This window comes from Delphinapterus leucas, chromosome 9 (genome assembly GCF_059928025.1).
Source record: "Delphinapterus leucas isolate spDelLeu-1000000601 "Yukka" chromosome 9, BTC_Dleu_Yukka2, whole genome shotgun sequence".
NCBI classification, from domain to species: Eukaryota; Metazoa; Chordata; class Mammalia; order Artiodactyla; family Monodontidae; genus Delphinapterus; species Delphinapterus leucas.
In genome coordinates, this window is record NC_143137.1 from 97234331 (window position 1) to 97519749 (window position 285419).

At 49.7% G+C, this 285419-nt stretch overlaps 4 protein-coding genes across 4 annotated transcripts; 2 read left to right on the forward strand and 2 right to left on the reverse strand.

Moving 5' to 3' along the window:
• The first annotated feature begins 19866 nt into the window (after nt 1–19866).
• Nucleotides 19867–137464, forward strand: ADCY1 (adenylate cyclase 1). The gene is made up of 20 exons (XM_022593147.2): nt 19867–20511; nt 40603–40752; nt 59240–59358; nt 62769–62880; nt 77568–77695; nt 83774–83932; nt 88641–88782; nt 90808–90963; nt 103306–103500; nt 103646–103743; nt 104715–104799; nt 109260–109349; nt 109886–110142; nt 110425–110551; nt 121346–121462; nt 122178–122324; nt 122954–123052; nt 127818–127932; nt 129990–130114; nt 134878–137464. Exons 1-20 carry the CDS (start codon nt 19867–19869, stop codon nt 135214–135216), a joined length of 3405 nt encoding a protein of 1134 aa, XP_022448855.2. The 3' UTR covers nt 135217–137464.
• A 15122-nt stretch (nt 137465–152586) lies between these two features.
• Nucleotides 152587–163144, reverse strand: CCDC201 (coiled-coil domain containing 201). Its single transcript, XM_089917883.1, is given in 3 exon segments — nt 152587–152816; nt 155635–156114; nt 162539–163144. Coding segments are annotated over 3 exon segments (843 nt in total). The 5' UTR covers nt 162815–163144; the 3' UTR covers nt 152587–152729.
• Nucleotides 163145–177321: 14177 nt separating this feature from the next.
• Nucleotides 177322–181692, forward strand: IGFBP1 (insulin like growth factor binding protein 1). Its single transcript, XM_022593148.2, has 4 exons — nt 177322–177667; nt 179058–179242; nt 180423–180551; nt 181461–181692. Exons 1-4 carry the CDS (start codon nt 177322–177324, stop codon nt 181590–181592), a joined length of 792 nt encoding a protein of 263 aa, XP_022448856.2. The 3' UTR covers nt 181593–181692.
• Nucleotides 181693–188717: 7025 nt separating this feature from the next.
• On the reverse strand, nt 188718–196581 carry IGFBP3 (insulin like growth factor binding protein 3). The gene is made up of 5 exons (XM_022593238.2): nt 196029–196581; nt 192936–193162; nt 192349–192468; nt 191198–191334; nt 188718–190152 (listed from the first exon to the last, which is right to left on the reverse strand). The coding sequence occupies exons 1-4, from the start codon at nt 196435–196437 to the stop codon at nt 191209–191211; spliced, it is 882 nt and encodes a 293-aa protein (XP_022448946.1). The 5' UTR covers nt 196438–196581; the 3' UTR covers nt 188718–190152; nt 191198–191208.
• Nucleotides 196582–285419: the final 88838 nt, after the last annotated feature.

Genomic DNA, 285419 nt, shown 5'->3' on the forward strand with positions numbered 1-285419 from the left:
ATGGATTTGGAGCCTTACCTCACACCATATAAAAAAATAAATTCAAAATGGAACAAATACTTAAAGGTAAGGGCTAAAACTCTAAAACTTTTAGAAGAAAGCATAGAGGTAAGTCTTTGTGACCTTGAATTAACCAATTTCTTATTTATGATACCTAAAGCATAAGCAACCAAAGAAAAAAAATAAGTCATTTTGCCTACATCAAAATTAAAACTTTTATATATAAAAGGACATTATTAATAAAGTAAAAAGAAAGCCCACAGAGTGGGAGAAATCATATATCTGATAAGTGTCTAGAATGTGGAATATTTAAAGAACTCTTCTTACAACTCAACAGTAAAAAAATTAAAGACCCCAACTAAGAAGGTTAGAATAGGTATTTCTCCAAATAATATATATAAATGGCCAATAAGCACATGAAAAGATGCTCAACACTGTGAGTCATTAGGGAAATGCAAGTTAAAACCACAGTGAGATACAAGTTCACACTCAGTAGGATGGCTGGAATAAGAAGATAGATATTAGCAGGTGTTGATGAGGGTAATGGAAAAACTGACACCCTCATTCATTGTTGGTGGGAATGTGAAACGGTGTAGCCACTTTGGAAAACACTTTGACAGTTCTTCCAGAAGCCAAACCGGAGGACTCTGCAATTCTACTCTTAGGTATATACCCAAGATAATTGAAAATACAGGTGCACACAAAAGGTTGTACACAAATGTTCATCACAGCATCATTCATAATAGCCAATCCAAATGTCTATCAACTGATGGATGGATAAATAGCATGTGTTATATTCATACAGTGGAATATTATTCAGGCATGGAAAGAAATGAAGTACTGATTCATGCTATAATATGAGTGAACTTTGAAAATCTTATGCTAAATGAAAGAAACCAGACACAAAAGGCCACATAATATATAATTAAATTTATATGAAATGCCCAGAGTTGGCAAATCCATAGAATGTCGATTGATTGTTGCGAGGCATTGGGGGTGGTGAGGATGGAGCGTCACTGCCTTGAAGTCCTGAAAATATTACAGAATTAGTGGCGATTTTACAACTTTGCAAATTCATTAAAAACCACTGAATTATCCACTTTAAAATGGTGATTTTTCTCTTTCTGACTTACTTCACTCTGTATGACAGACTCTAGGTCCATCCACCTCAGTTCAAATAACTCAATTTCGTTTCCTTTTATGGCTGAGTAATATTCCATTGTATATATGTGCCACATCTTCTTTATCCATTCATCTGTTGATGGACACTTAGGTTGCTTCCATGTCCTGGCTATTGTAAATAGAGCTGCAATGAACATTGTGGTACATGACTCTTTTTGAAGTATGGTTTTCTCAGGGTATATGCCCAGTAGTGGGATTGCTGGGTCATATGGTAGTACTATTTTTAGGTTTTTATTGGGAAGCAGCCACAAGGCACAGGGAGATAAGCCCGGTGCTTTGTGACCACCTAGAGGGGTGGGTTAGGGAGGGTGGGAGGGAGATGCAAGAGGGAGGGGATATGGGGATATATGTATACATATAGCTGATTCACTTTGTTATACAGCAGAAACTAAACAACACTGTAAAGCAATTATACTCCAATGAAGATGTTTAAAAAAATGGTGATTTTTATGGTACATGAATTACATCTCAAAAAAGGTAAAGACAAAGTAAAATTGAAAGATAAAGAACAAACCACAAAATTATTTAGAATAATTAAAACAAGTGAAAAGTTAATATCTTTAAAATATATAAAGATCTGTTGAAATCCAATTTTAAAACACCACTAGAAAACTCAGTAAGTGACATGAAAAGACAGCAAACAGCCTCATATCAAATGAAAAAGAGATGTAAAGGCAAGAAATAGATGACAAGATGTCTGTTTCACTAGTAAATTAGTTCATATTAGAAGGAGATAAGCATTGATTGCATCCTTACTGTCCCTCTGTTTTTTACGTTTTCTGCAGTGTGTGTTAGTTTCCTATTTTAGTATAAGAAAAATTCATTTAAAAGCTACATGATGGGTGGTTAGGAGTCCGCCTGCCAATTCAGGGGACACGGGTTCGAGCCCTGGTCCAGGAAGATCCCACATGCCGCAGAGCAACGAAGCCCGTGTGCCACAACTACTGAGCCTACGCCCTAGAGCCCGCGAGCCACAACTACTGAAGCCCGGGTGCCCTGGAGCCCATGCTCTGCAGCAGGAGAAGCCACTGCAATGAGAAGCCCGCGCACCCCAACGAACAGTAGCCCTTGCTCACCGCAACTAGAGAAAGCCCGCGCGCAGCAACGAAGAGCCAATGCAACCAAAAATAAATAAATAAATTTATTTAAAAAAAAAAGGCTACATGATGCTTTAATTAAGCCCTTGGGGATGTTCAGGGACTGGGCCATTGACAGGAGGGAGGGGCTTCACTTTGCCCATTTCTCCGACTACACCTGGCTTGTGAGGCACGGTGCACAGGTGGTTCCTTTTAATTCTGTAATAGGATATTAAGCCTTCCTTTACAGGTGGAGAAACTGAGGCTCAGAGTACAGAGATGTGACTCATCAAGGGCCGCACAGCCAACAACTGGGAAACAATGGGGAAAGTGGACTCTCCTGGGCCCGTCTCATGCTGTTTCCACCCCAGGAAACCCCGTTCATGTCCAAACATAACCTTAGAAGGAAGCCTCTTATCAGTCATCATCCCTGGAGCGCTTGGGCTGAGGGGAGGGGCTGGTACCCCAGGTGCCGGAGGAAGGTCTCGGACGTAGGCTCCTTGAAGGTGCAGACACGCACGGCCCCTCACAGGAGCGAAGGCAGAGATGGAAAATGGGCCGCATCACTAGGAAGCAGCCAGCCTCGGGGGCCAGGAGAGATCAGGAGAGTCCTTGGCATGAGAGGTCCTGCCTAAGAACCCAGGAAAGCCGTGCAAAGGAGAAGTGACAGCTGGAGCACCCAACAGCAGCTGGGAGCGGCAGAAAGCAGAGCCAGCAAAGATCTGAGACCCCATGGGGATTGCCAAGGTGCAGTGGGTGGGCCTCTGGGAATGGGTTCTGCAGGAGAGGGTATGGCTCCTAGAGAATCCTGCTGGTTACGATGGCTGGGCCGTGTGTGTGCCGGCGGCTGTGTATCTGTGTGTGTGTGTGTGCATACCTGTGGGTTCATGTGTGCCGGTGTGTGTATGTGTGCGTGTGTGCATGTACACATACCAGTCAGAATGTGCAAGAGAGCAAAGTGTGGGAATATGGATGTCTTACGGCCCACATAGGCAGGGCCATCAGCCTTAGACTTTCAGACCCCAAAGTGGAGCTAACAATCCCCCATCCTGAGATGACTGAGTGGGTATCTCAGGGCAGGAACCACCTGCAAAGTGCTGTTTCCATGTGAAGGACCCCCGTCCTAGGCCAAGGGGTCCAGGGTTCCTGGCTTTCTGCGATCTGCCCCAGGGAAGGGCCCTCTTGGCGGGTCCAGAGCACAGGCACCGCTGAGCACCCTGCCCTGCAGCCTCACTCCCTGCCCCCAGTGCTGGGGGCTTCTCACACTTTACTTTCTTCTTTCCAGTTCCCTAAATTTAAAAAGAGGCCAGTGCAGGAGTGACAGCGAGGACCCTGGGGTCAAGCCGCCCGACGGAGCCCCGGGTTACTGCTGAGGGACTGCGGGTAAGCCACCTGCAGCTCTGTGCCTCAGTGTACCCACCTGTCCCCGTGTCCAGGATCGCTGCCAGGACTGCAAGAGCTAAGATACATCAAATGCTTACGCAGGGCCTGGCACACAGCGAGGGCTCTACATACTAGCCCCTGTTATTTATACTCACTGTAGAAAATATGAAAATGTATACAGGAAACTGTATCTTCTGTACATTGAACTTTAACCTGCTTGGAGTCATATGAACGCATAATGTTGACTTTTTACTTTTTCCGTTCAGTGTGAGTTCATGAAAGCCCGTTGTGTCATTAATAATTTTAGGACTCTAAACGCACTGAAAGCTTTCTATTTTTGTTTGTATGAATACATGAACTAGACACTGTGGGGAGACCCAGTACTGAAAGTACTCACCCTGGATCTAGTCAAAATAAAACTCACTGAAATCAACATGAATCTTTAAAGTGATAGAAAACATTTAGGTACATGTGAAAATTCTTCTTTTAGCTTTCAAATCCTGCTGTGCTGGGTTTAGTGTTGTAAATTAGAGTTCCTGTCCCCTGGTGGTTTGCTGCCCGTGGACGGGATGGGAATGGTGAAGTGTTCTCCATTTGCTTTGCCTGTGTGACCCACTCAGAATGAGACAACACAGTGACCACCTTGAAAATTTAATGGGAAGAGTCACCGCTTCTATAATTGTGTAGTTATATATAGAACAGATTATGTCTGTCAAATAAAATTGTTCATTTCTATTCCTGTTCAGATAATGGGAAATGCAAATTTTAGCAATTTAAAAACATTTCCCCAAGTTTTCAGTCAGATTTTAGTGCTTTTATCTTATAAACTGATTGAGGAAATAGAGTAACATAGGCTGTTTAGGCAGAAAGAAATGTTTATTGGTAGTACTTGGTAACAAATACAGCAGGGTCCCTCGACCAGCGGCATCACATCACCTGGGAAATTGTTTAAAATGCACAGTCTTTGGCCCCAGCCTAGACCTACTAACCCGGAAACTGGGAGAGGGGAGGGCAGCCCTCCAGGGGATACTGATGCAGGCTCAAGTTTGAGAACCACTGATCTATAGCGTGGAATTTGGGATAACATTCCCGATTATATAATTCAGCAAAATACATACACACACACACACACACACACATGCATACACGGACACACATACACTCACATACATACATACATACACATACACACATACAAAAACAGTTTAAGGCTCTCTCTGACTTTCACAGAAAAAAACAGTGAGCTAGCTATGAGCAGGTTCTTTCTGAATGACAGCTTGAATGTCTCTGCAGCTCAGTTTTTTTCCTGATCTTACAAAATAGGCTTTTAAAAAAATGTGTGTGCATCCCTAAAGTTTCCATAAAGTTTCATAATTTTATCTCTATAGGATTTGCGTGTCTTTTGTTGCATTTATTCTTAGGTACCTTAAACTTTTGGCTATCATTATAAAAGGGATCATTTGGAAAATTCTGTCTCTATTTGTTTCAGAGGTATAAACACCTCTGTTCTTAATTTTTTTTTCGGTACGCGGGCCTCTCCCTGCTGTGGCCTCTCCCGTTGCGGAGTACAGGCTCAGCGGCCATGGCTCACGGGCCCAGCCGCTCCGCGGCATGTGGGATCTTCCCGGACCGGGGCACGAACCCGTGTCCCCTGCATCGGCAGGCGGACTCTCAACCACTGCGCCAACAGGGAAGCCCTGTTCTTAATTTTTGATGTTGATCTTATAGCCAGTCATACTGTTAAATATGTATCATGTCTGATAATTTAGGTATGGATTTTCTTGAATATTTGATGTAGAATATCATAAATTAAATAATACTAGCTTTGTTCCTTATGATCTTCCAATGCTTAAAGCTTTCAGATCTTTAGCAACTATTTAATACTGTTTATATTTATTTAATACTATTTATTATAGTTTGCCAGGACCTCGAGTAAATTGTGAAAATAATTTATGAGAATGGGATTCCTTGTCTTATTCCTGAGTTTTAAAGAAAATGATTCTAAGATTTTATCATAAAGAATAATGTTTTTGAAGACTTTTATCAAGAAGTCTCCTTCCATTTGTATTTAATTAGATTGATGATGAATGTGTGATGAATTTTATCAAATGCTTTTACTGCATCAATTAAGATGATCATATGGTTTCTCCCTCATCAATCTATTAATTTGGAGAATGATATTTACAGATTTTTTTTCTAATGCTAACAAAGCATAATAGCTCATAAAAGAAAGTGGAGTGTACCCAGTTTTTCTATACTCTGGAATTGTCTGTGATTCTGGAGAGATGGATTCCTCAAAAGGTTGGTAGAGCTGACCACTAAAATCTCCTAGGCCTGCTGTTAATTACTGACCTGATTCTTTTAATGATTATGCCACTACTGGAATGTTTCATTTCCTCTTGAGATGTTATTCTTAAGTTATATTTTTCCAGGATCAGTTTATATATGCTTTTAAATATGTTGCCACAAATTTATTAATGGTATCATCTTAATTTCTTTAAACTGCAGCTTCTGTAATTAAGTCCTCTTTTAGATTCTTAATATTTTCTTATACTTTCTCTCCTTTAAAACAATCAACTTCTACAAAGCATTGTCAAGTTTATTAGTAACTTAAAAAAAAATCCCATCTGGCTTAGTTGATTCTTAAGATTGAATACTTGTTTTCTATTTAATTTTAGACTTTTCTTTACTAACACTACCCTCACACGATATTCTATAGTTCTTTACCCAGCCTCTTAGGTTGGGTTCTTAGTTTTTTATTTTTAGCCTCCCTTCTTCCTTATTTAAGTATTTGAGGCTATAAATTTCCCATTAAATACTGTGCTCATTATGTCTCAAGTTTTGCTATCAATATCTTTTATTGTTCAGTTTTAAGTATTTTGAATTTTTCTGATATTATTTCACTTTGAATCATGAGTTATTTAGACATACGGGAACATTTTAACAATCTTTTTATATTTACACACATTTTACTTTTATTGTGGCTGGATGACTGGTTTGTATGAATCTGAGTCTTTGACATTTTTGAGGTTTGCTTTGTGACCTAGTGTTAAATTTTTGTAATGTTGCATATGTGCCTAGAAGAATGTATTATTGAATAAACCAAGTTTGTTAATAGTTTCATTCAAATCTTGTTTAGCTTTACTCATTTTTTGTCAGCTTGAATTATTAATAATTGAAAGAGGTGGATTGAAATCAACCACTCTGATAATATGTTCATCAATTTCTCCTTATAGTTCTACCAATTCTTAATTTACATATTTGGAGTTGACTTTTTGCATGCAAATTTAGAATTATTATACTGTATGGATTGAATGTGTCTCTCCCCCAAATTCACATGTTGAAATCCAATCCCCAATGCAATGGTATTAGAAGGTGGGTCCTTTGAGAGGTGATTAGGTCATGAGGGTGGAGCCGCTGTGAATGGGATTAGTGCCCTTTTAAGAAGAGGCCCCAGGGAGTTCCCTGGTGGCCTAGTGGTTAGGATTCTGGGCTCTCACTGCCATGGCTGGGGTTCAATTCCTGGTTGGGGAACTGAGATCCTGCAAGCTGTGTGGCCAAAAAAAAAATTAAAAATAAAAATAAAAAAATAAGAAGAGGCCCCAAAGAACTAGTTTGGCCTATTCCCACCATGGGAAGAGAAGTCAGCTGTTTGCAACCTGGACGTGGTTTCTCACCAGAACTTGACCATGATGGTACCTTGACCTTGGCCTTCCAGCCTCCAGAGCTATGAGAAAAAAAAATATCTGTTATCGTGGTGTTTTGTTACAGCAGGGTGAGCTGCCGACCACCTGTATTTTCCTGATGAAGCTGTTGATATTATGTTGTGATCTTCCCTGTCCTTAGGAACACTTTCTTTATTAAAGCTTATGCTGCCTGGTGTTAGCCTTGTTACCCAGCTGTCTTTTGCTCAGTGTTAGCATTTCTTTCCTGTTTCCTGACTTTGCATTTTTGGGTGTCGTTACCTATTAGCTCTTATAATCAAGGAATTACTTAATTTTGTTTGTATGCCCAGTATTCATCTTTTCGCTCACCACACAGTTCAGATAATTTTTCTGGGTTCCTTTTCTTTTCCTTGTGGAGTACTCCTTTAGAAATTTCATTATTGTTGGTATATTGGTGCAATTCACTTGCTCTTTGATTTTCTGGAAATGTATTTCATCCTCATTCATGAAAATTTTTTTCTGCAAATTGCACCATTCTCAGTTGAGAGTTATTTCTTCTCAGTCCGTATAAATTGTAATTCCCCGGTTCTGAGGGCTTCTGTTTGTTGCTGTTTGAAAAGTCTGTTCTCAGGCCACCTGTTGTTCTTTTGTAAGTTGCAGATCTTTCCCTTCTGGCCGCTTTTAAGGCACTGTGTACCATAGTCTGTTGCTCACTCACTTCTGTAACTACACCTTTAATTCCTTAAAAAATGTATTCATCATTAGTTGGTACTCTGTATACGATCATTACAATATCCCAGGTCTTTGAGGGTCTAAATCCATGGTTGTTTTTTTTTTTCTGTTGACTGTTCCTCTCAGTAGTTTGCTTCCTTATGTCCTTGATGATCTTTGAGTATGAACTCAGGTTCGGTTTATCTTAGTCTGAGGAGATACCAGGCGACCAAACCGAGGTGCTTTCTGACAGGCAACATTTAATGATTCTGTTGGTAGCCAAGGGGCACTTCTGGGCTGAATTCCCTGCAGGTGCCCTTTTTCCTTCCCTCCCTCTTCCCTTTTCTAACTTTCAATATAGAAACTTTCAAACATAAGGGAAAGCAGAAAGAGAGTTTTCTTTAACTGAACACATTCAGTGAAAGTTATAGACATTGTGAAACTTCATTTCTACCTATCTCAGCATCCATGTCCTAAGAACCAGAACACTCTAGTTCGTCACTGCAATATCATTATCACACTTAAGAAAATCAAGTCAGCTGGCCACTTAGTAATTTCCCAATATCATCTCAGACTCATCTCAGGCCATTTTCATGTTTCCTTCACTGTTCCCAACAGCTCTTTTATGGATTAAAAACTAGGATTATAGAAATTATCATACTAAGTGAACTAAGACAGACAAAGACAAATATTATATGATATCATTTATATGTGGACTCTAAAAAATAATACAAATGCATTTACTTACAAAACAGAAACAGACTCACATAGAAAATAAACTTATGGTTACCAAAGAGGAAAGGGGGGTGAGAGATAAATTAGGGGTATGGAATTAAGTGATACCACTATATATAAAATGGATAAACAAGGACTTACTGTATAGCACAGGGAGCCATATTCAATATCCTGTAATAAGCTATAATGGAAAAAAATCTGAAAAAGAATAGATATACATATATATGTGTAACTGAATCACTTTGCTGTACACCTAAAACAAACACAATATTGAAAATCAACTGTAGTTCAATTAAAAAACAATCAACAAGTAGGATTCAACCAAGGTTCATGTGTTGCTATCGGTTATTATGTCTCGTTTATTCTAGACAAGTCTCCCTACCTTTTTTATATAAAAGAAAAGTTTTTCCCCCTAGCACGTGATTTCCCAAAGGGGAGTCCGGGACTGGCTGTACCACTCACACTGGTGAACTCCAGCCCGGGCCTGAGGTGACTGCTCTGGGTCGTCCCTTTCTCCCGCCATCAGGAAGGAAGGAAGAAGGAGGACAGCCTGCTCCCCAGCCCCTGAACCATCCCACCCACAACTCCTCAATCAGTCTCCCTATGGGGCTGACCTCTCTTTTGTAGGTGAGGTGACTGCCTCCCACCCACAGTCTCTCAGGGCATTTGTGTGGGGCTCTCCCCAGTACTTCCACAATGGGGAGAGCCCCCCATTTTCACAGCAGGGAGGGAACATCAGTCACCCTCCTTTCAACAGATGAAAATATTGAGGCTGAGAGAAGGGAGGCTGGCAGAGGTCACACCCGGACAGGTGGAGGGTTCGCTCTGGAAAAGGTCAAAGGCAGCAACAAATCCACGGGGAGTGTAAGGCTGGAGCTGAGCTCTGAGTGGTTTGCAAAGTGAACTGTGCCCCCCACCCCAGTAACTCCCGCCAAAATCCAGGTGCAGTGCCCAGGAGTGCCCAGCCTGCCCACCGTGCTCACGGGTGCAGGTGTGCACACAGGTGTGCATGGGGCTGGGGGTTGCAACCTGCCGAGTGCTCGGGGACCTGGGCCACACCCCTTTGTATCCCACAAGCCTTGAGCAGTGGGCTCTGACATTGCAGCACCCTCACCAGCATCCTGATTTGTCCACCCCCCCCCCCGGGGGTGCAGTGGCACCTCCATGAAGCTTGGATTCTCTCTTCCATGACTTAGCATTCTAACTCAGTTTCTGCCTGGGGACTTTTATTTTATTTTATTTTTTTATTTTTATTTTTGGCTGTGCCACGCGGCCTGCAGGATCTTAGTTCCCAGACCAGGGATCGAACCCGTGCCCCCTGCAGTGGAAGCATGGAGTCCTAACCACTGGACCGCCCGGGGAATTAATACAGGATAACTAAGCATTTACCCCCTGCTTGCAACTCTCTGTGGGGAGAAGGAAGCCCTCTCTGCAGGGTTCCAGCTCTCTCTTTCTAAACAATACCTGACCAAAGAAAAAGTGCGTTGACCAGAGTTCACCAGCGAAGCCCACGACCTGCTTTGCTGTCATTTCTGGCCAGGCCCTGGAGGCAGGCTCTGCATCTTCCCCCAGCAGGCCGGGAACAGGGACTTAATCACTGCGAACTGAAAACACATATAAACTGGCTTGCTTTTCTCTCATTGAGTACAATTTGTCTTGACCTGCCCAAGAAATACAATAATATATTATTGTATATTGTAATAATATCCATTATTATTGTAATATTATTATTACAATAATAATGTTTATTTTGCCTATTTTACAATGGCCAAAGTCCTTCCCTATCTGTTCTGATTTATTCATTAGTCCTCACAGCAAACCTGTAATGTGTTAGATTTCAATCAACCCATATTAAATTACATTTTCCTGATTATAAAAATTTGTCATAAAGGAATATTACTCAGCCATAAAAAGAAACGAAACTGAGTTATCTGTAGTGAGACGGATGGACCTAGAGTCTGTCATACAGAGTGAAGGAAGTCAGAAAGAGAAAAACAAATGCCAAATGCTAACACATAGATATGGAATCTAAAAAAAAAAAGGGTTCTGAAGAACCTAGGGGCAGGACAGGAATAAAGACGCAGACGTAGAGAATGGACTTCAGGACACAGGGAGAGGGAAGGGCAAGCTGGGACAAAGTGAGAGAGTGGCATGGACATATATACACTACCAAATGTAAAATAGATAGCTAGTGGGAAGCAGCCGCATAGCACAGGGAGATCAGCTCGGTGCTTTGTGACCACCTAGAGGGGTGGTATACGGAGGGTGGGAGGGAGGCTCAAGATGGAGGGGATATGGGGACATATGTATACGTATAGCTGACTCACTTTGTTATACAGCAGAAGCCAACACACCATTGTAAAGCAATCATACTACAATAAAGATGCTAAAAAAATTTGTCATAAAAATTTTGTAAAAAATTATGCACAGAAACATGTATAGGAGAGGGAACAAGCACCCATATTTTCACCCACAAGAGGCACGTGGACGCCTGGCTTCATGCACTTTTGCCATTCTGGGTGCCTCACCACAGGTGGGCGAGGGCGGCCTGAGATTCAGGGCCCCAGCGCTGGGCACACCAGGGACCACAAATGATTGAGTAGCTCGCCCTGACTCAGCGGCCATCACTGCTCCGAAACACGGGACCCTCGGTGCTGTGAGGCTCAACGAAACTTAATGCAGGAACATTTGCTGGCTACTCGCTGAGGGGAGCTAAGCCCTGGGTGTGGAGGAGTGGGACGTAAAAATGAGTAAGGAGTGGCCATGTGCTCCAGGGGTTCACAAGAGAGGGAGATGCAGGTAGCTAAATAATTGTCCTTCAAGACTGTAAGAGTTTCCTAGGGCTGCTGTAAAAAAATAACCACAAACTGGGTGGTGGTTTTACAGTAGAAATTTATCCTCTCCCCACCTGGATGCTGGAAGTTCAAAATCAAGGTTTTGGCAGGGCTGTGCTCTTTCCGAAACCTGTAGAGGAATCCTTCCTCACCGCTTCCAGCTGAGGTGGTGGCTGGCCAGCCTTGGTGTCCTTGGCTTGAGGCAGCATCACCCCAAGCTCTGCCTCTGTCCTCACATGGCCTTTATCCCTCTGTGTCTTCTCCTCTCATAAAGACACCTAAATGCAGGATGATGGCAGCTTGAGACCCTTAACTAGACGCATCTGTAAGAACTTATTTCCAAATAAAGTCCCATTCTGAGGATCCGGGTGGACATGAGTTCCAGGGGGACCCGGTTCAACCTGCTACAGGGACAGATATTGATGAGTGTGGAAAGGCAGGGGAGCATGGAGGGAATCAGCGTGGGGCGATGGGGGGGCTCCTTTGATGAAGAGGGAGCCAAGTTGACCCTTAAACGGGGATGTGCTGACTGTGTTTTATCTTACCAGTGTCCCAGCCTTTCCCAGTTGACATGGCTCCAATGGGGCGCCAGGCTAATGTGTCTCCCTGATGCCCCCTTGCCTAGGGAGGACACAGGACCCAGACTCTGGGGCTGGCTATCGGGGACTGTGGGCTCCCGGCAGAGTGACTGTCCCAGCAGTGAGCACCTGGGGGCCGCTGGGCTGCCTTTGCTCGTGTGTGGAGGACAGAGCTGCCCTGGAATGACCCAAGGCGCAAGAGGCACCTGTCCTTCCTGGTGTTGCTCCCACGGGTGTCTGGAAAACATGATTTGGGCCTCAGGACCCATCAAAGACATGCATGGATCCACCTGCTGCTCTGGTTTCCACTCCTTTCAGTTGAGCTGGAAGGTTTCTGGCCAATGCAGTGGGTGAAACTCTGCAAGGCAGAGGAGAGGTTTGGAGAGGGCATGACCATGCAGGTGACAGCAGGCAACAGGTAAAGCATCACCAGGCTGAGCTGGGGGCAACAGCACGCAGGTGTGTAGGGGAGGGGGCGGTCTGGGTGCTGGCCTGCCCCGCCTTGCCCAGAGCCCGTTCATGCTACGTGGTGCCCGTAGGTGTTCTGCTACGTGGTGCCCGTAGGTGTTCTGTGGTCAAGTTAGTTGAAAGGCAGCGTTCAACCAGGGTACGTGGGTTTCCTGCCTGCAGCATCTCTTGAAAGCTTTCAGACACAGCGTTTCTTTTCTTAGGGTTTTCCTCAGGACGTGTGTGCTGTAAAAACACGCTTGCGGGATGCTCTGAGGCAATAGGAAGCATCTTTTTTTAGAGCATGGAATGGATAAGACGCTTTCTACATTTTAGGGAAAATGCGCCAGCGACTGAGTGATGGGAGGGAGGGCGGTTCCAGTGGTCCTGGCAGGAAGTGGTGAAGACCCGGATGAAGACAGCTGCAGCGGGCGTGAGTGGAGACGCAGAGGAGGAAGCTATTTCAGGGGCCGGATTCACAGGACTGGGAAGCAGATTGGACGTGAGGCGAGGAAGGGAGGCGTGGAGGGAGGCTGTGGCCGGGGTAAGGCAGTGCCTAGAGACGCAGGGAATCCGGAGCGGGCTGGGGTGGGGTCCCGCTCACATTTCCTGTGGGCTGACCTGAGTGCTGTCACCAACACTGAGTGTGACCCAGAGCTGCAGCTCTTCAGCACGGAGAAGGGCCAGCTTAGCCAGACCCCACAGCAGTGTGCGCGGGGCTGGCGGGCAGCAGCGTGGCTCTGCACCAGCCTCCACCCTCTGCAAAATGCAAAATGCACGGCTGGGAGCTCATCGCTCAGGTGCCCTGGGCTGCGTTTACAGCACTTTAAGTCCCTTCCCTGTACAGGAGATGCAAAATGCATTTAAAAATCCTTCTGGAGTTTTGGTTTTCCTTTTAGTCACAGATGGCCTTTTCAGCCTCTGGCTCCTATATTTAACCTATTTAATGAGATTTCTTTTCCAGTAATTCCTGAAACTGGTAATCTCTAATTGGGTCAAATTCTCTACCCACAAGCCAGCGATTCTATTTTTAGTGCAAATCCTCAGGCTGAAGCTTCCCTGCCTTTTGGGTGCAGCTGTCACAGCCGACTCTCCGCCATGCAAAGCTTATTTCCACCCCGCTCCCCTGCACGTTTCAGGGTGCGCCTATAGCTCCACCCTCCTGCCTCCCCATCACCTCCAGCCCTACCCTCCTGGGGATGGTTTATACAAATCCACTTAGTGCCGGTCAGCTTAGGTCCCCCGGGTCACTACAAATAACCATCAGCGGCCGGCGTTGGCGCAGTGCCGAGCAGGCACCCTGCCTGTCACCTTCTGTCCCCATGGTGGACGGTGCACCAGGATGGGGAGTACTAACAGCATTGTTTCATGAACTGTAAGGACCCCGAACATCACTGGGGAATCCATAGAGGATCACGTCCTTGTCCTTTTCAGTCGGGGGACCCCGCTTGGTTTCAGGGTGCATGCTGGGCACTGCCTCTAGGGTGGGTGGCCCTTGTCTGTGCTGATCGCCCCGTCCTCTCTAGCAGCAGAGGTGACCGTCTGGGCACTGAGTCTGTCCCCTCCTTTCTCCCCGCTGGACAGAGCCATGCTCCTGTGCAGGGCACTCAGCCCCTGCACGTTCACCGACTGAATGGAGAGCTCCTCTCCCTCGGAATATACCCACGCACACCTGCCTGGAATCTAATTTCTTTTGAACTTAGTAGAAAAAAAATGCGATTTAGAGGAGACAGGAAGGGGATGCACTTGCTCTGGCTTGTTGAGGGAGGTGTGTTAGTTACATCAGGAAAGACAGCGAGGGCATTGCGGGGGCTTGGATGAGCCGCCTTCCGCACCCGCGAGTGTCCACTGTGGTCTCCCTCCCAGGGTCACCTGGACCCTTCCATCCTACCCGTGGCTGGTGTCCCCTCTCCTGGGGTCATCTGGATCCTTCCATTCTACCCGTGGCTGACGTCCCCATCTCATGAGGCAACTTGCTGTCTCACCAGGATGACACAGGAACCTCGCAGGGACCCCGGAGGAGGTCAGTCCACACCCCCTTCCCCACCCCGAGTCTGGATTAATCATCCAGGCCCCACAGCATGCTCTGGGCATCAAGAGCTCACGGCACTACGTCTCCCTGCTGCCGCCAGTAGCCCACTCTGCTGGGGGTTCAGGTGCTGTTCACAGAGCCCAGCGTGGCCTGACACCACTCCGCTCACCACAGGTTTCACCCAAGGACATGCCCTGCGGCTGCTTTCTTGGGAGTACTTGTCTCAGTTGTGATCACATATTTATCTGTGTGATTGCTCGGCTGGCGCCGGCCTCTCCCACCAGCCAAGAGTCCTGCTCTGCTTGATACCAAATCCTAAGTGACAAGGGCAATCGGCAAAAGTGTCAGTCACACCAACCTCCACCCGCCAGCCGGGTCTCCCTGCAAAAAGCTGGGACAGTCCGATGTTATCTGATGCCTTCGCCCCTAGGCCGGCCGGCGACCCTGGCACGGAGGGCAGGACGCTGAGTCCCCCAGGACCGGCGAGCCCACCACCCCGGGGGGAGGCGAGTGGGAACCAGCTCTGGTGCCCCAGTTAGGCTTCTTCCTGCCAGCATTGCAGGGGACAGTGATGTGTGAAGGGACTGAAGTAGGCTGGTCGCCTGCCCGTTGGTCATCCCTCCGCTTGTCCAGCTGCAGCCCCTGCTTGGGCTCGAGGACTCCCTTGCCCTCGGTTCCAGGAGCGGAGCGTCTCCCCCGGGGGCCTCGCCGGGCCTCCGAGTTGTGGTCCTGGGTCATCCATCCAGGCTTTCAGCTGGGAGAGTGAAGTGGCCTCCTAGTTTTCTGGTTAAGGTAGCTGGGGTTGGAGTTCTCTGCCCCCTTTTGACTGGAGGAATCCTGAACAGATCCCCCGACCTTTTCTAATCGTGGTCCACAAATCATGTTCGCGCGTCCCTCATGCCCCAGACAGCAAGTCCACCAGGAGAGACCTGAGGAAGGCCTGAGAAGCATGCTTGTGGTGGGTGTCAGAGGAACATGTATCCCAGGCGCCCTGCAGGCTGAGCCCTCCCAGGTCACCTGGCCGCAGGGTGTCTCCACTTTAATGGCCCATTGAACCTGTCGTGTGGGTCGTTTGATTACCTGGCAATGGCTCTGACAAAATTAACCTTGCTGAACGTAGTTCCGTATTGAACTTTCCCACTTCTTTCCTGACCAACCTGCATTTCCACAGTGGTTCAGAGTCAGTTCATTAGAGGTGGGTCTCTTCAAACAAACCCACAGGGCGAGCTTTTTCCCAAATACAGAGTGGCCAGCGGAATAAGAAACACTCGTCTGGAAGCCAAGTCTCTGGCCAAAGTCCGAGGAACTCAACGAGCTGGCTTAGAGCGACGTCCCTGGTATCACGATCTCTGTTCGGACATGCCTGAAACTCACACATTTACCTCAAAGAGTCTGAAGGACACTTGCCCCATTCCTGTGTGCATGGAACGCTCATTCATGAGAGGCAAAAGCCGTCCACTTTGTGCTTACGAAGTGCAGGCTCTGTGTGTATTTGGGCCTCTCTTCCCATGATAACCCTGTGAGCCAGGGGCTGTTATCTACTCAATCTAAGGAGGACATGAGGCACAGAGAGGTTAAGTAACCTGCCCAAAGTCACACAGCTAGGAAGGGTGGTGCTGGGATACCAGCCCAGCTATGTGACTCAGGGTCCACCACCCCTGTGGTGTCCGCAGTGATGCTGGACCTGGCTCCAGGCTGGGCCCACCCTGAACCACGCCTACGCACAGTCTGAAATTGGATTAGTTTCTGAGAAGGCCAGAGCCCTTGGCAGTTGTGAGGCTCAAATGCAAAGATACACATGAGATTCGTAAACAACAGGAAGTCAGACAGAGGCCCAGTGGCGTTACTGCCGCAAGAAGTACTGCCTGCCTGTCTCAAGTGAGGCGTCAGCTCTCTTTCTGAAAGTGGGGAGAGGACTCTGATACCCCCAGGGGAACAAGGGGGCCAGAGGTATACTAGTTTTGTTTTGCTCTTTTTTTGGAGAGGAAAGCTTTTGTTTGGTGACAAGGAGGTAACCAAATGCCCGTCTTCCCAGACCCGCAGGACACAACACGGCCCACGATGGTACCCTGCATCGGTTCACCTCCGCTGGGGAGGACGTGCTCCCCAGGAGAGCAGAATTTCTCCTTGTGATCTTTGCAACCCCTTCACTGTTGGTCAATATTTACCCTCTGTAACATGGAAGATTATCCAAGATAGACCATATGCTAGATGTATCAGTCTGCTAGGGCCCCTGTAATAAAATACTGCACACTGGGGGCTTAAACAACAGAAATGTATTCTCTCACGGAAGTGGGAGGCCGGAAGTCCAAGATCAAGGTGTGTGGGGAGGGCCACGCTCCCTCTGAAGGTGCTGGGGGAGGATCTGTTCCCGGCCTCTCTCTTGACTTCCAGTGTTGCTTTGGCTTGTGTGTGTGTGAGTCTGTCTATCTCCAAATGCCCCCTTTGTATAAGGACACCGGTCATATTGGGTTAGGATCCACCTTACTCCAGAATGGCCTCATCTTAATTATATCTGCAATGACCTCATTTCCAAATAAGGTCGTGTTCAGAGGTACTGGGGGTTAGGGCTTCAGGATATGAATTTTGGTGGCGGGGACACGATTCAAGCCGTGACATCCAGAGAGAGTATGGGGTGTGTGCATTTGACTGTCTGTCAGATAAGTTCCCTGCTAGCCCTGACTGCAAACTGCCCATGTGAGGCCTTCTCCTTTCCACCCAGAAGATTTGAAGAGACAAGATGAACTTATGAACAGTGCATGTCCACACTGTGGCAACCCCTCCCACCAGCTGGAGTTAGGAAGCTGGATTCCCTCACAGCTCACACGAAGCTCTGGTGTGTTCCTGTCTCCGGCATTGCACAAGCATCTCCAGGCCTCTGCTTCTTGGTCAACAAGACGAGGGTGACAAATCTTTTCTCCAGGACGCCAAATGGGATGATGGATGTGACAATGGCCTGTGAACTGTACCCCACGGCCCTGGATGCTTTGTTAGGAGGACCACGTGTGGCAGCAAGCAAAGGGCATGGTGCCTGTGCCTGAATCTCTTTCCATCAACCCTGACATACACAAGCTCTTTAGAAAAGGAGTTGATGCCAATTTTGTCTATTAAATTTGTTGGCCAAGGGAAGAGTGTGCTGTTGATCTGTGAACTTTGCACCCAGGTCGCTTTGTCATATTTGTTTCATTCTTATGTAGTTTGATCCGTTTTTGGATATTATTCAGCTTTCCTTTCATAAAATCATTAGGATAAAAAATATACTACGTCATTTAGCAAGAGAATATATTCTTGATACTCAGAACTTAAAGAAAAATCCTGCAGCCTTTGCCACCATTTGGGGGCAGGGAGAAAACTAGATGATGGAAGTCGGACACTTTGCCAAATGAGGGGGAGGCAGGTGATCTTCGTGGTTCAGACACGGCCCTCCCAGGGCTGCCAGTTCCATGTGAGGTTGGACATAAACAAACTGATGACCAGATAGAGTGGTGGGTATTAGGGGGGAGTAGGAACTGGGGTGGGGAAGCAATTAGCTGGGTCAGGGGGAATCGGGAAGGCTTCACAGAGGAGGTGCCCTGTGTGGGGAGGCCATTTCACCAGGAGGGACCCGATGGCCACGAAAAATTTGCTGATGTGAACTGCTGGGGACATGGAGTGGAGGTGCTCCTGGCCTAGGCAGAGTCTGTGAGGTGCTGTCTTTATAGCTATCAGCACTGGTAAGGGATTACTTTGGACTCTCACAAAAATGGCAACTTCATATGGCTCAACTAATACCGGTACCAGAAAGATGTGAAACACACCTCAAATTCTAATTCTTGTGCCCACATAATATATGGTGCAGCGGCTCTTACCCCTAGAGTCCCTGGACCCCAGGGAGTACCTCTAAAACAGACCCATGCTCGGGCTGCATTAATTAAACCTGTTTGTCTGGAAGTGGGCCTTGGGAGGACCTCCTGTAGAGGGCTAGCCTCCTGGTCTCTGGGACTTCCTGGGACCTCCAGTTCCTGGTCCACTGGGGGTTCACACATATGAGAAGCAGCACGGGACGATGGAGGGGACAGGGGTTCTGCTGTGAGTCCTTACACCTCTCCACACCTCCTGGAGCCAGCTGCTTACTCCGGGATCCCCATGGTAAAGGGCGGACAGAGGCACGGCCCCCGGGGCCATTGTGAGCACAACACAGGTGGAGGCCGGCACAAAGCCCCTTCCCTTAGAGTGAATGAGTGTAAGCCGTGGGTCCCACACACGCGCCATGGCAACAGTCCCTACATTTGTCCTGCTGGAAGAAAACATCTCCCCATCACTTGGGTTTCCAGTTTCCTCTTACGGCAAACTGCAGGGTCCCTTCTCCTTTCGACTCCCACCCCATCCCTGAACCAACAACCTCCCACCTCCTTCCCTAGAGGCCTCACCGCTAGGACTCTAACCTGGCTCCTTCTGCACCCAGGTGGCACTGGCCACACGCCTCACGGCCCGAACTCCGGCTGGGGGCTCTGCTTGTCGGACTACACCACCTGGTCACTGCTCCTGCACCGCTGCACCCACTCACGGGGGTTGTAGGAACCAGGGCAGGACTTGCCCACAGCCCGCCGTGTGGAGGGTCCCGCGGGCAGAGGACCTGTGGGGAGATGCCGTGGCGGCCACCTTCCTCCCTGCCCCCGGGTCCTTGGGCATCGCTTCACCTCGCAGGGCCCTGGCTATGGATCCGCAGTCAAGCATGGGCCCCACTTTGCGTTCCTCTAGAATAGGGGGACCTGCTTTTATTTGGGGGGCATGCAAGGTAAGCCCTCCCAAAGGGGAAAAGCGCAAAATTTCGGCATTTTTAACGCCCCGAGAGACAGCACAGTGCGTGGCACTGCGCACCAGTGGGGAAACTGAGGCCGGGAGCGGGCTAGGTGGGTGCCCGAGGTTCACGCGGCCCCTCCGGCGGCGGGGGGCCTGGGATGCGGCGTTGGGGTGCGGGCCGGCGCGCGCGCGTGTGCCTCGCGCGCCCAGGCCCGCGGCTCCGAGCTCGGCTGTCGCAGCGCGGTCTCCGGAGGACCGGGGCCGGGGCGCGGGCGGCGCCAGTGCGCAGGCGCAGCGGGCGGGAGGGGACGCGCTCGGGGCGCGCGCGCGGGGCAGCAGGCGCCCCAACTCTGCCCGCCGCGCCCCGGCGCCTCGCCGCCCGCCCGCCCGCCCGCCCGGCGCCCCGGCCGGCGAGGGGCGCGCCCGCTGCATGGCGCTGGGATGGCGGGGGCGCCGCGCGGCCGAGGCGGCGGCGGAGGCGGAGGCGGCGCGGGCGAGTCTGGGGGCGCCGAGCGGGCGGCGGGGCCGGGCGGCCGGCGCGGGCTGCGGGCGTGCGACGAGGAGTTCGCGTGCCCCGAGCTGGAGGCGCTGTTCCGCGGCTACACGCTGCGGCTGGAGCAGGCGGCCACGCTGAAGGCGCTGGCCGTGCTCAGCCTACTGGCGGGCGCGCTGGCCCTGGCCGAGCTGCTGGGCGCGCCGGGGCCCGCGCCCGGCCTGGCCAAGGGCTCGCACCCCGTGCACTGCGTGCTCTTCCTGGCGCTGCTCGTGGTCACCAACGTCCGCTCGCTGCAGGTGCCCCAGCTGCAGCAGGTCGGCCAGCTCGCGCTGCTCTTCAGCCTCACCTTCGCGCTGCTCTGCTGTCCCTTCGCGCTCGGCGGCCCCGCCGGGGCCCACGCCGGAAGGGCAGCGGTGCCGGTGGCAGCCGACCAGGGCGTCTGGCAGCTCCTTTTGGTCACCTTCGTGTCCTATGCCCTGCTGCCCGTGCGCAGCCTGCTGGCCATCGGCTTCGGGCTCGTGGTGGCCGCCTCGCATTTGCTGGTCACGGCTACCTTGGTCCCCGCCAAGCGCCCACGTCTCTGGAGGACGGTAAGTGCCGCGCGCGCTCCCGATCCGGTCTGGGACACACCTGCCCGGGAGGGACTGGGAACGCGGGGAGGAGGGCGCGCATCGCCAGGTTGGGCAGGTGGGGAAACTGAGGCCCCGAATTCGAGGGGGGACGTTCAAGGTCACTCAGAGAATTGGGGACACAGTGGGGGCTGGCACCCTGGGGCCGACTCTTTTCCGAGTTACAGTCCACAAAACGCTCCTGGGTGTGGAATGTGGAGACCGGTAGACTAGTGTGGAGAGGGCAAGGATTGGCAAGGTCAGGCAGCTGGTGAGCGGCCAGGTGCGGCCAGAGCTCGGGTCCGACGCTGTCTGTCTGCGCCCATCCCCGCAGGAGGGACGAAAAGTAGGCTCGGGGAGCAGGCCAGGGCAGGCAGGATTCCTGCGGGCTGTGCGCACAGCCTAGGGTGCCTCTCCCTCACGCTTGGCGCCTGGAGCCCATGCGGCGCTTGCAGAGACCCCCTCCCAACCGTGCCGCCATGGGGGAGGTGGGAAGGGGGGCAAGGACTTTGGCCCCCTCCAGCCACCCTGGCGCCCAGTTGTGGACCCGTTTGGGGTCCACAGGGACAGGGTTTGCCAAGGTCGCACGGGGCTGTGGTCTCTTCCGACCTGCTCTGCCGCAGCCGGCACCCAGGCTCGTAGCGCCTGAACTTTGTCACTGTCTTTCCCTGGCGGGCAAGATCGTTGCGAGGATCCCATGCCGGCTGCTGCCCGTGGGCTCCTCCCCAGCCCAAGGACCCCAGAGGTCTGAGGCAGATGTCTTGCCGCGTGGTGCTTTTGGAGCTTTTCCGTGCAGCCCAGCCTATCCCACCTGGGCTTGGAGGGCCCTGAGGGAGGGTTCTGTTTCTGCCTCTGGCTGCATTTTGGCAAGAGGGCGGGGTGGGTGGGGTGGGGTGGGGAGCCCATCGAGGGAGAGAAAGGGGGAGATGGAGGAGATGGGGTGAGGAGGGGAAGCTGGACAGATCTGGCTTTGGGAGGAACAGCTGGGGTGGGGGGAGTGATGGGTGTCAGACAGCTGGGGCTGGGGCCCCACTAAGGACCCACCACCCGAGGACCAAGGGAGGGGCCCCCAGACGGTGATGCTCGGGATGCACAGGGTCAGAGGGGCCGTGGGACACACAAGAGTGACACAATGCTGGACCTATATTTCAGGGCCCAGAGAGGCCAGTGTGTGGTGAGGGCTGGGAGGGGAGGAGGAGGGAGTGTGTGGAGAGGGGCTGGGGGGTGGGGGGAAGAGAGGAAGGGAAGTAGGGGTGAAGGCCGGAGGCAGAGAGGAGGCAGAGATAAAGGCAGAAAAAAGGGAAGAGGGCCAGAGGGCTGCGTGCCCCCAGGGAGGGGAGGAAGGTGATGGGAGGGGGGAGGGGAGGGGAGGGGGAGGGGGAGGGTTTGTTTCTCCAGCAGGCCTCCTATGGGCTTTGAGTGCGGCTTGTTTGACCTTCGCAGGGGGCACCCCTGTATCTCTTCCCCAACAACCCTCCCATGTGTTGTGGTTGTCCCTCTCCCGCCCCACCCAGCCAGGCCCCTCCAGTAAGGACAACTTCCCTATCAGGACCCGGAGGGAGGCCAGGTCAGCTGCAGGTGGGGAGGGGGCCTGGACAGGCCTGGGCTGGGGCCTGGCTCAGTTCTGGTTGCACCCAGGGCTTCAGTCAGCTGCTTCAGTGACAGGCAATACTATTGTCTTCTTTTTTAATAACCAATGCTTTATGTAGCCTGTAGTCATTCCTTTTAGAGAATTAAAAGATTAAAACAGAGGGGGGGAGGGGTGCGGGAGGGGGAGTCTGTAAAGGTGCCTCGGGCACTCAGAACTCTGCCCCTCCCCCAGGATAAGAGGAGCTCCTGTATTCTAGGAAGAAAGGGAGACCATCGTGGGGGTGTGGGAGTCGTAGGGAGCAGACATCTGGGCTTCACTGCTACTGGCTGTGATTCCCTGGGCAATGCAGACCCTTCCTTTTCTGAGCCTCAGTTTCCCCACCTGTCTAAAGGGCATCGCAGCTCCCCTGTAGGGCTGTGGTGAAAGTTCGTACTGGAAAAGCACGTATTTGAAATCTCAGGCCCCTTCTGAATCGTTTTGGCTTCTTTAGAATGTTCGTATTCAAGCCCATGAGTCTGTACAGGTGGTGGTGATATTGACAGATAGATGGGGATGGATGCAGAGAAATATGTGGTGATCCGACTGTATGGTGCCCCAGGGATTCTCCCTTCCAATTAGAAAATTCTGGGAGTCTGTGAAATCTGTCCTTGGTGAGCTCTGCAACTTGGTATTTGAGACCAGTGAAGAAGATAGCACCCACGTTTCCGAAGCATGTCCGCTGCTAATCACGCTTCACCGCCTCCCTGCCATCTTGCAGTACACTCACCTGCTGACAGCGCTGCTCCCGCAGGATGGAATTTGGGGCAGGCAGAAGCCCTGCAGGACACAGGGTAGAGGCCAAAAAGAGGCAGAAGAACGACTGGATGAATGAGGCGGTCAGTGCAGGGGTGCCGCCTTTGCTGCATATATGCAGCGTGTCATATGCTCGCCGGAGAAAGCGTGCTCTGGGGACTGAGACCGGGGTTCAAGTGTGGGCTCCCAGAGCCTCAGGCCCTCCGCAGGGAGGCTCTAAGGCTTTCTTGCCGCAATCCTGTACCGCCCTGGTGTGTGGGAATCTGGGGACGCAGCCATGTGCTTTTGGGCTCTGTAGAGCCGGGGCCAGCCCAGTTGCTGGGAGGCCGAGGTGGACATGCAGAAAGTCGGCCATGTGACTGCACTGCTGAAATTTGGGGGGCTCCACCCTTCCCCGAGAGGGTGTGCCTGCTGCTTTCCACTAGAGCAGAAAGAATTTGGGGGAAATGGCCTTATTCCCACCTGGCCCAGCACCAAGGATGAGCCCCATGAATGTGGACCGGACTGGGTCCCCCCCCTCTCCCAGCCCCTTGCTTTCAGGGCCCCCCGGTTGTACCTAAACACAGTCAGTCACTTTTATTTAACTGGGCAACGTGTCAGAACTGAAGGCATCACGTTCAGGAACACCTGAGGCCTGCTCAGAACTAGCAGCGGTGGGCAGGCTGGAGGGCATGGGGTGGGGGGCTGAGCACAGCAGCCTGGGGTCCTGGGGCTTCGAGGGTGGCGGAGGAGGGGAGGGGGAGATGCCAGATTTGTCCCTTGTTGACTGACAGAGCCTTGAGGGGGGAGGCTCTGGGAAGAGGTGACTGTGCTCAGGGACAGGTTGGCTGGGGAGTGGTGGGGAAGTAGGGTCAGGGGAGTGCTTGTGAAGGTCATTGCCGGGGAGTGATGGTGGGGCAGGAGGGGTGTCTCTGGAGAAGGGTTGCTGGCTCAGGGTGCCTGCCCTGCCCCTCAGGCGCCTTGCCTGTGATGGGTGCAGGGCGCAGAGCCCCAGCTTCCGCCCTGTGCTGACTCTCTCCCCAGGGCTCCCTCCCGGATGCCTGCTTTGTGGGCAGGTGGGTCAGGATTGCTGTCTCTTTTCAGAGGGGGGATAGCGAGGGTCCACTGCAGTGTGCAACTTGCAGTGCAGTCTGGTTGCCTGTCCACGTAAAGGAAATGTGTTTAGTGCCTGAACCACAGAAAGGGTAACAGATCGCTGCTGTCCTGGGGAGCTGGGAGCTCGGCCAGAATTCCCCCTGCCCCTGCAGTTTGGTCTGAGCCCTTGAGGAGAACGTGAGTGCTGGCAGGTAGAGCCACGTGACCGCTGTCAGAATCACCATGTGTGCTGGCTGTACCGGCCGTCACACGGGCTTGGGCAGCCCATGCCTCCCGCCCCTATGTGTCTCCCACCCCTCCTTCCAGACCTGTGCCCCTCCCTCAGCCCAGCGCCTCCTCAGGCGGGGCCCTCCCCCCTCCATGGCCCCCTGCTCCACTGGCTGGCCCTCTTCCCCTCTGGTCCTCTGCATCTCCCCTCACCCCGCCTCCCTGGACCCTCTCCTGACCAGCCCGCCTCTGCACCCGTGCCGCACAGCCGGCCCCTCACCCCGGCGGGGGCCCTTCTCCTCTGGCTGGGCTCTTTTCTAGGTGGGGCCCCTCTCCTGCTGCACGTAACCCCCCAGCCTCCTGACTGCCCCCTACCGGCCCCTCCCTCTCCCTCCCCTGCCCTGGCTGGATCCCATCACCCGCTGGCTCACCTGCCTTGGCTCCGGTCACTGGGCAGGGCTCAGCCCCACAGTGACTTACTGCCCCGGCTTTCCACCCCCTGCACATTACAGCCTGGCTGCTCCCTGAGCCTTGGGCAGTGTCCAGTGGCTCCTCCAGGCCTCCAGGTTCATGTCCAGCGGGCATCCCACAGGGCACACCTGATTCCCCAACCCCCTTGTCTGATGGGCGGTCCCCTCCCTAAACCTGGTCTGTTTCCATCACAGCTGTGTCATCCTCCCGCCAGGGCAGCCTGCTCTAACTAAGAAGCACCTAGAGCTGCCTACACCAGGGCAGCAGGAACTGGGGCCTGGGTGGGGGGGAACCGTCCTGGCGTCGGGTGAGGGTTCCCACCTGTTCCCCCTCTGGGCGGTCCTGTGGGCCCCAGGCTTTCCTCTGTGGCCGCAGGACCCCCAGACTGTCCATGTGCTGGAGTCTGGCCCCCCGGTGGACCTGGTGGAAGGGCCGGGGACCAGGCGAAGCAGACATGGCTGTGAAACCTCGCAGCTGCTCGGGCTGGGGCACCTTCTCTGGACAGTTCTGTGATCCACGTTTGGGTGCCAGGCCCCGAGCTAGGGGACCAGACCACCTGCCCTCCAGAAAGTTAGTCTTTGGGGACCCCGATCAACAACTGGAACTGCAGTCTGTGCTGGGGGGAGTGTGTGTGACCTTTGGAGGCGTGTGAAGGGGACAAGGCAGACAGGGGGCTCAGGGTGGCCTCCTGAGGACAGTGCGCTCCAGCCAAGGTCCTGGATAGATGAGGCCAAGGGGCTGCTGGGCCCTGGGGCTGCAGGTGGCTGCCTGAGGGACTGAGCTGGTCACCACGGGGCCAGGGAGGAGGGTGTGGAAGAAAGGGCAGGTGCGGGGAGGCCCTGGGGCTCGGGCCACAAGGAATATTTGGAGGTCGCCCTCAAGCGGATCCTGTGGGGAAACGTCCCCACCCGCTGCCCTTTCCATGGGCTCACAGTGGTTCTGGGGTGATGCCCTTCTCCCCTCACATCTGTGAGGTCCAGAAGGTCAGGGCCCAGCCTCTGGGTTGACGGGTCTCCTGCTGGCTCTGTGTTCCTGCAGGCTTGGAGCCCAGAAATGTCCTCGGATCATTTCCTGACTCAAATGGGGTGGGTCGGAATTCCCAGCACCGCGGGGGCTCTGCTCCGAGCTGTGGTGCGGTGGGCAGGGGACTTACCCTGTGCCTCAGTTTCCTCCGAGGTCATGCCCGTGGTTGTGTAGGTGCAGGTGGCCCTCTGGGACCGTGGCTTCCCCGCAGCATGGGCCAGCACTCAGTGAAGTGGGAGTGTCCTCTTGTCATCACAAATTGAGCGTAGCCTGTGACCTACGAGTTTTCCCTACCTCGGTGACCCTCTGTCTGGTCTTGGTCAAACGCTGAAAGAGACACGCAGGATGCCGGTGGCAGGCCGTCTGTCCAGACTGTGCCCTTTGGGTGTTTCCATCGCTTCCGGCCGGTGTGCTGTTGGGAGCCCTCCCGTAGCACAGCCCAGCAGCGGCAGCCAGAGGGCTGTGTCTGTGCTGAGGCCTCCCCAGGGCCAGGGCCAGGGCTTCGCTCGTCCACGTGCCAGGCTGGGCAGGGGCTGGCGGTGGGGCAGGAAGGGCCGCATGGCAGCCAGGAGGCCTGGGCCACCACCCCGCCCCTGCACCTCCAGGTGAGACCCTGTTCCCGGACTGCAGGCACCTTAGTTTGCACCGAGGGGCTGAGCCAGGCAGGCAGAAAAGACCTTCCCGCCCCTAAAGTGCTGGGTTCCGCCATGTTTGAGGATGTGAGTCACATGTGGTCCGTCGTCTCTCTCACACGCATGTGCATGCACACATACAAACACACTCAAGTGCACACTCACACCCACACAAATGCACATACAAGCACACTCACGCTCACGCAATTCCCACTTGTATGCACGTGCTCTCACACTCACGTGTGTACATGCATGCACACATAAACACACACCCTTGCACGCTCACACAGGAACACACCCACATGCACACTCACAGGCGCGCTCACACATGTTCACGCAACACACTCTGATTATTTTTACTGTTTTCCGGGTGGACGTGTCTCCCCCGAGGGAAATGGGGCCCGGGGCCCTCCAACTCCACGACCAGTGCATGAAATGACACCAGGCCCCAGGCTCTGCCCAGGTGGGGAGGTCGGGTGAGGGGGCCGTGTGTGTAGGACTGAGACCCTTGGGGAAGAGTGACAAGGGCCGGGACCCCTACCGGCTGTGTCCCTCTGCCCTCTGTCTGCTTTGCGTCAGTCCAGGCAGGGCAGGCTGGGCTTCCTCGGGCTCACGTCCACGTGCGGGATGTGGCATGGGGCTGACGCGGCGTCCCCACCCACTGCAGGCTGTCCCTCACTGCCGCATCTGCGGCCCTCCGGTCTTCGTCCCCCCTGGATCCTGCTCTGTCCCCTTCCCTCCTGGACCCTGTCTTCTTGGATTGGAGAGTGGTGGGATCTGCCTTGATACCGAGCTGCCAGGGTTCTCTGGGGGGGGCTGTGCAGAGCATGCCTGCAGCTCTGGGGGCCCACAGCCTGGGCACAGGGACAGCAAGCAGGGCCGTTGTGTGTCTAGGTCTGGAGTTGGGGGCACTTGCCAAGGTGGGCAGTGCAGCTTGGAAGGGGGCCTGGCCAGGCAGTCGCAGCCTGTGGGGATCCTGTGGGCAGCGGGGCTGCTGCAGGCCCAGAACCAGGGTGCTTATGAGGGATCCCAGGTGAGGGGCCCCTCGTGCAGGTAGGTGGAGGGGATGTCCTGGTGAGGGATCCGGGTGCAGGGGGACAGGATGCCCAGGAGAGCGACCCTGGGGACGGGACTCCCATCCGTGGTGCGTCAGGGTCACTGGACATGCTGGGTGCTCCCTCCTGCTGTCCACACCCTGCAGAGGGGGAAGCCCTCCCTGTGGGCACATTCCCAGTCAGAAGGCAGCTTTCTACTTTGATTCTGAAGTACAGAGTGACTATATCAGGGTCCAGCTTTTCCTTTGCTGACGTAGACCCTGGCTTCCCGGGAGCACAGCTGACTCTGATGCACGGATGGGTCTTGTTGTTCATGCAGTGGCTCGTATGGGGCCCAAGGCACCATGTGCCCAGGGTGGGGGATGTCAGATGCCACACTCTGGACAAGGAGAATGACCGACCACAGCAGGGCCTGCCCCCTCGAACCTGGGCCGTGCCTGGGACCCTGGCCCTCCGGCCGGCCCTCCTGTGTGGCCTCTTGTCCCGTGCACTGTCCCCCTGGCGCCCTTCTCAGCAGCTGCCTGATGAGCCTGTGTGAGACTGCATTCTTCCAAGGGTGCTTCCCACACCTGCACTGGCAGTCTTGTGCTGCATGTGAGCATCTGAGGGAGGCGTCCGCTCTGGGACACTCTGCCCACTGCTGCTGGGAGAACTTGGTCGTGGACATTGGTGGGAGGGGGAGCCTTATGCTGGGGTGATGACCTTCTGTGAAACCGTTAGTGCATTTTTCTTAGTACCTTTGCCTAGTTTCCTTATGGGAGAAACACTGTCTTGTTAAGAGAAGGCATTGCCTCCTGAATCAACCGTGGCCAAAGGGATCTGAAATGTGTGCTCTTTGAACTTGTTTTGCAAGATGGCTGCTTTCCCAAACACATGTGCCCTGCTGCGTGGATGAGAAGCTCAGTGAGCACATCTGGGGAATCACTGGTGTAGCCTAAGGATTTGGAAATATCTCTGATGCTTTATTTTATTTTTTTTTAATTTTTAAAAAAATTATTTATTTATTTTTGGCTGCGTTGGGTCTTCATCGCCGCGTGCAGGCTTTCTCTAGTTGCGGCGAGCGGGGCTACTCTTCGTTGAGGTGCGCAGGCTTCTCATTGCGGTGGCTTCTCTCGTTGCAGAGCACGGGCTCTAGGCGTGCAGGCTTGGTAGCTGTGGCTCGCGGGCTCTAGAGCGCAGGCTCAGTAGTTGTGGCTCGCGGGCTCTAGAGCGCAGGCTCAGTAGTTGTGGCGCACGGGCTTAGTTGCTCTGCGGCATGTGAGATCTTCCCGGCCCAGGGTTCAAACCCATGTCCCCTGCTTTGGCAGGCGGATTCTTAACCACTGTGCCACCAGGGAAGCCCCTGATGCTTTATTTTAAAGCAGATCCTTACCTGCAGGAATCACAGGTGGTTCCTGGGTACTCACTGTGTCCCGGGAGCACCCTGTGCAGTGGGACCCTTTTCTGAAGTCCAGTTTGTTCAAGGGTCAGAAATGGGCAGTGGGGTGAGATCTTCTTTGTGGATAGAGTCGGCGTCCAGGTGTGTAAAGGTGAACGGAGGCGCTGAAATACTGCAGGTGCTGTGGACGGGTGGGTGGGACTTGGAGGCACGCGGTCCTGTGGCCCAGCTCACTCATGCACCAGCAGGTGGGGTGAGCCGGGACCCCAACACCAGGAGGTGCCCTTGATGAAGATGCCGAGGGTTACATAGCACTGTGCCTGGGTCCCCCTGCCCCTACCTAGGTGTGGTGACCACAGCCCAGCGGGCCTCAGCCTTGGGGCTTAGAAACCCAACGGCAGGAGCTCACAAGAGCCCATCAGAATCTTTTAAAAAATAACTTGTTTTTATTTTATTTTTATTACGGAAACTTCAATCATACACAAGAGTAGAAGGACCAGCGTGGTGATTTCTTGGGTAGAAGCCCTCAGCTCCAACAGTTACCGACATTCTGCCCTTCTTCTTTCGAAAGATGGTAGTCCTAAAATACTTCTATTAATTGGAAAACAGAGCTAAGAAGCAATTACATTAATTTGACAACACACTTGTGAGCGATGTTGAAAAGCCAGCTATGCTTGAAAAGACGACAAGAGTGCCACCCGGCTTGCGGTGACTGAGTAGAGGTGGGAATGAATGGGTCCCCTTGTGAGCACCCTTGGAAAGGAGGTGAGAGGGACCCAGGGGTCTTAGGGCCTGGCCCACAGACCAAGCGCACAGCGGCTCTGCAGGGTGGGGTGGGGGGCATGTGGGGAGTCAGGGAGTGGTGGAGCGGGGGGTGGGTGCGTTGGGCAGCAGCTCCCTCCTTGTCTTGTGACCGCACTGCCCTCTGTGACTGAGGAGGACGTCCTTGGAGCCGCACCCTCGAGTCCACACACCTGGCTTCTCTGCAGGACGGGCCCCGGGTCCCGTGCTGGGGACAGTCTGGGCGGCAGGAGATTGAAAATGGATCAAGTTCAGTGGAGGAGTTTGAATGCTGAGTAGGGGTGATCTTGGGGTGCCTCGGGATTGGGGGGTCAGGAGGCCGCCGAGTGAAAGGAGGGGAACCCTTGCGGGCAGAGGCATCAGTGAGCGGGAGGAGTGCCGAGGGGAGAGCGTGGGCTCCCCAGAGCTGCGCGCTGCATGGGCCGCGGGGGCATTTGGGGTGGGACACGCTCTGTACGTGGATGGGGGAAGGGGGACAGGTGAGCGGCCGGCCTGGGAAAGTGGGCAGAGCACGGGGCTCCTCGGGTCTCAGGCCTGCTGTGGAGGCGGGACGTTGTCCTGGAGACCACGGGAGTGTGAGAGCAGCGACCGGGGGTGTGGGTGCAGCAACTGGGGGTGTGGGTGCAGTGACGGGGGGACGATCTTGTGCATATATTTGAACTCTTTTCCAAACTGCCATGAACCTTTTAAAATTTTTGTTTTTTTCTTTGTGGTGTGTGTGTGTTATTCCCCCTTATGAAGGGTCCCTCTGAGGACACCAGGGGCACACGTTTCCCGTTTAACTGCCCAGCTTGTAAATCTGAAGTGTCTGCCCTTCCTTCCTGAGGCCCTTTGGGGACGGGGCAGGGCCCTCCGGGTGGTCCAGGTCTGACGCAGGCGCTTGTGCTTTCCCTGTTTGGCTTCTTCTGTCTTTACATACTTGGGGCTGACCAAGCGCTCTGCAGAGGAGCCTTTGCGGGAAGCCCAGCACAGCGGAATTCCACTGGGGGACAGAGGGTCGGGGGTGTGAATGTCTGAAACTCAGCCCACACGTGCTTCAGCACCAACGGGGTGCTTAGCTCTGTCTCTCAGCTCAGCCCCCCATTCTGAGATGGCCCCTTATGAGATGGGGAGTTTGGGGGGCAAGGGTCCCAGGGGTGAGGCTGGGCCCTGTGTCTACACTGGGCGTGGTCACTGTGCTGGGGGACTCTTGGCCAGGTGGGATTATGCCCCACCCACCCGGGCCCTGTGGAATTGGCGCCAGCGTGGGGTCTCCCTCAGGGAAGAGGTGCAGTGCAGACCACACTCCTGGGTCCACGTGGGGACCAGGCCGTGAGCAGCCCCTTGGCTGGGGCCGTGAGAGCCGCAGCGGTCCTGGTGCCATCGTCCCCTGGGAAAACAGCCCCAGGCCGGGTGTGGTCGTGCTGGTCACTTGTGTGCCAGCCCCAGCCCAGCCTCGGAGCCCAGAAGCCAGTGGCCGGACCCCGGAGCGGGGGCTTTCTTCTGGATTGCTGTCTCCCCACGCCAAAGAGACGTCCGTTTGGCTAGTGTCCAGTGCTGGGGGGTCCCCCTGGAGTGGGAGCCCCTTGGACATCCCCATCTGGGAGGAGGTCCTCTGAGGGGCACCAACACGTTGCACTAGTCTTTCCCGGGCCAAGTGGCAGTTTCCCACGTGGGCCTTAGAGGTGCCCGGGCACAGTTCCACTGCTGCCGACTGCCATCCGTGGCAAGAAGCCGTGGGCTCCCCTGGGCTGGGCAATTCTGCCCGGAATGGCTGCTAACTCCCCCGGCCCAGGTGTTGCCTTGGGGCCTTCCTGGAGCCCGAGGGGTGGTCTGCCGCTGCTCCCGGAGCCCGAGGGGTGGTCTTTCCCGGAGCCCGAGGGGTGGTCTGCCGCTGCTCCCGGAGCCCGAGGGGTGGTCTGCTGCTGTTCCTTCCTGTGTTGTGCAGTGAGCGATGTTGGGGCCCCATGGGCTCGCCAGGAGTGCAGCCGGGCTGGACTGGGCCCAAGATGGGATCACTGCTGCAGGGGTGGTGGGTGATGCCTCCCGATGCCTCCTCCCCTGACTCCCCATCCCTCAGCCTGTGGTCGCCTGCATCTCTGAGAAACTCACGGTGACCCCCGGCCTGTCTCCCTCGTGGTTTCTGCACAGCAGGTGCTAAACCATGTGGTCACCATCTTCAGGGCACCTCCGGTCAGGCCACGAGTTCAGAGAGCTTCATGGGAGGACTTTTTTTTTTTTTTTTTTTTTGCTATGTCACGAGGCACGTGGGATCTTAGTTCCCCAACCAGGGATTGAACCCGACTCCCCTGGATTGGAAGGCAGATTCTTAACCACTGGACCGCCAGGGAAGTCCAAGAGACCTTTGTGGGGAAAGGAAAACTCCTGAACCCTGGGGAAACCCCGGGGGTGGCCGGTTTGGATCAGTAGATGCATTGGGCGTGTGAGGAAGCTCCCGTCTGGCAAGGTGCGGAGGTGGGGGGGGGGACACCTGGTCCTAATGGTTCACATCAGGGGGGCTCCAGGTGGGAGGGCCCTGGGGGTTCCCAGGGTGGGGTGACAGGTGGTTGGCAGACGCCCTCCCCCAGTCTCCCTGAAGTGTCCCTTCCCCCCAGTGATCCCATTTTAAGAAATCCCTTTGATTGGATGAATGGATAAAGAAGATGTGGCACATGTATACAGTGGAATATTACTCAGCCATAAAAAGAAACGAAATTGAGTTATTTGTAGTGAGGTGGATGGACCTAGAGTCTGTCATACAGAGTGAAGGAAGTCAGAAAGAGAAAGACAAATACCGTACGCTAACACATATATATGGAATCTAAGAAAAAAAAATGTCACGAAGAACCTAGGGGTAAGACGGGAATAAAGACGCAGACCTACTAGAGAATGGACTTGAGGATATGGGGAGGGGGAGGGGTAAGCTGGGACAAAGTGAGAGAGGGGCATGGACATATATACACTACCAAACGTAAGGTAGATGGCTAGTGGGAAGCAGCCGCATAGCCCAGGGAGATCAGCTCAGTGCTTTGTGACCACCTAGAGGGGTGGGAGAAGGAGGGCGGGAGGGAGACCCAAGAGGGAGGAGATATGGGGATATGTGTATACGTATAGCTGATTCACTTTGTTATACGGCAGAAACTAACACACCATTGTAAAGCAATTATACTCCAATAAAGATGTAAAAAATCAATCAATAAATAAAAGAAATCCCTTTGATGAGTGCTGCTGGAGTGGGGGGCAGCTCCCAGCTCACTGCAGGGGTGTGGAGAATGTGTGGTTTTCCTGTGGGATGCAGGGCCCACAGGTGGTCTGAAGTGGAGTGCAGTGGAGTATGGGCTTATGCCGCTCAGGTTTCCTAGCTGCGGGGGAGGTGAGCTCTTCGGGGGAGAGGGAGAACAGCTGCTTCCCCCCGACTGGGCTCCAGCCGAGCCCAGTGAGGGATGCAGTGGCTAGCGGTGGGCGGGGGGCAGGGGGAACGTCTTTCTGCTGGGCAGACGAGCAGCCCTTGGCCTAACCATTGTACTTGGGAAGGGTGCTGACCACACACATGGCAGGGGTGTGTGTGTGTGTGTGTGTGTGTGTGTGTGTGTGTGTGTGTGTGTGACCCAGGACCCTGGCAGATGAGGACAGACTGACTGGTCAGTCACCTTGACACACACACACACACACACACACACACTGGCTCTTTTATGCCCCCCAGGGACTCGCCATTCCTGTTTGTAATCTAACCCCAAAGATGGCAGGAAGGAAGCTAAGATGATGAGAAAATCCCAAAAGGGAGGTTTCTGATCTTCTCAACTATAGTTTTAATTTCAAGGGCTGGGGTCCACCTTTCACATCCTCCCGTGCAGGCCTTTCCGAAGGTCCCCTCACGCGGGCTCTCATGGCTCCAGTGGCCCCGCCCCCTCCTCCAGGGCTGGCCCTTCCGGATCCCTGTGTCCAGCCAGTGCCCAGGGTCTCTGCTGCCATCGCAACAGTCTGCTCACGTTCTGCCTGTGTCGCAGCCACTCCCTGACTCCCTGGCACCTGTGATGGGGTCCTTGTCCTGAGAGCGTCCTGCTGCCCCTGCCCTGCCGCCCCTTCCACACTTCCCACTGGGCACTCGTCCCCACCTGCCCTGGGCCTTGTGTGCAGGACAAGGGGCGGGTGAGGCCCCGGCCATCCCCCGACCAGCCACAAGCCTGGCAGCCCTGAAGCCCATGACTGCCACCACCCGTGCAGGGCCCCCAAGGCCCATCCACCCAAGGCCTGGATCCAGAGATGTGCCCGTGGCCTGGCGGGCCCTGGAGTTATGTGCCTGTGTTTGGGACGTCCTGGCCTTGGGACCTCGGGGAGGTTTAACCTCTACGCCCGTGTCTTCCCCATAAATGGCAGGCCTCATTTCCGGGCTCACCCACCTGCCCAGGGCCTGCTTGGGGCCTGCATGGTGCCACCTTTGCTTCAGTTTGTAGCAGTCCCTGCTCGTGTGGCCTCCTGGCGGTTTACCTTCTGCCTCCTAGTAAAGGTAGGCCTGCCCTCCTCCCATAGCCCCTAGAGTCCTGAACAATGGGTTCTCCTCGGTTAAGTTACTGATCTCACAGACTCTCATGTAAAATTCACAATGATGGGGCTTCCCTGGTGGCGCAGTGGTTGAGAGTCCGCCTGCCGATGCAGGGGACACGGGTTCGTGCCCCGGTCCGGGAAGATCCCACATGCCGCGGAGCGGCTGGGCCCGTGAGCCATGGCCGCTCAACCTGCACGTCCGGAGCCTGCGCTCCGCGGCGGGAGAGGCCACAACAGTGAGAGGCCTGCGTACCGCAAAAAAAAAAAAAAAAAAAAAATCATCATAATGATGCAACGTTCAGGTGCGTGTAAAGGGGTGGGGGGCAGTGAGCGCTGTTGGTTGTGCAGGAAGCGAAGCTGCTGTGACCTCGTGCTGAGCGGCAGGGGGAGAGCTGAGGGCAGCGCAGTGGGGCCTGGGGGCCAGGGTGGAAGGTGAGGGTCTTGAACGAGCTCTAGGGTGGCATGCCAGGGAGGGAGCAGGGACGTGGGATGGCGAAGTGCCGGCGGTGTTTAGAACTCCTGGTGCCCAGGAGATGCTCACTTGATGAGGGCTCCCAGCCCTGCCTGAGAAACTAGCCAAGGCCTGGGCGTGTGATTCCGTCTGCAGGGCGTGTGGGGTTTGGGGGGCAGCGGGCGAGGGCCCTCCGGCTGGAGAGCAGTTGTGTGCCCTCCTGAGTGCAGGCCAACTGCAGGGATGTAAACACCTGATGAGGAATTCTCCCTCCAAGTCTTTGCCCTGTGTCACAAGAGTGGCAAAATATTGGGAAGCGCTGCGAGTACCATCGATACGTCACGGTTAAGAGAAAGATGCGCTTCGTCGTGGTTTCCTGCAGTCACTGAATCAGTGATTCTGAACACACGTCTGACCGACAGAGTGGGTGCCCCGGAAGTCCCCAGCTGGGCCACTCGGATGAGGGGACACAGACAGAAGGTCTAGCCCCCCTCCCCCCCTGTGCCCTCCAGGTGGTGGCCTTAACCTCCTGGCTGGGTCTGTAGCTTTGTGGTCACTGTGGACTCAGAAAAGGCCTCCATTCCACGTGCCAGACCAGGCCTGTTTGTTCTCAATCCAGCCTCAGAGCTCATCTCCTTCCAGCCCCGGCAAGGCTCGCCTGGCCCTCTGGGACCTGGAGTGGCCGGGACAGGAGAGCCCTGCCCGCCACAGGGGACATCTGGACAATTCATGTTGACTGATGACCCCAGGTGCCCACCCACTGCACGGTGCCAGCTTCTCCCTGCTCTACACTGGCCTTCCCAAGGGGCCGGGGGACCCCCAGTGCCCACTGTGGGGTGGGGGTTGGCTGCCTGCCCCGTGGGCAGAGGCTGATGAGCTGCCGTGGCCATGCACACCTGTCGCCAGGTGATCTCATCCTTTTCCCTGCAGTGCTTCCTCTGCTGGCCGTCTGCCCAGGTCACGGGGCCTGCAGGGCAAGGGCTTGGGAGGGGGATGCTCCTGCCAGGCCTGCCCTGCACGCTCCAGTGCAGTTCCCTGGGCTGCGTGATCTGGTCCATGTGTGCATGTGTCTGTGGGCTGTGTCCCAGCAGCTCCCACCAGCTCAGCCTGCCCCAGAAGCCACGTCACTTTCAGACACTAGGACACGTTGATGCCTTGCCTCTTTGTTTTTTTTTTTTATATTTTTCCCAGTCTAGCTCTTATATTTAGATTTTTGATCCATTTTTAAAAATAAATTTATTTGTTTACTTGTTTTTATCTTTGCCTGTGTTGGGTCTTTGCTGCTGCACGCGGGCTTTCTCTAGCTGCGGCGAGTGGGGGCTACTCTTTGTTGCGGTGCACGGGCTTCTCATTGCGGTGGCTTCTCGTTGTGGAGCATGGGCTCTAGGCACGCGGGCTTCAATAGTTGTGGCACATGGGCTCAGTAGTTGTGGCTCGCGGGCTCTAGAGTGCAGGCTCAGTAGTTGTGGCACGCGGGCTTAGTTGCTCCGTGGTATGTGGGATCTTCTCGGACCAGGGCTTGAACCAGTGTCCCCTGCATTGGCAGGTGGATTCGTAACCACTGCGCCACCAGGGAAGCCTGATGCCTTGCCTCTTATGTGCCTCTCTTGATTGTGGAAAAGCTGGGGTCCCTCCCCACTGCCCATCTGACGAGCCATATGGGAGTTGGGGCACAGTCTTATCAGGTCTCGTCCGAGACAGCCTGGAGAGAGGTTGGGCAGTGCAGGTGGCAGCAGGGGTGTCTGCGTGTGAGTTCTCCCTCTGTCCCTTTCCAGCAATGTGACGGGGCCCAGCCCCCTCACCACCCCTGTGTCCTCAGTTCTTCATTCAAGAAACACCAGGCACCTGGTATGATATGAGAGGCTCTATTCCAGGCTCCCGGATCAGTCGTGGACCTGACAGACTGAGGCCCCTCGAGGGGTAGACAGCATGCAGGGAAGGTGACAAGTGAGTTAATGTTATATAACGTGTTGGAAGACGGTAACTGCTAAAAACAATAGAAGGAAAGGAAGAAGGAAAGAAATAGAACTGGTCAGTGGGAGAATACTCAAAGCCCAGGTGAGAGTGTGTGCATTTTTAGACACAGGGGTCAGGTCAGCTGTTTTGAGAAGGTGCCATGTGAGTGGAGGCCCTGGAGGTCGGGGGTGAGCCAGGCGCTGTGTGGGAAAGGGGGTCCCACCCAGGGACGCAGGGCAGAGGCCCTAAGAAATCAGGCAAGGCCAGGGGGACACGAGGAGGACAGGATGTAGGGGCCTCTGGCCTGGGCCACGGAGGGCTTTGGGCACAGGAAGACTGCAGGTCAGGGGTTCAGAGCAGAGGACCGTGCGGGGAGCCTGCAGAGCTGGGAGAAGCACAGGGCGGGTTAGGAGGTAGCTCGGCAGCCAAGCAGCCGTCGGCAGCGGGGTGTCAGTGCCCCGTCTGTTGGAGACGGAGTGGGAGGATTTGCTGGTGGTGGGGGCAATGGGCCCAGGCCTGAGAGGCTTCCAGGGGCCCGGGTCCACTGAGGTGGGAGAGGCTACTGGAGTGAGTGCTGGGGGCGACCAGGGGTCCTGCCAGGGTCTGTCCCATGCAAGGTTGAGCTGGAGATGTGCATGGGCTGGGGAGGGGCACGGCTGGCTGGTCCAAGCTGAAGGTGTCGATCTGGGGTCTTCGGCACAGGGCTGGGCTCCCAAGGTTAGCGTGGATGAGACACCACGAGGGGTGGAGTTTGTGGTGGAGGGGGGTCCAGGTGTGAGGCGTGGACCAGAGGAGGCTGGGGAAAGGGCTGGGGGAGGGGAGCTGACGGTGGGCTGGGCACTGGGACCTGAGCCTGGGCTCAGGATGTGAAGGTGGCCCCGACCTGGTGACAGACCACCCAGGGAGACTATGGAAGGGAAGGCAGGCTGGGGTGCGGCCCAGGCTGGGGTGAGGTGAGGCCTTTTCAGGAGTTTTGCTGGAAAGGGGAGAAAAATGGGCAGGCCTGGGAGAGGAAGAGGGGTTAAGAGAAGGATCTCATTTTCAGGGGAAAGAAATAATCAGAGCTTGCCAAGGATGATGGTTGGAAGTTGCGGGTCCCAGCTGAAGGGGGGAGGGGGCGCCCCGCGGGCAGTGGGCAGTGGGACCGGCTGGGCTGGGCAGAGGGAGGTCCCCGGGGGAGGAGGGACAGACGAGGATTCCCGTGAGGCCGGAGGAGCACCCCAGGCACAGGGTCGTGCACGGAGCTGGCTTCGATTCCAGAGTGTGAGGGGGCAGGGGGCTGTCCTGTTGGGCTGTGGAGTTTCAGCTAGACAAGGAAGAGAGCTCGAAGGGCAAGCCTTCCAAGGGTGGGAAAGGAGCAGGATTGAGGTCCTGGCAGGGCCCTGGCATCCAGGGCAGCGTGGGCTGTGGGAAGGTCCTCGGGGGCCCGGATGCTGAGGCCCGGTGTGCGGGTCTGCTGGGTGTGCTGCGCCCTCTGCAGCGGGGGGCCTGCCCTTACTCAGGGCCTGTGTGTGTAGTGCCAGCAGGGATGCCGTGGGGTTGGTGAGGACTTGGCAGTACCAGGACGCCCTGTGGTCCTGTGGCCACGTGCTCTGGGGTGTGGTACTCAGCCTCCACCCCGGCACGTACCCTTCCCCGAGCTCAGAACCCTCTCAGCCTGTTGCCCCCATCCCCTCTCTTCTGGTGCCGGTGTGAACCAACGCCCTCTCTAGGTGACCTCTGGGCCAGATTCTCTCTGCCTTGTCACCCTCGTCCCTGATCACTGATTAGGAAGCCAGTCTTGATACCTCTCTGTGCCCCATGGGGGCAGGGGCTGCGCCTCTTGTCGCTGCTGTGTGCCCGTCACCATGGCTGCTGATCTGGGGGTGTGTGGGCATGCAGGGGGGCAGGTGTGCCGGCAGCTTCTCGTGGACGGCCTCCTCTTTCGCTCTCCTGCGGGAAGATCTCTGGGGCGCGTGGAAGCACCCTGGGTGTGTGAATGTGAATGCAGAGCACCAGGCAGGGGAGACCTGCCCGCTCCCCAGATCGCTGCTTCCGCCTCGCCCTGCCCGCCAGACTCCAGCTTTGGGGTGTGCCATGGGGCTGTTTTCCATGTGAGCAGCTCACACGGTGTGGCAGGGCAGCTAGGTACTCAGTGACCATGTGGCTGGGCCTTGGTGTCCCTGGGGGGGTCACCATGGCCGGAGTAAAGGGAAGGTGTGAAGAAGGTGGGTGTAGAGGAGGTGACAAGGTGGGGCTCCCGGTGACCCAGCCCGCTCCCACCCTGCTCCTGAGTTTTCCCTTGACCAAACTGCCCAGCCTCTGCTGGCCCTTCTGCCCCCAGCCCATGCCTCATGTCTCTGCCCAGACCTCAGTAGGGACCTGCACTTCCCCCTTTTTCTGCCACCGGCTACCTGAGGCCCTGCTTTCTGGAAAAGCCGCATCTGCCAGGTGTGACCTGTGGCGTCCTGTACCCTGTGCTGAGCTGACCCCGGGCGCCTGGCCCCTCAGTTGGACTCCTTATTCTCCACCCGACTGCGTACTCCGCTCGACAGTGACAGCTGGGGGCTTCACTGCAGGGGTCACGCAAGCTGTGGGGCTGACGGGCTGGAGGGCATCTCGGGAGAGGTGTCCTGTGTGTTATATGTTCTGCATGTTCAAAACCTTAAACAGAGGCTGGGAGGGGCGTGCAGAAGCCACAGGTGATTAAGGGTCTGCTGGGAGAGAAGCGCATTTTGTGCAAAGACTCACTATTGTTTGAATTTTTAGAAACGTGCCCACTACTGCCTGTGGGCGTTTTAAACACACTCAGTATGCATTTAAATATTGACTCCACCAAACTACAGTTTATTGTTTCATATACGCCGGTCTTCCTGCTGCCACCAGAAAAGTGCCTTCATCTACAGACTGGCATGAGCTGATCCCAGAATACAGCAGGTGGTCCTTTAGACACAGAAAACACTGCGTGGTACGGGGGCCAGCGCAGTGCACCTAGGTGCAGCCAGTGCTGGCCACTGTGCCTGTGAGAGGTGGCACAGGCGTTGAAGATGCATTTGTGTTCCAGCCCCGCACCGGGTTAAAGCATGGACGCTCCAGCTAGCGGGACGCTCAGATTTGGAGGTGTTCAAGGGCACAGCCAAGATGATCAGGGTCACATGGAGATACTCGGGGTCACATGGAGATGGTTGGGTCGCACGGAGATGCCCAGGTCGCATGGAGATGCTCAGGTCACAATGAGGTGTTCTGGGTGACAGTGGGCACCATTTTTTTTTTGCGGTACGCGGGCCTCTCACTGTTGTGGCCTCTCCCGTTGCGGAGCACAGGCTCCGGTCGCGCAGGCTCAGCGGCCATGGCTCACGGGCCCAGCCGCTCCGCGGCATGTGGGATCTTCCCGGACTGGGACACGAACCTGTGTCCCCTGCATCGGCAGGCGGACTCTCAACCACTGCGCCACCAGGGAAGCCCTCTTTTTTGTTTTTAATCAACTCTCCTTCACTGCTTCTCTCCAGAGCTTTCCATGTTGCCTTTGTGGGAATAACCACTCCGTCTTCACGTTCAAAACTTCTGGGTGTAATGGTTTCCTCGGGCTGTTGTAACAAAGTGCCCAGACTGGGTGGCTTAAACAACAGACATTACTTCTCACACTTCTGGAGGCTGGTTTCTCCCGAAACCTTTCTTCTTGGCGTGTCGACGGCCATCTTCTCCCTGTGTCCTGTCTTCCCTCCGTGCGTGTCTGTGTCCTGATCTCCTCTTCTTATAAGGACACCAGTCATGTTGGATTAGGGCCCAGCCTAACGGCCTCATTTTAACTTGATTACCTCTTGAAAGACCCAAATACAGGCCCACGCTGGGGGGTTAGGGGTGAGGACTTCCACGTGAATTTCGGGGGACACACCTTGCGTCCTTTCCTACTGTTCCGTTACGTGACAAGCTTATAGCACAGGTGACCCCTGCACAGGGTGAGGGATGAGGCCTGGCTCGTGGCCATGTGAAACCGGCTTGGCACTGTGGGTCTGGCTGGCGTAGTCATTTCATGGGCTGGTGGTCGGAGGACGCGTAGGAGCCTCTGCTGAGCTGGGCCCTGTGTGTAGCCCTCTGCAATGTTCTCTCCCCTCCAGCTCGGTGCCAACGCCCTGCTCTTCCTTGGCGTGAACATGTACGGGGTCTTCGTGAGGATCCTGGCTGAGCGCTCCCAGAGGAAGGCCTTCCTGCAGGCCCGGAACTGCATCGAGGACCGGCTGAGGCTGGAGGATGAGAATGAGAAGCAGGTCAGTACCCGGGGTTTCGCCCCGAGGGACATGGGGAGCCCGGGGCGGGGGGCATAGAGCTGCACAGCCTTCTCACCAAGGGCACTGGGAGTGAGGCCCAGCCTGGCCCGCCTGGGAGTCGGGTAGGGTCCTCAGGCACCCGCTGGCCCCTCTGTCTCTGTGGACCAGCTGGTCAGAGGAGAGGGGACAGCTGCGTGGGAGCAGAGGCAGAAGAACTGCCACCTGTGGTCATCCCTGGGCTTCGGTGTAACTGTTGGTGACATGAGGTACGGGGCTGTGGACGAGACGCCCAGGAGGCTTTGCAGGCCTCAGTGGAGGCAGAGGAGAGCTGGCCTTGGTGCCGCTGGAAGGGGCTGAGTTGCTAGGAAGTGATGGTCACCATGTGAGCCTCACACCCGCAGCTTGGCCTGAGGCTGCAGAGCACCCTGCCCGGCTCCTGCCAGGCCTGCTGGGGCAGCTGCACTGTCCCCTGTGATCTAAAGGCTTGGAGGGAGCCGGGTGGGTTCCCACTGCCCCAGCTACTGTCACCTGCATGTCGTGGGCTCACTGCTTTCGGTGGCATTTCCTCTGCTGCTGTCCTGGGGCCACGGGGATGCTCCAAGAGCCCTGGGCGAGGCCTTTAGCTGGGAGCACCCGGACTCCTGTGCTTTCCCAAAGTGCTGATGGCGGAGGCTTGTGTTCCCGGGGTAGGGTGGATGGGATGGGTTTATAAACGAGATGCTATTATTATTGTAAATACAAGGCGTTAAGTACAGACTGTACGTTTAAAAATGCACACACACATTTCCATTTGTAGGTATTATAATGATGCCTAATATTTACAGTAAAAGTTGGATATCACTTAGAAATAGATGGCATATGTATGTTTAGATCATGTGTGTGGATCAGTGGGTGGCTTTGTCTGTGGGTGGTGTATGTGTGGGAGATACGTGTCTGTGAGGCTGTGTGCACTCTTGTGATGTGCATGTGGGCATGTGTGTGCACGTGTGGGTGTGTGTGTATAAGTGTGCTGGCACGCACATGCACAAGTATCAAGAACACGTCTCCTGGGGCTGTGCACTGAACGTTTTCCCATGCCAGCATCATTGGCACTGGTGGGGAGTCTTCGGTGCTAAGAGACCCTTGAGCTTGGTGCCTTATTATGTTCATCACCTCCACGGGATCCCAGAAGTGACTCTTCAGAGTCCTCTCCCCTTAAATACATCGGCTGAAGTACTGGAAAAATCAACGTGGGGGCCATTCTTGTGTGTTTCTGAATCTTCCTTTGCTTTCTCTGTATTTTTCTGTCCTCTCCATCTCCTTTCAAATATCTTCCTTTCCCACTTTCTTCAAAAAATCACCTTCTTAAGAAAAAGTATTTATTTTTACTGAAGTAGAGTTGATTTACAATGTTGTGCTAGTTTCAGGTGTACAGCAAAGTGATTCACTTATACGTACATATATACCTACTTTTTTCAGATTCGTTTTCCACATAGGTTATTATAAAATATTGAGTAGAGTTCCATGTGCTATACATTAGGTCCTTGTTGATTATCTGTTTTATATATAGTAGTGTGTATATGTTAATCCCAAACTCCCAGTTTATCCCTCCCCCCCTTCTCCTTTGGTAACTGTAAGTTTGTTTTCTATGTCTGTGGGACTATTGCTGTTTTGTAAATAAGTTCATTTGTATTATTTTTTAAGATTCCACATATAAGTGATATTTGTCTTTCTCTGTCTGACTGATTTAGTATGCTAATCTCTAGGTCCAGCCATGTTGCTGCAAATGACATTATTTATGACATTATTTCATTCTTTTTTATGGCTGAGTAATAGGCCATTGTATATATGTTCCACATCTTTTTTTAAAAATTTAATTTAATTAATTTATTTTTTTATACAGAAGGTTCTTGTTAGTTATCGATTTTATACATATTACTGTATACATGTCAATCCCAATCTCCCAATTCATCCCACCTCCACCACCCGCTCCCCCACCCCACTTTCCCCTCTTGGTGACCATACGTTTGTTCTCTACTTCTGTGTCTCTATTTCTGCCTTGCAAACTGGTTCATCTGTACCAGTTTTCTAGATTCCACATATATGTGTTAATATCTGATATTTGTTTTTCTCTTTCTGACTTACTTCACTCTGTGTGACAGTCCTTGGGTCCATCCACGTCTCTACAAAGGACCCAATTTCGTTCCTTTTCATGGCTGAGTAGTATTCCACTGTATATATGTACCACATCTTCTTTATCCATTCATCTGTCGATGGGCATTTAGGTTGCTTCCATGACCCGGCTATTGTAAATAGTACTGCAGTAAACATTGGGGTGCATTTTGAATTATGGTTTTCTCAGGGTATATGCCCAGTAGTGGGATTGCTGGGTCATATGGTAGGTCTATTTTTAGTTTTTTAAGGAACCTCCATACTGTTCTCCATAGTGGCTGTATCACTTTACATTCCCACCAACAGTGCAAGAAGGTTCCCTTTTCTCCACACCCTCTTCAGCATTTGTTGTTTGTATATTTTCTGATATGATGCCCATTCTAACTGGTGTGAGGTGATACCTCATAGTAGTTTTGACTTGCATTTCTCTAATAATTAGTGATGTTGAACAGCTTTTCATGTGCTTCTTGGCCATCTGTATGTCTTCTTTGGAGAAATGTCTGTTTAGGGCTTCTGCCCATTTTTTGATTGGGTTGCTTGTTTTTTTAATATTGAGCTGCATGAGCTGTTTATATATTTTGGAGATTAATCCTTTGTCCTTTGATTCGTTTGCAAATATTTTCTCCCATTCTGAGGGTTGTCTTTTCGTCTTGTTTATAGTTTCCTTTGCTGTGCAAAAGCTTTTAAGTTTAACTAGGTCCCATTTGTTTATTTTTGTTTTTATTTCCATTACTCTAGGAGGTGGGTCAAAAAAGATCTTTCTGAGCCTGCGCATCCGGAGCCTGTGCTCTGCAATGGGAGAGGCCACAGCAGTGAGAGGCCCGTGTACCGCAAAAAAAAAAAAAAGATCTTTCTGTGATTTATGTAAAAGAGTGTTCTTCCTATGTTTTCCTCTAAGAGTTTTATAGTGTCCGGTCTTACATTTAGGTCTTTAATCCATTTGGAGTTTATTTTTATGTTTGATGTTAGGGAGTGTTCTAATTTCATTCTTTTACATGTACCTGTCCAGTTTTCCCAGCACCACTTATTGAAGAGACTGTCTTTTCTCCATTGTATATCCTTGCCTCCTTTGTCATAGATTAGTTGACCATAGGTGCGTGGGTTTATCTCTGAGCTTTCTATCCTGTTCCATTGATCTATATTTGTGTTTTTGTGCCAGTACCATATTGTCTTGATGACTGTAGCTTTGTAGTATAGTCTGAAGTCAGGGAGTCTGATTCTTCCAGCTCCATTTTTTTCCCTCAAGATTGATTTGGCTATTTGGAGTCATTTTTGTCTCTGCACAAATTTAAGATTTTTTGTTCTAGTTCTGTAAAAATTGCCATTGGTAATTTGATAAGGATTGCGTTGAATCTGTGGATTGCTTTGGGTAGTATAGTCATTTTCACCATATTGATTCTTCCAATTGAAGAACATGGTATATCTCTCCATCTGTTTGTGTCATCTTTGATTTCTTTCATCAGTGTCTTATAGTTTTCTGAGTACAGGTCTTTTACCTCCTTAGGTAGGTTTATTCCTAGGTATTTTGTTCTTTTTATTGCAGTGGTGAATGGGATTGCTTCCTTAATATCTCTTTCTGATCTTTCGCTGTTAGTGTATAGGAATGCAAGAGATTTTTGTGCATTAGTTTTGTATCCTGCTACTTTACCAGATTCATTGATTAGCTCTAGTAGTTTTCTGGTGGCATCTTTAGGATTCTCTATGTATAGTGTCATGTCACCTGCCAACAGTGACAGTTTTACTTCTTCTTTTCCAATTCGTATTTCTTTTATTTCTTTTTCTTCTCTGATTGCCGTGGCTAGCTAGGACTTCCAAAACTATGTTGAATAATAGTGGCAAGAGTGGACATCCTTGTCTTGTTCCTGATCTTAGAGGAGATGCTTTCAGTTTTTCACCAATTGAGAATGATGTTTGCTGTGGGTTTGTCATATATGGCCTTTATTTGTTGAGGTTGGTTCCCTTTATGCCCACTTTCTGGAGAGTTTTTATCATAAATGTATGTTGAATTTTGTCAAAACCTTTTCTTGCATCTATTGAGATGATCATATGGTTTTATTCTTCAGTTTGTTAATATGGCATATCACATAGGTGGATTTGCGTATATTGAAGAATCCTTGCATCCCTGGGATAAATCCCAATTGATCATGGTGTATGGTCCTTTTAATGTGTTGTTGGATTCGGTTTGCTAGTATTTTGTTGAGGATTTTTGCATCTGTATTCATCGGTGATATTGGTGTGTAATTTTCTTTTTTTGTAGTATCTTTGTCTGGTTTTGGTATCAGAGTGATGGTGGCCTCATAGAATGAGTTTTGGAATGTTCCTTCCCCTGCAATTTTTTTCAAGGGTTTGAGAAGGGTGGGTGTTAGCTCTTTTCTAAATGTTTGGTAGAATTCACCTGTGAAGCCATCTGGTCCTGGACTTCGGTTTGTTGGAAGATTTTTAACCACAGTTTCAATGTCATTACTTGTGATTGGTCTGTTCATATTTTCTATTACTTCCTGCTTCAGTCTTGGAAGGTTATACCTTTCTAAGAATTTGTCCATTTCTTCCAGGTTGTCCATTTTATTGGCATAGAGCTGCTTGTAGTCTCTTATGATGCTTTGTATTTCTGCGGTGTTCGTTGTAACTTCTTTTTCATTTCTAATTTTATTGATTTGAGTCCTCTCCCTCTTTTTCTTGACGAGTTTGGCTAAAGGTTTATCAATTTTGTTTATCTTCTCAAAGAACCAGCTTTTAGTTTTATTTATCTTTGCTATTGTTTTCTTTGTTTCTATTTCATTTATTTCTGCTCTGATCTTTATGATTTCTTTCCTTCTACTAACTTTGGGTTTTGTTTGTTCTTCTTTCTCTGGTTCCTTTAGGTATAAGGTTAGATTGCTTATTTGAGATTTTTCTTGTTTCTTGAGGTAGGCTTGTATAGCTATAAACTTCCCTCTTAGAACTGCTTTTGCTGCATCCCATAGGTTTTGGATCATCGTGTCTTCATTGTCATTTGTCTCTAGGTATTTTTTGACTTCCTCTTTGATCTCTTCACTGATCTCTTGGTTATTTAGTAATGTATTGTTTAGTCTCCATGCATTTGTGTTTCTCACCTTTTTTTCCCTTGTAATTGATTTCTAATATCATAGTGTAGTGGTCGGAAAAGATGCTTGATATGATTTCATTTTTCTTAAATTTACCGAGGCTTGATTTGTGACCCAAAATGTGATCTATCCTGGAGAATGTTCCATGTGCACTTGAGAGGAAAGTGTAATCTGCTATTTTCAGATCAATGTCCTATAAATATCATTTAAATCTGTTTGGTCTATTGTGTCATTTAAAGCTTCTGTTTCCTTATTAATTTTCTGTCTGGGTGATCTGTCCATTGGTGTAAGTGAGGTGTTAAAGTCCCCCACTATTATTGTGTTACTGCCAATTTCCTCTTTTATAGCTGTTAGCATTTGCCTTATGTATTGAGGTGCTCCTGTGTTGGGTGCATATATATTTATAATTGTTATATCCTTCTTGGATCGATCCCTTGATCATTATGTAGTGTCCTTCCTTGTCTCTTGTAACGTTCTTTACTTTAAAGTCTATTTTATCTGGTATGAGTATTGCTACTCCAGCTTTTTTTTGATTTCCTTTTGCATGGAACATCTTTTTGCATCCCCTCACTTTCAGTCTGTATATGTCCCTAGGTCTGAAGTGGGTCTCTTGTAGACAGCATATATATGGGTCTTGTTTTTGTATCCATTCAGCGAGCCTGTGTCTTTTGTTTGGAGCATTTAATCCATTCACGTTTAAGGTAATTATTGATATTTATATTTCTAATACCATTTTCTTAATTGTTCTGGGTTTGTTTTCGTAGGTCCTTTTCTTCTCTTGTGTTTCCCACTTAGAGAAGTTCCTTTAGCATTTGTTGTAGCGCTGGTTTGGTGATGCTGAATTCTTTTAGCTTTTGCTTGTCTGTAAAGCTTTTGATTTCTCTGTTGAATGTGAATGAGATCCTTGCCAGGTAGAGTAACCTTGGTTGTAGTTTCTTCCCGTTCATCACTTTAAATATATCATGCCACTCCCTCCTGGTTTGTAGAGTTTCTGCTGAGAAATCAGCTGTTAACCTTATGGGAGTTCCTTTGTATATTATTTGTCATTTTTCCCTTGTGCTTTTAATAATTTTTCTTTGTGTTTAATTTTTGTCAGTTTGCTTACTATATGTCTCAGCGTGTTTCTCCTTGGGTTTATCCTCCTGGGACTCTTTGTGCTTCCTGGACTTGGGTGGCTCTTTCCTTTCCCATGTTAGGGAAGTTTTCGACTATAATCTCTTCAAATATTTTCTTGGGTCCTTTCTCTCTCTATTCTCCTTCTGGGACGCCTATAATGAGAACGTTGGTGTGTTTAATGTTGTCCCAGAGGTCTCTTAGGCTGTCTTCATTCTTTTTTATTCTTTTTTCTTTATTCTGTTCCACAGCAGTGAATTCCAGCATTCTGTCTTCCAGGTCACTTATCCGTTCTTCTGCCTCAGTTATTCTGCTATTGATTCCTTCTAGTGTATTTTTCATTTCAGTTATTGTATTGTTCATCTCTGTTTGTTAGTTCTTTAATTCTTCTAGGTGTTTGTTAAACGTTTCTTGCATCTTCTCGATCTTTGCCTCCATTCTTTTTCTTAGGTCCTGGATCATCTTCACTGTCATTATTCTGAATTCTTTTTCTGGAAAGTTGCCTATCTCCACTTCATTTAGTTGTTTTTCTGGGGTTTTATCTTGTTCCTTCATCTGGTACATAGTCCTCTGCCTTTTCATTTTATCTATATTTCTGTGAGTGTGGTTCTTGTTACACAGGCTGTAGAACTGTAGCTCTTCTTGCTTCTGCTGTCTGCCCTCTGGTGGATGAGGCTATCTAAGAGGCTTGTGCAAGCTTCCTGATGGGAGGGACTGGTGGTGGGTAGAGCTGGCTGTTGCTCTGATGGGCAGAGCTCAGTAAAACTTTAATCTGCTCGTCTGCTGATGGGTGGGGCTGGGTTCCCTCCCTGTTGGTGTTTGGCCTGAGGCGACCCAGCACTGGACCCTACAGGCTCTTTGGTGGGGCTAATGGCAGACTCTGGGAAGGCTCGTGCCAAGGAGTACTTCCCAGAACTTCTGCTGCCAGTGTCCTTGTCCCCACGGTGAGCCACAGCCGCCCCCCGCCTCTGCAGGAGACCCTCCAACACTAGCATGTAGGCCTGGTTCAGTCTCCTATGGGGTCACTGCTCCTTCCCCTGGGTCCCGATGCGCACACTACTTTGTGTGTGCCCTCCAAGAGTGGAGTCTCTGTTTCCCCCAGTCCTGGCGAAGTCCTGCAGTCAAATCTCACCAGGCTTGAAAGTCTGATTCTCTAGGGATTCCTCCTTCCGTCGCCAGACCCCCAGGTTGGGAAGCCTGACGTGGGGCTCAGAACCTTCACTCCAGTGGGTGGACTTCTGTGGTATAATTGTTCTCTAGTTTGTGAGTCACCCACCCAGCAGTTATGGGGTTTGATTTTATTGTGATTGCGCCCCTCCTGCCGTCTCACTGCAGCTTCTCCTTTGTCTTTGGATGTGGGGTGTATTTTCTGGTGAGTTCCAGTGTCTTCCTGTCGATGTTTGTCCAGCAGTTAGTTGTGATTCGGTGCTCTCACAAGAGGGAGTGAGTGGACGTCCTTCTACTCCGCCATCTTGAAACTGTACCACACCTTCTTTATCCATTCATCTATCAAGGGGCACTTAGGTTGCGACCATGTCTTGGCTATTGTAAATAGTGCTGCTATGAACATTGGGGTGCATGTATCTTTTCAAATTATGGTTTTCTCTGGATCCGCTTTCTCTGGTTCTGTCTTGCATTTCTTTTCTTACTCTTGCTGCCTTTCCTATAGACTGTCTAGCATCTACCCTTAAAACATTTTCGAATGCTTGGTGTGCCCTCTGCCCCTCCAGTGGGTCCCATCTGTTGATGGCGAGCGTGCTGGCCGTGGTGTGGCCACTCTTGCTGCCTGTGTGTGTGGGTTCCGCAAGTGCACATCCCTCCCCCTGCACGCACACTCCCGTCCAGGGAACACAGTGGCCGAGCAAGCACTCGTGCTTGCTGCGAACCTAGCCTTTGCCGCTGTACGTGTGTCACCTCTCTGCAGCTCCGAGATCAAGGAGCTTCTCAGTCCCAGACTCACGGAAGCTCAGCGACGGGTCTGAGTTCTAACTGCCGACCTGATGTTCTTAAGCAGGAAATGTGCAAAATGGTAAATGTCACCCAATCCCATGAACCCAGCTGAGTGCTCTGTATTTTCAAGTTTCCGTCCTTATGCACATTCTCTCCCCTCATCTTCGTCATTTTGGTGTATACATAATTTTATTTTCTGCGTTTTGACTTAACATTTCCCACAGGTGTATCCACTGGTGCCCTAAAGGTAACCTAAGACAGCTGCTGCTTCCTCGTCTTCATGCAGGTCTCCGAATCCGACTTTTAGACACCATGTTTTTAAAAATGTTTCTTTCTCATAAGCATCTTTATTCATATAGACTTGAAGTATCCTTGGTTACATTCTCAGGAGTGCAAATATTACAGTGTCATTTCTCTCCATGTCCCGGGTATTTTCCAAAACACGTTGTGCTTCATTTTATCTTATAAGTAATACTTAGTTACACCCAGCTCTGGGTAGCAGTGGTTGAGTGGGGTCCTGGGGCCGACAGGGTTGGCGTCAGAGGGAGCCTGCCAGAAATGCAGATTCTCAGGCCTGCCCAGTCCCATGGCTGGGAAAGCTGGGGTGGGCCCAGCGTTCAGGGTTCTGGTGTGTATCCCCAGTGTTGCACTTGACCCACTTTCCCCCTCCCTCCGTCCCTCCTTCCCTCCTCTCTTCCTGTTAGAACTCGGTACCCACCGTTTACTCAGATGCCGGTTCCTTGTGCGGTGGCCACTTTTCCATGCGTGCTTACCGGTTGTGTTTCTCTGTGGAGCACGTGTTTTGATCCTCTGCCCATTCATGCTCTGACTTTCCTGTGGGTTTGAACGAGCCACTCACTAGGGAAAGACTGGTGTTCCCCAAGTCTGTTCCTCTAGCTCTGCTTTTCTTTGTGTAAAACCTCAATCTTTCACGTATTCCACCGTATCAGTCATTTTCCTCTGTGGTTTCGTCTGTTGCTGGGAAAGCTGAGCGCACGAAATGCAGAAGTGCGGTTGGGTCACCCCCGTAAGTTCCCTTGGCTGGTCCTGAGAGGGGGCGAGGCAGTATCCTGACTTGCTATATTTTTTTGATTGGAACCCGCGGGTCGTATCACCGGACAACTCTCTCCCTGGGAGGCCTTGTCCCTGGCACTCAGGTTACTCCCTGCCTCTGGCTGGGACGCCTGCTCTTAGCTCAGGGAGCCCTGTCTCTTTGGGGGGCAGAAGGCAAGCACTCGGGCTCAAGTGGGGCTCAGCCACCTCTTCAGGGCTCTCAAGCACCAGTAGGCACTCGGTACATCAAAGCCTGCCAGGGGACGGCCTGGCCAGGCCAGGGGAGCCTGAAGGTGGCCAGGCAGCTCTGCCCAACTCACACCTCCGTGTCAGTGTGAAAACCTCAGCCCCCTGAGTTGCAGGTGAGGGACGCCCTGACCATATGGGCTTGTCTGTGTTTTCATGCTTCAACTCAAGTAACAGAGCAATCCAGTTCCATAGCCGCTTCCAGTCTTCTCCAGGCCCTGACCCAGTAAGGCGGCACCCTAGGTGATGTGAGGGGATATTGGTGGATGCACCCTGGTTCTGGAAGGGGGTTCTGGGAGAGGATGCTGCGGACGTGGTCCAGTTCTGGGAGGGGGTGGGGTGGGGCGTCCAGCTCCAGAAGGACCACTGTGTGGCGGCAGCTGTGCCCCACAGGCTTCTGGGGGGAGGCAGGGAGATGCCGGGTTTGGGCTGCAGGGGCTGGGAATGGGGTCCTCGAGCAAGGCCGAGTCAGGGAGGCGCATGAGCGGTGAGACGGGGCGGGGCATGTGCTTGGTGGTCAAGGGGCGGCGTGTAGCTTGTTGTGGCCTCAGCTGGAAGGAGATGGGAGAAGGTGAGAGGGAGGCAGGACTTTGCCCTCGGTGGAAGGTGGCACACTGGACCGCGTGGCGGGGCCCCTGATGTGTCTGAACAGGACAGAGAGCTGGTCAGACGCAGGTTGGGGGGGTCAGTGCGGAGGTAGGACTTGCCCTAGAAGCCGGGCAGGTTGTTCTTTCCTCTCTCCCCGGATGCGTGTCCACCCAGGTACGCCGAGGAGGCTTCTGTAGGCAGGACGAGATTGTGCTTCATGACCCGAAGCAGGAGTTTCTCCGGAGCCCCCCTAGACGTCCTCTCTCTGGGATGCACCTGCAGGATAGGCCTGCGTTTGTGTGGCCACCACTGGCTGGCCAGGGTTTGCGGGAGGGGACAGTGAGGGACCTGCTGTGAAATGCAGACACGCAACCTTAGAACCCTCGCCTGTCCCAGCTGCTGGACCCTTTTGTTCCGGGACAGGAATCAGCAGATGGAAATTGTTGCGAAGCATGGCTCCCACTGCAGAATCCCGGGCAGTAACTTAGACGGGATTTGCAGGCCCTTCCCCACTCTGTACAAACCTGATGCCAACGTTGTTCTCACCCAGGTTGATCGGTTGCTTCTTTTTTTTATTGAAGTATAGTTGGTTTACAATACTGGGTTAGTTTCAGGTGTACAGCAAAGTGATTCAGTTATGTAGATTTTAGGGTGCGCTTCACCTCAAACCTTGGGAAGAGTCTCTGACTGACTTAGGTAAGGATGCCACTGTGAGCTCTTACCTCTCACCCGCCTGCAGCCAGGAAGGACCCGTGGGTATTCCGTGCCTGTAATCACTGATTTTTGCAGCAACACTGAGAAGACAGTGATAATTGTGCCAGAAATCGGGAGCATCTCCTCCCCTCCCATATGGTTTAGAATTAATAGCCCTGCAGTTGCTATTTTAAAAGAAAGTCCAACTGCTTTGGCTACAAAATCTGAGTGTTTCTTTATCTCCTGCCCTGTTCCCTGCAGACACGGACAGGCATGGTCTCCCCAGACCAGTCTCCAAGAGCAAGGCCTCCTCCAGCGTTTTCACAAGTGGGAATATTAGAAGCGTTCTGTCCTCCCCAGGGCAGCCCGCAGAACCAGAGGGGCTGGAGAGGTTGGGCAGGGGGCCTGTCTGCTTCATTGGATGCACTCTACTTCTAGAAGGTTCTCTGCTATATTTTGAAAAAGCTACCTGAGTTGTCAGTGACCCCCTCCTCCCACCGAATCAAAACAGACAGCTGCCCCTACGCAGGGCTCCCCGACTGCCCTGTCCCGCGGGGCTGTGGCAGAAGAGAGGAATGTGTTTGATCGGAAGGTGTTCTCTCCTCTGGGTTCTTAGATCTTTAAAACTAATTTCAGGCCCCTGTATTGCCGTGAAGCATGTAAAAACTTTGTTCCGTTTTGTAAATCCGAGAACTGGGGCTGGCTCGGAGAATTTAAATGATGTGGGAAGGCCAATAACGCAAGTGACAAAGCCGTTGGTGGCAGAGTGAGAAGAGCAGAGGCCAAAGCCCAGAATCCCCCCCAAACCAGCTGTGGCCCGCTTTCTCCCTTTACATCCTCGTGTCTCTTCAGCCACAAAAAAAGGCTCACACAGATGTTTTGGGTTGATTGATATCTGGATTAAAGTATTCCAAAGGGCTGTGAGGGGTCTTTTAACAGGACTCTTTCGGTTTCAGACAAAAGCATCAAAAATTGGTTCTTTGACACAGAAAAACTTTAGAGAGACTGACCAAGAAGAAAGAGCAGGTACGAGATGATCCGGGATGGGAAAGCACATGCCCTAGGGATAAAGCCAGGTTAAAAATAGATGAGAGGGAAACACTAAGAGGTTTTTTTTTTTTTTGCCAGAATATTTGAAAACTTAGACAAAATGGACAAATTCCCAGAATGGTGTTAGTTACTAAAACTGACTCCAGAAGAAAAAGAAAGCCTGAAACATCCTATGATCATTAAAACGATGGACTCAGTAATGAAAAGTTTGCCAAAAAGTCATCACCAGGCCCCAGTGGTTTGACAGCTGAGTCCTACAAACTTCGAAGGAAAACACCTTTCCAAGCTGATCATCCATAGGACAGAAACTCCTCTTGAGTGCAGGATAACCTTGCTCATGATTCTGGAGGATGGAGCTAGGATTCCAGAATCTCAGTTATGCAGCTCAGACTGACATGCAGGGGAGCAGCCCCTGTGTCCCCAGTCTTGCGTTCATGAGTGGTGTCAGCCCCGAGGCCCTTTGCCTCTTGGTGCCTGAGTGGGTTGGGAGAGGCCTAGCTGGAATCCCTGTGGGGGTAGTCATTCATGACTCTGCACATCTGAATGCTTGGCCCATGGCTCTGGAGACCCTGGGATGGAGGGAACCTGGTCTCAGCAAGATGTGGTGTAACTGGATGGGAGACAGAGAGCAGCAGCAGTTGGCCCCTGTGGGGAGGCCCAACTGGAGGATGGGCATGTCCGAGGGGCATGCTATGTGCAGGGGGGGTGGGACGTGCATTGGAAGAGTATTTGGTTGGGGCTTTGAAGGATGTGTAGGAGTTTGCCAGGTAGGGGCTGGGAGATGGGGAGCAGTGGGTGGCATTCATAAAGCGAATGGGGGTGGGGCGCACAGGTATTATTTTCCAGTCAGGGCTGGCAGGTTGGTAAGCTGCAGCTCTGTCTTCCTTCAGCTTGGTGAGAGTTGGGGTAGAGCTGGAAGGGCTGCTCCACTGGGGGGGCAGGGACCACCTGGGAGCCTTAGGTGATCACAGCTCCCCACCGGGGTCTAACCCTTAGGTCTGAGCCTGTCAGAGCTGGTGATCCTAGGGAAGGGGGGTGAGAGGCCTCTGAAGGTCACCCCTTAGCTCCTTGGGGGCCTCCTTTCCTGCCATTCCCCGTAGCCCAGCCAGGGAGCCTGGGCTTGGAAGGTCCTACCCCTGAGATCACGTCCTTGACCTGACTGCACAGGCCACTGCTCCAAAGGCCCTGATATTCCTCAAATACCATTATTAATTCGTAATTCTAAAATTACCTACAGCTGTTTACAAAGCACATATTCAGTTGTCATCCTAACAAGGTAAATGGGACAATTTTGATTTCCCATTGTGAGGAAATGTATCAAGAGGAAGCAAATTTCCTTTTCAGTGATATAGGATGGATTTTTAAAGAGGTCTGACTCATTCACAGCATCTTTTGAAACCACTATAGTTGTTATTTATTTTTAATTTAAAAAAGCCTATTGATCTATAGTTTATGTATCAGTACTATTAAGTTCAATGTAAAGTTCAAAACAACTAAATGTTTTTTTTGATATTTTGAGTGTGTAACCATCACAATAATCTAATTTTTGAATATTTTCATTGCCCCCCAAAGAAACCTGTACCCATTCGTGATCACCCCCCATCCGCTCTTCCCAGACCTAGACGCCACTAATCTATGTTCTGTCTCTGTGGGTTTGCCTGCTCAGGACATTTCATGTAGCAATAAATGGAATCACACAGTATGTGGCCTTTTGTGTCTGGCTTCTTTCACTTTGCGTACTGTTCTCAGGGTGCATCCATGTTGTAGCATGGGTCAGTGCTTCATTCCTGTTATAGCTGAATGGTATTCCACTGTGTGGATGGACCACGCTGTGTTTATCCATTCATCCGTTGATGGACGTCTGGGTTGTTTCTTCTCTTCTATTATTTTTCCATTCTGTTTTTCAGTTTGGTTAATTTCTACTGTTTCGTCTTCAAGTTCACTGAGCTTTCCCCTGTCCTCCCCATTCTGTTGTTGTTGCCATCTGTTGAGCTTTTAATTTCAGATCTTTTTCCAGTTCTAAAATTTCCATTTGATTCTTTTTTTGTGTCTTCTATTTCTTTGCTGAGAGTTTCTGTTTTTTCGCTTTTTCAGACATGTTTGTAGTTGTTCGTTGAATCATCCTTAGGATGACCGCTTTCAAATCTTGTTAGTTATTCTGGTTATACTGTCGTTTGGTGTCGGTGTCTGTTGACTATCTTCATTCGTTGAGATTGTTCTGGTTCTTTGTATGATGAGTGATTTCTGATTGGAACCTGGACAGTTGGGGTATTACCTATGAGACTCTGTGTCTTCTTTGAAAGTGGGGACCACCACCCCAGTACTTCCTAGTGGGGCTGTGAGTCCAGGCTCCACACTGGGCCTCGGTTGGGGTTCATGGGGGTGGGGATACCTCCTTACTGCTGTGCAGGAGAGAGTTCTGGCTTGTGACTTGGAAGGAGCAGGAAAGCCTTTGGTCTTCACGGACTATGTGGAACAGTGTGAGAGGTGTGCTGCATGTTACCAGATGGGGGAGGCCAAAGGCAGGGGCCCCTGCGTGGCCTCTCTGACACCCCAGCCTGGGGTTGGTGCTTCCTCCCAGCCTGGGGAGGGTGGAGGTTTGCAGATATGTTTGGAGGTGTGCCTGGAGTGGGACCATTCTTGTATAGCAGTTTCCTCACAAGGCTGCCCCTATCCTGATCCTTTGATTAGAGAGGGCCGACTTTTGTTGGAGCTTTACTGCCATGCCTGTCGGCGTCTCTGGGCCACCCACATGTCCAGCACTCAGTCTGGGTTATGTGAGGCAAAAACAAAGTCCAAGGACTTATCTCCATGCCATCCCTGGTCCTGAGGTTTCTGCCACCTCCTCTCTGCCTTTCACAGCCTTGGATGACTGTTTTATGTGTAATGTCCCGGACTTTTGGTGTACTTAGTGGGGGGGGGGCAGGGAAAAGTACAGCTCCATCTTTCCGGAAGCAGAGTCCTCACAATTGTTGTTTAAATATCTAATGTTTATTAAGGATAATACGTTTAAGTCCCATTTTTGATAATCAAGAAAAACACTGAGGTTTTTATATAGCCTTCATAGGACGCTGGGATATTTTATATGATCCATAGTCATAAATTTGTCCCTTTGATTTCTGGCTTTGTATCTTATTTCACTGGTTAGAACTCATTAGCGTAGCTGTCTGCTCCTAATGTAATGAAGGTTTCATTGCTGCCTGAGGCTTTAGGGCTGTGTTTGGAATTGGATTTCAGGTCTTATCTTTATGATGTCAGTGAGCTACTTTGTCTTAGGTTGTTCGCTGGATTTTTTTTTTGTTTTTAATCGGGGATGGGTGCTTGATCTTTTCACGTGGCTGCTTTGCTCCCCGTGGGAGAGGTTGTGTACTTCTCTCTAGTCTCGATTATTAATGTGTGCTGGCTTTAGGCACTATCACTAATCCTGTGGATGGAGTTCATGCTGGGCCCTTGGTCAGAAATACAACCTGCATTTAGGAACTTCATATGACAGTGGCTTCCCCAGGTGAGATAACTCTTGTCTCTTACATACGTATTCCGGGGAAGGCACTTTATGGCCGACGTGGCAGATCTGATCCGTGTAGCCCTCACAGCCCAGTCTCCATCCAGTTAAATGGTCTCTGCCATCGTGTGTGGCCTTCATCCTCCTGAACAACGATGGTCGGTATAGATCCAGCCATCACGACTGTATCCCCAGCAGCAGCAGAGAAGAGGGAAGAAGAACAAGCTGTCCTTAGGGAATATTCCAGAAGCTTCCACAGGACCCTTCAACTCCTATCTCCTTGGCCACATCTAGCTGCACAGGAAGCTGGGCAATGTAGTCTTCACTCCAGGTCTCCAAGTCCCCCAGTGAGAATAAGGGGCTGGATTGTGGTGCTGGTGGAGAAGGGATCTGGGGACAGCACTGACTCTGCCGCAGCCATGTGTCCGGCACCCCTCACTCGCTGGGTGTGCACACCTGGGCCACCAGCAGCCTTCTCCTCTGTCCTCTGGGATTGGCACCTGCCTCTTCATCACCTCTTGAGTCTGGGGCCGGTCAGTGTACCTCTGCCTTTTCAGTCCTTCCTTCCCTCCTGGTGGCTGCCTCGGTTTCCCTGTTCTAACTCCAGATGGTGCTGGGCAGCCGAGGTGATGGAGAGACCAAGAGTGGGGCGGGCTCCCTTCCGCAGGGGCCCCCAGGGGGAGGCTGTGGCTCGCTCACGGAGAGCGGTCGGTTCCGAGGCTGTGAGACGGGGCATGTGCAGATCACCGATGGTGCAGGAAGGAGTGAGACGGGCGCTGGGGAAGCACAGTTTCGCTTGTTTGATTTGGCTTGGGCAGCACCTGACTGGTTTTCCAGGTGCAGGTGACAGATTTCAAAGATGCAGGAGACAAGAGAGCGAAGCCGTGAAGAGCTGTCACCGGAGGTGCTGGGAGGCGCGGTACCAAGTAGGGACCCCTGAGGGTCAGCCAGGGCCTGAGATGTTCGTCCCCTTCTCAGAACACCCTGCTGAGGAAGTTGGTGTGATTTTTGCCCTGACAGACGGGATGGGATTGTGACGGAGCTTGACTAACCGCTCCGAGAGGCAGAGCCAGGATGTGAGGCCAGGCAGCTGTCTTGCAGCCCCTGGGACTCGCCTTTTCCCCAACACCTCTGTGCGGGGCTCTGGGGTGCAGGGGCCCAGGGTTGTAGACGCCCACAACACTGGGGCTGCGGGAGAGGGCACAGCTGCCCTGTGTGTTCCCAGGGCCCTTCCTGGGCGGCCTGCCCTGTCGTCCAGATGCTTTTGTTTTCCCATCTTGCATCTCAGGGCGGTGACAGTCTCTGGAACCTTCCAGGTGGTCCTTTGATGGTGGCCCGAGTGAGCCCCCTGCCGAGTTCCCTCCACCTCAGGACAGCCGGCCACCTGCAGAGGCTCCTCTCCACGGGCCGCACTCGGGCTTGTCCCCAGAGGCCCCTCTGCTAAGGAATGGCCGACGTCCTCCCATGCAGGCTCAGGTCACACACCAGCTCCCGTGCCCTGGGCAGTGGGGCTTTCCGTCCCTGAGGCTGCCCCCGAACACACGCTCGGACCGGCACTTCTGTCTCAGAGGGTCCTCTCCCCGTGTGGCCATGGACAGCTGCGCTCTTGCGATGTCCCTCCTGAGTGTGGAGGTCTGTCCAGCCTGGAGCCTCGTGGGGACCGCAGTGGGTGGGGCCCCCAGCATAGACACGGGCCTCGCTCAGGACCCAGGGCCCCGGCCACAGCCTGGCTTGCCTGGGCAAACACGCTCCGCTGCACCTGGCGTCTGGCGGGCCTGGGCCTGGCCTCCCTCCTCAGAAGTGTATGTGGGGATGCGTCGCCTGGGGAGACTCTTCCAGTGCATCAGATACATTCTCCCATCTTAAAATAAATGTGTCACCTGGAGCCAAGGCAGTGAAGCCCTGACACCCACACCCCAGGCCGGAGGCGGGCTGGGCTTTTAGGGTCTGTGACTGTTGCCCTACTGCTGCTCTGATTGTCCTTCAGAGGGTGTCACGCAGAGGAGCGTCTGCCCCCGGTCAGGGATGTGGTCTCACACTGCAGGGTGGACCTGCGGTCTAGGAGGGTCTCAGGGCCTGGTGGCTGCACCCAGACCCTGCTCCGGGTGGGCGATGCCAGGCATCCATGTGGCCCTGTCGGAACCTCCTCCATTGACCGGACAGGCCTAGGCCGAGGGGCTGTGGGCCCAGCCTGGGGGCTGCTGGAGAGAGGGAGGGGCTTCTTGTGCCCCCTCCCTGCCCCATGTTCACCCTTGTAAGTAAGATGTCCTACCTGATTCCAAGCAGGATCTAAATTCCGTTCTTCTGTTTGCTTTCTGAAGCAGAGTGGGAGGGAGGAGTGGGGCCTCACTCCAAGTGTCTAGAACACAGTTTTTCAGATACAGTGTGGCCAGTGGGTCTGAGGCCAGGGGTGGATCCACCAAGAGGAGGAGGAGTGGAGGCCAGAGGAGGAAACTGAGGTCCCGGAAGGGCGACAGCGTCCCCAGGGCGGCACGGCTCCTGTGGATAAGCCCAGACGTTTGCTCCATCCTCTGGTGGGGACGGGGGTGGGTGGGGGAGGAAAATGTTTGTCTCCCGCAGATCGGGGGAAATCAGAAGACAAGACCGGGGGGAAATGCCACAGTGTGTCCAAAGCCACTCATCTCTGTGTGAACACGGGCCCCTGTCTGTTGGGGCACAGGTGCTTTCGTAGCCCACCTCGAGGTCCCTGTTGGGGTGCGTTGGACAGGTCTGCTCGGCGGCAGTGACACTCCCTCCCTGTGACCCGCTGCTCACTGAAGCTGGGGCTCACGGGCGGGTCGGGTGTTCTGGAGGCGATGCTGGTGCCTGTGCAGTGCTCTGGGCGCGGGTTACCTGTGCGGTGACAGCCCAGGACTGCTCACGACCCACCTGGGGCTGGGAGGGTCCGTGGGACTGGACCACGTGCCGGTCACGTGTGAGGAGGGTCCGAGGCCCCTCGTGGAGGGCAGCTTCTCGGCACCAAGGTCACTGGGGTGGGCGTGTCAAGGAATCGTCGGGGGGAGCTGCCGTGTCACGTGGGCCTGTCTCTCCTGTCCAGGAGCGGCTGCTCATGAGTCTCCTGCCCCGGAACGTCGCCATGGAGATGAAGGAGGACTTCCTGAAGCCCCCCGAGAGGATTTTCCACAAGATCTACATCCAGCGGCATGACAACGTGAGGTAGGGCTGGCACTGGCTTGGCCCTGCGATGGGCCTAGGGAGCACAGGTGGGAGGGGATGGAGGTGGGGGGGGGATGGAGGCGGGGGGTATGGAGGTAGGGGGTATGGAGGTGGGGTTATGGAGGTGGGGGGAATGGAGGTGGGGGGATGGAGGTGGGGGGGATGGAGGTGGGGGGTATGGAGGTAGGGGGGTGTGGAGGTGGGGGGGTATGGAGGTGGGGGGCTATGGAGGTGGGGGTATGGAGGTGGGGGGTATGGAGGTGGGGGAATGGAGGTGGGGGGTATGGAGGTGGGGGGGTATGGAGGTGGGGGGATGGAGGTGGGGGGGATGGAGGTAGGGAGGGATGGAGGTGGGGGGGATGGAGGAGGTGGGCAGAGGGTGCTAGTTTAAGGGAAGGAGGGAGCAGGTGTGGGTTAGGAGCCCAGGGGAGCACTTGCCCAGCAGGGAAGCAGCTCCCACAAGGGGGGGGTGTTGGCTTCTCGGGTGATGCATTTCACAGCTGCCCTTTCCCATTTTCTCATTTCTCCACCTTCTATTTCCTGTGTTGGCTAGAAAGGGTGGGAGCTCTGTTCCTAAGCCAGGTTTGGGCAGTGGCCATTGGGCTGGGAATTTGCCTGCATCAGGTTAATAACTGAGCATTGTTCTAGTTGGTGCCGGGCTCTGGGGTAGGCGGGCTTCTCACTCTGTTCATCTCATGGCAGCCCCAGGAGCTAGGGATTGTTATTCCCATTTTATAGGTGAGGAAACTGAGCCCTTGGAGTGAATCAACTTTCCCTTAACACTCTGAGGTTTGCTTGTTTGTTGTTAAAGATTCTGTTAAAAAGCAATTAATTGTATTAAATCATGCATTCCCTTTTAAAGTACCTGGAATAGATAACAGTGTTGCTTGTCTGGGAATCATATCGATACTTTACATAAGTGTCACTCAGGCAGGAGATGGCGGTTTGAAGGACCCCCTCTCATCCTGGAGACTTGTGCTCCACTGCTTACTGCTTGTACTCAAGTTCCAAGCACTCTGCCTCTCTCAGCTTTTTTTTTTTTTTTGCGGTACGCGGGCCTCTCACTGTTGCGGCCTCTCCCGGAGCACAGGCTCTGGACGCGCAGGCTCAGCGGCCATGGCTCACAGGCCCAGCCGCTCCGCGGCATGTGGGATCTTCCCGGACCGGGGCACGAACCCGTGTCCCTTGCATCGGCAGGCGGACTCTCAACCCCTGCGCCACCAGGGAAGGCTTCGCTCAGCTTTTGATAAGTCATTATATGGTTCTCACTCATCTTAGTTTCCACATGGTATTTGCGCTTCTGAATCAATCCCCTCTTCTTTCTTCTTCCTTCTCACCTCCCTCCCTCCCTCCCTCCTTCCTTGTGTGTCTGGATAGTCCCTGGGGAGGACAGCTCCAGCCTGGCTGCATCCGCGAAGTGGGTGTTTTGCCTTCCCGCAGAATCCCAGGCTTCCCATATCATTGCTTCCCTGTGCTCTGTCCCTCCCGCCTGTGAGCTGTCTTCCCCGGATGTTGAGCTCCTGAGGACAGGGCCCTGGGGTGTAAGAGATCCTCCACGCATGTTTACCTGTGTGCGTGGGGGATGTTGGGTGCTTCGGGGGTGACGTTTCCCACAGGTAGTGGAGGAGGACAGGCAGGGCAAGCCCTGGGGGCTTTCCTAGCATGGGGGTGAGCAATGCTCAGTCGGTTTTTGAGGAACGAAGTGAACGGGCAGAGGCTGAGAAGCCAGTGGATAGAGGAACGCCTGTGAATGCATGGCTAGTTATAGAGAAGGAAGAAAACACAGTGGCTCCTCAGAGATGTAAATAAGCCTGAATTTTATACCAAAACAGAGGGGAAAAAAATCGGTGTTGTCTACCTCCGCCCACTCTTGCAATCCCTTTTCTTAGCTTCTCAGTATCAGTGACACTTGTATACCCTAGACACCCAGGTTTTACTCATTCATTCATTCATAACACAGGTGTGCATCCCCCTTGCTCTGTGCTCGGTGCTGTGGGTGTATAAGCTGGGCCTGCATCCTTCAGTCCCTCACAGTCTCAGTGGGGAAAGCTGCCCTGCAGGTAGAGGATTATAACTGGACGTTAGGCTTGTCATGGGGTGAACACAGCATCTTTCCAAGCTGGGGCAGGGCATCGTTGACATGGTGGGGCAAGGGCCTCGTCAGGGAGAAGCTTCTCTGAGATGTGGGCTCCTGGTCCCTGCCTGTGATGTGGGTCGCTACTCTCTGGCATGAGGTGTTATTGAAAATGCAGAACTGAGTTAAGATCTGGCATCAGGAATTTTAAGATATGAACACAATTGTGTAAAAAGAACAAACCACTTTAATTCCACATCACTTTCTTCATTTAAACTGGAGATGCATGTTTAAGTCTCGCAAACCCCTCCAGTGTACCATGTGTGTGATTTCCCAAGTCTCACAGCTGAGGGTGCTTTTGGCTGTAGGTGACAAAAGTTGGCCATGCAGTGTCTTCAAGAGCGAGGGGCTCTCTTTCCCCTGGGGCGAGAGGTCCAGAAGTGGCACCTCGCCCTGGTCCGGCAGCTCCGTGATCAGGCCCCATGGCCTCTCCCAAGTGGGTTCCGTGGAACACCTCGTCCTGAGATAGGCCCCTGATCCCATCTCCCTTGTCCCTCACATGTGGGAGGGTCAGGGTGCTTGGAGGACTCGTCAGGAACCCCAGCCTCTCCCAAACGTACGGCTCAGGGAGGTTCTCCGTTGTCCTACAAGTTCTCTGTCCTGCTTTGGTCCTCATTACTTAAGCCTTTTAAAGTCTTTCTAGCATCCAGGATGCTGGCTGTGTGCTATGGGTGGGCACGGACTTGTTTAGACTGACCCAGGTACTGTAGTGAACGGACGCCCCGCATATAAGAGGGGTTGCCCCCCCCTCATAGCCGACTGTGGGGTGACCCTGCGCACAGCACAGGACTCCCGTGAGGCTCTGACGGGGCGTGGGCCTCAGTCACGGGCATCACCTGTAGGAGGTATGGAGGAGGGCTGCTCATTCCTTAAGAGCACGTCACTTCTGCTCACCTGCCACCAGCCACGGCCCCGTCACAGGGCCACCCTGGGAAAAGGGACAGGCCTAGTGGGCGTTGAGCTACTCCCCTGTGTCTGGGGGACGCCGAGTATATAGACAGCCCGCGGTGGCCACTGCTGCTCCCCTGTGTCCTGGGAGGAGCTCTGAGTGGCTCCAGCATTTCCTCCCTCTATGACCAAAGAGTCCCCCGGCTTCTCCCAGCCTCAGTCTCCTCACCTGTGACACGAGAACAGCAGAGCCTTCCTTTTCCGCTGCTTGAGGAATCAGCAGGGGGCTCTGGTTTCAGGTGACGTGCGAAGGTAACGTCCGTCTGAGTGGCAGGAGCCTGTCCGTCTGTCGGCGGAGGAGGGCAACTGGCACCCTTTTGTCTTGCAGCATCCTCTTCGCAGACATCGTGGGCTTCACGGGCTTGGCGTCGCAGTGCACGGCCCAGGAGCTGGTGAAACTCCTCAATGAGCTCTTCGGCAAGTTTGACGAACTGGCCACGGTAAGCGCAGCCTCTCCCTTTGTCCGGAGGTTCACTTGAGTTGCTCCCGGGGTGACGATGTGCCAGGTGGATCCCCGTGTTGGAGATGTGACCTAGGCTGGTTGGGACGCGGTGTTCGCCCGTTGTTTCAGCCTCACTGCTCGCTGGTTCCTTCCCTGGGACCTGAGCGCTGCCTTTGCAGACAGGACGGCGCTGCACCAGCACAGGCCGCACCTCCAGTGAGGGGCCCCGGCAGCACGAGGCACCGGCTGAGTTGCGTGGTCTTGCGCGCAGGCCGCCCTCCACCTTCTGTCCTGTGGCACGTGTCGCTTGGGCTGGCCTTGGTGGAGGGCTCTTCGGAGCAGGCCTGTGCTGACCTTTTCCGGGCCCGCTGCCTGCACGTGAAACTTGCCTGCTGGGGGTCAGTTGGTGACGTCTCAGGATGCCCGGCCCCCTTGCTCGCTGCGGGCTGAGCGCCAGGGTTTTGAAGTCTTCCTGGAACAGGTCACATCTAAGGCCCGCAGAGGTCAAGCTGAGGCTAACGGCCTCGCTTGCAGCATATGCAGGCCTGGGACCCCGACACCCACCTTCCCTGCCCTGCCAGGACATGGGGGAGACACAAGGACACGGACAAGTTCACCTTCTCCTTCAGCCTCGCTCGAGGTGGAAACAGAGGCCCCTGAGTGGGTGGTTATGAGACGGAGGGAGGGAGGGAGGGAGGGGTCGGCAGATTCTGTCGAGGTCAGACTCCTTCTCAGAGGAGGTGACAGTTAAAGCTCTTGGAAGGAAGAGTGAACGTCCCCTCAGTGAACAGGGTGAAGAGAGGACCCCTGGCCGGGCCTGGCTTATGCAGTGGCCAGGAATCCTGAGGGACGCTGGGTGGTGGGTACCGCGTGGGCCACAGACTCGGGGCAGCCTCTGGGCAGGACACAGAACGCCAGGCCCCGGCCTTTGCTCTTGCCTTGCAGGAAGAGCGAGCAGCGGTCACACTGCCTGTGATGTCGTTTTGCTGGGCATGGAGCTGCCTGTCCTCAAGGCCCTGGCAGCCTTTGTCTGTGCGGCCACTGGACTTGCTCCCGGGAGCGAGGCTGAGGTCTGTGCAAACATGTGCCACCTCGCCTTCCTGGGAGAAGGCCTCCCGGGCGTCCTCCCGCGGACAGGGCTGCATAGAAGAGGCGGGGAGGGCGTGAGCGTGGCCTGTGCCCGGGCCTCCAGCACCTTTTGCCTTTGGGTCAGGATGTGTGTTTTGTCCAATGCAGGGGGTGACTGGCGGCCGGGGGCTCTCACAGTGCTGCTTGGGAGCTTTCTCAGGCCTGCTGCTTCCCCCCCCTCACCAGGAAGCTTCTGGACCAGGGTCCCACTCGGCCCACCAGGGCCTCTTTTCTGAGCACCTGCTGCTGATGGGAGGGCCTGTGCTCTTTTCCTCCTCGTCCGATTCTGTCTTCCCAGCAGCTTGAGGTCAGCATCATGGTCCCCGAAGGATCAGGGCCAAGTTTGGTCAGTGATTCGTGGTGAGCAGTGCCGCCTGCCCCTCTGCTGTCCCTGGGAGACCCCCGTGCTCCAGGTCTCTCAGGACATGACCTGCTTCCCAGCCGCCCAGGAAGGCCCAGGAAGTCTTTACGGATTTTCCACTGGTCCTTTGTCAGATACCTGATTTGCAAATATTTTCTTCCCCACTTTGGCCTGTTTGTTCATTTGCTGACAGTGTTGTATAAAGGGCAGAGATTTTAGTTTTTATGCAGCCCAGTGATCACTTTCTTCTTTTGTGGGTGTAGCGTTCCCAGAGGTGGGCAGTCCGATGGCCGGCCCCACCTGTGCTGTGTTCTACTGGAGCAGACGCAGGGCCTACCCCGTCCAGGGGCTGGAGAGATGGGCCTCCCTGGGTGGGAGAGCACGGGTGGAGATGGTGCCCCGGGAACACCCAGGTCTTCGTTCTCAGGATGAAATGTGTGATCTGGGGGCTCCCTGTCCTGTCCTCTTCCTTCCTAGAATACAAACTCCATCTGTTGCTTTGCCAGTTTCTTCTGTTTTAAATCAGAGGCAGGTGTGAGTGTCACCTTGAGTTCCAGGCCTGTGCCCTCACCCTGGCCCTGGGGGCACCTCTCGGGCCCATGTCCCAGCTGTGACATCCATTACCCCTTTCTATCGGCACCACACCCAGGGTGCACATGGCAGGGTGTCCACTGGGCCTTCTGGGGCATCACACGTTCCCTCAGAATGTCTCAGTGTTCCATGTGTTTCCTCAAATTGTTTCAATTTGCCTTTTTTTGTTGTTAAATTTATCCCTAGGTATGTCATTCTTTTTGATGCAGTTGTAAATGGGATTATTTTCTTAATTTTACTTTCTACTAGTTCGTTATTATTATATAGAAATGTGACAGATTTCTGTATATTGATTTTGTATCCTCCAACTTCACCGAAATCATTTATTAGTTCTAACAGTTTTTTGATACAGTCTTTAGTGTTTTCTGTATATAATATTATGACATTTGCAAATAGAGACAGTTTTACTTCTTTTCCGATTTGGATGCCTTTTATTTCTTTTTCTTGTCTAACTGTTCTGGCTAGGACTTCAACACTATGTTGAATAAAAGTGGTGAGAGTGGGCATCCTTGTCTTGTTCCTGATCTTAGAGGAAAAGCTTTCAGCTTTCCACCAGTGAGTATGATGTTAGCTGTGGGCTTGTCATACATGGCCTTTATTATGTTGAGGTATGTTCCGTCTATACGCACTTTGTTAGACTTTTTATCATGAAAGGATGTTGAATTTTATCAAATACCTTTTTTGCATCTGTTGAGATTGCTATATGATTTTTATTCTTTATTTTGTTAATGTGTTTGTATCACATTGATTGATTCGTGTATGTTGAACCATCCTTGCATCCCTGGAATAAATCCCACTTGATCGTGCTGTGTGATCCTTTTAATGTATTGTCAAATTCGATTTGCTGAAATTTTGTTGAGGATTTTTGCATCTATGTTCATCAGGGATATTGGATAATTGTCTTCTTTTGTGCCATCCTTGCAGGGTAATGCTGGCCTTGTAAAATGAATTTGGAGGTGCTCCTTCCTCTTCTGTTTTTTTGAGAGTTTGAGAAGGATTGGTATTAATTCTTCTTTGAACGTTTGGTAGAATTCGCCAGTGAAATCGTCTGGTCCAGGGCTTTCCTGTATTGGGAATTTTTGATTACTGATGCAGTCTGTTCAGATTTTATATTTTTTCGTGATTGAATCTTGGTAGATTGTATATTTCTAGGAATTTATCCATTTCTTCTAGGTTGTCCAGTTTGTTGGTACGTAAGAGATTTTCTCTTTTATTCACTACTAGGCTTTTTCACCAGGGCACTTACTAGTGTCTGAGATGTTGGATTAGATACTTTTATCAAGGGAAGTGCACACCCTCCAGAGAACAGGTGCTGCACACACTGGAGCCTCATGGTGGGTTGACTGGAGTAAGAGATATGTTAGGTGTGTGTATGTGTACGCATGTGAATGAGCATGTGTATATAAATGTATGTGAGTGTGTGTGTACATGTGAGTGCATTGTATATACATGAGTGTGCATGAACATGCATGCAACTCTGTACATGTGTATGTGTGCATGTGTGTACACGAGTTAATACGTATGTGAATATGTAGGTGTACGTGTGTGTACATGTGTGTTAAGTTTTTGTTCAGATTTTTTTTTCCATCTATGCTCCTGAAGGATATTAGTCTGTGGCTTTCTTTTCTTATGTTGTTTTTATGTGGTATCAAGGTAATGCTGATTTCATAGAAGAGTTGGGGAGTATTTCCTCCAGTTCAATTTTCTGGAAGAGTTTGTGTAGAATTGGTATTATTTATCTCTTAGATGTGTGGTAGAATTTACTGGTGCATGGAGTTTTCTTTGTGGAAATTTTTAACTATAAATTCAATTACTTTCAGTAGGGCTCGTCGGGTTATTTATTTTTTTCTTGAATGAACTTGGTGTTTTTTAATCTTTCAGGGAGTCTTCCCATTTAACCTAAGTTGTCAAAATTATTAGAATAAAGTTGTTCACACTATTTCCTTGTTATCCTTTTAATATTTGTAGAATGTGTGGTAATGGCACCTGTCCCATTCTTGATTTTGGTGATTTGTGTCTTCTTTTTGTCTCATCATTCTGGCTACAGATTTATCAGTCTTATTGATTTTTGAAAAAGAATTTGCTTTTGGTTTCATATATCTCTATTTCAATTTTATTAATTTCCTTTATGTTTTTTTATTATTTTGTTTCTTCTGCTTATTTTGGTTTTCATTTGCTCTTCTTTTTGTAGTTTCTTAAGGTAGGAGCAGAGACCATTGTGTTTTAGATCTTTTTTCCTCTTCTGATATAAGTGTTTAATGCTGTGGACTTCCTCTGAAGTACTGCTTTAGCAAATTTCTGATATGTTGTGTTTCTATTTGTGTTCAGTTCAAAATACTTTATCATTTTCCCTTTAATTTGTCTTAGACCCATGGATTATTAAGCCGTTTGTTTTTTGAGGGAGTTTGCAAAAATCTTTCTGTTTTTGACTTCAAATTTAATTTTATTGTGGTTGGAGAACATACTTTTAAAATTTGAATCCTCTTAAATTTATGGCCCAGAATATGGGCTTTATTCATTTGTGTGGTCTACGTGTGGCATATTTCCACGTTTTATCTTTTTTTTCTGTTTAATTTCCTCTAATGTTTCTTTTTCTCTTTTTTTTTATACATTTATTTTTTAAAATTTATTTATTTTTGGCTGCATTGGGTCTTCGTTGCTGCGCATGGGCTTTCTCTAATTGTGGCGAGTGGGGGCTACTCTTGGTTGCACTGCGTGGGCTTCTCATTGCGGTGGCTTCTCTTGTTGTGGAGCACAGGCTCTAGGCACTGGACTCAGTAGTTGTGGCACACAGGCTCAGTAGCTGTGGCTCATGGGCTCAGTAGTTGTGGCGCATGGGCTCAGTAGTTGTGTCTCGCAGGCTCTAGAGCACAGGCTCAGTAGTTGTGGCGCACGGGCTTAGTTGCTCTGCAGCATGTGCGATCTTCCCGGACCAGGGCTCAAACCCATGTGCCCTGCATTGGCAGGTGGATTCTTAACCACCGTGCCCCCAGGGAAGCAAGCCCTCCTCTAGTGTTTCTTGCAGTGTGGGCCTGCTGGTGACAAATCCTTTCAGCTTTTGTATTTCTGAAAGAACTCTTTATTTGGCCTTTATTTTTTTAAATTTCTTTTTTGCTGGGTAGAGAATTCTAGGTGCAAAGGTCTTTCCCCCAGAACTTTAAAGATGCTGCTCTTCTTGTCATCGTTCGTATTGTTTTCAACAAGAAGTCTTCTGTCAACTCTTTGCTCCTCTGTATGAAATGTCTTTTTCCTCTGCCTGCTTTTAAGATTTTCTCTTCGTTGCTGGTTTTCAGCAGTTTGATTTTGACGTGCCTAGCTGTGGTTTTCTTCAGGTGTCTTGTGCTTGCAGTTTATTGAGCTTCTCGCATCTGTAGTTTTCATAATATTTGGGGAAAAACCCTCAGTCACCGTTTTACAAATACTTTTCTATGCCCGACCTCCTCTTCCTTCAGGAATGCCAGTTTCACCCACGTCAGGATGATGATCTTGTTTTCTTTTGGGGGTTCTTTTTCTTTCTGTTTCATTTTGAACAGTTTCTACTGCTGCGCCTTCAGGTTCACTAATCTTTGCATCTTCAGCGTCTAACCTGCCACGTACCATCCAGTGCAGCTTCCAGCTCAGACATCATGGTTTCATCTCGGATCTTTCTTCCTTCTCATTGAGGTGACTGTGAGGAAGCTCAAAATTAAAATGGCCTCATTCCCTTCTAATTTATTGCTTTTTTTCTCTGTCCTTTTGTGCATTGATGTTGTGGGTTTTAAACATATTTTCGTTCTAATCTGCTGGTGTCCTGTTTTGATGAGCACCTGGACATGTTTTTCTCACATGTGCTTGTTTTGTGTCCAAGTGCCTGGTGAGGAGGGTGTGGTGACCCCAGGGATCCAAACCCATCCTCCTTTACAAAGGTATCTGCCAGGCAGTTAAACAAACAGAGTGTGTTTGTCTTAGTCTCCACAGGAGCTGACGTTTTATTTACCCCGATCCACGGCTGATGACCACAGATGTGCACTATGTTTTTGACCTTTCCCCCATTTATTGTATCCATTTTAGATTTGTGTTTGCTCTGATCTCCGTGTGTATTTGGCAACTGGCGCACCCTTTGGGTTTATGGAGAAGCCCCTGTCCCGGGCTCAGCCCTCCTCCACCACCACCTGTTGGGGACGGGGCCCTTCTCTGGATCAGTTTTCTCTGCAGGAAAATGAACTGGCCGGGTGAAGCAGACGTCCATCTGGCTGGTTCGGGAGGTGTGGGCCAGCGTGGAGGGTCCTTGGTGTGCCCGCTACGGAGACAAGCCTAAGTCTCAGTTGTCCTCTTATCAGCAAGGCCACCTGGGCTGGTTGTGGCCCCCTCCTCAGGGGTGACAGGCAGATGACAACACAGTCCTTAGCTCTGGTCATGACCCCAGGAATCCTTCAGGGACTGTTTCCAGAGGGAGCTTGTCACACTGTTGTCAGTTCTCAGTCCCGAGGTGGCGGTTGCCTGGTACAGAATGGGGGTGCATTGGATTTAGGACAGCGCTGGTGGTGCCCGGGGCCAGGAGGCTGACCCACGCGCGTCATGGGTGGTTAGCAAGGGCGGACAAGTGCGGGAGGCATCCCCTCTCTGGTCCGAGCATCCCTGGGGACGCTCAGAGTCTGCTGAGGGGCTCTCCCTGGGGATGCCCGCCCTTGGGCTTGGCCAGTCTGCGCTGTCCCTGAACTCGGACGCTTCGTGAGCCTTTCTGGCCCATGAGGACCCGACACCGAGGGGCTCCTGGACAAGAGTGTAGGGGGTGCAATTCCTGAAAGATGACTCTGATGACCTGTGTCAGTGAGGACATTATTTTTCAGTTATTTGTGTTTTTCTGGATGTTTCTGAAAGGGACTCATGGAAGCTGGTCCAAGGGCAGAGCTCCCTACCCAATTCCGAGCTACTCGAGTGTGTGTTCACGTCCATCCTTCCTGTTCCCCCTCATCCCTCCTCCTCGGGAGACTGTCCTCGGGATCATTTCAGAGGGTCAGGCCTTCCTGCTCTGACACCCTGGTCCCGTAGCTGCGCAGAGCTGGCCACGTTCAGGCCTGACACATGCTTGTGGGTCAGTTGTGACTCTGCTGGACGGTGTTCCTTTAGCAAAGCCACCTGTGCACCTGCTGTCGGGCAAGGGGTGCTGGAGCACAAAGACGGAGTCAGGGAACTTACAGCCAGGGTACTTACAGCTCAGGTGGGGAGACCTTGAGCCAATTTTGCAAAACCAGGATTTGCTGAATGAGATGTTTGCTAGAGTGTGGTCAGGATGTAAACAGACATCGTGAGCACAGCCTGGAGGGGGTTGCGGTGGAGCTGTCACCAGAGCTCAGCTTGGAAAACTGACCCAAAGGAACGATTTTAAGTGATCAAATAACATATAGAGTAGAATCCCAATTTTCACACTGTGTGTGCACACACTTATGTGAGTGCCAGAGAGAAAAGGCTGGAATGAAATATTCCAGAATAACTGTGGTTATTGCTGAGTTGTGATTTTTAATTTTCTGAACTTTCTGCATCCTTGATGATGAACCTGGATTTCTTTAATTATCCCTTGATTAGCAGGGAATAGATATAGTTTCTTTTTTTTTTTTTTTTTTTGCGGTATGCGGGCCTCTCACTGTTGTGGCCTCTCCCATTGTGGAGCACAGGCTCTGGACGCGCAGGCTCAGTGGCCATGGCTCATGGGCCCAGCCACTCCGTGGCATGTGGGATCCTCCCGGACCGGGGCACGAACCCACGTCCCCTGCATCGGCAGGCGGACTCCCAACCACTGCGCCACCAGGGAAGCCCTAGATACTGTTTCTTGAAAAGCCAGTAGATGTTTGGAATTTGAAGGAGTCTGTCATTCGTATCAGGCCACCTGTAGAAACTCACCACCCTGTTTACTGGGAGGAAACCTTTATTCAGCAGCTGTGGTGGCCCAGGTCCCCGTGTGGGGAGAGGTGCTCTAGGCAGAGGGAGGAGGGTGGTGTGGAGAGCAAGGCTCACTTGAGGCCTGAGTGGGGAGCTGCGGTAGAGGGAGAGGCAGGGTAGCCTGAATGGGGCCCTTGAGTGCCGTGCACTGGAGGAGGATGTGTCTTCTCCACGTATCACCAGGGAGGCACGTGTTCATACTTGGCTTCAGAAAGCAGCTCCCAGGTCCCTACTGTGTGCCAGCATTGTCCTAGGTGATAGGGATGCAGCATGAATAAGCCAAATGTAAACCCTGCCCTCGAAGGTTTTAGAAAATTCACACAAGCACAAAGATAGAGACAATAACGTAACGCCCTGTCCCCAGGCACCCACAACCCATCCTCAACAGTAACTAACGTCTGGCCAGTCTTGTTTGGTCTGCACTCACCCCCCCAGGTCCTGCCCAGCACCGCACAGCACGCTTGCGTCCTTGGTGAGTAGCTCTTCTACTGAGCACGTTACGGCCAGCACCACCTCAAGGCTCCTGTCGCACCCATTTGCACTGACTGCAGTCACAGAGTCCTGAGTCTGGCTCTGGGCTTGGTCACCCTGCTCGTCTCAGACATGTCTCTTCTTCAGAGCTGGTTTGTTCCAGTCAGGACTCACATGAGGTGGACGTGTGTCTGGATTGCACCCTTGGGTTGGGTTATGGAGGTGACAGTGATGACACAGAGGCTAATGCCATAGAAGGATGCTCTATCACTCCTGGTCCCCGAGAGGAGGGGACACACCAGGCCATCCAAGGTCACAGGGGACCACCGGGCGCCCAGATTGGCAGAGGGGGCTGGGAGAGCAGGGCGGGGCTTTACTGGCGTTTCCACGGGAAGAGGGGGCAAGCAGACGCAGGGCTGGACAGTGGACAGTAAGGGCTCTGGGCTGTCGGTGTTCCCTGTGGTCTGGTCCCTGCCCTGGTGATTAGGGTGGGGACAGTGGCCGGAGTGTGAAAGCCTGCAGAGGAGATGTGGCCTCTGATCCGCCGGTGTAATAGGAACAAGCCGTTTTTTGTCTCCGGGAATTAGCCAGCCCTGCGCAGTGGTCATCGTTCCCTGCCAGCGAGGCCCCCGAGACATCAGACCTTCATAGGGTACAGAAAACAAAAACCTGGATGAATACACACACCGTATTCCGTGGATATGCCAAGCGTTTCTTGGTTTTGGTTTTTCCTTGTTAAGCCTCCTGCCTTTTGTGGCGGCTCAGCCCCAAGGCTGGGTATGTCCTGTGCTTCTCCTGAACCAGCAGACCTTCTGTACCTGCCTTAGATCCTGGGCTCGCTCATTTGTGTTGACAGCCCTTCCCTGGAGTGCAGTGCTGTCCCCAGCGCACCCCTCTCCGCTGGCCTCCTCCCTCCAGGGCGTGTGGATCTGAGGTTCCCATGTTGTTACCCGTCTCCCATGACATTGCACCCGAGGGTCACAGCATCTGCCTGGAGAGCTTGGCCCATCGGTGTTCACTCTGGTTGACACAGTGGTAGTTTTCTGATCCTGTTGTTTCCTCTGCATTTATTAGCTTGTGGTTCTTTAAAAATGAAGAATATTTAGTTCTCAGCTCTTGGGTTATCCTCAGTGGATGCTTGATTCTTTTCATTTCTTTATCAAGTTCCAGGACTAGAACCCTCCGAAGGGGTGAGCCGTGTGGTTGACTCCTGCTTCCTCGTGACTCAGCCCATCCCCTCTGAGCACGGTCTCGCCTCACAGATGCAGCGTTTTCCAGAAGCCCTAGTTTCTTTCATTGGGAAATGGTTTTTCCAGCCTGTAATCTGGGTGGTCACTGGTCCTGGGACTTTACAGGAGCCAGACATGGAAGATATGTTTTAGAAAAAGAAAAATTCATGAATGAATTCTGAGTTCATATTGTTATTTCCAATTCACTTAACTTCACTCCTGTGGTTCTTAAATTGGTGTCCCTTTTCCTTTGATGCTGGAAACCCTAATGACAGTAATAGAATTTTTTTGTTTCATCCTTTTATATACAGTTGATTCAAAATAGCATTACCAATATTATTCCCCACAATAAGACCATTGAATAGAATCTAAGATTTCTTTAGTGGTTTCTCTCGTTACCTTGCCCTTGAAGTACATCCCACTAGATATCCAGTCAAATACGTGTTTTCCTGTCACTTGTGAAACCACTTGTGAAACCACTTGTGAATGGTGCTACCAACGTGGTCACAGTTATTTCATTTTGGTTTTATTTTTAGGCACTGCTGTTCTAAATTGAATTTTTCTTTTTTAAGTACGTCAAATATTTGCACGGCTCTGTCCCACAGTGCAGACCCTGAGGCAAGATACGCGGAGAGAGGGCTGACCCACCCCACCATCGCCCCCCGCCCTGTGCAGTTAGGCATCTGTGCCCTGTTTGGGGTTGCTCCTCCACTGTTCCTTTTGGATACCAGGAACAGATGTGTACATGTGACTGTTTATTATTGGAGAGTGTGCCTCAGTGGGGCCCGTTGATGCCTCTTGGGCGTGGCTGAGGCTGGAGAGATTTCCGGTCCTGAGTTAATGCGGCTGGCCTCTGCTGTAGGACAGATGTCTGTGCGTTATTGGGTTCCAGCTCTGTTGCTCCTGTGTGGTCCCTCCCCGTGGGCAGGAAGCCCTCGGAGCACAGGGTCCTCATCTCTTCCCTTCGCTTATGTCCGTGGTCCTTGTTGCAGTGGGTGGAGCATGTGGGACTCAGTAAAAGGAACTGCAGGAATGATCTATGGAAATGGAAGTTGAAATGATTATGTGTCCTACTTTCCAGCGATAGCCGTGGTTTATATCTTGGTGCATTTCTTTTCAGCTTTGTGTGGACGCAGCAGGTTAAACGCTGAGACAGCCTCCTAGAAGGAACATTTTCTAAAATCTCTTATTTGGTTTTCCCACTGATGGCCCAGCGCCGGGCAAGGTTAACACCACTTGGCCATTTGGTTTTGCATGCTGTCACCTGGGGATCAGGCGCAGTCACTGGGTCATTTCAAGCTCTCTCTCTGTACCTCCCCTCCCGCAGGGGTGCCACCAGGTCTTGGGAGCTCCCCAGCCTTCCCAGAAGCCAGCTGCAGTGTGGGGTGCACATGATGGCCTCTGACCTCTCTGGACCCCGCTGTTTCAGAGCCGGCCTCGGAGGGGTTTGGGGCTTCTCCGGTTCTGAAGTTGCAGTGGCTTTTCCTGAGATCCCACTGAATTCTCTGCTTCTTCCTGGGTCCAGGGCTGGGCGGGCAGGGTCACAGAGCCCTTGAGTGTGGGAGTCTCTGCCGTCCTCTCGGGCAGGGCCAGCCAGGTCCAGAGTTGACCAGCGGGCCTGCAGACCATACCTGGGAAGCAAAGGAGACCCTCCTGCCTGGATCCCCCGGCAGCCCCTGTGCTGCTCTGAGGGGGCTCTGTCCATCATGTCCTGTCACTCCTGTCCCTTCCAAGCAAGCCCCGCCGGCCCTCCTCCTCCGTTTTCTTTCTTTGCTTTGGCTGCGAAGCAGCTGTTCAGGTGTCACAAACGCTCCCTGCGGGGGAACTCCAGGCGCTGGCTTTCAGTATTTACAGGGAAGATGTTGTTATCTAAAACACCAAAAGCAATGGAAAACATCGTTTTTTTGGTCTCTTAAGCTTGTTAACAAAAGTCAGGAGAGTTGAGATTAAAAAACAAGGGGACGGGTGAGCATTTCACTTCCCCAGTCTGTTCTGAGCCCGGGAGGGACTGTCTCAGGATGGTTGCCAGCGGCACATGTGTCGCTGGCGGGCTGTAATTATGCCCCTGCATGTGTTGGCTCTCCCCAGAATGCGGTGGGCCTCATCTACCTGTGAGCCTGCGGCCTGGATGTCACTTGCTAGATGCCCCGTCCTGACTTGGAGAGCAGCCCTGCCGGGCGTAGGGGTCACTCCTGAGGCTCGCCAGGGTCACCACTTGCATTCATCACAGTTTACAACCACAGGGTTCTTCAGCACCTCCTGTCCTGAGGGGTCGGCCAGCGGAGATCCCACCCAGCCCCACAGAGACTCCCTTTTCTGTGGCGGCCACTCTTGAGTCTCTGTGTCAGATATGACAGTCGGGCTTATAGGGTGGCTGTTTGGGGGGCAGCCCCACCCACGGCCTCTGATTTCCCTTGAAATCTGATGGGACAGCTGCCACTTACGACCTGCCCGTAGGATTTATGGCCCATTCACACACACACACACACACACACACAAGCGCACACACCTGCCCGCTCAGTGACCTTGTACCGAGCACCTTCCAGTCCCAGGGTCAGAAGGCTGGGGTTATGGGGCCTCGAGGTGGCTGGGAACTCTGCAGAGACAAGCTGGGGGATGCAGGGATGTCCGCAGTCACCCGCACTCAGCGTCCCACGGAGATGCTGATGGGTGGGGACACCTGTCATCCGTGAGGTCCCCAGAATCAGGGCTTGGTGACCTTAGAAATCTTCTGCAAGAATGCTGCCTACGTGGGGTAGGTGCTTGTGCGGGCTCCTCAGAGGGAGGGGTCTGGATCACCAGATGGACAGCTGGGAGGGGGCTGGACGAGTCAGGAATCATGAGCTTTCCACCGAGGGTCTCTGCGCCTGGGGAGGGTCGCGCCCCTGGCAGTGGACCCTCATCTCATCCTGGGCGCTCGGGTCTAGTGAAGGCAGCCCGACTGTGAAGACGGGGCACGGATGTATGGGGGGAGCTGCCCCTCGCTGGCCTGCACGGTGTGTCCTGGCAGTGACGGTGGGAACAGGTGAGGACGGACACTCTAGAGGTGCCAGAAGAGAGCCCGGGCTGCCTGCTAGCCTGGAGAAGCCTGGCTGGCTGCCTCCCAGGGGCTCTGCAGTGTGGACGTCTGCACCAGGCCCTGGGCTCCCAGACTCTGTCTCGGGACAAGTCAGCCCCAGCACAGCCTGCCCATGGGACGCTGGGAAACAAACCCCTTCTGCAGACCAGGAGGCTGGTGTCTTAATGGTTAAGTGGCTGCCCCTGGTCTCTTGAAGGATGAATGGCTGGACCCTGGACCTCCCTGAGGCCAGCTCCCTGTCCACAGGGGGAGCTTGTGGGGCTTAGCATGGGGAAGACCCGGTCACTGGGTTTCCCCAGAGACCACCCGACAGGTGGAAGTGATTGCTCTTCTCTTCCCCTTTGACCGACTGTCCCTACATTGAGGGAGGCCCAGGGCTGGGGGGAGCTGGGCACCCAGCCATTCAGTGGCCTGGGCCATCTCTCAGGAGAGCAGCAGGGTCGCTGGCCCTTGTTCCTCCCCGACCCTCTGCACCAGTGGACAGCGTCCTGCAGAAGAATTGCGGGCCGTGTGTGAACCCGTGGGTGGTGAGGGCTGAGAATTCTCATCCCAGGGCGCTGTGTGAATTCACAGCATTGGAGAAAACCTGCAGGAGGTGGCTCATTTGTAAGAAACCAAAGAGCAGAATTAAATACAAGCTGTAGAATGTGTTCTCAGAGTAGGGTCGGCAGAGCTCTGGGCTTTACAGGACCATCCGGGGGGCTGTCCATCCCGGGGGCTGGGAGGTCCGTCTCATCCACGGACAGGCTGCGTGAGGCTGATCTCCTTCACAGACGTGCACAAGCTCAGGAAACATGATGTCATGAATGGTAGAACAAAGAATCCAGCTGTCTCCTGTCAAGACAGATACTGGAGACTTGCAAAAGTGAGAACGATGCCTTGCTTCTCATTTGTTTCTGTTTGGGGAAATGTCATAATTTTTCAAACAGTGTTACTTATGTTAATATATAACGCACTTGCTAGTGTTACTTTAAATGCTTTAATACATTAAAAAAAATCTCTCAGTTGTAGCTTCTCATGTGGTAATAGCCATAGCTGTAACCTGCTTACATGAAAACTTTTTGTGAGGTCCTCAGTTATTTAGGGGGGGTTTGAAGGGGTGTTGAAAACAAAATGTTCTAAAACTGCCGTTTTAATGCTGTCCTTGAAATAAAACTGACAGTCACCGTCATAATCATAGCTGACCCCAAAGGACTGGTGCAGGACAGGTGGCAGTAAGTGTCTGACGTGTCTCTCTGTCCTCAACACGATTGCGAGGTGGGCACTGGCATTCTCACCTTTGTGTAAGTGCGCGAGTATACCTTCTGCAGTGTCGGATGACTCTCCGAGGTGTTCCCCGTGGGTGGTGAGGTCTGGGCTCAGGCCCCGGCTGGTGGTTCTCTGGGGAGAGCTGCTCACACGGGCTGTGGACCTTGACTCTGGGTTAAGCCACGGGCACTCAGATGCGTGTGGCCTGCCCTTCCCGGGCTGGTGAAGGAATCTAGCATGTTCCAGTAGGGTCAATCACATGGTGATCCAAGGACGGGGACTGTATTAGCCCCTCTTGGGAGAGGGGGCCCCTCCTTGGGGAGAGGACCTGGCTCCCAGGCATGGGGTGACCTCCCCTCCTTGAAGGGCCTGTGGGGTTGGCCTGGTGATCTGAAGGGCAGGGGAGGCGGACCCCCGCGTGGGAAGAGGCTGAGTGCGGGTAGCGGGGATGGCGTGGGGTGCCCCAAGGCGACCCTAATCACAGCCATATAGGGGCCACCTGCCCTCTCGAGGTACCCTGACTGTGGGAGAGCCTCCTGGGCCCTGGTCTAGGTCGGGCCTTGAGCTCAACGGTCAGCACACCTGGTGGTGGCAGAGGCGCAGGTGCTCGGGCAGCCCCAGGTGCGTCACTAACATGCCCTTTGCCCTCTCGCCCGAAGGAGAACCACTGCCGTCGCATCAAGATCCTGGGAGACTGCTACTACTGCGTGTCCGGCCTCACTCAGCCCAAGACTGACCACGCCCACTGCTGCGTGGAGATGGGCCTGGACATGATCGACACCATCACGTGAGTGCCCTGCCGTGCAGGCCTGCCTTGTCCTGGCCAGTGTGTCGAGGGTCTTCTCCCTGGCCAAGAAGTGAGGAGTGATCTTTTTTCCACTTGGTAGAAAGTTCATTTCTATGGGGAAAACAGATGAAAGATTTTCCATGCTCCGTGTAAAAGACTGAGTGAAGAATGCAGCCTGAATGTGGAGTCCCAGGGCTCTTAACCCCCGCCCAGTGGAGTGGCAGTGCCCGAGGCCCCCTGGGCTCCTGCTTGGGGGAATCTGGCCCCCATCTGCTCGCAGCACCCAAATCAGATCCTCCTCTCAAACTGTGGACCTCATTAAGGTGTGCAATGTGCTCTTAAGAAAACACCACATGTTAACTGTTGTTGGTGTGACTTTTAATAATAACTTAAAGTCATATATATATTCCTGGTTTTGGCCAGATGGCACCTGCCTGTGGGAGGAATGGAGATAGAGTGGGAAGAGCCTTACGTGCCCAGCAAGTGTGGTGACTGGCTTCGTCTTGCCCCTGCAGAGCTGTGACCGTGGCTCTCAGTTTCCCCATCTGAAAAATGGGAGTGATGGCTTCATGACATCCAGGGCTCTGAGCGAGGTTGGATTGTCAGAGACCAGGGCAGTGGGACCAACCTCATGGCCACGTCCAGGCCCTGCGTCCTGGTGGTCAGGGGCTAGTCCTTGACCTTGAAGGTTCTGGGGAAGTTTCACCAGGACTCCTGGTGGTATCATGCTGCTTGGACCTGGGTCTTTGACCGTAAGTTCTGCGGCCCCTCCCCAGGGTACCCAGGCCTGATCCTGCCCCCCCCACCAATGGGTGTGCTGCCCATGTGAGATTTGTGCCTCTACCCTTTCCTGCACCCCAGTGCCAGCTTCCCTCTGTCAGGCCTTGAATATTAGGTCAGACCCAAGGAAACTGCTCCTCTGCAACCAAGTCTGGTACAAGAACGCTTCCTAGAGTTCAGGCCATCAGTCCCCAGATGCGGCTGTTCCTGAGTGGGCTGGGGGCTTCCTGCCCGAGGAAGCAGGCAGGCCCCCTGGGTTCCTGGTTCCCTATCCTTGAGGTGATGCTTTGGTTTCCTTGCATCCCTGATTTTCTCTGCTGTGACATGCAGAAACCGTGTTTGCATCTCTGAGCTGTTGTGGGAATTAAATGGGATCCCAGGTTAAATGGGCTGGCACGGAAGATGCTGGGTCCCCAGCCACTGCGGTCAATTCATTAACCCCCAGAAAAGGGAGCCAGCTGAGCTGCTGCTGTCCCTCCCTTGGGCTCCAAAGCATCAGGATTCTGTGCACTTATAGGAATGGGGTTTGTCCACTCCACGGGGAGCACCTTGCCCATCACAGGCATTAGCATGTCACGAGTCAGACCTCCAAACATGCAGCGTACCGTTTTGCTAAATACTTCATCCAGATGTGGCTTTGCTCGTGGTCTGGGTATTTTTGGTTCACTATATTGAGTTAAATAGAAGTAAATGACATGTGTTGCTCCTTCCCTGACCCGTCTTTGAGCTGGTAAGGCCAGCTTGCCTGTGCTCAGGTCATGGGTAGACCCGATGTGCCCAGGCTGGAGCAGCCCAAGGCTGGAGGTCGAATGAGAAGAGATGGCCGAGTGACAAAAGTCATTTCTGATTGTTCTGGAGGCCTGGTCCCCCCCGTCCTTCAATTTTCTCAGTTCTTGGCAAACGCTCTTCAGTGAGACAGGTTTTTTTGTTTTTTTCTGTTTTTCTTTTCTTTTTCTTTTTCATACAATTTTTTCTTAACTCATTGTGGTGGCTTCTCTTGTTGTGGAGCACGGGCTCTAGGCACACGGGCTTCAGTAGTTGTGGCTTGCGGGCTCAGTAGTTGCGGTGCACGGGCTTAGTTGCTCCGCGGCATGTGGGATCTTCCCGGACCAGGGCTCGAACCTGTGTCCCCTGCATTGGCAGGCGGATTCTCAACCACCGCGCCACCAGGGAAGCCCGACAATTTTTAAATTGTAGTATAGTTGATTTACAATGTTATGTTAGTTTCGGGTGTACAGCAAAGCGATTCAGTTACACACATATATGTACAGCTATTCTTTTTCAGACTTTTTCCCCTTACAGGTTATTACAAGATACTGAGTATGGTTCCCCATGCTGTACAGTAGGTCCTTGTTGGTTATCTAGAGTGAGACAGTTCTTGAGGCAGGATTTATCTACAAGTGACTGTCCAGCTCACTGCATGTCTGCTGTTCCCCCAATTGAGAGCCTGCTCGAAGGGATGACAGACGGGGCGAATTGGTGGAGTCTCCTGGGCTGCACAGGTTGGGTGGAGGCTGGCAAAGGCCCTGCACACTGGGGACAGGAAGGCCTCCTTGAGGAAGGTTGGACGTGGGTCGCAGCAGTCCCCCTGCCCTTTGCCCTTCCACGACTGCAGAAGTAGAAATGCTTAAAATGCACAAAAACGTCTTCTGCAGGTTTACTTCTTTACATTTCCCAAACTCATTTCTTTTTGTGAATTAAAAAAAATTTTTTTTAAACCTTAGTTTTCTTGTTTCAGTACCTTTAACTGGCGATTGGCAAACGAATGAAAAAAGAGTTAAAATTGAAAAAAAAACACATTCAAAGTGTATACAACTAAATAGGTAGTAAAGATATGTGAACAGTCAGGCTTCCACAAAACCTTTATTTTTATTTATTTTTAATTTTTTAATTTTTTTTTTTTTGCGGTACGCGGGCCTCTCACTGCTGTGGCCTCTCCCGTTGCGGAGCACAGGCTCCGGACATGCAGGCTTAGCGGCCATGGCTCATGGGCCCAGCCGCTCCGTGGCATGTGGGGTCTTCCCGGACCGGGGCACGAACCCGCGTCCCCTGCATCGGCAGGCGGACTCTCAACCACTGTGCCACCAGGGAAGCCCCACAAAACCTTTATTGTAAATTCGTGGCACGCAGACTTCTGAGGTTATCAAAGCTGAACACCAGGATGCCCGGGACCCTGTGTAGATGTATCTGGTTCTACGGTCCAGCCTGGCCCCCTGAATACGGAGGACGATGAGGCTGGGCTCGAGGGCCAGCTGGGAAGGCAGCGTCTCGGCACGCCTCTGGGGCCCGCGTGTGCCATGGTTTTGGGGGACAGGCCCTCGGTGGGTGACACGAGCAGTTGCAGGCAGAACTGCTCCTGGTTAGAAGACAGGCTGGGATGGGGGGGAGGTTTGAGTGGAGGCCGCTTGGGGCGGGGGGCCGTGGCAGGGGCTCCTGGCTGGCAGGAAGCCCTGCCAGGCTGTGGGTGAACGGTGTGCAAGTGGAAGTCAGGGCAGGGCAGGCGGGCTGGGTCCAGTGAGCCTCACGCATGCTGTGCCATTGCTGACAAATGGGGTTACCCCGCCCCCCAGGTCCTGTCCCTTCCTGGTCGCAGCCTGCAGTTTTTGATCTGAGGACAGGACGTTGGCATTGAGGTAGCCGAGTGTGCACGAGCCAGGCTGGGGAGGTGGAGCCCTGGGGACCCAGCCCGAGGTGCACCCCGGGTGTAAGTGTTTGCTTCTTTAATGCCGCTACTCCTGTTATGATGATAAATAAATCGTGGATCATTAGTAAGGGCATCATGCATCAATAACCTGCTAGGAAGAGATCGTGGGATAGTTTCAGAGTCCCTGGGGATGCTAGTTTCAGAGTCTCTGGGGAAGGCCCAGCCCTCCCGCGGGGTGGCCCAGCTCTGTCCTCTCTTCTGCCGTACAGAACAGGCTCCTTTGCTGTCAGAGGCATGTGAGCCAGGGCTTCGGGACTTTCCTTCTCTGTCGACCTCCTTGCGATGTTGTGGACTTAAGTTGTGTCCTGGTGGCATTCATTTTGTTCCAGATGAAGATTCCCAGTCTCTTTATTTCATCATCGTTTGAAGCCCCTCGTCTTTCTTTAGTCTTTTAGATTAAGGGTTTTTTTCTTGGAGGGCAGCGAGCTGGCGGTGGTCAGCAGCTGTGTGGGCGAGGGGAACTGAAATCTCATTCCACACCGTTTACTCACGAGAGTCCAGGACCGGTGTTACACCAGGCCCTGGGAAGCTAGTGGCCAGGACCCCTTGTGGATGGGCCTCGGGTCAGCAGGCGGCAGGCCAGTCCAGGCACAGAGGACTTCCAGGTACCGAGCGTGGAGGCAGGCCCACGCGCAGTGACCACCAGGTGGGATGGGGCTAGTCAGGACACTGTGGACGCAGGTGGGCTGTGGAAGCTAAGCCAGGGCAGGAGGTGTCAGCTACGCCTTCCTTCTCCCTTGGGCTGACACCAAACCCAAGGGGCCAGTGGCGGGCGCTGTGGCCGGAATGCATCTGTCCAGCGGCTAAGCCCTGTTACAGCTTGCAGCCGTCGCGGGTGGGGTAGGTAGGAAGTCCCAGCCGCCTGGGACAAGACACAGGTGAGGAATGGCCTGGGGCAGCCCCTCCCAGGATGCTTGCAACCCACTCTCTGGGAGGGCCCTAGGATGTCCGCCAAGCCTCTGGTCAGTAGAGTCAGCCTGGCCATGTGGCCATGTGGACACAGTGGTCTCTGATGGAGCCTGACCCAGCGGAAGCAGAGTGACAAGGGTCTGGGCAGGGACGGGGGTGGGTTTGCTGTGGTGAAGGATCTGGGAGGGCTTCCTGGATGCAGCATCCGGGCTGGGCCTATGTTATGTTTGAACAGGGTGGGATGCACATGAATCAGCCCTGAGACTTGGGGCAGGACTGAGATTTTGCTCACAGGCTCGGGGCACCTGCTGTATTGTGGGGGCAGGTCTAGATGTGGTTGGACTACAGGGCACCTGCTGTTGGGAGGGGACGGAGGGTGGGTAGTCCATGTCGGGCTGCCCGAGGGTGGTGGCAGCGTGGCCCTGTGTGCCTTTGGTCTCCCAGTCTGCCTTCCCTCTCACGGCCGATGTCCTAATCGTGGGGCTGCTGTGTCCCCGAGCCTCAGCTCCACCTTCCTGCCCTTCTTGCTACGGAACGTCTCCTCCGGCCGGAGAGCCCCATCCAACACACGTGCCGGTTGGGGCCACCTTTGGACCCGCCCAGGGTGGGGAGGGCTGGGGGCGCCGTGGCTGACCCCCTCCCCGCCCTCATGGCTTCCTTGCAATTCTGTCCCTTGGAGCACACCAGCCAGGCTCGACATTGCTTCCTCAGCAACATGCTTCAGACTTTTTAAAGATTAAATAATCTCTTGCTTTTGGGGAGAAGTGGAAAATCCAGCAAAGTGGCATCAGAGGGCCTCCCCGTGGCTGCGGTGCGTCCCCTGCACTCTGGCTGTGCGATCACAGGCCCTTTACGTACTTCCTGCATCTCACTTCACCGTGGGCCTCGTGGGGCTGGAGAAAGCATGCAGGGCGTCCTCGTTCCTTTAAAAGGAACTTTTAAAACCACCTCCTGTTTCTTCTGACGTGTGCTTCCAGTGACACTGCCCCCCACCTCCGAGGGTGGTCTCTCCTGGGGCCCTCAGGGCTTCATGCCAACCCTTTCCTCAGCCGGGGCTGGAGCCCAGAGGCACGAACGCCTGGGGCGGTGGGGCGCGCGTGCGCTGGCCCTGCAGTCTGATTTCAGCGTCTGCGTGTTCCGTCTTGTTCTCTCCCTTGAGTTGACTGGTGCACAGTTTGCAACCCACAAGATCCCCCTGTTGTTTGGGGCAGGTTTCTGGAGCCTCGCGCCTCCCCACAGGCTGGGTCTGCAGCCCGCCCTCTCAGGGAACTCAGGGTCAAACCTTGACCGTTCCCAGGGCTCCTGGGACCCTGTCCGATGTTCCCCGGGGCTCTCACGCTGGCCCCTGGCTAGCAAGCAGGCACGAACACCCCTGATCAGGTCAGTGGTACCCAGAACAGGATCGGGGTCCTGGATCGGGGTCCTGGGCTCATTTCTCTTCTGCTGCTGCTCTGGGTGGGGAGGGGGATAGGGGAGGTGGGATGCCTTGTGAGATGGCCAGTGGCCAAGGGAGCGTGGGAGAGCCAGCTTGGAGTGACCCCTGCCCACCAGGGCCCACAGCTCGGGGGTCAGGCTGACTAGGTCAGGAAACCCGCCCCCCGCATGCTCCCGCTGCCCTGTGCTCCTGGCCCTGAGGGAGCAGATCACGGGGCCCCAGCCCCACGCCCTGCCTGTGTTTGCTGCAGGTCCGTGGCCGAGGCCACTGAGGTGGACCTGAACATGCGTGTGGGGCTCCACACCGGCAGGGTCCTCTGCGGGGTCCTGGGCCTGCGCAAGTGGCAGTACGACGTGTGGTCCAACGACGTGACCCTGGCGAACGTCATGGAAGCCGCCGGCCTGCCTGGGTAAATCGGGAACCCTGAGGGTAGGGGCGGGGGATTCTAATTCAACCTTCTGCCTGGGGATCTGGGAATGCCCGGCTGTCCCAGCCCCACCCCCAAGGCCCCAAAGAGAGTGGGCAAGCCGACCCTGGAGGAGGAGACTGAACGCTGCCCCTGTGGTCTGCCTGGCTCGGAGCTGTCCTGCGTGCTGAATGTTGCTTCTCTTTTTGCTTTCTTTCTCAGACTTAAAGTGGAAAGTGTTCTGCCTTTAGAGCCCCACTAGGGAAGTTACAGATTTTCTTCTAGAGTGAGGAGGGTGCATTTCTCACTGGTCCGTGCACTCCTAATGCTTTCTAATTACAGTCGCCTCCTTTGGTCTCATTTTCTTCAAACCATTCCCCAGAGCCGAGGCATGATGTACGGTGAAAACATTAACCCGAGAACTGAATGGGACCTCCCTGCCCTCCACGAACGGTGGGCAGCAGGGGGACGATGTGACTGCAGAAGAGGGGGCTCTGAGGCACACTCCCATGGTCCCACCCTCCCGATTTCCGCCTCTTAGAGGGGTTGGCAGGCCGTGCTCGCAGCTGCTGCAGGGCCCAGCTGCGGTTCCCAGGGGCTAGAGCTGAACGTTAGACTCCTGCACACGCATGTCTCCTTCTGTCTTATGAACCTCAGGGCAAAGCTCTGTGCCCTCCGCTCTACGGGGCCTCAGGGCCCCTCTGGCCCTGGCTGCCTGTCCCCAGCTGTCCTGTTCTCACCCTAGAGACCTGGCGTCCTCTGGGCCGCATCTTCCCCCCTCCCTCCTGGCCTGACTTTTTGGGGGAGGTGGCAGAAACAGGTGACACCTTTCCTTGTGCCAAGGCCCTGAGCTCGGCCGAGGGACCAGTGAGTGACATCCAAGGCCACTCGCTCTGGAGAGCAGCTTTGAAATTGCAGGAAAGGAGGGCTTACGGGGCTCCAGGAAGCAGCAAGCCTGGAGATTAGAATCCAACGAGCCTGAATCCACGCTAAGCCTGCCATGGGAGTGGCCATGGCATTTCTAAGCGAGCTCAAAAATTGCGGCATTGTCATCTGTGACCCGGGCTGCCTCTGAGCGTCCGCCTGGGGGGACCCTCTTGGCCACCGACCCCTCCTTCGTCCAGGGCCCCGTCCTTCCAGCACCCCTCCACTCCTCCTGTTCTCCACCCTTCAGAGCAGGGTCTCGGTGTGTGGGGGGGGACACCTTCTCACTGTGCCTGCCCCTCGCCCTCTGGGCGCCAGAGTGAGTCCCAGCAGCAGCCCACCTGCAGCCCCGCTGTCCTGCACAAAGTCCAGCCCCTTGGCCGGCCAGGTGGTGCCAGGAGCCGCCCACCTCCCTCCTCCCCTGCCCACTGAGGTCTTTCAGCGTTCCGCCTGCCGTGTGGACAAGCACACGGCCTTCCCACCGCCAGGGACCCCGCTCCGCAGCCCCTTCACCTGGCCAGGGCATCTTTCAAGTTCCGGCTGACCGGTAGCTTCCCTCCTTCCACTCTACCTACCAGTCCCATGGTGGGGGGCGTGCATCCTGCCTGCCCTGCTCTCTGCTTTGCTTCTTTCTTCCCTCCTCCCCTCCACTCCCCCTTTCGGAGACACCCCCTCAGGAACACAGTGTTTACAGAGCACCTGGCTTTTCCAGGATGGGGGAGGGTGGCGTCGGCAGCGAAGACAGAGCCCTCAGCCCCGGTGGGGTTCACGTTCTTGGGGGGCCACAGGGGGGATGCAGAGAGGGGAGCGCGACACGGGGCTGGGAGGAGGTGCCTTTATCACCTGTCAGCCTGGATCTCCTGGGCACTGAGGTCCGTTCGGAGCCGGGCGGGGGTCTGGGGAGCTCACAGGCTCCTGGGGGCACTGGGGCCCTGGCACTGCGCACGGAGCGCCAGGAGGAGGCGCAGGGAGGGGGGAAGATGATGAAGGTCCGAGCCTGAGAGCTCCTGAGAGGAGGGGAGAGCGAGACAGGAAGAGGGGCAGGGGAGGGTGGGGTGGTGAGAGGGAGTGCGGGCAGCCGGGAGGAGGGCCGGGGAGGAGGGAGAGCCGTCAGCTGCGTTCAGTGCTACAAAATGAGGACTGGACACCAGATCAGGTGTGTGCAGCCAGCGGTGGCCTCAGCAGAGGGTTCAGGGCACACGAGGGCCAAAGCGTGAGTGCCTGGCTCCCAGGGAGACAGAGCATTGCGACTCTCCCCGCAGGGCAGGGGGCAGAGCGGACGGAAGCTGGCCTGGGAGGGGTTGCTGGAAAGCTGCTCTGTGAGTGAGGACCAGGGGCTGCTGAGCCACCCTCCCCAGTGCCTCTAGGGGCCTGGCACACGTGGTGTGTGCACCCCTCGGGGTCCTGCCTTGCCCTTGCAGCGGGGGTGGGGTGGGTGGGGGGACGTGTGTGATGAGGCTTTTCCAGTAACCTTCCGAGACTCCCAGGCCCCTGGAGATGGTGTCCGCCCTGGAGCTTCTCAGGGTTTCCTCACTCTGCCTCTCTTTAGGTTTGCTCTTTCTTGCACTATTCTTAATGTGATTCCTTCATTCTTTTAAAAAATTTTATTTCATTGAAGTATAGTTGATTCAAATGTTGTGTTAATTTCTCCCGCACAGCGAAGTGACTCAGTTACACACACACATATCAGTGCATCCCTTTCCATGTCCTTCTCCATGTGGTTTATCACAGGATATTGAATATACTTCCCTGTGCTGTGCAGTAAGACCCTGTTGTTCATCCATTCTCTATATAATAGTTTGCATCTGCTAATCCCAAACTCCCAGCCCATCCCTCCCCCTTCCCCCTTGGTCCTTCGTTTGCTTTCTTCATCCACCCACCTATCCACTCATCCGTCCTCCATACTTCCTCCATCCACCCATCCATCTCCCATCCATCCATTCTGCAAGCACTTATCTTCCATTCATTCGGTATTCGGGGAGTGTGGCTGGTCAGACAGACAGATGGACGGGTGGACAGATGGGAGAAAATGAATCACTGCTGTGTCTTTACCCCAGCATCTCATGCTGGGACCCCTGGGACTTGATTCATGGACTCCTTCCCAAGGCCACACACCCTGAGTGGTTGCCTTGGAGAGGCCAAGGCCAGGGAGGGATGGGGCACCTGTCTGCTTCTTGCATGGAGATGGCCTCCAGCTTCTTGGTGGCAGGAGACCACACAGCCCTCTCTGCTGCCCTGAAGCACACACGGCTCCTGGTCAGCCCCAAACTGAAGTGCTGGATGCATGTTCCAGGCTGCCTGGAAGCAAGTGAAATTGGGTCCTGAGCAAATGACCTACCCGCGCCCCCCACCCCAGGGGCCCTCAGGTAGGAACCATGATTGGGGTCACCTGTGTACCCCACCCAGCTCCAGGGTATGGTGGAGCCCCCTCCGCCCCAGGTCCCACATCTCCCCACCCCTATTGTCTTGGACAAGACAGTCTCATCAATAACTGGGCTCTGGTGCTGCAGGCCTTACAGATGGCAGACACTGGGCGTCCCCACCCTCCGTCTCCAGGGCAGGCGAGCTAGCGTGGCTGCCTTCACTCCCACCACCTGTTGGGTGAGGGATCTCCCCGTGAGTGGTGGGCAGCACTTGGAAGTGAGGTGGCCCTCTCCCCTTTAGTGGCCTTGCTGCTCAGGACCAGCCAGGCCTCCAGTTTCTCCCCAGTCCAGGCTGAGAGCCTGGGTGCTGTCCATTCCCACCATGTGCTTTTAGGGCAACCTGCACCCGAGACCCCTCCTCTTTTCCAGAGCCTGAGATGCTCTGTGCTGAGAGCGGTCGCTGATGTTTCTGTCTCCCTATTGGCCCCTCAGCTCAGTGACAGGACTGTGCTGTCCCTGTCTGTGGTGGAAGGAAGGGAGGAAGGAAAGGAGGGAGGGGGACCAGTGAATGAATGAATGGACATGAGTGCATTTCTGGAGACCGTTGATGGCGTTTGCAGTTCAGGGCCAGGCTGATGGGGTGACAGTGTCCCAGGTGACCTCAGGGCCAGCAATGGGGGGATGCTCACTCCTGCCTCAGTGCCCTGCATGTGTCTCCCCCTCCCCGACCGAGGAATTCAGGAGACTGTTTGGGGACGTGAGGGCTCAGGTCTTTGCAGGGAGTGTTTTGCATTCTGGGGAGTTTTGTGTTTCTCCCTAAGCCCGAGTGCTCGGGCCTTGCTAAGGGCCGGAAGCTCAGGCCACGTGTCTAGGTTACGTGGGGACTGGGTTTTGCTCAGGTTATGCTAACTGAGGATTTCTCCTTCTCTCACCAGAAAACTCACTGGGGTGGGCGTGAATGCCGCGCACACGGCTCTGTTCCCACCCGCCCACTTTGTGTGGGGACAGTGTGGGCCTGATGTCGGGCTGGGGTCCTCCCGCCCTGGGGGTTTGGCTTCTCCCCTCACCTTGCCCCCCTCTCCTTCCCTCATCGTCCTTTCTGTGTCCTCTGACACTTGCTTCCTTTGTCCCCTTCAGTTCCTCTTGTGTCCCTCTGGCTCCTTATCCCCTCTGCCTGCAGCCCTCCCTGTTCTTGGCCCTCCTTTGCACACTTCCCCCTCTCTCCTGGGGTCCCTCCCCTGCCCCATCCCACCTGTCAGTCCTCCTGTGCATATGCCCCAGGGAATCTGAGTGTTCCTTCCAGAGCTTGCCTGTGAGGGGGGACACCTCTGCCAGGACCCCTCAGAGCATCGCCCAGATGCCGCCCAGACAAGCTGCGCCCCGCAGGGAAGGCTCCGTCCAAATCTCCGCCTCCTTTTCCGTAGGAAGGTTCACATCACAAAGACCACCCTGGCGTGCCTGAATGGTGACTATGAGGTGGAGCCGGGCCATGGACATGAGAGGAACAGTTTTCTGAAAACTCATAACATCGAGACCTTTTTCATCGTGCCCTCCCATCGGCGAAAGGTGGGCTCCAGAAGGGGTCCTGTGCGGAGCCTTCTTAAGGACTCATGGCTCCCCAGATCGCTGCTTCTCAGGCCTTGAGCTCTGTGCACATGGGAGGGTGTCCCTGCTGACCTTGTGTCCTGGGCCTGGCCTGTTGCCCGTGAGGGGAGGGCCGTGGGGGAGGGGAGGGGATGGAGCTTGGAGTCAGGGCCCTGGGGTCCTCGGGGGCTGGGCCATCCTGAGTCCTACCGCACCTCCCTGGGCCTTCACTGCCTCTCCTGCAAATCAGGTTTGAGAACCCTCTGCAGGAGGTCAGGGATGGGGTGCGCTATGGATCGAGGGGTGCTGTGCACACAGGAAGGCTTGTGACCATCCTGTGTGAGCGCTGAAGGTCACTCTGCCCTGGGAAAGTGATCTGGACACGATTGAGGGTGGCCGAGCCACTTCCGGGGCTCAGGTGAGGGGCGCAGAACTCAGGTGAGGGACGCAGGACTCAGGTGACGGGTGCAGGAACAGGACTCAGGTGAGGGGCGCAGGACTCAGGTGAGGGGCACAGGGCTCAGGTGAGGGGCGCAGGACTCAGGTGAGGGACGCAGGACTCAGGTGAGGGATGCAGGACTCAGGTGAGGGGTGCAGGACTCAGGTGAGGGGCGCAGGGCTCAGATGACGGGCGCAGGACTCAGGTGAGGAGTGTAGGGCTCAGGTGAGGAGTGTAGGGCTCAGGTGAGGGGCACAGGGCTCAGGTGAGGGGCACAGGACTCAGGTGAGGGACGCAGGACTCAGGTGAGGGGCGCAGGACTCAGGTGAGGGGCACAGGGCTCAGGTGAGGGGTGCAGGACTCAAGTGAGGGGCGCAGGACTCAGGTGAGTTGCGCAGGACACAGGTGAGGAGTGCAGTGCTCAGGTGAGGGGCGCAGGGCTCAGGTGAGGGGCGCAGGACTCAGGTGAGGGGCGCAGGACACAGGTGAGGAGTGCAGTGCTCAGGTGAGGGGCGCAGGACTCAGGTGAGGGGCACAGGACACAGGTGAGGAGTGCAGTGCTCAGGTGAGGGGCGCAGGACTCAGGTGAGGGGCGCAGGACACAGGTGAGGAGTGCAGTGCTCAGGTGAGGGGCGCGGGGCTCAGGTGAGGGGCATAGGGCTCAGGTGAGGGCTGCAGGGCTCAGGTGAGGGGTGCGGGACACAGGTGAGGGGTGCAGGACACAGGTGGCCACAGTACTTTTTCAGAATACAAGCAGGTCAGGGAGAGCTTTGGGTTTCGCTGTCCTGGTGCATCCACGGGCCAGTACTCTCCAGGCCAGGATGCGGTGGCACCCATGTGATGTGGGAGCTGTGGATGGGTGTGGCACTGGCCAGGAGAGAGAAATGGGGCTCAGGGCAGGACAGGCAGGGCAGGGTGAGCTGACTTCTGGAGAAGGGGACTGAGTGTGTGAGAGAAGGGCAGGTGTGAGAGGTTTGGGTGACCAGCTGGGGTCAACCTGGGAACATAGGAGCGGAGGGCAGGGCGCCAAGGAGGAAGGCCTGCGAGCCGCTGCCGGGATGCAGGAGGTTGTGAGTCAGAGGAGGGAGCCTTGGTGCCATGAGTGGATGCCGCGCCACTCGTCATACAGAATTAAACAACAGCGTCAGCCATGGCTGCGGTTTGAGGGTGAGAAGGATGGCGAGGTCTGTACAATGAGCAGCCCCTTGGGAGAAGTTTGGGTTGAGGAGGAGAGAGAAAAAGGTGAAAGGCAGAAGGGCAGGTCGGCAGGACGGACCCAGGGGCCAGTGGGTGACACTCATCCGCGTGGTGCTGCCCCAGCTGGGTGATGTCCATGCATCTGCCCCAGGATTCGGGCATCGCTCTCGTTTCAGAGGCATTGGATGTAGTTGAGACCTGCGTGTTTTGGGACTGGGTTGCTGGTTCTGTTCCCTGCTGGGTCTGGTGAGCAGTAGGTCCTCAGCAAGTGGCCTGTGATCTCCCTGCCCCGTTAAGCTCGTGCTCCCCGCCCAAGAGGTAGGACGTGTGTGTCGGCTCACAGCGTTTCTCTCTGCTGCACGTCCACACAGATATTTCCAGGGCTGATTCTCTCAGATATAAAACCGGCCAAGAGGATGAAGTTCAAGACCGTGTGCTACCTGCTGGTGCAGCTCATGCACTGCCGGAAGATGTTCAAGGCTGAGATCCCTTTCTCCAATGTCATGACCTGCGAGGACGACGACAAGGTAGGCGGGCCCCACCCCCGTGTGCCGGCCCCGCAGGGAGTCCCTGTTTGTCTGTCCTCCCAGTGCAGTCCTGCTGCGGTCGGGCTCCATTAGCCCTCGCCCTTCACCTTGCACAGTCTTGTAAATGCTGTTCAGAGCTGGGCTGCTTTTGCTTTCCTGCAAAACACTTTTCATTATGTTGTGGGTTTTTTTTGCAACTTGGCATTCCATGGATTTATCGGTAAATTCAAGCCACAGTCCCCCAGCCGTTGTTTAAATCTGTCCTCAGGATATCTGTACGTGTCAGATATTGTATCGCTGGTTCCGGAGCCCCCGACCTCCTCTGTCTGCACCCCGAGAGCCTCAACGTGGTGTCACCCCAGCCTTGCCCTTCACCTCCATGGAGAGCATCTCTGGCCATCCCCTCCCTCCCTCTCTGGCTCTCATATCAGAGGCCGCTCCTTCCTGGGTTAAGTCCCCTCTAGTTCATGGTGCATGGTCTCCAGCACCTGACAGAGGTTCCTTTTGTGGGTGTTCCTGCAGGTGACCTGGGTGCAGGATTTTCCGTCTTTCTTCTTGGGTTGGTCAGAGTCACCTTCGTCTTTAGTCTGCTGGGATGGGGCGAGGCCTGGGGTGAAAGCCTGGAGCTGAGCGGAGGCAGCGTTGTGGCTGGCGGGGGGATCCTTAGTGTCTGCTTCAACCACACAAGCATACTGTCTGTAACCCGGGGCCAGAGACCCTGATCCCTTCCCCCACCAGGGAAGACCCCGGTCCTCTGGGGCAGGAGGGCCGCGTCCCGGCAGCCTGGGGTGAAGCCTGTGCTCCGCCACTTTGTCAGCAGCTTTGAGCGTTCTCCGCGCGTCCTCTTGTCATTGGCCCTCCAGCCCCCGCACCGACGGCTGTGCCTCCTGAATATTCTGACTTTCACTATCACCTGTGTTCTTGGGTCTGCACATCCGTGACTGATTGCCTGTTTCCCGAGATTGCATTGCCGCTTCTGCACTCTCATTTTCTCCTCCGTGTGGGTTTTATGCCTTTAAAAGGCATTCCCTCACCACAGTTTTAGTGGCTTTTCAGGAGGAAGCAAAATCCCGCTGACTCTCGCTCGTGGTGCCTTATTCTAGAGGGATTTTTTTGTGATTTTGATGATGAGCTCCTGTTTGGGAAAACTTTATCTGGAGATGCCTAAGAGCTCTGTTGCTGGTGAATTCCCTCAAGAAGATGGGCCTTTCCTCTACTGGCCTTGCAGGAGGCTAAATGCCTGGCTTGTGGTTTTTAGATGTCCCAGGTGGTACACAGCTAGGTCTAAGACAGGCCAGCTGTCTTAGACCGACCCCACTGCGTGGTCTCTCCTGGTTGGTGTTTGCTGATGGAGCCTCTCAGGGTCTGGGGTTCAGCCAGAGGGCTTTGACCTCACTGCCCATCTTGCTTGGGCCCCTGGATTTCTGTGAGCCCCATGAAAGCTTGATGGCACCATTCCCTGGCCTGCATTCCCACTGTCCTGACGTTTCTGGCCTCTGGTCATTTTCCTTACTTTCTTGCCAGCTCAGTTGTACATTTCAAAGTATGTATGAGTTAATATATTTATCCAGAGTTTGTAACAGGAGAACTCTCAGGCTTTCTTGTTAGCCAGATTGCCAGGGTAGAAACCCTGATTTAATCTCTGTCTTCTTCCTGCAGTACCCCCGGCCCCAACCCCCTTGATTCAACTTGACCCCGCCCCCCCCCAGGGATGGGACTGGGGGAGGGTTATGAGGTGCACAATTTAAATATGCGTCCAAAAGTCAGTATCAGGATGTGCTTCCCTGGTGGCGCAGTGGTTAAGAATCTACCTGCCAATGCAGGGGACACGGGTTTGAGCCCTGGTCCGGGAAGATCCCACATGCCACGGAGCACCTAAGTCCGTGCGCCACAACTACTGAGCCTGTGCTCTAGAGCCCGCGAGCCACAACTACTGAGCCCACGTGCCACAACTTCTGAAGCCCGTGTGCCTAGAGCCCGTGCTCCACAACAAGAAGAGCCACCACAACGAGAAGCCTGCGCACCGCAGCGAAGACCCGACACAGCCAAAAATAAATAAATAAAATAAATGAATTTATAAAACAAAAAACCAAAAAAACCCCTCAGTATCAGGATAAGTAACAGTGCAATATTTTAAAAAATCAAATGTAATCCAAAAGAATCCACAATGAATGAAAAATCAAATTTTAGTTGAAGCCTGGGCAGTGCAGAGCCATCATCCTGGAGCCTGAGGCAAGGACTGGTGTCCCCAGGACTCCTCAGGGGTGTTGGGGTGCGGAGAGGGGAGGGAGCGCGTCATTCCTGCTTGATTGCCCAGGGTGGTGGAGTTAATAAGGCTTTTCCTGGGCAGAGCCTGCTGACCTGTGAAAGGAGCCTGTGACCCCTGGATTCAGACTGTGTCTGATGAGCCCGCACAGCTAACATCAGCCTCTCCTTCGCTGGGGCCGGTGGCTCCTTGGCGTTTGCACTCGGACCACAGAGCGCCAGTAACACCCTCGCCCCAGCCATGGCTCCTTAGGTTGGGGAGGAATCGCACACCTGGGCTCAACGCCCAGGACAGGAGCTGTGCAGCTCCTCCCGTCCCTCCCATCCCAGGGGTTGGGGGAGGCAGACCTGCTGTGTGCAGGGCCCCTTCCCTCCCTCCTTTTCTTTTTTCTTTTTCTTTTTTTTTTTTTTTTGTGGTACGCGGGCCTCTCACCGCCGTGGCCCCTCCCATTGCAGAGCACAGGCTCCGGACGCGCAGGCTCAGCGGCCATGGCTCACGGGCCCAGCCGCTCCGCGGCATGTGGGATCCTCCCGGACCAGGGCACGAACCCGTGTCGCCTGCATGGGCAGGCGGACTCTCAACCACTGCGCCACCAGGGAAGCCCCTTCCTTCCTTTTCTTCCAGCGTCAGGAGTCACGGTTGGATTCCTGGATTCCTCGTCCCCCGAGCCTCTCACCTCCCCAGCTTTGCAGCCCTCCCGCCTCCCTTGGGAGCATGAGTGGTGGTGTCCTGGGTTTCGTCCTTGGCGCCCTGTCCCCGCAGTCTCCCACGGGTCTACCCTGTGTGCTCAGGGTCCCCATGCCCCTCTCCGACACACCCAACATCTCTGGTGCTTGGGACACGTCTGCCACTGCCTGGCTGGCTCCGACGGAGGAGACCGCAGCCCAGGCCTGCGCTCTGCTCTCAGGCGCCCTCTGCACCCAGCCCGCTTCTCTCTCCGTCACACCACCTCCTCCAGACTCTGACCCCTCGTCCGCAGGGCGCCCGATTCCGGCCTCGATGCCCCCTGGGCAGCCTCTATGGGCCAGGCAGCTCCCCTGCTGGGGAGACAGAGAGCACAGTCCCCATGGGCAGGTGCCGCAGGCTGGGAGCCGAGCTGGGAGCCCGGGCCTCTGCTGCCCTGCTCTGTGCCCTTTCATTGCCACCTGCCCCCCGCGATTAGTGAAAACGAGGATGGGGAGGGTAGAGGGCTGGCACCGTGGGGGGGCATCAGAGGGTGAAGACAGGGCAGGTGGCCTGAGGGGGTGTCCATGGTGGTCCTGGAATGATGGGGTGGAGAGGCTGTGCACGGGGCGGGGCCGGCCACCAGTGGGGACATTTGGGGAGGATGACATGAGTGCCCCGGCCGGTGACCCCCGAGCAGAGCAGCCCCTGCCCTGAAGCTGTTCTCCCTGGCGGGTCTCAGATCCTGCATCTGCTTTAGGATGAGGTCTGCCTCATCGTTCCTGTTCCTGTCTTCCGTTTACTTTATCTGCACCTTGAGCCTGATCTAGGGGGCCTTGGAGATGGAGCTGGGGAAGCCGGCGGGATCAGGGCAGTGGGTTCCACTGTCGCCTGTGCCTTCGTGCCGAGTTTGTGAGACATTGTGTCCCAGGTTCTGGGGGGTGACTCAGATGTACGTGGTCAGCCTCAGACCACAGCGCACCTGGGGTTCCCGTGTTCCTGGCCTCTCCTGGGTCAGCGGTGTGGGAGCCCAGGGTGAATCGGCCGCTAGGTGGCGATACCGTGCACGCACCTCCGGCCAGGGACCTGGGCTTCGGGATTGGTGTCAGGGCTCCAGCACAGCTTTAGGGTACTTCACGTCCAAGGTACTTCTCTCCAGTAAATCCAACCCCCGCATGCTTACGCTTTTCTGTTTCTTCCTTCAGTATTCCTTTCTGATTATAAAAGTAATTTATTGTGGAAAATATAGAAAAATACAAAAATGCACAAAGAAGAAGATGAAAAGCATTCATCTACAATCCAATCACCCTCAACCAACCTATCGTCAACATTTTCATCCTTCTAGCTTCTTAGATGTGTGTATATTTATAAAATTGATGGGATGATATACAATCAGTTTGCTGCTTGTCACTTTTTTTCACTTGCCAGTGTATCACAAGGGTTTCTTTATATTATTGACTATTCCTCAAAAATAGGATTCTCTAATCATTGTGTAGATTTCCAGCCTAGGGAGAGACCGTTTACTTACTCAACTTCCACTCAACTTCCATTGATATTTAGGTCATTTCTGCTTTTATTGTTTTTTTTGGGTTTTTTTTTAAGCAAAGTAAATGATTCACAGCATTTTTTTGCTCACAAAAGTGCACTTACATCTCTGATCATTTTGTAAAATGGATTTCTCTGAGTTGAGTATCTGCGAGAGTGGGTGTGTAGCTGGTTAGAGATTGTAGCACCAGTGTTACCTGTAGCAGCAGGCGGGAGACAAGCCTCCCCCTCCCCGACCAGCGTGGGGAGACGCTCTCTATGGAGTCCCCTAATACTGCCAGTAGATTTGCCCCTTCCAGAATGTACACCAGGAGCCTTCCAGTTCTCTCTCCCCTTTTAAAAAATGCTGCCTCTCTCCTTCTCTTCAGATTTAAAATCACCTAAGCCTATTTATTTTAAAATACAAAAGTAACATGTACCCGTGATACAGAAAGTCCAGTCCCCCGAACTGTTTACCATTTTGTGTTTTTTCTTCCCCCCCAGAAAAACCTGGCTGTGTGCTAGAAGGTTAATGCCAATAAGACTTGACCTATTTAACTGTCCCAACGCCCTGTCTTTTCACTCAGTGACAGACCTTGGAGATCCTGGAGGCTCGTACCAGGGGGCCTCCACCTGCAGACAGACTTGTTTCCCGGTGCCTTGCTGACGCGTGGGAACATGATTTCCAGATTTCTTCTCTTGGCCATCAGTGCTGAGAACATCCTTAAATTAAAAAAAACTTTTTATACATCTTAGTGAACTTTACAAGGACAGCCTGCGGTAACTTCTTTGTAGTGAAATCGCTGCGTTAAATGGTGCATGTATTTTAATTTGTGATCGCTGTTGCCAAATTGCTCTCTCCATGTTTTCCGCACTCACTCTTGTGACAGCTTCCCCAGCACGGCCTCAGCACAGTTTAAGCATTGTTCATTGCTTCATGCCGCGTCTCCCTTCCTGATCTGTTTCAAGGTCTGCAGAGGGCCTTTCCTACCCTGTTTCCCAGCTTTTTGTTTTAAAGATGGCTCGGAGTATTTTAGAAACATAGTTTCCACCATTTCTGCTTGAATTTGATGAAGATCCAATTCTAGCTTATGTTTGGTCCATACTTATTGAAACTGATTGTAATAACTTTTTTTACTTCCCTTGGGTTTCCTTGATATACAGTGGTATCACTTCTAAATAGTGATAATTTTTGTTTCTTTTTTTACATCCTTTATTCAATGATAGTGATGAGTGACATTCTTTTTTTTTTTATTCTGGCTTTAATTAGTTAAAACAAATAGAGTTTTCTTATTAATTGTGACGCTTTTGGTAATAGGTGCCCAGTGATCTCAAGAAAGTAGCCCTGTGAATGAGTGTTTGCACTTTTTAAAATGAGAAGTGGATATTGAATTTTAGCAAATAGTGTTCGGTATCTATTGAGATGATCATTCTGGTGGCTTTTCTTCTCTGACTCTTACAGGGTAAATGGTATTACAGGCTCCTCCAAGGTTTCTTTAACGTCTAGTAGCTTTTTACTTGCTTTCTGTCCCCACCGAATCAGGATGCCCCAGGTATAACCACTGCAAGGGACAGCGGTTGGCTCCCCTCTCTGTCACCACAGTGATGTGTGTGCCACTCTTTTGTCACTGGCTTTTAGTTGTCGCAAGAGGACACTCTGACCCCTGAGGTGACAGGCTGACCTGAGGTGGATCTGTATGTCCATCAGCCCCAGACAAACCAGACCAGAGCACATTCGCCATTGGCCTCTTACCTTCTGAGCTGAAGGTCACTTACCGTGGTCGAGACCCAGGCCAGGTCTGCCCACCTGGGAACAACCTGTACTGGCATCTGGAAAGCTGCTGGACAGAGCAGAGACGCTTGCTGGGCTGGATCTGGGCATGGTGTTCTCGTTGCTTAGGCCTCAGGAAAGACTTCACGCCTCAGGACGGTTTCCAGGGGCTCGTAGGATTTCTCGTCTGAGATCACCCGACTGAGCCATCCCTCATGGCCCCGCTCGAGAGCTCTGTGCTTTCAGCTGCTGCCTCCCCTCCTGGCCAGTTTTGGTTCAGCCCTTATGCTGGCCCTTGTCTGGCAAAACTCCAGTGGGTTCCAGTAAGAGGTTCTGCTCTTCCTTGCTCCCCGACAGCCCATGTCCTTGAAGTGGATTAAACCCCGAGCTGTCAGCCATGACAATCCAGCCAACACACCATTACCATTGTCCCCCGGGGAGCCAGGGGGCATCGTGTAGATCCTAACACGTTCATAGTTGAAGGTAAGGTGGCAACTTTACAGCCCACTTCACAGTTTAGATGAAATGGACAAATTCCTGGTAAAACTCAAGAGGGCAAAAAGACCCAGGCAGAAGTGGAAATGTGAATACTCCCTTGTCTGTTAGGAACTCAAGTCTTACTAAATTGCTTCCCAGGAGGAAACTCCCAGCCCGTACGGCTCTGACGGTGGGTCCTCCTGGTCACTGAAGGAGTTCTAGTGCCCCCTCATATACGGACTCTTGCAGAGAAGAGGAAGGAGAGAACTTTGCAGCTACTTCAAGGAGGCGGTGGATACCCCCTGATGAGGTCGCCCCTCGGGAGGCGTGAGCCTGGCCCCTGCCCCTGCTCTGGGAGAGGCTCAAACAAGGAATTCTTTGCGGAAAAGGGTGGAGAAAAGCCGCCAGTTCTTAGGCGGATGAGTCATTTCTAGAAAGTCGTCTGTGAAGTGATAGCATCAAGCCCCTGGGGTGTCCCTGTCCCTTCAGTAGGTGAGGGTGGATGGCAGGGCCGCTCATTGGGCCCTGTGGGGAGCTGGATATGTGAGGGGACTGAGTAAGACCTGGGGCAGAGCAGCCGCCTGCTGCCTGCTCCCCAGAGGGGCTGACGCTGGGCAGAGACCGTTTCTCAGACCATGGCCTTCCTGGGGTGTCAGGTGTGAAAGGAGACCTGAGACGCAGCTCTGTGCTTTGCAGGCTTGGGGACACTTTTACTGATCTAAGCTGCTCATATGCTTCAGGAAGTTGGGTGCCCAAGCTCAGCCGCAGGAAGTGCATGCCTGCCCAGTCTACCCCAGGCCAGGGTTTCAGCTCCATGCTGTGGGAATGCCCCATCTCCCCTGTCCCCCAGTTCACCACCCCGTCTTCTTGTAACTACCACACCCCATGGCAGGTAGAGGGCAGATCGGGATCGGAGGAGCAGACGGGTCATAGCATCCAGGAATGCCGCTTCAGAGATGTGTGCTCTCGGAGGTAGTGCTAATCAGGAGTGGGTTTCAGGGCATATGAAGAAAAGCCCAATCATGGTGGCTTGAACAAAATAGAGGTTAGTTTTCTCATGGATAAACTAAATCCAGAGAGCAGGCAGTTCAAGGCTAATGTGGTGGCTTCACAAGCATCTTGACCAGACCCTTTCTCTTTCATTATTCTTGCTTGGCTGCTCTGCCACCTCATGGCCCAAGATAAATGCTGGGGTTCCAGTCATTGCATCTGCATTCCAGCCAGCAGAAAGAAGGCAGAGCTGGCAAAAGGCATATCTCTCTCCTCTTGAGGATGCTCCCTACCAACACTTCTGCGTATAGCTCATTGGCCAGAACTCAGCCACACAGCGGCACCAAGCTGACAGGGGAAGGGGAGAAAGGCAGTGCATTGGCTGAGACCAATGCCTTTATAGAACTTGGGTTCTGTGACCAAGGGGGTATGAATGTCGGGGAGACCGCCAGCAGTCTCTTGCCACGCACTTGCATCTGAGACCCTGACATCCGTGGGTCCATGGAAATGTGCTGGTGTGGATCGAGACCCAGTGGCTTTCTTAGTGGCAGTGATACAGAACATTTCCATCACCACCAAGGTCTCGCCTCGCTTGTGGTCACACCTTCTCCCTCCTCACAGCCACCCTTAACCCTGGATCCCACTAATCTGTTCTCCATCCCTATAACTGCCACTTGAGAATGTTGTATAAACGGAATCACACAGTGTGTGACCCTTTGAACTTGGCCTTTCTTATGCTCAGCTCTATGCTTGGGTCCTTCCAGGTTGTTGCTGGGATCAATAGCTCCTTCCTTTCCGTGGCGGGCTGGTATGCCGGGTTGGAATGGACCACCTTTGTTTAACCACTCACCTGTTGAAGGACATTTTGGTTGTGTCAAATTTTGACTATTACAAATAAAACTACTATAAACATTCAGGTACAGATTTTTTACGTGGACATAAATTTTCATTATTTTTGGATAGATGCCGAGGTGTGCCATTGATGGGTCATATTTGGTTTTGCTTTTTGTTTTGTTTTTTTAAGAAACCGGCAAACTGTCTTCCAGAGTGACTGTACCATTTCACATTCCCATCAGCAACATATGCGTGATCCAGTCTCTCTGCATTCTTGCCAGCCCTTGGTCCTGTCACCACTTTTTTTAAAGAAAATATATTATTGTTCTAATAAGTGTGCGGTGATGTCTCCTTGTGATTTTATTTTGTATTTCCCTGATGGCTAATGATGTCAAACATCTTTTCAAGTGCTTATTTTCTTTTTTGTGTGTGTGCTATTTTGTTCTTAACAACTTTTATTACCAAAAGAGGCATGTTCCCTATTAAAATTTCTAGCTGCATACTGATCTAGGAGCATTCTCTCAATGGAAAGAGTCTTTATTCTGACTTTTATCTTTCTGACATTGTAAGAAGATTTTAATATCACTGATTTATTATTCCCTTCTGCTGGCCGGTGAGCTTTTATGTTTTCAGCCAAACGGTCTGTACGGCATTTCATCTACAGATCTTTACACATGTGCAAAGATACAACAAACAAAGCACAGGGGAGAATTGTGACAGTGAATTTCCAAATGGTCCTCACAAAGCTACTTTCATGTCCCCCCAAATTTGAGGGGAGTAAGAAAAACTAAAATACAAAGTATTAGTTATGAAATTAAAGAGATACTTCATACTGTAAAGTAGATACAGTCTAGCTCTGCAAGGGAATGACCTTTAATTCACTTTTAAAAAGAAATGAAAAAGGGCTTCCCTGGTGGCGCAGTGGTTGAGAGTCTGCCTGCCGATGCAGGGGACGCGGGTTTGTGCCCCGGTCCGGGAAGATCCCACATGCCGCGGAGCGGCTGGGCCTGTGAGCCATGGCCGCTGAGCCTGCACGTCCGGAGCCTGTGCTCCGCAACGGGAGAGGCCACAACAGTGAGAGGCCTGTGTACCGCAAAAAAAAAAAAAAAAAAGAAATAAAAATATGTGTTTATGTATTTCAAGATTTAATCCCTCATATAAAATGCTATGCTTTAATATTGATCAAAAAGCGAGTGCTTATATTTCTATCCATGTGTTTTTTTGGCCACGCTGCCCAGCTTGTGGGATCTCAGTTCCCTGATGAAAGCCCAGAATCCTAACCATTAGGCCTCCAGGGAGCTCTTTGTATGTTCTCTTCTTTGGTGAAATGCCCCTTGTGTCTATTGTCTGCTTTCTAACTGGATTTTATATTTTCATGTTTTGTAATATGATCCATTCTGAGTTAATTCTTTTTATAAAGTGTGAGATTTGAGTTAAGTTCATTTTTTTTGCTAATGGATCTCCAATGGCTGCAGCACTATTTGTTTAAAAGCTTTGCTTCTACCATTGAATTGCTTTTGCACTTTTGTCAAAAATCAGTTGACCATACTTGTGTGAAGCTATTTCTGACTCTCTGTTCTGTTCCATAGATCTATGTGTCTGTCCTTCTGCCAAAACCATATTGTCTTGATGGATATAGTTATATAGTGAGTCTTAAAATCAGTAGAGCAATTCCTCTCACTTTATTCTTTTTAAGAAAAATGAGCTATTCTAATCCCTTTGCTATTCCATTTAATATTTAGAATAAGCTTGTCTAGCTACAAAAAAAAAAGAATATCCTACTAGGATTTGACAGGAATTGACAGTGCGGAGAGGATTGACATTTTCACTATGTTGAGTCTTCTAATCCATGAGCATGGTATGTCTGTCCATTTATTGAGATCTTTGATTTCTTTCATTGGCATTGTGTAGTCTCCAGCATACAAGTTCTGTATGTGTTGTTAGATTTACACCTAGTATTTCATTTTCTCAGTGATTATAAATGGTACAGTATTTTAGTTTTGGTCTTCACACGCTCATAGCTAGTATAAAGAAATATGATTGATTTTTTATGTTTATCTTTTATCCTATGACCTTGTGGAACTCACTTATTTGTTCTAGGATTTTTTTTCCTCCCACTGGGGTTTTCTGTGTAGACTATCATGTCTGTTTCTATCATGTCTGCAAATAGGGACAGTTTCATTTCTTTCTTTCCAATCTGTTTTCCTTTTATTTGCCTTCCTTGCCTTACGGCACTGGTTGGGGGCACTGTATTGTATTCAAGGTGAGGGTGAGCCAGAAATCTCTGCCTTACTGCAGATGGTAGAGGGAAACCTTTTACTTTTGAGTGTGATGTTAGCTGTAGGTATTCTGTAGATGTGCTTCATCAAGTTGGGGAAGTTCCCCTCCATTCCTAGTTTTCTGATCATTTTTATCATGAGTCGATATTGAATTTTGTCAAAGGATTTTTTCTGTATCAGTTGATATGACCATGAGGTTTTCCATGTGGTGGTTAATATGGTGTTAATACGATGGATCGCATGGATGTTCAAATATTTAAACAGCCTTGCATATCTAGTAAAGGTCATGGTGTAGGCCTCTACTTATATATTGCTGAATCCTATTTGCTAATGTTTTGCTAAGGATTTTTGCATCAGTATTCATGAGGGATGTGACCTCAAAAGTGGTTTTCCTTTTTTTAATACTGTCTTAGTCTGGTTTTGGTATCAGTATAATACTGACTTTTTTATTTATATAAATTTATTTATTTTATTTGTATTTATTTTTGGCTGCGTTGGATCTTCATTGCTGCCTGTGGGCCTTCTCTAGTTGCAGCGAGCCGGGACTACTCTTTGTTGCGGTGCGCGGACTTCTCATTGCGGCAGCTTCTCTTGTTGCGGAGCATGGGCTCTAGGCGTGTGGGCTTCAGTAGTTGTGGCATGTGGGCTCAGTAGTTGTGGCTCATGGGCTCTAGAGCGCAGGCTCAGTAGTTGTGGCGCACGGGCATGTGGGATCTTCCTGGACCAGGGCTTGAACCCGTGTCCCTGGCATTGGCAGGTGGATTCTTAACCACTGTGCCACCAGGGAAGCCCCTAATACTGACTTTATAAAGTGATTTGGGGAGTGTTGACTTCTATTTTCTGGAAGAGATTGTATAAAATTGATGTTAATTCTTATTTAAATGTTAGGTAGAATTCACGATGAAACCATCTCAGCCTGGAGATTACTTTTGCATGAATTTTAAAATTATGAAGTAAATTTCTTTAGCCATTATAGGGCTTTTCTAGTTATCTTTCCTGTTGGGTGAGTTGTGGTAGTTTGTATGTTTCAAGGAGTAGGTAATTGATCTAAGTTGTCAAATTTATAGGTGAACTGTTGTTCATAGTATTTCCTTATATCCTCTTGATGTCTCCAGGGTCTGTAGTAAAATTATATTTCTTTCCTGAATTTGTTAGTGTCTTTCTTTCTTTTTCTTTGTCATGCTTGCTAGATATCTGTTGATTTTATTGACATTTTCAAAGAACCAGTTTCATTGCTCTGTGCTGGGCACTGTCCACTGCACATGAGCAGGGTCCCTTAACCCTCCACATGGTGCCACCGCACAGGTGCCATGTAACCCCACTTACAGACACGGGAACCCCAACACCAAGGATGAGATAACTCACCTGGGATCTCGCTGCCAGCAGGTGGCTGAGGCGAGACTGCATCTCAGATCCCCAAACCCGGCCCGCCAGACTCTGCAGTGGGCGAGGACCCAGGAGGAGGGAGCATAAGAGCTCTTTTCTTTAATAAGTGGGGAATTTGACACTATCCCTTCCTTTCTTTCCGTGACGGGCAGCGGAGGGCATTGAGAACAGCCTCAGAAAAACTCAGAAACCGCTCATCTTTCTCTACAAATGTTGTCCACACCACCCCTGGGACACGCGTCAACAGGTACATCGGCCGCCTCCTGGAAGCCCGCCAGATGGAGCTGGAGATGGCGGACCTGAACTTCTTCACCCTGAAGTACAAGCAGGCTGAGCGAGAGCGAAAGGTGAGTGCGGGGGGGCTCTGGGAGGGCTGGGAGTGAATGTGGGTGGCCCTTCTCGCTGTAGTTCTAGGCATCCCTGGCGCCCTTGGGAAGACCTTGGCGTCTCCAGGAAGCTGGGCGGCTGACGGTCCTTTTCTGTGTCTTCCAGTATCACCAGCTTCAGGACGAGTATTTCACCAGCGCCGTCATTCTGGCCCTCATCCTGGCCGCCTTATTTGGCCTTGTCTACCTTCTGATAATCCCGCAGTAAGTACTGTTCCGGGTCCATGAGTCAGAGGAGAAGGTCGCCAGGAGTCCTTTTCTTTTCAAGTTCAGGTTCGACTCCCGCAGTCACACTGCTGCAGTGCCCTGGCCTTTGGGGACGGCCTGAGCCACACACCAGTTCACCATTTACTGGAGGAACTAGCTGAGCACGTCTGATGGCGAACGTGTGAAGCGCTCAGTCACAGCTTTTAATTTTAAATGTGCTCAGTTCTCAGACACCGTGTATTTTCAGTGACTCTGTCCACACCACATGCGCCATTGACCTCATGACAGCGTCTGCGGCAGGAGACAAACAGGGCACCAAATGGGCACCCTGGTGTCTAGGTGCTTCTCATTTTCAGAAACATTAAAATGAGGAAAAGTAGGCTTTGGAAAGGAACAAAAGCATCATGATTTTAATAACATTTAGTCATCATAAGTCAAAGCGAGTGGCAGTTTTTGTTTCTCAGCAAGAAAGACCCCAGAAAATCTCCACTTTTCTTCCAGACATACCACTTTCTTAATAAACCTCCCGAGTGGAGCAATTCTCCTGTGAGTTTCCAGAAAGTACATGGAAGCCGCCCACCCACCCCACCCCAGGACACTGTGGACACACAGTGGCCATCTGCACGGCCCTATGTGGGGATACATCTTTTCCTAGAAAAACCCTTACCAGTTGAAGCCCAGTAAGAGAGTGGTGCCCAGCAGCCAAGTCTGTGCAACCCCAGCCCTTCCTGCATAGGGAAAGCATCTCTCAGGCACTAGAGAGACCCTGGGGGGCTTAGAAGTTGGGGTGGACACAGGAAGGGCTCCTCCCCTAGAAGAGAGCCAGCATGGACAAGTCCCCAGAGACCGCTGTTCCTTCCTGGGGGCCAGTGATGGGTGAGGCAGGGGAGGAAGGGTGGGTTCCCAGGCATTTCTCGGGCACACCTCGCCCGGCCTAACCTGCAGTGCCCACGTGTCTTCTGTCCTAGGAGCGTGGCCGTCCTCCTCCTGCTGGTGTTCTGCATCTGCTTCCTGGTGGCCTGTGTCCTGTATCTACACATCACCAGGGTCCAGGTATATGTGTGCTTGTGTTCTCTACCTGCTCGTTACCTAGTCCAGGTACCAGTGTGTGTGTGTCTTGCACCTGCACATCACCTGGACAGGTAGGTGCATGGCTTCTGCCTGCCCTGTTGGCAGGACAGGTGGGGTAGTGGAGGCAGTTCGTCTGCTTGCCTTCTTGGCAGGTGGAAAGAGCTGTCCGCATATTGGGAGTTCATGAAGCCCGTCATGATGTGCCAGGTGCAGTTTGGAGTTCTGGGAAGGTGCCCCATGGACACAAGGGTGGGTGATTGGTAGTGACTGGATACATGAACACAAGGTGTGACGCTCTTCTCTGTGGATGGAGCGTCCTGTGGCTCGTTGTGGGTTCCTGTCCTAGCCTGGGGCGGCCACACCCTCGAGGATGCTTCATTGGCTTTGGAGCCAGGGCTGAGTGCATGGCCCCGTGTCGCCCATAGCTCCTGGAAGAGGGCTCTGTCCTGGTCCCGCATGCCTCTCTCACATCCTGAACCTTCATTTTCAAATGTCCCCTGTCCCCACTAGACCCCCACTTCTCACGTCTGACAGACCCAGGGTTATTTTTGCACAGTTGTTGAAGACAGCTACTTCTTGAGAAGATGGGCTCTAGTTTTATTTATTTAAATTTTTTATTATTCATAGGTAACTTGTTGAGTTAAGAAAAAGTGCTATTTATTCAAACCACATTCCCAGCTCTTCGATTTCATAGATGGAGTGGCATCTGGTTTGGTAAACTGGAATTTCCCACTTCACATAAGATTGCTTTACTCACCTAATTTCAAGTGAAAGCATGGCAAGTGGATGCTAATTTCTTAGCCCGTCCCATTCATCCCCAGTGTTCAGAATCTGTGTACCTGATGGACAGTTTTCCTGGAGGAGGTGGCCCTGGCTCCCCCAGCCCCTTTCTTTCCACCCACACCCCCCTCCTTGCCCTCCCCCATGGGCTTGAGCATTTTTTCTAGGTGTGCGATTTTGACCCATTGCTTCATGGGTCCGCTCAGAGCGATGGTCAGGAAGCAGCAGGGTGCAGCGTGCATGGTCCCGGCAGCAGGCAGCTGCGGGTCGCCCGGCCAGCATGCGCCAGTTCAGGGGCCAGCTTACACGCTCGCACACTCCCCTTCGCAGGCCCTGCGCCGGGCTCGGAGCTCACCATGGGGCTTGTGCAGAAGACTGGGCGCCAGGCGACAGGAGGGGCCAGACAGCAGGCAGGCTCTGGCTGGGGAGGGTGGGGACAGGCAGCGGGGGCAGGGTCATCCCGCAGAGGCCAGCATGTGCTGAGGTGGGGAGACGTGAGTGGTCACGGCTGTGCATGCAGGCGGGAGGGTCCATTGCAGCTGAGCATCCCCGAGAAGGCCTGGGAGTCAACTGGGCAGAGTGCCTTCCTCTGTGACGTAGAAGCGGCCACAGCCAGGGCATGCAGCCGGTGTGGCAGCTCCATTGCTAGGGGCTGCCAGCGCGAGGGCCTCAATGTCTCCGTCCGTGAAAGGGACGGGGACTGGAGCTGATATTCATGATGTACTGGGAGCAGGGCCTGGCACACATTCTTCCCGTATTTCAGCCTCACTTTTCTGTCCGCCGTCCCAGTCACCCCCTCGTGGTCCCCTGAGCGAAGGTACCGCTCAGGAGGTGGGGCTCCTGCGTTGGGCTTCCTGCCCTCCCTACGGCCCTGGCAGGGCTGGCCTCCGGGGAGGAACAGTGCCCTGCCCACCGTGCCCCCGGCCCGGCCCACCCTAGACCCCGCGAGCCGCCTGCAGGGGGTGGGGAAGGCAGGGAGGAGGTCTGCAGTGGTGGTGAGATTCCGCTTACACTGGACGTCGTCGATGAATGGACAGTGCCTGGGAAGTTAGAAAACCTGTAGGTTTTCCCTCCTTGGGGAGGGAGACGGAGCCTCAGCAGAGGACAGAGACCCTCCGGGGACACACTCGAGGGCTCTGCTAGCCCCTGAGAGTGCCCCGCTGTCCCCGTGACGCATCCTTTTCTACCTCAGCCCCAGTGGCTTCTGCAGTGCATCTGTGTGGGGTTGAGTTCATGTATTTAGCATAGGGTAAGTCATATTTTTTAAACTTCAAATTGCAACTCTCTGGGGGTCTGTGCAATTAGGGGTTTTTTTGCTTGTTTTTATGTGTGGTTTTTTGTTTTTTGTTTTTGTTTTTGTGAGATGTGAACAAAAGGAATGGAATAGGAATGAATGAAAATGCCATCCTACATCAACTGTAGTCAGGGTTTCCCGGAAGTTTGCTTCAGTTGTGTGTACCTGTGCGCCGTAGTGTAAAACGCAGTTCTTACTGCACTTGATCTTAGCCAAAGGCTGATGTCAGGTTTGATGTCTGGTCAGAAGCCTCTGAAGCCCCCGCCCCCATGGGAGCACGTGGTCTCTGGCCACGCCCTGTGCTTCTCTGGGCCCTCAACACGCATGGGCGGAGAATAAGCCCAGAGCGCAGAGGCAGGGCTGAGTGGAGAAGGCTGCGGTTGGGTAGTTGTCGGCTTTGCCTCGGTCGTTTAGACTGTGCAGCCACGCGGCTCCGGCAGAGTGTCGCCCGCATTAGGACTGACCTTCCACGGTGCCGGGCGGTCACCCCTCCTTTCGCCGGCCATCTGGTGCGGCCGCGGTTTCTTCCGTGTGTCGCGCCCTGGTCACAGCACGCTCCACGGCTCCGCTTCTCTGCAGAGCACCGGGCAGGGTCTTGCTATGCATCCCCTTGCCTCGCGGCCTTGTCACACTGTTGGGGTCCTTTGTCAAGGCCATCAGTCTTAAAATGAACAGACAGCCCTTCTTATCATGCCCGTGTTCCTACCCCTCTAGTTGCTCCCAGCAAACAAGCCCCAACTCCACGTGGGTCCTTGTGATTGTCATTATTAATTTCCAGAGAGGTATTTTAACTCTTGTGTATTCAATCAAACACGTTCGTAGGATCAGGCATTTAGCATGGAGTGAAGAGGGTCTCAGTACCCCGAGGCTGGCCGTCACAGCTCTTCACCATTGTGTGATCCAGGGGTGGCCTTAAACAATGTTATTTTGCAGGTAACAGAAGAGCCAGCTCAAATGGTCTTAAATGAGAAAGGGAATTTATTGTCCTATATATTCGGAAAATCCAGAGGGAGGGAGAGAGGGAGGGGAGGAGGGGAGGAGGGTGGGCCCAGGGCTGGTTTTATCCGGTGACTCCATTCAACTACCTGAGACCAGTTTCTCTCTGGGTCTTCTAACTGCCCCTATGTGCCGTCTCAGCCCAAGCCTGTGCTTCCTTGGGTGGCCCAAAGCCATCAGCAACCCAGCTGTACATCCACGTCCACCCTCCAGGCCCGGAGGGGGACACACCGTGGGCAGGGCTTGCCCAGCCTTGGCCAGTGGCCCTCCACTCATCGCCTCCCAAGAGACATTTGTCCTGTTTCCACCTCTCCCGCAGCGCCAGGGGCCAGGCCCCGCTCCCGGTGGTGCCCTGGGGGCTCCTGAAGCCCACCCAGCCAGAAGCAGCATCTCCAGGGTTTGCTGAGTAAAAGGGTGAGCAGCCCATGCTTCTTGGGGCTGGGGGCAGGAGTCCCCCGGCGCATCCACGGCCTTGCCCAGGGCTCAGTGGGAGAGAAGACTGGGACGGGCGTGATGCAGGTACTAAGACAGCGGGGCTCACACCACCGCAGAACAGCTCCTCTGCGTGAGGACCTCAGAGGAGATCCGTGTTTCAAGGAAAACACAACAGTATTGGAGCCTAGAACTGGGACCCAGATCCACATCCACCACTGTGTGAGCTGGAGCGGCCCACTCTGTGTCTCCTGGACTGTAGAATGAGTGGTGTCTGGGCCGCATTTCCTCACCGGTAGAGCAGGGTCGGTAATGATCCCAACTTCATAGCGGGGAGGATAGAGGGATAACCATGTAGATGGTCCCGGGCTCCCTGGCTGGTCGGTGTTTTCTGTAATCTCCCTGTGGTCTCTATTTTTGTTTTCATTTCTAATTTCAGAAGTGTGAGTCTAAGAAGAACTTCTTTTATCCATGAAATCATTTTTGAATATTGCAAAATGTGTTTATTAAATAGACTTAAAATAAGACTTCTAATAACTTGACAAAAATTTTATAAAGCCTGGGTGAAGAAAATGATAAAACTTAGTTAAAGCATATAAGACACAAATAAATGGAAAGTCTTACCATTTCTGAGATAGAAGGATGCAGTATTCGGAAAATGTCAAGGTAATCTGTTCAGTGATTGTCATTGCCACTCAGCGTCACAGCATCTTTTTAATTTAAAGACTCCAGTTTTCGTCTTTTTTAGTTTTGGCAGCTTTTTCACCGGGGAGATTAATTATATGAAAACAGCCAAGAAAGGTGTGTGAAGGATGAATAGTCGGTGAGACTCTAGCTGCGTACAGGTGGCTCTCAACATTCTGTACTGTGATTTATTTACTGTGAACACGATCGACTTTGTAATAAGAGGCCGTTTTTTCAATAGCATTTTGTTGTTCAGTGTTTTCCAGGGTGCCTGACGATCCAGATCCGCACCGTCCTGTGTATCTTCATCGTGGTCTTAATCTACTCCGTGGCCCAAGGCTGTGTGGTGAGTGTCTCTGCTGAGCTCGGGGCTGGGCGTGGTGAGAGCCGCCAGGTGCAGGTACGTGGGGGGCCCTGCGGGGACCACCCTGGAGGGCCTGGCCCTGGGCTGGGGAGGGAAACAAGGCGATCAGAGATGGGCCTGGGGGTGCCCAAGGAAGTGCGGGGTGGGAAGGGGACGTCACCCAGTGCAGGACACGCGATCCTCCTGGGAACGGAGGCCCGGCCTTCACAGTGCACAGAGGATGAAGCTTGGGCAGAGAAACAGGAAGGAGGGGGTGGGGGGAGGGTCAGGATGGAGCTGAGTGGTTTGGGAGGATGGTAGGGGTCTCATGCCCCCAGGCCCAGGCCCTGGGGAGCCTGCCCCCTCTTGGGTAGTCAGGAGACTAGAAGGGCCGGGAGCAGGCAGAAGTTTCCGAGGCCCGGCTGATGGCGCTGCGGGAGCGGGTTGGAGCGGGAGGCCGTAGGGGGCTGGGAGCAGGGCGCGTGAGTGTCCTGAGTGGGGCTCCTTCCACGCTCCTGGATCCTCTGTCCCCCTTCCAGGTGGGCTGCCTGCCTTGGGCCTGGAGCTCCAGTCCCAACGGCTCCCTGGTGATCCTGTCGTCTGGGCGCCGGGACCGCGTGCTGCCCGCCGTGCCCTGCGAGTCTGCGCCCCACGCCCTGCTGTGTGGCCTCGTGGGCACCCTCCCGCTGGCTGTATTCCTGCGGGTGTCCTCCTTGCCAAAAATGATCCTACTTGCCGTGCTTACCACCTCCTACATCCTCGTCCTGGAGCTCGGCGGGTACACGAAGGCCGTGGGGTAGGTACGCTGTTCCGGCTAGAGCCGGTGGCCAGGCATCGCCTGTGTCCACGCGAGGGGCCCTGTGTTCCGACTTGCTGAACAGAAGCTCGCCGGTGCCAGGGCTTCTCCCTTTCTTCACTTGGACCCACGTTCCAGCCAGTCCTCGGGTTTCCCCGGGGATGTGGCTCTCCGCCCGGGTCAGTCCCGGGCGCCGCTGGGGGTGTCGCGTCTGAGGGGCCTCTGGGGACCGGCCTTGCGTTCGGGACACTGACGTGGGTTTCCTTCCTTTTCTTCCCCAAGGGGTGACGCCATCTCGGGCCGCAGCTTTGAGCCGATCGTGGCCATCCTCCTGTTCTCGTGCACGCTGGCCCTGCACGCCCGGCAGGTGGATGTCAAGCTGCGGCTGGACTACCTGTGGGCCGCACAGGCAAGAGGAACCCCTCTGCTTCCGTGGGGTGGGGGGGGCGGGGGCCCCTTGGGAGAGGTGTCAGGTGGGGGCTCCCGGCTGGAGGCTGGCGGCTCTGTGGATGGCGCCATTGGGGCCAAGGAGCAGGAAGGCAGGCAGGCGGGGGGCAGTCTGACGAGCCCTGTGCGACGGTCAGAGTTTGACTGCTTTGCCAGCAGTGAGCAAAGGCGTGCTGGCAGAGGGGTGACGGTGCAGAGGGGCTCGGCCTCCGCTGGCCGGACGTGACAGTGGGTCTCATCAGGCTCGTGGAAAATTCCTGAAGATGCCGAATCTCGCATGGCCCGCTCCAGATTTAGGTCTGTGGTTGGGGGTCAGGACCTGATGTTTTTACAGTGCATGTTGGGGAATTCTGAAACGGGAGGGAGAGACACGGAGGAGTAGCAGACCCGTGAGCTGTCCTGGGCCCTGAGCCCCTGTGTCAGGCGATGACCTCAGAGCACAGGCATACCGGGCATACCCAGGGCCACTTCTGGGCTCAGCCCAGGTAACGCGTGGTGCGGTGTGTCTCCGAGCCCCCTCATCACCTGTTCCTTTTCCCCTTGTCACCTGCTCTGTGTCCCCGACTCTGGGAACCGAGACCTTCCGGCTTTCTGGTCCAGAGGTCAGACTCCATCTGTGTAACTTGTGCACTTCTTGGCTCTGGACACATTGCTTCCCCTTGGTTTCCTCGTCTAAAAATGGGGAGGCGGGTGTGCAGTAGAACAGAGGCTGCAGGAGAGTCTTCTCGTTCTGACACATGAAGAAGCAGCCCTTGGCTGTCTGAGGGAGTTCATTCTGTTCAGTCCTCACAGCAGCCCTGCCCGGGAGGTGGGATTACAGATGGGGCTCAGACACGGATGTGACGTGCCCAGGGCCAGGGCTGGAATGACTGGAGGTCCCAGCAGGTCTGTGGTGGGTGGGAGCGTCCGCATACCAGGGACCCTGTGTGTAGCCAGGGTCCCAGCCCAGAGCCACGTGGCTCTGAGCCAGGTGTCTGGGTGCACCCCGCTGTCACCCCACACTCTCCCCGCCTGCTGGGGGGCCCAGGCTCCTTTTTGTTCTGCCTGCCCACACCCTTGCTTCAGGAAGACGGATGACGCCTGTCCGTGTCCTGCGGTGGAAGAGGCAGGAGGTCAGTGGCTGAGGCCCTCGCTGGTCAGCTGTGTCGGGTGGGCAGGAGGTGGGCCTAGAGTTAAGTGGTCCTCCTCGGGAATCCCACAACTCCACTTGGGGTCCCTGGTCCGCAGTAGAATGGAGTGAGGACCCTAATCCCGTGTGGGAGTGTATTGGTTGGCTTCTGCAGAGAGGAGATTTATTCCCGGGATTGGCCTGCGAGGTTACGGAGACTGACACGTCCCGCCGTCTGCCACCTGCCGTGAGAGAACAGGAGTGCTGGGGTGTACGTAGTCCAGTCTGGGTCCCAAGGTCAGAAACCGGGAGTGCTGATGTCCGAGGGAGGGGGAAGATGGACGCCCCAGCTCAGGCTGAGAGCGGAGTGCTCCTCCTGTGCTATTTTCTTCTCTTCAGGCCCCAGGGGATTGGATGACGCCCACCCGCATTGGAGCGGGCGACCTCCTCCCGCAGTCCAGCTATTCAGAGCTAATCTCTCCTTCAGACACACTCAGAAGGGATGCTCACCAGCCGTCCGGGCGCCCTGTGGCTCAGTCAAGTTGACACATACATTCGCCATTGCAGTGAGGAATGATTACAGTTCCTTTCCCAGCAGGCTTGGTGCACAGTAGGTGCAGACACTGTGTTACATCTGACAGGCTGTAGGCCCCACTGGGCTCTCTCCGGAGCCACTGCTGGGTGTTCTCCCTGTGGGAAGGAGGGGCAGGGAGGGGGGATGGGAGGGCTGGCTGTGATGGGGGCGGAAGGCCGCGGCCACTCCAGTGGAAACCGCTGTTCACCCTCTAGTTTAATTAACCTGGAAAAGACAGATGCTACTTAAACAGGTTGCTGTCTGCACACCAGGGCAGGTTGTATTCAAGATCATGAGGAATCATTCCATTACTTTGGGTAAACAAAAGAAAGAAAATGTGCGTGTGTGTGTGTGTGTGTGTGTGTGTATCTGTGCACACACGGATATGCTAGGTGAAAAGCATGGCTTATTTATTCCTTTTTATACAGCAGCTTTGCTGAGGTGTAATTCACATCCCACGTGGTTCACGCACCCATCTGAAGTATACAATTCAGTGGCTTTCAGTATATTCACAGCATCGTGCAACCAACACCACAGTCAGTTTTAGCACATTTTTATGCTGCCCAAGGAACCCCCATAACCATTAGCGGTCGCTCCCCATTTCTAGCCACCCCCCAGCCCTGAGCCGCCACTCATCTACTTTCTGTCCCTGTGCGTTTGCCTGTTTCTTTATTCTTCAGCCTGTACTCTTAAGTCAGTGCCTGTTCTGGACACACTGACTCCCTGTGTGCGGCCAGTGGGAGCCCTGAGCCAGCCCTTGCTGGGACAGACCCCTGATTCGCAGGGGCCTGTGGCCCAGCCCTGTCTTCACTCCATACCTGGATTCCAGGTGGGCAGGAGGTCGCTGAGATCTGAGCGCCCGGCTCCCTCTGCACAGGCAGGGACCCCCCAGGTGGGCTCTCTGGAGAGCACTGGCCCCAGTTCCTGTGCAGCTTGGGCAGGGCCCCTGGTGAGGGCATAAGGGTGGGAATCCACCTGATTCTGGCTCACCCCGCTCCTTGGGGCGCTCAGGCGGCCGCCTTCACCGGTGCCAGATCGAGGCTGCAGCCCCACCGACATGTGCACACGATGCCCAGCCAGGCTTCTGGGAAGAGCCTGGGCTTCTCTGGGCCTCTTGGACGCTTGAGACTCAACCGTGGGAGGGTGAGGGGCTGGTGTTGAGGAAAGGGGACAAGGTGTGTGCCAGGAGGGGGAACTTCACAGAGACCCCGGGGGTAAGGGTGGCGGGGAGACCATTGAGGGGTCAGAGCCCCCCGTTCTCTGTGGGCAGGGCTGACTGCTGGCCCCAAAGCCAGGGTGGCAGGATCCCATCCCTGTCTCTGGAAGGTGGCCTGGCCATGGAGTGTGATGGAGCAGGGGCAGGGGGAGGCACCCCGGGATGGGGACCCCACAGTCCCAGGGGCCTCCAGGGGGCAACTTGGAAGTGGCCCTGTAGAGCCAGGGCATGGTTGTCCATCAGGCGCGGGGGTTGCGGTAGAGGTGGGTGCGGTCTCAGGCACGTAGCACTCAGTCTGGGCAGAGGGCAGAGGGCACGCTCCAGACCAATGAGGTCAAGAGAGCTAATGGCACTTGGACCATCTAAAGGTGGGGCAGGGATAGGACAACCCCAGGCTGGTGCAGTGCCCAGGGCACCACAGTGGAAGGGGTCCTCAGAACCTGGGACATTTTGGGCCACCAGACAGGATTCACGACCTTCAGCCAAGGGACACAGCCAGCCCACAGTGACCATGCTGGGAGGGACCCAGCCACGCTCTCCTGCCTCCCTTGCAGCCCCTACTGATGTTCCCACCGGCCGAGCCCGGCCAGAAGCCAGCGGGAAGGGGGCCTGTAGGTAGAGCCCTCTGGGTGGGTCCTGGGTCAGCACAGACGCCAGGGGAAGAGGCCGGCGCACACCATTCCTGGAAAGGGCATGAGGCTGCTGCAGTTTGCCAAAGCCGCGCCAGGTAAGGGAGGACGGCCTCTTCGTGGTGGGCTGTACCGCTGAACTTGGTCCGTCCGGCTCCGGCCGGGTATCCAGGGTGACCGGGCAGGCTGGTCCCCGAGATGTGTCTACTCGCCGTCCGCTGGGCCCTCTGGTTTAAGATCTTTCAGTTATGAGTAGCTACTCAGAGCTAGAGAAGAACGGGCTTAGGATGAGCCAGGAAGAGCTGGACCGGCTTGGGGGTGTGGGAGATGGGGTTTCCCACTCGTTGACTGGGTGCCCGTTCTGGACCTCACGCTCAGAGAGTGGGATTGAGGCCCTGGCTGTCGGCTCCCCCAGCCGGGGACCCCTTCCCCCAGGCAGGCAGGCAGGTTCTCTCATCTGGATTGGCAAGAGCTGTTCTTGGCATTGGTGTCCCCTTAAATGTTAACTAAGTCCAGTGGTTGACCCTGTCCTGGGGTCCTCTGCCAGCGACACCCCTTGCACACCCGGCCCCACCGTGAAGAGCGCTTTCCAGGGAGTCTGGTGCAGGAGAGAACCTCTGTTGTCATGGGGGAAGGGTTGCCTACATGGAACACACTGACATATTTTTCTAACGATGTGTAACGAGAAACGCCTTGCTTTCCTGTAAACGCAGCAAAACAAGGAAATTTCTAGACTTTGCCCATTTGCCCCCTGGATATTTCAGCATGTCGTGCAGAGGCACATCAGAGTGCCTCGAACTGTTGCAAAATTGCCAGACCAAAGACTCAGTGGGTTAATTATTTATTGAGACCCAGCTTGTTCTATAAACCTAAATAAACAGATGGGCTTTTCCTTCCTGACGACTTCCTCAACCTCTTAACCTGGAACTATCGGAATGCCTTTGCTCCAGTGATTTTTTTTCTTTGAAAAAAATAATATAATGATATGATATGATAAGATAATCGTGATGACACTTATAATTTTGATTATGATAAAAATTTCTCTCTCTACAATGAGTGCCTATTCCGACGGTAATTCCCACTTGTGCAGCGGCCATTCTCAGCACTCGGTAGCCGGGGGGAGCTCAGACGTGGAGTTCCCAGTGGCTGGGCTGAGCTGAGGCCTGCTGCAGCTCCTTCTCCAGTCACTTCCCAGACCTCCTTTCTCCACACGTGTGACAGGCCCACGGCCTGACCGGGCCCCCAAGTTGGTGACATGAGCCTATAAAGATAACACCTGATAGAGTCTTGGAGATTTTGGAGGAGTTAGCCAGGGAGAGGTTCTGTTGCTGTTGGATGGTGTTTTATATATGTCAGTTAAGTCAGGTTCTGATTTTCTCTCTAGTCATTCTATCAAGTTTTGAGAGAATGGTGTTGGAATTTCTAACTACAACTGTGGATAGAACTTGTTGCAGTTCTATCAGTTTTTGTTTTATGTATTTTGATGATCTGTTATTAGGTGCATAAATATTTAGGATTATGTCCTCTTGATAAATTGAAACCTTTTTCCTCTGATCAACAAAAAGACGCTCTTCGGGCTTCCCTGGTGGCGCAGTGGTTGAGAGTCTGCCTGCCGATGCAGGGCACACGGGTTCGTGCCCCGGTCCGGGAAGATCCCACATGCCGCGGAGCAGCTGGGCCCGTGAGCCATGGCCGCTGGGCCTGCGCTTCCGGAGCCTGTGCTCCGCAACGGGAGAGGCCACAACAGTGAGAGGCCTGCATACCGCAAAAAAAAAAAAAAAAAAAAAAAGACGCTATTGTATACCTGTGGGCTAAAACCAAAAACTCCAAATAAATATCGATCCCTAAAAAAAAGACCTTCTTTTTCCAGGTGATATGCTTGGCTCTGCAGTCTGCTTTGTCTGATATTAAAAAGGTAATCCAGCTCTCTTGTTATATGTTTTTCCATCATTTTACTTTTAACCTATTTGTATCTTTTTATTTAAAGTGGATTTCATATAAGCAACATACATACAATTGGATCTTGCCTTTTAATCGAGCTGTTCCATTTACAATTAGTGTGATTATGGATGTGGTTGGATTTTAATCTTTAATCTTCCATGTTGCTGTTTTCTGTTTGTCCCATCTGTGCTTTGCTTTCATTTTCCTCTTTTTCTATTTTAGGTTAATTAAATATTTCTATTATTCCACTTGATCTCCCTCTTTTCTTATTAGCTCTAACTCTTTGTTGTATTTTTTTAATGGATACTTAGCGTAGCTTGTCTTCAAGTGGTATTATACGACCTCACATATAGTATAAGAACCATAACAACAGTATGTACATCGGTTTCTTCCATCCTAGGGATTTTGCCATTGACATCATCATAGATTTTATTTGTACGTATATTATAACCCCCCAAATATATTATTATTTCCATCATAAACATTAAAGTCTATTTTAAAGATATGTTATAATGAGAAAGAGTATTTTTTGTTTACTTACATAGTTATGATTTCTGGTGCTTTTCATTCCTCTGTGCAGATCCAGGCTTCTGTCTGTTGTCATCTTCCTTCTGCCTGAAGGACCCACTTTAATGTTTCTTGCAAGTCTGTTGGTGATGAATTCTTTCACCTCTTGCGTGTCTGAAAGACTCTTCATTTTGCCTTTGTGGTTGAAAGATACTTTTGCTGGGTATAGGATTCTGCGTTCATGATCTTTTTTTTCTGCTCAGTGTGTTAAAGATGTTCCGCCACCTTTCGTCTGGCATTGCTTTTAACGATAAGTCTGCTATCATCTTTATCTCTGTTCCTCTGACCCCACCTCCCCTCGTGTTTCACCCTCTTGACAGTGGGTTGGGGGCTCCTCTGGATGCCTGTGCCCCGTGTGGCCTGACCAGCCTGGTCCACCCTGAATCTCCACACTTGTCCCCTCTGCAGGGCAGCCGCTCTCTATGGAGACAAGCACCATCATTGATCACCTGCCCAGCTGATGCAGTTGTTGATGCACGTGTCTCACAGAGTGCCTTTTCCTCAAGTGAGACTAAATTATAAAAGGGAGGCAACTAGGAATGATTCAGTTCAAGAGTTAGAGATGAAGTCCTTCTCACCTGGGGACTGATGACCCTCTGTCTCAGCTTCTCTGTGTGCTTTGGAAAGGCCCTTTCCCTTTCGGTGCTTCCCCAGGAGGAGGTGGTTCTCAGAGCCTGGGTGTCCCGAAGAGGAGGTGTGTGTACCCCAGAAGGCAAGTGAGATAGCACAGTGGGGTTTTGGAAGAAGACATCATGATGGTTAGCTTATGTGTGAACTTGGCTGGATCACGAGGTGCCTAGTTATTTGGCCAAAGGTTTTTCTGCGTACGTCTGGAAGGGTATCTCTAGATGAGATTAGCATTTGAATTGGGTTCAGTAGAACAGATTCCCCCTCCTAATGTGGTGGGCCTCATCCAATCCATTGAGGGAGGCCTGAATAGAGCAGAAAGGTGGAGGAAGGGAGAAATGGAGCCCCTCTCGCCTGACTGCACGATCTGGGACATCGTCTCTGCCCTCAGCACCCCGGTTCTCAGACCTTCAGGAGTTACACCACCAGGTCTTCTGGGTCTCCAGTTTGCAGACAGCAGATGCTGGGACTTCTCAGCCTCCATAATCACGAGAGCCAACTCCTCCTCATAAATCTCTTCCTGTATATCTATATCTGCCCTATTGTTTCTGTTTCTCTGCGGAACACTGTGTAACAACATCAGAAGTTCTGTTTATAGTTGAGCGAATCTGAAAATTAAGAAACATGCTTTCCTCGTTGAAGAATAAGCTGGCTGGGTTGATCTCACTCTGGCCAGATGTCACTTCTAGGACACAGGCAGGGACATCACTGCCCAGGCATAGCGAGGCCGGTGCCACCGTCACTCAACTGCTCATTTTTAGCGAGCTGTCCTTAACTCCAGCTGCTGGGTCAGGGTCTGCTTGTTCGGCTGGTTAGACCGAAAGCTTCGCAGCACCTCATAGGGGTCACACCGAGAGTCACAGGGCACAGCGGCTCACCGGTCATCTGCCGGGAGTTGTCAGGTTGTGCTATTTTTTGCTTTGCTCTGTTCTGTTTACCAAAAGATAGTGATCCCAGGCTGGATGCCCTTCTGAGATGCCGTGTAGCTGTCTGTAAGTGTCCCCTGGTAATTAATTTCTGGAAGGTAAGCTCCCATAATCTGTCCTATAGAGTCAGGGGTCAGATTTTTGACACGTGAGAAGGAACGTGCTTTTTTAATTTAATTCTTTAATTTTTAATTTTTTTGTTGAAGTATAGTTGATTTACCATGTTGTATTAGTTTCAGGTTGGTTATCTATTTTATATATAGTACTGTGTATATGTTAATCCCAAACTCCTAATTTATCCCCCCTCCTCTTCCTCTTTGATAACTAAGGAAACTATGCTGTAGAAAAAACTTTTTTTTTTTTTTTTTGGCGGTACGCGGGCCTCTCACTGCTGTGGCCTCTCCCGTTGCGGAGCACAGGCTCCGGACGCGCAGGCTCAGCGGCCATGGCTCACGGGCCCAGCCGCTCCGCGGCATGTGGGATCTTCCCAGACCGGGGCACGAACCCGTGTCCCCTGCGTCGGCAGGCGGACTCTCAACCACTGCGCCACCAGGGAAGCCCGAGAAAACATTTTGAAAATGGATGTTGGGTGTGTCTCTGTCGTGTGATTTTGTTTACAGGAATAATGTGTATTACCCACAGCTCTTTCTTACCAATACTTCCTGGCTGGTTGGAAAGTCTTACAAAAAAAGAGAACTTCAGTGGATTTTTATCTTATTTGTGAAAAATATAACGATCCAACTTCTTCTGCTTAGTTTGTAAGAAGATAGACATTTATCAGTCAGATTTCAACAAAAACGTTCACATCCGTGGATGGATTAAAAAGTAGTTGATTATTTAGAAAGAGAGCTAATCTGATAACCCATAAATCTGAGTTAGCTGTAAATAAATTGAAATAAACCGAAATTAGAACGAAAGCTTTTCAACACACAAAGTGATCAATCAAAATTTTTTAAAAAGTTGAAACATATTCAGTTACACTGCATTCATTAAAATACTGTTAATGTTAATAGTTTGGAGAGAGCAAAAATTTTTGTGCCATTAATAAATTTCTAAACACCCGTTAGTTAAAAAATATTATTTACTTTCTCTTTACCTCATCTTTCAAGAAACTTTCTTTTGTGTGTCAGTGCACACGTGTTAACAGGAAATTAATTATATGTGTCTTAGGAGAGGTTCCCGTTTCCCTTGTGAGGCCTTTCTTCCCCACACGGCTGTGTCTGCTGATACCCATCTCAGCCGCTGTCCACAGCCACAGCCCTGTCTGCAGGGTCCATGCTTGTCTGAGCCGGATCCTGGGGCTCCTGGGCGCCTTCTCCTGTCCTTACCTGCAGCATGGCTACCCGCTTTAAGGGGCAGGATGAAACCTGTCGTGCATCAGCCTCGTTGCTAACTGACGGCTCCTGTGGACCACACATCGTGTTTTCCCAGAAAACGCCCTAGAGGAGGCCTGGGACTCCTGGCTGGGCCCCCTTCCTCCTGGCAGCTGTGGCCTGAGGCATCCTCACATCCACCTTTGGGGGTCTCATGGTTGCTTTTACCTGATGGAATCACTGCATGAAATCCAGCAGCGTGTAGCCGACCACTTCAACTGTTATTATAACAACACCGGAAATAGGTGACACTCTTCAAGGCTTACGAGCTAGCACACGCCCTCCTAACCCCTTGATAGGTAGGAATGGTGCCTCTATGAATGGGTGTTTCATTTTATGACGAGGTAATTGGAGCTCTGTACCCGGCCACTTGAACCAGGGTGTGCTGCCCTCCATGGTGTGGGTTTTGGTGGCGGCCGCAGGCCATCAACACGGCATGCCTGTGACATTGTCACTGCATTCAAGAGCTTGTTGCCCCTGTAATGCTGATGTAACGTCCCCCCAGTTGAGCTCCTTCCCTGGCTACGGCCAGGTGCCAGATGTGGAAGTGGGGGACAGTGACCCACAGTGATCCGGTGGCCTCCATTTCTGAGGGCTGGCACCTGACCTTAGGCTGCCCTCAGCACTTTGCCAGCATCACCTCTTGAGCCCTCATGGTGGCCAGTGAGTGGGGCCATCACCACTGGTTGCATTAGTCTCTCAGGGCCCTGGAGCTAAGAGGCCAGCCAGCTGGGACCCGTACCGCACCTGCCATCTGCTTGGCCGCGTCCCCCAGTTGGACCCGCTGGCTTCTACCCTCTGCTCCACTGGGTCTGCCCCCCCGGCCCCTGCAGCTTTCTGCTTTTCTCAGCGCCCAGAGACTTGTGAGTCCTGCTGAAACCCAGGAGATTCTAGAGGACACAGGAGCTTAGGGAGGGTCCACCGCTGGCTTCGGGCATTCCCAGTGAGGCCGGCAATGCTCTGGAGGCACATTGGAGGCTGCTGGAGGCCTGGTGTGTCCTGGGAGTGGGCACGTGCCCCACAGAGGGCTGCTTCAGGCCTCTGGTTCCCAGAAGATGGCTGGGGGTAGACCCTGGAAATTGGGGCCAGGCCCCTTATTGTCTGTCCTTTGGAAGCTCTAGCTGAACCGGGTGGTGACTAGTCCAGAATTGCGTGGATCCTCTGAGCCCCTAATGTTGATCTAGTCACTACCTGGAGGGGGCGTGGAGATGAGCCTGGTGGAGACCATTGGCATACTTGGCATTTAGCTTGGATAGCAGAAGGAAGCATGCGTTACAGGTGTAATGATTCAGAGCTCTCATTAAAAAGGGTAAGGCAGACATTTTTTGGGAGTGTTGCGTCAGGCGTAGGGACCAAGCACTGCAGCGGAAGAGAGAGCGGGCTCAACTCAAAATAGAGGGCGGGCAAGTGGGGCTTTGTAGCCAAGGGGCAGGGTGGGGGGCGGTGGATGGGAAACTCCCAAAGGAGGCATCCGGCGTGAGGGGGCTTCCGGCTAAACTGACCTAACAGGATCCCTGCTGAGAGCAGGCCAAGGTGATCCGACATCACCTGGCAGGGCTCGGAGATGAGGAACGCGGTCAGATATCCGGGGTGATCAGAGGTCAAGGGTGGGGCGTCCGGTTAAACTGACTAAGCAGGGCTCTTGCTCGAACTGGACGATGCAGAGATGAGCGTGGATGCCCCGACGTCAGGGCCCATTGGGGAAGAGCGTCCAGAGTCTGGTCCAGGCGGGTAGTCGAGCGAGCAGGGAAGCGTGAGTGGGCGGGCCAGTGGCTAACGGAGGACCACTCTGCAGGCAGAGGAGGAGAGGGACGACATGGAGAGGGTGAAGCTGGACAACAAGAGGATTCTCTTCAACCTCCTGCCGGCCCACGTCGCCCAGCACTTCCTCATGTCCAACCCCCGCAACATGGTGAGCACCGAGGTGGAGAGGCCCCTCGGCCACCCCAAGGGCAGGGTGGGAACTAGACCATCTGAGGGCCCTGGGCCATGGGGGTGACAGGTGCCCAGAGCTAGCGTGCCCTCCCCTTTGATCCTGGGAGAGAGCACAGCATCCACTGTCCCCACAGGGAAGGCGAGTGGGCTTCAGTAAACTGCACACGAGGTTGGGAAGCGCCGTTTCAAGGCCTGCACGTCCTGGGTGGCCCCCTAGAAACTGCCGCACCCACCCATAGGGCTGGCGGTTCACTCCCTTCTCTGTGCTCAGAGCTGTCTGGGTTGCTCAGAACGTCCTAGTGGCTGCGACCTACTGCAGTAAAGCTCTGGGATCACCCAGTCAGCATAGGGCAGGGCTTACGAAAGCCGACTCAACAATAAAGAGGCTCAGGCTGGGCTTTTAGGTCCTAAAGGCACAAACCCCCAGGCTTAGCTTCACTAGCTTTGGCCTGAAATAGCTCCAGGGCTCATGTTTTCATCCCGCTGGGCTGGGGGCTCTGCACCCACCTGTGAGCTGACTTACCTCGTGTGGGCCTAGATCCTCCGAGTCCCCTCCTCGTGTGGCACGGGGTGCCGGCACATTCTGGCAGCCACGCCTCAGGACTGGTCCACGGGCCCTGCTCCCAGTGCCAGCCCTCAGTGCTGCTCTGCCTGCCTCTTCAGTGCCTGACCCAACCTTTGACCCCCCCCAGGACCTGTACTACCAGTCGTACTCGCAGGTGGGGGTCATGTTCGCCTCCATCCCCAACTTCAACGACTTCTACATCGAGCTGGATGGCAACAACATGGGCGTGGAGTGTCTGCGCCTCCTCAACGAGATCATCGCCGACTTTGATGAGGTAAGGGCCGCCCCACAGTCCTGACCCCCTTGGGCCTGGGCCATCCTGGTGCCCCTCCTCCAACCGAGTCCTGAATTGTGTCCACCGATGTAGTGCGTGCTCTGTGGATGGCACGGGGCCAGGGGGAGCACGTACCTTTTGTCTCCTTGGGAATCCCAACCAACCGTAACAGTTGAGGAAGGAAATTGGCCTTAGGATATGGGGAGGGCGGGTGCTGGCGTCTGTGCCCTGCCTTGTGAATGTCGAGCTCAGGTGGGAGGCTTCACCTGCAGGTGGGGGGGGGGGTGGGCAGGCACCTCTGCACCCTCCAGAGCCAGGCTTCCAGTCTGTGCCAGTTCTGCTTCCCTCCCTGGGGCCCGTCTGCCCCCTGGGTGGTTGTGAGCTCAGCTGCTGGAGGCCGGGGGTGTATTCTGTATGGCTCCTCCTTGGCGCCTCTTTTAAGTACCTTTGCTGGAGCCCCTGAGGCCTGCGCCTCTCAGTTCAGCCCCAGAACTTGTCTCATGCCTACATGAAGAAGACACGCTGCTTTCCAGAACGTACCTGTCTGCGGTTGCTCCTGGCGGCCGTGCGCCACCGTGACTTTTATAAGATGTTATGTAACGTTTAACAGTTTTGTGTTTCAAACAAAGCTCATGGACAGAGACTTTTACAAGGACCTGGAGAAGATCAAGACCATCGGAAGCACCTACATGGCTGCCGTGGGGCTGGCGCCCACGGCCGGGACCAAGGTGAGCACAGGTCGACAGGTGGGCCCTGCTCAGGGGCTGGGCCCCGGCTCTGCCCCCAGCTGCTCAGGGACCATGGGCAGGCCCCCCACTGTGGGCCTCAGTTTGCCCTCTGCACTGGATTAGGGCAGCAGCCTGCAGGCTGTCTTGTCAGTGGCCAGTTCCGTGTTGACCTTCTGGGGAAGGTCAACATGGAAGGCTGGGCGCAGGAACTACCTCCAGCCCTGCCCCCTCCCTACCACCCGGGCCCCGTCCTGGCAGCCTGGCACCACTGAGTGTTCCCCTTTCCCAGTTCAGGATTGTGAATAAAGTCCTCAGGTTGCCCCTATAAAAAAGACAGAAAAAGAGAGGAAGATGTAAAAAAAAAAAAAAAAAAAAAAAAAGTGTCATGAATAGAAAGCAGTTATATATATGGTAGATGCTAATCTAACTATATCAATAATCACCATAAATGTGAATGGCCTAAATACACCAATTAAAAAGCAGAAACTAAAAAACAAGACCCAGCTAGGTTTTCTGCAAGAAACACACTTTAAATATAAAGTCACAGATACATTAAAAAATAAAAGGATGTAGAAAGAGATACCATGCTAGCACGGTTAAAAGCTCAAGTAGCTATCTTAATTTCAGACAAAGCAAATTACAGATCAAGGGAAATTATCAGGGATGAAGAGGTACATTATAAAGGAGTTAATTCTCCAAGAATACGTAACAATCTTTGATATTTATGCACTTAACAACAGGGGGCGAAAACTGATAGAACTGCAAGGAGAAGTAGATGAATCCACTATTTTTGTTGGAGACTTCATTACCCTGCTCTCAGTAATCTGTAGATCCAGCTGGCTGGAAATCTGTAAAGAGAGCTGAACTGAACAGCATCGTCAATCACCTGGATGTAATTAACATCTATAGACTACTTCATCCAAGGACAGCAGAATATACTTCTTTTGAAGCTCACATGGGGCATTTACCAAGATAGGCCACATTCTGGGCCATAAAACACAGCTTAATAAATTTAAAATAATTGAAATAATGCAAATTATATTCTTAGACTAGAGTGGAATTAAAGTAGAAATCTATTGCTAGGAGATAATTGGAAAATTCCAAAATATTTGGAGATGAAGCAGTACACTTCTAAGTGATACAAAGGAGAAATTAAAAAAAAAAGAAATCTCAAGAGAAGTTGAAAAATATTTTGAACTAAATGAAAATAAAAATATAACTTATCAAAATTTGTGGGGTGCAGGAAAAGCAGTGCTTAGAGAGAAATTTATGTCATTGAATTCATACATTAGAAAAGAAGACCAATCCAAAATCAATAAGCTTCCACCTTAGAAAAGTAGAGAAAGTAGAGCAGTATAAACCTAAAGCAACAGAATAAAAGAAATATTAAATATCAGAGCACAAATCAATGAAATCAAAGACAAGAAATCAGAAAATCAATGAAACCAAAAGTTGGCTCTTTGAAAAGATCAATAAAATTGATAATCTCTAGCCATGCTAACCAAGAAAAAGGGAGAAGACACAAATTACTAATATTAGAAACAAAAGAAGGGCCATTTCCACTGAACCAATGGACATTTAAAAGATGTTAAGGGGCTTCCCTGGTGGCGCAGTGGTTGAGAGTCCGCCTGCCGATGCAGGGGACGCGGGTCGTGCCCCGGTCTGGGAAGATCCCACATGCCGCAGAGCGGCTGGGCCCGTGAGCCATGGCCGCTGAGCCTGCGCGTCCGGAGCCTGTGCTCCACAACGGGAGAGGCCACAGCAGTGAGAGGCCCGCGTAGCGCAAAAAAAAAAAAAAAAAAAAAGATGTTAAAGTATATTGTGGACAACTCTGTGGTGCTACACTGGAGGTCCTGGCCAGTCCAATAAGGGAAGAAAAGTAAACAGAAGAGTTATGAATTGCAAAAGTAGGAACAAAACCATCATTCTCAAATTGCTCGCATGTTTAGAATATACAGTGCTAAAATGTTTACATATAAGCTGATAGAATTTTTAAGTGACTTTACCAAACTTGCTGGATATAAAATCAACATAGAAATTTCTATTTTATCTCTGTATCTTAACTACAGACAATTATAAAATCAAACATTTTAAAAGTTACTATTTCCAACTGGTATAAAAGTATAACTATGTACCCACAAATTTGGTAACTTAGCTGAAATGGACCAATTCTTTGAAAGATGCAATCTGCTAAAACTCACATAAGAAAAATAGATAATCTGGGTAGGTCCATATCTATATTAAAAATTGAACCAGTAATTAATAACCTTCCAAAACAGAAAGCACTGGGCCCAGTGCTTATTTAGATCAAAGATCTAAATAAGTCAAGAGATACTCCATATTTCTGCATAGGAAAACTCAGTATCATTAAGATGTCAGATTCCCACTTGATCTGTAGATTTAATGCAGTCCTGATGAAAAGTGCAGCAAGTTATTATGTGACATTGACCAACTGATCCTAAGTTTACATGGAAAGACAAAAGACTGAGGGTAGTCAACACAACATAGCAGAAGCAGGACAAAGTTAGAGGACTGACACCACCAGAAATCAAGACTTGCCATAGAGCTGCAGTAATCAATACAGTATGGTTTTGGCAAAAGGGAGGTAGTCAAATAAACCAGTGGAACAGAATAGAGAGCCCGGAAATAGATCTACATAAATATCGTCAACTGATCTTTGACAAATGGAGCAAACATAGTCTTCAACAAATGTTGCTAGAAAAGTTGAATATCTATCTATCTAAATTATATTTTTTAAATGAATCTAGACACAGACCTTACACTGTTCACAAAAATTAACTCAAAATGTATCATAGGCCTAAATGTGACATGCAACACTATAAAACATCTGGAAGATAACACAGGAGAAAATCTAGGTAACCTTGGGTTTGGTGATGAGTTTTTACATACAGTATCAAAAGCATGATCCGTGAAAGAAAACACTGTTAGATTGGACTTAATTAAAATTTTAAAATTCTACTGGTGGAAAATACTATAATGAAAAGACAATCCATACACTTGGAGACAATCTTTGCAAACCACCTATCTGATAAAGGCTTTGTACCCAAAATATACAAAGAACTCTTACAATTAAGAAGACAAATAGCCCAGTCAAAAAGTGTTCCATCAAAAGATGGGAACAGACACTTTACCAAAGAAGATATACAGATGGCAAATAAAGCATATGACAAGATGCTCCATATCATATGTCATCAGGGAAATGCAAATTAAAACGAGATACAATTTCACACTCATTAGAGTGGCCAAAATCCAGAACACGGACACTGCCACATGCTGGTGACGATGTGGAGCCGTAGGAACCCTCACTCATTGCTGGAGGGGATGCAAAATGGTGCAGCCACTTTGGAAGACAGTTTGAGTTCGTACAGAACTAAATATGCTCTTACCATATGATCCAGCAATCACTCTCCTTGTTACTTATCCACAAGAGTTGAAAACTTATGTCCACACAAAATCCTGCCCAAGGATGTTCATAGCAGATTTATTCATAATTGCAAACCTTGAAAGCAACCAGGGTGTCCTTCAATAGGTGAATGAATAAATAATCTGTAATATAGCCATACAATGGAATATCATTTAGCACTAAAAAGAAATGAGCTATCAAAGCATGAAAAGACATGGAGGAACCTTAAATGCATATCATTAAGTGAAAGAAGCCAATCGGGAAAAGCTACATATTTTGTGATTCCAGCTATATGATATTCTGGAAAAGGCAAAACTATGGAGACAGTAAATAATAGTTTCCAGGCTTTGAGGGAATAGGTGGGGGATTTAGAGGACGGTGAAACTATTCTGTATTCTACTACAATTATGGATACATGAAATTCTGCATTTTTTAAAACGCATAGAACACACAGCACACAGAGTGAACCCTAACGTAAACTGTGGACTTTAGTTAATAATAATGAATCAACGTAGGTTTGTTCAGTGGTAACAAATATACCATACCCTAAAGCAAGATGTTAATAATAGGGGACACTCTGTACGTGTGAGGGGTGGTACGGTGGTAGTATATGGGAACTCCCTACACTTACCTGCTCAATTTACCAGTAAACCTAAAACTGTTCTTAAAAAAATTGTCAGTTAATTTTTTTTTTAAAAAAAGCATTAATTCCCCAACTTTGAGGACTATGAAAATATTCCTAAAACAATAAGAGCAAGTCACCTTGATATCATTAGAAAAAGAAAAAAATTTACAGTTGTGTTTTCGCAAAAGAGAGGATCTGTCAACACAACACGATGGAAGAGACGGAATCAGTGTGAGGAAGGAGGGCTGGAACTGCTCTCTGACGTGTGAGCAGTTGACTCAGACCCCCTCTACTCACCTTACTTTGCTTGTTTCCAATGGGCTGGTGGCAGCCTTGTCTGAGCAGTGGGACATCTGGTCTCCCACCACAGGGTTCCCCCCTGCCCCCATTCCTGCGGAAGGGCTCTGCCTGGGCTCAGATGGCCTCAGTCTCTGCCCTCAGGAGCTGGGAGCCTTGGGCAATAATATTCCTGCTCTGTTTCAGTCTCTTACCTGTAGAATGGGATGATAAACACACACTAGGGCAGCTGTAGGGTGCCACCCACTCAGCCCCAGGCCCAGCCAGTGGGGCTGCTGCATGGTTGACGTGGGGGTCAAGTTCCTGATCCTGTGAGGGGTACAGCCTGGTCCGCCCACCCCTGCAGGTCACTGGCTGAGTGTCCCTGGCCCCTCTGCCCTTGCACCCGTCAAACATAACCCGTGTCTGCTCATGTCCAGGCTAAGAAGTCCATCTCCTCCCACCTCAGCACATTGGCGGATTTTGCCATCGAGATGTTCGACGTCCTGGATGAGATCAACTACCAGTCTTACAACGACTTCGTGCTCCGTGTTGGTACGTGGCTGCGAGCTGTCCCATCATTCGGGCCAGCTCACCCTTCCTGCACTGGCCCCGGGAGCTGGTGGCCTGAGCTGTCCCCTGGGAGCGGGGGTCATCGGTCCAGGCCCCCTTGTCTCACAGGAAGGAGGATGGCACCACCCAGAGGAGTGCATGGGACGCAGGGACAGCTGGGTCCACCTCAGAGCTGGTTATCAGTGACTGAGGACCTGGAAGAGTCATTGTGCAGCTTAGGAAACGCAGGAGAAGATTGTCTTAGAGACTCTCAGCTACACCTCTGAGTCCACACTTAGCTGGAGGAAGGTGCCCCTGTCCACAGGCCGGAAACATTGGGGCCATGGCTGTGCAGAAGCCCAGGGTGCAGGCTCAGGCTGGGTCTTTGGTCCTCCTGGGTTCCCTGCCTTGCCTGCGAGTGAAGAGGGGAACCACCCGGAGTCCAAGCTCCGCTCTAGCTCTTATCAGACTTGTAGGGTTTCTGTTTTCAGTCTTAAATTCACTTTTTTCTGGGAATACAGGTTTACCAGAAAAATTTGTATTAGTCGAGGATATAGTTAAACAAGAGATGTCTTTCTTTCTCTCTCTCTCTGCCTGTCTTCCTTTCTGTCCTTCCTTCCTTCCTTCCTTCCTTCCTTTCTTTCTTTCTTTCTTTCTTTCTTTCTTTCTTTCCTTCTTTCTTTCGTTCTTTCTTTCTTTCTTTCTTTCTCTCTCTCTCTCCTTCCTTCCCTCCCTCCCTCCTTCCTTCCTGCCTTCCTTTCTTCTTTCCCTCTCTCTCTCTCTTTCTTTCTTTCCCTCCCTCCCTCCCTCTCTCTCTCTTTCTTTCTTTCTCCTTTTCTCCTTCCTTCCTCCCTCCTTCCCTCCCTCCCTCCCTCCCCCCTTTCTCCCCCCCCCATTACCTACTAGTCCACGATATAGTTAACAGGATATTTGTGGTGGTTTTACAGTTCAGATGTCTAGTGGCCTTAAAGAACAGCACTTAGAGCTGGGCTTGAGCATAAGGGGTGGTAGCCTCCAGAGTGGGTAGAGTTCTGATGTGCTTAAACACAGTGCTGACTTAGCCCTGGTGCCCGGCCCGAGGGACGTGCTGGAGGTAGGGCCAGAGCACCCTCTGCGCCTCACCCCCAGGGTCCAGTTCTCCTCTGGGGCCGTGGGCTTGGGTTAATAGACGTAAGGGTCCATCAGGGAAATTCTGTTTCTTACTCTCCTACTGAGGACCCATAGGCCAGTCGCACCTCTGTGCCTGGATGGCCGGTCACACAGGAGGCTGCATCCTGGCTCAGTCTCGTCCACATGGACTGGGGCATCCGGGGTGGTAGAAGGGGTTCCCCAGGTCCCACCAGCCATCTGGAAGTGGCCCCTTTGGGGCTCCTTCCTGGGCTCCCACATCCACCTAGCCTGAGGCTCCCAGCTCAGCCCATCCAGTTCCACCCCTACCTCCGCCCAGAGATGTTAGCACCCACTGCCCCGGCTTTGGGGGGTTGACTAGGCCAGCGTCTGAAACGTCATTAACGCGCTTGGCTAAGCTCCGGAAAATCAACACAGAGTACTGAGTCAGAAGGTATGCTGTGGTGTCAGCCCAGACCTGGCTGCAGGGGCGACTGGGGCTACTTGGGCCTGTGTCACTGTCCAGGCCAGTTGGACCCTGTGCCACATAAAGACAAGGGCGCCCTGAAAATACGTAGTTCTGGGCCCGACACCCAGAGGAGCTGAGGGGATCCCTCATCCAGGGGACCAGTCGAGCCACTGTCCTTTCTGGGAGAGGGAGCTGGGGGTGGAGGGACACGCTGTGGCCCACAGCCTGAATGGTCAGCCTTCCGATCCGCAAGGCTCGGCACAGGGTCGCCGTTCCAGGAAACGGGACTTTTTCCTGGATCAGGGCTGCTTCCTGATGGTGTGGCATGCAAGCAGAGCCCAGGAGCTGCCTCTCGGCGATGCTCTGGGGTCCCTGCTTTGGGGAGGGGCGTTGCACTGCGTGACCCCAGGAATCCATGACCTTACACGGGGCTGCTCCTCTCTTCGGAGGCCTCCCCACTGACACCCCGCGCGACTGTCTCCAGGCATCAATGTTGGCCCCGTGGTGGCTGGAGTGATCGGGGCTCGCAGGCCGCAGTACGACATCTGGGGAAATACGGTCAATGTGGCCAGTCGGATGGACAGCACCGGCGTCCAGGGCAGAATCCAGGTCAGTTCACTCGGAAGCCCCCGAGGCACAGGTGCCCATCCTGCCAGCGGGAGGCTGAGGTGGAAGGGGCAAGAGTCGGGCGGGGGCGGCCGCCCAGCCCCGCAGCCTGCGTCCTCCCGTCCCGGTCTGCCTTTTCTGGGTAGGGACACAGAGCCGCGAGGCTCAGTGTGTCTGCAGCCTTGGAGGTTGGCCTCTGTGTGGCCAGGCGCAGAGATGGGGATGGTGAGTGATGGCTCCCTAGAAGGGAAGGGGCTGCCTCACCGTTTGAAGGGCAGGTGCTGTGGGCCCCCCTGACCTGAGGACCTGCGGGCGCTCACTTGGGATGCGAAGCAGGTGCTCTGGCACTGGCTGGCACTGAAGGTGTGAGAGACAGTGGCCCCTGCGCTTTGTGGTATGTGGTCGTGTGGTTCCGCTCTCGGGATTTCCCTTGGAACAAACACGCAAGCGTGGGTCACACAGAGGGAAGGAGCCTGTCCCCCGTGTGTGGCTTCAGTTGGCCTCTGGGGGCCCGGATGGATGGGGCAGAGAACGCAGCGCTGGGTGACTAGGGCCACTGCTCTCCTGCTGTGGCCTGGCCTTGAGGTAGCCACCACCCGGCAGCCAGTTAGCACTGGTCCTTTACTTGATCACAAAGTCTCACTCGGTCCTCCGTAGACCCTGCGAGACACGTGCATTCACCCCAGGTTTTGAGAGAGGCACTGGGGCGCGGCCTCTGCAGGATGCGGTTCCAATGAGAAGGTTGCCCGCCTGGGGCCCTCTCGTGTCATACCTGTTCAGTTCCCGGGGCCCCCGCCTGCATTCATCGGGTGCTAACCCTCGGACAGGTACCTTGGTGGGTCCCTTGGATCCGTCAGCTTAAAAGACAGGCACCAAAATCTTCCTGGGGCTCTCCTGCTCGGAACACAGGCGGGATCTGCATGCAGCATCTCTGCACCTCTGCATTCTTTCCCTTAAACTCTTCTCACGGCGGTGGAATACACATATCGTAAAGCGGACCATCTTAGCTGTTTTTAAGTGCACAGCTCAGGGGCGTTAAGTGCGTCCACGTTGTCATACTGCCGTCCATCCCAGGACACCGTGTTCCTTTTCTAAGAGGATCTTTTACCTATGTTTCTCGCAGCCTTCCCCAGGAGCTGGTCATGCCCCAGGGGACACCTGGCGGGAGCCCCCTCCACTCTCCAGCCTGGCTTCTGTCCAGTCCAACATCACATCTCTAAGTTTGTAACATCCGATCTGCGTCGGCCACCCCTCTGCTCAGAACTGTCCCTGCTCCCTCCGGCCTCCTGTGAGGGCTGTTTGCCATGGCAGGGACTCTGGCACGCCATCCATCCTCTGCCGGCTGCTGGGCTGCCCGGCGATATCTGTGTCTGGACTCCCGCAGGGCAAAGTCCCTCGGCCCGGACCTCCTGGAGGGCCCGCATCGCAGGAGGTCTTAGCAGACCAGGCCCCTCCCCTCCCGCCCTTAGGCTCGGGTGGCAGCACCCCATGCACTTGGGACAGGGCAGGACAAAAGCAGGGCTCTGGTGACATTTGTCAACCTGGGTAAGACCTGCAGTCCCTCCATCTGGCGGCCCACGTGACCTGACCTGGCCGCTTGGCCACCCCCTTGGCCGAAGGCTCTTTCCCTCCAGCCCATCATGCTCGTCATCCCAGTTTAAAGGGAGAAACACTTATGCTCCACTGTTGTATGGTTCTCGTAGGTGTTCTTGGTCACAGCCCAGGAAAGATCCCTTCCCTTTGCCAGCCCAGGTTAAACCTTTGGTTCTTCTGAAGAAGGTGAACAAGAGACTCACATATTAATGATGAAGGTTTGCAAAGAGGTGTCTTAACTGTTTCCTGAGGATAATATCTAATCAGATATCACCTGCCCAAATGCTCATCCCTTAGTCCTCAGCTGGGATCCTTCTTTCTTCTGTGTCAAAATTCCTGAAAAGGGGACCCCTCCTCACGCCTGCTGTCCCAGGAGAGGCAGACAAGAGGGTTCTGAGCAGACTAAAGTCCCCGGGGCATCCCAGAGCCCCGTTTCCCAAGGTGTACGCGGCCAAGAGAAGGTTGACCGTGACGATACCCAGGTTCCACCTTGGCCATCAACTTGAGGACCAAGCAGGTGCTTCCCGGGAAGTGTCTCCGTGGGAGCCCAGCACCGTCTCTCAGGCAGAGCGAGGTCGGTGTGGCTGCAGATACCCCCCACTGCTGGCCGGGCCTCACAGGGAACTCTAGAGAGAGCTCCCAGCCCACCTCTTCAGAGACACAGGGATTCTCACGCAGGTGGCTGAGAATCAGACTTCACAGGGGACTCCCTCTCGGCCTCTTGGGGACCTCGTGTCTCTGAGCCCCTGACCTGGACCCTTTCTGGGCCCCCCACGGTGATGTCATACACAACCCTGATTCACAGCCTGGGACTTCCTGGCTAGAATGTCAAGGCTGAGAGATGCACAGGGGCGGCGTGCAGCCCGAGCTCCCAAGCGGCCCGGAAGGACGCCCAGGCCCGAGCCCACCTGCCTTCAGACCTCGGCTTTACTGCACGTGCTGGTGGGTCATCTTCGCCTCCAGCATTACTTTGTGCGATGATCTGAATATTTTGTTACCTCTCATTCTTCATAAGACAAGAGAATGCAGTGAGAGGAAAGAGCTCACGTAAGGATAAGACTCAGAGATTTTTGTCAATGTGTATCTTGGGCCTTAAGCTGGACGTCAGGGTTCTAGGAAGGCCAGATCTCTTTGAACAGATGAATTGTGGGTTGGTTCAGTCATGAAAGGAAAGAGCACAATGGAGCCTTTGATCGCAATAGCAAGCCTCTGAGATCACCTTGTGTCTCAGAGGCCACATCTGAGTGGTGACCTTTGTGACAGTGGCATCTCCCCTGTGTAACCGGCCAGTCTGTGGCTCAATTCCGTGAAGGACTTTGGGGTGCACTGAGCCCTGCTGGGGACCTGAGTGAGGCCGTGTGGCTCTGGCCCTTGTGTGGCCTTGGATCGAGGTCTTTGGCAGCTTTGGGGCCACCAACCAGCCAGCACTCTGGGGAGTTTCAGCACTCCCCACTTTTTCTTGACCGTCCAAGTCTTTGTGAATGTAACAGTCATCATCAAGCTGACCAAGGGACTCTTCTTGTAAGTGGACGGCATGCTTCTCGTTTACAAGGTCTGGGAGGGACCACCTGATCTGCTCCCAGGGCCGAGAGATGCAGCCGACCTGGTGAGGGTCTAGGCCTCAGGCACCCACCTGCCGTTCTCCATCCTGGTGGGTGGGTGGCGGCAGCCCTGGTGAGGGGCCGCGGAACTTTCTGCAGAACACCCGGCAGCCCCCTGCCCCCCGCGCGAGCACCAGCCAGTGCCTTGCTGATGAAAAGCCACAGAAACTGGCGGAGTTAATTGATTAAGGGGAACGATACATCCTTGGCCACTTTTTGTGGGCTGAGCACACTCTGTTCCATGCCCTCTGTCTACACTGGATCAGCCAGTTTTGCTTGTTTGTCCCATGAGGGGAGCTGAGGGACCCCCTCCCAGCACTTGCAGATCCACCGGCAGATTTCACTGTCCCGGGAGCTGTGCCGGTTGTGATGTTCCGTGGTCATTTTTGTTTCCTGAACTGCGGGCAGGTTTCTGGCAGGCCTTGGTTACCTCCCTCCCTCCCTTCCTTCCATTGGTCCCTTTATTCTTTCATTCAGTGAGCACTTATGAACACCAGGAGCCTTGGTAAGTTGTGGTGAGACAGACCAGGTCCTTTACCGTCGCACGCGAGAAGCAGGCCGACGGTTAGCGAGGGTGAGAGCCGCGTTGGGAGGAGGGGGTGGGTTCAGGGTTCCAGCGAAGCCGGTGGGGAAGAGAGCAGCCCCTCTGCCCAGCTCTGCTGGGGACTGACACCCTGGGGATGCGAGACTCTGGCCTCAGGGTGGGCTGAGTCGTTTTAAATAAAGATGCCAGAGGTGGGTGACTACATGGGGTGGGGGAGGGGGGATTTTCAGAGCAGCAGCTGGGAGTCGGGGTGACGGGGAGAGAGGTGGTCTCCCCCTTCAGTGTCAAGTGAGGAGAATCCAAATGATCGTGTCCTCTTCTGTTTACAGAACCTTATTAGAAAGTGCTTTCTTGCCCTTTACCTTTTTCATAACTCTGTGAGGCAGGAATTCTTTTGGCTAAACCCTTGCCCGGGACCTGAGCATCAGGAAAGTTAAGTCACACCCCTGTTGTCCCTGGGAGAACGTACCCTCGGCCCTCTCGTGCTGTTGGCCCACAGAGGCCCCAGGGGTCCCTGGCAGGTTGGTGTGAGCCCACCGGGGCCCTGAGGGTTCCGTGCCAGCCACGGGGATGGGAGCTGGTGCTGTCCCCTTCCAGCTGAGCTGCTACCTGCCGGTCCCAGACTCTTGAAGACGTGTGGGGCTACAGCGTCCCGAGGGCCCCGGCGGCACAGCCGGAGCCCGGTGTCCAGGCATCTGGCTAGGGCTTGGGGTGATCATGGAGCTCACACCCCAGCCCCTAGGACCGGGTCCGTGTGGGCCCTGTCCAGCCCGCCCACCCACTCTGGGCACCCCCCATGGCGAACGCTGTCCTCTCCTGCTTGTCTAGGGCCCCGTTGAGGCCCCTGCTTTCTCTGCAGGATCACGTCCTTCTCGCCGAGTGACCATAGGAGGGGCACAGGACCCGACTTGCCGGCCGACCTGGGGAAGCCAGAGGCCGGGCGATCGGGTGGTCAGTGCAGGCCGGGGAGGGACCCTCTCGTGGGCTCCCCGTTGGCCAAGAGTGACGCCCGCCTTTCTCCGCTGTAGGTCACGGAGGAGGTGCACAGGCTGTTGCGGCGGGGCCGCTACCGCTTCGTGTGCCGAGGCAAAGTCAGCGTCAAGGGCAAGGGCGAGATGCTGACATACTTCCTGGAAGGCAGGACCGACGGAAGCGGCTCCCAAAACAGGTCCGTGAACTCAGAGCGGAAAATGTGTCCTTACGGGAGAGCCGGCCTCCAGACCAGACTGGCCACGGGCCACCCCCCGGTGCCCCCTGCGGCCGGCCTCCCTGTCAGAGCCGGGCCGGGGGCTCTGCAGGGCTCGGGGCTTGCCCCCTGCCCCCCAGGCCACCACCTGCCCCCCGGAGCAGCTGGGAAGGAGGCTTAGCGGAGCCCACGCGGGCCGCTGGGGGCACAGCGCACAAATGCTCGGGGCGTTGGTGGCCTCGGGGCTCCCGCAGGGACCAGCCCGGCCAGCAGAGCAGGGCCGGGAACCAGTGGCCGGGCTGGGGAAGGGGGACTGTCCAGGCATGACCAGAAGCAGCTGGGCAGTGACTCGGGTGAGGGGAGAACCCAGACTGCGCAGACGCCGAGGCTTTAGCAGTGTCTTTGTTTGCTCCGTCCTCTTCTCGGTGGCCGAGGGAGGTTGGCTGGGTGAGCTTTGGACGTCGGGACCGTCGGGACCGTCAGGACGTCCACCAGGGCTGCAGGCTACAGCGAGAGCCTTGGAGGTCTGGCTGGCAGAGTGACTGGGGTGCCCAGCTCGTGTGTGCCCTGAGACGGATCGGCATCAGCCCAGCTGTGTGGGTCCCGTGAGGGCGGCTCCAGCCCTGGGCGGTGGCCTGCAGAGCCCAGAGTAAGAGTCAGGACTCTCTTGGCCAGAGCCAGAGCTGGGCAGGCCTTCGGTGGACGGTTTGGGAAGAACTGAGAAGTCCCACTGCATGGATGGTGGTGGCCGCTGGCTTTCTTCAAGATTGGGTTTTTGTTAAGAGCCAGAGGCAGGTCTTCTGGAATTCTTGGGGGACCCTGCAGCCACATCTCTGTGACCAGCATAGTTCCTGTTCCACCTGTGCGCTCTCCACCTGCCCTGCTGAGCATATTGGCTCCTGTAAAACCTGGACGTTCCCTTTCCTGCCCACGTCACTGTGTTTGTTCAAAGGAGAGAAGGTGGTTGGTGTCATTTCTTACCTCTTCTGCCATGGCATCTTGGGTTCCCGTACGCTGAACAGCAGTGCAAGGCTTTGTTGATTTTGAAAACAAGTGGACCTCACAACCATGAGAACGCTTCCTGGATGGAAGGCGTTTCTCGGGCGGAACCAGTCCCTTGGACGTGGAGATTGGAGTTAGTTTATTGCTGTCAGTACAGATGTCCCTGCTCCGGTTTGCAGGGAAAGTGACTGCAAGTAATTCTGTGCAAGTCTGGGAATCTCCTACCTAGGCATCTCTGCAGTTGCCATGGAGATGAAGAATGCGGCCGTGCTGGGATGGGCTCCTGGGCATGGGCAGGGATCTGGGAGGGCCAGTGGGAAGAGACTGGCCAGAAATAGCTGGACGTGGAGACCTCAGCTCTCGACTGCAGGGAGGAGGGCAGCTTGAAACTGGAGGGAACCTTCTGGGCAGGCAAGTCAGTAGGGGGATGGCCATGCAGAGACCCAAGCTCCGACAGCAGCCCGGAGGGTTCTGTGGGTTGCAGGGGAGCCCTGCTCGGCAGAGTCAGCAGGCCTGAGGGTCCCATTCCACACCGCTCTCCTTGGGGGTCCTGACTTTTCAGAATTGGGACAGGGGCTCACTCTGGACTGAGCCCCATGGGGGTGGCTAGTGGCGTCCCCCGGGCTGCCTCCGTTGTGGGTGTATGACTCGTGGCTGTGTGGGTGTAGCTGACAGGGCCGGCCACTTAGCCCATGTGGACGGGCCAGTGACAGAGGCGGGCAGGTGGACAGTCTTTCCTCAGATGTGCCCTGGGTGAGAGCTGAGTTTCCTCCCCCCTCCCCCCCTTACAGACAGAGCACAAGCTGAGTCATCTCCAGAGCCCTCTGAGCACACGGCCTGTGCAGGTATGCACACCTGTGTCCAGTTGCGGGGCTGAGACCCTGGCCAGGGCCCTGCTGCCCACCTGCTCCCCATGGCCGAGCTTCCACCCCAGGGCAGGGCGGGAGGGGGGTGGACAGCACAGGGGATCCTGACCCTGCGAATATGCTCTGTCACATGGCAAAGGGGGCTTTGCAGAGGGAATTCAGGGCTTGGGGCAGCAGCTGAGGAGAGGATCCTGGGCCCTCTGAGTTAACTCAGTGTGACCAATGCGACCACGTGGCCCCTTAGAAGTGGACACGGAGGCCAGGGCAGTCGGGAAGATTCGAAGCACGAGGTTGCTGTTTAAAGATGCGGGACCCGCAGCCGGTCGAAGGTGAGGACGCCCTAGCCATCAACCAGTGAGGAAGCGGGTTGTCGATCCCACAGCTACAGGCGCTGAATTCACATCACCCTGAGCGAGGTGGACCCTGAGCCCCGGGATGAGAACCCAGACTCGCTGTGCTGGGACCTCAGGTCCACAGAGCTGCGGGACCACCCCCCCACCCCCCCTAAGGAGTGTTGGCAAAGCCACGGAACACGTGGCCAGCTGTGACCGCAGCCGCGGGAAGCCATCGGGGCCTCGGCTGTTCTGAAACGGCGAGGTCCCCCCTGCGATGAGCAGAGCCTCCTCCACCATCAGCAGTTCCGAACCCTACCTGCTTCCTGGGGGCGCAGGGGCCGCGCTCAGCCACGATGCCCCCGGGCTTTGGTCAGTGACTTCCTTTTTATTTGTGATAAGACTGTATGATATTGCCTTATTTATTTTTAACCTTGTACAATATTGATGTACAAATGTTAGAGCCTTCCAAGTAGGATTCTCTCTAAATTATTTCTTCTAAGATGCTCTGTAAATAGCGCACCGGTCTGCCTATTCCATTCTGACCAAAATGAAGGTAAGCCCGACACCCCGTGTGAACAGCACACTTTAGCCGATGCGCGAGGTTCCTAATGCATCGCCCCTGCTTGGCCAGGCTGCTGCTGCCCTTTGGAATGACCCCATCCATGTGTCCCTTCGAGACCCTCGCATGTCTCTTGTGCCTGACCTCAGTAGATTAGAACGCAGCCCCGAACTGCCAAACGCTTCCACGGCCCCTGACCCTGGGCTGGTCCACTCCAAGGTCTGTGTCTTGCAGGGTAGACCCCACGCCCCCCAGACCCAGACACCCCGAGCCTGCCGTGTTTATTGGACTCCAAAGCCGTCAGGGCTTCCGATACCTTCTGTCACTAGAAGCAATAACTCTAAACTGTACAGACAGGTCTGGTCCAAAGCAGATTGGTGATTCAGAGACAAGCCATGTGTACAAGTTTCCCCAAATTCAAGAGCACACTGTTGGGGGGCTGACACCCCCAAATCCGGGCTGACGTGCAGGCTCGGACAGGATCTCGCCAGCCTTCGGGGACACCTCACTTTGTCTCCCCCCATAGGAACACTGCACCATCGTCCCAGTAGCTACCTAGATATAATATTTGAATCCCCGCTTTAACCTGCCACTCGGGAAGGAAGGGCTGGGTTGGCCTGTCAGCTGTGTCTAGGTTTCCTCCCCGGCAAGTGGACCCGTCTCATTTCCAGGGTGTGCCCGCCCTTCTGCAAAGCATGTTCTGTGATCCCCTGAGTCTCGGGGTCCTGCAGGTCTCTCCCCACGTGGCAGGCCCTGCCCGGGACACCCATGCGTGACTCGTCAGGCAAGCGCTGCCTAAGTGTGCGTGCACCGCACGGGAAATGCAGGTCCACACGCGTGTGCCCTGCATCCAGCAGTTCTCTTACCGGTGTATCACAGACCTGCTGTCACACTTGTCATTCTCGAGTGTGCAGACCTATTGGTTGTGTATAACTAGCCCCCCCCCCCCCGGAAACTGACTTGCCCTTGGTTTTGTAATGGCTTCAATGAAAAACAACAACAAAAATGACCCCCAAATCCAGACTCCATAGAGGAAATTGGTTTCAAAATATTTGCTTTGGTGAAGTAAATGAGGGGTGAGCTGTGGCCGACTGGCAGGTGGAGGACACGACCGTATCCCTGGGCCCGGACATCCCCCCCCCCCACAGCTGCAGTTTGCTTTGGAAGTTGGAAGTCTGTGCGAGCCGTTTCCCGTTTTCAGTCAATACTCCCGGTTCTGTAGTGTATGATGAAAGACGTGCCGTTTCTTCATACAGCGTCCTGGGTTTGCATCTGCCTTCGCAGGACCTTAGGCTGGGGGTGGGTCTCAATCAGATTCAGGGTCTGCTGGGGGCTGCGCTGCCAGGCCCAGAGGCCAGCAGGCGGGACTGGGGGCCCACGCCTGGGTGTTGGGAGGCCAGTCGTGGTGGCTCGGGCCTCCACACTGAGTTTGGGAGACGACAAGGAGATGGGCTTTACCTGAGGGACTCTGCTGACACAGGGCCCATTGTCTCATGACATGTGTCACGAGCGAAGGCCAGGCCGGGTGCCCAAGGGTTGGCCAAGTGGGCCGTGCGGGGAGTGGAGTTGTGCGTTTCCCCAGGATGGATTCAGGAGCTTGGGGCTGGTGTCCGAGGCCTGCGTGGGTGACCACCTCGGGAGTGCTGCCAGGCAGTTGTCCCCCAGCCCCGGGTCCCCCAAAGTGGGAGGACATCCTTGATTCTGTGTGGACTGACAGCCAGGAACCACAGGCAGGCCCCGTGCCTGGGAGACAGTGTGGGTGGGAGAGTAGGATGCAGTGGGCACCCCAGTGGCCAGGGCTGGGGTAGGCATGGCCAGCAGGGTGGCCAGTTAAGCCAGCTACGGACCAAGCTGCCGCAACCTGACCTAGATTTCAGTCTCGGGTCAGGGGCCGTGCGGGTGCACCCCAGACAGCCGGCACACAGGGGAGCTCCTGGGGACCCCTCACCTCCAAGAAGCCACAGGAGGCTTTGGAAAGGATTTGGGGAGTTTTTCTTTGTCTCCTGTCTGTGCACAAACTGGAGACCTGTACTGGAGACAGGTGCTGTGGTGGGATGAGGAAATCTGTCTTCTCCATTCTCCATTTCGTAAAATTAACAAACCCAATTTCAGGTGCCCCATTTGGGGCTAGACCTCCCTAAACAACTTGACTTTACGGCAGTGGAACAGACATTCGTATTCCTTAATTTCCCTGAAAATATAACACATCTGTTCACTAAGATAAAAAATAACTTTTCTGCCAGAGGCCAGGCTTAATCCAAGTTTGTGTGTGTGTGTGTGTGTGTGTGTGTGTGTGTGTGTGTGTGTGTGTTGTGTTTGCATGGCATGGCGTAAGCAAAATTAAAATCAATTATTCCTAGGGTTAGGATGGATTCATATAAGAAACAAATGAACTAGGGATACAGACAGATGGCTACCCCCCAGGGCATCGGGGGAAACCGCCCCTGAGTGCCCCGACCCAGCTCTGTTTCCTCTAGAAATCCTGACCTTAAAAGGAGGAGTAAGGGCAGGGGCAGGGGCAGGGGCAGCAGCTTCTCGGCCAGACACAGAGGCAGCCTTGACCCCCGCCGGCGTCCACGTGGTGCCCAGGCCTCCGTCTACAAGTACTAGAGAACCACTAGAGAATAAGAAAGTCTTCCTTCCTCCCTCCCCTCCTTCCTGGAATCGCTCCACAGTATCAGTACAAAGTCCAGGGATGTCAGGGCACGGAGCTGATCCCGTTTTCTGTTGTTTGTGTGGTCGTTTTATTTCTGTTGTGTTTGGGGTTCCCGTGTACACTGAGGCCTGCGGGGAGTGCTGCAGGTTGGTTTTTGGTGCAGGAATTCTGGAGGGAGGAGCCGACAGCCCGCCGCCCCCCCACCAGTTACCCGGGGAGCCACTTGCAGGCCTGGCTTCAGTCTCTGGGCTGTGCCGTGGGAAGAGAAAACAATAGACAGGTGGTCTTCGGGGGTGTGGGTCACAACTGGCTGGAAAAACACCTTGGGAATCAGACAACTGACCCCAGTGGCAGCCCCCTGGTCTCCCGTGATTACAGCAAGCTCAGTTTCTTCAGCCCTTGATGGTGGCTATCCGTGTAGATATAATTCTTCATTCCTTTGTGAAATTCCTGCACTTCCCCGGATTCAGTGTGTCCTACACTAATAAACACTGGGAAAGGCTGGGTCGCTCTCCTGTATAGTTAAACTACGTCTCTGGTGGACTTTTCGTGTGACTACAAACTAAGGGAATGATCATGACTAAGACCCGTATCTTGCTCGGCAAGTACACCTCTCCTGTGCTTCTCCCGCCCCCTTGCCTCCAAACATTCTGCAGAGGGAGGCGTGGTTATGCTCCGCATGTTGTCGATGAGGAATCTGAGGCTCAGAGAGGTTACAGACTTGGACAAAGTCACACAGCACTGTGTGGCAGGACCAGGATTCATCCTGTTCCCGTCCATTCCAAGCCCCTGGTTTCCCATTCTATTTGGCACCTCTTAACTAACTGAAATCGGCAAAGTTGTTTTGGTTTGGATGGAGCCCTTAGCTCACGCACACACAAGTAGTGGTGGTGCCTCGCTGGCTGGGTCTGAGTAGCCAAGCAGGCCCCCAGGCAGCGGGTTTGCCCCACAGCCCATCCCTTGGATGTGCCCAGGCACAGAGATGTCCTCACCTGGGCCTCACGTCGGGACGGTAAAACAGTGCCTGTCTCTCCGCTAAGCCCTGCCTCTGCTTTAACAGCTGATCCCCGGCAGAGACTTAACAGTGTTGGGCCTGAAGAATCCCTGCCTTGTCTTGTCATCCTTTCTATCCTAAAACTATGTCCTGTAGAACCACCTGCCATCGTGTCTTAGAAAACACAGACTGTCCCTCAGTGAGGACAGTTGTCCTGTCTCTTTCTGTAAGGCCTCTCTGACATCAGCCAGGGGGAGAACCGGGGCCCCCGGGTGCCCCCAAACTGCACACGCTTCTCCACTTACAAGGAGCCAACCCAGTCCCCAGCTCCTGGTCAGAGTCCTCCGATGTCCTTGTCACGCTATGGCGTGGTGTAGGCGGTCAGTGTTCCTTCCTGGGGATCAGAGGACGCCCAACAGCAGGTTTCACTGAGAATACGCAGAAGGCGAGACAGGGACCACGACGGATGGTGAAGGATTGGCAGCCACCCTGCACAGGTGTCCCCGCCTCTCCCAGGCTCTGGCTCCCGTGGTTCCTGGCAGCTCATCTTCAGATGGGTTGGATTCTAGAACAGCTGGCAGTCGTATCTTGGGAACTGACGTTTAAGCAGAGAGCAATTCCTAGACTAACCCTGAGAGATCTGTCCACCTCTTGGGCTTGGTGAACGCGTGCAGGGCAGCCAAACAGAGAGCTGTGTCTGGGGCTCTCACTCCCTGCGGTGCGAGCAGTGGGCAGTGGGCCCACCAGCATCCAGAACTTGTTTCTTGACTCCCACCAGCAGCCCGCACGCGATCCCAGGCCCGGACACGAAGCACATGTCTCAGGGGACTGTTCCCACATTCTGGGAATCCCGGGGAAGCCACCAGGGCCTCTTGCACAGGCCGGGGGTGCCGGCACTCCCCAGGCATCAGCCCCAGAGAGGCACGCGGTTTTGTCTTCATCTCTGTTGGAAGTGTGGCCGCGCGAGCCATTTGCACTCAGCATCGCATGCCGTGAAATTCCTAATCGTGTGAAACTTACTTTTGGATTCCGAAACACGCAGCATGTGCAAAGGGGCAGGCCCAGGCCACCACGGGTTGTCTGCCGGCAGGCTGCAGAGCGTCCCGTCACAGCAGATCCTGGACCCTGAGCCCGTGCAGCTCCTGCACTCCTTCTGCAGTGTCTCCCCTCGGCCCGAACTCCCCCCCCAACCTCTCGTTCACACTGATTGCTCCCCACCTTGCACAAGCGGAGATTATGTATCGATTACCACCCTCTCTTAGCAGCAGATTCCACTCTCGTTTAAGGTAAACCCAAAGCCCACTCTTGGATTTTCTTTATTCACTGAGAAGGGTTGTGTGAACCCCTCGGCCCTCCTCTGTCCCTCCAGGGAGCACGGAGTGGGCCGGGGTGACACGTTCTCCTGCCAGTAGAGCTCACAGAGGATGCTTCTTTAGATGCGGAAACGAGATGTCTGTACCAGAAGGACAACAACTCAATATCACTGGGTAACTTCTCATGATAGATTTGTATAATCAATACGGGTCTATTTTTACGTCCACTGAACACTGTAGACTACCTACCAGTCTTTTCCAAGATTGTTAAATTGAGACAAGTAATTGAATAATTTGTCCTATTTTTATTTTGAAAAAAAAAAACAGTGAATGGACTGAAATGTTAAATGTGAATGTACATTTCTTAATTGCAACTTTTCTACTGAGTGTTTGCACTATACTTTCTGGAATCTTATTTAACAAAAATAAAGGGAAAAAAATTGCTTGACTAAACTCCGTGGCCATTTTAATTGAAAAACAAACGGTTGTGTGGCTGTTTTAAAGACCCTGGGACATGTTCTGTAATTTTCTAAAATGCTGTCACCCCGTCCTTCCTCGGGGCCCTGGTGTGGGCCCTGCTCCTCCGACGTGACAGGTGGGCGCAGTGGATGGACACGCTTCGGCTCCTTATTTATTTATTTATGGCTGCGTTGGGTCTTCGTTTCTGTGCGAAGGCTTTCTCTCGTTGCAGCGAGCGGAAGCCACTCTTCATAGTGGTGCGCGGGCCTCTCACTGTCGTGGCCTCTCCCGTCGCGGAGCACAGGCTCCAGACGCGCAGGCTCAGTGGCCATGGCTCACGGGCCCAGTTGCTCCGCGGCATGTGGGATCTTCCCGGACCGGGGCACGAACCCGCGTCCCCTGCATCGGCAGGCGGACTCTCAACCCCTGCGCCACCAGGGAAGCCCTAGGCTCTTTTTGATTTCCGCACCTAAACATGAGAATCCAGGGAAGATAAGTTTGTATTATTTGCAATTCCCCATGACTAGTCTCTCTCTGACGAGTGTCCTCTGGCCCTTTTAATCTTTTATAAAAGAACAGGGAAAAATCTCGCCTGCCTGAAATGAAATACGAAAGTTGGGATTCAGTCTCACTATTGACCAGATGTGCACCCCTGCAGACCTAGTGAGTGGTGGGGCTCTGGGGTCCTGGGCCACTTGAGCAGGTGGGAATGGCCACCTCCAGGCAGAGGCCACAGTGAAACAGCACAGCCCAGGGCTGCTGGGCACAGAATTTCATGGAGTGAGTGACGTCTGTCATTGTGATTTAGGAAAAAAATCCATCCCAGCCCTGAGTGGAGTGTGGTCCCTAACTGTGGCAGATTCTGAATCTCAGGCATCCTCAGAGAATGTCAGTGGATGCCCCTGACAACACCCTGGCCCTCCTTGAGAGCAGGTCAAGTTGTATCCCTGCCCTGGACCAGCAAAGCTTCCTGCTGGACGAGCCGGTGAGTGGTGTGAAGAGTGGCCAGGAGAAGAACACGGTCACCATGGAGAGCTGAGATCTGCGGGTGAGAGCCTGGACCACCGGGAAGCCGTGGGCAGAGGCGGGCGCAGGAGAAGGGGCAGGAGGAGAGGTGGGGTGCGCAGGCTTGGGGCTCTGGAAGTGCCCAGACGTCTGACGGGTTCTGTGCTCTGCGGGCACGCGGGGGGCACCTAGTATTGGAGGCTATGAGCCTGGATGTGCTTGAGCTGTAAGGGCCACGCTGCGAGCTCCGAGTTGCTGCTGGTGAAGAGAAATTATTCACTGGCCACTTGTTAAAATGGCAGGGAGGAGTTTATTCAAGGCTAGTACAAAAGTGGAGAGAGATTGGACTCCACTCTGGATACAGCAAAGACAGCTGAGGATTCTCGGCCACCGGGCAGAGTGAGGGGCTCAGTGGATAAAGAGTTACTGAGAGGAGCTTGGTCAGATATCCAGGATGGTGATGCTTGCTGTAGGGTAAGCCACGGACTTGGACATCAGGCGTGGGGGGGGCTCCTCCATAAGCCACTTAGCAGGATTCCTTGCTAAAACTGGGCTCTTGGCAGGCCAAAGTTAGGTCAAGGTCAGGGCCTAACAGAAGAGGAGCTTGACCAGAGTGGTTCGGATGAAAACTGGAGACGCCCCGGGTTTTGGAATCCTGTCCATTAGGAATTCTGTCGGCTCTATCTTCCCGATTGATCGTCCGCATCTCACGTCACCTCCTTGCTGGCCCCATCCTGTCCAGCCTGTCCCCCCTTTCCTGAGTTACAGCAGAGCTCACTAAGCATTTTGGTCACTGAATCTGCTCCCCATGTCTATTCAAAGGCCAGCCGCAGTGGTTCTCTTAAAATGCCAATCAGATCGTGACTCCTTGACTCAAACTGAGCGGGGCCCCCAGCTCACGTAAATGAATGGGGGTCTAGAGCCCAGGATCCGAGACGCTCTCCTTGGGCTGCCCTTGCTCTTTGCTGTTGAGGCCCCTCCATCTGCAGGGCTCCTGGTTGCCCAATGATGCGCCAGACATGCTCCCCCACTGGGATCAAGGGCTCCCTCTGTGGGACACGCCTCCCTGGCTCCCACCGGACTCCCCGTTCCTCCAAGTCTTTGCTCAAACGTCAGCTTCCCCAAGGGGCCCCTTCTCTTCTGTGGTTAAAACTAGCCTCCCCACCGCTCGCTGCACTTGCTTTCCGCTGGCCGTCATCACCTCCAAATATGCCTATGATGTACAGGTTTTGTCTGTACTGCTTCCTAACCCCTCACTGGAAGGTAAACTCCTGAGAGCAGGGATTCTGTCCTTTTTACTCATCTACTCAATAGAAATTTATCAAATGAATCAATGAATAAACAGGGTGACCACTTAGGTGGCCATGTTAGTCTCCTGTAACAAATTACCAAAAACTGGGGGGCACTTATAACAATAGAAATTTTTTCTCTTACGGTTCTGGAGGCTAGAAGTTTGAGATCAAGGTGTCACAGGGTTGGTTCCTTCTGGGGCTTGAGGGAGACTCAGTCCCATGCCTCTTCCAGCTTCTGGTGGCCCCAGGTGTCCTGGGCTTGTGGCCGCATCACTCCAATCTCTGGTCTTCACATGGTCTTCTCCCTCTGTATCTGTGTCTTCTTTACTGTCTGTCACTGGATTGAGGGCCCACTTTAGTGCAGATAATCTCATCTCCAGATCCTTACCTTAATTATATCTGCGAAGACCCTTATTCCAAATAAGGTCTGCTATGGACTGAATTGTGTCTCCCCAAAATTCATATGTTGAAGCCTAACCCCCAGTGTGGCTGTACTTGGAAATGATGTCTTTAGGGAAGTCATTAGGGTTAAATGAGGATCAGAGCAGAGAAAACTTGAGTGGCCCATGGATGATGATGATGATGGAGGAGAAGGTGGTGGAGAAGAAGCACCCCCGGCAGCCGCAGCAGGAGAAAGAGAGCTCTGAGCACCCATGTACATTAACCCATTTACCCCCGTCACACCCACACCACACTGTAACCTACATTTATGCCTTTGAACAGGCCGTGCTCTTTAGGGACACACAAGTGAGTTGTTGTTTTTTTTTCCTGAGCAACTCCTGTTTCCCTGGGCTGACATATCCCTGCCCAGCATCCCCAGGGCCCGGGGTGGAGGAATGTCCCAGGCAGGTGTTCACAGATGCCAGCAGTGAACCTCTCCCAGCCGGTGCTAGTTCCTGCTGGTGTGACTGTCAGATAAGCAGTGCTGAGGCGGGGAGGGTCTGGGAGAAATGGGAAGGACTTTGGGGACAAGTGGGAAGCAAAGGAAGGGATATCACTGAGGGTTACCAAGGGGCAGGAATGAGGGGACCTGAGGGTTGGGCAAAGGATCCAAGGAGACTCTGGAAAAACACCACGGATGAAACCAAAGTATTTATACCCCTAAGAGACACAGGGTCATATCCTAACTCTGTATGGGAGAGTTCTTCAGTTTTATCTTCCAATGCTGCTATGGAATTGTTTGTTAGATTTTAAATTTCTGAGGCGCCTTTAATTTGCTGGGTATGTCTCTCTATGGCATCCTGTTATTTCACCACTATTCCCTTAAGACATACTTCAGGTTCTCTGATGTTTTCTTCTGCCTTCATAACCTGTTTCCTATATTTTTGTGTGTTTCAGTCTCTCTCATTTTTTATTTATACATTTATTTTATTTTATTCTTTTTAAAAAAATTTTTGGCTGTGTTGGGTCTTTGTTGCTGCACGCGGGCTATCGCTAGTTGCGGTGTGCAGGCTCCTCATTGCAGTGGCTTCTCTTGTTGCGGAGCATGGGCTCTAGGCATGCGGGCTTCAGTAGTTGTGGCTCTAGAGTGCAGGCTCAGTAGTTGTGGCGCACGGGTTTTGTTGCTCCGTGGCATGTGGGATCTTCCTGGACCAGGGCTCGAACCCGTGTCCCCTGCATTGGCAGGCAGATTCTTAACCACTGCACCACCAAGGAAGTCCCCTCTCTTTCTTATTTGAATTGAACACTTGCCATCATCTAAAAACTCTGCATCTGTGGATGGGGCTCTTTTCCTGTGGGACAGGCTGAGCTGTTAATGGGGTGCCTCAACATCTCTCTTTGGGGAGGTGCCCCATCTCCTCCTGGGACTGTGGGCCTGGCTGCATCCATAAACTGTAGGGAGACACCTAGACTCTCAGTGTCCAGTACATAAATCACCCTGTACTCACCATGCCTGTCAACAGTTAGAGCATCCTAGCCCTTCAGAGCTCCTCCTACACCCCCCCATGAGTACTCCCACCCTCCTCAAGGGTCATAACAATCTTAAAAATATTACAGATAAAGAAGATGTGGCACATATATACAATGGAATATTACTCAGCCGTAAAAAATGAAATTGAGTTATTTGTAGAGAGGTGGATGGACCTAGAGACTGTCATACAGAGTAAGTAAGTCAGAAAAAGAAAAATAAATACCGTATGCTAACATATATGGAATCTAAAAAAAAAAAAAAAAAGGTTCTGAAGAACCTAGAGGCAGGACAGAAATAAAGATGCAGACGCAGAGAATGGACTTGAGGACATGCGGAGGGGGAAGGGTAAGCTGGGACGAAGTGAGAGAGTGGCATGGACATATATACACTACCAAATGTAAAATAGATGGCTAGTGGGAAGCAGCCACATAGCACAGGGAGATCAGCCTGGTGCTTTGTGACCACCTAGAGGGGTGGGATAGGGAGGGTGGGAGGGAGACACAAGAGGGAAGAGATATGGGAACATATGTATATGTATAACTAATTCCCTTTGTTATAAAGCAGAAACTAACACACCATTGTAAAGCAATTATACTCCAATAAAGGTGTTAAAAAATAAGTAAATATCATTCAAAAAAAAACCCCAATGTATATACCTTAATTAAAAAATACTTCATTGCTAAAAACTGCTAACCATCATCTGAGTCTTCAGTGAGTTGTCATGGTAACAAAGATCATTGATCTCAAAGTACCAGAACAAATGTGATGATGAAAAGGTTTGATATATTGTGAGAATTACTAAAATAAAATTAGCAAATGTTGGAAAAATGCCACTGATAGACTTTCGATGCAGGGTTGCCACAAATCTTCAACTTGTGAAAAACACATTACCTGTGAAACACAATAAAGAGAGTAATAAAATGAGGTATGCCTGTATTTTATTTTGATAGTTTAAAATTTTAATTTACACTCCCCATTTTATTTTTCACCAGTCTTTCTTGCATCTCAGACTATCCTGCTGGGATAATATTTCTTTTTTTTTTTTTGCGGTACGCGGGCCTCTCACTGTTGTGGCCTCTCCCGTTGCGGAGCACAGGCTCCGGACGCGCAGGCCCAGCGGCCATGGCTCACGGGCCCAGCCGCTCTGCGGCATGTGGGATCCTCCCGGACCGGGGCACGAACCCGTGTCCCCTGCATCGGCAGGCGGACTCTTAACCGCTGCACCACCAGGGAAGCCCCAGTTTGGTAAATGTTTTTTAACCCTAGGAGAGCCACAGTGAGCTCCCATTTGGGCACTGCTCTTGGCAATTTGTACCTCACTTGGTAACACATAACAGGGACCACAAAAAGTATATTCTTTTTCCTGGTGTAGTTTCTATTCAACTTAAAATGAGACGTTGTCTCAGTTACATCCTTAAATCCAGTAAAATAACTTCAGGATTCTACATCACAAGATTGGTAGACATGGGCACAAAGCATTTTGTACTAAGGCTATTATCACAGTGTTATTTATAATGATGAAAAATTGGGAACATACTGGTGGACAGAATGCTAAAACTAACCCCCAAAGAGTCCATGCCCCCGTATCTCTAAATCTGTGAAGGGATGAGATATCACCCCCCAACCACAGTTGTGGGATTGGATATGTTACCTGGCACACTGGACCTCATAAAAGCCCTTGAAAGCAAGGAAATTTCTCTGGCTGGTGACAGAAAAGAAAGGCAGAGGGATTTGAAGCGTGAACAGGTTCCGTTGTACGGTTGACAGCTGAAGACGGAGTAGGCCATGTAAATATGGGCGGCCTTTGGGATCTGAGAGTAGCACCCAGCCCACAACCAGCAAGGAAAAGGGGCCCTGAGTCCCACGACCACAGGGAACTGGGTTCTTCCATTCTCTCCCAGGTGCTCCAGGTGAGAGTCTACCTTGATCTCACCTGGAGAGATCCCAGGCAGAGGCCCAGCTGAGCCACCAGAGCCAAGCAAAAGAGGTGGATTGCTTTGAGCCGCTAAGTTTGTGGTCACTTGTCATGCAGCAGTAGAAAACTAAAACACAACAGAAGCTAAGATACACTAATACACAAACCAAACATCCGGCAATGGGGAAATTGGAACACGTAAGGCTGGCGTGTCCATAAAACAAATGCAGTCTCCACACAGCAGTTTTCTGAGCCACGCTTAATGACAAGGGGGGCTGCGCCTGCTGTGTGAACTACACACATTGTGCATAGATACGATCTTTTAGGGAAAAATGTGTTATTTAAATAAAGATTAGAAATATCTTCTCATTTTAAGTGAAATAGAAACCGCAGCAGGAAAAAGGAGGCATTTCCTTTCCTCGTAGGTTTTAAAACTGCATTTTCTGCAAAACATACAGGTTTGTATCCATGACAAGAGTTAAGGAAATCATTTTCATTCCAAATGGTGGTATAAGTCACACCCATGCTGGGCTCTACATGGACATCACTCGTGTGATTCCTAAGGGCTACCGTTAAGAGATTTGTCATTTTGCCAATGACAACCATTCATTTGGAAATCTTGCAGATTCTCATTGTACATCCCACCTGAGCTGGCAGTACCCGTTGTCCTGAGTGCCTCGACCTGAGAATGTCCCCTCCTGTTCATTCCCGGCTTCTCCCAGGCCAGCCCTCCTCCGAGGATACAGTGGGGTGCTGGGGGTCAGACGAACCCTGCTCCACTTGCGCGATCTGGCCCTCGGGCAGCAGACTGGCCAGCACAGCCTTGTTCCTCTGCTTCCCGCCACCGCCCTCCAGTGGATGGAACTTGTGCACAAACACCTGTGTTTAACTTGGGAGATATTCACGAGAATTGCACTTTAGACACTTTAACTAGCGGGCCTACGATACTTACATATACTCCAATTGTATGAATGTAAGAATCTGGTTTTTCGGTTCGTTTTGGGGGGTTGTTTTGTTTTTTTGGCCATGCCATGTGGCACGCAAGACCTTAATTCCCCAACCGGCGATCGAACCCACGCCCCCTGCATCGGGAGGGCGGAGTCTTAAGCACTGGACCACCCGGGAAGTCAAGAATCTCTTTAGTTAACACATAGGAGAGTGTGGACAAAGGATGTCCCCTGCCATTTCAGTGAACAAAGGATGTTGCAGCCCTCAGCCACTGCCGCTGCTCCAACAGTGCACCCTGAGGGGATTCAGGATGGAGAAAAACTGGATGCTGGCTCTGGATAGCTAAGGTGCACATCAAAGGAATGATTTTGAGGACTCCAGCCTCTTGTGTCTTCCCATATAGAAAAGCACTAGAGGCTTTAACTTGAGATGTCTGCTTCTTTAATTAGCAATAATCTTTTGATGTTCAACGACCTTTTTTTTTTTTTTTTCAAAAACTGTGATATATCCTGGCTCCTCCTTTACCTCTTCAGAACCATCCCTCTGAGTGATCCAAGAGGCTGTATCCAGGCTTAAGTCCTCAGTAAGTCCACTGAGTAAAAAAATTCCCAGCTTTTAGGTTGTGCGTTGTTTTCAGTCAACAAGACTCAACATAAATATCTAGGAAATTATCTCAGGGCTAAACCTTTTTCCTGAGTCCCTATAATTCCCAGTCTTTCAAAACAAGCTTCCCCAAAGTCCCTACATTATTTTGCTTCCTCCCTAGACTCATTCTCAATCAGATTTCTTTTAAAGGATGAAAACAGATAGAATTCACTTGGTTACACGTCTGAATTACTTTGCATCAGACACAGACTTTGGGAACAGTTCTCGTGAAAATTGTTTATTTTTAAAGACAAAGACGGGAAGGAATTACACTGAAGTATTTAATCTCCATGTTATTGCAATTATAGGTAGTTTTTCTGCTTCTTAATTTTTCAAATGTAACACAAAAGTATGAACTATTTTATGATCTGGTTGGTAATTGTTATAAAAAAGGAAAAGTGAACAAGTCGAATAGTCAGCTTGTAAAGGAGAGAGTAGCTCATAAAACTTAAATGTTTAAACACACTACACAGTAAATAAGTTCTTGCCAACATATATAAGAACATCAACAGAGGAAATTTCAAGCAACTACCCCAATAATTGCAGCCCTCAGCCTGCATCTAATCCCCTGTGAGGAATCCCAATCATTCCTTCTTTATTCAAAACCTCCACACAAATGAAGCCTCTTCCAGGGAGCATCTTTCTGATCTGGAATGCCCTCCACCCACCCAGCAGCTCCAGAGTAAGACTCTTCCCTCTCTCTTAGACCATCCTCAACCTTGCCGTCCCTTGGAATCTGCCAACTCCTGTCGTTTCAGGCCAGCCTGAGGCTCTGTTTAGGGTGCCCGGTTGGACTCTGCTCTAGCAATAGGCTTTATTTGCGTCCCTGAGAAGACCCAGGTCATGGATGACTGGCCTGGAGGATGGGCTGCGGAGGCAGCACACAATGGCACTGGAAACGTAAGCGTTTTTGGTTTTTAGAAGGAAGAAAAAAAACACTTTTAAAGTGGAGGGGTGGTGTGTAAGCATTTACAAGGATAAAATCTAGCTCTGTATTCATAACCACAGCGGGTCCGCTAACAGACGTGTCTCAGAAATGCCTGGACCTGGGACGTTGATGCCGGGCTATGCTGACTGAAGTACCCTGGGCACCCGTTTTTTTTCCTTACTGTATGAGGGTCACAGAAACCTCCAGCCCTTTCGTGGGATCTTTATCCTAAGCAGTGAGGTAGAGAGCTCAGTTCTAGAGAAGGACGGGACAGGAGACAGCCCCGCACAACTGCAGGGGTTTAAATTCCTCACCCCGCCCCCCAATACCCTAAACAAACCAGCAACCACAAAGTCTTAGAATGCCCTCCAGTTGAGAGCCACTGTTTTGCCCTTTCCTGGAGTGGCAGTCTAAGACCCTGTCCTCTCCAGCTGGGTGGGCTGCCTAGCTCCTTGGTATTTACCTGTGAAACTTGGTCCTATTCCCTACATTGTGTCATCCCAGCATCTCAGGCTCACCTGGCCGTGCTGGGGAAGAAGACAGGGTAGATGGGTTACGTCTCATCTCCGGGTACCTCCAGGGTGGCCCTGGGGCATCCACCTCACCTGTCTGTACCTGCTTCCTCTATCCCCTCATCTCAGTTGGCACCTCTGAAAGCCACATTTGGAATCTGAGTAACAAGATCATAAGCCAGTTCCTCCCAACCCACCCAGAGGTGCAACGGAGGTCAAGGTTGGACCCAGGGCAAGTCCTGAGGAAGGTGCGGGGTTGACAGACAGACAGACAGTCGGGTGGACAGATGAGTAAGTCAGGCCACAGCAGGAGCTCCTGAGCACAGCTGCGTCCCGGTCCCGGGGCTGAGCGCTCAGTCGTCTTCGATGGTGAGTTCGTGCTGGGTGGCCTCCTCGATGCTCTGAAGCTGGTGGATCTCCCACTGCCTCAGCCGCTCTGTCTGTTAAAAGAAAGGCATCTCTGAGGTCTACCTTGTAGGAGCACTGACCTTTGCTAGAGACAATCTGTGTTGGAAAAGCAGGTCCCCACCCAGGGCTGCAGACCCTCACACGGGTTGACTTTCGGGCACCACCCAGGACTCACAAGTGAGAGCTGGCCTCGCCAGCATCCACGGCTCCGCCCCCGCATGCCGGGCACCATGACCCCAAGACGGAGCTAGCAACCTCCCAGAGGACCGAATCCCAGTGTGGGGACAGGCAGGTATGTGAGTGGATGGGGTTAGGACCCCAGGATCTGGGTCTGACAAGGGCACAGAGAGGTCACTGGGGAGGGGACAGGAACAAGGAGGGACCAGCTAGGCATGGTCCCTAGGGGAACGTGAGGGGTGGTTGGCACCTGCTGGTGAGTGTCTGTGTGAGGCTGTCTAGACGGGCCATTTCCCTGCTGTGTTTTCAAGGGGCTCTTCCAGAGCTGCCCAGGGCAGGGAAGGGAGGGAGAGGGTCCCCAGGACAGCGTGGGGAAGATGGAAGCAGGATGACTTAGGTTGCTGAACAAGGCAGAGGCACACAGAAAGTGGAGGGGGGCAGGGCTCAGGTGGCTTAGCCAGATCCCGTGGTGTTTGGTGTGGGGACTGGATCTCAGAGGACAATCGCGGAGGCGAAAGGAAAGAAGGCTGGGGTCTGCCGGCCACCGATGGCAGGCCCGCTGTGGGTCAGGGTCCCCCAAATACCCTGAAAGTATAAAAATAGAGGCAAGCCCTAGGGGCAAAATGAGGAATGGGAGAGCCTGGTGCTGTGGAGGACTCAGTGTCTGTCCCAGTGATTGAGGAAGAGGGTCTCTGCCTGCATGGAGGGGCTGCACTGTTTCTGGGGACCCAGGCTCAGCTGGGGGCAGGTAGGGTTTGTGGCAATCTCCCCCCACCAAAAACAGTGAGACCTGCAGGCCCCTTCTCTCCTTGAGCTCCAGAATATTCCAGCCAGGCTCATGCTTCTCCTAGCAGAAGGACATTAGCTTGTGGGGATACTGACCAGTGAGAGGAAGCATCTGTCCTGCAATGCAGAGGCAGCCGAGGCCCCTGGGCAGCCCCCGGTCGACAGGTCCCACCCAGAAATGCACACAGAGCTTCTTATCTGCTGGTAATTACCTGCTCCTGACTACAACCAGGCACGGTCCTGAGACTCAGCAGGGTGTGGAGGGTGGCATCAGAAAAACTCACTCCATGAGCAGCGGCCCCAGAAAGGCAAGTGAAGCCAAGCAGAGGGGGCAAAATGCCAATGAGAGGAACTTACGGGAATGAGGGAGCTCCTGGAAAGTCAAGTCATCCTGCAGTAGGTAACCTTGGAAGGTAGAACCGAATGACACTCTGAAGAAGTAGGGTGAAAAAATAAGACAGGAAAGAGAAAAGAGACCACTAGGCAATGAAGATGACACAAATAAATGAAAAGATATTCTGTGCTCATGGACTGGAAGAATTGATATTGTTAAAGTGTCCATGTTACCCAAAGCCATCTACAGATTCAGTGCAATCTCTATCAAAATTCTAATGGCATTTTTTACAAAAAAATTTTTATGAACAATTTAAAAATTCATGTGGAACCACAAAGGCCCCCACAGAGCCAAAACAATCTTGAGAAAGAACAAAGCTGGGGGCATCATGCGTCCTGATTTCAAACTATTTTACAAAGCCATAGTAATAAAAACAGTATGGTATTGGCATAAAAACAGACACATAGATCAAAGGAACAGCATAGAGAGCCTAGGAATAAACCCCTGTACATATGGTCAATTTATGACAAAAGAGCCAAGAATGTACAATAAGGAAAGGACAGTCTCTTCAATAAATTGTGTTGGAAAAACCAGACAGCCACATGCAGAAACAATGAAACTGGAACACTATCATACACCATACACAAAAACCAACTCAAAACGGCTTAAAAACTTGAATGTCAGACCTAAAACCATAAAAGTCCTAGAAGAAAACATGGGGGTAAGCTCCTTGACAATGGTCTTTGTGATGATTTTTTAATTTGACACCAAAGCAAAGGCAATAAAAGTAAAAACAAACTAAAAAGCTTCTGCTCAGCAAAGGAAACCATCAACAAAATGAAAAGCAACCTATGAAATGGGAGAAAATATTTGCAAATCGTATCATATCTGATAAGGGGTTAATATCCAAAATAGATAAAGAATTTATATAACTCAATAGCCCCAAAGCAAACCCAAATTAAAAATGGGCAGAGGATCTCGTGTGAAAGGCAAGGCAGCAGTGTCCACAGCAGTGGCCCTTCCCGAGAAGCTCCTAGAACATGAGGTCACCAGAGGACCAGCTGAGGGGCTGGGAAGCAGAGCTCACAGTGGGAAGGGACCAGGAGACCCTCCACCCATCAGGACCCCGAGGTCGGCCAGAACAGGGGAGCAGGTGCGGCTGCAGGGGCTCGTGGCTGAGAGGAGGATAGAGCAAGGGGCTTTCTGGGGACTCCCACCCTGTGCTGTCTCATCCCTACAGCACGGGAAGGCAGGCTATGCTAAGGAGTTTGGGGAGCACAGGGGAACCGTGGGAGGCACATATTTCATGGCACAAGCAAAGGTCCTTCCCGTGGGGTCACGGGGACCCCTCAGAGTGGGGGAAGGATGGGGTACAGGCAGGGCCCTGAGCTGGACGATCTCCTCCAGTCCTGGTGACCTCACAATGCCCAGGCCAGGGGCCCATCAGTGAGGAAAGGGCAGCGTTTGCTCTCTCAGTTGCCACCAGGATGCTTCCCAGGGGGCCTTGGGCAGGGACCGAGAGCTCCAGGGGATGGGTGGGGGTCAGGTCCTACCGCAGCAGCCAGCCTCTTCAGGTCCCGTGGCCTCCTCCTGGCTGTGTTCGGGATCCCGGGCAATCCCGGGTTTGGTGGCGATCTCCTTGCTCGGGGGGACCTGCGCTGCTGCTGCTGCCGCCGCCGGGTGACCGAGGCTGGCACGGGTGGATCTTCCTCAAGCGCAAAGGGGTCCGAGTTGGATCCTAGCTGCCCACTGGACACCTCAGAGGCCCGGATGGTGGAAAGCCGCCTCTTTCTGAGGGGGGCCTTGGGGCTGAGCTCTCCCGGGGACGAAGGGAGGTCCCAGGGGGAGTGCACAGGCAGTGGGGACCCGCCTGCAGAGCCCCCTTCCTGGCGTGAGGGGACATCGCCCAGTAGCCCTGAGTGCCAGCTGGGGGCAGCTCCCTCTGGGGTGCTGTGCTTTAGGACCCTTGTCAGGGACGTCCGTCTGGTCACGGAAGAAAAGCTCTCATCCTCAGAGGAGCTCAACTCAGGAAGCTGCCAAAACAAAGCACAGAGGTCAGCATCCTAGAAGGTCACAGCAAGTGGAGCCTTGGGCCCGGCACCAAGCCCCACCGGGCACATTCCTGAGGTACAACCACCATGAGGCAGACACTCCAGTTCTGCCCCAGAGAGGGAAGCTTCCAGCACCAAGATGAAACCCATCACAGGACAAGATCACACTCATGTTGTGCCTGCCTTTTCAATTGTTTTGTCTTTTTTTGGTGAAAATTTTAAGCATCCGTCAGAAAGATGGTTTTTAAGGATAGGACTGAAAAAACAGATGACTTTCAGGTAATATTTTTTCAGAAAAAAAAAAATTGAAATGTCAATGAAATCATCTCAACATTGAAACTCAACATGAAGAAACAAAACTCTGGTTTTTAGTACGTAAGTGGAATTGTGTTGTGCAGGTGTAGATGCCGAGAGTGGGGTGAGGTGCGATGCTTTTGAAAAGCTTGATAATATCCCAGTGCCAAACCCCATGACAGACAGCAGCGAGTCCATCGTGGCCACCTTTTTTCTTCTTCCAAAATAAATCCTTGATTAAACCATTAGAGGTGCTGAAAATACAGTCTAGGGAGGGCTTCCCATGGACACATTTATTCCATGGAGTGTGCTGTAACGTTCAAAATCTGTTCTCCTGGATTTCTCACAGTATTCTTATGAGGTGGGTGTGATCTGCATCAAGGAACTGAGGGGAACATCAAGGCGGGGTGGGGTGAGTGACCAGAAGCAGGTAAGCAGAAGAGACGAGCTGTGGATCAGAGCTGTTGATGCCCACGTCTGTGGAGGTCTGGCTTCATGCACCAAGATGCCTTGAGCTCCGCCAGAAAGCAGGGAGGAAGTGCCCCCTCCTCCTGGGAGGATGAACTGATCATGATCATTTACATGGCGTCTTCTGTGTAGCCCTTGGGGTCCTTTTGAACATTGTTTCCTTTAGCAAAAATGCTTAGAATGGATTAACGTAACTCTAAATAAACCTGAAAGATAAGATTTACTCCAGAGAATGAGTTGGTATCAGAAACTACCAAACTGTCTTCCAAAGTGGCTATGCCATTCTTCCATCCCTTCCATCCCACCAGCAGCGAGGGAGAGTTCTGTTTCTTCCACACCCTCACCAGCATTTGGTACTGTCAGTTTAAATTTTTTTTTAATCATAAATTTACTTATTTTATTTATTTATTTTTGGCTGAGTTGGGTCTTCGTTGCTGCGTGCGGGCTTTCTCTAGTTGCGGTGCGCGAGCTTCTCATTGTCGTGGCTTCTCTTGTTGCGGAGCACGGGCTCTAGGCGCGCGGGCTTTGGTAGTTGTGGCACGTGGGCTCAGTAGTCATGGCTCGCGGGCTCTAGAGCGCAGGCTCAGTAGTTTTGGCGCATGGGCTTAGTGGCTCCGCGGCATGTGGGATCTTCCCAGACCAGGGATCAAACCTGTGTCCCCTGCATTGGCAGGCAGATTCTCAACCACTGCACCACCAGGGAAGCCCCTAAAAATTTTTTTAAATTTCAGTTTTCTAATAGGTGAGTAGTGGTATCTCATTTGCATAGTAGTTTTCATTTGAATTTCTGTAATGTCCAATGACATTGAACATCTTTTCATTTACTTATCATCTACTTATCTTGTTTGGTGAAGTCAAGTTCAAACAGCTGCCACATCAAATGCAAAGAGAAAAAACTCACCTATTAAAAGACTCTCAGATTGGATTAGAAAGAAAATCCAACTCCACGCTGTATACAGCAATACGCACTGAAGATGAGGTGTTCAGAAAGTTTTGAAGTAGAATGATGGCAAAGACAATCAGAGAAGAACAAGTGAAAAAATTCAGCGACTTCACTATTTATATTGGAAAAGGCTGAATTCATGGCAAAATACATCAAGACCACAAAAGTACAGTGTAATAAAAAATAAAAGCCCAAATGCTTTTCTGTTATAATTATCTTTGCACCAGACAGTATAGCATCCGCACTCATAGAGCAAAATCCAAGGAGAAATAAGGAGAAACAGAAATAAAGTAGTAAGGATAATTCACTTTTTTTTTTTTTTTTTAGCCCCTGCTAGACCAAGGAGAAAAATAAATGATCCAAACCCCTTGGAAGATAATCAGCACTTGTCCAAAGAGACTAAGTCTTCCTACTTCAAACAGGGACTGAGATCTCAGAATAAAGACGTGGGGTGAGGGGGAAGGCTGGGCTTTTACAAAAAAGAAACTTCAAGCGAAGATATTCTTTTTTTTTTTTTCGGTACACGGGCCTCTCACTGCTGTGGCCTCTCCCGTTGCGGAGCACAGGCTCCGGACGCGCAGGCTCAGCAGCCACGGCTCACGGGCCCAGCCGCTCCGCGGCATATGGGATCTTCCCGGACCGGGGCACAAACCCGTGTCCCCTGCATCGGCAGGCAGACTCTCAACCACTGCGCCACCAGGGAAGCCCTAGCGAAGATATTCTTATTAACAGGAGCTACTTTTAACTAACCCATTTATGAAAGTGAATAAAGAGCCAATAATTCAATTTTGGAAGTTTGATGTTTTTTAATAAAGTGATATTGTAACATATTGAAAAAATGTTTTAGTATTACAGAAAAAATGATTTAGTATTGTCTTACAAATATATATACAAAGCTTACAGATAAAAAATTAGTATTGTTTTAAAAAGATGGTCTCCAGGGCTTCCCTTCCCTGGTGGTGCAGTTGTTGAGAGTCCGCCTGCCGATGCAGGGGGCGCGGGTTCGTGTCCCGGTCTGGGAGGATCCCACATGCAGCGGAGCGGCTGGGCCCGTGAGCCACGGCCGCTGAGCCTGCGCGACCGGAGCCTGTGCTCCGCAACGGGAGAGGCCACAGCAGTGAGAAGCCCGCGTATCGCAAAAAAAAAAAAAAAAAAAAAAAAAAAAAGATGGTCTCGACAGTCATATGGGAAACGGTAGGCTTTCAAAGGAGTAGGGAAGAGAGGTTTTTTCTCTCTTCCTATTTGCATGTTGTTCTGACTGGTCAGTCATTTGGAAAAAACCCAAAACAATAGTAAAAAACATGTTCCTACCTCATAGCTTATATAAAATAAATTACAAGGCACTGAATATTATATTCTTAAAAAATTCATAGATTACTAGGAAAAAGCAGAATAATTTAAAAATATCTAAAACAAAGTTGGATTCTTATTCACATCATTCACCATGATAAATTCCAAATGGATATTTAAATGTATAAAAGCAAAGCTATATAAGAATTGGAAGGAAACAGTGGTGAATTCCTCTGTAAATTTGTCAGAAATAAGGCTTTTTAATAACTCATAATACAGAAGCCATAAAAGAAAAGAATAAACTAAATATAATTTTTTTAAAAAGATGATATACTAAATGAAAAAAAGATAAAACACAAGTTCTAGAAAAGATAAATAAGGTGTTAATTTTCTAATATCTAGGAAAAAACTGACAGCCTAATGGATAAATGTGCAAGGACCCTTAACAGTGTTTTATATACAATTTTTAAAAGAATATACAGATAAGGAAAGATCTCTTTGTTTTAGGTAGAGTCCTTTTGTACAAACGGAGGGAAAAAAAGAATCTAAAGAAAGTTCCAGAAGAGGCTAAAAACATGATGTTTACTTATGCTGCGAGCTGGACAGAGGGTGACGGGAGTCACTGTGTACCTGTTTATGCTTTTTTATTTTGAAACCATGGGTATGTATTACCTCTTTACAAATGAAAAAGAAAAGAAAGCCCTACTTGGCTGGTGAAGAGACAGGCACACCGAGACTCAGAAATCCCCCCAGGAATCCCCTGGTTGGGATGGAAGTGGTTGAGGGGTCTCGAGTCAGCTGGTCCCACTGGAGCCAAAATACAGGGTTATGAAGGTCAGGTTTTGAACTTCCCCTGGGGCCTGCGACCTAATTGTGCAGCCCCGCTTTCCATTTCGCTTCTGGAGCAAGGCATTGCATGGGTTCCCCTCTGCCGCCCACTGCTTCCCTGGGCCTCCAGGCTTTCCCCAGAGAGGCCGAGACCCAGGACAGAGGGTTTGGGGGATGAGGGGTGTGGGGGGCGGGGGGCAGCAGAACAAGGGAACCCCCTCTGATGTCTCTGGGATGGCGCATTGGGTGCCGTGCCTGGACAAGCGGGGCCTCCGAGCACAGGTTGCCCGTCAGGGAGAAAAGTGGGCCTGGGTCCCCAGGCCAAGGACCAGGAGGCCCCCTGATGCCAGTGCGGGACCTGCCCGACCTACCAGGAGCTCAGGCGGATCCTACCTCTGCCTCAGCCGGCGGCAGAAGCTGGTGCCCCCCACCTCGGCCGCCTGCAGCACCCCTCCCCTCCTGCCTGGTCCCTGGCACCCCACCAACCCCCCCACCCCCCAGCCCCATCGTGCCCCGGCTTACCTGTGCCCCAGGCACACCCAGAAGCCTCCCTCTCCACCGCCCCACCTCGATCCTGCCTGCGCGCCCGCATCCCCCCTCCTCGCCCCCATCCTGCCGCCTCGCCCACATCCTGCCCTGGGCTACCTGCGCCCCGGGGTCCATCCTGCTTCTCAGCGGGGACCAGATGCCTTGGCGAGCTGCAGTGCACGGTGAGCCCCTGCGCCCTGAAGTACCCGCAGGGTCCACACGGCAGGCCCACGCAGGCGTGCAGGAGCCCACCTGTATGCAGTCTCCCCTTGATGACCCCGCAGGTGCAAGAGCCACGCAGGGGTGGAGCCCCGAGCCTTGAGCGGCTCCACCTGGCAGGTTCCTCTGTGTGCAACTGGGTTGTGTGTCCGGGCCTTCAGGAAGTCAGGGCCCACAGGTGGGTGCCCTCACAGCGTGCCAACTGGTTTACTAACATTGCCGCCACATCCTAAAGGAGTGGAGGTCATCGCCCCACCTCAGTCCCCAAGGCATCCGAGACCAGAGATATGCCCTGTCGTGACTGGAGTGCAGAGTCAGAAGGTAGGACAGCTGAGGGTGACCGCAGCAATCGGACTCCGCAGTCCCAAACTTGAGCTGATTGGAACCACTCCAGGGCCTGCTGGAGCCCCCAGCTGGGCCCAGCCGCAAGTAGGTCTGCACGAGGACCCATAATTGGCATTTCTAATGACTCCCAGGTGATGCTGAGTGAACGAATGGTAACACCACCTCAGAATACCGGTCACTTAACACACTAACCTCCCACCTCGCCTTAAGCATCTTGGGGGGGTGGGGAGGGGCTGAAGGGAGGACGCAGCGGAGAAGAGCAACGGCTGCCAACCTGAACCCGCAGCCTGTGAATGTTGGTTCTGAGACACGATCTCAGCCTCAGAGGAACCCAGAGCAGCATGTTTATTATCCCCATTTCAATGAGGAGGAGACTAAGCCGCGAGGGGGGCGGGGTAGCTTCTCAAGATCATTTATGGGCGCCTAGCAGAACCACTAAATCCTCACCCTCTGAAAAACCTGTTCTCGGGAAAGATCTGATAAACGCGTTCACTCTCAGGTGTGACTAATAATACTTTAAAATGAACAACAACAACAGAAAAGACGAGAACCCCAGACTGTCTGACTCCAAAATCAGCACGCTTTGCCCTTGCTACTCTTCTGGTATTTTTAAAAAGTATTATCCATCTGAACTTTGCCACTAAGTTGCTGTGTGATTTTGGGTGGCTGGATTTTGTCCCCGTTCTCTCCTTTGTCTTTAAATTGAGGCACCATCTGAGGTCACACCCTAATGCTTTGAGATCCCTGAATCCTGGAGGCGCCCAAGAGTGTTGAAGGAGATTGTCAGAGACAGGGGTTCTACTGGGGACCCATCCCCTTCTGTTGGCACAGACCATCACACTGGGGAGGCTCTCCAGGCTCAGGTGCTGTGGGTGGTGGAAGGGAGCCCTCGCCACCCTGCTGCTTGGGCTCTCGGTGGCCACAGCCCTCCCGGAGGGCAGGTCAGCTTTCAGCGTTGGGTGCAAGGCTTGAGAGCACGCACGACCTTTGAAGGGGCAGTTCCACTTATAGAAGCATCAGGAGACAATGAGACCAAGTAGTCACTCACTTCCTCTTACGTCTGTGGAGCGTTAACTTTAAGAGCCCTGATAGAAGTGCACACACATCTTAAGGACAGGAATGCTCTGCAGCCAGTAATCTGTGTGTCAACATGTGTACACGTGTACATGTGCATGTATGTACACACATGTATGCTTGTGTATGTAAATACACACTGTAGACAAAATGTTCATAATATATTAAATGAAAAAATGCTGTAGAACAGACGGTATAGTGTGATCCCGTTTTAAAAATCACACATATACACATCATAAACACACACACACACACACACACACACACACACATCCAAAAAGAGATTCATGGAAATGGGAACATTGGTAATATCTAGGAGGTAACATGATGGGAAATTTTAACATCACTTAAATCCATTTTACGTTTTTCTAAAAAAACCATGTAATTAGTAAATAATAATTAAAAAATAAAGCTCACCTGGTACAGTCCATCATTTTCCAGATGGGGAAACCGAAGATTGCAGAGGGGAAGAGTTTGCCCAAAGTGCTGGAGTGAATAAGGTGGGAGCTGCCTGGACACTGTCCAGCACCCTGAGGTCTGGCCCAATGTTTTCTTGCTGCATCAGTACACCCCCAGGGTCCCCCTGACCTCATGGCACCTGGGCACACCGCTTTGAGTATAACGTAAGGCTCTTCTGTTTGTGTTTGTGAATGAAAACATTGTGAAATCTTCAGTGTGTGTCCAGAGTCGCATTAGTCTAGCACACAGTGTTACCGGTCATCAGTGCCCTTCACTACAACATCGGGTAGCCCTCTGGGGAGATGTGCGGGGGCCTGGGCATGCACAGGGGCCCTGCAGGGACTCCAGGCCTGGCCCATGGCAGACACTGACCCACACCCTCCAAGCTCCTGATCTGTGCCGAGAGCCCGCTACATCCCTTGTGTTGACGCCCAGAAGCCCGAATTCCCCTCACCGTGCAGGTGAGGACCTGGGGAGGCTGAACTCAAGCGTGATTCAAGTCCAAGTTGCAGGCACGCACATGCCTGCTAGTCTGCCACACTGAAAGCTGCATTACGGATACAAATAACGCTCTTGGTGTAAGAAGGGCTGCTTCAGAGCCTGGCTCTGGTCATTGAGAAGGTGTGGGCCCAGGCCAATGAGAGTCACCCCACTGTGTGTTCCGATCATGTGTAGGAATTCCTCAGTACGATGCTTGGCACATGGTAGATACTCAGCAGCCGGCAGCATCTTTTGTCAGCACGCCTGCTGCCCATGCTGTAAGACTTGTCATGCTCCTCCAGTGGTTTCCATTTCCACCGTACACTGGTGCCTCTTCTGAACTCCAGCACAATGAATTACTTATTGTTTCCGTATTGTATATATTTTTCTTTTCTGTATAGTATGATGTTTTGGCACCTTACAAACCTTTCTGGCTGGGAGAGACTGGCCCTCCCTGGCTAGCCAATTCTTGGAGATAGAAAAGGGCTCATCCAGGAGCATGTTTTTGATATATGGGAACAAACCAATCCAGAGTCAGGCCTATTCTATCTGGGCTGTGTTCCCCAGGAGGCAAAATTCTTCTGCCGTAATCACCCCAGGGCCAGGTACCAGGCAACCAGAGGCCAACTCTATAGCTTAGAGCCACCAACACTATTCAAACTAGCCAGTCCTAAGCGCTTCACCTTGCCCTGCCCTGCCTTTCACAAGGAGACCCCAATAAAGGCCATGGCCTTGGCTCTCCCCTTGCTACCATTCTCTACCTCCTGACCACGCTGGTGCTTCCCCTGTGGCCCTGCATGGTGTGCTGGGGCTCCTGCATCCAGGACCTGGGAGTGAAATACATGTCTTATTTCTAAGCCTTATTCACATCTACTCCTGTGGCCCATCAACTTTACAATTCCATATCTAAGACATAAATTCTTAGCACAGTTTCTACATAACTGATATGCTCAATGTTGCCTTTGACCCCAGGTCATAAATAAGAGGCTAATAGTTGGTACTCTTTGTAAAGCACAACTGAGGAGAAGAAACATGTAAACTTCATTAATAAATAAGTGCAAAATATCATAGTACAAGCACTGCTTTAAAATTATTCAAATTTGCAAAGAGAAAATGCCAAGATACTCTCCAAAACAGAAAGCACCAGGTCCACATAGACTTCTACTTAACATTTAAGGAAGAAATTATACTAATTCTCTATAACATTCCAGAATATAGAAGCAGAGGAAAGAATTCCTAGCCCATTCTATGAGACCAGCATTACCATAACACCAAAACCAGATGAAGACATTACAAGAAAAGAAAACTACAGACCAATATCTCTCACTAACATAGAAGCAAAAATCCTCAACAAAATATTAGCAAATCGAATCCAACAGTGTATAAAAAGAATCATATGCCTTGACAAAATGGGATTTACCCCAGGTATACAGGCTGGATCAACACTAAAAAATAAATTAATGTAATCTAACACATCATGGGCTAAGGAAATACCATACAATAATAACAACATATATAGAAAAAACATTTGACAAAATCCAACACCCATTCATGATAAAAACATTCAGTAAACTAAAAATAGAAGGGAATTTCCTCAACTGTAAAGAATATCTACAAGAAACCTACAACCAAGTCATACTTAATGGTGAGAAGCTCAAAGCCTTCCCAATAGGATCAGGAACATGGCAAGGATGACCACTTTCACCATTACATTTCAACATTGTACTGAAAGTCCTAGGTAATGCAATAAGACAAGAAAAGGAAATAAAAGTATATAGATTGGGAAGGAAGAACTCAAACTGTGTTTATTTGCAGATGACATGGCAGTCTATGTTAAAAAAAATCTGGAAGAATCAACAAAAAGAATCCTAGAACTAATTAGTTATTATAGCAAGTTTGCAGATACAGGTTAATATACAAAAGGCAATCCATTTTTTTCTTTTTTTGAAATTTATTCTATTTATTTTTTATACACCATGTTCTTATTAGTTACCTATTTTATACATATTACTGTATATTAGTCAATCCCAATCCCCCAATTCATCCCCCCCCATATTCTCCCCTTGGTGTACCTCCGTTTGTTCTCTACATCTGTGTCTCTATTTCTGCCTTGAGAATTGGTTCATCTGTACCACTTTTCTAGATTCCACATATGTGAGTCAATATACGATATCTGGTGTTCACTTTCTGACTTACTTCACTCTGTATGACAGTCTCTAGGTCCATCCACATCTCTACAAATGACCCAGTTTTGTTCCTTTTTATGGCTGAGTAATATTCCATTGTATATATGTACCACATCTTCTTTATCCATTCATCTGTTGATGGGCATTTAGGATGCTTCCATGACCCGGCTATTGTAAATAGTGCTGTAATGAACATTGGCGTGCATGTGTCTTTTTGAATTATGGTTTTCTCTGGGTATATGGCCAGTAGTGGGATTGCTGGGTCATATGTTAATTCTATTTTTAGCTTTTTAAGGAACCTCCATACTGTTCTCCTTAGTGGCTGTATCAATTTACATTCCCACCAACAGTGCAAGAGGGTTCCCTTTTCTCCACACCCTCTGCAGCATTTGTTGTTTGTAGATTTTCTGATGATGCTCATTCTAACCGGTGTGAGGTGATACCTCATTGTACTTTTGATTTGCATTTCTCTAATAATTACTGATGTTGAGCAGCTTTTCATGTGCCTCTTGACCATCTGTATATCTTCTTTGGAGAGATGTCTATTTAGGGCTTCTGCACATTTTTTGATTGGGTTGTTTGTTTTTTTAAAATATTGAGCTGCATGAGCTGTTTGTATATTTTGGAGATTAATCCTTTGTTGATTCATTTGCAAATATTTTCTCCCATTCTGAGTGTTGTCTTTTCATGTTGTTTATAGTTTCCTTTGTGGTGCAAAAGCTTTTAAGTTTTATTTAGTCCCATTTGTTTATTTTTGTTTTTATTTCCATTACTCTAGGAGGTGGGTCAAAAAAGCTCTTGCTGTGACTTATGTCAGAGTGTTCTTCCTATGTTTTCCTCTAAGAGTTTTATAGTGTCCAGTCTTATTTAGGTTTATAATCGATTTTGAGTTTATTTTTGTGTATGGTGTTAGGGAGTGTTCAAATTTCATTCTTTTACATGTACCTGTCCAGTTTTCCCAGCACCACTTATTGAAGAGACTGTCTTTTCTCCATTGTATATCCTTGCCTCCTTTGTCATAGATTACTTGACCATAGGTGCATGGGTTTATTTCTGGGCTTTCTATACTGTTCCATTTATCTATATTTGTGTTTTTGTGCCAGTACCATATTGTTTTGATGACTGTAGCTTTGTAGTATATTCTGAAGTCAGAGAGTCTGATTCCTCCAGCTCTGTTATTTTCCTTAAAGATTGCTAGATTGCTTTGGCTATTCAGGGTCTTTTGTGTCTCCATACAAATTTTAAGATTTTTTGTTATAGTTCTGTAAAAATTGCCATTGGTAATTTGACAGGGATTGCATTGAATCTGTAGATTGCTTTGGGTAGTAGTCATTTTCACAGTATTGATTCTTCCAATCCAAGACCATGGTATATCTCTCCCTCTGTGTCATCTTTGATTTATTTCATCAGTGTCTTATAGTTATCTGAGTACAGGTCTTTTACCTCCTTAGGTAGGTTTATCCCTAGGTATTTTATTCTTTTTGTTGCACTGGTGAATGTGATTATTTCCTTAATTTCTCTTTCTGATTTTTTATTGTTAGTGTATAGGAATGCAAGAGATTTCTGGGCATTAATTTTGTATCCTGCAACTTTACCAAATTCATTGATTAGCTCTAATAGTTTTCTGGTGGCATATTTAGGATTCTCTATGTATAGTATCATATCATCTGCAAACAGTGACAGTTTTACTACTTCTTTTCCAATTTGGATTCCTTTTATTTCTTTTTCTTCTCTGATTGCTGTGGCTAGGACTTCCAAAACTATGTTGAATAATAGTGGCGAGAGTGGACATCCTTGTCTTGCTCCTGATCTTAGAGGAAATGCTTTCAGTTTTTCATCATTGAGAATGATGTTTGCTGTGGGTTTGTCATATATGGCCTTTATTACATTGAGGTAGGTTCCCTCTATGCCCACTTTCTGGAGAGGTTTTTCTTTTGTAAAATAGGTGTTGAATTTTGTCAAGAGATTTTTCTGCATCTATTGAGATGATCATACGGTTTTTATTCTTCAATTTGTTAATTTGGTGCATTACATTGATTTGCATATATTGAAGAATCCAATATATGTGGATGATTGGTCTTGTGATTGGTCTGTTCATATTTTCTATTTCTTCCTGGTTCAGTCTTGGAAGGTTATACCTTTCTAAGAATTTGTCCATTTCTTCCAGGTTGTCCATTTTAATGGCATGAGTTGCTTGTAGTAGTCCCCTATGATGCTTTGTATTTCTGCGGTGTCTGTTGTAACTTCTCCTTTTTTCATTTCCAATTATATTGATTTGAGTCCTCTCCCTCTTTTTTTTTGATGAGTCTGGCTAAAGGTTTGTCAATTTTGTTTATCTTTTCAAAGAACCATCCTTTAGTTTTATTGATCTCTGCTATTGTTTTCTTTGTTTCTATTTCGTTTATTTCTGCTCTGATCTTTACGATTTCTTTCCTCTACTAACTTTGGGTTTTGTTTGTTCTTCTTTCTCTAGTTCCTTTAGGTGTAAGGTTAGATTGTTTATTTGAGATTTTTCTCGTTTCTTGAGGTAGGCTTGTATTGCTATAAACTTCCCTCTTAGAACTGCTTTTGCTGCATCCCATAGGTTTTGGATCATTGTGTTTTCATTGTCATTTTTCTCTAGGTATTTTTTGATTACCTCTTTGATTTCTTCAGTAACCTCTTGGTTATTTAGTAACATATTGTTTAGTCTCCATATGTTTGTGTTTTTTATGTTTTTTTCCTTGTAAATGATTTCTTATCTCATAGTGTTGTGGTCAGAAAAGATGCTTGATATGATTTCATTTTTCTTAAATTTACTGAGGCTTGATTTGTGACCCAAGATGTGATCTATCCTGGAGAATGTTCTGTGTGCACTTGAGAAGAAAGTGTAATCTGCTGTTTTTGGATGGAATGTTCTATAAATATCAATTAAATCTATCTGGTCTATTGTGTCATTTAAAGCTTCTGTTTCCTTATTAATTTCCTGTCTGGATGATCTGTCCATTGGTGTAAGTGAGGTGTTAAAGTCCCCCACTATTATTGTGTTACTGCCAATTTCCTCTTTTATAGCTGTTAGCATTTGCCTTATGTATTGAGGTGTTCCTATGTTGGATGCATATATATTTATAATTGTTATATCTTCTTTTTGGAGTGATCCCTTGATCATTATGTAGTGTCCTTCCTTGTCTCTTGTAACATTCTTTATTTTAAAGTCTATTTTATCTGGTATGAGTATTGCTACTCCAGCTTTTTTTTGATTTCCTTTTGCATGGAACATCTTTTTCCATCCCCTCACTTTCAGTCTGTATATGTCCCTAGGTCTGGTGGGTCTCTTGTAGACAGCATATATATGGGTCTTGTTTTTGTATCCATTCAGCGAGCCCGTGTCTTTTGTTTGGAGCATTTAATCCATTCACATTTAAGGTAATTATCGATATTTATATTTTGAATACCATTTTCTTAATTGTTCTGTGTTTGTTTTTGTAGGTCCCTTTCTTCTCTTGTGTTTCCCACTTAGAGAAGTTCCTTTAGGATTTGTTGTAGAGCTGGTTTGGTGGTGCTGAATTCTTTTAGCTTTTGCTTGTCTGTAAAGCTTTTGATTTCTCCGTCAAATCTGAATGAGATCCTTGCCAGGTAGAGTCATCTTGGTTGTAGATTCTTCCCTTTCATCACTTTAAATATATCGTGCCACTCCCTTCTGGCTTGCAGAGTTTCGGCTGAGAAATCACCTGTTAACCTTATGGGAGTTCCCTTTTATGTTATTTGTCATTTTTCCCTTGTGGTTTTAATAAGTTTTCCTTGCCTTTAATTTTTGTCAATTTGATTACTATGTGTCTCAGCATGTTTCTCCTTGGGTTTATCCTGCCTGGGACTCTCTGCACTTCCTGGACTTGGGTGGCTATTTCCTTTCCCAGTTAGGGAAATTTTCGACTACAGTCTCTACAAATATTTTATCAGGTCCTTTCTCCCTCTTTTCTCCTTCTGGGACCCCTATAATGAGAACGTTGGTGTGTTTAATGTTGTCCCAGAGGTCTCTTAGGCTGTCTTCATTTCTTTTCATTCTTTTTTCTTTATTCTGTTCCGTAGCAGTGAATTCCATCATTCTGTCTTACAGATCAGTTATCCGTTCTCCTGCCTCAGTTATTCTGCTATTGATTCCTTCTAGTGTATTTTTCATTTCAGTTATTGTGTTGTTCATCTCTATTTGTTCTTTAATTCTTCTAGGTGTTTGTTCTTTAATTCTGCTAGGTCTTTGTTAAACATTTCTTTATCTTTTCAATCATTGCCTCCATTCTTTTTCCGAGGTCCTGGATCATTTTCACTATCATTACTCTGAATTCTCTTTCTGGAAAGTTGCCTATCTCCACTTCATTTAGTTGTTTTTCTGGAGTTTTATCTTGTTCCTTCATCTGGTACATAGTCCTCTGCCTTTTCATTTTGTCTGTCTTTCTGTGAATGTGGTTTTCATTCCACAGGCTACAGAATTGTAGTTCTCCTTGCTTCTGCTGTCTGCCCTCTGGTGGATGAGGTTATCTAAGAAGTTTGTGCAAGCTTCCTGATGGAAGGGACTGGTGGTGGGTAGAGCTGGCTGTTGCTCTGGTGGGCAGAGCTCAGTAAAACTTTAATCTGCTTGTCTGCTGATGGGTGGAGCTGGGTTCCCTCCTTGTTGGTTGTTTGTCCTGAGGTGACCCAGCACTGGTACCTACAGACTCTTTGGTGGGGCTAATGGCAGACTCTGGGAGGGCTCATGCCTGGGAGCACTTCCCAGAACTTCTGCTGCCAGTGTCCTTGTCCCTGCAGTGAGCCACAACCACCCCCTGCCTCTGCAGGAGACCCCCCAACACTAGCATGTAGGTCTGGTTCAGTCTCCTAGGGGTCACTGCTCCTTCCCCTGGGTCCTGATGCGCACACTACTTTGTGTGTGCCCTCCAAGAGTGGAGTCTCTGTTTCCCCTAGTCCTGTCAAAGTCCTTCAATCAAACCCCCCTAGGCTTCAAAGTCTTATTCTCTAGGAATTCCTCCTCCCATTGCCGGACCCCCAGGTTGGGAAGCCTGACGTGGGGCTCAGAACCTTCACTCCAGTGGGTGGTCTTCTGTGGCATAAGTGTTCTCCAGTCTGTGAGTCACCCACCCAGCGATTGTGGGGTTTGATTTTATTGTGATTGCGCCCCTCCTACCATCTCACTGCAACTTCTCCTTTGTCTCTGGATGTGGGGTGTCTTTTTTGATGAGTTCCAGTGTCTTCCTGTCGATGACTGTTCAGCAGTTAGTTGTGATTCCAGTGCTCTCGCAAGAGGGAGTGAGCGCACATTCTTTTACTCCACCATCTTGAACCAATCTCCAAATTCAATCCCTTTGGAAAACAGCAGTTAATAAGTGGAATTTGAAATTAAAAGCACAACACCATTTACAGTAGCACCCTCCAAAATGAAATACTTGTGTATAAATGTAAGAAAATATGTACACCATCTGTATGGGGAAAACAATACTCTGATGAATGAGATCAAAGAAGAATTTAATAAATAATTTAATAAATTTAATGGAATTTAATCATGGTTAGGAAGACTCAATATTGTCAAGATGTCAGTTCTTCCCAACTTAAATATGGATTCAAGACAATCCCAAAATGAAAATCACTAAGTTATTTTGTAGATATCGACAAACTGATTCTAAATTTTATATGGAGGTAAAATACCCAGAAAAGCCAACATCATGTTGATGAAGAACAAAGTGGGAAGACTGATATTACATGACCTCAAGATTTATTACAAGTCTATAGTAAATAAATTATGACATATAAATGTATAATTCTATAGCCTAGAGTGTGATACTGATGAATTAATAGACAAATAGAGCAGTGGAGCAGTTTAGGGAGTCCCCAAATAGAATCCCATTAATATCATCAACTGGTCTTGTACAAAGGAACAAGGGTAATACAGTGCAGACTAACAAATGGTGCTGGAACAAACAAACGGTTTGTTCTTTTCAACAAATGGTGAAATGTCTTTTCAACAAATGGTGCTGGAACAACTACACATCTACAAGCAAAAAAAAAAAAAAGAAAGAAAAAATCTAGACACAGACCTTACACTCTTCACAAAAATTAACTCAAAATGGATCACAGAACTAAATGTAAAATGCAAAACTATAAATTCTTAGATTACCTAGGAGAAAACCTAGATGATCTTGGGTATGGTGATGACTTTTATAGATTCAACACCAAACACAGGACACAATAAAACAAAAATTTATAAGCTGGACTTCAATAAAATGAAAAACTTCTGACCTGTGAAAGAACATGTTAAGAGAATGAGAAGAAAACCCACAGACCAGGAGAAAATATTTGCAAAGGACAAATCTAATAAAGAGCTGTTGGCTAAAATGCTAAAAGAACACTTAAAACCCCAAAATAAGAAAACAAACAACTTGATTAATAAATGGTCAAAGGCCTTATGAGACACATCCCTAAAGAAGATAAACAAATGGCAGCTAAGCACATAAAAAAAATCCTCCACTTCATATTTCATCTGGAAAATGCAAATTACAACACAGATACAGGCACACAACTATTAGAATGACCCCAATCCAGATACTGACAATACCAACCGATGAAAAGTTTGTGGAGCAAAAGAACACTTATTCACTCTGCCTGGTGACAGCACCCACAATGTTCATGCTGTAATGCGGGTGAGATGCCCCCATGATGTGCACACTTGATGTAGGTGACAGTGCCCTATGTGATGGACTAGAAATTGTAATGCAGGAGGCAATCCCCCACTTGTCGTCCCAGGGTCCCTGCCCTTTGCCCAGGTCAGAGAATTAGCAGAGTTGTGTAACCTCATGCCTGGAAGGCATGAATAAAGTACTACGTTGTTGCTGAGTTCTGTGGGTGGGAGACACCCTGTGGCCCCTGTGTGGGTTCGATGGGGCTTGGCGAGGGGGATCCCGGACGTTTGAGGTTGACCGATGTGTCCATAGACATATTAAGGTCTTTGTGCAGAGAGCTGGAGAGTGTGGACTTCCTGGGGGACATCACGGGCCCAGTCTGGTGCAGCAGCCTTTTCTCCTCATTGAAGTCATGGACACTTTTAACCATCTATGAAACCACAGAACTCATCACCAAAGAATGATCATCAACGCTTAACCATACAACATTATGCCTAACATAGCAGAGAGGCTAGGGATTTCCCGCAGCCCAAGGGCAGACTCTTCGCTGCTACACGGGGCAGTGAATCCTGGCTGGAAATGACTCACACGGTTCATCTGGGGTGAGCAGCAGAATGGAGACGGGACGGCTCAGGTCTCTTCTCTCCTTCCAAGATTCTTCCATCGCCTCATGCTGCCCACCCCACCCAAGTACGGCAACGACTCTTCTATCCATTGCCCTGCCCTGAACTCCCCACTGCCAGCTTCTTACGGTGTGGTTTTGAGTGGCAGTGGGATGGCGTGGGTCTTCTAAATGCCCTCAAACTTGAGAGAGCATCAGGGTCCTCTGGAGAGCTTGTGAAAACAGAGGGCCAGCCCCCATCGCCGAGCTTCTGGGTCAAGGGTCTGGGTGGGACCTGGGAGTATGCATTTCTAACCAGGCCCAGGTGATGTGAGTCTGGTCTAGACCCTGACTGAGGCCCCTGGTGCAGGAGGAGGGCAAGGGAGTGATTACCCTTGAGCGCCATCCACGTGTCTGGCACTTGTATCCCAACCCCAGTGGCACCCCAAATGGGAATGCAGGGTGGGTGACCTGCCAAAGTAGAGATTAAACCCTGGTTTTTCCACGGGGCCCTCGGGCACCGGCCCCGCCCCAGGCACACTGTTTGAGCTCCTGTGTTTAGGATCTGGGCTGTGTTGACGTGACAAAAGCAAGGTTTGCTTTTCCACTTTGATTAGCAGGGGGAGTAGACTTGCCCTCAGTTTGCGGAGCGGTGGCCTTCATTGCTCAGGAGCCGGGCAGCAGGCCAGGCCTTTGCAAGATTTGCATCATTCGCTGTGTCCATCGATCGCGGAACACGGCAGAACATCTTTTTGTGTTTTTCCCCCCCGGCTTAAAAACAACTTCCCTTGGAGGTTCCCCTGGATTGCAGCGATCTCTCCCTTTGAAAATCTGATTTTGCCCTTGACCTTTGCATTGTTTTTCAGAGCAGCGATTGCCCAATTTTCCAGCTGGTGGTGAGTAAGCAGCTCGTAACACGGAGGCAGAATTGGGAACAGCAGGTGACGGAAGGCCCCACGCAGTTTCATCATCGTCTGCTCTGTGAGCGCACCCTGTGGCTGAGGATGGTGGTGACAGCTCACATTTATGCAGGGCTGACTGTGCCAGCCTCTGCATTATCCCCATTTTATAGACACGGAAACTGAGGCGCAGGGAGGTTACGTAATATGCAGGACGTGGAATCCAAGGTGCCAGCACAGGAGGTCTTGCTGGGGAGCTCCCACGCCTGCCCTTCAGGGGTTGATGAAACTCTTGGAGCTGAGTTCTTGGAGCTGTAACCAGAGGCGGTGTGCTGTGAAGCGTCATGAAATTAGCAGCAAAGACGCTGTGTGCAGCCCCATTCAGGTCGTGTCTTCTCCTGGGGCCGCACAGAGAGATTGCCCAGATTACATGCAGCTCCTCTGCTTTTCTGTGATGGCAACAGTGGTCTCCTTTCCTCTGCAGGCAGAAAATTTACAATGCGGGATGAAGAAGCAGAGTGCCAGGCATCTTCTGTGTCACTGGAGCTCCACGAGTGTAATGCTTTGTTTTGCCTAGTTGGTAAGATACAGATTCTGTAGCTGGCACCGAAAACTTCCCATATGTACCCCCAAAGCTACTTTTCACCCCTGTCCCCCCAAATATACTCCCAATTGCCCTCGCTCACACAGATAATATTGGCCCTTCCTTACATCATCCTTACGTCTATGTGTTTCAGCATGAAGGGTACCAGCTTCGGTTTGGGCAAAGGGGGGGCTTCACCCCCAGCTGGTGTGATAAGCCCTACCTCTTGAGCTCTTGGGGAGGACCCCTGGCAAGTCTGGCGAGCACCGCCAGGCGCCGGGTACCTACAGTTCACGTATAGGAGACCACGGCTCCCCATTCCCCCACCATGCCCTGCTCCCATGCTCTGCATCCAGGAGTGCCTGGTTCTTGGAATCTAGAGTCCTTAGGAGGATGGGCTGGGGCACCATTAGTGCCCTGGGCATGGATGGGGCAGGGGCCTCTGTGAGCCTGTCCCCTGCCCACCCAGCCTGGCAGGAGACAACACAGGTAAATGCAGGTTTATGTAGCTCTTCAGCTACAGTGCCCCTAACCCATTGTCACAGTCTTTGGGAACGCAGAGGGGGCACCTCATTCTACCTGGGAGCTGCCGGGAAGGCTTCTCAGGGAAGAGGAACTTCAGGTGGATCCTGAGGGATGGAAAAGGGGCAGAACATCTTCACCAACACCGTGAAGATGTGGATGACAGAGAGATGTGAATGATAGGGGGACGCGGACGGTAGGGGGACGTGGACGGTAGGGAGACGCGGATGGTAGGGAGACGCGGATGGTAGGGGGACGTGGATGGTCGGGAGACGTGGATGATAGGGGGACGCGGACAGTAGGGGGACGCGGACGGTAGGGTGGGGAAAATTCACTCATGGAGAAAATTCACTCAGCAAGAAGAAAGTCATGGAGGTATGACGGTGGGTTTTTTTCTTCTTGAGTTGGGGTGGAGGGACATTAAGCCTGGAAAATGAGCCGGAGTCTGCAGGGCTGGGATTAGGGGAGGCTCCAAGTCTATGACACGTAGGGAGGGGCTCCCTCCCCCACCACCCTGCAGCTCAGTGCCCCCAGCAGGAGCGACCCCTCATGCTAACAGGGACCAGAACTTGGGGTCAGACCGCGGGGGGCACGGAAGGCCAGGCCAGGCTGTGGATGCCAGCCAGTGGGCGGTGGGGCCTGGGATTCAGGATGCACCCAGAAATGAGCACAGCAGAAGCTACCTCTTGACCTTCCAGGAGAGAGGGGACAGACGGCCCACACAGGCCTCGAGGAAGAGCCCTGTCCGTTTGCGTTGACGGGGTTGGAAGCAGGGAGAGCTCTCTCTGGGTTGGTGGTCATTTGGTTTGCTGCTGCTATGAGGCAAGGCTAGGAAACATTTGGGAAATCGATTCACCAGGAGAGGAATTTCCACTACGTGCAGGATGAAGGAGACCTCAGAGAGGGAGGAAGGGACCTCACCGGGCGAGTGCACAACTGGGTGAACTGTACAGGGCTGGCAAATTGCCAGGCACACAGTAGGTGGGGCCCAGATATTTACCAGATGATTCTCTCTTTCATGTGTGTCATGAAGAAAACGTTTCAAGTGGGCACGCTGATTCTAAATCGAGGAAGTCCAGAGAGAACATTCAGGGCACAAGTTCTTTGGGGGAGATGAAATCCTTTAGAAACTCACCTCAGAAATAAAGTGAAAAAAGTCAAAACCATTGGTCTGCTCCTGAACCAGACACTGACCTTTGCTTTGTAAAAATAATGACCAACATGACCGTGAACATCCAACTGCAACTGTTTTCACCAACCTTATTTTGATTGTTCCTGAGGACATGCTGGGGGGCAGGGGTGACAAGTTATTGATATAATAGTGGCAGAACACAAGGCAAGTAACTTTCCCCAGGCCACAGAGCCAATGAAGTCACTAGAAAAAAAAGCCAGTAAATTAATTTCAATTTGTTTCTTTTTGAGATAGATAATATAACTGATAATGTAAGTACCTGATAATACCAAAAAAAAACCAAACAAACAAAGAAAACATAGTATTTACTAGATAATGTGAATCTAGAAGGATAAAAAAGAGTGTGAAGGGAAACCAGTCTCTTCCCCAATCACCTAATGTCACACCTCCCCTCCAAGGCAGGCAGTGGTAGCCGTTCCTTCATATTCTTCTCAGAATATTCAATACATTTAGGATCACAGTGACATATACATTCATATTCCTTTTTTGTACACAAACAGTGGCATATTCTGTGCCTCGTTAGTTTTACTTCACTTGGAAATGTTACTTAACTTGCATGATATTACAAACCTTGGAGATTTTTCTCCATCAGTAAATATACAGCTGCCTTGTTCTTGTGAGTAGCTGCCTGGTTTCCAGGGACCGGGTGCCAGTGAGGGCACCTGCAGTACCTGGACAAGGGCAGGGCCATATCTCACTGTCTTTGAAGGTACAGTGACATTTTTCTTTCCACTCAAGAGGATATTCAGAAACAGGAATTCTAACTAGAGAGAAAGCCTTGGTCATCAACTCCTGATAAAAATCTGGTCTGAGGCTGAAAGTCAGAGGAAGCTGGGGTCTGGGCTTGGCTCTGTGCCCTCGCCCTGTCTCTGAATGGCTCTGAGTCCCTCTCTCTCTGTAAGCTCAGTTAACAAGGTGGGTCTCTGGGGGCTGTGGTGACATTAGCGAGGGCGGCATCAGCCCTGGGAGGAACTGCCCCTTTCCTTCCTTCTTTCCTCCTGGGAAATGCTCTCAAGACAGCAGTTAAGGGGCCCGTTGGTCTTCTTTCTGCAGAGGGAGAAACAGTTCTGGGCTTTGCCACTGAGAAGCTGCCAGGGCTTTCAAACACCTGGCTTCTATCTAAGCCCATCCTTCCTTCTTCTGCCTGGGCCTTGATTTCCCCACTTGAAAACTGGCCAATGCGCTGGCCTTGCCCAGCTTATCTCTCTTGCTTTCCCTGGGTCTTCCGGGGACCGCCGGCAGACTCAGCCTGAAGATGCCCCTTGAACGAAACAAGCAAGCGCCACCCTCCACTTGGCTGTGCGCTCCTGGCTGGAATTGCACTTTGGCTCCAGGTCTGAACCCTAACGACAGGACAAACACTGTCTGAAACCTGGACCGTTTGTCCTCCTTCTACCCACGGTTTGCTCAGGGCAGTGCGCCTACAACCAAAACAAACTTATTTTGAACACCGGCCGCGAGCACGCGGCGCCGCCAATCATTAACCGCTGGTTCAGGTGGCCCGGCCGGCGCCCTTCATAAGGCGCACCCGGTGCCCAGCGAGCATCAGCCACCGCTCAGCCAGCATCGGCCAGCGCGCCGCCGCCACCGCCTAGGGAGCACCGGCTCCTGACCGCCACCGCTGCCTGGCGATGCCCCAAGTCCCGGCTGTCCGCGCCTGGCCGCTTCTGCTCTCGCTGGCCGTTCAGCTCGGCTCAGCCGCTGACGCTCCCCAGCCCTGGCGCTGCGCGCCCTGCTCCGCCGAGAGGCTGGCGCTCTGCCCTCCCGTGCCCGCCTCGTGCCCGGAGCTCACCCGGCCCGCCGGCTGCGGCTGTTGCCCCACGTGCGCCCTGCCGCTGGACGCCGCATGCGGCGTGGCTACTGCGCGCTGCGCCCATGGGCTCAGCTGCCGCGCCTTGCCCGGGGAGCCTCGGCCCCTGTACGCCCTCACCCGCGGCCAGGGCGCCTGCATGACCGCGCCCAGCGCCGAGGCCACAGGTACCAACCGTCTCCCCGCCCGGGTCCCTCCCCTGGGACAGATGGGGTGGGGACTGGGGCGGGCAGAGGGCTGGGGCTCCACCAAAGCTCACAGCCAGTGGGGAGCAAACCCGGCCAGGCTCAGAGCTTGCAGCCAAAACCTGTAAGGGGAAAGGATTTGTCACCCAGATGAACTCCATCGTTGTGTGGTCCTGCAGGGGGCGCTTAGGATAAGGCAGGACACACGCAACTTGGTGGGAGAGCTGGGGGAGGGAGCCCAGACCACCTGGGCAGCCCACTGATCTATAGAAACCCAGAAGAGGGAGGCGATGGGGTGCCCGGGCAGCGGGGTGCCACTCCAGCCGCCCCTGGCTCTCCTCCCTGCCAATGCATTAGTTTCCGGGAAGACGTGCAGTGGGAGCCTGTACCACTGGCCTCCTGGGAGGTGTTTGGAATGTCCTTTGAAATATATGTCCTGTGCAGACAGTATGTGCTTCCCAGATGTTTACAGAACATAATGTGAAAGTTCAGGCTAAAAACTTCACTTGCGTTCATTGCCATAGAAAAACAGTGGTTGATGTGTGTGCTGCCTCCTCAGAACTTTCCTGAATTTAGCAGTGATTTATTTGTAGTGGGAAGCAGAGGGAATACACCCACCTCTACCCCCTCTCCCTACCTCCCTGTCGGGGCAGCTGTATGTCCAGTGATTCCGTGATTCTTGGCGGGATCTTGTGGCTCTATGCCCTGATAGGGATCTGCTGGAGCGCATCACCCTTCCAAGGTGGGGACGGTTTTCCTCCTGGTTCTCTGCCTTCAGAGTCATCTCTGTGGTCCTCAAAGGAGAGGGTGTCCCCCCGGGTTCCCTCAGGAGAGCCAGTTCTCTATCATTCTGTCCATGCACCAGATCCAAACCCTAGGACTCTGCAAGAAATCTGGTGACCCTCCCTCTTCCCAGGGTTGCAAAGAAGTCACTCTGTGGGAAGGCAGAGCCCCTGGAAAAGAAGAGAGTAGAGCTGCAATCTAGACCCCACCTCTAAACAAACCCTACCACCTGTTCACAGGGAATTACTAAAATGCCCATTTTATGGATAGGAAAGCTGAGGATGGGGTCAGGAATTGAATTGTAATCCATGGCTTTCTCAGGGCTCTTCCCGGGCTTTGACAAATGTGCATTTGGCTACTTTAGAAGCAGAAACACAGGGCACTCTTGCCATTGGTATTGCTGCTGGGTCATCCCTCTACCTGGAAGCCATCAGAAGTTCCTTTAAAGAGGGAGTAGGCAAAACTCTGGGTCAGCATGGCCATCCTGTCCCAGTCCGGTTTTGTGGGAAGGGAAGCAGCTTCAGGGGAGGGGGCACAGGTGCAGATGCTTCGGAGGGAGGCTCATGGGTTTTCGTTTTTCCATTTTCAGAGGCAAAGGACCCTGCCACCCTAGAGAACATGTCCCCTGAGAGCTCAGAGATGACCCAGGAGCAGCTTCTGGACAATTTCCACCTGATGGCTGAGTCCAGTGAGGACCTGCCCATCCTCTGGAACGCCATCAGTAATTATGAGAGCATGAGGGCTCTGGAGATCACAGACATCAAAAATCGGAAGGTGAGAGCCTCGGGGTAGGTGGAGCCTCTAGCCTGAATCTGCTGGGCCCTGCAGGTCCGCTCCTGAGCCCTGGATATAAACAAGTTCCTTCCCAAAGCCTAACAGACATTTCTCAGCTTAGCTTTGGGAACTTTTAACCCAAGGGCTTTCAGCAGAGGAGCCCTCTGGATGGAAAGAAAATGCAGTTCGTGCTGTGCAACCTTAGATACATTACTTCACGTCTCTGAGCTCATCTCTAAAATGAGGGTATCAGACTGGTGGTGTCTAAAGAGCACTGAGCTATTCTTAACATCCTCCTCCCCCATCCCATCTTCCCCCCACTTTTTAAGAAATTGTGGTAAAACATTCATAACATAAAATTTAGCATTTTAATCGTTTTAAAGTATAAAGTTTAGTTACATTAAGTACAGTCACATTATTCTGCTACTATCTATCATGACCGTCCATCCTGAGCACTTTTTCATCTTCCCAAACTGAAGCTCTATCCCCGTTAAGCGCTAACTCCCTTGTAGCATCTTAATTGATGTATGTTTTTAGTCCTACCACTTGAGGGCGACAAAGAATCAAAGTTGGAGTGACTTGGGTTCGTTTGCGAAAAAAAGAAAGAAAATCACTTCTGAAAACATGCATACCCAGAAAAGTGGAGATTGAACCATTTTCTAGACACTTCAGAGTTTAAGCTTGAAATGACGACAAATAGAGAAAAGTTCATGCTTATCTCAGATTGTCCAGATGAACGCCTTAATCCTCAACGAATTTGGTTCATGTGAACTAACCTTGTAGATTACAGAGGAATGTTGTTCAAAATTTAGAAATCTCTGCTACGAAGTTCTCCGTTCACAGAGTTGTGCCCATTCTCCTTTCAACCAGATGACTGATGCCAGAATTACTCACGGGGGGCAGGAGAGTCGGAGAGCTCATGGCATTGGTGATGCTCTTGTCTCCTGCAAGTGTTTAGTGAATGTTCAGTGAGGGAGGGCATGGGGTTCCCATCCTTTATCTTAACAACTCAGAACAGAGACTAACCACCCTCCTTCTATAGGTGAGAGAGTGAGGCCCAGGGAAAGTGGGTCCAGGCCTGTCCTCAGAGCCCACACAAAACCTCTTACATCCACTCCCCTTTTAGGCTAATAATACACTGTTTTTTGTCATTTATCCCAGTGTCAAATTTTTCTTTCAGGAGCCCTGCCAGCGAGAACTCTACAAAGTGCTGGACAGATTAGCCAGGGAGCAGCAGAAGGCAGGAGACAAACTTTACAAATTTTATCTGCCAAACTGCAACAAGAATGGATTCTATCACAGCAAACAGGTATGTGCATCCTCACGCGACAGCCCCTGATGCCCACACCCCAGCCAAGCGCCCGCCTTTCAACAAACAGGGTGTCCAGCTCCAAGTGAGCAACGTAAAACCACGCAACAGATCATGTTACGCAAGACCCACCTCTCTGGGAGTAGGAGGCACTAGCCCCCTGGTAGCCTGAAGACCAGCTCCATGCTCAAAGCCCGTGTGCACTCGGGGGGCCCTGAGCGGAGTGTCGCTCCATCAGCTAGCAAATCTCAGCAGGTGGGGACCTTCACAGGCCCCTCACGTTCTGGATCTCAGTGTCTCACCTGTAATAGAGAGGAACAGGACAATTCTGCTTAGGAAAGTGAGTATCTGTTTGGACATCTCTTACATTTTTTCTCCCTACAAAGGGAAATGAACTTTATAATTAAATATAATAGCATTTTTTTGGCTTGCCAGATAATAAGTGAGATTAAACAAACCAAGACCTAATTTTGAGGAGCCCTTTAGGACTCAGTGAAGCCTAGGTTCTGTGGATATTTCTGGGGGAAACTGGGGACCAGGAAGTGCTTTATAACAAACAAGGAATTTGGCAGGGGATACGACAGCAAGGTTGGCCACACATGGGCAGGCTCCCTCCGGGCTCAGACGCTCTGCCGTAGGGGCCGTGAAGCAGACAGTTCTGCACACGCTGTACCATTCAACACACGCGTGACATCCTTATTGCATTGGGCACTTGCCCTTAGTCTCTATTTTACGAAGAGAACCAGGACGGTGTAGGATTTGCCCTTAGTCATGGTCACGGCCGGTTGGGGATGCCCATGGCCTGGCTCTCAGCTGCCACGCCCTCCACACGGCACTGGGCAACACGGAGCTCCGCCACCCTCTCAGCTTCACAGGGGCTGCTGTTGACCTCGCTTCTTTTCTTTGCAGTGCGAGACATCCCTGGAAGGAGAGCCTGGGCTCTGCTGGTGTGTCTACCCTTGGAGCGGAAAGAAGATCCTGGGGTCCGTGGCAATCAGAGGGGACCCCAAATGCCATCAGTATTTTAACTTACAGAACTGAAAACAGATGCAATATGATCTATTCCTTCACATGAAATATTTAAGTACATATGATATTTATACTCTGGAATACACACACACTTATATATATATATATATAGATGTATATGTATATACATAGGAATTACTTTTTATACTCCACATATGACTTGATATATAAAGCTGTAGTTTATTTATTCACCATAAATTTATTTTTTTCTACACAGTAACTTGTGTTATATTAATTTATATATCATGAAACACTTCCCATCATGTTGTATGTAAATGCTTGCATTTTAGCTCTTCAGAGGTTCACGCTTCTGTCTTAAAGAGCATAGGAAAATACTGCCGAGAAAATGCAAAATCAAATGTGTAGCAGTGATTTTCTTTAAGTGGTTTGATGGAGGATGGTTAAGCTGTGCTTAAGAATGATTTACTCTGTTTATTCCATGGACCTGTGTTTAGCGTAAATTTGCAGGCGAGCTTAAATGTTGATTATGTAGCCAAAAATACACGTGACGGTGTCGCTACGTGTTAACATATGTATTGCAGTTATTGTCAAACACATGGACACAGTGTAAACACGCTGGAATAAATAGCCCACACTGGAACATTGCTATGGTCACGGACATTTCTTGAACATAACGTCTTCTTCCTTCCTGAATTCCCTCCGTCCGTCACCTCCCCTTCCGCATGCAGCGCGGGCGAGTCCAGTCTGCAGGTTCCTGGTCCCCAGTGCTGGCAGGTCTGCCCTGTCCACTGAGGGCTCCCACGCCCGGGGCACCCCTCCCTCCCTCTGCGGCCCCTAACCTCTCCGCTAGCTCCTTCCCTTCCTCTTGTAAATAGGCCAGGGTTTCTCCTATCTTAAATGCAAGGCAGAATCACTTCCTTAACTTCTCCCTCACCCGTCTTCTCTCTGACTCTGCCCAGCCTATGGCCACTGCAGGGCTTCAGTGGCGCCCTCCAGGGCAGCACCCTGCTTGCCCCTCTGTTTGCACGACTAAGGCCTGAGCCCAAGACATGGGTCCTCTGCCACGTGGGTTCCTTCTTTCCTGACCCCCCTTCCTTCCTGCCCTGCTGACTGCTCCTTCCTTTTCTCCCCCTGGATGGGCATCTCATCCATCCCAGCGGATCCCAACCGGCCCCTCCCTGCTCTGGGCTCCAGCTCCCTATCTTGGGTCTCCCCCTTCACCCCCTGACCCCCACAGCTGCCATCCTCCCTGTGCCGAGCCCGCAGGACTCACTGTGAGCTCAGCCCTCAGATGCATCATTCAAAATATATCAGCCCGATGTGTGTCAGCCACGGCCCCATCCCACCCTGCTAAAAATAACCGCATGGTTATCGTCGTGCTCGCCGTTATCCTGTGATGGCAACGGGAGCTTTTCTCAGCGCTTCGGCCCCCACGAGGGCCCTGTAGGACCCAGCCTGAGGGTCTGGACTGCACCTACCCCTCAGGTGTGGGTTCAGGAGCGGAGCTGGGGAAGGTGGACTTCCCTCCCCACGGTGCGCAGGAGGTGACTTCTGGGCAAAATTAAAGCGACACAACTCTAAACTTGAAGGCGCTGGCACAGCAGCGCCTACAGGGGGTTCTCAGTCTCAACTGAGCTGGGGGTATTCATCCACCTTGACCATGGCATGTTTGGGTGGTTAGTCAAAAGTACCAGTTAACTTAGACTGGGCGGGGGGGGGGGGGCGCGGGGCGAGGGGCAGGGCGGGAAGCTCTGTCTAGTCCCAGGGCTTCTGGACATGCTCTCATGCAGCAGTCGTGACCAGCAACAGTGTCTCATATTTCCAGTTCCGGTTCCTTTCAAACGAATCAGGAGTTGATGGGCATTTGGGAGGCAATCTGAGTTAAAAGCCCTTCATGATTCTAGTGCTCTCATCTTTTATTGTTGTTGCGTCCACCTGATTCTCCAGCAACTTCTCAGCAGCTCCCTTGGGTCAATCCTGTTCATAGACAGGACAGTTCTCTCTGCTCACATGTAAAAGTCATGCACCCACATGTTGAGTATGTAGTCACAACAGCAAGTCCCACGGGTTCACACAGGTCTGGGGGTAAATGGGCTCTGGGGACAGCTCCTGGGGGGACAGAAGGATCTCTGCTCCAGCCATGTTTGGAATCTATTCCACGTCTGATCCAGGCCATAAGCGTTATTAATACGATGGTTTCTGTGGCCGGGTCAGGCCCAGATCATTGCTGCACTTAGTCCTGACAGCAAGCAGAGGCAGAAGGTCCAAACGGAACCCCTCCCATGAAAATCGTCCTGCTTGTCATGCTTTTGCCTCTGTGGGTCTAAATTGGGACAGCACTTCCCTACTTCCAAGCTTGGGAAACTCTCAAATCTGAGGCAGGTAGAGCAGTGCTTAGAAGGAAATTTACAGCTATTAAATGTCCCTGTTATTTATTAATAGGGGCATTAAAAATCTCAAAAAAACTTTATGACACTGGAAAAGGAAGGCCAAACCAAACCTAAGTCAAGCAGAAGGAAGGAAATAATAAAAATTAGAGTGGAAATAAATGAAATAGAGAACAGAAAATCAACAGAGAAAAATCAAGGAAACCAAAAGCTTGTTCTTTGAAAAGATCAACATAATTGACAAACCTTTAGCTATATTGACCAAGAAAAGAGAAAAGACTCAAATAACTAAAATCAGAAATGAAAGAGGGGACATTACCACCGATTTTACAGAAATAAAAAGGATTATAAAGGAATATTATGGACAATTGTACACTAACAAATTGGATTACTGAGACGAAATGGAAACATTTCGAGAAACACATGAACTACCAAAACTGACACAAGAGGAATTAGACAATCTGATTAGACCTATAACAAGTGAAATGATTGAATTAGTAAAGAAAAAACTACCCACTAATAAAAGCCGAGATGGCTTCACTGATGAATTCTACCAAACATTTAAAGAATACTAATTCTTTAAAACTCTTTTAAAATTTAGAAGATGAGAAAACACTTCTCAATTCATTTTATGAGCCTACATTCATAAAAAGTTTTACCCTGATTCCACACCAGACAAAGATATCACAAGAAAAGACAACTATAGAGCAAAATCTATGAATATGGACACAAAAATCCTCAACAAAATACTAGCAAACTAAGTCCAGCAACATATTAAAATAATCATTCACCATGACCAAGTGGGACTTATCTCAGGAATGCCAGGTTGTTCTAACACCCTAAAATCAATTAATGCAATAAACCATACTACTAAAATAAAAAAAACCAAAAATCACATGATCATCTCAATAGACTCAGAAAAAGCATTTGATAATATCCAACACCCTTTCATGATAAAAACATTCAACAGACTAGGAATAGAAGGAAACCTCCTCAAGCTGACAGAAGGTATCTAGGAAAACACCACAGCTAATGTCATAGTTAATGGTGAAAGTCTATATGCTTTCCCCCTAAGATCAGAAACAAGACAAGCATGTCTGCTCTCATGACTTCTCTTCAACACTGTAGCCAGGAAAATTAGGCAAGAAAAGGAAATAAAAGGCATTCAGATATAGGAAGAAGTAGAACTATATCTGTTTGAAGATGACATGATCTCATACGTAAAAATTTCTAATAATCCACTAAAAGACTATTAGAACTAATAAATGAGTACAACAACATTGCAGTATACAAGCTCAATATATAAAAATTAATTGTATTTCTATATGCTTGCAATAAACAATCAAAAAATGAAATTAAGAAAATTTCACTCACAACAGTGTCAAGAATAAAATACTTAGTATATTTAACAAAAGAAATACAAAATTTATATTCTGAAAACTACAAAATCTTTTTGCAAGAAATTAAAGAAGATCTAAATAACTGGAAAACACGCCATGTTCATGTATCAGAAGACTTGACATTGTCAACATGGCCATACACCCTAAACTGACCTACAGGTTAAGCACAACCCTTTTCAGAATCTCGGTGACTTCTTTGTAGAAACTGACAAGCTGATTTTAAAATTCATATGGTATTGCAAGGGTCACAGAATGGCCAGTGTTTTTATTGAAGTGATACAATACCTTTCCTCTTCTCTTCAAACCTACTTGTTATATTTTTGTTTCCAAAGGAAACTAATCTACTTTTTTGTTTACTTTTTGTTACAACTGTGAATTCATAATGTCCCAGGGTACTGGCCACTCTCTCAGACGATGTGTGACAGTCTGTGTCTACATCTGAAGTTCAAGAACACAGGTGCAGGTGAAGGATGGGCCAAATGGACAGCGTCCAGCACCAGAAGTCTGCGTCTGGTCATTCTTACCCTCCCCTGGCCAGGGAGGAGCTCTGGGGGAGGACATTCCTGGTGGACACTTCCCAGTGTAGAGAGGGAGACCTGGAAGGGATAATCTGAACTTCGTACGTTATCACTGGCGTCTGTCAGTGTCTGCCCTGCCTGGATTTCACTCCTCAGGACACCTGGACCAGGTGTCTGTGTAGGTGTAGGGCAGGTACTGAGGGCCCTAGTGGGGACAGGGCCACAGCAGCCTATCCCTTTGGTTTACGCCGCAGCACTGCCGGCTGCCTCCTGCCTCACCCCCTTAAAATCATCTTTGGCTGCCGTCTGTCTTCCCAGGGGCTTTGCTGTTTCCAATGACCTTGAGATTCTCCTTCAGGAATCCACAGCCACCTTACTGGAGGTGCCTGCGGTGTTTCCGGGGCTCGTCTGATGTGCCTCTCAACCTGAACTTGTACAGAGGTCCCGAGTCGCCCCTAAACTGTCTTCTCCTGTTTGCTTCTTCAGTGGAAATGCTGCTTTAGTTGCTCAGACTTGCTGTCATTCCTGACGTTCTACGTCCACCTTCTCACCCTCACATTCAGTCCACGCCTTATATCTGCAAAATATGCGCTGACTGGGCCGCACCTCAGCCCCCCAGGGCAGCTCTGGTCTGATCCGCAGTCTCCAGGTTGAGGCCTCCCAGGCCTTGGCTTCTGTGGAGCCGCTGGACCAGCCTGTCACAGCTCAACAAGGTCACCCCCGTCTGCAGCCTCCCAGCCCCCCATTCACTCAGTACAAATGCCAGGGCTCTGGGGTCCCGACCTGCCCGCTCTCCGGCTGCAGCTCCATCTCCCCCCATCCACCCCCCTCCTCCTGCCTCGGACAGGGACACTGGGTGGCTCCCCGCTCAGGCTCCGGGGGCCCGCTCCCTCACTGCCCCCAGTTCCCTCTCAGCTAGGCCTTCCTTCACTAGCTTTTCCAAATTAAACAAAAACCCAAAAATATGTCTCCCCCCGCCAACAACAACAACAAAAGAACATTCACTGCAGGCTTTTTAATATTAAGAAGGGGACATACAGGTTCTCACGTCCGATGCTGAGAATGGTAAAGAGGTTATGATAAGTTTTACCCTGAGACAGACGTTGTGGGTCCATTAAAAAGATGCTGAGGTACACTAAAAAAGAAGAAAGTGAGACAGGCTGGGACCTGGGGCCGGGGACACTTTGCTGCAGTGCTTGCACCTGCACAAACGTCTCCTCGAGCAACAGAATACGAAGAAACTGTAAGGGACTAAAAATAACTGCACGCATGCGCAGTTGGGGGGCAAGTATGAACAATAAAATACAAAAAGGCCACAAACCAACCGCCCTTTCTGAGGTGCCGGGAGCAAAAGCAGGGTGCTGCACACGATCCCAGCACACAGCGCCAGCAAGGGGGTGCGCACATCACCGAAGCCACCCCTCCGGCCCCACCCCGCCATCGGCCCCCACTCTCACCCCACTGAAGGCACCAGCTCCCCCGTGCCTTGGGGAGCGAGCAAGGGCACTGGTTACTTGTTCTCACTCGCTGTCCTGCCGCAGGGGTCATCTGACCTCTTATCAATTTCTATTACTTAAAAGAGTCCAGGGACCCACGTCGGTAACAAAGGGCAGGGAAAACAGAAGCAAGGACGCCGCTGGACGTTCCGCGCCCCCCTCTGTTTTCCCGCACCCTCGTCTCCCACGGGCCGCGAGTCCCACTGGCTCGCCTCGTTTGCTGTGTTTCTCTACAGGAGCGGCGATCCTGCGCGCTCTGTTCACTGCGTGCAGACCACGCCAGGACCAAAGCCGTAGACCGCACTGCTGGTGGAACGCGGGGCCAGGAGAGGAGGCCAGGCCACCCCCGAGGTTTGGGGGTACGGCTGGGCCGTGGAGACGAGCTGTGGGAATGGGAGCCTGAGATGCTCACGGGATCAGACACCACCCTCCAACTTCGGAAGCAGATGCCTCCCCGGGCAGTGGGCCACCGCTCTGCCACACGGAAGCAGCATACTTTTCTAAATAGAAAGGAATCCATTCATGTTCACTACGGAAGTTGTTGAAACTGTAACTATTTAGACATAAAATAAGGACGTTATCTACATTCACAGTGTAACCGGGTTACCGTTATGGTGCCCTTCCGTTCGGTTTTATGTGTGTATGTGTATGTGTGTGTGTACGTGTGTGTATGTATACGTGTGTGTGTGTGTGTGTGTATGTATATGTGTGTATGTGTATGTGTGTGTACGCAGTATAATTGCATTTTGCTCTTTATCCCACCATGAGCATCCTTCTGTATTATTACCACCAAACACATTTTAGTGGTGGCATAATATTCCTTTCTATGGATGCATTTCAGTTTAATATCCTCGTGCTCTCTGGGCACATCCCCTAGTGTGCCTTTAGGATACGTTTCTGGAGAGGAACGGTTGGTTCAAGGACTTTTGAACACATAAGAAAATGGCCTTGGACAGGTTGCCTTATCACTGAAGCCCCGTTTCATGACACCCATGTAAGCCCCGTTTCAGTACCCACGATTGGTAATTTTCCAGTGCATTTATTTGCTAGCTGAACCCTGGTAAGGGGTTGCCATAGCAACAGCATGGCCTTGGCCCTGGTGAGTGGGGAGCCCAGATCACTCATTTCTTTGTGCCCTTGGGGGGTGGTGGCTGAGGACTCATGGTACTTGGGGCTGGTGAACCTGGGAGGACCGTCCAGAACTGGAGGCTTACTGCAGACGTGACGGGCGCCAGCAAGGCCACAGGCTGGCTCCTTGGGTTCTCTTGCCAGAGATGGAAGCAGGGAAAGTTCCGACTATAGTCGGAACATCACTGCTCTCTGGGTTATTTCGTAACACAAAACCCGGAACCGGTCACTAACAAGGGGAAGGGGATTTCTTTATGGTAAAAACTTTATTTACTATTTATAAATACATTGCAAGACAAACTTTTCAAAAATACCTTTTTTTTTCTCAAAAACTTAATTAAAAAAATAAAGGAAAGCTAATAGGTAGGCAGAACATCTTGAGATCCCTTTGTGTTCTCCAGGAGGGCTGTGTGCAGCGTGCATCCAACCAGAGGCTGCAGTGGGGCGGCCGAGGGCCCCTCCTCACTCTCCTGCCAGGCCTGGAGGGTGGCCTCCGGGAGAGCGGCTGCGCCCTGTGCACGAGCCCCCTCCCTCCGTCGTGGCCGTGTTTATATTCTCTAGCATTGCTTACAATTCGTCTAGGATTATCTAGTATAGGTGCTATCATATCTGGACGATGACGTATACACTGAACAGTCATGAAGAGGGTATTCTCTCTGCGTGTACGTGTGACTTAGAAAGAAAAGAAGGAAGTCCAAGTGCAGCAAAGCAAGGGGGATTCTCTGTGTTCTCCCAGTGTCCTTGACCGGCTCCCCAACAAGCCATTCGTCTTCCAGGTTAGATAGAATCATTATTTTTTACATTGTGCCAAGGAGGACAAAAGGGGAGAGATGAAAATAAACCTCTTTTGTCTTTAAGGAGCTTATCCTCAAGAATACACTTGCTCTTGAATTGTTGAGTGGGAAAATGCTATTTTCTGCAGTCATTGGAGAACCAGGCTATTATCTGTGATGCCCCTGGCTGTCACCCTGCCCCCCTGCCCCATGGGGCCTCAGCAAAGCCTGTGTCTTCAGGAAGCTGCCTGACAAAGAAGGGTCAGAAATCCCCACCTTTGTAGGTTCCCAGAGTTCCCTAGAACATTCTTGGTCATTATTATTATTTTTTTGTGCAAGATTCCACCTTATTCTCTCCACTAGTTTCCAAGCAGTGCAGGTCCCTTGAAGATACAAAATATCTTCTTGGTCCAGGGACCCCGGCCCTTGCTTCAAAGACGTAGCTCCAGGTGGGTGCGTCGTGATGTGCAGGCATCAGAGGGCAGGGCGTTCCTCTTCTCGATGAGGCCTTGTCTCATCTTACATGTGGGGACGAAGCGCGCGTCTACATAAGCAACACTGTCGCTAAGGCATGAAGTGGAGGGTTGGCTGCGTCGGCAAACACGTGGGGCGGGTTCCAGGGTGGTGTGAGCTACGGCCACGCCGTGCTTGAGCTTACAGGTATTTTTATAGGAAGCAACAAGAAGAATCAAACTGCGTTTCACTGACTACTGGAAAGTGGAAAGATGCCAAGTTCACCATTTGGAAGAAAACTAGGCATTTCAAACATCTCTTTCTAAACTTTGGTTTAAAAAAAAAAAAAAATCAATTCACCACAAAAAGAAATTGAAATCGAGGCTGTAGCCAGCTGCTGATCATGTCCTTGGCAGTCTTTTGTGCAAAATAAGGCATATTTGAGCTCCACATGAACTAAAACAGAAAGAAAAAGGAAGGTATTGAAATAACTCCCCCCAAATCAAAAGGGCTCGGTGCCCACGCTGGGATCACAGGCATGATACCCAGGCAGTTGGCAGGGTGGAGGCTCATTCCACACTTTTTAACAAAGCAGGGAGCATCACGAGACGCCCACGGTGTTCACTAACGTAATCACCCTAAAATTATAATTATTTTCTCCAACTTGCAAGGCGACAGAACTTATCACTAAAAATGACAGCTTCTTCTGTTTACTTAAATTTGTCTTGAGACGATGAAATATGTTTACCTTCTTCCCCCCAATAGCTCTCTCATGTATGAAAAAAGATTTTAAAATATGATTTCATTCTTCCACGTGATGGTTTGAAATTTCATTTTCACGTTAGATTTAAATAAACTTTATTAACATGCTATTAATCATAGACTCCCAGAATAGCCATAATGTATTTTACTGGGAAGAAAAAGCCACGTCTTTTAGAAACACATTCCTTTAACAAGTTCTTCTGGATGAAAACAGTTTACATGTGAAGATAAATGAACCATCAGGCTCACGGGGGAAAAGCTTAACTTTGGAAATCTTACGTTGTGTATGAATGTTTAAGTGTTCTAAGTTCTTTAAAAATGAGGCACTGCTATATTTAAAATGGATAACCAACAAGGACCTACTGTAGAGCACGGGGACCTCTGCTCAATATTATGTAACAACCTAACTGGGAAAAGAATTTGAAAAAGAACAGATACATGTATATGTTTAACTGAATCACTCTGTTGCACACCTGAAACTAACACAACATTGGTAATCAACTATACACTAATGTAAAATAAAAAGTTAAAAAAAAATGAGGCTAAGTATCTCTAAGACAAGCTGGTCACAGACCCTCTTTCCTGCTCTGGTTTGGGCGGGTTGAGGGCTCTGTCTCGTGTGGGTCTGTCCTCCAGGCCAGTGCCGCTTCTGGGTCGCCAGCCCCTGGGATCTATAGATGCCCCTCCCACCAGGCTGGGTCCTGCGCCCCCTCGGATCCCACCAGTGCCCAGGGCTTACGTGGCCGCAGTCTACTTGCTCTCCATGCTGTAGCAGTGCACGTCCCCTTTCCCCTTCACGTCGAAGCCCGGGAGGGGCTGCCCGTACTTATCCACGCACCAGCAGAAGCCCCGCTTCCTGCCTTTGGAAGGGCGGCACTGTGGGCAAAGCACAAATGATCCAGTGAGTCCCGGGGAGGCCCCGCCAAGGGGGTCCTGATGACGGGGGCAGGTGGTCAGCACCCAGGATGGTTTCCCAGCACGGCCTCTGCTATGCTGTGGAAGCACAACTGATCAAGGCCTTGTGTGCACAGCGTGTGTCTGGGGGCATGTTGGGCAGGTATGAGTGCCCCAAGAAAGCAGGGGTCCTGGTGGTTTTGTGTCCCTCAGGGTCTCGCTGGGGTGGACATTGGCCCCTGTTGGTCCTACAGGTCTACCTGCTGAATGGGGGGAATGATAATGTCCCATCTGCCCTGTGCTTGTCACATTTGGGTCTTTCAGAGCACACCCCAAGCTGTGTATATGGTACCTTCTCAGGGTGAGTTTGCTGAATAAGTACTGATAGAGATATATGAAAAGGCAAAGAGACCAGTGGCCACTGAACAGGATGGGGCCCTCTAATCGAGGCCACTCCCACCAACACTCTGAACATGGCCCTGTGTGCTGAGGTAGGAGTCATCCAGTTAGAAAGTCCATTGAGATGCTCCCATAGAGTGATCTGAAATCTACAGAGGTACACTCAGTATGCCTTAAAATAACAATGTATCTGATCCTTTATAGCTGGTCACCACCAGGAAGGCACGGGTGTGGAAGGGACCAACATGGGACCTCAGGGTAAGCCTCCTGCCACAGCACCTCACGTCAGGCTTCTTGGAAATTCTCTACAATAGTTAATAAAAACATCCCTCCACGGTGCAGTGCTAACGTGTCTGGGTCCCTCTATGGCTAGTAAAAGGCTCCAGGGAGGCCTCGCGTTGCTCTGTGGGTCGGGAGGCAGAAGCGGACGGCGGGAAGATACCAGGATTTAGGGATTTAGGGGAAGCCCCTCAGAGGTCTTGGATGTGGCAGGGACCGCAAGCAACGGCGGCAGCCAGAGCACTTGGGTGGAGGGCTGGTCTCTCCTCCGCGTAAGCGGATGGTGGGAGAGAAAGGAGCTGCGCGGACCGTGCTCACCTGCTTTTTCTTGTAGAAGCCCTTCTTGTCGCAGTTGGGAATGTGGATGCCCCTGGGGCTGAGCATGTTCAGGAACTTGAGATGGTTCAGCGTGTCCTCCATTTCCCGGCGGCAGGGCCCCTGGGGAGAAAACTCAGGTTACCTGGGAACTCCCTGTCTGACAAAACCCTGTAACGCCCAGGGAACCGGCCATGTGCCCCTGAGCGTCTCTGCCCGACTTAGCTGTCACCGTTCCCACGCAGCTGCCAACCAGGGCTCCCTGTCTCTCTTCTGACTCCACAGAGCGAGGCACAGAACTGGGACAGGGACCCACAGAGGCCAGGACACTCAGAGGCCACGTGAACAGCTCCTGTGAGAACACCTCTCTGCCCTGCAGGGGCCTGGAGAGCGGTACACTGATTCTCAGGAGATCTCTGCCATAGGGGAGGGTCAATAGCCCTTCTGTAAGGATGGGCTCTTGGCTGCTCGCTCAAGCAGCAGGACCACCGAAATAACTGTCGGGGCTCTTGAGTAAAGAGCAACCCTGTGATCTCCAGATGCCCAGGCCGGGCAGCCCCACCCTCAACAGCAAAAGGAAAAGCGCTCACGTATTCCGTCTCACGCTTGGACTCGGACGAGAAGTTCTGCGTGTCTGTGCTCTGAGACTCATAGTCGACCTTGTAGCGCTGGCTGTCCTTGGCGTGTCCTTTCTTGATGACGTCCATCTTGGTGTGGACGGGGTGGAATTTGGAGTCGGGCACCCTGTGCGTGCTGGTCAGGGCCTGGTTCTCTGTGCTCCCCACGCTGTGGCCTTCCTCTGACTCACTGCCATTTCCTTGAAAGACACAAGGGAGACACAGACTTGAGGGTCATTGACATTTAACGACGGAATCTTACCATTTTGACCAAGTCCGAACCAAATGGAAATGTGATTCAACAATTCCAAGTTTAGAAAAACACCTTGATAAAGTATTATTCCGTAATACTAGTGGTGAGTGGTACTCCCTTGGTCTCAAGAAGGCATCTCTTAAAAATGAAATCTGACACGTGCTATTACAAAGTAGGTGCTGCTGAAAAAAAATGCTTTTCATGCTCTCAGCTTTCAAGTACCTCTCATCCTCCACCAGGAGGGGGCAGACCCGAGCCAGGGAAGGCTCCGAGGCCCACTCAGAAATCCCTCAGGGATGCCCCAGTGCAGGCCTCCCCCGTGTGGACTTGTGGACAAGCACATCCTCTGCCCCACCCGGCCCTGCTGAATCAGAAGCGCTGGGGCGATGGCAGAAACCTGGGAGTCAGCAAACCCCAGGGATTCTGATTCCAGCCCGTCCTAAGTGCCACCAGGCAAAGGGCTCAGATGGGGAAACTGAATTCTCCACAAAGCGCCTTTGCCTCAGGCCCCTGGACTCATGAGGCATGTCTGGTAGTGTTTCATAGGTCTCGCTGTCACATCTCTCACTGTCCGTGCAGGGTCTGGAACACCCACAAGAGCTGCACAGACCCTGCGGATCCTGGGGCACTATCCTGGGTGAGTCCTTCTTTCCTTGTCTGCATAGGAACAAATGGGATAAGGACATCACCAAACAAGGCTTAACAATCCTTTGTGCCAAAGAGCTTCACTCTGAAAAGGAAGCTACTTCTGCACATCTCTGATTGTAATCAAACTAATGAAGACATACTTGCTATTGATATTGGAATGTCCACAGCGTCACTGGGATTTGAAGTATACTGGCTAAATTGCAGCTGATATGGAAGGAGAATGCTCTCTGTTCCTTTTCCAGGATGAACTTGGGCCGGCTAAGGGAGAAGGGCCAGTGGGGAGCCCCTTCCTCTTGCCTGGTTCTATGCAGCCAGGTAACTGTCATAGGATGGCTTCACTGACGAGCAGAGTCCTGATGCCTCCCCCTCCCAGGTGGGGCTCAGTTCGCTATCTGATCCCGCATCTACTACACCTGGGGTGCCAAGCGCACTGCTCCAGTTGACCTGTTCTCTACCCTCCCGAGAACTGGCCCATCAAGGTGGCAGCCTGCTCACCTGCCTGGAAGCCTGCCAAGGCCTCTGGCTCTAGGCTCTGAGGAGCAAATGTCTAGCTCTGGCTTGGAGAGTGCTTCTGGAGGGTTGAGAAGGGCTGAAAGATACTCTGCTTCTGTTGCAGAAGCCCTGCTCTCTCCTGGAGGCATCTCGGGCAGGTGCGCTCACAGGGGTGTTTGGGGAAGTCCTCCTTCTCTCTGGGTTTCGATCACCCGGGAAAAGAAACAGTTCCATGAGGAGGAGAAGTTGCAAAGTTCCCAAGGGGTCTGGTGTTTGGGGAAGCACAAATTTATCCAGCGCAGCAACCGACAGAGTAAGTTTTTAATTGGTAGAATTTGGTTTCAATTTCCTTTCATCTTAGTTTTATTTATTTATTTTTTCCACGGAAGTACTGGGGCAAAGGGGATGCTAAGGATATGTAAATGAATATATTTGCATTTCTTTTCCAAGAACTCTGAGTAATTTCTTAAACTTCCTTGGTTTCTTTCTAATGCCTGCTGAGAGAGGAAAAGAAAACCGTTCCATTTAAGCCACAGATAATTTTCTTAAACTTTTGACTGTTATTTAAATGTACCCCCCCAAGTGGATTTTAGAAGTCACTTAGATCTTTCCGTAATTTTATAATAAACACCATCAACCTATACTATGGAGCTACTACGACAGTAATCTTAATTCCCATTGAAGTCTAGCCCAAAGTTACAACATCTATAAAAACTTCTGAGAGACAAATGCATCCAGCAATTCTAACCAGTCTACTGGAGCCAGTGTATGTTTCAGGCAGTTGTAATTTTACCTTTCCACGAGGCCTGAAAGGAAATAGCCTCACCTGGGAGTGGAAATCTGCAGGTAAGGAAATTATAAGGGGATTTCCATCCTTCTAGCCCCAGATGGGGGCTAGCCCACGGTGGCCTGTCCAGCTGGTGGCTGGAGGTGAGGGCTTTATCTCCTAGCCTTCAGCGACGCGGTAAGTTCATTCACATACCTGAGTGAGGCTGGCTAAGCGTGCTTGAAATTTAGAGGAACACCTGCCAACTCCAGAGTCATTTCTTTCTGAACGTCAGGTTGTCCGACCCGGTTCCCACCTCGCTGCATCTGGGACACCCCCGGGCCTGAAACTGCTTTGCAAACCGTAAGTCTGTGTAATTCAGTATTTTTAAAGCCAGCTACCATTTCCCTCAACGTGCCTGCCCACCTTCCCCGTCCAAATCCGCCCTGGCCCATTCCCTGCGCCCCCGGCCCCGCAAGCATCCTCGGCATGGACACGCTCGCTCTTCGTTCGTGGGAAACAGAAGTCGCGGTACGGAATTGGACCGCACAGTACACGCCCACGTTTCGGCGCGGCGCCTGCATGAATGGCTTGAGAATCTCCTCCGTCCAGGATCTCTCCATTGACCGTTAACCTCTGCATCCGCTCCCTCCCTGCCCAGGAAATCTATAACCCATTTTCGCCGAAAGCGCTTTACAATTTACAAGAACTCTGCACTCAAAGAACGGAGCGAGTATAGGGCCGGTTGCGGAGGGTCTCCCAGGCGAGCGTCCTCGCCTCGCGGGGCTTCAGCTTCCCCACTTACAACCCTTGGGGTGGGAACAGCAGCGAAGTCTCCACAGAGGTACCACCTTTGGCCTTGGCCGAGGGGCGCGCTTCGGCGGCGCACCTGGCGTGGGTTGCTCACCTGGCGCGGGCGTTGCGGGCAGCAGGTAGGCGCGCAGGCGGCCGGCGGCGCTGGCGTTGGCGCAGATCCCGCGGCCGTCCAGCAGCGCTTGTAGCGGGCGCGGCTCGCCGGGCGGCGGCTGGCAGCGGAGGCCGGAGCCGCAGCGCTCGGTGTAGACGCCGCAAGGCTGACCCTCGCGCAGCGCGCACGTCAGGCAGCAGCCACAGCCCGGCTCGCGCACAAGCTCGGCGCACGGGGGCGCAGGGGGAGGCGGCGCGCACTGGGCCAGGGCACGCGCGTCGCACGGCTCGCAGCGCACCACTGGGCCGGTGCCCGCAGCGCCCGCGCCGGCCCGTGCCGCTGGCGGCCCGTGGAGAAATGCCAGCGCGGTCAGAGCCGCAGTCCAGAGCGCGGGGCGCGCCCTCAGCATGGCACCCGCCGCGGGGACCCGATGCTGGTCTGGCCGGGGGACGCGGGGACGGGGCGACAGCGAGCGGCGCGAGGATGTGGGAGCGTGGAGGAAGGGTCCAATCCTCAGTGCGGAGCTGCCGCGCTAGCATCTGGGCGGCCTGGGTGCGCCAGCCACTATATAGAAGCCGGGTGGCCGAGGACACGCCCCGGAACGGCGTGCCGTCTGCGGGGAGGGGGGCGGGGGCGGGCCGGCGCGGACGCGGATCCCCGGGCCCGCGCCTCGCCCTGTACGGCCTGGCCGAGTGCGGGGGCGCGTAGCGCGCGGCCGTCCGCGCACCTGCTTCGCTCGCTCATGCCCGGCGCCCCCCCACCCCCCCCACCCCGGAACCCCTCGGTCCCCGGGAACTCGGCAGCACCACCACCCCGCCGTCCCAGGTGCCTCCGGCCACCCAAGCGCTTCGGCCACCCAGGCATCTCCGGCGCCCCAGGCCACCCCAGCGCCCCCGACCTTGGCCACCCCGTTGCAGCCGCCCTTCTCCCTCTGTGCCCCAGGTTGAGGTCGCTCTGTGGCGAGATGGTGTCAGGGAAACTGGTGAGCGCAGCTCTTCACCGTGTGTACTTGGCAAAGCTTTGCAAAATTTAATTCCTTGGGTCGGGGGATGAATTTCTGAATGAGGATACCCGATTCGCATCGGGGTCTCGGGGAGCCAAGGACTCGGGGTTTTATCATTAGCACCTACCTTCCCCCCACAAATGCGCGTCTGCAGGTGCGCACGTGGTTTTCGTCCTTTCCACGTAACTTCTCAAAGAGGTGAGGGCTCACACTTGCTGTCTGTACGCAAGTACTTGGTTAGCAAAGTGGGCCTGCGGCGAATGGGTCCTTAGCAAGGCTTGTCAGAGATTTGACATGACGCCTGTTCTTGTTTTAGGCATTGTTTTCAAATAGAGCTTACATTCACAACAAAAGAATATAAAAAACAATAAAGCCAGCACTGCTGAAGCGCGATTAATAACCTAACAAAAGAATATAAAAAACAATAAAGCCAGCACTGCTGAAGCGTGATTAATAACCTAAGTCCTTAAAATTGGTGATTTTCACTATCATTTTTTCAGGTCACTTTGTATTCCTGTACTAAGTTTCCTGCGGTGCGTTGAAGTGGAGACTTTGGAATTCTCACTCATCTGTGCAATGTAAACACTTTGCACTAGGGGGGGAAGTCCGAGAGCACAATTGCGCCGGGAGGTCTCGGAGAATCTGGTGGGCCGGCTCCGTGCGGATCTTTTCAACTGTGTCTGCGCACCCCTTCCCTAGGTGACCAACAGAGGACGCCAGTGGTCCAGGATTGAATTTGGAATTACACTTTCAAGGCTCTTACAAAGGGCGTGTGGATCAGCAGTGGGAAGTGGCGAGACCACCGCGTGAGCGGACTTTCCTGGACGCTGTAGAAAACGGATACTTGCCCTAGGAGGAGGATCGGTGTCTAGGAGGACCCTTTTGCAGTTTGCAGTAGAAACAGCAAATCAGGACCTCCTTGCATTCCCTCCTCCACCCCGGGCAGAGCTCTACGCAGCCGTGGGTGAAGTTAACATGGTCCCTACTCTGTGTGTGTATGTGTGTATATATATATGTATATATCACCATACAGCGCCTCCTTTTAGTAAATTGGGAAGGCCAATTTACTCATAGCAAATAAATAATAAAATAATAGTACTAACTGAGGCTTTACAAAGGAGAACAGATAAAAGGCAAACAGAGAGGGTCTTGTCTCCCCCGGCCCGCAAAGGCACAGCCCCTCATGTCCCTGTCGCGCCCCACCTCCTTCCCCAGCACTCAGGCTAGATTGCCCTGTTTACTGTGAACTGTGCCATAACCATCGCTGTCTATTCCCTTTCTCCTGTACCACTCCTTGTACCTGTATGTTATCTGCTTTGACAGCCAAGAACAGGGTCTCCAATTTCATTGGAAAATTGAAACAAAACATGTGTTCCTCCTTAACAGGTAACCATGGAGAACTTGACTCTGATATTCCAGCCGGTTTCCGTATCAGAAGGCTCTTGGGTTGGCAGGTCCGCCTCTGTTTAGCACAGTGTTATACCCGGGGCTGAGCTGGTCTTTGGTCAGTGTGACATTTTTTATCAGCATTGTCTATTTTATTTTATTTTTGGCTGCCTTGGGTCTTTGTTGCTGCACACGGGCTTTTCTCTGGTTGCGGCGAGTAGCGAGGGCTACTCTTCGTTGCGGTGCGCAGGCTTCTCATTGTGGTGGCTTCTCTTTTTGGGAGCACGGGCTCTAGGTGGGCGGGCTTCAGTAGTTGTGGCACACGGACTCAGCAGTTGTGGCTCACGGGCTCTAGAGCGCAGGCTCAGTAGTTGTGGCGCACGGGCTTAGTTGCACCGCGGCATGTGGGATCTTCCCGGACCAGGGCTCGAACCCGTGTCTCCTCCATTGGCAGGCGGAGACTCTTAACCACTGCGCCACCGGGGAAGGGGAAGCCCCTACCAGCATCATCATCTAAGTAGTGGACAAGGGAAGCCCAGGGAGAATGTCTGAAGTCACAGACCTCGCCGTGCAGTTGGAGAAAAGGTGAATGTTCTGCGCGGAGTCCCTAGGGGGCGCCTAAGCGTCAGGATGTCCCTGAACAAGCCAGAGACCAAGAAAACTAAAGGTTACACTGTAACTTGCAATAACATTCCACAACAGCGTTTCATAGACTCTCATGACCTTTCTCGTGAAATCTTGCAAAGTAAATCTGGGGCAGTGATGTGGGGAGAATTGTGTTTCAATTTTTAATCATTTTTATTTCACAAAACTGCAGGGAACCACAATCCCCTCCTCCCCCCACCATGGAATGTAGTTGTTGCAGGGAAGACTTGGGGACTTGGACGGGATAAAACTTAATTTTGTGGCATTCTAGTTAATTTTGTCAAACTACCAATTCATCTGGCGTTTGTGGTTATTAACATAAAGTGGTTAGTAGGATAGACGGCTTTTCCCCTGGTGAAGGTACTTGGCATAGATTGCTGAAAAATTATAAAATAGCAGACAACCATTGGCATAACAGACAGGAGACGGGATGGGATATATCCCTTTTCACTAACAAAATTCAGTTGGCCTGATTATGAGGGGTGATTGCTGGGTCAGCCTGCCTATCTTCACCTCATGACAGAAGCCACTCATTTCTTAGAGCAGCTCACAGGCACCTTGTCTCCATATGACGTCCACCTCCCTTGCTTCTCTTCTGCCCTAGCTGGCCACACCACCCTATGGTCTCTCTCCCTGCCCCCAGCAGCAAGCCCTGTCTTCTGTGTCCCAGAGGTGTGGCTGTCAGGTTTACCTACCACAGTAGACTCTGAACAGAAATGTCCTAACTCCTAGAGGGGAGTGATGTTATGGACCTAGTTTCAGGGATCGGTGCCACTCTGCCTAAAGCTTTGCCATTTCCCTCTAGAGGAGGTGTGGGTGGGGAAAGGGAACCTAATTTCCCCTCCATCAGATGGCCTGCTAGGTGAGTCTCCTGAGTTTGGGGATGCACTAGGACATTACTGCTGAGAAAAACACTAGAAATGACCCTAACCTACAAATGACACCATTAAGAGTTTATCTGTCCGCAAACTGAGCCCTTCCATGTGCTGGCCACAGGGTCCCACAGGCTGTCTGGAGAGACTGATGGGGGCCAGACACTGGTGTGCAGTGTGACCATGAGAAACACAGAAGAGTTGACCGAGTGTGTTTGTGACCCAGGGGAGGGGGCACAGACTCTCCTGTGTGGTCGAAAGGAGCTTCAGAGAGGTGAGTTGAGTCTTAAGGAGGGATATGAGCTTGCAAGGACCGCAGCTCTGTGTGCCTGGAGGGATGAGGGAGGCCTTGGAATGAACAGCATGGATGTTGGCACGTGTCTTTCAGAGGAGGTGGAATTCTGAGAGGGAAGCTTGATAAAGTGGATTGGGAAAGTGGCACCAGTGGCATTAGAGCCGGGGACTTCAGAGTTAGTGCCATCCTGCTTGGTCTGACAATTTGGAGATGGATGAAGGGCTTCCAGAGAAAGGGCTTGGTCACGTTGTAAGCAGAAGACAAGCCTTCTGGGCTCCCACCCGGTGAAAGGCAGGTTTCTGTTCAGCACAATGATTCCCTGTCCACAGCTTTTTCTCTCACAATAGCATTGCTGTCCCCATGGGCCCTGGCACCCATGCCTGTGTAGTCATTTACAGGGCGAGGGCCGTTCCTCTGTTCTGGTCGTCCACAGGGGGGCAATTCCTGAGTCTGTCTCAGATCCAGCTTTTGTTCAAGGCTGGAACTTCGGGAGCTAAGAGGGAGATTGGAACCTTGATCACAGGAGACCTGATTGTTTGCCCACCCTTGCTAGCTTCTGACCGGAGCAGGTTCTGAACCTTGATTCCAAGACCAGGAAAGAGCACTGCTGTGTATCTCATGGCTTCCATGGAAGGATTAGCTCTTGGACACAGTAATACCAGTACATGGGAAGTCAAAATGTATTTCTGTATTTACAGAGCCACCTGAACAAACCTTAAATTAGAGGATTTACTCTCAAATGGATTCCAAACCGAAGCCCCCCACCCCCCCCTCCAGATTCCTGACTCGTTAGTTCAAATGTTAACATGTTTCCAGTTGCTGCTCTCTTTGGGGATGGTATGCAGCGGTCAAACTGGCCATGGGCATAATAGGGTCTTTCCCTGGCCAATGGGGAGCAAGGAAGATTTGGGGGGCATTTTCCATTCAGCTGGTTTGCCTCTGGCACTGACACCAATCCTGTCACCTCCCAACCAGTGATCTCCTTTCTGTTACTTTAGTTTGCATTTTCTAGAGTTTTATATGAATGGAATCTTACAGTATGGACTCTTTTTCATCTGGTTTCTGTTACTCAGCATAATTATTTTGAGATTTATCCCTGTTGAGGCAGGGAAGAATAAACAGTTCACTTCTTTTGTTGTTGAGTTGAATCCCATTGTATACATACAACCCTGGTTTTTAAAATCTATTAACTTGTATATTTGAGTTGTTTTCATTCTTTGGCCATTAAATGTAAAACTTCTGTGAACATTCATGTACAAATATTTGTATGGGTGCAAGTTTTCAGTTCTCCTGGATAAATACTAGTAGTGGAATATCTGGATTATATGATATATAATCATATATATATATAATACATATAAAATATCATATATGCCCAGACATTTATATATATTCATATATAGAATATGTATACACATATATGTGTGTGTATATATATAGATAGATAGATATACTTGATGTTTTATGAAATTGACAAATTGTCAAACTGTTTTCCAGAACGTTTGTATCATTTTACATTCCCACCAGCAGTGTATGAGAGTTCCAGTTGTCAGCACTTGGGATGGGCAGTCTTTTTAATTTTAGCCATTCTATTATTTAAGTAGTGGTATCTCATTTTGGTTTTAATTTGCATTGCCTTAATGACTACAGAAGTTGAGCATTTGTCTTGTGCTAATCTGTCATCTGTGTATCTTCTCTCTTCTGAAGTGTCTGTTCAAATTTTTGCCCATTTAAAAAATTGGGCTGTTTGTTTTCTTATTGAGTTTTGAGATTTCTTTATATATTTTGGATACAAGTCCTTCTTTACTGGATATGATATTTGCTGGATACATTATCTCCCATTTAAATTTTTATCAAGATATTATGAAGAGTGAAAATTTAAATTTTGATGAAGTGCAGTTTATCCTTTTTTCTTTTATAAATTATGCTTTTAGTGTTATGTCTAAGAAATCTTTGCCCAACCCAAGGACACACACCAAGGGTTTATCTTGTTTTCTTCTAAAAGTTTTATAATTTTACCTCTTACATTTAGGCCTATGGTCCATTTTGAGTTAATTTTCAAATTTGGTGTGAGGTATGGATTGAAGTTATATGGATATCCTCTTTCCAGCATCATTTTCTGAAGAGTATCCTCCACCGAACTGCTTTTATGCCTTTGTTGAAAATCAGTTGTCTATATATGTGTGGGTATATTTTGGGTTCTCTATGCTCTTCCACTGATCTATCTATTATGCCATCTCTATTTATTTATCTTTCTGCCAGTATCACACTGTTCTCATTACTGAGGTTCTATAATAATTTTAAAATCAGATAGTGCTAGTTCTTCAAATTTATTCTTTCTTTAAAAAAAAACTTGTTTTGGCTCTTTTAAGTCTTAGAATTTTCACATGAACTTTAGAACCAAATTTTCAATATAGATAGCTCTATCTATATATATCTAGATATCTATATCTATATATAGATCTAGATCTAGATCTAGATATGTCTATATATATTATCTATATCTATATCTATATCTATCTACCAGCATTTTGGCTAGGATTTCTCTGATTCTAGAGATCAATTTGGGAAGAATTGACCTCAATAATACTGGGTCTTCAGACTCATGAACACAGTGTATATATCCATTTATTTTTCAGCGTATAAGTCTTGCATGTGTTTTGTCATACATATTTCTAAGTATTTCATATTTTTGGATGCAATTGTAAATGGTATATCTATATCTATATCTATCTATCTATCTATATATTTTTTTGTGGTATGCGGGCCTCTAACTGTTGTGGCCTCTCCCGAGGTGGAGCACAGGCTCCGGACACGCAGGCTTAGCAGCCATGGCTCACGGGCCCAGCCGCTCTGCGGTATGTGGGATCCTCCCGGACTGGGACACGAACCCGTGTCCCCTGCATCGGCAGGCGGACTCTCAACCACTGCGCCACCAGGGAAGCCCGTAAATGGTATATTTTTAAGATTTAAATTTCTAAGTTTTTATCACTAGTATACAATTGATTTGGGTATATTGATTTTGTATCCTGCAAATGTGCAAAACTCATTTATTAGTTCTAGTAGTTCTTTTTTTTTTCAGTTCTAGTAGTTCTATTATGTATTATGTCATCTGTGAATAAAGAAGTTTTATGTTGTTTTCCAATCTGGATGCCTTTTATTTCTTTCTCTTGCCTTGTAACACTGGCTGGAACTTCTAGTATGATGCTTGATTGGAATGGTAAAAGAGGACATCCTTGTTGTGTTTCTGATCTTGGGGAAAAAGCATTCGGACTTTTATAATCAAGTATGATATAAGCTGTCGGTTTTGCATGGGTGACAATTATCAGGATGACAAAGTTCATCTCTTTTCCTATTTTGCATAGAGAGCATTTTATTAGGAATGGATGTTGACTTTTGTTCAATGCCTTTACTGCATCTATGGAAATGATCATATAGCTTTTCTTCCTTAGGTTATTAATGTGGTGAGTTGCATAGAATATTTTCAAATGTTAAACCAGCCTTGCATTCTTGGGATAGCACACGCCACCCCAATCTCTTCCCTTAGCCCCTTGGTCTTATTCTTTTATATATTGCTGCACTTGGTTTGCTAAAATATTTTTTCAGAATTTTTGCATCTGTGTTCATGAGAGATATTAATCTGTAGTTCTTTTTCCTTGTAATATCTTATTTCTGGGGGAGTTTGTATAGAGTCTTTGATATTACTTCTTTATATAGTTGGTAGAATTTATCAGTGAAACCATCTGGTCCTGAAGTCCTCTTTATAGGAAGTTTTTGATTTGTTTTGTTTTGATTTTCTCTCTGCAGGCCCTGAGGGTGGAGCATCAAACAACAGAGGATTATTCTCAGGTCCTGAAACCTAGTGGAATTTGCCCTGCTGCGTTTTGGACTTGGGACCCATGACCCTTTTATTCCTTACAATTTCTCCCTTTTGAAATGGGAATGCCTATCCTATGCCTGCCCCACCATTGCATTTTGGAAGCAGATAACATGTTTTCTAGTTTAAAAGGTCTACACATGGAGAGGAATTTTGCCCCAGGATGGGTCATACCCTCAGTATCACCCATCTGGGCCATTTAGGCAAGTAGATTATGGGATTTGGAACTTTTTGAGTTGATCATATTTAGATGAGATTTTGGGATAATTCTGGAATGAAAGATTTTAAGATGAGGTGAATGTATTTTGTATGCGGGACAGATGTCAATTTTTGGAGGGCAGAGGGCAAAATATACTGAATTAAATAGTGTTACCTTGAAATTCATGTACACATGGAATGTGAACTTACTTTTAAATGTCTTTGCAGATGTAATTAGTTAAGATGAGCTCATACAGGATGAGAGTAGGTCCTAAATCCAGTGTTAGGTGTCCATGTAAGAGGAGAGACACAGACACAGACAGAGGGGAGAACGCCTTGTGAAGAGAGGCAGAAATTGGGGAGATCTAGCTATAAGCCAAGGAACGCCTAAGATTGCCTGCACCACCATACGCTAGGGGAGGTGAGGAATGATTCTACCTAATGTCTTAGAGGAAGCCTGGACCTGCTGGCACGTTCCTTTCAGACTTCTGGCCTCCAGAACACGGAGGTAATAAATTTCTGTCATTTTAAGCCACCCCATTTGTGGTAATTTGTTAGGCAGCCTAAAGAAAGGAATATATTTTGTACTTGAAACAATGAGATTGGATGAAATTACCAAAGCAGTGAGTGAGGTCATGAGAAACTAAAAAGGAAAAAAAAAAAAAGCCTGAGTTATCAGCCAGGAAAGGAGAAAAATCAACACAGGTGGGAGGAGAAAGGGGGAAATAGAGATCACAAGCATGGGAAGGGGAATGGCTTGGGAAAATGGTAGCATTAAGGACCCACTGGAATGTCATGAATTTAAAATAAGACTAATTAGCATGACCGTGTCCTGTTCTCCAGCTCTATTCAGCAACAGGTGCAAAGAGCTGTCAGACAGTTGGACTTAACAGGGAGTGGTTTCCCCAAGACGGTGAGCTGAGGGGAGACGGACCAGGAATTGAGACAGTCGGGCTGTGAGTGGCCACAGACTTTAAGTTCAAAAATCAGTTCTCCTTTCAGTTTGATCAGCTTTTGCTTCGTGTATTTCGAGGCTCTGAGTCCGGCATACGTATTTTGGAATTCTGTGAATTGACGCTTTATCGTCACGCAATGTTCCTCCTCACCTTGTTAACATTCTTTCCTCTGAAGTCTGCTTATTTGATGCTAATCTAGACACTCCAGTTTCTTTTGATTATTGTCTGCATGCTATACCTTTTCCTATTCTTTTATTTTTTTAATTGGCCCATTTAAGAATTAGACAGTCCTTCTTTTAGAAGAAGTTGAGAATTAGACAATGAAGTCGTTCTTTTTTAAAAAGTGTGGGTACATCTGTTTTTTAAGGACTAATCCCAGATAATTCATTCAAGTAGTTTTCTATCATCAGCAATCAAACTTTTAAAATAATTACAAAGTGTTCACTGAAGGAGTTGTCAATGCTATATGAAGGGTAAGCTGTCACTAGTATTTGTGTCCATTTTATAAGATGCAATTTGTGAAGAGTTTTTATAAAAGTTAACCTGTGTATATACAGATAATTTGCCTCAAAGAATGTCTTAGAAACACAGTATAAACATTTATACTATAGACAGAGTTCACTGTCTCCACTGGGGCTGTCCACAGAATCAACAGGTTTTCTTGAAAGCAGGTACAAAGTGACGTCAGCACAAGATTTGCTGGGATGACTGCCCCAGAAAAAGGAACAGGCGTGGTTATCCGTGGCTTTTAACCTTGAGCCGCAGTTAGGCTGCGGATCCCCACCCTGGCAATCTAGAGTCAGCAGGTGGAGATGGGAACTTCTCCAAACATTTTATAGACACTGGTTTCCTGGCTCTGATGGAGACTTCGGAGGCCATCAGAAGTCCATGGGCTCAGATCCAGGGCAGGATGAACCTTGACATCCCACTTTCCCCCATCAGTGACCGGCCACAGGTCTCAAAGTCTGCGTGCGAACATCTGGACGACCACCTGGCTACTTGACAAACCTCCCGTGGTTGTCTTCCTAACCTGTTTATGGCTTCCTACTTCTGAAGGAAAATCCTTAGAGAACATTTCTGTTCTCTTTTATGCAATGCGTTACATTCTCTGGCTTTTAATTTCTTTTCTTTATCTTTTGTTTTCCACAGTTTGATTATGAAGTGTTTGGCTATGATTTCACTGGAGTTGATCCTCTTTAAGTTTTCTCACTTCTTGAATCTGTAAATTTGCATTATTCATCAATTTGGGGAAGTTTTCAGCTATTATTTTTCAAATTCTGTTTTCTCTGCCCATCTCTTCTTATCATCTTCCATGTTACTTTGAGATTGTTGTGTACATCTCTGGTGCTCTGGTCATAGCACATTTGTTTTGGATCTTTTTTTCTCTCTGTTGTTTAGATTGGATAATTTCTATTAATCTATTTTAAAGTTCATTAACTCTTTTCTTCACGATCTCCATTTTGTTACTGAGCTGATCCAGTGAAGTTTTATTTCACATATTACATTCTTCTCTTCTAAAATTGTCATTGAGTTATTTTTTACATTTCCTTTTTCTGTTGAGCACTTTTCTTTCACTTGGAGGTTGTTTTCTTTGGCCTCACGGAGCATGGTTGTAGTAGCTACTTTACATCTTTGATCATTTCTACGTCGGGGTTGTCTGGAGATTGGCCTTTGTCGACTGTCTTTTCTCTGGAGAATTATTCATACTCTCCCAGCTTTTCTGCTGTATCTTCCATGCAAGAAATGTATGTCCTTTAGACCCTAGGTGCAGGGTCCTCTTATAATCTTATGGGGAATGTTGATGCTGTTGTTTGTTTACTTATTCATTTTTTAGCAGCTTATCACCTTGGTTAGGTCCAACCACAAGTTCTGTTTCACTCTCCGTGGCCAGTGGTTCTAATCTCAGTTCTGCTTTAAAGATTTGTGATGCTGCTTTGGGTACTTCCCATTCATGTGCCACTTGGGGATGGAGGACCCACTTCCAGGATGGCTTAGTGACATGGCTGTTGGCAAGAGGGTTCAGTTCCTCGCCACGTGGGTCATCAAGCTGCTCATTCATAACATGCGGTTGGCTTCCCCAGATCATGTCATCTGAGGCAGAAGGCAACCGGGACAGGAGCCACAATCCCTTTTAATGACCTACTCCTCAAGTCACAAACTGTCACTTCTTTATTCATTAGAAGCAAGTCACCAAGACCAGCCCATACTCAGGGGAGGGGAATCAGGCTCCGTCTCCTAAAGAGGGAATACCAATCAATTAATTATTGAGGGAAGAATATAAACTTTCCAATTACATCTGTGGACTTATCTGTTTCATCTTTTATTTCTGTAAGTTTTTGCATCATGTATTTTCAAGCTTTGTTACTAAGTGACTATACATTTAACATTGTTTGACTTCTTGATGAATTGATTCTCCTTTAAAAAATGAGTTCTTGGGCTTCCCTGGTGGTGCGGTGGTTAAGAGTCCGCCTGCCGATGCAGGGGACACGGGTTCGTGCCCCGGTCCGGGAAGATCCCACATGCCGCGGAGCAGCTGGGCCCGTGTGCCATGGCCGCTGAGCCTGCGCGTCCGGAGCCTGTGCTCCGCAACGGGAGAGGCCACAACAGTGAGAGGCCCGCCTACTGCCAAAAAAAACCCAAAAAACAAAAACGAGTTCTTTCTTTATCTTTGGAGGTACTGTTTTTCTTGAAGTCTGCTTTATCTGGTATTGATTTAGCCACTGAAACTTTCTTATAATTAGTGTCTGCTTGGTATATATTCCATTCTTCTGCTCTAAACCTAATGGTTTGTTTATATTTAAAGTGCATCATTTATAAATAGCCAGTAGTTGGGTCTTTCTTTGAGTTTTAAACGTAGTCCGATTATCCTTGTCTTTTAAGTGGAGTGTTTTTGTTAATTAATGTTTAATCTAATTATTCCTTTGATTGGGTCGAGTTCACCATTTTCCTGTTTACTTTATTTGTAAATGGTACTGATTTTCCTCTTTTCTTTTTACTTATTTGTTCCACTGAATCTTCGTCCCCCTTCTCTTTTCCTGCCTTCCTTTGGATTCATTAAATATCTTTTGGTTTTCCACTTTCTTTCCTCTGTTGGCTTTTTGTATTGTTTTCATTGTTAACTTTAAGATTTTTTTTTTGTGTGTGTTGTTTTTATCCTTAACTTTAAGATTACAGTGACCGCACTAACCGTTTCTCAGGAAACCAGGAGTTCCTATCAGACCACTTCTCAATGTGAGAACTTCAGAACAACGTAACTCTGTTACCAGGATCTGCACTGTTGTGCTGTTGTGGTATGTGTTTTACTTACAAACATGCTATGAAACACACAACACATGCTATTGTTTTTGCTTTAAAAAGTCTTAAATATATTAAAAATATTTTTGTCTTTGGCCACGTGTCGACTCACGTGGGTGACTCCATCTCTCTCTGCAGACACGTGTTTCATCTCAGATCATCCCCTTCAGCCTGAAGATCTTCCTTTAGTATTTCTTTCAGTGTCGGCAGGGTGCTGAAGCCTTCTCTCAGCTTTCTTTTTTTTTCTGGGAATGATTTATTTCATCTTCATTTTTAAAGTCTGTATTTGCTAACTCTAGAATTTAGGGTTGGAAATCTTTTTCTTTCAGCATTTAAAAAAAATTAATTAATTAATTAGTTTTTGGCTGAGTTGGGTCTTTGTTGCTGCACGCAGTCTTTCTCTAGTTGTGGCGAGCGGGGGCTACTCTTCGTTGCAGTGCACGGGCTTCTCATTGCGGTGGCTTCTCTTATTGTGGAGCACGGGCTCTAGGCGTGTGGGCTTCAGTAGTTGTGGCTTGCAGGCTCTAGAGCACAGGCTCAGTAGTTGTGGCGCACGGGCTTAGTTGCTCCGTGGCATGTGGGATCTTCCTGGACCAGGGCTCAAACCCGTGTCCCCTGCATTGGCAGGTAGATTCTTAAGCACTGCGCCACCAGGGAAGCCCTCTTTCAGCATTTAAACAGAAGATTTCATTTTCATCACTCGGGCTTCCTTTGTGCTTTAGGAAAAGTCACCTGCCTTTCTTTTTGTTGTTACCCTGAACATAAGTTGTTTCTTTTCTCTGCATGCTTTTACCCAGCTTCTCTTTTTCTTTGGTTTTCAGAAGTTTGACTAGGGCATGCCCTGGTATAGATGTTCGTGTTTATCCTTCGTTGGATTTGTTGAGCTTTTGAATTGTTGGTTTGATGACTCTGACAAGGTTGGGAAATTCTCAGTTATCATCTGTTCAAATGTTTCTTTTGCTCCTTTGTCTCCCTCCTATGAACTCAGTTACGTCCTTATTAGACTGTTTGATATTGTCTACATATCTATGATGTGATGCAGTATCTGTTTTATTTCTTTCTATGCGTCAATGTGAATCTTTTCTATCGACTTATCTTGAGTTCACTGATTCTTTTTGTTTTGTTCAGCCCCCTGTTAAACCAACTGGATAGGTTCTTAATTTCAGTTATAAGGTTTTTGAATTCTAGCATTTCCATTGGGATCTTTTGCCTAGTTTTTCATTTCTTTGCTTAAATTATCCATCTTTTAATTCATTTTCCTATTCTTCTTTGATGACTTTAGTATACTTATAAGTTATTTTAAATCCTTTTCTGCTAATTCCAAAATCCACGTCATCTCTCAGTGTGCCTCTGTTACCTGTTATTCCCTTTATTGTGGCTTTCATTTCCTTGTTTCCATAAACATCTGATAATTTTGGTTTTACACTTGATTTTGACTATAAAGAACAGTGGAGAGGGTGACCAGAGTCAGGAGCTCATCACTTTGATCCAATCAGGAGTTAAGCTGGGCCATGGCTGGTTTGTGCTGTTGGTAGTTGCAATTCATTTCTGGTTTCAAACACCTTGAGGGTGACACCAGATTCCTCTCTGGAGTAAAAGCTTTGGATCTAAATGCCTCAAAACTATGGAGACATCCCTGTCTCTCTTTGTAGACTAACCTCCATCTTCTCAAGTGGGAGAATCGGCACATGTGTGAGCTAGCTCTTTTTTTTGGGATCCTCCAGATTCCAACGCATTAAATCTCTTCATCTTGGCCAAGTTGCTCATCTGCTCTGCAGTGATCTCAAGGAGGAAAGCGGCCATTGATCTTTTCTTACCTGGGGAGGGATTAGAACTCTTCCGGAATTCAGTAAATTTGGACTTCTTTACATCTGCATATTTCTCAGAGGTTTAAGTCACATTTTATTTCGCTCTAAGTGTATCTTCTTTTCTCATTGTTTTGGTGAGAAAACAAAGGAGTGGTCTTTTTACCGTTTTCTGTATTCTGCCTCAAAGCAGACGTCTCAATCATCTTTACAGATGCATGGCATTTCCTCAGGTGACGTGCGGTCACTTTCCCAACTAGATCCTATTGATTTGGAATGTTTCCAGCTTTCTCTTTTCTGTTTCTTTTTCTTTTCCTTTTATCTTTTTGTAGTTTTGTAAGATACTGCTGCAGGGAGTAACCCTGTGCATATGTCTTTTTAAAATTCTTGCCAGTAAATTCCTAGAAGAGACATTGCTGGGTTGAAGGGTAAATGCCTGCATGATTTAGCTAAATTGCCCTCCACAGGGACTGTGACATTTTGCATTCCCCCTGGGTTTATGGGAGACAGTGTTTTCTTTAGTCTTGCCTCATTATATGTGGTCAACCTTTTGAATTTTTGCCAATCTGATAGGTGAGAAGTGGTAACTCAGTATACTTGGAATTTGCTTTCCTCTTGTTCTCAGTGAGTCGAGCATCTTTTCATATGTTTAAAGGTCATTTTCAATTCTTTTTTTTTTTTTTGTGAACTGCTCTGTAAATTTCTTGTTCTTTTTCTTCTCTCTTCTCTATAGTAAGGAACTTCGTATTTTAAGGCTATTAATCATTTGTGATGTAGGTTGCAAATATTTTACATTTTAATTTTCTTCTGTCGTTTTAATGTTTTGCATAGACTTTTGAAGATCCATCTAGAAGTCTAATTCTTGAAGGCCTCAGTAGTCACTTCAGACACAATTGTACTCGTCAGATATTTTTCACTTATAACGTAGATTTGCTGCAGGATCTCAGAAAGTTTTCTTTGACACATCTCAGTTTTCTAATAATCCCCTTTAGTGGTTTGGCCACACTGAGTTATGTCTTAAAGACACCGTGCTATTTCTTGCCTTTCGTTTAGGTGCTCAGTGCCTTTCTCTTCCTCTGGCAACTTCAAAACAAGGCTGAGTGGTTACCACCTGTGCCAGGCCTTCCCTGATACCTCCAGATTTTTTACTACCGTCCTCTGTGATATTCCCGTGCTCCCATCATAGAGCTTATTCTGCTTTTAAGAAAATTGATTACATGCCTGTTTCTCCTCTTCAGGGCGGGGACCAGATCTTACTCAAATCCCGAATCAAATCCCAGGTCCTGAACCCGGGTACTCAGTGAATATTTTAAAGATGGAGAAAGACTTATGATTTGGCTGTGTCTCCTGGGCAATCAGGATGTCAGGGGTTTTAACCCATGATAGTGGCCCAGGTATCTCAGTGACCAGAAGCAGGGGTAGGGGTATTTAAAAGTCAGAGGTAACTACAGGAAAGGCAGGGGCCTTGATTTGGGGTCAGGGTCAGGATGGACTGCTGCTGTGGTCATCTAGCAGCTGAATCGCCGGGGGAGGGGGCAGATATGGGAAATAAAAGCACCATCAGTCACTCCTTGGACACTGATTGTGTGGCATTCTCTGTGCTAGGCACCTCAGTTTATAATACTCAGTCCCTGCAGCAATTATTTCAGACCGGGAATCAGACTCAGGGAGCCCCTCCGAAGAGGCCATTAAAGTGGGTGGTGGTGACCCTAAGGCTGCATCCTCTGTTCTCCTAGCTTGACGTGCATGCCCTTCTCAACCATAGGATCGTGCCTTCATTTAAGATTGTCTTCCAGTGCAATTTCTAGTAGGACTTCTCAACGCAGAGGCCACTGCTATTCACCAAATAGATGAACCGTGCTCTTACTTCTTGAGCTTGCGGACATAGGATAAAAGACTCCGGCTATTTACAGGGTGAAACCTGGCAGTGTGTTGGAAGGCAAGTGGGATGCCACCACGACAGCTGCACAGGTGGGATTTTACCCACCGTGGGTTACTTAGGAAGATACATGTTCTGCTTTTTGCACCTTCTTTTAAAAAAATGATGTATTTCTTAATTGCACAGCCTGTCCCTGACAGGGCAGACAGAGGGGCTCCTGTGCGGCCAGACTGACAGAGTGGGAGATGGAGTTCTGCCCTGAGTCCACGGTGTGCCACCCTGCAGGGCCTCTCCCTGCCTGCGCTTCCTGTGTGGGAATTGCCTATGGTCCCTGCTTGCGGCCTGGGCACAGGGAGAGCTGAGATGCAGCAGTTCCAGACCGTGCAGCCACCGGCCTAGACTCCGTGGGTACCCGGGGCCAGCAGTACCGTGAGAACAAAAGTACAAGTACCCGACAAGGTGGCAAGTCATCCATTTGTTTTACTTTGAATATTATTTCAATAATTTGTATTAATCTGGAACGTCTTTTAGCTAAGCATACATGCAGAACCATGAGAGGGGCTCTCCAGAGCAACGCGCCCCACGGCAAATGCATTGGGGGTTGCAGCCATATGTGGTTGGGAGGGTCTAGTCATCCTGGGTTCTGGGGAGACTATCTCCTGCGTGTGAAGTCTGGACTGAACCCAGAACCTGGAGTTTAGAGAAAGCCTGGGAGAATAGGAGGAGGCTGTCCTGGTCAAATATTCCAGAGACTTACAAAAAAAATAAAAACGTCCTCTGTTGCGTGGGCACACCAGCTGCTTTTAAAGAGTTGGTGGAATATTTATTGTTGGACAAGATTCCATTTCTCAGTGAGGCAATGGGAAAGATTTCTGACCTCCCATACTTTCCTCATTCCATGTAAAACAGCCTTCCCGAGGACTGTATATGTGTGTGTGAGCTTGTGCGTATGTACGTGCGTACACACGTGTGAGTGTGCAAGTGTATGTGATCGCGAGTTTGCATGTGTGTTTTGTGTATGTGCCTGTGTGATGCAGACACAAATCCACACTTGCCGATTTTATCACTTGTTTTTAGTTTAACGAAGTATTAGCTGAAGCCATAAGGAAGCAATAATTATCAAGATTGGCAAAGGTGCAAGCATCAAGTTAAAAACAATTTCAATGGCCAAAATAGGTTGTATTTTGTTGAAATGCAGTAAATAATTTTCATTAATTTTAGGTTGAGGGAGTTAAAAAAAATAAAACCTGTGTAAAGACTTCTGATGAGCCCCACCCCCTGCCCCCAATTTTTGCTAAAGTCCCGGCATAATACGAAACTTATGTAAAACATGGTCACTGTAAGCTTCACAAGTTCATCAGCTTCGAAGCACTCAAAGAAACGCGTTGTGGGGGGTCCAGGGCTCTGGCTGGTGTGATGCAGTCTCCCAACCCAGACACGTTAATGGGTTTAGGGTCCTAATCACTTTACCTAGCCAAAGGGTATTCAAAATAAGAATAACCCTCAGATAAGTGTGGCAAAGTGTGAATAGGGTGTGACCATTTGAATGGGGGCTCCTTGTGCCAAGAGAGCTCTCTAGGAGTCTTTGGGGGCTTCTTAGTGGGAGCAGCTTGCCTTGCAGGGTGAGGCTGGGTGGGTGCAGGGTCACAGGTTGGGGTCTGGCCCAGGTAGGAGAAGTGAAGGTAGGGTCTTAGAGCAGGCCATCCATGTGGTGTGTGGATGGGATGGGATGGGGTTGGGGTCCTGATCTCTCCTCTCCTCCCCGACTCTGCCCTGCACCACTGGGACTTCAGGGTGCTACTGCCCTCCCCCTTCCCTCCCTCAGTTCAGAAGCCAGTCTTATCAGGACTTTGCGCCTGGCCTGTGTGTGCTGGACCTGGGTTCTGGCCCCCATGGGAGGCCCTGTGTGGTTGGCCCGCACACAGGGCCTCCTATGGGGGCCAGTGGGATCCCATCTCTGGGGTGGCTGAGCTCACACAGCCTCTGTGTAATCCTCAAGTGTGACGGCCTTCTCCACTTGGCTGAGTTATGGACATACAGAGCTCACCAAAGTGAGGTCACACCACCCACGTGTTTGTTTGGTGAACAAAAAATGTTTCCTGCTATTTCAGTAAACAGCAAATGTTGGCAGCCATCAGCCACTGCAGCCGAGGGCCCCCTCCCCCTCCCCACAAAGGTGCACCCTGAGGGGATTCAGGATGGAGAAAAACAAGGATGCTGGCCCTAGAGAGTTGAGATATATATCAAAGGAATAATTTCAGTGAGCCCAGACTCTTGCATCTCCCCATACATAGAAAGGCACTAAAATCATTAACTTGAGATGTCTGTTTTTTTGTGATTAGCAGTAATCTTTTTTTTTAAATTAATTTATTTATTTTTGGCTGCATTGAGTCTTCGTTGCTGCGCGCGGGCTTTCTCTAGTTGCGGCAAGCGGGGGCTACTCTTCGTTGCGGTGCGCAGACTTCTCATTGCGGTGGCCTCTCTTGTTGTGGAGCATGGGCTCTAGGCACGTGCTTCAGTAGTTGTGGCTCACGGGCTCTAGAGTGCAGGCTGAGTAGTTGTGGTGCACAGGCTCAGTAGTTGTGGCTCACGGGCTCTAGAGTGCAGGCTCAGTAGCTGTGGCTCACGCGCCCAGTTGCTCCGCGGCATGTGGGATCTTCCTGGACCAGGGCTCGAACCCGTGTCCCCTGCATTGGCAGGTGGATTCTTAACCACTGTGCCACCAGGGAAGCCCCAGCAGTAATCTTTTGATGTTTTGGCTACTTTTTTTTTTTTCCCAGCAAAAACTCCTATATATCCTGGCTCTTCCCTTACCTCTTAGGGACAATTTCTCAACGCTAGCTGAGAGTCTGTCTCCTGGGCTATAGTCCTCAGTAAGGTCCTAGAATAAAACATACTTCTCAACTTCCAGGTTGTGCATTTTTTTTCAGTTGACATTTTCATGCTGAAAGACCTGGTGTGGCTTGTTTCCTGAGAAAGACTTTTCCCTGGAGCTATGAACAGGCACCAGCCTCTAAGACATTAGTCCTGGAGAGATTGTTTCCCTACAGGTCTGGGACTGACTCCCTTTCTTATCAGGGTCCGTACAGCCTGTAAAGGAGGGTTTAGTTTTACAGGCCGATCCTTAGAACAGACCTCATCTCCTGATCTGTCCTGATGGTGGGAGCCCTCGTCAGCCAAGGTGTTCACAACCTTGGGATTTCCACCTGTTCAGACTTCTGTCATCACGTTGTAAAAGATGCTCTGGTCACCCTACTGGTTACTTATCCAGCTAACCAGTTTGAAGAGAATAATACTCTAAGGAAAAGTAATCCTATAATTAGTAACTTATGTTGTCGAAATTTTTTTAGTCAAAAAAGTCATTAGTATGTTAATTAATATATGAATGCGAATTAATGTTAATGTACAGAATATCTGACACCAGCTACACTTCTGATCACCAATTCCCATGTTGGGAGTTTTCCCCACACCAAGGCAACTCTCTGACACCAACTGGGTGTTCTGCAGTTCAGCTCAATTCTGACTGTCTACTCTCAGGTAACATCAGATCCCACGAGACTGTACCCCTTCCCCCCAACTTCAGATGGCAGTCACAAGTTCCAGGTTGTCACCTGTGCTTCTGATCAACTGGTTATAGGTGGGAAGTTCCAACGACCCCGTCTGTGGGTTCAATTAATTTGCTAGAGTGACTCTCAGAACTCAGAGAAACATTTTACTCACTAGGTCACCTGATTATAAAGGCATAAAAAACTCAGGAATAGCCAAATGAAAGAGATTTGGACGACAAGGTATGGGGAAAGGGCATTGTTGATGAAAAATTAATCAGTTGATCTAAGAAAGAAATGGAAAAGTTTATTCAAGCCAAATTGAGGATTATAGCCCTGGGAGAGCATTTCAGGAAGCTCCGAGAACTGTTCAGCCCATTAGAAGTCAAAGCACAGTTATATAAGCCTTCTGAGACAGAGAGCTGTACGTTAAATGACATATTATGGACAGTTTCCACAATCCAGGTCTGTAAGTACAAAGTGGTGGGTCACCCTTGTAACCCAGCAGGACCCTATGGGGCCTTCCCGGGACAGACCCCTCCCCCATATCCTCTGCTGTAGCTCCTCTCTGAGGTACCTAGATAACAGTATGTGATGGACATTTCCCGAGTTGCTTTACAGATGCTAACCGCCCCCCCCTCCCGCAAATGGAAGATGTTAACTACTTGATGACCTTGAGCATGTAGCCCCAGGCTTACTGGAGACTAAAGATTGATAAGGCTAACCCCTGTGACACCAGCCTGTTACCTCACCATCAACCGATCAGAGAATTGTGCACAAGCCGATCACATACCCTGTGACCCCCCAACCTGCCAAAACGTGGCCTTTAAAAATTCTTTGCTGAAACCCTTCAGGAAGTTTGGGGTTTTGGCTTTACTGTGTGTGGGCAAGCAGACCCAAGTCTGGTTCCATAACACTGTGACCCCTTACAGGATCAAGAAGGAAGGTTATATTTTAAGGAGTTGTCTTGTTGAGGCCAGGAGAAAGTTCTCTTTATGGTTGAGCAGGGATTCCTTCTGATGGGAAGGTTAGGTCCATACGCACTGCACATAAACAGTGGTGGGAGAGAGGAGGCCAAAGAGCAGAGAAAAATTTTATGTTAAAATTTTTCTTGGCTTGCCATAAAATATGAATTTTATTTCATAGCCAGATGGAAGAGATGCATAAGGCAAGGTATGTGGAAAGGGTGTGGAGCTTCCAGGCCCTCTCCAGGAGCACCGTTCTCCCCAAATCTCCATGTGTTCACCAACCAGGAAGCCTCTGAACCCTGTCCTTTGGGTTTTTATGTAGGCTTCATTACATAGGAACATTTGATTAAATCATTGGCCATTGGTGATTGATTCCACCTCCAGCCCCTCTCCCTTCCTGGAGGTCAGGAACTAAAAGTTCCAACCCTCTAATCACGTGGTTTGTTCTCCTGGCAACCAGCCCCCATCCATAGGGGCTTTTCAAACTCACCTCATTAACATAATAAGAGATATTGTACCATTATAGCTCACATTGTAATAGGGCAGAGCCAGATCTGACTGCATGTGGGATCTGTTCCTTTTACTTTAACCTTTGCTTTCCGCCGCTTTTGTTCACTAAAAGGATACTGTCTCTACATAATGGCCTGCCTCGGGAACCCTGCCCCTCTGCCTGAATGTTAAACCAAAGTGCCTTTGTTCAGGCAAACATCCGGACCCTGTCCACCTGTGGATGGCTGCAAGAAAGAAGAAATTAACTCCTCCCCTCCCCAAGGCTGGTCATTCCAGGTGATATCTGCAAAACTTATGGCCTTTTTACTTTACTTCCTCATCTCCTCCCCCTCTGTGCTATAAAAGAAACTGGCATCCAAACCCTGATAAGATGGTTATTTTGAGACTTTAGCCTGCCAACTTCTCGGTCTGCAGGCTTTCCGAATAAAGTCGTATTCCCTGCCTCAACACCTCGTCTCTGATTTATTGGCCTGTCGTTCGGTGCACAGCGAGCTTGGACTCGGTAATATCACAGGAAATTACAAGGGTTTTAGTTGATCTGTGCCAGAAAGGGGATAAAGACCAAATATATATATTTTATAATAAAATCCAATAGCACAATACGTTAATTATTAATCAAATCCACCAAAAAGCTGGTTATAAAACCAGTTTTAGAAGATGTTGTGAACCTCACATATTCTCTCTGCCCCCAGGGAGTGGTTGGAGACACACTTTTTGGCCCCTGACTCCTTTGTAAGATCCCTACAGGGGTCTTGAACGTGTCTCTTGGAAAATAGGCAATTCTGCTCCCAGACCAAACACTGCTAAATTCCCGGTGAGTGGCTACAACTTCGTTTTCTGCTGCAACTGTTTCCAAGGAGTGCTATTAGCGCTGGGTGGAAACCCACCAGAAAATCCACTGTGAGGGATTTTCAGCTTCACTAGAAGCAGGAAGCCACAGTAATATCCAAAGTAGAGCCTGCCTGGTGCAGCCTGACCAGCTAAGCTGGTTAAATGTTTGGTTGTGATTTGAGGATCTAAAAACTTTGAATGAATGAATGGAGTTCTTTGTACATCTTCATTGATGGCTGCCAGTTTGAAACGAAGAATGAAGACTCTGAAGGACTGTACAGATGAGGTGACAGGCTTAAACACTGAGCAGAAATAACAGAGCAATAATTTTTCTACTCTTTTAAAAAATGAGTCCCTTCCTGTGATCCTACAGGATGTGGAAACTCAGTTATTTGGAAATACCAAGTACTATGTAATCACGTAGGTTCACCTCGAAGAAATGAAAATGCTGATTTACCTTTAAGAAAATTTAGGAAAAGGTAATAAGTGCAATTATATATCATCGTTTTATATCAAAGTAGTACCTTTCCAGAAGGTTATTTGCTCCTGTGATCAGAGATTTCCCCAGGTATTAACAGGGTGGAGTGGAAGCCCATCCCTGCGTAAGTCAGTTTTGTTAGCGCTATCTTCTAAGTCCAAAAGGGCAAGTCTTATTGCTTTTACAGCTACTCTTCTTATTACAGAAGCTTTTAGAAGGATGAATGCGCTTTTGGTTAGATTGAAGGCTGAAGAAGAGACTCAGCACAGTGGCTGAGTCAGCGGGCAAATACAGCTGGTGGTCCGGGGTGAGCCAACGCAGGTCCTCTGGTTTGTGGTTTAGGCATCATTTAGGGTTGTTCTTTTCAGCGACGTTGGAATTGCTCCCAGGCCACAGCCCCACTTCTGCATGAATTACTTCTGTGCACACCTGTTGGCAAGAATGGAGGCTGCGGTTATGCCAGGCAGCCCAAGGGCCTAGGGAATGTCCAAGCTCAGGGTTCCCACGACCCCAAAGAGGGTGCCCTGCGGTTTTCCACAAAGAGGACACACCTTTGGGCTTCCTTCTGCCTGCATCTTTTTTTTTTAAAACTGGGATATAGTTCCTTACTACACAAGGATCCACTGAGCCTGCTGAGAGAAGGAATTTGCCAAGTTCATTCCTCCACTTGAGAAAAAGGATCATCATAAAAACACGAGTTCACATTTCAAATTCGGTCTTTCTTACACGTCATGTCCCCTCCAACAGGTAGTCTCTTTCCAGAGCTCCCTCCAGCCTCCCCTAAAGCCAAGGGTGGAGGGACCGGCCTGGCACATCTCCCAAAGTGTCTTGTCTGGATTCCTCAGTGAGAGAGGACTTGGACCAAGAGAACAGAACCTCATTCTCTGACATGGGGGATGCCAAATTCATACTTGTTGGGAAAAGGAGCCCTTAGCCCGCAGGACTATGGTTTTACTGCCCCTAATAGAACACTGAACTCTCCAGCTTCCCGAAGGCCAGAGCAAAGGCATCCCTCCCCTCAGAATAGCTGGCTGAGCTGCAGCCGTCCCCTCAGGATGAGTGAAGTTTTGCTCCAGGAAAATCCAGCTGCCCCGGCAACCCACCAACAGCTTGCCGCCTCCAAAGTGGACTCACGGGCCCATCACTCTGACTTGAACGTCACCAGGTGGTCTTGCACCCAAGTCTAATTCTCGGTACAGGTGAGAGGTTTTCCGTGACTCAGGTGGCCCGCATGACTCACCTGTGAGCTTACGTTCGGCTGCCGTAGCGGGAAATGTGCAGGGCAGCTCTGGATGCTCTAGCCGGGACCAGCTTCTCTCCACGTCCCCTTGTTCGCTATTGAAAACTTAACATTAGGAGAGAGGAAAGGGCACCTCCGAACACACGCCCCTTCCCAGAGGTTGGGGGCTCAGCCTGATTTCGTCCCTGGTGAGGCTCCACCTCACCCCCAGGCACCTGGCCGTCTGGCCTGTCAAGTTCATACAAGGGAGATCCCACCAGGAGCCCCTGTCCCCCTCGACCCACAGAGGGTGTCAGGCAGCCTCCTGCCCCTTCTCCCAAGGGCGCTGGGCCCAGCCTGCCTCTCACCCCCCCGCACCTGCTGTTCCTCCAGATTGGTCATCGTCGTCCTCTGCCAGGGTGCACATCGGAGCATCGGGCAAGGCCTGCTCCTTGGATCGAGGGGCACTGATTAAGGGGAGCTCACAGTCTCTCTCTCTTCCCTTTCCATTTTTCAGAGAAAGACTCCGACAACATGGAAGTGTAGAGTGGGATGTGCCAGTTTGCCAGACTTGCCCTGCCCTGCCCCCTCCTGTCCCCACCTGCCCTTACCTGCCTTCGCCTGTTCCCACCTGTCCCTACCTGCCCTCACCTGTTCTCACATGTCCTTACCAGCCCTCATTGGCTCCCTCTTTCTCCTCCCAGAGGTGGACGTGGCTATTGATTGGTGAGTGTCGCGCAGGACCTCCCCATGCACTTCTGTGACGTGTAGAATTTAACCAGGATTCAACCAGGATTATGATGCACCTGGGCGTGTGCAGCAACCTGTTCCCTACAGCAGGTCCTCAGCTCTTTCTACGCCAGCACACATACCTCTATTTCATCCTTTTAATGGCTGCGAGGATGACTTGATATATTGAGCTTTTCCCCTTTATTCAGGAAGGTAAGCGTTCCATGAGTAAACAGTGTACAGTGGATTGAGGCTGTGAAGCTTTTAAGCAGCTAACAATCAATGTGACTGGTGTTGGAAATCAACGAAAGTATCTGTTGCGTGCTGAGCTTCCCAAGGGAACTTTTCCTTCCCTTCTGACTAAACTTTTTCTTTTTTTTTAAATTTAATTTTTATTTTATATTGGTGTATCGTTGATTTATAACATTGTGTTAATTTCAGGTGTGCAGCAAAGTGATTCAGTTATACATATACATATATTCATTCTTTTTCAGATTCTTTTCCCATATAGGTTATTACAGAAATGACTCACCTTTTTCTGATAAAAGTCCAATTGTGAGGAAAACTCAATGCTCTTTAGAGGAAGAATCTCGTTAACTGAGCAGTGTCCGGGTGACCATTCTGAAAATTTAGTTGCAGGGAGATGAGGCTGTATCGTGTTCTATGTTTTGCTTTTCTCATCTCTTTGTGTACCTTTCCCCCATGCATGGAGCTCTCCTCACTTTCCCCAAGGCTTTGCAGGAAGGGACCCCAGGCATCTTGGAGGAGGTTCTCAAGTCAGTACAGAGTCTTTCAACTCTGAGCATGTGTGCTGTGTGACACAGCAGATCAGGCTGTTAAATCTGACAGGATCATAAATAGTGCAAAGCTGTATCAGTGGTTAACACTCTGGCTTTATCTGCCTGTCCTTATCCTATGCATGACACAAAATATTTTATTTCATTGAGGACTTGGCGCTTCCATGGCTCAGATGCAGAAGGTTTCTGAGGCTTCGCCCACATTGACCAGAAGGATCGCCGTGACTGAGTGCTTATAACCTCCAGTCACTGCAGGTGACTTGTCTGTGCAGGTGTTTGCCACCTCCTGCGACCTAGTGGTCTTGTGCTGCCTTCCTGGGCCATCAAAGGAGAGGCGTCAGATGCCCCACCGAGGGGCAAGGAGGCACCTTATTAAATAAGCCAGATGGGTGGACGTTTCCTCACGCGACGGCTTCCTTGGGCATCTTCCCGCAAATGTCTGAAGTGTCCCAATCCACGGAGGAAACTTCCTCTCCTAAAACCCTGCTCTTTTTGTGGCAGCGGTGGATTGTCCATTGCTTACTGCTTTGTTTCTGAAGTTGACGTGGCCTCGTACTGTTCCAGGGATTGACAGTGAGGCCACCGGCCCCCGCCGGGAAGGCGTTCTCAGAGCCCAGCACTGCTGTTTAGAAACCGTACAGCGTGAGTCGATTTCCAGGTGCTGTGTTCATTTTCAGATCGGTTTTCGCAGCAGGAGAAGGTGTGGGTTGGAGCCCCTGGCCTTTTGGAGTTGTTTTTGGAAAGGAAAATGACCTGCGGGCAGTTCCCTTTAAGCCAGAGGCCTTGTATCAATCACCAAACAGGTACCTGACATTTATTGAGTGTGAAGGGTGCCGGGTGCCAAGACAGAGGCTGAGCACAGAGTGGTGGAAAGGGGCCCACCTCCTGAAGAGTCGTGGGCTTTGGGGACCTGATTTCAGGGCTGGGAGGTGAGAAGTACAGGGGAGGCCTCTGTGGCTGCTGCTGCCTGGGGCTTGGGGCAGGCTGCCCAGACCAGGCCATGTTTGGGCGTGGCTTCGACGGTAACTAGGAGTTTGCAAGGAGGAGATGTGGAGAGAGCAGAGGTGCAGGAAGTCCCGAGAGGCCACATGTTTGGGACGGGGGAGAATTCTGTGAGGTCGAGGAGGGAAGTCTGGGGGCACTTTGGGACCAGACGGTGGGTGGTCCCCCCCCCCGTGTGGCCTGCACTGCACGTGACCCTCATTTTCATACCCTGCTGCCATGAATTTTTATATTATTGTCTTTTGTTTCATTTTGGCAGGACGTGCTGATGGACTTCTAAAAATGGACAGGACTGTTATTCTAGCCCTTTGTGGTAAAAGCCTGAGGGCCTGACTGCTGCTGTCCTTGCAGGCTTCTTCCTCGGGGCCAGTTCTGTTCCTGTTTCCAGAGCTGCCGACCCTCTGCAGAAGCTTCATAAGCCAGGATGGCATTCAAGTCTGCCACCTCGGAATGTACCAGAAGGGCTAACGGGTTTGGGCGGCTGTGTGCATTTCTCATCCCGCTCAGGAGGGGAAACGTTGGGTGTGGACCGCAAGACCTCTGTGGGTGTGAAACGCTCTGGTCTCGGGCAGGGAACTAGCTGAGACCCGCTGATGGTTTGGGAGCTGACATTAGACAGAAGTAGCCAGGAGTGCCCAATGACAATAGCGATGACCCTGGAGTCTGCCACGTGCCTCTCCTTTGCCTTCTAGGCTCGAAGCTCTCCTTCCTTCCTCTATCCTGTTTGCTTTGCTTTTTATTTCACTTCCCTCATCCTGTCTGTTTCTCTTATTTCTGAGAAAATATCCTGGGTCACCTCTCATTTAAATTCACTGACAGCTGTGTACCCACAGAGCCTGCACTACTGTTAAACGCATCTTCCCGGGCACCTGGGCTCCTGTCCCCTGCTCTCAGGTTCCTTAGGACTTCTGGGGGTTCCACAGTGTCCTCTCACAGAAAAGCAGCCCTTTTATTTTGAGGGGCTGACTCTCCCCATGTCTAGAAGCACGGTTTTTGATGGGGGCTGCACTTACATCCCTCAGTCAGATGCCACAAGGCAAGTGGGTCCTTCCAGGAATGGATGTGTGACCCACCCCGGCTAGCAGGAGCGCTTCCCGGGAGATTTTTCTATGTGGAGCTGGCAGGGAAGACAGGTGTCCTCTGTGGTCTTAAAGCCGCGGGCCGTAGACCTGGAGAGGCTTCCAGCCTCGTGGAAGAGGGTGAAAGACTCCCTCTGTAATGGAGCAGAACCCTATGGGGTCGTCTCAGGACAGACACCTCCCATGTCTTCCACCTGCTTCTTATCTGTAGAAAAACTTTATCAGGGAATAAATTTAATCAGAGAAGTGAAGAAGTGCAGACACAAAGGAAAATAGGCAAACAAGACAAAATAATGATAGTTTAGCCATTAAACAAAGTCAAGGACCTTTAGTTCCTCCTCAAGGGCTATGGTTAATATACTGAGCCATGTCCTTTGAGATATTTCGCAGATACTGAAGCCCCCATCAGGTGGAAAAAGTTGACTACATGATCACCAGACTGTAGCCATGACATAAGCTGCTCCACCTTGCACAATGCCAAGAACTGGCCTCAGGGAAATGGGAACAAACGGACCCTGGAATTGAAGGTTAAATGTACTTAAAACCATCAATATGACATTGATCAGACCATTGCATGACTAATATCAAGGTGATTTTTGGAGCTGTTCTGTACATGGCCACTCCCCAGCCTCTGCATCCCTGAAACTCCCCTTTAAAAGTTCTTGCCCCTGATCAACAGTGAGGAGTTGGTTCTTTGGGACATGAGTCCACCTTCTCCCCAGGATTGCTGGCTTCCTCAATAAAGCTATCTTTCTTTTTACCCAACACTTGTCTCTCAGTATTGGCTTTTGAGCAGCGAGCAGCCAAACCTGAGTTTGGTAACACTTCCCTGAGAGAATGATCCATCACAAACAAGGAGAGAAAGAAACAGAAATAAAGGCCCGACCACCACATTTACGCCTGAGGCCCATTCCCTTCCTCCTGGTCCCTTCCTCTGTCCTCACCTGCCCCTCCCCTGCTCCCTCTGACTTGTGGATCCTCTGTGCTGCTGTGCCCTTCAGGGGATTTCTGTGGAAAGTGATGTGGCATCTGGACTCTCATGGTCAGTGGGGCACAACATCCTGGGACCACGGCACCGCCCTCACTTCCGGACGCCCCAGGCCCTCTCCCAGCATCTGAGGCAGCATCTCGGCCCTTCCCAGCTCTCTTCAGAGAGGCCGGCTGCCCTAGGCCGGCTCCTCACTCTGAATCATGAAATCCCAGTGATTCCTTTACAGCACTCACCCCGTTCCATACTTGCCTTTTGATTTGCTCTCTGCCCTACGAGGAAGTCAGTGCTGTGAGAGCCCACCTGTCCGGGACCCACTGGCTGCTGGTCCCCCAGGGTGGGCACAGAAGCTGCCGAATGAGCACAAATGAGTGTGGGATGGGTGGGTCCCCCTGGATCCTGCTGTCCCTGAAGTGGCTTGGCTCTGACCCTCCCAGCGCCTTCTCATGTGTGCCCCTAGACCTCCAGAAGCTGTCTCTTTTTCATCATACCCACATTTCACTGCCCCAAAGCCAGGTTAAACGTAGTAAAATTGGGAGCACTGACCTGAAACTAGGAACTGAGGGAAACATGGCATCTGGGCCCAGGAGGTGTTCAGAGCTGGGCTGGGCCTGAGACCTCGAAGCTGAGTCCTCCACAGGTCCCAGGCCAAAGGCCCAGTTTTAGGAAAAGCCCTCTGGATGCTTGATTTGTGTCCCTCCTGCCCCTGACACACCTGCTCTCTGATTTATCAACTTCAGCCCATCAGTAACCTTCCCAGTGGAGGATATCACCTTTGTCTTTTCCTGTGCAGTTGGACCAGTAGGCTGGACACTGAGAGCAGGAGAAAGTCCATCCCCTTGGATCAGCCCTGGATGTGCAGGACCTCAGTGGAAGGACGGTACCAGCATGCAGCTGGGGACCCAGCGAGCAGAGTAGAGGGCTCTGCAGCTGGGCTGTGGGGTGCGAGGTCACAGCACCCGCCTAGGACAGTACAAGTCCTTGATGCAGGGAGTGTGGGCTTCAGCAGACCAACGTGGGTGGTAGTCATTGGATTGTGGGGCCCCAAGGAGCCGTGGGGCAGGTGAGGGTGTGGACACTTTGAGTTTGGTCACAAGGTCCCCGGGTGTGGGGTGAGACTCGTGGAGGAGGAGACTGGGGTGCTGCTGGGGCCTCCGTCAACGTCTGCAAGAGAACTGGGTGGGGGGGACACCCAGGCCAAGGTCATTCCCCGAGGAGGGGACCCAGAGCTGATTCAGAGGAGGGACCCAGGATGAGGACATGAGGAGGGGTGAGCAAGAGCTCCAGGCAGCTGAGACACAGCTGCAGCACCTGACCCAGCAGCTCACTAACCTCACAGAGGCCTGAGCTGTGCACAGAATGTTCTCAAATGCCCCTCCCCCCTGCACACCCTGGGGAAGTGGGCACAGAGCTCAAATGCTCACAGTCTACTTTAAAAGCGTGAGCATGCTTTTTATTCTACCCAGTAATACGTCTTTTTATGTAAGGTAAATGTCATGCTTTCGATTATTTACTATGAAGGAAACGTAATGCTGCAGAGCCTCGTTTAATCTGGACTGCAGCGTCTCAAGGTGGGTTCTGTTATTATTATCAGGGAGACCCGGAGGAGTTAGGAGCCTACTGTCACACTATACGTCCCAGAACCAAAGCTCAGGTCTTAACCCGATGGGAATAAAAACAGTCAGCAGTTCCTGAGGGCCAGGGCCTGCGGTGCCCGTGCCATGGTGCCCTGTGTCCTGAAAGGGGAATTGCGAAACACGTGGGGACTGCACCCCATGCCTAGTATCAACAGGCACCCCTGTCCTGGGTTCCCTTAACAGATGGTGCCCTAAAACCCTGTGCTGTGGGCTGAATATTCCTATCCCCCAAATCCATGTGTTGAAGCCCTAACCCCAATGGGATGGTATTTGGATGTGGGGCCTTTGGGAGGTGATGAGGGTCAGATGATGTTGTGAGGTTGGGGCCCCCATGATCAGATTAGTGTCCTTCTAAGAAGAGACACCAGAAAGCTTGCTCCTCTCTCTCTCACTTTCCCGCTCTCCCCTCTGCCACGTGAGGGCAGAGTGTGAAGATGGCTGTCTGCAAAGCAAGAAGGGGGTTCTAACCAGAACCCAACCATGCTAGCACCCTGATCTCAGACTTCCCACCTTCAGAACCCTGAGCAATCAATGCTTAGGCCGTCCACCCTGCGGGACTTAGTTCTGGGGCGCAAGCTCTCTAAGACACCCTGGTTCTCTGCCTGCACATGTGCAGAACCCTTCTGTCACCACCTGGCCTGCACTGTCGGTTGTGATCAATGTGGGGGGGGGCCCAAAGGGGCTGGGGGCAACCTGGAGGTGACCTTTGGACAAGTCGCTTCTCCCTGAGTTCTGATGGGGCATCAGTTCTGCCTGGGGAGCCAGGAGCCAGAAATTCAATCTGGAGCCCAGTGTGCCTGGGCAGAGCCTGCCATCTTCCTTCAGGAAAGGACAGCGAATTTCTGTAGATTTCCAGGCCCTTCTCTGTGCTGACAGGAGGGAGCCTCAGCTATGCGTGTGGAGCCCTGATGACCTGTGCGTCGGGAGGGCACGGTGTGAGTTGTAGGTCACATGGGGCCTCAGGCTGACCACTAGGTGCCACTGCCCGGGGGAAAGTGCTGGCTCTGTGGGCGCCTTGTGCGGAGGCTGGAGATCCCAGAGATTCACGGCTACTCTAGAGACAGGGATCCGGGTCACAGAGCTACGGCTATCAGAGCTGAGGGTATTGATCTCTTCCAGAAACAATGTGGTGCGTGGGATCCAGGTTCACCACCTTCAGACATCATCCACGAGCTCCAAGCCTGCATTCTGCATTCTCATTCTCAAAGTCATCCTTTGAAGGGGGCATTATCTCATTTTTAGAGACAAAGAGGCTGACGCTCAGAGAGATTCAGTTCCATTTCTGCAGACACACAGCTAAGCGAGTGGATGGCAGAGCTGGGGTTCAGAGCTGTCGGGGCCCCCAGGACCTGCCTTTCTCCTCAGTGCCTGACTCCCCTTTTGCAGTAGGGGTCCTTCTCCCCAGGGACAGACGTTTTAGTCGGGGTGGTGGTGGTGACGGTCGGCCACCATAGAACGTTGGGGTGAAAACTCTGTCCCAAATCGTGTGTGCTCTGTGACATGCAGGGGCCACAGCACCAAAGGGTCCCCACCCTGCAGGAGGGTTACCGAGTCCAAGCTCGCCACACGACAGGCCAATAAATCGGAGACGAGGTGTTGAGGCAGGGAATACGACTTTATTCCGAAAGCAGGCAGACCGAGATGGCAGGTTACTCAAAATAACCACCTTATTGGGGTTTGGATACCAGTTTCTCTTATAGCACAGAGAGGGGCAGGAGATGAAGAAGTAAAGTAAAAAGGCCATTAAGTTTTGCAAATATCCCCTAGGATTGGCCAGCCTCTGCGAGGGGAGGTGTTAATTTCTTCTTTCTTGCAGCCATCCACAGGTGGACAGGGCCCGATGTTTGCCTGAACAAAGGCACTTTGGTTTAACATTCAGACAGAGGGGCGGGGTTCCCCAAAGGCAGGCCATTCTGTAGAGACAGGATCCTTTTAGTGAACAAAAGCAGCGGAAAGCGAAGGTTAAAGTAAAAGAAACAGATCCAACATGTAGTCAGATCTGGCTCTGCCCTGTTACAGGAGGGCCCACACCCCCGCCGGGGCACTGAGCTTCCAAGGGCCAGTGGGATGCACGGGCCTTGCCTCTAGACCCCCAATAAGGCAGAGAGGCAGTGCCATTGCCACCTGCGCTTCCCGCAGGCGCTGAGGCCCCAAGGGCCCGGCCAAGAGGCCCACAGCTCACAGAGGGGCACAGAAGCGCTGGGCTGTGCCCCAGGCCTTCCGGGGCTAGGCCGTCTCCTCCCTGCCCTGGGTCTCCTCTCACTGCCTCGATTTCTGCTACCAGACATCCTCAGAGGATGGGTTTGGATGAGGCCCGTGGGGGAGGGAAGTGTGAGTCCTTTGGTGGTGAGGGGGCAGCATTCAGGCCCTTGTCAGGGTTTGTGAATATTGGAGGAAGTGTAAAGTGAGATTGCCAACGAGGAATCTGAAACCTGAGGTTCATCTCAAGACACCTCTGGGGCTCCCCACTCGCCCCTTCTCTCTCTTCTCCTGGACCACCAGTGTGGAGTGAAGCATCCACCAGAGCCCAGCAGGACCAGCAGGATGCCCAGAGTGCTCTGTGAGGGATGCCTAGCCTCAGAGCACCAGGCTCCATGGTTGCCCCAGGAAAGTGTTCCGACTAGGCAGGCCCGTTGGCCATGACCCCACCATCTCCCGTGGGAGGCTCGGGCTGGGGATCTGGTGGGCACCCATGGCTGTGTCCAGGTTCTGAGCCTAAATTTCCAGCATGTTTGAGCCTGGGCCCTGGGGGTGGGATCGCAGAGAGCAGCATATTCCCAATGGGGGCTTCCTGTTCCCAGGCAGAGGCTGGAGACAGGCTGGGGGCACTGGGGCTGGAGGCAGGGTTAGCAGAAACTCAATGCCCCGGGGTCTGGACGGCAGCGCCAGCTGTTCCTCATTCCATTGTGTGAGGAGCTTAATAACACAGGGTAATTCCGCCCAAGGGCAGGTGCAGCAGATGCAGGGTAGGGGAGGCCCCGTAGGAGCATGATGTCATCGGGCTCCCAGGTGGATGGGGTTTCAGGAGGGCTAATGTGGCCACATTTAACTGATGAGAATTAAGGCCCGGGGAGGGCAAGTGAGGAGCTGATGTCATGGACATACACGGGGCGTGGGAATCATTCTCAGTGACCTGGAAGCAGCTCTAAGCCTCAGTCCCTCGTCTCCAGCTGCCTCCCTGTCCTGCCAACACAACTCACCCCCAAATGCTCAGTGCTTCCCGTGACCCCTGGGGCGGCCCAGTGTCCCTGGGCTCCCTCCTCGGGGCTGGTGGGGGGGGGGTGATATGCCCCGATCCCTCTCCGGGTCATGGGACAATGGGAGCTGCCTGGACATTCTCTGAAGACACCTTGAGAAAGGGCATCGTCTGCTTTTCTGTGGTCACGGGCACGTAGAATTAAGACCAGGACGGAGAAGTTGCGAGGAGAGAGACTGGCTCATCTAAAGAAAATATTCCACCCGAAATAAGTGCTGTTCTGCCCTAATGGCAGCATCTCCCACTCTCCCGTGCCGTCTGGGAGAGATGGTGGCTCTTGCCTATGGTAGGACTCAAGCCTCGGGTGGGTAGGCAGCCGGATAACCCCACACAGCCCTTCTGACCGCAGAATGCTGGGTGCTGTGCTGGTGTTCAACTTCCCTCCTGCCTCAACAGTCAGCTCTTCCCTGACAGTAATAACGAACAGGACTCTGCGGCTGTACCTCGTGTACTTTGTGTCAACGCCTTACTTTAGCCTCACGGCAACCTTCAAGGTAGGTCTGTTAGCCCCGTTTTATAAGGATTAAGGACTACCCAAGGTCACGGCTATGAACTAGCTGGGATTGAAGCCTAAATCTAAGCCCCTGAAGCCTCTACTCTTTCTGCGTCCATCTCAGCCCCCACCTTTGCCCAGCTGACCTGGCACCACTGGACAGTCTGGCTCAGGACCCTGGCCAGTGATGCAGGCGCGTGCTGGGCTCCACTGGGGGGGTGCGGGGGGGGTGGAGGTACCGAGGTTCAAGACCTGAGGGCTTCTCTCTGCCCCTTGATAGTTCCCTCAGGTCTTGTGACTCCTTCTCAACACCTGGGCTCCCAGAGAGAACTTTCCTGACCACCGGCTAAAGCAGCCTCTCCCATCCCCTTCTGAAGCTGCCGCCCTGCCCCGCCCCGCCCCGGTCTCCACAGCACCCAGAACATAGGCTCCAGGGAGCAGGGCACTGTCCGGCTCACTCAGTTCTGGGACATGGACCAGCACAGAGTAAGCACTCAGCGCTTGTTTGCTGAATGACTGCAGGAAGGAGGCAGGAAGAAGGAGAAGGCCCTGCACCCTCAATCAGTTTGCTTTCTAATGTGGGTGGAGTGGAGAGATGCAATGACCAAACCAAAATGGCCAAGGTGACTTTAGGTTGTGCTAAATGAAGGCAGAGTGATAGAGAGGATGGGAGGGCCTGTGGGAAGAATGGCCCTCGATTTAAGACTGAACAATGTGAGGGGTCAGCCATGGAAAGAACAAAGGAAGGCACTGAAGGTGGGACAAGAGCTCGTGCAAAGGCCCTGAGGCAGGAAGCAAATCAGCAGGTTCAAATACAGAGCTGAGGCGAGTTCACTTGGAAGGAGATGCACCCAGGGAGGATGGAGGAGCCTGCGTGGGCCCCTCACGTCCTCTAGGGCCCCCTGAGTCACTGGTCTGGGGCTGTCAAGCTCTGCAGGTGCTCCTAGAGAGAAGCCGGGACACACACATATACCTGATCCACAGGGGCTCATCGGAGGATCTGGGCAGTTGATCCTCACAAATGGTCTGTGAAAAAACCACCCCCAAATGCAGGCATTCAGCTGGGTCCATTTTCAGTGCATGTACTTCACAGCTTTTACATGTTCCTTCCTGACATTATGAATCTCGATTTCATGAAACCAAGAAGATTCATCAGGAAAACAGAACTGTGCTGGCTGAAACGCTGAGTTGAGTCATCAGCCATTGCCAAAAAAGAAAAAAGAATCCCCCTACCTCTTTGCTAACTATTTTACAAGAAAGGAGTCTATGAAGTATATTTTTTGAAAACAACTAGTGACCATGACCATGGGAAGAGCAGGCAATGAGGAAGCCTCCCCTCCCCAGGCTGGGGGTGTGCGTCTCTGAGCTGTGACCCGCAAGCCCGATGTTTCACGTGTGAGTTGTTCTTGATTGATGGACAAAGATAAGCCCAGTCACACCCTTTGATAGGAACTCAGGGATTCAGTCCCATCAGCTTCACACAGACCCAAGGCTCATGTGTCTAAATTATGGGAATTTGGATTTGGCCTTGGCTGTCCACCACCAGCATCAGGAAATCTCTGAAAAGGAAACCACACAGACTCCAGCTGTCCAGGTGTCGCTTACCAGAAATGGCTCCAGGGAGATTTTATTTACAAAAGAATGACTCGCGCTGCAGTGTAAGTCCTTGACCGGCAGCCTGCAGCTGTCCAGTGTGGCTCAGGGGGTCCAACTCCGGGGCCGGCTCAGCCAGACCTGGTGGAACCCGCCCATGAGGGGAAAGCAGGTCAGGGACCAAATGGGGCTGTGGTGACGAGGTGGGGCTTCAGAGCAGCTGCCCTGTTCACAGGCAGCTGGCCATGAGCTGGGAGATCAGACCAGAGCATCACGGCCTGTCCACACGGGACAGCCTACTTCTTTGAGCCTCGTTTTCTCATCGGAAAAAGGGATGGGTTATAGAAGCTGCTTCTTCATTTATTTCAGCTACACCTGCCTCTGCTCCGGCCAGGCCCTGGGGCAGCGCGGTTAGAGGCAACCCTGGTCCCCACCTAGTAACCCTCACAGTGGGCCTCCAGCTGACTCTCCTCCCCTGCAGGGCAGGTGACCTTCCTCCCCCATCCTTGCACGTAATAAACGGACAGCCACCGGCCCCGCGCCGGACTGGCCTTCTTGGTGCCTCAGGGCTCCTGGGCTCCTGGCCTCAGGGGCAGAGGTCCCAGGAGAAGTTCTAAGACTAGCATCCTTTCCAGGACTGTTACTTCCAAAGTCACACCTGACTTTGCAATACTAAATAAATCTTAACAAAGCTGATGCTCTCTTTCCTGCTAAAACCTCAACCTTTTCTAAAATCGATGTTAATAGAATCCCAAACCTTTGCCCTGCAGGAAGCCCCTTCTTTGGAATACTTGCTAAAAAGCTGGTATCTCATAAAATAAACTCTGAAGAACTTAGGAAGTCCAATGCAGTCTGGGAAAAGTCATAATCCAGTAAGAAAATCTCAAAAAATGTTTTTCTTAGTTTCTTGAGAAATGGAGTTTAGACTTTACAGACAGCCAAGTTTAATATCTGTTGCTATTTCATACTATTTAACCAAAAAATCTGCCCTCCCTATTAAGGATGATTTGCATATTCAAAGAGTTTTCTGCTTTCAGGAAAAATAACAAACAGTGCCATCTTGATTAGGTGATTCTTTTGCTTCAAGTCCCGAGGGCTCCCGATGCCCTTTGGAAGAAATCCCAGGCGCTGAACAAAGCTCTCACCATTCAGTCTTGTCTTTTACCACCCTGTCCACCCGCCTCCACACAGAACTTTCTCCCCTGAAAGACGGCTATCTCCTCCATGGGACCCTGGTGATCTCAGGGGTCCACACAGGCCATGGGGCAAGGCTGGAGCTATGGCTGGACACAAGTCTTTTCAGAACGTCTTGTGGTCCTCCCAGACCCCGGGATCAATTGTGAGGGGCTGCCATCTCTCAGTTGCTTCACTGGATCAAGAAGGCCATCACAAGTGTTTTCTCGCTTGCCTCCTGGATTTTGAGGATGTGTGAGGCCTCCTCCTCACCTCCCTTTAGAAGACAGAACTGCTTCTCTGTCGCGTGCCAAGGTATCCCATCACTCACGGCCTTCTCTGTCCTCTGGCCCCCTCGTCTCAGCACCACCTTGCGCAAGGACCTGGGGAGCTGTGGCCCCTTTTGCTTCTCTTCCTCCCCCATCCCTGCACATAATAAGCTACTCTGGCACCAGCCAGAGGGTGGCATGAAGCCAGCTGCACAGCTGAAAGGCCAGAAGGATCCCTAAGCCAGCACAGAGGTGGAATCTGGGCAGCAGAAACAGGGCCACGCCATCACAGAGCTGGAGGGTGGGCCTGCATACCCTGACGCCTTAAACAAGGACCTCTGGTTTCCCATCACATGGCCCGGGTTCTGGAAAACACTGGGGTGACCCTCAGGGCAGAGGTACCGGCTAGGCAGAGCCAGGGTCAGGGAGAGGCTGCTCAGGGGTGGCTGAGGGCAGGAGGTGCACCTGTGGAGGTGAGATGGCCCCAAAGAGTGGCACTTTACCCTCAGTCCCAGGGAACTTGGAGCCTGAGCACTTGGCAGGGACACTGGCGGGCCCTGTGGTGACCTCCCCTTGGCCGTGTGCACGTGCATCCTCCCGACCCCGGGAGGGGTTGTGAGGGAAGGGCTGGGGCTGCAGAGGCGGGTTGGGGGTAGGGGGGCTTGGGATACATGCATCAGCCCTCACTGGTCAGGAGGTGTAAACCCTGAACCCTTCCCAGGCGTTTCAGAAACGACCCTCCCAAAGGATCAAGTTAAAGGCAGGAGTGGCCACACTCGCGCGCCCCTGAGTGGAGCTGTTCTTGGTGTAAAAACCCACTTTTCCCCTTTCCCCACTCCATGGCTGGGCCCGAACCTGGAGCAGCAGCCCTGACAGGCCTTGTCCTCAAGTGCCCTGTCCAAATTGGGTCCAAACAGGGTCTCAGGAGCTCTCGGACTGGCAGAAGAGGAAGCTGCTTTTACTCTTGTAAAATCCTGCACGTTGAAACAGGGCATGTGTAAGGCTCTAAACTTTGCTAAGGTCAGAAGTTTTTGACAGTGAGTCATTGGTTGATAGGTATCACTGAGGTCCCCTGGGCCAGGCGAGAGCAGGTGTGTTTACTTTTGATTTTGGGGGCATGCAGGCCTCTTGAGTTTCTTCAAACCCCGAAGGCACGTAGGCCCCTTGGGGTCCTTTCTGGTTTAGAAACTTTGAGCTGATGGAGCTTGGAGTCTGGGTTGAAACCAGAGAAGAAGTTGGCAAAACGAAGGTTGGGGAGAGAAAGACCAAAGCCTGGTTGAGTTTGGTTCCCTGGATCCAGCAGTTCCTGAAGTCCACACCTCAGTGTGAAGCAGTAACTCTTGTTTGTCATTTTGTATAAGCCGGGTTGAGTTGAATTTGTGCTACTTGGAGCTAAAATGGTCCTGAAGAATCTAACTACTCCTGAGAAACATCACAGAATGGTGGGTGCATCCCTCCCCAGGGGCCCACACTGGGGGACAGTTTGTGAAAGGAGAATGGAGAAGGCAGTGTTTTCTGGAGTCCAATCAAGGTGAACAGGGTGTATCCTTAGGAAAAGACCAAATGCCACAACTAGCCAGGCTTAATAAAGGCCCTTGAAGGCAAGGAATACCAGCTTTTATCCATGGGTTTGCATCACAACTAAAGTCGCCGTTCTGTCATCACAGCAGAAGGGGGGTCGTCCCCCAGAGGCCCGGGGGAAGGAGACAGGGCACCAGCATCTATCAGCCACCGCGGCGCTGCCAGGAGAGGAAGCTCTGATTCCAGGTGGTCTCCCTGCCCCTGATGGCAGGAAGCTCCCCACAAGAGGCCCTTTAACACGTCCCAGATCAACGTGGAAAATCTTTGAGAATGTGCAGGCCACTTACTCTAATCCTAACAGTGACTTTCTGAGCCATGCCTTGGCTAATTTGGGGATGAAGAGGATGGAGACCTTACCAGACAGAATAAACCGGAGAGTGCTCCTTTTAACCTTGAAACCTGACAGATCCATGCTCTTGGGTGTGTTCTCATTCAGAGTACGTGCCTTGGTCACTGACCTGGGGTCACCGTCTGCGGGCATGCGGATCTGTCAGCTTTTGGGGAGCTTGGTTGGCGGGAGCCTAGAAGGGCTTATCCCTTTGTGTAGCCTGAGGAAAGCCAGGTTTATGGACCTGAAAACAGAGGCACAGACCCTGCAACAAATGCTTCTCATTGCAGTTTAAGTTCCCAAATAATGTAACCAGTGTAATCTTTTTTTAAAAAAGCTTTTTATTTTATACTGTACTATAGTTTATTAATAATGTTGTGTTAGTTTCACGTGTGCAGCAAAGTGATTCAGTTATACGTGTATCTGCGAGCTGTTACAGAACATTGAGCAGAGTTCCCCCGTGCTATACAGTAGGTCCTTGTTCCTTATCCATTTTAAGTGTAGCGGCCTGTACAGCAAGTGTATAGCAAGTTGCCACCAGTTTCCGATTTCATACGTAGGAAAAAATTCATAAAATGTGTTTGATTGGTAAAGAGCTGAGGTTGAACACGCCAGTGGACGTCCGTGAGAGAGGTAATCGGGGGTGAGAGGGCCAGTGGGAGAGGAGGGGATTGAGCTCGGGGACAGGAGCAGAAGGGAACAAGCGATAGGGCAAAACAATGCAGCGTGAGGAGGGGCAGTCAGCCCCGCAGCCAGCCTCTAAGAGCTTCCTGACTCTGGGCCTCACAGGCAGCAACCCAGAGGCTCATCTTTCATTCATTTCCAGACCCAGGCTTCTCCAGCTCCCTGCAGACTCTGCTTCCAGCCTCTGCTTTGAGAAATGGTGTCACATCTTGCAAAGTTTCTCTCTCTTTTAAAAATTTATTGGAGTATAGTTGATTTACAATGTTGTGTTAGTTTCAGGTATAGAGCAGAGTGATTCAGTTATACACCTGTCTATCTATCTATCTATCATCTATCTATCCTTTTTCAGATTCTTTTCCATTATGGTTTATTTATTTATTAATTTTATTTAACATCTTTATCGGAGTATAATTGCTTTACAATGGTGTGTTAGTTTCTGCTGTATAACAAAGTGAATCAGCTATACGTTTACATATATCCCCATATCTCCTCCCTCTTGCGTCTCTCTCCCTCCCACCCTCCCTATCCCACCCCTCTAGGTGGTCACAGAGCACCGAGCTGATCTCCCTGTGCTGTGCGGCTGCTTCCCACCAGCTATCTAGTTTACGTTTGTCCATTATGGTTTATTATAAGATATTGAGTCAAGTTCCCTGTGCTGTACAGTAGGTCCTTGTTTGTTATCTATTTTATATATAGTAGTGTGTGTATGTTAATCCCAAACTCCTAATTTATCCCTCCCCCCACTTCCCCCTTTGGTAACCATAAGTGGGTTTTCTATGTCTGTGAGTCCATTTCTGTTTGAAGTTTCTCTTTCTTAACTCAGTTCCTGTGTAACTGAGGCCCCGTCAGCCAAGTGATTGCGATGTGTAAGGGCATTCCTAGCAGAAAGAAGCAGAAGTGGAGGGGAGAGCAGACACCTGGAGGCTCAGCTCTGAGCAGACACATGCTAACACAGCCCTGGGCACGCCGGGCCAGCAGGCCCTTGACCTGCGGCAGGTGGGAACTTGTTAGCGTCCTGAGGAATACCTTCATCTGATGACTGTCCGCCTGAATGTATCACTTGGGCTGCTGCGTTGAGAATGGACATTGGAGGATAAGGTCGGACTGAGGGAGATGAGTGAGAAGGCTGCCACAGTCATCCCAGCATGGGGCGAGGGTGGAGGTGATGGTGAGGAATTACAGAGAGGCGCCCAGAGACGGCATCATGGTCATCTGAGGTGCAACACTGCCCGTCGAGGGCTCTAGAGGAGAGACCGAGCGTCGGGTGTGGGCACGTGGAGTTTGAGATGTAGATTAGACACATACGTGGATGGGGGCGCTGCAAGGGAATACACGAGTCTGACCTCTGTGTGGAGCCATCTCTCTCCTGCCTTCCCTGTCTCTCCCCGGCAAAGAACTGTCGATGAAGACATTAATCAATAGTCAACCTAAGAAAGAAACGGAAAATTTTATTTGAGCCAACCTGAGGATTATAACCTGGGAGAAGGTCTCTCAGAGAGCTTTGAGGACTGTTCCAAAGAGGTAAAGGGGGAGGCCAGTATAGATGTGATTTTGAAGAAGGGGTACATGTAACCAAGCACACATCTTGGTAGAAGGCTACTGCTGTTCTCGAGAAACAGCTATCTTAGATAATGGTTTCGGTGCTTTTGTAAGTATGGGAAGATGCAACAAACTGGGTTGATAAAAATTTCTCCTTGAAATATCTAACTATCTGACGACCGGTTCTGCCAGTTTTCTTTTTTTCTTTTTCTTTTTTTTTTTTGCGGTACGCGGGCCTCTCACTGTAGTGGCCTCTCCCGTTGCGGAGCACAGGCTCCGGACACGCAGGCTCAGCGGCCATGGCTCACGGGCCCAGCCGCTCCGCGGCATGTGGGATCTTCCCGGACCGGGGCGCGAACCTGCGTCCCCTGCATCAGCAGGCGGACTCTCAACCACTGCGCCACCAGGGAAGCGCTCTGCCAGTTTTCTTAGTGTACGAAGTGCCTCATCCTGGTCTTTGCTCCAGATTCCTTGCAGGGTGTATTGTGGGTCAGCGACTTCAGTGGCTAACGACTTGATTCTTGTAGAACTGGATGGTGGGCACTATTCTTTGTTTTAAGATCCCTTCCCTTTCGATCTTAGTTAGGATCAAGGTTTGGGAGGCATTTTGTGACCGAGTTGTCCCATGGTGCTAGGAATGCTCATTCCCAGGTCCGGCGAGGATTTCACTGATAGGCCACTCAATGTGCTACTACTGGACTAGCCCTGTTAACAGTAACCAAAAGTCTCTTGACCGCCTGTCTTACTCATCTCTTGTGGTCCAGGAAACAGTCCTCTCTTGTTGCTTCTCCCCATATCTGGACTTGTTACATTATTACAGTCGTTGATCTTATAGAACTACATATTTGATCAATTGTTTCAAGTCACCTAATCATCTTTGATTTTATCTGAGACTCAGTCGCACATTTGGTAATGCAAGAAACTCTAATCTTATAAAATAGCAGAATACAGGTAATATAGCTAGTAACATTAATATGTCATAAGTATTTAAGCTAAGAACTTCCATTACGTGCTGCCCAGTATCTCCCCAGGTCGTCTAACCAGTCTGTTCTGCACCAGTTGCTATCTTTAAGGGAAATGGTACATGGGCATTGCACATAGAGTTCATCAAAGATGTCTGCACGTACAAGATGAGTGGTGGGTCATTGTGACCCTTTACAGGATTGAGAAAGGAATGTTGTCTCCTAAGGAGTTACAAGGCTATGAGAAAATTGAAGAAAATGAAGAAAAGTTGATCTTTATGGTTGAGCAGATATCTCTGCCATTGGGAGGTTGGGTCAATGCATCATACAGAAGAACAATGAACACTGGAGGAGAAGGAGGCTGCCTCAAGGGGCAGAGAAAAACTTTATGTTTACATTTTCTTGTCCTGCCTTAAAATATGACTTTTTATTTCATCAAAACTGACTCAGGTCTTCAGTGACCCATTAGGCTCTGGGCAGACACCCTAGTGTAGCGCTTTTATTGAGATGTAATTCCTGTGCCCATGTACCTTGTAGCCACACATTTAAATTGGACATTCAATGCTTTTTTTAGTACAGTCACAGAGTTATGCAACCATCATGACAGTGTAATTTTAGAACATTTTTGTCACCCCCTCAAAGAACCAGGACCCATTACCAGACAGTCTCCATTCTTCAGTGTGGTACTTCTAAATATTGATTATTCCTATTTTTTAAGTCTGTCTGTAAGCCCTTTAATGATAAAGAACCCCATGGTATTTGTTTTTGTGTTACAAGCCTATCAGAATTATTCCAAAATAGCTTTTGTATGAATGAGCCATACTTTTAAACAGAAAGGATTTTTAAAGAATATGACCCAAGGATTGTGCATCTTTAAGAGAGGGTGACCCTTTTGCATTTTTTTGTGCTCTTTATATGTCTGTTGCAGTATTTTTCACATCTACTTGAGAAACTGGTGGGAGGCTATGGAGATAAGTGATGATTGCTTTTTTCTCCTTTGGCTGTATTTCTCTAGCGTCTGTTGTAAACAAAACAGAGAAAAGAGCTTTTCTAAAACTGGTGCGACTATCTCAGATTCAAGGAAGCCCATGATAGAAAAACGTAATATATCAAAGTTCAGATTATTATAAATGCATGGCGTAGACCACACCTGCTCATTAAACTTGATTCCAAGGAATAATAACAAAAGCAAAGAGGTGTTGAAAAGTCTCCTGGGAGAAATAAAGTAGTTGATAAATTCTTGGTTTTAACTGTTGTATGTCATGAAGATGCTCTGTCTTATTTTGGCCAAGTGTGTAGGGACCCAGACTACACACGTTGGAGCTGGAGGACACCACAATGGAAACCTCTTCCAACATGTCCATTTCAGAATGAAGAACTAGATAGTGGTACCCTGGGACCTCCAGCAGGATAGTGGCAGGGCTCACCCAAAGCAGGGAGCCATAATCTGTTAGTTCAAACCAGTAGGAATTAGGTACCAACTAGGACTGTGGGGTAGACCACTCATTTTCAAACGTTATTTTAAGGCTAAGGAACGTTTTGTCAAATAAAGTCTTATGTGGACCAACAGTAAGAAATGATTAGGGCAGAATAGTTCGGATGGGGCCTGGGGGCTGTCTGGCTCCCCTGGTGCAGTTGTGCCAATTTGACTTAGTGAGTCCTGAGAACATCCTGTGAACATTCATCGCTCCCCTGTGCCCATCTGGAGCACAGGGCCTGTGCCCTCAATATGATCCCTGGTTTGCTTGTTCCTCTTTCCTTCTCAACTGTGGAATCTCTGGACAGAATGATTCTATCTCTCATGAAACTGTTTGTCTCAATTTATGACCTCAGGAAAGACTAACTTAGCTCTCCTACCTGCCAGGTACTTTTCAAGGTGCTAGAGATACAGCCCTGAGAAAAACAGTTGTCTTACGCTCATGGAGCTAACATTCTACGGGGCAAGGGTGTGCGGAGGCATAATAGTTAAATAGGAAACAGCTATGTGACACGTGGAAATAAGTGCTGTGGAGAAAATGCAGCAGAGGGAGGAGTAGAGGCAGTGCCGGGGCAGCTGGAGTGGCTAAATTTGCAGTTTGAGAAGGCATTTCTAATAAAGTGACATTACATAGATCTATAAAGAAGTGAGGGAGGAGCCATGCATATCAGGGAACTTAGGTGCAATGGCCCTGAGGCAGAAGCCTGTAAGGTGAATTAGAGGAACCGCAATGAGGCCAGCACGGAATAGCACTGAAACAGAGTGAGTTAGGAGATGTGAACAGAGGGGTCTCAGTGAGCCAGATTATGCAGGGCTCTGCAGGCCATAGTACGGGTTTGGGACAGGGACACAGGAGCAGAGGAGTAACACAGACTCACTTGGCTTTTGAAAGGCTCACTCTAGCTGCTCTGTTGAGAACACATAATAGAAGACTGAGCATAGAAGCAGAGAGACCATTCAGGAGGTTCCTGCAGGAGTCCAGGTCAGTAATGGCATATCCATCCTTCCAGTTCATCAGGCCTCTCAGCTCCACAGTTTTCATGACCTAAATTCAAGTCTATTACAAACAACTGGCTCCACCTTCTAAATAGTCCTGAAATCTGTCTGCCTTTCATCACCTCCTCTGCTCCTGGTCCAAGGTACTCTCATGTCTGATCTCATTACTGCAATTGGCTTCCTGGCCTTACTCCTCCTGATAGTCTCCCATTGACGCGCTAATCAGCGGATCCTTTAAAATGTAAGTCAGGGGAGTGATGTCATTAAAAATGGCAGATTAGGTAATTTCAAAACTCTGTTCCTCCACTAAAGCAACAATTAAGCTGGTAAAAACTATAGGAATTAACTTTTTCAAATTCTGTAATCTAATAAAAACTTTACAAGAGCCAGGGGAGTGTTTTACAAAGAAAGAAGATCCTAAATTTCAGTATGAGAGCACTGTGGCATTTTAACTTACCTGCCTACGACCTTCTACTTCTCAGCCTCAGGGTGGCTATGGGGATGTTGGTGTGTGTTCTTAGTGTGACTTGCTGGTTCCAGAGGAGGCAATATAGACCTTGGTCTCAAATACATATGGTTGTGTGTCTGTCAGGTTTCTCCCTGAGGGATTGGTCAGGAGCTTTTTTTCACTTGCCTTGGAATTCTCAGGACTGAAGCGGCCTCTTGGATGGCATTTATGAAAAGCATTTAAAGGCAAATATAAAGCAGCAGCTGCCTGAGGCAAAGGATAGCAGATGGACAAACAGCAGACAGACTGGAAGGCTTAGGAAGAGGTTGGATAAAGGATATAAATGAGGGAATAAGGCTTTGAAAAACTTGCACATGTACTAGAGAATATAGGAGGCCACACATATGCTCAGGGCTGGATGTATGCTCAGAAAAGATTGGATAAGGCCCTAAATTTCATCTCTGGCTGATGTTTAGGCTCTGCTCAAACAGGAAATGAAGACTAAGGCAGAGTTGTAAATGACAAAAGCATGGAAGCACTGCCCAAACACATAGCCGTCTACAAAGACTGGGAGAGTATTTTATTATGTTGGCTTTCAGGCACTTAAGGAAATCTCTGTTAAATCAATAGCTGACCACTAAATGAACAGAAGCGAGGCTTTAGGGACCACCGTGACAAAGAACAGTCTTTACAGAAAGAGTTTAGAAGAGTCACTAAATAAACAACTACAACCCACAAAAATCAGCAAAGAACAAACTCTAAGGAGAAGGGGATTATGATTTCCAGAGTTACCACATTATAATATTTTAAATGCCCAGTTATTAACAAAAAGTTGCAATCTATGCAAAGAAACAAGAATGTATAACCCACTCACAGGAAAAAGCAAAAAGAAGAGAAATTTTCCCTGAGGAAGCCCAGGTATTGGATTTACTCTTAAAAGACTTTAGATCAATGATCTTAAATCTGCTCAATGAGCTAAAGGGAACCATAGACCAAGAACTAAAGAAAACCAGGAAAATGATGTCTAAACAAATTGAGAATATTGCCAAAGAGACAGAAAATATAAAAATAGACCAAATAGAAATTCTGGAATGGAAAAGTACAATACTGGAAATGAAAAATTCACTAGAGGGGTTCAACAGCAGATTTAAGCAGAAAGAAGAAAGTATCAACAAACTTGAAGATAGCCCAATTTAGATTATCCAGTCTGAAGAGCAGAAAGGAAAAAGAATGAAGAAAAATGAACAGACCCTAACAGACCTGTGAAACACCATCAACTGTACTAACATATGCATAATGGGAGTCCTAGAAGAAGAGGAGGAAGAAAAAGAGGCAAAAAAAAAAATTAAAGAAATATAGCCCCAAACTTCCCAAATTTGATGAAATGCATGAATTTACCCCTCCAAGAATTTAAATGGACTCCCATCAGGATAAATACAAAGAGATCTACACCATGGCACATTATAGTCAGACTTTCAAAAGACAAGGAAAAGAGAGAATGAAAACATCAAGTGAGAAGCAAATTGTCATGTTCATGTACTAGGGATCTCAAATAAGAATAACAGCCAAGTTTTCCTCAGTAAGAGTGGAGGTCAGAAGGAGTTGGGACGACACATTTAAAGTACTGAAAGAAATAACTGTTAATCAAGAATTCTATGTCCGGCAAAACTCTCCTTCAATAATGAAAAGGAAATTCAGATATTCCCATGTAAACAAATGCTGAGGACATTCATTGCAAGTGGGCCTGTCCTACAAGAAATGCTAAAAGGATTCCTTCAGACTGAAATAAAGGGACACTAGACAGTAACTCAAAGCCATAAGAAAAAATAAAGAATACCAGTAAAAGTATCTACAGAGGTAAATATGAAACCTAGTATGACTGTATTTCTGGTTTGTAATTCCTCTTTCTTTTTTTTATACAATTTAAAATTCAGATGCATAAGACAATATAAATTTATGTTAATGGACACTCAATGAATAAAGATATATATATGTGTGTGTTTGTGTGGGTGTGTGACAATAACAACATTAAGGGATGGATGGGACTGTAAGGTAGTAGAGTTTTATTTTTTAAGCAATTGAAGCTAAGTTGGTATTATTCAATCTATGTTGTTAATATTTAAGATGTTAATTGTAATCTCCAGATTATGAATTAGGAAGTAACTAAAGAAAGATTTAGCTAAGGAAATAATAAAAATCTATTAAGAAAGGAAAATGAGAGTGGAATAAAAATGGTACACTAGAAAAAATCAATTAAAGACAAAACAAGGTAGTAATGGAAGAACTGAGAAACAAAAAAGATATAAAACATAGAATATAGATAACAAAATGGCAGAAGCAAGCTTTTAATAATAATTACTTTAAATGTAAATGGATTAAAATACCCAATTAAAAGGCAGAGATTTGAAGCCCATATTGAAAATAAAAACATGATCCAACTATATGCTGTCTACAAGAGACTCACTTTAGGTACAAAAACACAAAAATGCTGAAAATAAAAGGATGGCTAAGACATTCCATGCAAATGCTAACCAAAAGGTAAAATGAAGGGGAGAAGGGCATGTGATGATGGAAGCAGAGAGGAGTGTTCTGAACAGTTGCCAAGGAATGCTGCCACCTCTAGAAGTGAAGGAATTAAGGACACATTCTCTCCTGGAGGCTCTTGAAGAAACTAGCCATGCTGACACCATGATTTTAGCCCCTAAGGACACATTTTGGACTCTTGCCCTTTAGAACCATAAGAGAATAAATTTGTGTTGACTTAAGTCACTAAATTTGTGATAATTTTTTTACAGCAGCAATTGGAACCCAATACATAATCTCAGTGAAAGCAGAGGTTTTTGTCTCTCTTTTTTCTCCCTTCTCTACAGAAGATTCAGGACTTAGAATAGTCTTCAATAAATGTTTGTTGAGTGGAAGAAGTGAAGCCAGATGTTATGGACCAGAGTTAGTAGGTTGGCTAAATGCTGTGAGGAGAACAAGTGGCAGTTCTGTTGGCCTTGCTTCTGCTTGCATGGGGAAGCTCTATCATAGGTCAAGAATGAAGGTGAAGGGGTTGGGGTGCGTTTGAAGGGAAAAGAGAAGGTGTATCTCGGGAGGTGTTGGACTAGGTCATTAACATAACGTAAATTGAGATCGTCAGCATAGTTGTATGCTTTTTTCCAGCTAGGGCCATCGGGCGGCCTGGAGTTGGCAGAGCCACGTTTAATCAGACTTGGACTTTTTCTAGGGTAATGTGTTAGAGGCAGAGTGGACAAAGGAGTGGGGATGATCGCAAGGAACTTATCATGATGATGAATCCTGCCATCTAAGCTGGATCAGGAGGAAATGAGGACATGGAGCGAAATGCTGCCCAGATACATGGACTGGAATTCATAATGGGTCTCAAGGTCTTGTTGGAAAAACAGTACTAGAGGGAGTGCGCTCCAATGGTAGAAGGGGATGGAAGGATGTCTTGTTTGAAACTGAGTAGACTGAGGAGCTGCGGTCATCAACAGTGTCAAGGTAGGGGGGTGGCTATGAGGGTGGTGAGGCTGCACAGAGGATCAACTCTTTGGAGAAGGAAGGGAAAGTCAGGCACCAAAAGGATATCTCTTGTGGGTATTAAAAAGAGATTGGAGAGATCACAGTGATCCATGTGCTGAAACTACCAAGCAGTGCAGGGGAAGGACCAGTCTAGAGAATACTGCAGAAAGGAGGGGTAATGGATGACAATCATTCATTAACAAGAACATGATTGAATGTGCCATGTACCAGGCACTTAGTTATAGGTTCTGACGGGAGGTTGTAGGGAGGAGGGCTGTAGAATGATCTGGAAAATTCAGTGAACAAGGAAGATTCCTACCCTACCTCCAGGCCCACTGAGTTGGGGGCTGTGGAGAAAATAGCAAACTGCTGTGAAGGGTGCAGGGGCAGCAGAGCGAGTCCAGGGTTAGTTGGAACACACCCATGAATAAGGACATTGAACAAGAGGCCAAGTATTTTTGATGAAAGGCAGGTATCTCAGTTTTCACCTGAATGTCCAGGCTGCCCATCCCGGCCTCTGTACACCATTTTACGGACTGAATGTTTTTACCCGCCTAACATTTATATGTTGAAACCCTAATCCAACGTGATGGTTTAGGAGGTGGGGCCTTTGGGAGGGGATTGGGGTTAATGATGTCATGAGAGGATGGGACCCCCGTTATGGGATTAGTGTCCTCATTGGAAGAGACACTAGAATTTTTTCTCCCTCTCACTCTTCCATGTGGGATGGCGTCTACGTGCCAGGAAGAGAGCTCTCAACTGGAACAGAATTGATATCCTGATCTTGGACTTCCAGCCTCCAGAACTGTGATGAAATAAGTGTCTTGTTTAAGCCTTCAACCTGTGGTACTTTGTTACAGTAGCCAGACCTGACGAAGACATACCCCTCCTCAGCATCTGAGCCAGGGAGACTGGCACACAGGCTCTGGGACTGGAGAGACTTGGGCTCACCTGCACTTAATCATCTACCTTGCTCTGTGGTTTGTGGTCAAGAACTGCCCCTGTGACAGCCCCACCAGGGGCAGAAAGCCCATCTCACACCACATCTGCTCCTTGTCCCATGTGTCTTTCCCATCTTGGTGTCCAGCACCACCGGCTGTCCCAGTGTTCAGACAGCAGCCCAAGCATGGATGTGGCTGCTCCCCTCCCCATGGCCAGGAGCCTTGAGAACCACATCATGCCATAGTCCAACTTTCCTCTCATGCTCCTTGGCCTACATGCTATAAACTCTTATAAGGCTGTGAAATTGGCTGAATTGAGACCCCCCCCCCAAACTCGTATATTGATGTCCTAAACCCCAGGGTCTCATAACGTGACCATATTTGGAGATAGAGCCTTTAAAGATATGATTAAGGTCATATGGCTGGACCCTAATCCAATAGGACTGGTGTCCTTATAAGAAGAGGACATCAGGACACAGTCACACTCAGAGGGAAGATGATGTGAGGACACAGGGAGAAGACAGCTGTCTACAAGCCAGGGAGAGAGGCCTCAGGGGAAACCAGCCCTGCTGGACACCTTGATCTCGGGCATCCGGCCTCCAGGACTGTGAGACAATAAGTATCTGCTGTTTAAGCTGCCCCATCTGAGGAGTTTTGTCACAGTGGCCCCAGCAGACAGTGCTGGCCGTTGTCTCTCTGGACCTTCACCTGCACATCTTCCCAGGATGGCCTTTCCCTGATCTCTACAGGGACAACTCCTACTCATTTTCCAGGACTTCGCTCAGGCATTCTGAGAAGTTCAGGAAGCTTCTCTAAAACACCCAGCTAGGCTATCCCCCAGGGAGCCCCCAGCTCCCTGGCGACCCTCCCCAGGGCTCCCCACATCATGGTCCAGACTCCTCCTGGACCAGATTCCTTGGGCATCCAGTTGTCTCTGTGCCGTCAGTGCCCAGTGTGGTGTCTGGGGTATAGAAAGTGATCAGTGGACTTGTGTGCAGTGCGGGAACACATGTGTCGCAGCGGCAAACCAAGGGGGAAATGGAATCAATAATTATCACAGAAAGCACAATAGTCTATTTGAGTCAGACACAACCATGTCGGGGGTGCTGCCCTGGCCTTTTGATCTGAATCAACTAGTAATCGCCTTGATGGTCTAGTTCACTTCATATCCTTGACATGACTATGACTTCAGTCAAAGATAAACAGATCCATCTTTAGGGGAGATTTATTTGAACTGAGGCGAGGAGAGATACATCCTCCTGTTTTTGATGCCCATCAAAATGTCTTATTGATTTTGTTTTCAGAAAGCAAGGATGACATCATACCCTCTTGTTATTTATGATTTCCAAGGGGCTCATGGAAATTTTTTTTTTTTTAACCAACCAGGAGAACAGCTTTTTCATTATAATACAGCTTTTTGGGGAAAAAGCATTCCCTGGCCTGTGTTTCATTTTAAAACTAAAAAGGCAAAAATAGATTATAAAAGCTAAATGCCACCAATGTCTACAGGAAGCTTTTGAACCCCATTCCCTGCCTGCTGGGTGCAGACTCTTGTTACACCAGTGGCTGCAGAGCCTGGGTGCTGCCCGGCCCCATCCCACCTGGTCTTGGAGGCACCTTCTTGAGCACCAGGCTTACTGGGCTGGGCAGTGTTGTAGCCGTTTGTGAGCTTCCAGCTCCATGATGTTGTAAAACAGCCTAGCTTTTAAGTCTTGGGCTCCACTTGGAGTTTGTATATAGAAGGAATTTGGAAGAATGAATCACATAAAACCATGTTTATCCGGCCCTGTGCTTCTCCTGTTGTTGTTGGGGTTTTTTTTTTGGCTTAACAAAAGGAGTTTATTTGTCTTACATACGAAAAAGTTCAAGGGTTGGTTCAGCAACCCAACAATGTCATAAAAGCCCAGATTATTTCTATCTTTTCACTCTTCCACCCTTATTATTTCCATAACTTCTCTCAAAGCCTCATAGTGGTCATCATTAATGTCAAGGTATGAGGTTGGCTATGGGGGCAGTAAGGCTGCACAGAGGATCAACTCTTTGGAGAAGAGGAAGTAAAGGAAGGGAAAGTCAGGCACCAACAGGATGTCTCTTGTGGGTATTAAAAAGAGATTGGAGAGATCACGGTGATCCAGGTGCTAAAACTACCAAGCAGTGCAGGGGAAGGACCAGTCTAGAGAATACTGCAGAAAGGAGGGATAATGGATGACAATCATTCATTAACAAGAACATGACTAATCTTAGTGGAAATGATTTCAGTTTTTCACCATTGAGAACGATGTTGGCTGTGGGTTTGTCATATATGGCCTTTATTATGTTGAGGTATGTTCCCTCTATGCCTACTTTCTGCAGGGTTTTTATCATAAATGGGTGTTGAATTTTGTTGAAAGCTTTTTCTGCATCTATTGAGATGATCATATGGTTTTTCTCCTTCAATTTGTTAATATGGTTTATCACATTGATAGATTTGCGTATATTGAAGAATCCTTGCATTCCTGGAATAAACCCCACTTGATCATGGTGTATGATCCTTTTAATGTGCTGTTGGATTCTGTTTGCTAGTATTTTGTTGTAAATTTTTGCATCTATGTTCATCAGTGATATTGGCCTGTAGTTTTATTTCTGTGTGACATCTTTGTCTGGTTTTGGTATCAGGGTGATGGTGGCCTTGCAGAATGAGTTTGGGAGTGTTCCTCCCTCTGCTATATTTTGGAAGAGTTTGAGAAGGATAGGTGTTAGCTGTTCTCTAAATGTTTGATAGAATTCACCTGTGAAACCATCTGGTCCTGGACTTTTGTTTGTTGGAAGATTTTTAACCACAGTCTCAATTTCAGTGCTTGTGATTGGTCTGTTTATATTTTCTATTTCTTCCTGGTTCAGTCCCGGAAGGTTGTGTTTTTCTAAGAATTTGTCCATTTCTTCCAGGTTGTCCATTTTATTGGCATATAGTTGCTTGCAGTAATCTCTCACAATCCTTTGTATTTCTGCAGAGTCAGTTGTTACTTCTCCTTTTTCATTTCTGATTCTATGGAGTTGAGTCTTCTCCCTTTTTTTCTTGATGAATCTGGCTAATGGTTTATCAATTTTGTTTATCTTCTCAATGAACCAGCTTGTAGTTTTATTGATCTTTGCTATTGTTTTCTTCATTTATTATTCATTTGTTTCTGATCCGATCTTTACAATTTCTTTCTTTCTGCTAAATTTGGGTTTTTTTGTTCTTCTTTCTCTAATTGCTTTAGGTGTAAGGTTAGGTTGATTATTTGTGATTTTTCTTGATTCTTGCGGTAGGATTGTATTGTTATAAACTTCCCTCTTAGAACTGCTTTTGCTGCATCCCATAGGTTTTGGGTCATCATGTTTTCATTGTCATTTGTTTCTAGGTATTTTTTGATTTCCTCTTTAATTTCTTCACTGATCTCTTGGTTTTTAAGTAGTGTATTGTTTAGCCTCCGCATGTTTGTATTTTTTTTACAGCTTTTTTCCTGTAATTGATATCTAGTCTCAAAGCATTATGGTTGGAAAACATACTTGATATGATTTGAATTTTCTTAAATTTACCAAGGCTTGATTTGTGATCCAAGATATGGTCTTGGAGACCATCTGGAGAATATTCCATTAGCACTTGAGAAGAAAGTGTATTCTGTTGTTTTTGGATGGAATGTCCTATAAATATCAATTAAGTCCATCTTGTTTAATGTATCATTTAAAGCTTGTGTTTCCTTATTTATTTTCATTTTGGATGATCTGTCCATTGGTGAAAGTTGGGTGTTAAAGTCCCCTACTATGATTGTGTTACTGTCGATTTCCCCTTTTATGGCTGTTAGCATTTGCCTTATGTATTGAGGTGCTCCTATGTTGGGTGCATATATATTTACAATTGCTATATCTTCTTCTTGCATTGATCCCTTGATCATTATGTAGTGTCCTTCTTTGTCTCTCGTAATAGTCTTTATTTTAAAGTCTGTTTTTTCTGATGTGAGAATTGCTACTCCAGCTTTCTTTTGAGTTCCATTTGCATGGAATATATTTTTCCATCCCATCACTCTCAGTGTGTATGTGTCCCTAGGTCTGAAGTGGGTCTCTTGTAGACAGCATATATACGAGTCTTGTTTTTGTATCCATTCAGCCAGTCTATATCTTTTGGTTGGAGCATTTAATCCATTTACATTTAAGGTAATTATTGATATGTATGTTCCTATTACCATTTAAAAAATTGTTTTGGGTTTGTTATTGTAGGTCTTTTCCTTCTGTTGTGCTGTCTGCCTAGAGAACTTCCTTTCACATTTGATGTAAAGCTGGTTTGGTGGTGCTTAATTCTCTTAGCTTTTGCTTGTCTGTAAAGGTTTTAATTTCTCCGTCGAATCTGAATGAGATCCTTGCTGGGTAGAGTAATCTTGGTTGTAGCTTTTTCCTTTTAATCACTTTAAATATGTCTTGCCAGTCCCTTCTGGCTTGCAGATTTTCTGCTGAAAGATCAGCTGTTAACCTTATGGGGATTCCCTTGTATGTTATTTTTCCCTTGCAGCTTTTAATATTTTTTCTTTGTATTTAATTTTTGATAGTTTGAGTAATATATGTCTTGATGTGTTTCTCCTTGGATATATCCTGTATGGGACTCTCTGCACATCCTGGACTTGATTGACTATTTCCTTTCCCATATTAGGGAAGTTTTCAACTATAATCTCTTCAAATATTTTCTCAGTCCCTTTCTTTTTCTCTTCTTCTGGGACACCTATAATTCGAATGTTGGTGCATTTAATGTTGTCCCAGAGGTCTCTGAGACTGTCCTCAATTCTTTTCAATCTTTTTTCTTTATTCTGCTCTGTGGTAGTTATTTCCACTATTTTATCTTCCAGGTCACTTATCCGTTCTTCTGCCTCAGTTATTCTGCTATTGATTCCTTCTAGAGAATTTTTAATTTCATTTATTCTGCTGTTCATCATTGTTTGTTTGCTCTTTAGTTCTTCTAGGTCCTTGTTAAATGTTTCTTGTATTTTCTCCATTCTATTTCCAAGATTTTGGATATCTTTACTATCATTTTCTGAATTCTTTTTCAGGTAGACTGCCTATTTCCTCTTCATTTGGTCTGGTGAGTTTTTACCTTGCTCCTTCATCTGCTGTGTGTTTCTCATTTTGCTTCACTTACTGTGTTTGGGGTCTCCTTTTTGCAGGTTGCAGGTTCGTAGTTCCCATTGTTTTTGGTGTCTGCCCCCAGTGGCTAAGGTTGGTTCAGTGGGTTGTGTAGGCTTCCCGGTGGAGGGGACTGGTGCCTGTGTTCTGGTGGATGAGGTTGGATCTTATCTTTCTGGTGGGCAGGACCACATCCGGTGGTGTGCTTTGGGGTGTCTGTGAACTTAGTATGATTTTAGGTAGCCTCTCTACTGTTTTTTTTTTTAACATCTTTATTGGAGTATAATTGCTTTACAACGGTGTGTTAGTTTCTGCTTTAAAACAAAGTGAATCAGTTATACATATACATATGTCCCCATATCTCTTTCCTCTTGCATCTCCCTCCCTCCCACCCTCCCTATCCACCCCTCTAGGTGGTCACAAAGCCCCGAGCTGATCTCCCTGTGCTATGCAGCTACTTCCCACTAGCTATCTATTTTACATTTGGTAGTGTATATATGTCCATGCCACTCTCTCACTTTGTCCCAGCTTACACTTCCCCCTCCCCATATGCTCAAGTCCATTCTCTAGTAGGTCTGCATCTTTATTCCCGTCTTGCCCCTAGTTTCTTCATGACCATTTTTTTTTTTTTAGATTCCATATATATGGGTTAGCATACGGTATTTATTTTTCTCTTTCTGACTTACTTCACTCTGTATGACAGACTCTAGGTCCATCCACCTCCAGGCAGCCCCTCTACTAATGGGTGGGGTTGTGTTCCTGTCTTGCTAGTTGTTTGGAATAGGGTGTCCAGCACTGTAGCTTGCTGGTCATTGAGTGGAGCTGGGTCTTAGTGTTGAGATGGAGATCTCTGGGAGAGCTTTCGCTGTTTGATATTATGTGGAGCTGGGAGGTCTCTGGTGGACCAATGTCCTGAACTTGGTTCTCCCACCTCAGAGGCTCAGGTTTAACACCCGTCCAGAGCACCAAGACCCTGTCAGCCACACGGCTAAGAAGAAAAGGGAGAAAAGAAAGAAAGAAAGAAAGAAAAAAATAAAATAAAATAATTAAAATAAAAAATAATTATTAAAAATAAAATTAAAAATTAAAAAAAAGAAGAAGAGAGCAACTAAACCATAAAACAAATCCACCAATGATAACAAGTGCTAAAAATTTTACAGAAAAAAAAAAAACAACCCCAAAACGGACAGACAGAACCCTAGGTCAAATGGTAAAAGCAAAGCTATACAGACAAAACCACACAAAGAAGCATACACATACACACTCACAAAAAGAGAAAAAGGAAAAAAAATATATCTATATATATTTAAAAAAAAGGAGGAAGAGAACAACCAAATCAATAAACAAATCTACCAATGATAATAAACTCTAAATACTAAACTAAGATAAACATAAAGCCAGGAACAAATTAGATGCAGAAAGCAAACCCCAAGTCTATAGTTGCTCTCAAAGTCCACCGCCTCAATTTTGGGATGACTCGTTGTCTATTCATGTATTCCACAGATGCAGGTACATCAAGTTGATTGTGGAGCTTTAATCCGCTGTTCCTGAGGCTGCTGGAAGAGATTTCCCTTTCTCTTCTTTGTTCGCACAGCTCCCGGGGCTCAGCTTTGCATTGGGCCCCGCCTCTGCGTATAGGTCACCAGAGGGCGTCTGTTCTTCGCTCAGACAGGACGGGGTTAAAGGAGCCGCTGATTCGGGGGCTCTGGCTCACTCAGGCCGGGGGGAGGGAGGGGTGCGGATGCGGGGCGGGCCTGCGGCAGCAGAGGTGGCGTGATGTTGCACCAACGTGAGGCGCGCCGTGCATTCTCCCGGGGAAGTTGTCCCTGGATCCCGGGCCCCTGGCAGTGGCGGGCTGCACAGGCTCCCCGGAAGGGAGGTGTGGAGAGTGACCTGTGCTCGCACAGGCCCCTTGGTGGAGGCCGCAGCAGCCTTAGCGTCTCATGGCCATCTCTGGAGCTCCTTTAAGCAGCGCTCTAAATCCCCTCTCCTCGCGCACCAGGAAACAAAGAGGGAAGAAAAAGTCTCTTGCTTCTTCGGCAGCTCCAGACTTTTCCCGGACTCCCTCCCGGCCAGCCGTGGTGCACTAACCCCCTGCGGCTGTGTTCACGCCGCCAACCCCAGTCCTCTCCCTGTGCTCCGACTGAAGCCCGAGCCTCAGCTCCCAGCCCCGCCCGCCCCGGCGGGTGAGCAGACAAGCCTCTCGGGCTGGTGAGTGCCGCTTGGCACCGATCCTCTGTGCTGGAATCTCTCTGCTTTGCCCTCCGCACCCTGTTGCTGCGTTCTCCTCCGTGGCTCCGAAGCTTCTCCCTCCGCCACCCGCAGTCTCCGCCCGCGAAAGGGCTTCTAGTGTGTGGAAACCTTTTCTCCTTCACAGCTCCCTCCCACTGGTGCAGGTCCCGTCCCTATTCTTTTGTCTCTGTTTATTCTTTTTTCTTTTGCCCTACCCAGGTACGTGGGGTGGGGGGGGGAGTTTCTTGCCTTTTGGGAGGTCTGAGATCTTCTGCCAGCGTTCAGTAGGTGTTCTGTAGGAGTTGTTCCATGTGTAGATGTATTTCTGATGCATTTGTGGGGAGGAAGGTCATCTCCACGTCTTACTCCTCTGCCATCTTGAGGGTCTCCCCTCACTTCTCTTGTTAATCCTCATTCCTGAAACCTGTGTGGAGTTTTTTACAATAATTAGTCACTTAAGTTTTTATTTCCCTGTCCTGTTGTCTTGGTGTTTACTGTCTGTTTCCCAGGATACTGACAGGGGAATGAAAAGGGCCCTTGACACACTCTCTACATGGTCTCTGCAGCTGTATTTGGCAGAGGGGGATCTCTGGTTCACGGCAAGAAAATAGAGGTTCAGGGGGCCAGTTTGGTTTCTTGGCTGCATTTTCATGTAAGTTTCTCTCTCTGGGCTACACTTCATCTCAGGGGTGCAAAGGATTGCTAGACATGGTAAAACAAAGGCAGGGATGTGGCCAGCGATGTGTGGTAATTATAGAGAATGGTTTTCAGGAGAGAGAATGGCTTCCCTAGGGACACCCCACCTTATTATGGAACACTGGTGTAGAGTCATTGAATGATGTGTGATATTAACGTGGATTGTCCCAAACACCAAGGACAGGGAAGATGTGCCATGAAAGAGAACAGTCTTGGAAAACATCCTTACCTCTCCAAGCCTCAGTTTGTCCATCTCCAGCAGAGAGGGAGGAATGTGTGCCCGGAGGTCCCGAGGCTGGCACTCAGTCACGTGTATGAATGCTGGCTCAGGTGCCTGAGATAGCTGGGGTGCAGCAGGTGGTGATTCCCGCACGCCTTCATGCTCCCTGGTCTTCCACTCCAGACTCCTCACTCTGCACGGTGCAGAGGGCGCCTACTCAAGTCACACAGCCTTGAGCTCGAATACAGGGTCTTTCTTTCCATGACTGTCTTCGCGAAAATTCTCTCCCTTTTACAAGCCTCTGTTTCCTCTTTTGTAAGAGGGCAAAAATATCTGTCTCATTGGGTTGTTTTGAAGGTAGAAAAATACTAGGAAGCATCGAATGTATTTCTAGTTCATTGTCATACTCAATTCATGGTAACTATTATTACTTTTAGAATAAAATACCTCTCAACTCCAGAAATGCCTAAAACATATTGATACTTTTCTTTTTGATTTCTAGAACTGTCATATGCCAAATGCTCTTGGGATATAAAATTCTAATTTTGTGGAAATCAATTTGTGGGTCAAAGGGTTGGGAAGGAAGATACGTCTTGTTCTGTTTTTTCTTCTTTTACTCTCTTCTCACAAAGTAAGAAACTGATCACTGGCAACCCTAATTTAAAATAGTGCTAAACATAAAGTACAAGTGACAGTGCTTATTTATTCTGGGGCTTTAAAACTATGCATAGTGAAAAGCGTCCTAGACCAGGGGTCAGCAAACTTTTTCTGAAAAAGACCAGATGGTAAATACTTCAGACTTTGCAGGCCATACTGTCTCTGTTGCAAATACTCAACTGTCTCATTTTAGTACAAAAACAGCTGTAAACAATACAAAAATGTTGAGAATGGTTACGTACCAGTAAAACTTTACTTACAAAAACAGACAAAGGGCTGGATTGGGCTTGTGAGCTGTAGTTTGCCAACTCCTATCCTAGATTACACAGTTCAGCTTCCTATTAGCTGTGTGACACTGGCTTGTCACGTTCTCCTGCGGTACCTTACTATCCTTGTTTCGAAAAAGGGTCAGTCTGAAGATTCTAAAACAGTATGAAAGTGAATATATGCAAACGAATCCAGCACACTGCCAAGCATGAACTAATGGAACACACTCTGGTCTTTCCTGCCTTTTATCCACGTTTCTATTCTTGATTAATTAAATTCTGGAGTAGTGAAGGCATTTTCTGTCATCTATTTGTAGTGACTGTGTACTGTGTTGGGAAAGATTCTGAGACTGTCTGGGCTTGGCTGGGAGGCCTGTTCGTGGCTGATGGCCCATTCTTGGAAACAGTTAAGCTCTCTTCCTGTTTCCCTTGTTATGTTCTTTGTCGTTCTATTATTCAGTCATTTTCTTTTGGTTTCTTCTCTCCGCTTTGTCCCTATTTATTATCTCACAGCACCCTTGCGTTCATTTATACTGGGAAGTGCTGATACTTATAAAGCTGGAGTAGGGGGCTGATGTTGGCATGACTATGTCTTTGGAGTTTTGTGTGGTTTAAAGTCTAATTTTCATTTGATGATTCATCAAAACGTGCATTTTCGTGGATCAGTGTTTTCTTAAGAAAGATGATAAAAATGTTTCTACATGTATGGTTGTGAGATGTTGTCAAACTTATTTTAGACAAGACTCTTTCATTTTCTGAGATTCGTCTGTTCTTTTCTTGGCCCCCAGGATTATCATCCTGAGTGGGATGACGATGATGAGACCCCACCATTTTCCCTGGCTTTCCTCATGTGCCTCCCACAGGGGGGGAGGTGACCTCCATCCATGCAGAGGGCAGGGAATGCTGGTCCAGTCCTACAGAGGCTTCATGTGCAGGTCAGTGTTTCTGGAAGATTCCTTTTCTGTGTTTGTAAAGTTAGGCGATTGCCACAAGACTGCGTTTTGACACCAGTGCGGAGTTCAGGAGTCCTGAAGACCACCCTATGTTTGATAATTCACTAGTAGGACTCATAGAACTCACTGGAATCTGCTCTGCTCGTGATTATGGTTCATTACAGTAAAAGGACATGGATTAAAATCAGCCAAGGGGAGGGAGGTGGGGGCAGAGCTGAGAAGGGTTCCAAACAGGGAGCTTCCATCTATCTCCTCCTGGGGAAGTGTGGGTGGCATTAACTCCTGCTGGTAGTGCTGTGTGATAATACGCACACAGGATTGACAACTAGGGACACTCACCTGGGTGCTGGTGTCAGAGTTTCTCCTGGACCTTGATCACGTAGGCAAGGTTGACCGAACTTTGGTCTCCAGCCCATCCAGAGAAAGAGTGATGCTGCAATGGCCCAAAGCCCCCAGGGTGCGGGCGACCTTCCTGGTTGGCAGTACTCTGTGTGCTGTCACACGGCTTTGCTGGGAGGACCTGGTGCTGCCCTTAGTTCCCCTGGGACAGGACAACAGGAAGCTCTGCACTGGAACCCTCCTGGGCTCAGTTGTCTCATCTCTGATTTTAATCTGTGTCCTCTGACTGTAAAAAAACTACAATCATGAGGATAACAGCTTTCAGCGAGTTCTGTGAATCCTTTTAGTAAACCAGAGGGTGGTCCTGGGAACCCCCAGACTCTGCGGTTTATGTCAGAAGTGGGAGTGGTATTAGGAGCTGCCCTTCTAACTTGATAGTTGGTGTTAAAAGTGGGGTTCACTAGACTGACCCTGTCTCACTGAAATATGTGGTTTGGGAAAAATGAGAGTGAGGTGGTGGGGACTGGAAAACATTTGATTTCTGGAAGGGCTTAGAGTCACCCATGGTATGAAAATACAGCTTTGCTACAATCAGTTAAAGGAGGAAAAAGTTACCAATGGAATTTAGGAATGATAGATTCAATTTTTGAGTAGCTGGCTCACCGACTGCATAAAGAAATGCAAAGTTAACTGGAAATAAGCCAAATATACAATCCCTTAGCTATTGTATTTTTTAAGAGTTAAAATGAAAATAAAGTATTAGGGAAGATCCTGATGCTGGGACAAGCTTGAATTCCAGCAAGTCTGAACTATAGCCACTAGTCTCAAGACTGCTACCAAAGGGAAAGTCTTACTGAAATGCCAGACAGCTGAGAAGTTTAGCATGGTTTGTAAGAGAATGAGGAAAGACAAAGTAAGAGTCAAGGGATTTATTCCAGCAAGTTGGAAAACTTTGAATGGTTATTAAGAAATGAGGTTTTAAAAAAAGTGAACGTTGATGGGGAAAACAAAGGTTTTAATGCAGCACTATCAGAAACTGGGTGGGCAGACGGTAGCCCGGGATGCTTCCCCAGCATGGAAAGGTCCAAAATAAATCTACTCTATTTGCCATACTTTGGAAGAATTAAAGAAGTCAGAAGGCTCAGGTGACGATGAGAAACTTGGACTTGAATTGTCTGGGTCAATGGCCCTACAAGCTAATCAGTGTAAGCATTGACTAAAGAAAGCGCCAGGACTTTTTGTCCTGACTCCAACTTTCTCTTTCCTGCCTGATGCAGTGGTCCCAGAACCAGGGTTGCAACAGCACATGCTGAGAGCAAGCACCATCCCCAAATTAGGAACTGTTAACCTTATCTTTAAATCTTATATCAGAATTCCTAGGGATTCTTGATTTCAGTCTCTATATGAAAATTAGAGGAATTAGTGGAATCCCCGTCTGGAAAAATTGGGATTGACCGTGAATGCAGCTGTTTGCCTCATTGTTGAGATAGCCCACCAGTTCTGCCCCAGTGTAACCCTGCCCTACATGAATGGGCTTGGACTGGGTTGAGGCATTGCTAGACTAGCATTACTGCCTGCAGTCTGGACCAATACTAATTAGAAGTCCCTTCCAAAGGTGGAAAAGTGTGGGTAAAAATCAATGACAAATGGAGAGAAGGAGAAAGAGTAGCTGAGGCTGAAGGGATGAATAAAAAGGTTATGCCACAAGGACAATCCAGTATTACACTGGTGCCTTGAGAGAGAAAGAGATGATATTGTCTTTTAGCTCAGTGATACCGGATGCCCCAGATGGTGAAGCTATATGTTGCCAAGACAACTTCTGCTTTTGGAACCTGACAAGGTCAAACAGAAGCCTGCAAACCTGAATGGCATTGCTCTGGGAGACATTTGGTCATTTGGTCACATGTGAAGATGGCCTGGACCAATTGTTAATGACTGAATGGGACTTGAATGACACACCAGTATCTTTTGACTCATTTTCAGGTTACATCTACTACTGTCCTAATATGTGGGTAACACTAGCCTTTTTGGTAGGATTCAACTTCCTTGTAGGCAGTTTATGGAACAAGTTTATGGTGATATTGACATCGATGAGCAGATGCATCAGGAGACTGGGCTACAACATCCTCAGGATGTAATATACGAGTGAAAAACGACAGGCAGAGGAAGCTTGGGATTAGCTAACCAGAAGTTAACTTCCATGCTAAATAGTTCTGCACAAACTTATAATAAGGAACAAAGAGCTGCAGATTGGGGTGAGGGGTGAAGAGTAATCAAATTAGCAGGAAGATATGGACAGTGTATGAAATGACTTTATAGAATGGATTAGTTGTTTCTTTAAATCTGTCCCTACCTGATTCTGGCTCTTCCGTATGTTAGGTGCATTCATACCGATACTATTGGTATATCTGTCACAGAAATTCTGTACAAGATGTGGATGATCCGATAAATATAAATATTTTGCTGTAAGAGCTCTGGGTGTTTCTCATCAGGGAAGCTTACCTGAGCATCACGTCCAGAATTTTTATAGGGCCTCAGTCACACAGACATGGTTGATTGCCCATGTGGACACTTTATTCTCCAGCCCTTTCAGGAGTCAAGCTGATACTCCATGGCCAAATGGCTGCACCATAAATTATGTTGTTAGACAGCCCAGTGTGGCCCAGGACCCAGGTAAACACTCTTATCAACAGAACATTCCAAGGGCCTAAATATCACTCCCAGGAGCCTGGGTAAAGGACAGATTCCTCTTTGGGAAGGTTAATTCCTCACTGCCCAGTGTCAGTCAGTGGAATAGGACCCAGAGCATATTCACAGTTTAGGATTTAATACAGCAGAAAGTGTAACAGGCATAAATGTTGACATGGAAACATGGCTGCTCTAAGATTCTGCAGGTTCTAGTGGGAGCTTGTTGAGCTCATTATCATGCAGTTACAAACATGTTGAGCTATGTAGGATTTCTGAGCATGACTGATTGCTCATCCAGAATTTGTTAAACACATATTGGAAGACTAAGAAGCCAAGAAGGAAGCACTGAGATAGCCCAGGACAAATTAGGTTTGCAGAGGTCAGAAGGTGACCTAGGTGGGTTTGGATCTAAGAGATGAGAGTGTAATATCCAGCCCACACCTTTTAATAACAGGCATTTTTCCTACCTTCAGGGCTGGCCTCTACTCTCACCCACAGAATCTCCAAGTGGAGAGAAACGCTTGCAGGCAGTGACCTTTGATGTGTACCTGTCACTCCTTGCTCTGTCCTGAAGAGCAGTATATGATGTGTCTGCTTTCCCATTCCCCATGCATCCCCTCAGGGACCCTGCTGCACTACATGCCGAGTCTATGGGACCCCTCGCCATCCCCTCACCTGTCAGTCATGGTCGTTGTTCCAGTGCAATGCCTGTGTGGTGTATCCACTGGGCTTTGCGTGTTGCAGACACAACAGCCCTGTGCCTGTGAGTTTGCTCAATATAGGTTATTTGGCAGCCATTCAGCAACTCTTACTTTGGGAAGAGTAAATGAGGACTGTATTTTTATTCAAATATTTCTTATTTTTTCATTCATTCACCCGGCATTTTTTTCAGCACTTATAATGCAGTGAACTAAACACTTTGGATAAAAAAGAGTATAATCAGTTACTTAAATAATTCAGATACACTCCTTATCTCAGGGTGTAGAAGTTCCACTGAGGCTGTTTCATCCTGGGTGGAAATTGTGCATCGAATTTGTAGTTGCAGGTAGACCAGTCCTTCAAAATGAGAATTATCAAAAACATGGGACTCCTGAATCTTTCAGGAATAGCCAATACAAAAACTTCTCTGGAGTTTAGGACACAAGGAATTCTCACAGAGAAACAACACTTGCTGAAAATCAAATCACAACAAAGTGTTGAAAAAGATATGCCAAGTAACTTCCAGTTTCACCTCCAAGATGCAGAGCTTGTGAATGGTGGTCGCTAGCCTTACAGCAAGAAGAAGAAAAAAAAAATCAGCAACTTTTACTGGACTCATCCGAGAAGTGAGGTCACAGAGCAAGCTGTCCCCTCAAACCTAGAGAAGCAGATACATCCAGAGAGATGAGGCAGACGAGAGCCACTTACCTGGGGCAGAAGCCACTTGATGCCATAAGCTGGTAGAAACGCTTAGCTACAATGTTCACTAACTTTTGGAGGTCAAGGGTAGGCTAACCATGAGGGTGAGAAGGTCCAGGGGCTCAGTGATATAAGGAGCACCACACTTTTGCATACCTTTCTTCTAGAAATTCATTTGCTAGGGCTGCTTGTAGAGACTAAACATCTGAAATCAAGGTTTAGCAGGGCTGTTTCCTTCTGAGAGTTGTGAGGGAAGGATCTATTCCATGCCTCTCTCCAAGCATCTGGGGGGTCTCAGGTGATTCTTGGCTTGTAGGTGTCCATCGTCTCCCTGGGTCTTCACATCTTCTCTCTGTGTCTGTGTCTCAAGCTCCTCTTCTTATAAGGTCACCGATCATACTGGATTCGAGCCACTCCAAAGACCTCATTTTAACTTAATTACCTCTGTTAAGACCCCACTTACAAATAAGGTCACATACTAAGGTATGGGGGCTTAGGACTTCAACATGTATTTTTGGAGGGACACAATTCAACCCATCGCAGAACTCAAACGGGTTCTCATGGGGAGGATTAGAAAAAGCTCCTGTTATGGCCCTGGTGGGGTGAAGGGGAAGAGTAGCCATTGTGACCCTCTCCCCAAATATTCCCCTTAAGAAAAACATAACCTCCAGGGGGAAGGACCTTACCAGAGGACAATTCTGAAACCTTATCCCCTGTGAGGGCAGGGAATTCCACCCACTCCAGCCTGTTTCAGCATTCTCTCATTTAAGGAAATAAAAATCGTAATCAACTGGAGACTGGCTTCAAGGACAGGGATTAAGGGGCATAGGGAGGGGTTTCCCTTGAGGGAAACCAGAAATACTTCTGAAGGACACACACCATGACACAGACCAATCAAAGTACTGAGACGTAACCAGAAGATTAGAGAGTGCGCTTTCTCCCTCTCACCATACACCATCCTAACAAGCCACCAGTAGTAAAGAGTAGATTACAGCTGAAAAATTTGAAAGACAAAAACTCTCTGTGAGGCAGTTGTATCAAAGAAGGGGGTAAAAACAAGCTGACTGGAGGAATTTGAAGCCTTGGGTGCCTATACTTACAGCAAACATTAAATATATTTCAACACCTAGCCAGATATACATACATCTTCAGGATAAAAACCTGTTTGTTTCAATAACTCTTACTCTATACAACATGTTTGTATTTTAATAAAAAATGACAAAGCATGCAAAAAGACAAAATAAACAAAAGAAACTCAAGAAATCCATAATCTAAAGAGACAAAAACTTGTCAGAACTAGAGTTGATAAGACACAATGGTTAGAACTACCAGACAGTGATTTTAATATAACTGTGTTAAGTGCTAAAATAACAATAATTTAAAAATATAATGTGCAAGGTCAGATGGATAATGAAAGCAAAGAAATGAAAATTATAAAAATGTATCAAAAGTAAATGCCAGAAATAAACAAAACAGTAACAGAAAAGAAGGATGCCTTTGATACGTCCAAGGAAAGAATCAATGAGCTTGAGTGTAGGTCAATAGAAACATCCCCAAATCATATGCAAAGAAAAAATTAGCAATAAGAATAGTGATAAAAAAGAACACAATGTCCAAGAAATGTGGGATAATGTGAATAAATGTATAAAAAATTTTAAATGCATATAGTCGGAATGCCAGGAAAAGAAAGAGGGAATAAGGTAGAGAAAATATCTGGAAAAATAACAGCCAAAAACTTTATAAAATTTATGTCAGACAACAAACCACAGGTCCAAGAAGCTAGACAAACATACTGAAACTGCAGAAAACAAAAAACAAAGAGAAAATTTTGAAAGAATCCAGAGAAAGAATGCACACCTTACTTATAAAGAAATAAGGATAAATACTACCATAGATTTGTCATAAGTAACTATGCAAGCAAAAAGAAAGTGGAGTAAAATCTTTAAAGTGTCAAAAGAAAAAATATTCCTACAGAGAATTTCATAGTCAGTGAAATTATAGCCAGTCATTTCTCAAAAGTGAAGCAGAAATAAAGACTATCAGATAAACAGAAAATGAGAGAATTTATTTTAAGCTTATCTGCTTTGGAAGAAATTTTAAAATAAGCTTTTCAGGAAGAAGAAAAATGGTATAGATCAGAAACTTGGATCTATATAAATAAGGGAGAGAATTTGAAAAAACACCAAATAATTGTAAAAGATATTTTAATTTTCTTATTCTTATTGATCAAAAAGAGAGCTGTCTCTTAAAGCAAAAAGAGTAATAATTTGGAATTTTATAGTATATGCATAATTAAAATGAATAACAACGTCACAAGGAATGGGAGGGAGAAATTGGAAATATTCTCCTTAAGATACCTGCACTACACATGAAGTAATAAAGTGTTATTTGAATATGAATTTAGATTATTTAAAAACTATTATAAATGATAGGGCAACTACTAACAAAGTTACAAAGAAGTATAAATTATACGTTCAGAGAGAAGTTAAAATGGAATCAAATGAAATGCTCAATTAAAACATGAGAATGTAGAAAAGGGAGAAAAAAGAATCAAAGAACAAATGCAATAAATAGAAAACAAAAAGATGGTTGATTTTTATCACTAAACTTAAAGATGACTGGTCTAAATTCACCAATTAAAAGTCAGAGATTGTTGCAGTAGATTAAAAAAAGAGGCTGAACCATATGCTGCTTACAAGAAACTCATTCTAAATATAAAAACGCAGGTAGGTTAAAAGTAAAAGGGTGGAGAAACTTTACTAACACTAATCAAAAGAAAACTGTAGTGGCCGTATCAGTTTCATATAAAGCAGACTTTCAAACAAGGATGATTTATTAGAAATAGAGAGGTGCATAACAGTGAAAAAGAGGCCAATTCTCCAAGAAGATATCATCTCCAGCATGTATGCACGTAACAGCAGAGCCTCAAATACATGAAGCAAAATGAACAGAACTGAAATAAGAAGCAGGAAAATCCACTGCTATAGACTGAGGCTTCAATAACCCCCCATTAGTCATGGATAGATCAAGTGAACAGAAAATTAGTAAGGATACATATTACCTGATTGTATCATTAACCAACCTGATCGAATTGGTATTTATAGAACATTTCATCCAACAACAGCAGGATACATATTTGTCTCAAGTACACAGGGAACATTCACCAAGATAAACCGTATTCTCAGTAAAAATCACACTTCAATTGAAAGTAATAGAAAGTATACAAAATACCTTCTCAGGTAACAATGGAATTAAACAAGAAACCGTAGGAGAAAAATTGCTGAAAAATACTCAGATATGTGGAGATTTAACAACACATTTCTAAAAAAGTCCAAGGGTCAAAGAAAAATTAAAACCAATTATCATTTATAATATAACCAGTACAACTTAAATACTTGATAAAAATCTAACAAAATGTATATGCAAGATCTCCGTGTGTAAAACTAAAAAACACCAAAGGAAGAAATCACAAAAATATTTAGATAAATAGAAAGATACTCTGTATCCATGGATTGGAAGAATAAATATTGTTAATATATCAGTCTTTCTAATTTCATCTATAGTGTCAATGCAATCCCCATCAAAATTCTAGCAAAAAAATTTTTTTTTGTAAAAACTGCTGAACTTAGTCTATAATTTATATGAAATGTACAGGTACTAGAATAGGGAACACAGTTCTGAAAAAGAACAAAGTTGGAGGACTCACATTACCAGGTTTCAAGACCTACTATAAAGCTGTGTTAATCAAGAGAGCAGAGTGAAAGTACAGACATATAGATCAATGGTACTACATGAAGAACCCAGAGAAAAATCTACACAGATTTGGTCAACTGAGTTTTTACAAAGATGCAGGGGCAATTTATCAGAGAAAGGAGAGTCTTTTCAAAAAATGGTTTTGCTACAAGTAGATATCTACATGCAAAAAAATGAACCTCAACCCTTACTTCATGCCATACACAAATATTAACTCAAAATGGGTCACAAGCCTAGATATAAAATACAAAACTATAAAACTTCTATTAAATAGGGGATAAAATTTGCTTGATCTTGGTGATGAGTTTTTATTTTATTTTATTTTTTTAAATAAATTATTTATTTATTATTTTTGGCTGCGCTGGGTCTTCATTGCTGCACGTGGGCTTTCTCTAGTTGCAGTGAGCAGGGGCTACTCTTTGTTGCGGTGCGCGGGCTTCTCATTGCAGTGGCTTCTCTTGTTGCGGAGCACGGGCTCTAGGCGCATGGGCTTCAGTAGTTGTGGCTCATGGACTCAGTAGTTGTGGCTCACGGGCTTAGTTGCTCCGCCGCATGTGGGATATTCCCGGACCAGGGCTCGAACCTGTGTCCCCTGCATTGGCAGGCGGATTCTTAACCACTGTGCCACTAGGGAAGCCCTTGATGAATTTTTAGATTTAGATACAACACCAAAACACTCTCTCTGTAAGAAAAAACTGGTATGTTGAATTTTATTAAAACTTAACACTTTTTCCCTCGTTAAAGACACGATGAAAAATCCAAGAGACTCAAACTGGGTATTAAAAATATAAAATAAATAACTAAAGATAAATGAGAAATTTAAAAATTCATCTGAGAGCACTATCAGTTATTTTTTTGTGAGTAAACCAAAAACATTAAACAAAATTGAAAGTTTCTTAGAAAAAATATAACTTAGCCAGAAGAAACTCAAGAAAAAAATTAGTTTAAAATATTAGGCCAAAACTGTGTTAGAACTAACTTCTGTGAAAAAGTTATGGAAAAGCCTGCACTTACGTTTTATAAGCTGTCACAGAATATAGCTTAGGAAGAAAAATTGTCAAAAGCATTTGTGATGTTTAGAATAATCTTGATCCACAATTAGACAAAGACATGAAAACCAAGGATTATAGGTACGACTTATTCATTCATTTATTCTTACATTTCACTAGCATCTACCATGTAGCACCAGGCACTATCCTGAAGCTCAGGATACACCAACAGAACAGATGAAGAATTCTGTCCACGTGGAGCTCCCTTTGTAAAAGGGAGAAACAAAGCAATCAATTAATAGAATAAGTGAGTAGGTATCTTAGTGTATTGGGTGATTAATGCAATGAAGAAAATAGAGCAGGTTAAAGTTTTACTGGTGTGCTGTTGGCTTTGCAATTTAAAATTAACTAGTCAGGGTAAACTTTAAGAATACCTTTTCTGACATGGCTTGCAAAGGGGTGAGGGATAAGCCATGCATTTATGTGGAGGAAGAGGCAGAGGGAACAGTCACTCCAGAGGCTCCCAGGTTGGGTCCTGCTTAGCACAGACTAGGAAGAATAAGTAGCCCAGGGTCTGCAGCAGAGTAAGAGAGGGTGTAGGAGGTGATCACATGGGGCCTTCTCAGCATGGCACAGACGTGGGCTTCTACTCTACATGAGATAATCTGCCATTTCCTGGGTTTGGGCCAAGGAGTGATAAACTCTGACGTTTTTTATAAGGCTAATTTGTTGCAAATGGATGATAGGAAACCATGGTGTGAATAAGGGGACCAGTTAGGAGGTTCTTAGAGTAATACAGGTCAGATGTTTGCTTGAAGAAGGGCAGTAGCTGTGAGCATGGTGAGAAGTGCTTGGATTCTAGCCTGTTTTAAACCTGGACCCACAGGATGTACTTATGTCGAATGAGATAGAGTTGACTTAGGGTGACTCCAAAGTTGTCATACAGAATGGAAATAGGAAAGGCTGTTGGAGCAGTTTTTAGGGGGCGAGATTAGGAGTGAGGCTGTCTTGGCCGTGTTGGGTTTGGGATCTATTAGGCATCCTAGTGTGGGTGTTGTTTGGGCTACTGGATGGACACATGGAATTCAGGAGGGTGTGTGGGCTGGAGAGGGAAAATAAGAATCACTGGCTTTGAATGGTCTTTGAAGTTCTGTGTCTCTATGAGATTATCCAGGGAATGAGTGTAGGTAGGATGTCAGAAAACTACAGATGGAGCTCTGGGCACACTGACAGGAAGAAAAGAGAGACCGACAGGAGGAGTGGATGAGGTTGATCCCTGGAGCAGGCAGAGAACCGAGAATGAGTGACGCTCTGGAAACACAATGATAAAGTGTGTCCAAAAGAAGGCATTTGTCTAGTGAGTCAAACAACGCTGGTCAGGTAAGATGAAGATGGACATTTGACATTGGGTTGCCAACATTGCTGATGACTTGACCAGCACAGCATTACAGATGCAAAAGTCCTAAAATAAACTTAAGAGAACTGAAGCCAAGAATATTCAGCAGATGTCATGACTGTGTTGGGTTTATCCTGGGAAAGCAGAGGTGAGAACGGGAGAGGTGAGTCATTCTGCCATCCACCTCGGCCTCCCACCATGAAACACCTGAACGTCCAACATGTCAGGAAGTTCTTGAACCACAGTAGCCACACATGTGGTCTGTTTTATCTGTCTGTGTCCCCGCAGAAAACCTTTCATTAACCCTTTGTTGCCTCCCAGAGAAAGTCTGAGCTCTTACCTTGCTGTGCAGGCTTTCCATTCTCTGCCCCGTCTTTTTCTGCAGGCTTGTTGCTTATGATTCTTTGACCCTATGTGCATCCTACGAACCAGCCATACTGAATTACTTAGGGTCCTCTGACCAGCTACACGAGGTGGGGCTTCCACATTATTACATATGTTTGTGGATGACACCATTGTTGCTCAGTGAATACCCAATTCTCCTCCACAGTCTCTGCAGTGTTGGGAAAACTGGATACCTACATGCAGAAGAATGAAATTGGACCCCTATCTTACACCACTTACAAAAGTTAACTCAAAATGGATTAAAAACTTAAATGTAAAACCTGCAACTATAAAACTCCCAGAAGAAAATATAGAGGAAAAATTCCTTGACATTGGTATTGGCGGTGATTTTTTTTGGATATGACACCAAAAACAAAACAAATCCCAAAACAACAACCCAGCAACAAATACAAAAATCAACAAGTGGGACTATATCAAACTAAAAAAACTTCTGTACAGCAAAGGAAGCAATCAAGAAAACGATAAGGCAATCCACTGATGGGAGAAAATATTTGCAAATCATATATCTGATAAGGGGCTAATATCTAAAATACATAAGAAACTCATATAACTCAATAGCAAGAAAAGCAATCTGATTAAAAAATGGGCAGGGCTTCCCTGGTGGCGCAGTGGTTGAGAGTCTGCCTGCTGACGCAGGGGACACGTGTTCGTGCCCCAGTCCGGGAAGATCCCACATGCTGCGGAGCGGCTGAGCCCGTGAGCCATGGCCGCTGAGCCTATGCGTCCGGAGCTTGTGCTCCGCAACGGGAGAGGCCACAACAGTGAGAGGCCCGCGTACCGCACAAAAAAAAAAAAAAAAAAAAAAAAGGCAGAGGAACTGGATAAAAATTTATCCAAAGAAGACATAGAAATTTCTTACAGGTACCTAAAAAGATGCTCAGCATCACTAATCATCAGGGAAATGCAAATCAAAACCACAATGAGTTATCACCTCACATCTGTTGGGATGGCTTTTATCAAAAAAACAAGAGATATCAAGTGTTGGTGAGGATGTGGAGAAAGGGAAACACTGTGTACTGTTGGTGGGGAGGTAAATTGGTGCAGCCATAAGATCCAGCAATTCCCATCTCTGGGTATATATCCAAAGGAAATGAAAACAGAATCTCAGAGAGATACCTGCAATCCGATGTTCATTGCAGCATTATTCACAATAAGCCAAGGTACGGAACAACCTCAACGTCTCAGGGCCTGATTAGAGCAAAATGTGGAGGAAGCCTGAGTTGGCTCTCTGTCTGACTGCTTGAGCTGGGACACTAACCTTCTCTTGCTCTCACCCTGGGTCTTACACCATTGGCTCCCCTGGTTCTCCAGCTTTCAGACTCAAACAGAAATTTGCACCAATAGCTTTCCTGGATTTCTAGCTGGTAGACAGCAGATTGTAGGGTTTCTCAGCTTCTATAATCTCATAATCATCTGAGCCATTTTTAAATAATATTATATAAATTATATTTATAAAATATATGAATATATATATAAATTATACAAATTATAATTTATATATGAACATTTATGTCTTAATCTATAGATTAATGGACAATAGGGACCACAGATCTGTAGCTTTTTTTCTAGATTTTGAATGTTGAATAATTTTTTAATTGAAGTATAGTTAATTTACAATATTGTGTTAGTTTTAGGTGTACAGCAAAGTGATTCAGTTATATATGTATATATATATATACTTCATATTATTTTCCATTTATTTTCATGGCTATTGTAAAGAACACTGCTATGAACACTGGGGTACAGGTATCTTTTTGAATTAAGAGTTTTCATCTTTTCCGGATACATGCCTAGAAGTGGGATTGCTGGATCATATGGTAACTCTATTTTTAGTTTTTTAAAGAACCTCCATACTGTTTTCCATTGTGTTTGCTCCAATTTAGATTCCCACGAACAGTATAGGAGGGTTCCATTTTCTCCACGCCCTCTCCAGCATTTATCATTCATAGGCTTTTTGATGACGTGAAGTGATACTTCATTGTGGTTTTGATTTGCATTTCTCTAATAATTACCGATGTTGAGCATTTTTTTCTGTACCTGTTGGCCATCTGTATGTCATCTTTAGAGAAATGTCTATTTAGGTCTTCTACCCATTTTTTTGATTGGGCTGTTTTTTGTTGCTGTTGCTGTTACTGAGTTGTATGAGCTGTTTGTATATTTTGGATATTAAACCTTTGTCAGTCATATTATTTGCAAATAATTTCTCCCATTCTGTAGGTTGTCTTTTCATTTTGTTGATGGTTTCATTTGCTGCGCAAAAGACTTTAAGTTTTATTCGGTCCCATTTGTTTATTTTTGCTTTCTTTTGCCTTGAGAGACTGACACAGATCTGTATTTTTGATAAAATCTATAGGTGACTGTAATCCAGAAACACTAGTCTAGAATATATAATTTCTGCAATGCAAGATTCTTGAGATAGGATCAGCTTGGTAACAATCAAGACCAGCAAGGGTGTCCAAGGATTCTAGTGTTTTTTGCATAATGAACAGTCGAGTTCTTTCCACTGACTTTCCTTTTAATTCTCCCATTCTCATCACTAATATATTTTTGGTATACTTTACAGTGTCCAAAATGTCCCTGAGGCTCTGTTCACTTTCTTCATTCTTTTCTTTTTGAGCTCCTCAGACTGACTGATCTCAATTGTTGTTTCTTCAAGGTCACAGATTCTCTCTTCTGTGTGCTCAAATCTGCTGTTGGACCACTGTAGTGAATTTAAAAAATTTTAGATATTGCACTTTCCATCTCCAGAGTCCCTATTTGGTTCCTTTTTATATTACCCTCTTTCCATTGATATTCTTTATTTGTTGAAACATTGTTCTTTTCCTTCAGTTCTTATTCATGGTTTCCTTTAGCTCTTTGGGCAGATTTAAGACAGCTGATTTAAAGTCTTTGTCTAGTAATTCCAATGCTTGGGCTTCCTCATGGACGGTTTCTATTAATTTCTTTTTGCCCCCTGTGAATGGGCCATACTTTCTTGTTCCTGGCATGTTTCCTAATTTTGTGTTGAAAAGTGGACATTGTGAATGCTATGATGTGTCAACTCTGGAAATCAGATTCTCTCTCCTTCCTGGGGTTTCCTGTTACTGCTTGCTGTGAGTTGTTGTTTGTTTCATGATTTTCTGAACCCTGTTTGTAAAATCTGTATTCTTCGTCGTGTTAACTGAAGTCTGTGTCCCATTAGCTTAGACTCCCAGTTTCTTCAGACTGGCTCTGTGTTGGGGCACTCCTGCCATGCCTCACTGGGCATTGACAGCCCTGCCTTAGCCTTCACTTCCTGTTTGCACAGTCCCTGAGGGTCAGTCAGGCATGAAAGTTTAGGGTTTTCTCAGGCCATTTCTAAGCATGCATCCATCCCCCTGGCACTAGCAGCCTGCCCCAGGGAAATGGGCTGCTACCCTCATACCTGCCACTTTTCTTAGGAGTGGGGGAAAGTAGGAGGGCAAATTAACATGCCGTAGCCCTCTTTAACGCAACACAGTGCTTCTCTCTTCATTGAGATTCCCCTCGTTGTTGTACGTTATGGACTAGATTCCAGAGTTCTGCAAAAGTGGATTCCGGCAGTTTTGTCAGCTCGTTATTTGTTTTTATGGAGGAGGAAAGATGTAGAGTTTCCTACTCTGCCGTTTTCAGTGATGTCTAACATATTTTAAATCTCACTTATACACAATTTCGTTTAATACAGCCTTTATTTTACAAGTATTAACATCATTGAAATGTTCAGCAATTCTCTTTTTCTGAATTTTGTCCCCTTTATCCTTCCTTCCCAGTACTATACTCTTGGCTTGTATGTGTAGATCTCCATGCTAATTTAGATACTCTGTACATGTCCTTCAAGCCACTAGATATACATTTGTCCACAGATATGGGAATTTTTGAAAATGCAAAGTTGTCTTTTGTGGCATCAACAAAATTAGCACAGAGTTCTTTCCCTCTTTTCCCACTGAGTAGCTGGAGCATTTAGTCTATCAAAGATTTCTGACACTTTGTGGTAGGGCCTTTGGTTTTGCTCCGTCATTGTTCTTGATCCTAGAAAATCACATCCATCTTGGAACATGTTCCTGTCCATAGCACATTTTTTTTCTGGTTCAGCGCAGGGACTGCAGTCCCAGTGATATTTCCTGAACCAAGACTTCTCAACCTTCATGAACACAGGGTCAACTCCAAGTATGACACAGAATCACTTCAATTATGTGTGCGCACGTGCATACACACACATGCACCATCTTTATTCTATATCCCATTAATCTTCAATTTCTAATGCAGGAATAGTTATTGGATTCCAGTGACATGCAGGGAGATAAGGTACACATAGCTCTCTTACTGCAGAAAAACACAGGTTGGTATTTACCAAGCCCTACGCCAGGTTACACTGTCATCCTGCAAAGTTCCCTGGCTGACTTGGGAAGCAGCCAAAACTTCATGAGAAGCGGTGACATCCAAAACGCAGCTGAAAGATGAGTGGGATTATGTAAGTGGAGGAAGGAATCGCTGGCTGAGTGACCCGAGAATGAACCAAGAGAGGGAGGTAAGAAGCCACACAGGGATGAAGCGTGAGTCAGGATACTGAGAAAAGCAAGGGGTCCTTGGGTACCACGGGTGAGTCTGCAAATACAATCTGGTATCGAATATGAAAGCTATCTTAAGTTGTGCCAAGGAGATTGGGAGAGAACTGGCAGCTCTGTGGAGGGTGGAGACCAGCTGGGAGATGCTCAAAGCCAAGACAGAAGAGAGGTCATTGCCACTGTGCAGCTGAGAAGGATAGAGGGCAGCTGCAGACATGATGGAGAGCAGGATGCAGGTTGAGGAGCCCTGGGAAGTTGAGGGCTGCAGGAAGTTGCCAACAATTAGAAATTTCAGAAGTATCGTGACCAGAGGTGTGGATTAAGTGTGTGTCCATGGCACAGTATGAAATTGCTAAATTTCACCCCCACTTAGGGATGCACCAACAACCCCAGCAGCATGATAGGCAACATTCCCATAGGGTGACAGGTTCAAGGCTGGTGGGAATGGATCTCAGACTAACCCACTGACACCGATGCCACTGAGTGCCAGTGTCCTGCTGGCGTCTGAGAACAGGATGATGAGAAGCCTCACCTCCTGCCCTCCAAGCGACAATGAAGTGAGGAGGCATCTTTCTAACCTGAAGTTTCCCTGGATCGGGTGTAGCATTCTGTAGCCCAGGAGGCCCCAGAGCAGAGTCCTGACCCTGGTAACTTGTGTCCTCTCTTCTTTTCTTGGTCAAACCACAGGACAACATGCAAAGTTGATTTCCTTAGCTAATTATGTATACAATATTTCTACATATACTTTCTATGACTTTCCAGGGCTTTGGAAACAACTTGAGAAAATTACGCCATAAAATCAACAAATAAGATTTTAAATGGTTTTCCTTTCATAAGACATAATGAACCACAATTAGATAAAAATGTCATTTTACATTTCAGGCCCTGCTGGTACCACTAAGTGCTACTTTTTTTTTTTTCCTGTGGATTTGTCTTCAATTGTAGAAGAGAAAGGCATACGGTGGTTTGGCTCCAGGAAAGAAGGTAATGCGCATAGAAGAAAATGCACAGGCAATTTAAACCCAGCTGTTCTGAATTTGGAATACTTGAGTGCGGGGACAAATGATTTGCAGTCACTGAAGTCTCAGATTTCAATCCATTACCAGCAGAACGAGGGGTGAGTTTCAAGCAACCACAAATCCTGCCAAAGCATTTGTAATGTTGGGCAAAGCCACGTTTCCAGAGCACAATTGCAACTTCTTAAGTAATTCTTCCTCAGATGGACCTTAATTGAGACAATTTTTCTGAAAAGAGTCAATGCTTTTAAAGTCAGATATCAGGGTGCGATCAAAGAGTAAAAATGTTCAAAACCTTTTGGGCCGCACTTCTGGGTTATCTGAACGCCAGGACACATCCAACCAACTACCCAAAGCCATCTCATAAAGTGCTACTCCTGTGCCCTCCCTGTATTTGCAGACTTGCAGTGGCTGGTGTAACCCAGACTCAGGTCCCAGTGGTCAGGGACACCACTGTGAGCCACTCAAGTCAGGTCCGCAAAGCGAAGAAGAGCTTCCCAGCACCAGGGGAAGTTTGTAGCTGGTGCATCTCAAGTGCCTGGCCCAGGCTGTCGATGAGGGAGAAAGCACAGTGTTTTCAGAGATGTAATTTATGACCCTGAGGTGAGTCTGGGCAGAAGGTGATGTTTTCATGAGATGCAGCCAAACGGTGTGGAAATACCATGTGTGAGTTTCAGCTTTACTAACTGCTTGGCTTTCAGACTTAAGGCCAGTTGATCGTGTTCCCTGAACCTCAGTTTGCCCATCTGCAAAGTGGGGAGAACAGTGTCCAGCGTATACTTCATGGGCTGTAGGTGCTACCTGTGCTCACATGTTTATCCCCGGCACGTGTTGACAGGGTCCTCCACACCAGGCAGTCTTCTAGAAAAACTGGCAAACAGGACCCTGGCCCTGTTTTTGTGGGATTTAGACTCCCATTGGGTGAGGAAAGGAGAAACTAGACGGGAAAACAAGTAAGTACTTAAGATATTCTCAGAGCGACTCATGAGAAGGCATCAGACACGTGCCGAACTGGTGGGAAGAACACGTAAGTAGAGGGAGCAGTGATGCCAAAGGCCCGAGGCAGGAATCGCAGAATCACTGGTGGCCTAGAGCACTGCTCTCACTCTTCAGCTGTCTCAGCACCCCCTGGGGGTCTGGTGAAAACATCAGGGGCGGGGCCCCAGCTCAGAGCGCCGGGCCCGGGAATCTGCGTTTCCAATTAAGTTCCTTGGCGACCGTTGATGTTGCTGGTCTGGGCTCACATTTTGAGAAACCCTGGGGTAGAAAGAAGTGCAAGTGGGGAGTGGGGCAGGGGAGACCTGGGAGGGAGGTGGGCCTTGAGTGGTACAGGGTTTGGGTTTTGTTGATTGAAGTGGAAGCCGCTTGCAAGGTGGCTCTGGTGTTTTGTGGAGAGTGGTCCTTAGCATGGAAGCAGGGGTCGGGGGATGGTTGGGTGGGGCCAGCAATGCGGGTGGTTTGGATTTTCGGGAACAGTGCAGAAGGCTGTTTCTGAGTTATATTTTGGACGTAGACATGTCGGGATTGCTGATGGATGGGATCTGGGATGTGAAGGAAGAAAAATAAGGAGAAAAGGATGACGACCGTATACACGGCCTGAGCAACCTACAACTGGTCAAACGTAAGTGAAGACCACTGGCAGACGCGTGTTGGGCAGGGGATTGGGTAGGCTAGCCGTGGCACATAAGAGCAGACATACAGACTCACTGCAGAGTAAGGCCACCAAGTGCGGCAGGCTGAGCTGTCTGAGGCTGGGGCTAGGTCCGTCTCCGCCCGCAGGAGGAGGGTCCTTCTGGGGGGCTCTGGTGGACAAGTTAGTCCTGCCACGTGGTTCACTGATGGGTCAAACTCTGCCCTTCTCCGTAATGTTCCCTACCCCCATCAGAATATTATCTGGAAATCAGTACTCTGGCGGGTACCTCTAATGCCCACCCTTGGAGATCAACAGGGAAAAGTTTAAGAAGGGTGGTGTGATATCGAGGAAAAACAACGGTGTTTAGAACACAGACCTGGGCTTCTCTGTTTCCTCCTTCGAGGCCGCAGGCATGATTACTTCACGTCTCTGTGTATTCATTTTCTTTTTTGAAAACCAGAGAGGATGATGTCCGCTTATTTCCAACTTTTTGAAGATGGCATGAGATAGAGTGTGTGGAGGTTTTGTCAGTCTCAAGGGCTATGAGAAAACAGAATGTTTATTATTATTGGTGTTTCCACTAGGAGGTTGTGAAAGCTCTTGATGAGTTGTGAATTATTTCATAAGTGGAAGATGTTGCTCTGCATTTATAAAACGTTTGGGTCAATTCATGAGCTCTTGGCTCTGCGTGGTGCCCATGTCTCGCAGCTCACACGCCTTGTCAGACAAATTGTCTGGTACGTTTGAGTGTCTGCCACGGGGGATGAGTAGCTTTTGGAGGGTAGAACAAGGCTATCTTGGATTTCCTAGGTCTCTGATTTCGCCAAGGTATTTCCTGACCACTGTAAAAAGAGGCAGTTCTAGATGCAAAGAAACTCTGGTATTGATATGACTCTGGCATTCCAGGGAAAACCCACCAAATGAAGACAAGAACTGTGATAGAGGGTGTGCACAATTTTTATTGGTTCGATGGCTATAATTCTGGAAACAGATTATCCAAATCTGCAAGTAATTTTAGCATTGGATTTGTAAGGAAAATGTAGTAGCATGTGAAACCTCACTGGGCTTGCAAAATGAAAGAATCATGAACACTATGAATTCACTGTTTCTTACGGAGGAATCAAGTCTGGTTGGTAAGTTCAGGTGGACGCACAGGATAGGTCTCCACCCTGAACGATGTCGCAGGACTGCAACTTTCACCACAGCTGCCATCTGTGAGTCTTTTTCGGAAATTCCTGCTTCTCTACAGCTGATCCCTTTCAGGGAGCCTGCAAATGCTTGCCGTCCACCATCATGATACCTGCTGCTTACTGAAACTTACCATATGCCTGTGGTGCCCACTCTGATGACCCCTTTCCCTCCTATTTGTAATCCTAGCAACAACCTTTGAGCCAGGAGCTAGAACCGTCTTCCTTCCACAGCTGAGCACACAGAGGCTGAAAGAAGTGAGTCACTTGCTGCAGGTCCATTGCTACAGAGCAACGGAGTGGGGTTTGACTCTCCGCCTCAGACTCTTGCGATCCCCAGTGGGATGTGGGTGCGAAATAGTGCTTCTGTTTGTTTTCCACTTTAACTTTGCTACTTCAGCAATATGGAAGATTTTGTTTTATAATTTCTATCTTTTGAAAAACACTTGAAAAGCCATTTCCCAGTGCTTTTAGAATACGTAATTTAAAAAATCATATGGTTGTTAAAATTACTCAATTACTTTATTATAACCATACGTTTGACAATAATGAAAGAAATGTTCTAGCAGATTTTCATAAATTGTTTTCAAGTCTCATAAGCCTGTGCTACAACCACGTTCAGTTAATGAAACCTTCACACCACTAGTTATTTGATGCATCTCTACTAAACTGAGAACTCCCTTTCAGAGTATAAAACAGAAGACTTCCTGTGGAGACACTGCATTCAGTTTTCCATTCTTGAACAGATCATTACTGTTCAAACACAACGTCAACCAGAGATCTTGTAAGATGTGCTTTGCTGAGCAGAAGACTGTTCTCAGTGAGGAAGCTGTGGACGCCAATCTCAGATTTCTCCACCCAAGAGCTCCATCAGCGGAGCGGGAACCCATGAGGGGTTTTGGCAAGGGAGGGGTTGACCCCAAAGTGCGAAGCAAGAGTAGGATTTCTTTCAATTCGCAGTTTGGGGTATGTATGAGTTTGTGTGTGTGAATGTGTGTGTGCGCGCACAGATATACCCATGGACATTCAGATATAAACATAGATATACACTGGGTATATCTGCGCATACACACACGTGTATATATGCATAGATATAACATTATGGTTTTCTTTATAAAACCTTTGTTGAATCCGAGTAAGCACCCACGCCTTGTCCACTTCTTCCCTTAGCGTCTAGTAGGGTCCTTGGCTCAGAGCAAAGTTTTCCATAAAGGATGATGGAATGAGTGAATAAATGAATGGATACAACCTGCACCGAAAAATAAGATTTTACCTGGTTATGAAATAAATACCAAGTGTTTATAGTTTGCAGAGTCTCTGAATGCAGCTGCGTGGGGCTGAGTGAGGAAAGAGAAGACGAAAAGTTAGTGTTGCTGTCCAAGGCTTGCAGTTTGACATTTCTGCTTTGCTCCTGGACGGCTGCTTCACCGCCGGCCATCAACCTGTTCGAAGACCAAAGATACCACACTTGAGTTGTCGCGTGCCACCAGTGTACTCCATCAGTGCTGTACCCGCAGTCAGTAAACTTCTGTTTCCCATATTACCTTGGGCAGATAATGTTAGCTCTTTGATTGGTGGGCATCGTGCATCGTATGGGCACACACATACACAATTTAAGAGCTCAGCTGATCCTTTTGGTACCTGAGGTGTTTAACTGACTACAAAACCAGTTGACATGTAGCCTCAGGGTGATTTTTCAGTAGTACTGGATAATCCCTAGTTTTCCTTGGTGAACAGAGGAAATAAAAAGATCACCGTCCTGGTGTGATAGGGTTCTACTTGCTATAAATAGCAGCCATATTTTATACTGGCTTTGTCAGCTGGAGCCCAAACCGCCACCATTTTCCACTGGAGAGACTTCAACCATCTAGTTGATTATACTTTATTTTCTTCGGAAATTTCTTCTGTAACAAAGCCTGTTTCAAGCTGCAGGAGCCCATGCCAAGAAAATATTCTCGAGGCTTCGTTCTTCTGCGTCTGCATCCCTGAAGCTTGGGCTCCATAATTCATCCTCAAGCACCAGCATCACGCCCAGGACTGGCTTCCACATTGAGGGCATGTGGCACCTGAGGATGTCTGCACAGCTGCCTGTCCAGGCACCGCCCTGCAGCTCTTTCAGGAAGCAATGCAACATTAGGTCCATGGCTCCTCCATCATCCACGTCTGCAGACGCCAGAGCAATAGCTCCAACTTGACCTTGGCATGTCTCTGCCGCTTCAGTCTCCAGCTTCATGAGAGATGACATTTCCATACAGTGATATATAGCACAACATCTGAAATCGCCAGGGTAACTAAAACGAAAAGGGAAAAGTGCTCATGGAAATGAACAGACTTTAAAGACCGTGGAGCTGAGGGCAGACGCGGGGACCTGGAGCTGCCCCTCTCTGTCTGATGAGTGAGCGCCGGCCAGCCTGGCACGTGTCTGAAGGCAGGTCAGACCCCAGACTAAGAAAGAGCAGAGGGCGGCAGGGGTCGCATCACTGTTATGGCTTGAACTAGAGCATTTCACTTTTATTCTTTAGAATCATGTTTGCAGGGCTGTCAGCCAGGGGCTCGGTAGTGCTTCTTGGATGAATAGATGGCGTTGCTCCTTTCTTGTTAGGGACTGGATGGTAGCACCTTCATACAGGGGTTCAAAATGTGTAAACAAGAGCAGCCCAGTAAGGAAGAGTGAGCTAATAGCATCAGCCTGTTGCCTCCACCCCTCAGAGAGACCCCCGGCCGTCCCTCTGAAGCAGCTCACCCGGTGCCCCCAGATCCATCTCCACCCGTCCTTCCTCCTTCTGCCTCTCTCTTCCTGTACATCCACAGAGGGCTTTTGTCCCTTCCTCCAGGGCCTGGAGCTGAGTCAGGTCCTGAAGAAGGCTGAGGCCAGCTCCCTGAGAAGCGGCCGAGCCTCAGAGAGAAGCACGATGCCCACCCGAGCTCGTTATGGATGTTTCTGGCTACCTGACCTTGAGCGAGGGCGTTCCTCCCAGAATCTCTTTTCCTCATAAAATGGGGAGGAAATAATAAGGTTATAAGGAGTTAGTGAGGATGTTCATAGATGGTGTCACCTGGCACCTGGCATGTAGTTGTAGCCCAATAAATGGCACCTCTGTTGTTATTACTTCTTAAAGGGCACATATAGACACACACAAATATATGCACACGTCAGTGTACACATGTGTATATGCACGTGCGCACACATGTACACACACGTGTGCGCAGACACACATGCATATGAGCACTCGTGTGCATGTGCACATGCATATGCACACGTGCATGGATATGTGTGCATATGTGTATGTGCACGTGTATGTATATGTGCAAGTGTGTGGGTGCACACGGAATGAGTCTTTAAGGAACCAGAAAGTGGTCCCATTTTTAAATTATCCTAGTTCTAAAAACAAAAAAGGTGTCTTACTTCTGGGCGGCAGAAGATGTCTTATTTCTGGGCAGCGGGGGGACAGTGAAGTCTGTAGAGCTGGGAAAAGGCTTTCAGCAGCAGCCCCTGAGTAGCGGCAGGGTTGGGATGGAGAAAGAAAGGAGGTGGGTGGGGCCTGCCTGAGAGTGGAAAGCCCTTGGCCAGCGTGCGGCCCTCTGCCTGCTTCCCTCTCCCAGGCTGCAGCTGCTCAGCACCCACTGCAGGGTCAAGCTGCTCCTGACACAGAGGAATGAGTGGAGTTGGGTCCTCTTTGTTGCTTGCAACCTCACCCAGGTCCCTGTTCTATAACTCAGCTTCTCTTGGGTTCCTATGTTTTGGTAAAATACTCAGAGCTCCCAGCTTTCCAGCCAGTGTCCCCTCTCAGGACCCCCAGGAACTCCTCCCTGCATCCAAGCCAAGGCAGACTGCGCTTTCCTGCCGCCTGGCTCCCAGACGACTCTGCCCCGGCTTCCCCAGCCCCTCTGTGTTCCTGGCCCGGCGTCTATTTTCAGTAAGCCTGAGCCCCTTTCTAGAAGAAGAAGGAGGAGAACAGAGTCAAAGAGTGAAGAAATGAGTATTGCCTGATGCGGTCGAAGGAGCGGTGAGACTCGCACTGACATGGGAATGAGGACGCTGTCTACCAGCAGGAATGTCCAGAAGCTTAAATGAGACAATTCAAGAAGCATTTCCCACACTGCCTGACACACAGCGAGAAATGCTAGTAATTAAAAATGACCATGATGTTAAAGAATCGCTGGGGTCGTTATTCTTGATTGTTGCAAATCAGAAGGAGGTGCCTTAGCCATGCAGTGTTTCCAAGGTGTTGAATGTGAGGTGGGCGCCATTTTCTAGGTCAGAAGGGAAACCGGTTTGGGAGGGAACAAAAGCAGGTTCTCTTGTGTTGATGGGAGAACGTGAAGGAGAGCCGCCTCCTGGCAGCAAGAGCTAGGAGTGTTGGGCAGTGTGCCTAGGGCCGGGGCTCTTGCAGTAATTAAGGGAGGAGCCACTAGATGGGGCGGCCGTTCTGATGCCTTGGTACCTACGCAAGCAACTGAAACTTAAGCCAGAGTCATGCATCGACTCTTGGAGAATGGACAGCTGGTCACACACAACCAACTAGGCTGTCCCAAATAAGGCAACTGAATAAGCCATCACCAGTCAAATAATCTCCTTGCTTTGCTTCCTCGTCTTTTCTGTAAAACTTCTCCCCAGCTCCTGTTGGGGGAGGCCCCTAACCACCTTTGGTTTGGTGCTGCCTGATTGGAATGGATGCATGCTCAGATAAACGCTTGGAAGTTTTAAGGCGTCTCAGTTTATCTTTTAACACTGAATGAGAGAAAGGCAGTGAGGAGTGGGCGGAACTGACCCTACTCTAATTCCCAGTAAGATGTAGGAAATGCAAAGTGACAGAAACCCAAGACTGGCCAGCAGTATTCTTCCCCACAGGTTCCCGTGGCTCTCAGCTTGGGCACTGGGGCAGTGCTTCTGGTGGGGCTGGTGCTGTCCGAACTCGGTGAGGGGCAGCTCATCCCCAGGTGTTCAGCCATCACCCTGTCCTGTGTATCCTCATTCACAGAGGAAAATTGAAACCCACATATGTCCTCATGAAGTGTCCCTGAGCATCTGGTCATGTCGTCACCGCTGGTCATCCTGGTGATGTCCCGCATGTCCTATGGGTGTCCTGTGTGTGGTCTGGGCAGGGCACCATCCTGCTGCTGTGAATTAGTGCCCCTGGAGCATCAGGTAGCACTCCACATAGGGAGATGACCTACTCTGGGCAAAGCGATAGCATCAGCTTCTACCGCCGACTTTTGTTTCTTTTATAAGGTCTCCTCGAAGCCTCTATGCTCAGTGAAAGCGTCGTTGGGATGCTTGGCAGTAGAAGGCAGGGAAGAGAGACCTTGGAGAGTGAGGGCAGGGCTGCAGCGGCGGGAGGTGTGCCAGTTCTGGGTCATCTCTAGGGAGAACATTGTCTGGTTTCTCTCTTTCCCATTGATCTGCTCTTTGGTTACAAAACTTTCTTTCTCATAACAGACCATATAATCCAGAACAGAATAATTTTTTCCTTAACGTATTGAAATTTACCATACATGGATTCTTAAGTGTACATATCTTAATGTAGAAAATGACACAGTTGAAGAAAATATATGTAATAAACCTGATGGAGTTCAGCCAAATTAGACAAATCATGACAAAAAGGAAGTAGAAACAATAAAAGCATACCACTTTATATTTCCTGGTTAAAAAAATTTGACATAGTTTTACAGACATAGTTTGTATCCTTGCATACCAGTCATGGAGAGCTTCTTTCTGCCCCTACCCAGTCAGTTCCCCCCTGGGATAATCACTATTCTGACTTCTAGCTCTGTGGGTTAGCTCTGTCTGCTACGGTTTCCATATAAATGGGAATATATCGCATGTCCTCTTCTGTTTATGGCTTCTTTCACCCAACATTGTGTCTATGAGAGTTACTGTGTTGTTGGCTGTAGTAGTAGTTTATTTATTTTCGCTTTAGAATATTCTATTGGATGAATATAGCATAATTTACATCTGTTGATGGGCATGAGAGCTCTTTCCGGCTATGGCTACTAAGAATAAAGCATTTTTGTATATGTCTAATGGTTCCCGTAGATGCCTAATAGTGGAATTGCCAGGTCTTAAATCATCTACATGTTCAGCTTTAGTAGATGCTTTCACTTTTCCACAGTAGTTATACCAGTTTCTACTCTGACCAGCAATTCATGACTTTCCACATCCTCATAAGCACCAGATGTTATCTGGCATTACCAGTTTTCTTTCTTTCTTTTTCTTCTCTTTTTCATTTTCACCATTCCATTTCAGTTTTCATTTGCATTTTCCTGATGGCTAATGATATTAAGCACTGTCTTACATGCTTATTGACTGTTTGGGCTCTTTTGTGAAATGTCTGTTCAAGTTTTTTCCTTTTTTAATTGGATTGTCTGTCTCCTTACTAATTTGTAGGAATCCTTTAAGGGTTCTCAGTAAAGGTCAGATAGATGCCTTGGAAACATCTTCCCTCTGTCTCTTAGGTGGATCACCCATTCACTTTCTTCATTGTTTCTTCTGATGAATATTAAATATTAAATTCCCAATTTAATAATATCCAATCTAATAAAAATTTCCTTTAAGTTAGTGCTTTTTTTGTCTTGAGTAAGAAATCTTTTCCTACTCCAACATCAAGAAAATAGCTGTCTATGTTGTCTCCAATGAGTTTTACAGTTTTGCCTTTGATATTTGCACATACAGTCCATCCTGAGTGGATTTGGTGTCTGGTGTCAGGTGGGGTCACTGTGTTTTCCCACAGGTTCTCCAATGGATCCAGCACCATGTGTGGAAGAGCCAACTCTTTCCCCCATGGCTTCTGAGTGGCATCTTTGCCACAAATTATGTAACTATATTTGTGGAATCTATTTCTCCATTTTTTAGTAGAATACAGAGTTTTTAATATTTAACATTTTCTAACATCAAGCTGGACTCAATTTATTCCTAAATAAGTGAAGCAGTTATAACTGTAAAGTTGTAAAGGGCCCTTAATAGTGCTTTAAGGAACTTAATATAATTTTATTTTTGAACAAGAATTTCCACAGCCTATAATTTTTCCAAAAAATTTCCAAAATGTGAAAATTGTTTATGGCAGAAGAAATTCAGGGTATTTATATCGACATCTTGATACCAGGTTCTTTTTTTTTGTTTTAGGTGCTCAGCAATGTGTGCCAAGCATGGTGCTACCATCTTAGGAGAGATGTAATGAAAAGAGTCCTACCCTCCAGGAGTCCCACCCATGAGGACTTCTAAAGCCAGAATTGTGCCTTCCCAGCATGTTTTTTAATCACTAAACTGGAGAAACAGAGAAGATAATTCAGCTTCTCCATCTTTGTATCTCTGTGTGGCCACATGAAGCCAAATAGGGAGGCTTACCTCTGTGGCACAGGAGGGGGCGAGTCAACCCCTTGGACCAAAAGCAATCTGTGAGGAAACTCCTGGGATTCAGGAAGGAGTCAGGAAGAAGGAGCCAAAGAGCTACCTTGAATTCTTGCCAAGACCCCCATTCCTTGCATGTAAGCATTGATGTTCACACATACTCACTTATTTCTTTTGTAATACATGGTTTTCCCACCATTGACTAGCCCACTAGATAAATTCAAGGCATTTTACAAACTATGTTTCTTGAGAATTAGTTTTACAAATTCAGTTCCTATCAGAGGTCTCAAAGTTTGGGACAGGGAGGGCTCTCACTAAAATCTCAGAATATGTGTTGGGTAACTAAGATGTAATGAGATCACGGTCAGATGTGGTCAACCATCAGTATGCCTACTCATCTCACTTTACACATCTCAGTCCTGGAGGCTCTACCATGTTTCATAACATGTAGTCACTCAACTAACTCATGCCTGTCTGGATTATTTTAAAGAAAAATGTTTCTTTTTTCCTAGATATCCAGGTTTGACTGTAATACACTTTAAAATTAAAATTGTTGGCATGTTTTGTGTTCCGCCTGTTAAAAACTATGTTTTTAATGTTGAACACTGTGGAACTATCCCATAGTGTCAATGGCACACACCAGCCTCTAGTATCCTATCTATAAACATTTATTTGTTTATTACACTTATTTTTATTGTCTCTCTCTTTTTGTGGTAAAACATATATAATATATGTGGCCTTCTCTTCCTAGTTTGAGTGTTTTTGTCATGAAATGATGTTGAATTTTGTCAAATGCTTTCTCTGTATCCCTTGAGATGATCATGCATCCCCTTCATTCTGTTAAAGTTGTGCATTACACTGATTGATTCTAATATGTTGAACCATCCTTGCTTTCCAGGAATAAAGCCCATTTGGTCATGGCATATAATTCTTTTAATATGCTTTTGAATTCAGTTGGCTAGTATTTTGTTGAGGGTTTTTGCATCAATATTCATAAGGGATATTGGTCTGTAGTCTTCTTTTCTGGTAGTATCTTTGTTTGGCTTTGGTATTAGGGTAATGCTGGCCTCATAAAATTAGTTTGGAAGTATTCCTTCTTTTTCAATTTTTGGTAGAAGTTTCAGGGGAATTGGCATTAATTCTCCTTGAAATGTTTAGTAGAAGTCAGCAGTGAGACCATCTGGTTCTGGGATTCTCTTTGTTAGGAGGTTTATGATTACCGAGTCAATCTTTTACTGGTTACAGGCATTATATCTCTTTTATTTCAGGAATATAAGTTCCATGCAGTTTTGGATCTTCTGTTTTGCTCACTTATGTGTTCCATGCACCTAGACCAGTGTTTAGGACATAGTAGGAGCTTAGCAAGTAGTTGTTGAGTTGGTCTATTCAGACAAGATTCTTTCCAACTCTCTGGTCTATTAATCATTGTGTTAATTTCATTCTAAAGCTGATTCACACTAAATGGGAGAGCAAAGCAGCTTCCTGGAAGCCCCCAGCAAGTCTCTGTTGCATGTCTTTGGGAGTCAAAGGGCTCTCCAACCTTGAACAAGTATTTCAGAGATGGGTTGCCCACTGGCTTGGGATAATCAAAGGCCTACCCCAGAGCCGAGGTGGCATGGATGTTGGGGTGCTGGCCATAAGGCCCACCACTGCTGCTGCTTTCTAGATGGATGAAGGTGATGTCCTCCCTGGTGGGGAGGCCTGGCAAGGTGAGCCATGAGCCTGTGAATCATACAGGTCAGGGAAAGGCAGGAGGTCTCTCACTATTGGTTGTGGATTTTAGGACAAGATGGTGGAGAGCAGATTGTGGCTCTGAGGTTACGTCAGTGGTGTAAGGTCTCGCACAACACCCTCAGAGCCAGAGGGGCCTGAGGTGACTATGAGAAGCAGAAGGAAGGCAGGGGACAGGAGTGGTGGGGAGGACAAGGCCAGCAGAACGGGTGAGAAAGAGCTGGCACTCCATGCTTATGCATGTAGGGTATTTATGGTTTGTAGGAATTTGTTCCTGGGGGTGTGGCTGGTGGGAAGTTTCCCAGCTTATTCAAGGTTTTGTGGAGGAACAGTTCCACCCTTTCCCTAGTACCGGCACATTTTGGTTTGTTATCACAAAGCTCAACATGGTTGGAATTTTTCTTTTTTGTGATGGTGAAAGAGAGAGAGAGAGAGAGATTATGAGGAATTGGTTCCTATAATTAATTATGGAGGCTGAGAAGTGCCATGATCTGCCCTTTGCAAGCTGGAGACCCAGGAAAGCCAGTGATGTAGTTTGAAAGCCTGAAAGTGAATAGATTCCAGTCCAGATCTGAAGGCAGATAACCAGGAGAGGTGGGGAGGGCAGGAGAACGATGTCCCAGCTCATCCATTCGGGCAGAGAGTGAACTCAACCTTCCTCTGCCTTTCCGTTCTGTTCAGTCCCTCAGAGGATTGGATGATACCCACCCACGCTGGGGAGAGCCGTCTGCATTACTAGGTCTACCGATTCAAATGCTGATCCCTTTGAGAAACACCCTCATAGACACATCCAGAAGTAATATTTAAACAGCTATCTGGGCATCCCTTAGCCCAGTCAAGTTGACTCATAAAATTAGCCATCGTGATATGAACTAATAAATATTCTCATCTTAAAGTAAGATGAAGTGACTTTTGCCTCGGATGGCACTTTAAAGTGGGAAGTGTCCTTAAGGATGGTTTAGGCCATTATCCTCATTCCCGGGTGAGGAAATTGGTATAGAGTGAGGGGTCATGGCCTCTCAAGGTCAGGCACCCTGTCTTCGCACAGCCTAGACAAGAAACTCATACTGTAGTTCCCAGTGCAATATACAGGAAAATCATAAAGCATGCCCTTAAATATTATCCATGTGGTCCTTACAACATATCCATGGAACATTTAGGGCAATCTTGTTCTTGCTCTGTGGGCAGTGGGGCCTGGAGGACTTGAGTCATGGGCCCACACCTTCATTTACAAGCTCAGCATGAAACCCAGAGATTCTGGGACAACAGAGCCTATTTCCTTAACCCTTTTATTATTATTTAAACTAGTTATGTTTTCCTTAAAATATAATTTAAAAATAGTTGTTCTTTCATTTAATGTCATAATGTATAGCTGAAACTGGAGTTTCTATTACAGATTCCCTTCTCCTATCACAAGTGTTTGAAATTATCCAATTGAATAAGTATGCAAAATGCCATTTTATATCCCTAAAGCCAAAATATGGTTTCCATTGATTTGGAAAAAGAAACATGTCCTTTAATTTGAGCCCATGTG

Excerpts from the sequence above, each read along its gene's own strand:
- ADCY1 (XM_022593147.2), top strand. The coding sequence starts at position 19,867 with ATGGCGGGGGCGCCGCGCGGCCGAGGCGGCGGCGGAGGCGGAGGCGGC. Across the intron at positions 104,800-109,259 it reads TACACATCACCAGGGTCCAG|TGTTTTCCAGGGTGCCTGAC; the intron begins GTATATGTGTGC and ends TTTGTTGTTCAG. Across the intron at positions 130,115-134,877 it reads GCGTCCAGGGCAGAATCCAG|GTCACGGAGGAGGTGCACAG; the intron begins GTCAGTTCACTC and ends TCTCCGCTGTAG.
- IGFBP1 (XM_022593148.2), top strand. The coding sequence starts at position 177,322 with ATGCCCCAAGTCCCGGCTGTCCGCGCCTGGCCGCTTCTGCTCTCGCTG. Across the intron at positions 179,243-180,422 it reads CAGACATCAAAAATCGGAAG|GAGCCCTGCCAGCGAGAACT; the intron begins GTGAGAGCCTCG and ends TTTTTCTTTCAG. Across the intron at positions 180,552-181,460 it reads GATTCTATCACAGCAAACAG|TGCGAGACATCCCTGGAAGG; the intron begins GTATGTGCATCC and ends TTTTCTTTGCAG.
- IGFBP3 (XM_022593238.2), bottom strand. The coding sequence starts at position 196,437 with ATGCTGAGGGCGCGCCCCGCGCTCTGGACTGCGGCTCTGACCGCGCTG. Across the intron at positions 193,163-196,028 it reads GCCCGCAACGCCCGCGCCAG|GAAATGGCAGTGAGTCAGAG; the intron begins GTGAGCAACCCA and ends GTGTCTTTCAAG. Across the intron at positions 191,335-192,348 it reads GCTTCTACAAGAAAAAGCAG|TGCCGCCCTTCCAAAGGCAG; the intron begins GTGAGCACGGTC and ends CTTTGCCCACAG.